Source organism: Aptenodytes patagonicus, chromosome 3, assembly GCF_965638725.1.
Source record: "Aptenodytes patagonicus chromosome 3, bAptPat1.pri.cur, whole genome shotgun sequence".
NCBI lineage: Eukaryota > Metazoa > Chordata > Aves > Sphenisciformes > Spheniscidae > Aptenodytes > Aptenodytes patagonicus.
Genome location: NC_134951.1, coordinates 103,435,470 through 103,723,827, shown reverse-complemented (window position 1 = coordinate 103,723,827; position 288,358 = coordinate 103,435,470). Strand labels below are relative to the sequence as shown.

Genomic DNA, 288,358 nt, shown 5'->3' with positions numbered 1-288,358 from the left:
ATAGTTACTTTAAACAAAACTGATCTCATTCCCTTGCACCCGTAGATTTCATTCATCGCCAAGACACATGCCCACGTGGTTTGGCCAGAACAAGGGATGCTGGCTGTGGCATCCTTATCTCTCTTGTTTCTTTTGTGATTGGCAGCAATCACCTGAATTTTGAATGTGTGTTTTATGCCCCCTAGGTGTGGATAGTGTTTGGGTTTCTTTCATCTCATTATTTAGCTTGAGCCCTTGTAAGTCTTGGGCAAAAGTTTTGCTTTTCATGGTTCTTGTTTGCTTTACCTGTTCTTCATCATCTTGTCCCCTAATCATCGGGCTGGCTTATTCTTCCTATCTGGTCATTCAAATGAAATCACACATATAGTGCTCTGTAGCAATTAATGCATATCACTGTCTTTCACACTCACATTTCCATTCATGCTAATCTTGATATTTCTGTTACAAATCCCCACAATCTAATACTAGTCATCAGCTATTTCTCAGAGAATAGGCAGAATTGAAGAAACGTGGGACCACCCAAGCCTTTCCAAAGAAGGGATACAGAGGAACTATGGATTTAAAAAAAAAAACAAACCTAAGTCACTTAATTAAGGATTTCTACACACTCAAGCAGGAATTTACCTGAAGGGCTACTGCTCTGAACCTGTCTTCTCTATGTCAGTACCAATGGTTTAGCTTTTCTATCAAAAACATGTTCGTATTTCTACATGCCTTTTCTCCCTTTTTCTCTTTGTAGCCATTCAGATCAGGGCTGGGATCACTTCCCTGTCACACAGATAGCTTAACTCCACACCTTCTCCCCTATGACTTCACTCTCTCTCCAGCCTGTTGTAAAAATGCTGTCTCTTCCAAAATGCTGCTGTTAAATTTACATTCCTTTGAACTCCTGACTTCCTGTCTCTTACAACACCTCTGACAAGATCCTCTGTCTCTCCTGCCTAGACCCTTGTCTCTCCTAATACAATTTGTAAAGTAACGTTTTACAGAAACACAAGGAAATAATGGTTTTTATTTAAAAAATTTAAATGGCACTTTTAAATGTATTTTAAAACATATAGAACCAAAACCGCCACTAGAACTAAACTTCAGAGCTTACTGCCTCCAGCTCAGTTTGCTTTTATTTCATAGTTCTTACCAGGGAATTTCAGAAGCCGTCAGCTTGAAGCCCCAGTTTGACCCCTCTACTGGGCCTGCTGGCCAGGTTCCCCTAAGAGTGATTGTAAGCGATGGGTAAAGAATTAATCAAAAATATGCAGAAAAAAAATTCAAGCAATCCAGAATGAAAATGAATAAAACTCTGTACAAAAAGTTCCATGTGTAGTCCCTGAGGAATTTAGAAGCATTCAGAACCTGTAATGAGATATTTAACATCAGGTGAGGTTTAAATATTTTAAAAAAATTAAATAATACTTCTATCATGCATTCTTCCTTAGCTAAACAATTCTTGTTTTGAGAAAGTAATTGCAAGACACTGAAGTCTGTTTACCATAGAATCATAGAATAGTTTGGGTTGGAAAGGAACTCTGAAGGTCATCTAGTCCAACCCCCCTGCTGTGGGCAGGGACATCTTCAACTAGATCAGGTTGCTCAGAGCCCCGTCCAACCTGACCTGGAATGTTTCCAGGGATGGGGCAACCACCACCTCTCTGGGCAACCTCTTCCAGTGTTTCACCACCCTCAGCGTAAAAAATTTCTTCCTTATATCTAGTCTAAATCTACCCACTTTTAGTTTAAAACCATTACCCCTTGTCCTACTGCTATAGATCCTGCTAAAAAGTCTGTCCCCATCTTTCTTATAAACCCTCTTTAAGTACTGAAAAGCCGCAATAAGGTCTCCCTGGAGCCTTCTCTTCTCCATGCTGAACAACCCCAACCCTCTCAGCCTTTCTTCACAGGAGAGGTGTTCCATCCCCCTGATCATTTTTGTGGCTCTCCTCTGGACCTTCTCCAACAGGTCCACGTCTTTCCTGTGCTGAGGACTCCAGACCCCACTCCAGGTGGGGTGTCACCAGAGCAGAGTTTATTATATGTTCCCAAGGCAGAGAACTAAAATCATAGCAGTTCAATACAGGGCAATTTCTCCTAGGATCCAATTTAAGAAATTGTTTGATTCTTTCAAAGGACAAAGGCATGAGACCAGCATGTGTGTGACCACATGCATGGTTTTGGTGCATTCTGACCAGAAAACAACCCTGCAAATAACACCTTGGACCTGAGAATCTTAATCTGGAGCTTTCTGTCTCTTAACCTGAGGTTTTTCAAAGATTTTTTTTTTTCTCCCAACCTGTGACAAGAGAACACACTTGGAACAGAAGGTATCTGCTATTTCATTTACTTTATTATACATCAGGCTTATTTGAAAGAATGATTTATCCACCCGAGAGTGCTGAGGGAGCTGGCGGAGGTGCTCGCCAAGCCGCTCTCCATCATTTATCAGCAGTCCTGGTTAACGGGGGAGGTCCCGGACGACTGGAGGCTTGCCAATGTGACGCCCATCCACAAGAAGGGACGGAAGGAGGATCCGGGGAACTACAGGCCTGTCAGCCTGACCTCGGTGCCGGGGAAGATTATGGAGCGGTTCATCTTGAGGGCGCTCACAAGGCATGAGCGGGACAACCAGGGGATCCGGCCTAGCCAGCACGGATTCATGAAAGGCAGGTCCTGCTTGACCAACCTGATCTCCTTCTATGACCAGGTGACCTGCCTAGTGGATGAGGGAAAGGCTGTGGATGTGGTCTACCTGGACTTCAGCAAGGCCTTTGACACTGTCTCCCACAGCATTCTCCTCGAGAAGCTGGCGGCTCACGGCTTAGACAGGTGGACTCTGCGCTGGGTCAAAAACTGGCTGGACGGCCGGGCCCAGAGAGTTGTGGTGAATGGAGTTACATCCAGTTGGCGGCCGGTCACGAGTGGTGTTCCCCAGGGCTCAGTACTGGGGCCGGTCTTGTTTAACATCTTTATCGATGATCTGGATGAGGGGATTGAGTGCACCCTCAGTAAGTTTGCAGACGACACCAAGCTGGGCGGGAGTGTTGATCTGCTCGAGGGTAGGAAGGCTCTGCAGAGGGACCTGAACAGGCTGGATCGATGGGCCGAGGCCAACTGTATGAGGTTCAACAAGGCCAAGTGCCGGGTCCTGCACTTTGGCCACAACAACCCCATGCAGCGCTACAGGCTTGGGGAAGAGTGGCTGGAAAGCTGCCCAGCAGAGAAGGACCTGGGGGTGTTGGTCGACAGCCGGCTGAACATGAGCCGGCAGTGTGCCCAGGCGGCCAAGAAGGCCAATGGCATCCTGGCCTGTATCAGAAATAGTGTGGCCAGCAGGAGTAGGGAAGTGATCGTGCCCCTGTACTCGGCCCTGGTGAGGCCACACCTCAAATACTGTGTTCAGTTTTGGGCCCCTCACTACAAGAAGGACGTTGAGGTGCTGGAGCGTGTCCAGAGAAGGGCAACGAGGCTGGTGAGGGGTCTGGAGAACAAGTCTTATGAGGAGCGGCTGAGGGAACTGGGACTGTTTAGCCTGGAGAAAAGGAGGCTGAGGGGAGACCTCATCGCTCTCTACAACTACCTGAAAGGAGGTTGTAGCGAGGTGGGTGTTGGTCTTTTCTCCGAAGTAACAAGCGATAGGACGAGAGGAAATGGCCTCAAGTTGCGGCAGGGGAGGTTTAGATTGGATGTAAGGAAAAATTTCTTTACTGAAAGAGTGGTGAAACATTGGAACAGGCTGCCCAGGGAAGTGGTGGAGTCCCCATCCCTGGAGGTATTTAAAAGACGTGTAGATGAGGCGCTTAGAGACATGGTTTAGTGGGCATGGTGGTGTTGGGTTGACGGTTGGACTCGATGATCTTAGAGGTCTTTTCCAACCTCAATGATTCTATGATTCTATGATTCTATGATTTATACTTCTATCACTCTTCTTTAAACTTGAAACACAGTTGAGTTCATCTTTACATTGCATGCAATTCTTTAATTAGTAATTTACTCTATTGCCAAACAGTCATGGAAGGTATGAATTATCTTGATTAATGCAATTGAGATAATGGTATATAGATACTGTCATTTTTAGTCACATAGCTCAGCTGGGACATTAACATATGTAGCTTTACACCGTCAAACAGTCACAACTTCCCCATAGTCTTGTAAGGTAGGAAAACTCATGACTGTATAGTTACTACAGCTTAACAAAGGTACTCCTTTCAGGTGGAGAGTAATCTACTGTCTTCATAATAAACACACTACCTCCTGCACTGGTTGTTGGCCATGTGCACAGTCATACTATTTCTTAGCACAGTTACCATACGTAGATTTGACCACGGGAAATGTTTCTGCTCCTGGCTGTGTCAGACTTAGGCACGGCTGCATAAGAGACCTCGTAAAAGCCGCGTGGGGCCAATGCTCTAGGCTTCACTAAGCAAAACATCCTAAGCGTTTCTACTGCTAGGACATCAAATCTTTCTGAAAATCACCCATCAAGCCAGCAGGGGAGTGTAGGCAGAAATGCAGAATTCCTGTACTCCAAAAGCTGCTAGGTTATGTTGTTCTGGGTTTACAAAATAGCTTAAAACTGACAGAAGTTCATAGAGCAGCCCATGGGGTGGCTCTGCTCCCGTCCTTCTCTATAGACCATCAGAAGACATTTTCCCACTGAATTCCTTATGCAGCAGAAATCCTGTTACAGTCAGATGGTTCTTTTCGCAAATCCAAATAAAGACTAAGGCAACAAAAAACATTAATTTTTCAGCTGATTCAGCCACATGAGCCAGCTTAGTAGAGAGTGTATAAAAGCCACCCCGGCATGAAGAAGAGCAGGGATGACCACCTGAGGGTTGAGTAGGCTGGGGCATGGGGAGTCAGCTCTTTCACTAGGAAAACAAGCTTATTTTGAACAAAAGGAGAACAGCCTTAGAAATGGTGGTGTTAATGCTCCAGTGTGGCAGTGCTGGTCCAGTATTATTTGCTCTTCTGTATATTTTCTGAATAACTTGAAAATCAAACATTCATGTGTGTAATTGTTGATGAGCATTCAGATGGCATGACTGTCATGATAACATTCCAGTCAGTTTTACTGGCTACCTGTAAGTGAGTGCTTAGGACCTCAGCTTAAAAAACACAGGCCAGAGGTCCGCAATTTTTCAGCTGGCAGGATTTCACTTGGTGCCCTTCAGGTCTTTATGCCTTGGTTCCCTATGGGCAAAGCAAGGATGTCAGTAGTGCCACCTTGCAGGCAGGCTGTGGAGGGCATCAGCTGCAGGTCAGGAGGAACTTGTATATCATGACCCATGAAACAACATAAACAACTAATCGGTGTCAACAATCAGTTCATTGATGCTCTGAGCAGTAAGGAGGTGAAATTTGCCAAGCTACTACAGACTTAGCTGTAATGCCTTCAGTCAGAAACTATCAGCTAGGAAACCAAATATATGGTGGAAAATCTCAGCAAACTCCACCTGAGGAAAGCATTTAAGCATGCTAAAATCTCAAGTAGGGAAGAGAGATGCTTGGGATCAGGACAATTGTAGTCTTGTTGCTCTTATTCTATGCTATTCCTCCATGCATGACATGTCTCCATATTTGGTCCTTGATTGTCTTCCCACACAAGGCAGTAAACAAAATAATAAGGGGAAAACAAACTCTCTCAGACTTGCAACAACACAACCTGTCAAGTAGTAACACATCCTCTGCAATAGAGCAATGATGGCAGCACAAAACAGCAAGAACTGTAAAAATGTGATAGCAGAACTGTATCTAAATTATGTTTAATACATTCAAATGGCCAACACATGCAACAGAAATTATACAACAACATAAACATATGCCTTAGTTCATTAGTAGAAATGCTGAATCTTAACTCTTCTTGGTTATAAGGAACCTGGGAACCTTGGGGTTAAATCTGATTTAAAGCCACTTTTCTGAAGGAGTTCAACAAGAAGATTTTCTGCTTCCAAAATACCCAACATTCTCAGGATAATGTGGAATCAGAAGATCATATTTCTCCCTCAACTATAAAGAAACTCTTAAACTCTTCTTAGTAAATTGCTTATTAAAACAAGAACCCAAATTCCTTTAAAATCTGGAAACCTAAGATGCTTAGTTTGTCCTTAGTGCTAATAGATCTTAGTGTCACTGAATATTTTTGGGTTATTCTAGAAGATGAGAAACAGTAGTTGGAAAGAGTTCTGACAAATGCCTTTGCTTCCCATTTGCGATCCAGTAGGCTCCAAATGGGAGAGAGTGAGCCGCAAGCCCTGCGATTGCTATTTCTCTCGGCCCTTTCTCCAGCATTTGCCTCTCCAGGGAAACTATTAGTTAATCATCCTGAGATCTCTTTTTTTGTGAGCCAAGAATCCTCAGAGTGGAAACCTGCACCTGGCTATTCACTTGAACGCTGGGGAGGGAGAACCCATTCTCCCACTAGTTGTTCTGTGTCTTGGACACAGAATATCTTTCTTTTGTGATATATTTCTTCTGACAGATGTGACCATCAAAAAGGCTGATTTGACTGAGCCATCTCGTCTTCGTCCGGAGTTATCAATCCACAACTAAGGCTCTGACTTCACCCATCCAAGGCTGTAATACTGAACACTTTTATCTATTTCCCAGCAATTTTGTTAGTCTTCATTAAAGCCTATTCCTTCCCTTATCCTTGCTAGTGTTACTGCCTGTAACTCTGAAAAGTCTCTTCTGCTAGCAAAACTACAACCAGTTAACTCCTAGTGCACATGAATAAGGGATCCAAATACTATATAGCAAATGCAGATATTTTTAGAAGTATGCCGATGGCTCACACTTGCCAAATATTAGTCCAGATAGTGTATAACTTGGTGACTGAATGCTGCAGTGATATTTCACCGGGTGTCTCAAAAGTTCTCATGAATGCCTATCTAATGTTCTCCTGTCAAATTAACTTGGCTGTTGCAGAACGGCGGCTGCGTGGCCTCCTTCCCCCGGGAGGCTCTTGTAAGCACCCGCTAGATGAAGCAGCAAACCTCAGCTCTGACCTACTCTGTCGGTTTTCTGAAAGAATGGCTTTTACAGTGCTGGATTGCCTTATTTATTACTTCTAGTGCAAATTCAGGGTTTTTTTTCTCTAAAATGCTGATGTTCAAAATAGAAGTTGAGACAGCATAGATGAAGGTGGGAGACTGCGGTGCTGGAATGCTGTATTTATACCTGAAGATATCCACCGCTGGTGCCGTGTGCATTAGTGAACTTTGAAATGCAACACTGAGCTTGGAGTGCCAAGGGGCATGAAGGCCTCCGGTGGAAAATGTTGCCATGTTCATCTCATCTAAGAAACACTTTTGTAGATCTTATGTAGCAGTTCTTGTCACTTTTTCTCCCCACTCCCTGAAAAAAATAAGTAAAAGCTGTCTTGTTCTAGATGATTTTTCTGCTCTGTGGGGAGGGAAGAAATTTCCTTGATTTATTTAAAGAAAACTACCCAGCATGCCCGTGTGCTCAGGTTTCCACCTCACTGTGGAGGCAAATTACCAGTCATCAATCCGGGTGACTGACAGAAGAGAGTTTTCTGCTTACGCTTGCATGCGCTGCTCTCTTTCCCAGTCCCAAAGCAGTTTAACTGCCCAGTAGAGATGTGGGTTGATTTAGAGGCACTCCTCCAAAAGTAGGCGAGAATTAGGTTTCCACAGAATAAGGCTCTGAACTGCAATGTTATATTGCTGAAAATGTCCTCCTTAAATGCCAGTGAAATAGCTTGAGCTCCTCCATGTAGGGGAGGAAAATAACTTATAGCCAATAACTAACAACTGTGATTCCTTTGCTTCTCGGTGCTTCCATTATCCAGATTTACTTGCCAAGTAACTGCTATGAATAATGCTTGGTCTGTAGATTTTCCGATAATTTCCAGTAATAAAAACACTCAAATTTTGAACATTTATTAAATACAGAGGTTACATGGCATTCACATTCTCCAGTTACGCATAACTTTTAGAAATAGGCTTGCCAGTTCAAGGGTTTCTGATTACAAAATTTATCTTAACCAGCTCTTCGGCTTCAAAGTAAATGTGTAACATTTGCTCCCTCTCTAGTTTGTAGTCAGGAACATTCCCGATTTGCCACTGCCTTCACGGGCTCTCTGAGGAGTATCAACGTTGCTGAGCAAAAAGCTTTAAACATTCTGAAAGATTACTCTTAAAAAGTTTTTAACTACATTTGATCATTTTACTTCAAATGAAAGGTACTATCAGCAGATGTAAGCTGGTAGATAATTAAGCAAGAGGAAAAGAATGCTGAAGTGATAATTAGGTATTTCACTTGGAGTAGAAAATCAAAATTAACACAGGCTAAGCAAAATTAGAGAATTTCTGATTCATGCTGTTCCAGCACATTGATACAAACATCCTTGCTTCAGCCCTTTGCCCTCAAGTATTTCCAAGTTCTCCTACAAAACTGCAGCGGGAGCTAAAGGCAGGACTGCCCTGCCTTGTAGCCGGACCTGAACGGCAGCTGCTATATGGGCTGCAGCCTCCGTCTAGCCGGGAGCACAGGTCTGCTTGAGCAGCTCCGAGGTGCCTCTTCTCCCAGCACCTGCCTTTCCTTAAAGTCTTTAAGCAAAAGGTCTTCTCCTCATGTAAAGCTGCATAATATTGAAGTAATTTAAATTACTTTAGGCCACTTGAGGCTTAAAAACCCTAAATGTTAAAGAATTATTTCAAGCACAAAATTGTAAGTCAACCTAAAACCTCAGATGCACATCAAGCAGAGAACACATGTTGCCTGAAGTCTGTAGTTTTAAAAGAAAATGAAATCACATCTGTTTTTACATGGCTGAACTTCTATGTGATAAGACAGGCTTTTTTCAGTGTACAGCAAACTCTCCAGTCTGTGTACACTAGCGATTAAAATATCTACAGTATGATAAAATGTGATCTCATATCCTATTTGAGTAGCCAAGTTAAATTAGAGGCAATTAGGACTAATTTGGCTTCTTCCTGAGATCATAAATGTGCAGATGAAAGCTCTGATTAGAGAGCAGGGAGTGTAGCTTTATTTGATTTTCGGCTTTGAATGGCTAATATGTTCTTACCTTTGAAGACCTGAATTACTAAAATGACAGCAAAATAATAAAAACATCAAAGTTAGATTGATTTTAAAGGTTAAATGGATGAATTAAAGTGAAGAGGTACAGATTTTTTAAACAACTGGCAAGAACTATCGGTATTTCAAGATACCTCAATATCAAACCTTTTGTAATTATGCTCTGTGGTATAATATGCATGAAACAGAAGGAGGTTCCTAAATTTTCAGGTCTTGCTCTTGTAACCTGAGGAAGCAATATAACTTTCAATTTCTAACAGGGATCCCTGAAAACCTATAGGAAATTCCTTCTAATCCTATGTCCCTGAGATGAATTGTATTTTATCTCAAAGAACACTTTCAGTCTAATTTTTTCAACTTTAGACTTCATGGCTCTAGACTTTCAAGCTTTTGTTCAGCAAACAAAATAGAGACATAACCGTCGGTCTCATTTTGAATACAGTTTTACACTTAGGGATGGCCCATTAAAATCATTGGTGCTATTCTTCTAAGGCAAATTATTCACACGTTCCTAAATATGCAATATGTATGTGTCTGTATACTTATATATGAGACTGTGCCTGAGTTCTGTAGCCAGAACACAATGAGAACTTGTACATGTCATCTAACTGGAGACCAGAAAAAGAATGTAATATTTATAAATAAGTCTGGCTCTTCACTGTGGAAAAACCCTGTCATAGGAAAAAACACTTTAAAAGAATGTCGTAGTGCAGTATCTGAGTTAAATGGCAATTTTCTGCCTATTGAGCAGGTTAGTTGTGTAAAATGAAAGCATTTCTCTATATTCTCTTTTTAAAAGCAGATTTACTAAAATGGCCCGAGCCTTAGGTCTCCAGGCACTCAGATGAACTGCTGGTCTTTCTCAAATAGGTTTGTCTTGTGTCTTGCAAATTTTAAACCCGTCACCTCTGCCCAAGTGAACTGATGAAGAGAGAGAATAAAAAAAATGGGAAGATAGTCTGGCTTCAAATGCCCCTGGCATCTAGCTAAAGAATGTGTCTTTGTCTAGAGAAATGAATATAATTTATTTTCAAAAAGAAAAATGGTTTAATAGCCCAAGCATTGATTTAACAGGCAGGTCATTAGGAGTCTGGATCAGTGCACTACATGGAGCGGTGCCACGTCTTTAGAAGGCACCAGTTTAGTCCGAATGTTCCTTTGTTATTAAGACAGGGCTGAAGGCGGTCAGACTGGTGCCAGAACCTCTTCTTCTAGAGAGGTTCCTATTTGTTGCCCAGAGATCTATCTCAGCCTAAGGAGGCTCAAACCACTTATGATAATATGCAAATAGAAAGTTTAATCTCGTCTGGGTTGAGAACAATCTCCACTTATGCTATTGAATTCAGGTCATTGTGAAGAAAAGAATGCAAAGTTAGGACTGAAAGATAGATACCTAAATCAGTTATTTTACTTCTAGGCAAATCCTAAAATCCAATATTGTTAAACACAATTGGCCTAGGTCCCCCCTTCAGAAGGCAATCTAGTGTCCTTAATCCCAGTCCTCCTACCTTTGGGAAAAGTCTTATTTTCTGAAAACACAGGTTATGTCTTCATATGTTTTTATCAGCTCGGTTTGGTCACGCTTTCGTGATGCTTTATCTGAGCTGGTTCAGACAGTTTCTGCACATGGAGCCTCTAGATCTGTTGTTTCAAGATTTTTTTGTTCTGTGTAAGAGTAAAATTTGTGTTAACTGTATGTCAGACACACATAACCAGTGGGTTGTGTTTCTAGATTGTTATTGATTGCTACTAGATTGTACCTTGATCAGGAGTTTCCCAAAGTATTCAGCCTTCAGTCATAAAATTTTCTGCAATGTTATTACTGACTGACTGGCCAGCTAGGAACACCAGAACCTGTATTACTGACTGGTATTTTGGCAAGTTGCTTTTCTCAGTCGCAACACATTTATGTTATGTGAGAAATAATTCATGTGCAGCAAAAGACAAATGAAAATATTTGTTTTCCACCCTAATCTTTCTCAAGATCTAGTATCCCCCATCTACTGGGCCAGCAGCATCTGTTCTGCAGCATTTGTTTATGCTAGTTTAAAAAGAAGTAATGAGGAAGGGAACAAAAAACCCACTGAATAGATGTGGAGGGAAGAGGAGGTGAGTGTGATGTGTGCATTACAGACGGAGCAGAAAAGAGGTGCCTTTGAGAGGCTTGAGGATTTTTTCCTCTGAGGTGCAATTTAATCTGTGTCATGTTACCTGCATAGTAACGAGTGCCTCCTAAGGGTTAAACACAGGGTCAAGAAAACACATAAGACAGACTCAAGTTCTCTCGACGTCAGTACCAGACTTAGATTAATTTATCTCTGAATTGGATAGTAAGTAGAAATAAGGGAACATTAGAGCTCAGCTGATTCCCTTTTTTGACCTCGAACTTACCCATTTGACACCAAAAGCATATAAGGCACGAGTAATTTTTTTCTTAAAAATGGACCCCAGATGGTCTGACTGTCTCATCTTTGCAGTGCCTTTGAGAAGCTCATACAGAAACTATGGGTTACTTAAGATGCTTGTTGGCTTCATTTAGTTCCGGAGAGAGCCCTAATGCAAAAATAATGTGAACACTCCCACCGGTTTGTCGCCTGTTGTCTTCTGAGGATGTAAGAAGCTCTGTGTGTGTGTGTACATACAGCAGACGTGTAGCCTACTAGTTTTGAACTGTGTGTATGAATTGCAAATATGTCTTCCGAGAGTGAGGAAACTTGGAAAGAATGAGGTCATTGTACATAATAAATCCCCCATATGCTTCTCTTCTGCCCTACAGCCCACAAGAGAAACACTTCAGAGAGGGTTACTTTATAATTTACATTCCTATTGTCAAAACTGGGAAATGAAGCACAGATATGGTATGAGGAATGGCTTGTTCATTTTAAGCGGAAGAAAAAAAAAAAAATTGAGATATAACTGCCTGGAAAACAAATTTGAGGTTCATTAAATCAACCATATTTAGAGGGGGTGAGACCAGAAGTAAGGACAAAAGAAAACTTACATACGATAGTTTTTTGTTTTACTGCCATACATAGCATCTGTGCGATATCACAGGTGTTAAATTAGCCACAGGAGGGCTCTCCTGTTCTTCACTTGAAGAAATATATTAGTAGGAACTGTGAAAACTGCAGGGGAAAAAACAAATTCATATTCCCATAACAAGAATATTGGGCATACTGCCCTGGTTCACAGGGCATGCTCTGCTTGCAAGTAAATATCACTCAAAATGTGGCGTTAGCACAGTAACTGCATGCTTCACTTCTTCATGCAAAAATAGTCACTAAAATACTGTCACAAGATCAACTAGCTCTTGATCAAGCAGGAAGGGGGAGGACTCCAAGCTGTAAAGAATTTCTCACGTAGCTGGGCGCTGGGCACTGAGCACAGGCTGGTGTTTAGTCATGAGAGAATGGTAATTACATACGGACATTTGTACCTCTGGCCCCTTGCCCGCACACGGATTAACCGCACGTTGACATCTGGAGTTATATAGCCTCCCAGGGCTGCGTTGTGGCTAAGCAACAGCCTGTTATAGGAAGTCTGAGGAAGAGCTCTGCGTGTTGGCAGCTCCTGCAGGATTTCTACTTAGGAGAGGCAGAAGGTCCCCAGGGGTGCTGATAGCAACTTACCGAAGTATCCGATTGCCTCGCAGTCCTGCAGTTAGTCTCGCAACAGCCTTAGGAAGCGGGCAAGAAATAATAGCCTCATTTAACCAGCGGAGAACTGAGCAGCTAGATTCAAAGAGGGATTAACACACTCAAGTCCAGAGTCGTGATCCAAATCTTTTGCCTGTTCCCTCCCAGCAGCAGCCTGGTCCTGACACCACCTAAATTCACTGGAGGCCTCCATGTTCTGTCTGCAATTCCAGAAATGCTGTAGGCTGTGCAAATATCTCTAGTGGCCTCCGCCTGAAAAGCTAGGCTCTGTAAGCTAAACTGAGTGGCATCGCTGATTTCCCAAAGGGATTTTCAGGTCCAGGATCATCCATTCTGGTTAACTGCTAGCATTTTCCCTGTCTCAATTTTGGCCTCTGATAGTCTGCTGCTTCTCAAAGAAGACACAGAAAGGGTATGGGGGATAGCATGTGTCAGAAACCTTTCTAATAAGCAGCTTGGAGGCTCCCAGTTTTGCACTGGAGAGAATTTAGTGGATACAAACCGAGGTGTGCACTTGACCTTAGAGCAAGAAAAAGGTTTCAGAGCTGCTCTGTTTAGCTGTATAGGAATAGATATTTAGATTCTCACAAACAGTAGTTGCACATTTTCTGCTCAAGTTTTGAGCTGGAGCAGTTGTGGACTACAGTTTTAACCTTTCATGGTAGCCCAGTGACTATTAAGAACACTTGCCTGTGCATATGGGAAAATTGAGTTCACTTCCATCAGTCTCAGCTTTCTCTTCCTACAGAAATACCCTCACGCCAGGGTAAGTTTTGCTCTTGCTGACTTTCGTTCTTGACATAGCATTTATTCTTGAAACTCTCACCACGTGGCCAAGAACATAAAATTCAGGACTTAAAGATAAGCAAGATGGAATCTGTTTCTGTAGGCAGAGGTTAGAGCAGTCCTTTGGGGTTTGGCTTAAAGTCCCATTTGGCTCTGCTTTGTTAAAGGCTGTAGAAAAAATGAATTATGTTTCTGCCTCAGCTGAATTTGAACAGGAATGATGATTGCTTTTCCTAAACAGCTCTCCTACGCTTTTCCCTCATTAGAAGACTTGCTGGAAGTTCTTGCTCCCGACTAGGGAAAGGAACGCTTGGTTGGATATGAAACCTCTGGAGAGGTGAGAAGATCATATGTAGTCCTGTGTTTCATTATGTTGGCCGTTGGCTAGCTTCAGGGAGTTTCCTGCTCAGTGGCCTTCTTGTATCCCTATCTTTTGGAGACTTCTGGTTTCTCTTGTCTTATACAGGAATGCTAGGTGCCCAGCTAGGGATTTAGATTTCACTTTGAGGCACTGCTCAATACAGTTTAGCTTTGAAGCATTTAGGTCTGTTACTGGTTCAAGTCATCAACATATGGGCATAGCATTAACATAGTAAGGCATTGCATCTGGCTTCTAGCCATTTACCTAAGCCCTGGCTTGTCCTTCCCACCCTTGCTATTCTCCTTCCTTGCTCTGCTAACCAGAATGAGAATTACCTTTGCTGTAAGTCCCTTATGTTACAGTACACTTCAACAGTTAATTCCCTAAAGATCAGAATCTGTAACACTGTCATCTTTTTTAAATGCTTTTTCTCAGAAAAAGAGCTCATTTATTCTTAAGAGGCTAGCATGTTAAATGCAAACTGCCCCAATGGTTTCCAAATATTGCTGAAGGACTTTTCTTCTGGTAATCTTGCCATCAGGAAATGTCTGGATCAAAAAGACGCAGACTCTAGATCTTTTCATTCACTCTTCTTGTCAGGTAGCATAATTTTCACTTGTCAGTCGAAGTTGGATTAGTGATTCTTTCCCTCTTTCCTTGTCAGCACTTGTACGTTTGAAGTGTCAGCACTTCAAAGTCCTTGCTTTCCATAACTGTTTTCTTTGCATTAGCCAAAGCTTTAAGCCACTTTTCTTCTCTACCTTTTCAGTTTCTGGTTTGCCTTAATGAGACTTTCTATTGTATTTATTGTAGCACTACATATTCAACACCGATTCTGCACCTTTTCCAACACATTCATTTTTAGCTTTTATTTCACGATGTTATGTTCATCTGAGGTTCACCTGCTTTAGCCTTAGTATTAGTCTTCCAAAGTAATCAGACTTGGGCAACGTAAGATTAAAGGAAGGGGAAGGAGAGAATAGAAATACTCCCTGTCTTATTGGAAAGGAGAAGAAATATGTTTCCTTTGCTACTGCTGTTCTAACTTCATGACCTAAGCAGTATCATTTGCTCTTATGTATTCCTCTCTGCACTCTGGTGCAGTTTTAGGCCTGACTACAAGTTTTAATAATGCGAGAAGGTTTGTGGATCTCAGTGATGAGGAATGGTTATTTTCCTCATGGAATGTTAGAAAACTCCTCCTAACTGGAGCCTAATTTTGACATTTAAGCTGTTTTTTAGAGTAGCGCAATAAAAGCACCTGAAATTCTTGCTTAGTTTAACACAGTCTGCTGCTTTTGTTTTCAGTGCTGTATGATGTTCTCGCTGTCTGGATAAACCTGTGGTCCATGAAACTGCAAGCCATTTGGTGCTTAGATCACCTGCTGTTTGTGGTGTGCCACACAAGCATTTATTTCCTTCTGCATCAGCTGCTTACGCACAAAACTGTAGTAAAATAAAGCTGAAAAAAAGCTTGGCAAGTTACAGAGTCTGTTGCTCTCCCACAACATTCCTGACTGTCTGTTAAAGACTTCCCGTGATGGAGATCCTGATCCTGTCAAAGCCATTCATTCCAGTTCTTTAGTATTCTTGGCATTAAAAAGTCTTTTGGAAGTTCAGTTAGCTCTTGTTTCACCTCAGGTCAATAATTTCTTGTCCTCCCTGCTACAAATATGGAGAATAGGCTGCTCCATTCCTTTTTGAAGACTGTTAGCATAGTCCTCCTCAATCTTTTCTTTGGAAGAAATGATCCCACTTCTTTCTTAGGTCACGTTTTCTCACCATCCTTGGGATATTTACCCCACGCACACACTCCACCCTTGACTGCCAGGGGCATTACTGTTCCTGAAACAGGACGCAGCGGTGGGAAGGATCTCTTAGGTTAATACTCCCAGGCCTCTTCCTTGAAAACTTGATCATGTTGACCTGAATGTGGACTCCTGTTCAGCTTGTGATCCAATGTCATCCATAGGAGACCTATGCCTAGCTAGCTGTTTTGCAACCAGATTCATTTAAGTGCGAAAGCGTGCATTCATCCCAGCTTTTCACGGTTATTTTGAATTATGATTTTGTCTTTCTGCATCCTCCTAGTCCTTCCTGGCTTTGTCATCTACAGACTTGTTATCCATTTTGTATCTATTTCTTCCTATTGACTATATGGGGAATGTAGCTCAGCCATAGCTGTCCAAATTGGAGATTCCTGAAGTCAGGTAGGGTTATTCTCATCCAAAAGATGGACAGTTAAATTTAACCCACATAAGAGTAACTGAGAGCATAGTTATTACTGAACAAGTCAATATAATAAATACATGCCTAACTATCCCCTCCAAAAAAACAATCAGGCAAAAAAGCAACACATCAAAGCCAGTTGATTTTCTATATTCCATCAAGTGGAGGCAAAAACTTGGATAGATCTGAGAAGATTCACTTTTTTTCTTTACGTAAGAGCCAGCAGTCTTGCAAAGGGCTGGGACGAGGGGGATGGACTGAGAAGATATCACAAACCATTATGCAGACCGCGTAGATTGCCAAGGGGAGACTTTCAGGTCCCTCAGCAATGGCAGTGCAACAACCGCTACTCCTGGGTTCTTGTAGGTGCACTGGTAGTACCATATCAGATACTTCAGCCTGCACTGGTTCAGTGAAAAGGTAACTTCTCCTCCCTGTGTTTCATTTTTCCAAATGTGACATGAAGTTTCAGATTTCTGGCATAAATATTACATGGGCCTCAGAAATTATTTATAACCAGTGCATTTGAATTCAGAACCAGCTGTAGAAATAAATGTCCAGTACTTCAGCGGCAGTTTTACTTGTAGCAAATACAGATTAAATATGCATTTTGCCAGTTTATCACCCCTCAAAAAACATAAGGAAAAAAGTGATAAATGAAATTATTAAGGTCCAAGCATCATATCAGAGTGCCTGAGGTTTGATTACTTGTAACTCATTATGCCTCCATTTATAAATAGTGATTTTTTTTGAATCTTATATTGATATGGGCATTTGTAAAGATGATACATTGAGTAATTTGGAAGGAAAGAAGTAACCTGCAAACTTCCTGTCCTCAAGCTGAGCCTGACATTCTTTTGACTATACCAGTCCCTTGAAAGGGGTAAGGAATAAGCTCAAGAAAAATAGTAAAAAATATATTTATCTGTCTATTTAAATTCATTATGGTTCTGCCAAGATCAGCAAGTAGCGTACCAGACTGGGAACAAGCGAGCCACGCATGGTGCTGCAGAAAATTTACATTGTCCTAAAAATCACCAACGGCATAAAAATAGACCCTGGGGAAAACTCCTTGCATAAGAGAACATCTTTTTTTTTTTCTTCTTCTTCCTTTCAGACTGTGGCAAAGTGGGTATGTTAGTAGGGACAGCACAGGGGAGAAGGGAACAATAGGGACTGCGAGATATTGTTTTGGGTTTTGAGGCTGTATAGGGCTATGAAAAGCAAAGCGTGATGGAGACTGCTGAAATAGTTTTAGATGGTGCCTGGAAAATACTGTATATGTTCTGGTTATTATTATTCAAATGTAGCTTTATGGTTTTTCTGAGTCTTCAGAGGAAAGTATTCAGGAACAAAATTGACAGTTTTGGCTCTTTGTTTCACATAAACAACTGCAAGGCACTGTTTGCTCCATATTTTCTTGAAGAAGACTTATTGCAGGACATTTTTTAATTCTATTGGGATACAGTTGTTTACAAAAATTAAAAATAAAAAATACTGCTGTCAAAGAACTACCCATTATTTAAAGCTGCAAACCCATTTCTGTTCTGTTCAAGAGTCAGATTCCTAGTTCATTCATCTTTGGGCACAACATCAACGGTTGGTGCCAACATGAAGGTTTCTGAGGAAAAATGGTGTATTCGAAACTACCCTGGAAAAGAGCACAAATACTCCAAGTGAGAAAAATGATCTCATGGTTCGGAGAAGGAGACGCATGAAAAGCTGAATTGCAGGGTAGCTCTAGTCTTGCATGGCTCTAGTATAGTCATGTAAAGTCTTGCAGGGCTGAGGAAGTATACAGTGCAGTTTGAGTAGCTTCAAACTGTTTGCTTACAGAATATACATGTTTCAAAGTACCATGCTGTATATGTCCTGTGCTGTGTGTTGTCTTTTAAGTAGCCATCTCAAATGAAGGCTCAGCACTTACGTAGCAACTGAGAATCTCTGTTCTGCCACCTGATGATATCTCTGGCCTCAGTCTGGAAAAGCGTTCTCATCACATCAAACGAGAGGCTCGGTGCCCTTCAGGAGAGATGGGAGAAACCCAGAGACAGTCCAGAGGGGAGAAATAACAATAGCCAGCTTTGTGGAAAACACAGCTTCTGAAGGGAGGCTGAACACATTGCTATTATTTAATCTAGATAAGAGAAAAGTAAAAGGAGATTAATTGTAAGAGTCTTCTGTAAAGAGGGAGAGAATTAGATTTGCAGAATAATTCAGGTTGGGAGGGCCCTCAGGAGGTCTCTAGTCCAACCTCTCCCTCAAAGCAGGGTCAATGCTGAATTCAAAGCACATTGCTCAGGATTTTGAACAGACAGGTCTTGAAAACCTCCAAGGAGGGAGAGTCCGCAACCTCTTCCAGTCCATAATGATCCTCATAGCGAAAATGTCCAGCCAGAACCTCCCCGTTGCAATTTATGACCACCGCCTCTCTTTAAATCATGACCACTGCCTCCTGCCATGCACCTCAGTAAAGAGCCCGGCTCCATCTTCTCCATAACTGTCCTATAGGTATTCAAAGGCTGCTATTAAGTCCCTTTTAAGCCTCAACTAGCTATTCTCACCATCCAAGATACATAAGACAAAAAAAAAAAAAAAAAAAGGGTTGCCAGTGGAAGGCTTAGGTTCAACAGAAGTCCCAGTAGTGAGCACAGGGAGGCCTGAGAATGGGGATGTCGGCAACCTCCTCGGTCATTGCAGGTTGTTAAGAATAAATTAGAAAAATGTATGATTATCCATCCATGGGGTGGAAATGCCAGGGGATGCTCGGTGATCCCTTAAGGTGCCTTCCAGCCCTGTTTTCTGCTGCTTTGTTTCTGTGCTAGAAGAGCATGTGAATAAAAGCTCCAGTGCCATCTTAGGGCCACATACATCACAAGACTGAGCCCTAGGTGCATAACAAATTTCAGCACTTATTAATATTTCAGGAAGTTATGAATGCCTGAAAATCACTGCGGAAAGATAGTTATAATGGAAATAATGTTGTGGTCTGAATTATTGCAGTGTTAGCAGATGTCCATTCTGCTTATGTCTAGTCACCTGAGATAAACTGAGTATGGTACCTTTTTTTTTTAAAGGTCAAGGAACAGGTCTACCAATAAAGGACCTTTAAAAAAATCCGTCACCTCTACTAATTAAGTCGACCTTAATTCTTTGCATTTAATAATTTCAATTTATTACTATTTGTGCATATGTCTAAAACCTATGTGGAAGAGATTGCTAATGATATTACTATAGATACAGTATTACTATAGATACTATAGATGTGGAAACCAGGGCTTAGAAAGGTTGTCAAGCATGATGTTATTAAAACAAGAAAGAGAAGTTAGATTTGTTTGATGTCATGATCTTCCAGAGTATGCAGGAATGAAAAGTCTCCCCTGGAAACCAGTGAACCAAATTGCTCAGACCTCTCTCTTTACCAGTTAGGTTTTCTAGGTGCATGCACAAAAGCACTTGAAGGACTCCAAATTAGTGGCCACTCTGGGAATTTAACCTCTCAGTTACTCTGTAGGAGGACACTTGACAAAGACAGACAAGGCTTAAGGGGTAAGACAGCCCTGAGCAGTATAACACATCACCCATGCCACTCCGCATGGGTAGCCTGTGCGTATGTCTGAAGCAGTATGAAAGCAGCGTGCAGCAAAAAATAAGCCAGGCATAGCTTTGTGTGTCTTCAGACAGCAGGGACCCCTTTCTGACCTATTCAGTGTGAAACATCGTTCTTGCACTCTATTTTCTTAAATCCTTCATCATTCTTTTCACCATCTCCATTGTATTCTTACAAAGAAACATGTTTCCTTCAGCAAAGAAGAAAGGGAGTTCTTCCTCTCCAGGGAAAGAACACTCACCTATTCTCTGTGTTCGTTTCTGCTCTGCTGCCACAACCTGGTGATTGCAGAGGGAGCATTTCACTTCCATTATAGTTTAAATAAAATGATAGGTTGGCTACATAGGGAATCCATTAGCCTTAAGCACTCTAGTCACTGTTAATTACAGGCTTTAGACTTTGGAAAGCTGGGTCAAAATTCTCCATTTTTCAATAGAAAGCTATGTCATTTAAACGCTATCTTCTGTGCACCATTCACTCACAGTTCTGCTGCTCAAAGCTCAGCAGCGACTCTTCTGCGGTGAGCATCTTCTTTTTCAGTCTGCGCCCAAAACAGAACCTAAATCAAAAACCTCATTAAGCAGAGTTCACCCTGCAGGTGAGTCATTTGTTTATTAGTTTGCTGGTGTGAAGTGGAAAACACCTTGTAAAGTTGAAGCTTGTAATGTTATCTAAGAGATGGAGCTGTGAAGGAGAAAGTGCGGTGGCGGAGACAGTTTGGAAATAATGTTTATTTCAGTGTTTGATGGTTTCTCCAGAGCAAAGCTTGAGTTTGGGAGGAGAGCCTGGAAGGGGTGTTTATTGAAAATGTAAGCCTTTCAAATGGAAATGGAAATTTTATGTAAAACTGTTTAGTCAACTGTCATATTGTGTTAAGCTTAAAAAGAAATCACAAACACAATGTTTTGCTTTTTTAAAAATAATTTCTACCATGGAGTTCAAGGAAATAAGCTGTAAAAACCTCGATACTGCAGGTTTACCTTTTTATGGTCTGTTTTGAATGCACCAGCTAAGGCCCCAGTACTCCCATTTGCACACAGGGGGTCCTGACCCCCCAGAAGAGGGAGGGAGCCGCAGAGTGCACGCCCTCTGCCACCCACCCTTCTTCCAGAACTGCTCTGAAGAGGGGCCATGCTTGTAGAAAGGATGTATCCTCTCGGCTGGGTGTGTTTGGGCAGGGAAAGTCCTCCCGACTGCCATCCTGGTCAGAGTGGGTCCCAGGCCAGCCATGGTGCGGGCAGCTTGGGAAGCGCCGTCAGGAGGCTGCGCTTTCCCCGGGACAGTAACACAGAGCAGATGTGGGCACAGGCTGCTGCCCGCCTCTCTTCCCGATTCCTCCTAAGGTATGAAGCGATCGCAGAGGAAGGAGAAGATAATGAAGCACAGGACAAATACAGCCCCGCTTTCTCCTTAGGAAACATAAAGGGAGAATTGCTAGGACAGCCTGGAAACTTCCCCTCCCCCCGTTTTGCTGGTAATTCCCATGTAGCAGTATCCGAAATCACAAATAGTTCAATGTGATGAGATAAGAGAAGTTGTCCTTTCCTGGCAGTATATTAAAGTGTTTTAACTGACAGGAGCAAACAGTAGGAAGATTTGCTGAAGAGCATAAAGAGTTCAAATGAAATCCAGAGTACTGAAGCCGGCAGAATTTCAGTGAGCTGATTCTGCGTGAAACATGGACTGCAGAGCTCTGGCAGAGAAGAACGAAAGTCACTGTTGCAGCATCTTGTCACCTGTTTCTCACTTATTTAATTTTTTTTCTTTATAATAAAACAACAGGTTTTTTATATAATAAAATGAGAATTCCTTTGACCAGGAGACAGTTAAGTGACAAAGTTAAGGCACTTTGGTCAGATATCTGCAACATTGTCTCAACACAGGTTGGTTCAAAATAGTGAGTTTAGCTCCCTGTTATACTTGGTTTCCCATTAAATTCCTCTTAGACTATTATTTGATCATGAAAATTCAAAATCGTCAAGAAGGAGAGTTTCAGTGAAGTAGGAGCTCAAACCTCATTCAACTTGAGTAGAGAGCCATTGTACAAGGGTTTAATATCTGAAATCTTGTAAGCTGCTAAGTCTGTTGGAGGATTTTAATGATCAGTCTTTGAAGACATTGAAGTACTACTTTTGTTGATGCATTTCTCAAATGTGCTAAAAATGGTAGGGTCTCTATCAGAGTTTAGTAAGAAAAAATAAAATGAGAATGTAATGTGGTCATGCTGTGTCTGTATATGACCTAGTCCTCTCATACATAACTTCCTAAACTTTGTGGAAATAAAGTATTCATGTACAGTGGGTGTCAAGCTGTGAGCATACTCTGTTCAAATTTATGAAATAACTGATACGCTTAAATGTTTCAGGAGATTGGCACCTCTACCTTCACCAGTTTTTCTTTGATACTACCATATAAATAGCAGAAGAATGAAAAAGGATGGGTTTATATGTGTCAGTGCAGAGATAAATATAACATTATTCAGGTGACTTCTCTTTATGACTCATCTTCAGAGTGACAATTATTTGAAAGTAATTTAACATCGTTTCATGAAAGGTTAATGGTATTTCTACTTTAAGGGAGTTGAATACAATACAGATTTTGCTAGATATACAAATCTAACCTTCATTTTCTTTAATTGTTCTTCTAGAGCAATTTCCTGTGAATCTATTAAGCCATAAGCAAGCTTTTATTGAATAGAGAAGTCTGCATTAAGGTAAACCACAATTCAATTTAAAAGGTTATTTATTACCTAATGTGTTAATGCCCTTACAAAAAGTGGTTGTTCATTTCTTCATTTAATTATTACTATTAAAGTTCAAAACGAGTGTTACCTCACTGTGTAGAAACACAAAAGATTATTTTCCTTGATCTGTATGGTCACGCATCGAATCCTAATTACGAAGGTACTTCCCTCTAGCGGACAAGAAGATATTTCAATTGCAGTATTTTTCAGTCCTCTTCCAAATTTGATCAGGATTTAGGGAAGACCATGCCTTTAAAAAGGCAGGGAGCAGGAGTGGGGATGAGCAGTCACTTCTCAGGGGGGAGAGCAGGATGAGGAGGGAGATGTCTGAGAGATGGCTCAGGACTGGTGCTGCTGCGTATAGCCAGCGTGTGGGCTGTGAAAGCAGGCGATTGCAGGGTGCCACCGCTTGCAATTGTTACAGGAATAGTCAGTATAGTCAAAACAAAGCTGCCTGAGGAACTGCAGTAGGCTCTCCTGATGCTGAGAAACTGGCTGAGTGATAAAACAGTAGGTAGGTTTCAGTATTGATAAATGCAAAGTAGCGTACCTGAGTTAAAATAAGCAGATGCAGTAATAGGCTCTGTATTAGCTCTTACCTGTCAGGGAAAGATCCTGGAGACACTGTGATCTTGGTGCTTGCTCTCCAAAAATATCAGCAGTGGTAGAAAAGGTAAACTAGATGTTAGAAACAATTAGAAAAATAATGGAATTCAAAAGAAATGTCACGCCCATGTATGCAAAACTTTTGAGATTATAGTCCCTCTGTCTTGAAGATTGAGAAGAATGATAGAAATACGGAACAGCTTCCACATGAGAAGAGATTAAATCAGAGTCAAAACCAGAAATGGAAATACAAGAGGACACTCCAGCCTGAAAAAGAGGCAGCTAGAAGAAGGTATACTGGAAGTATATCACACCTTGAAAGGTAGGAAGGAGGTGAATAGGGATTATTATTCCCATTTCTCACATCAGAAGGAGTAAGAGATGTTCTAATACCCTCATTATCACAAAAAGTTGAAAGTATAAATAGCCTCCAAAAAGAATTAAATGGAATTGATGGAATATAGATCTGTTGACAGGTACTAAATACAACAGTCTCTTTGAAGCCTCTGTCTCAGAAAGCCCCTGAGCTGCTGACTCTCAGATGCTAGTTGGGTTGGTCATGGGGAAAAAACTCTATATGCCTGCTCTGGTTCCATATACTCTTTTTATAAATATCCAACACTGTCTGGGATGGGAGACAGGCTGGCAATTTTAAATCTGTAAGTGCAACACGGACAACCTCAGTCATCCTTACTGTACTGCATATACCCATAGGTTTATTTTTACACCCTGTTCAAACATTTTTATATATATTTTGTATTTTGAATGGATATATTTGCCATATGACCAATTCTTGAGATTTTGTCACAAGTCTCCCTTGCATTAGTTGTTTTTTTTCCTCACAGTTCCAACCACAAGTGATCTTCCAGTTGAAAGTATCTTTAAAAAAAAAAGAAAAAAGACCAGAGATTAAAAAAAATTCTAACTGTAGTTTGTGTAGAAAAGTTTCATGATGTGTATCCACATCTTTGAGAAAGAGGGAGTAAACATTAAGGAAAAACCAGCATCAGTTGATTCCATTTTTTAAAAAGTCAATAATTTTATGAGCCTTTCCTATTAATGCATGGACTTACCAGCATAGCTTTTTATAAAAGAAATGGTAGTGAAATATTTTAACCATATGCTATGTAAACCAGCATTAAAATCTCAGGGCCTTGTATATCTTGCAGGAATATGGTCTAAATTGGGTCTAGAAAGATAATGTAATTGGTTTCTAGGCAGTTTCTCTTAAGTATAATGTGTATGTTTAAAACTCAGTGGCGTAATATAGTTCTCTATATACCAAGAGATTTTATAATGGTGGTAATAAATTAAACATCAGCATTTACCTTTCTCCCTTGCTGGCTTAATCACCAAAGCCCAGGAGCTGCTTAATGTCCCCTTGATGAATCCTTAGAAGAAACGAGGAGCCAGTAAGCGTAAGAGCAGTGTACATAAGTATGTGTTGCACATCACTCAGGCACCTCGTACACAAGAAAATGCTACAGCTCATTAGCAGAAAAAAGGAAGCGTGGCTGGAGAGCAGGGATGTTTGTGACTGCCAAAGCATGGCAGTAAAAGGACTGAGGGTAGCTGGATGTAAGAAAGGGTCCATGCAAAAATAAAATTGGAAATAGGAGCAAAAAAAAAAAACCCCAAACTGCAGAATCAGTCACAGCTCATTTATTTTTATCTTACTGGGGTTTTAACAAATTTTATGCGTTAATATTTTAGACTGAAATTTTCAGGTTCCATTGTAAATAATAATGATTAGTCAAACACATTCTTTTCTCTGCTCAAAATGCCAAGCAGGACATTAACTAACAAGCTATTTCAAGGTTCAGCCAGTGTTTTTTAGAGCTGTACTTAGTCAGCTCACCCTCTCCTCTAATGCAAGCTGAAGGAAATTCATTATAAGCTCTTCCCCTCTCTGTTCATTCTTTCCTCTGCCACACAATTCCCATCCTGCAGGAAAAGGTGGATATACTTGAACTATTCAATCTGCAGATATAGTGGTAAATAAAAAATGGCTAAACTTCCATATGTGAGGAGTAGGTACGCCTATGTTGCTCAGATTGGGACTGCATAAGCTCCAATATTCTTGTGTCTATCCTTGGCTACACCAGAGATTTTAACTTATTGAAAAAGTCCCCTGACACTTGCTGGCAAAAGTAGCTAAGGACACTGACCATCACACAGCCATGTTATGGATGTTCTTGAAGCGTTCCTAAAATCAAGACACATTTTGTGGGATTTTCAGAGAAATGCTGACATTTTTGACAACCTGCCAGGGCAGCAAACAGATCTACTTTGAAAAAAGTGAGAAAAGGTGGGGAAAATTATAAAGAATGTTTGACAACTCTGAATTATCCCCAAACCTGAACGTTCCACTGTGTCCCACCTTCTGTCATATAGCCTGTACACATTTCCAAATTAGGATGTGAAAATATATTATTTTTTCCATGGAAAAATTTAAAATGTATAATATTTCACTAAAATAATCCTCTGCTGTCATCAGGTGATGGCCCATAAAAGAGTCAGCTCCTCAGTAAAAATGGTGTGGCAGGACCCTTAGGGCTTATATATATTCTCCACTTCTTTATTGCCTGCCAGAGAGCTTTCCTGGCTAATGCTGTTCACTGGAAGACAGTCTGCCTCTTAGACTTGGTTCTCAGATCAGCTGCAAGTGTCTTATATCATGGTGAAATGTACAGGATGACCTAAAGCCCTGATTAGAGTTCTCTGTGCGCAGATGTATTGAATGCCGCTGTTATCAGCTCCTGCAGAATCAGTCTTCGTTCACGCCAAGTTAAGATAGAAGTAAATAAAAATATTTATTTCTCAAACAGCCAATGCAGATACAAAATTTTATCAAGACACAGGAGGCAGAAATGAAAGATCTGTGTTCAATCTACCTGTGTGGAGATCAAATCTGAGCTGCCTCTCTGTGCTGCTGGCAGTCTGTACCTCACCCAGGTTGTCGGGGGACTCAGCTCTCTTGCACAGTCTTCACGCTCAGTAAATGTGCTGTCAAAGCACATGGTCTATTATCTTAAACCCCTTCCTTGGAGTTCCATTCAGCTTCAGCTCTTCTTTTTCTCAAAGAGTATTGATCTTCAACTTCTCTGGCAGCAATTTTGCCCCTCTGCCTTCCACCTTCTGAAAATGATCATACCTTCAGCAGAAGAGTCACGATCTCTTGTACATGACTAAATTATTAAGAAATTGTTAACTTAGGAATGAGAAAATATGAAAATCTCATTGAGAATTTTTTTTCCATATGAAGCTTATATTTTGTATTCACATGTAACCACCAACTGCTCTGGTATAAAAATGTAAATACAGTTGATGCATGTAGCTCATTACTGGCTCTGGCTCTCATTCAAAAGCAGAAACCTGGGTGACTCGCTATTTTGAGGTGAGAGTGAGCTTGGGGCAACTGAATTCAAACAATCAATTATTTGTTTTATTCCTTAATAAAAATCGTTACCTCTATGCCTGATGGGAAGAGCCCATACCATCTCGGAATCGGCAAACACATGAGAAGTTAAAGGAGTGTTGCATAATGTACCATCAGCATAAGGAACAGTATGCTTGTCAGATGTAAAAATCACAATTAAAAAGATTTCAAGAAATAACACAATTATGCTTTGGAAATGTCAGCACAACCATTAGAGCTAGAAGCAATAAAAGCACGGTAGGATGATTTCTGCTCTGTCTGGTTTAGTTGACTAATGAAGGAAGAACTAAGACTTTGCTCTTTAGCATCGGTAAAGGGGAGGAGGACTTTAATATGTCAGCGCAATAGCCCTCACAAGGAAGACAGGCCAGGGTGCTTTTTCCATTGTTGTACTCAAATCCAAGCAATGAAATCTGCTAAGGCACAAAATGTCCTTTGCTTGGAACATCATCATGTTCTATGACAAGTCTAAGACAAGTTGGAAGAGAGAAGTTGACGATGAGGTGTCAGTATGTTACTAATACTGTTCAGATCTATGAATCATTACCAACAGATGTAAAGTAAGTGAAAAGTTTTCTGTAAATTACAACAGTGAAATTCAAGAGCCGCTCTAGTGGTTTTACTTTGGCTTCATATCCATGTAGCTGATACAGAAGTATGGTGCAAAGATGCTAAGCTTCTTAAGAGACAACGCTTCCAAAATAAAAATAAATAAATAAATTAAAACCAGTACTGAAGTAAACTTAACTAAAGCTAACTCAATCATGTGCGTAGAGAAAACCTAAGTATAGCTTTGATTGGGATTTACTGGTTCAAGGCACCTGTAGGACTCAAAAGATGTATCAGTACTTGTTGCTTTGAAATGGCTTAGGTCACAAAAATCAGCACCGTTGTGCCAAAGTGAGTTTGCCTTAACAGAAACCAGTGATGCACAGGAAGCAAAGAAAACTTCATTTTGAGTAAGACACAAAGGGGAAGCATGTGAATTGCCTGCTTATCTTAGCCTATTATATTGAAATGCATTTGAAACAAGAATTCAAAATGCACAGTTTCCTTGAACATTACGGTTTTCCTCCACATAATTTATTACATACATATTACTTTATTTACTACTGGATAATGGTGCATGCTTCCCAGAATATATTTGAAATTAATAAAATGAATGAATAAAGTATAATGAAATAATTCAATCATTAACCACTTGCTTTGAGTGTTCTATTCTTCTTCCTAGCTCTGCTGTGTAATACCACCTTTGCCGTAAAGCCTTTCCCACTGAAATAATTTCTGGCTGAGATGAAGGAAAAACCAAAGTCAAGGAAGAGCAGAAAGAAAGTCCCCGGACAAGTCCACTCAAGTGACCTGGCAGTTTAAGGAAACATCGCCATTGTAAGAACTGAGCTGTGAAAAGGATAGCACACACATATACCTAAGCTAGAGAGAGGCTCCCTAGCTGGGGTATAGGTGGCAGTCTAGTTCCAGCAATTCAGCCGGATCTCTTGCCGTGACCTAGGTAGCTTCACAGTTCTGTAAGCTATATCCTGAGCTTTTTAAAATATTATATCCTCTGTGTGCATGCTTATACATGTGTCTTTTCTGCAATTCCTGTATTTCTAGGTACAAAGGAGTAGTCAAATTCAGCAAAATACAAGGAACAAATCCTGGATGATTGCTAAAGCCGGCAGCATCCCCAGCTCTGGAGCTAACAGGTTGAATTACTGCCAGAGTTGCCTGGCCTAGACTGCATTGCATTTGGTACTGTGTATAGTGATAGACAAAGTGTCGGGGTATTGGGATAGGTGGTGGTGCCTCCTGCCAGGCCTCAGGTGCCTGCTTTTCCTTAACTGGAGCTAACAACCATGGGGTCTGCCCTGACCGGTGGCTCTTTTGCTTTCAGCCATCAGAAAGTGCCAAAGAAAGGCTGAGAATACAGAGAATTTTCAACCTGGGAAATACAAAGCAGAAAAGGCAAAGTGTAGTCATTGTTCCAAGACCTCAACTGAGCAAACAGTTCTGAGTTAGCCCCTTGTATGGATTTATAATAGAGCTTGCAATGTCGGTGCACTTCCAGGCCCAAAAAAATCCTTTCTTTTGATCTTTCTCCTATTCTAGAAATATCTTCTTGTTTGTTTTGAGTTCTTAGCCATTTTATAGACTTCCTTAGAAGATAGTGTTTAATCTACATGCTGTGCACATTTTTGGATATGTATGTTTTTGGAGATTTGGTTTTCTTGCCTTGACTCTTTAAATTTGACATGGTTTTATGTAACTGCTTTTTAAACTTTTATATTTAAATAAACTCAGATGTTAAGCTCTACCACTGTATTTGAAAATGGCAATTCTACTTACCATCCTTTTTAAATATTAGTTTGGATAAATTTAGGAAAAGGGAGGAAAATTCTTTAATGTACTTCTTAAAAGCATCCAGAAGTAGCAAAGGGATTTAAAAGTACGAGTCCTTTGACTTGGAGTAGATTTTCTGCAGCTTTCTCCCTTTGGTGTGTGGCTTGGTGGTTTGGGGTTTTTTTTTAATGTTCTGCTATGTGTTTGTTTAATACATACTAAAAAAAAATGCTTGGAAAACAGCATTGGCCACTTTAATGAGGACTTTAATGATTTAGATGTCTGTGATGTTGAAAAGTTACTAGATACCTGTCTGGATGCCTTTGTTAATTCATTCTGCATTAAAATGCTGGAACTCATTTTGAGTCATACTTGGCTGTTTAGTGGTTTTCTTCTTTTACAAGTTCTACTCATTTCAAGTTTTAATAGGTTTTTCAATTTAGATTAAATAAGAACAAAACCAAGGACTAAAGAGAGATAGCATTCTGGGTAGAATGTTCAAAGCCCTTAACCATAGGTCTACATGCAGTCACTCAAATAACTACAGTGTATGTGGCAGGTATCTAGGCTACCTATATAATCATTCAAGCACAATGTTGCTTTCGCAATGCAGACATAAAAAAAATTTAATAAAGGAGTTACAGTGGATAGGGACCTATCCTGTATATGACAGGATCTGTTAAAACTTGTCCCAGTTTGTCCTAAGCTGGTAGTACATTAAGAACAAACTTGCCCTAGCTGTCAAATGTTTTAATTCCACAAAAAAAGGGGGTTGCAGCCACTCAATCTAGCCAAAAGGTAATATATTTGGGCAAACAGCACTGATTTCCTTGAGCTTTGAATTGGATTCATATTATAATTGTTTCTCCAGGAAGGAAGGCAGGCATGAAGATTAAATGTTAATGCTTGGAGTAAAACACCAGATCTGCTAGAGTTTTTCCCCTAATGTGCAGGATTCATAATTCCCTTGTACATATGCAGATGCATTCTTCATATATTTCATCAATTCCATATGAATAAGTTTCAGAACAACTGCCAGCCCCAAAACTGTCCTATTAGCTATGGAATGTGCTCAAATACCATGGTGATAACCACAGAATAAGAAACCTTGTTAGGTTTTCTCTCATATTTCCCACATACTCTCCTCAAACTATTAGAGCACTGTTTTGCACAAAAATAATTTATTTATCTTTGTGCAAGTGTTTTAGCATCTTACAGCAAGGGAAAGTCTGTCCTACATATTGCTTTTATACGATAGGTTTATTGAATATTCTACACTTCCCTTGTGCCTTTGAAAGCAAAAACCAAACATAAAGATCTAGTCCATGAGAAAGAAATATGAACAAGGTCAGAGAAATGAATTTTGTTTATGATATATTGCCCTCAGCCCGATGTGCAACTAGCAATTACTATCAATGTATATTGCACACAGAAATCTGAATTACTTTCTTTCTGCATTTTACATTCTGCTTGATTTCCCCCCTCCCTCCTCCACTGGAAACTGCTACCTTTCCCTTTGAATTCTATATTCCCCAGCATTCTCTTAGTTGGAACAAACCCTTCTGTGATGACCACTACCTTGTTAACCTCAGGAGGCACTGGAGACAAAAAAGGTTGTCGCTCTGGTTACCTCAGAGCTGGGTCCTAGGAAATTATTGTGCCCTCCGTGATCCGCAGTAAGAAAGGACAGTGCAACATACAAAGGAGCATCAAGATGCAGAGATGTCCTCCTAGCCTCAACCTCATCTTGGTACAATCTCATGACACAGTGCAGCAGTATGCACTGAAACTGAGGTCATGCTGAAAGCAGTAAGACTAGATAAGCATGGTGTTATACCCCCTGCTAGAGAAACCTTTATCCACATTATTCCCAGTGTCCTCAGGGACGAAACAACTCTGAGTTGTGTTTCTGCCCCATTCCCCATTGTGCACTGTGGATATGCCACTAAAATCATGATTTCAAGCGTACAGTGCCAATTCTTCTAAAGATGGCTATGTCTATATTAGCAAGTAGTACAGTGCAATAGGAGCAGATCTACAGAACAAAACAGTTGGTGCTGCGGATGCAGCACCCACACTACATGTATTCATGGAGGCGGGGGGTGGGAAGGGTAGCTCAGACCAGCTCTTGCCTGGTCCTGTGGGCTGACTGCCTCTAAGTGGTTGAATCACTGTAGAGGTGCTCCCTGGGCACGTCTTTCAGCTGAGCATGGATCTGGAAGGAGCCAGGTTTGCGTGCTCTGAGACAGCTTCACAAGGTGAGCCACAGCACAAGAAATGGGCATGGATTGGAGATTTACTGCAAAAGAACTCTCCCGGTATGATCCAAATATTAATATACATGCACCTGCTGTCAGCTCCCACTTCAGCACCAATATAGAAGGTACATTTTCAAAAAACCTCAACATACAGAATGTCAAAATCATCTGAAGGTATGATCAGTTAGTACCAGCAGATGAGTGCTGTTAGAAATCTGGGTCTCGCCTAGTAGCTTAGATGGTCAGGAAAACTTAACCCTAATTGCAGCGTTGGCCATCTGAATACGTGGCTCTGAAATCTTAAGAATCTGGTCTGCAAAAGGTCGGGTTCAGCTGCTTATTTGTGAAATGGGGTGATGCGATTTACTGATGCCAGCTCCTAGACTTTTATTGCAAATCTTGTGGTTTCAGCATCCTCCGTAAAATCCAGGTCCAAGAGTCATGAGACAAACAGAACATCTCCTTCCTCATTTATGAAGCAAGTTTCAAAGCATACAGTTTTAAGGATGCTTGTAAGTGAATCCCATGAAAGACATGAATTGTAATTTTGAACATTTTGTCAATAGTATTGAGTATTCTTCTACCTACCATTTGTCTTTTTTGCTCTTTTGTGCAATGACTGACTCTCAATCTGATAAAGAGCTTACTGAAGAGGGCTAAAATAGGAATACAGTTAGTAAAGTGTTGAATAATGTTGCACTTCCCCACCATTAAACAAGAAGGATGAAGCAAACATTGCTTTTGTTCTTTTTAGGAAGCAAACCTGATGAAAACAGGTTTCTTTGATAAAATCATATTTCTTTGAAAAGAATGTACAAGGTTTTGTCTCCTTGTATGCAGTCAAATAAACCAGCAGCAGATGTGTTTCTTTGACCACAGCTTGCAGCCTGTCTGATTGTGCACTCGGTCCACACGCTCTCTGTAAGCTCGTCTTGAATCTTTCAGAGTGCTCGTCTGGTTTGCTTCTGTGGTTTTCTGTCTTCAGTCTGAAATTTGCAAAAGTAAGTAGAGAATGCCAACATCTATCCACACATTTACATACCTACACAAGTAGTACACAATGCCATGCAAATTCCTGAGTGGCCTGGCACGTGCATTTATATTTGTTACATGTGACTGAGTTTTGATGTAAAAGGATGAGTTGTTTCATAAAGGAGCTTATCTCTTTCTGTTCTTTTAAATAGAAAAAAAACCAAACAGTTGTGCTCACTTGCTTTGATATGTTTTTCCCAGTTCACAGTAAACAAAGTGAAACTCAAAATGTGAAGGTGTCTCTTCAGGTGTCTGAAAGGTAACCACCTTGTTCTGAAGGAGGTTTGTAATATGAAACAAATTTAAACAAGTACCAAGGCTGTGAAAATATCAAAATGAAGTAGTTTTGGCAGAAAGTGAAAGTTGAACAGCTTTCATTTAGCACAAGAAGTCCCTAACCAATACTTTTAAATGGTTTGCTAGATAGCACGTCTGCTTCACTCAGCAGAGAAGACAGATTTTTCTTGAATAACACAACCCTTTGGGTTTTTTTTTCTTTTTTTTACATTTTTAAGCTCTCTTCATGCTGTGTTTCAACAAAATCAGGGTGTCCAAGGGCTTTTATTTTTTTATCTGTAGCTTGGAAAAATGACATAGCAGTTCAGACTACAAGGGAAACATTAGATGGTGCTTGAATTCTGTAAACTTCCACCTATCAAAAGCCCAGCCTATTATATTGTGATACACACACCTTGCAAGTGGACATCTAGTTTCCCGTGCCAGAGGAACATTTTAATTATTTCATTTACTAAAATGCTGTTACCTCGCTTAGCAAATTAGCATCCTAACTCTAGGCTTGACCTACAAAATGATTAATCTTTTTACATACCTGTTAATATCCTTCATAATACATCAGTTCAGTTGTCTTCTCTGCACAGCCACCTTCCCCCTCGTCAAGTTTGTGCCAAAACATAAAACTAATTTTAAAACCAGAAACTTTCATTTAAAAATGCAATGTTAGAAATCTCCTGACAATTCATGTGTCAGGGAAGAAGAAAATTTAAAACAAGGAGCTAAAGTGTGGCAGGCTGAGGACATGCCCTTTAAGACAATGTTTGCAATTTGTAATTAAAAATGGTTCAATACAAAACAAGCAGCTCTTGTACTGTGGCACAGGTTATGCAGTAGAAGGGACTGTGCACGTTAAGTCAAAAGAGTTGATGTCTGAGCAGGATTTGAGGTCAGAGAGGGATGGGGAATGTAATAATTTACAGGACGATGTCCTACTTATAGAAAGGTTTGGTAAATTTATATTTCTCAAACCTTTCTGAGGATTATCCAAAATGGAGGTTAAATCAAATCTAATGTTGTATGGCAAGTGATCCAGAAAAGGAGAGTCAGATTCCATAGCAGGATAAACTAAATCCAAATGGAGAGATGAGTAGATGAGCTCCTCTGCTCCTGTTGCAACCTGCCAGTCAAAAGCACCCGGTTGTAACACATCTGTGCTGTTTCCAGACTGGAAATACCAACTAAAATTATGCCAGCTCAAAGCAAGAGCTCAAGATTTGGGGTTTGTCTGCATCCATCCATGAAGACACTTCCTTAATTTTGGTAGAAATCAGTAAGGAGCCTGGTAGCAGCTCTCAGGCAAGTTATATCCTCTTTAAAAACTTTGTCTTCTGCATTATTTATTGCTAAGACAGCTAATGACCTTCCAACTTTTAGAAGCTTGTAGCTGATTAGATGGAGCAAAGAGTACAATTCATTTCTGTCCTGATTTCACAGCTGTTGGCTTGAGGTTTGCCAGCACTACATGTAATGCTGAATTTTGCCATCCCAGGGAGGAGATGGCTGAGAGTAGGTCAGGGACAGCTGAATCCTGCAAAGTCATTTATGTTTGTACCACTTGCTACTCTAGCGATAGCTACCGCCTCGCATGACCAACCATCTCTTTGCACAGCAGCAGCAGCCAGCCTGGCTTTCCAGGTGCTAGCAAAGATGCTAGCAAAGGCAGTGTGGCCATGCCGCTCCCTAGGGCATGCTATTGCATTTTTTCTGGATGGCAACAAAAGAAGCACAAATTCTGTTTGTATATGTCATATTTTGCTTTCAGTAGAACAAAAGAACTGCCTTTAAAAATCCGTAATAGCGAGATGAGACTCTAATGCCAAAAGTCTTGTTATCCACTGGTAAAGAAATACAAGTGGCACTCATCCGGTACCTGCATGCTACCTTCAATGGCATGACTGTGGATGATGAGTGACTTTTGTCTTTTATCCTAAGAGCTTTAAGCAGTACATAGCGCTAACGCCACTGTACGTATGGTTAAGCTTTCTCTATTACTCTTCAATCCTCTTCTTAGGTTTGACCCTAAATATTTTTGATTTGACAGAGAGAAAAGTAATCTGTTTGGTATTTAAATTAAGTGGCAAATGTTCAAAATTAAGCCATATAAATCTTGAAAGATAAATTCTTATATAACAGTTTTCAGTAAGGTACAAAGACTGCGTAAAGCTACTTCTGAATGCCCGTGACTGATAGTATGGACCGACCACACCTCCACTGCGGTACAGGCAAGCGCCATGGGACGGAAACACGTGGGACACAGTGAGGTTGTGTTGTAAGGATTATTGATAAAAAATTAGTAGTAGTAGTTACAAGGTGGTTTTTGTTTTCCAAGAAGAACAGTGAGGATGAAATCCTGGCTGCGAGGAATGCCAGAGCAAATTCCTGCAGACTCCATGCAATGATGTTCTCACCCTAAACTGATTTTTCCTTTGTGCTTCACTCAGTGAATTTTCTCATACCCCACTTTTCTGAAGGGCTACGGTGATGGGCTAAAGATTTTGTTTACTAGCAGGGCTGTGCATCTCTTTATGCCTAATATTACAAGTCTTAACGGGGTTCGCAGCTCCAGGTTTGACCCTGAAGCTCCCCTGCACACAGACCAGCTCTGACCGAAGCTAGCCATCAGCCTCTGCCTAGGAAAAGCTTTCGTGTGCCTCCTGCCACTTGCAGAGAGAGACTCAGGTGCTGAAGCCCAAACTTTAGGGAAGCACCCTTGCTCATCAGGGTTTGTGCCCCAAAATCTCTTTGTCAGGGTGCAGCGGGGACCGGCAGCTCCCTGGGGCCAGGGGGCCAGTAGCCCTGGGGGCTCTCCAGGGTGGCAGGGCAGGGCCTGGCAGCCAGGGCCTCTCCTGTGTCCCACCACCCCAGCCAGGAGCAGGGCAGCCGAGGGCACTGGGGCAGCCCTGGGCATTGGACACCTCCCTGGGGATGGGGACCGGCTGAGGCTGGGCTGTCTCATGGGCCCACAGATGGGCCCAGCCTGTCGGGGCCCATGGCTGAGCAGGGCAGGGCTGTGGGGAGCTGAAGACGGGCCCTGCTGCAGCGTCACTGGGGCAGGGACTGACATGGGGTCCTGGGCCGTGGGCAGGTGGGGGGAGAACTGTCACAGGAGATGACAAAGCCGAAATAAGGGCAGGACAGGAGGGACTCTTAACAGCCTCTGCTGATTGTGCTGCCGCTGCAGCAATGGCTGGGCCGGAGGAGGAAGAGGATTGAGAGAGGCAGGGACTGCCGGCAGCTGTGGAGGCTGTAAAGAGCAGAGACCACTGGGGAGAAGGGGCAGCAAGGCTGAGTTTGTCTCACACTGCTTGATGTGTCTCTCCTACAAACTTGTGATCAAGCTCGCAAGACAGGCAACTGTTCTTACACAGAGAGATTTCAAGTCAAAAATCATTGCCAAGAGGAATGCTTTCAAAACACCGTGGGATTCAACTTCCTTAATCATGTAGGCACTTTTGAAAATGTCACCCTAAAGATCTTTTTGTATATAATGGAGTCCAACCAAAATTTTAGAGTAAGTATGCATTTTTCCATTGGCTTCAAAGGGCTATGAATCACACAGCTAGATTAGTTTTTGTTAAAATGTTTCTACCAATAAATCAAGGTCCTTAAAATGGTCATATGTTTCCAGTTATTCTTTCAGTGGTGATTTTCCCCCTTCTTCAGATAATTTTTCTGTGGCTGTGTTAGGTTTGCAATGACTTAGGAAATCACTAATGATCAAAATCAACAGAAAGTGAAGTTTTATTCTGTGTTATAATTGCTCATTTAAAAACTCTTAAAGATAAAAAGTTACTGAGCTGGTTATTCTTTTCATTAAATTTCATTAAATATTTCATGGCAACAACAGTGGCTGAAGAGTATGGTAAATGAACATTTGATCTTTTAAAGAGAGTTGTTAGACTAATCCTGCTAAAATTACAAGGAATTCTTTCTTTTTCTTCATCCCAGGTGGCGTGATCAAGGCAACCCACTGAGCACTTTATTCTGCACAAAGTCATGTTCAAAACGTGGCTATTTTTGGACTGTATTTGCCTGAAAGAGCAAATGACAGTCTAACCACTGAGTTGAAAGAGTGAAGTAGCATGATGTTGGTTTTGCTTTTACTAGAGAGGTTCCCAGGACCCGTCTGAGAAGATGAGGAAAATTAATCCTAGTAGCTGATGAGAGACACCCTCAGGCAAATTTAAATTTAGTGAGTAGTATGTGCTATGCAGAGGCTGAGGAGACATCATTCAGGTTTCTTTGCTTCCTAGGCTATAGACCAGCCCCAGTACTTGCAGAGGTTAAAGGACTTATCCAGTGTGCATAATGGAGAGTGCAGAGATTCCCAAGCTATTTCCAGATGGCTGCATCTGTGCAATACAATGCACCATTGGATAGAGAGACAGTTCGGGGTTTAAAGTGGCTCTGCTATGTCTGCCTGTGCCTGAGTTCATACACCTCCCCCTCCCCCTAGTCTTTGCTAACTCAGATGCTCTGTCCCACACTCCAGTGCACAGCCTAGCTATGCCTTTTGCAAAATACAGAAAGGAGGGGGTTTCTCTGCTTTTGTTCTGATTTGACTTGGTACAGCATAGCCTCTTTTCATCAAATGATGCTAAGCAATGTCCTCCTCCTGTTAGGAGCTGTGCTACTCCCCAGGCAGATATGAAAGCAATGAGATCCTTGTTGCTATAGATCATGCAGCAGTATGGACTCTCACCCATTCCAGCAGCTTCTTATGCTGCCTCTGACTAATTCTTGTCCTGCCCCAACATCTGTATCAGTGTTCTGTAGCGTGATGCACACTGTATATTATGTTGTATAGGCTTCTTGCATAAATGGCATTCACTAAAATGAGGTATATACACCTGTTCTATGGCTTTTGGCACATAGGTTTGTTGGTGTGTGCAAACTATGTCACTGTCACGTGCTTGCAATCATCTGAATGTATAAGCCATGTATATTGTTAACGTGGATCTAAAAATTCAATGCAAACACAGTTAACGTGTCAATGTTTTCACCTTGACGGGAATTGCACTTTTCTTCTGAAAGTTTCAGACAGGTCCTATGAATGACACTCACTGAGACAAACATGCAGCATACATTTAGCCTTTGATAGATGCTTTGCTCAAAAGGTGAAGAAAAAAAAAGCAAGAGATCAAAGCAGCACACCAAATCTTATATGTTTTAATTAAGCATAAGCAGCTGCATCCTGTCGTCTCAGAGAAGTCCCATCATTTGTGCTATGTAACTTTAATGCTCACTGAATTGTAAAGCTCAAGGGAACTCCATGAACAATTTGGAAGAGACAAACATTTGTTTTTCAGAAACAGATTCATTATCGTTTGAAGTACTGGTTTAATCTAACCAGAGATCTTATGGGAATATCTTTGAAGAGTTCTGTCTCTGCAAATCAATTTAATTTGTAAGAAAAGGAAATAAAACGACCAAAAAGGACCAGATCAGTATTGCAAAGAGAACATCGACGATATTTCTTCCAGGAGACAATGACATTTTACCCTTCAGAAAATTGTCAGGAAAAAAAATATACCTTAAAAAGAATTTTAAAAAATGGATTATTTTCTACCTCACGGAGTGCTGAAAAACATGACAATGGAGATGTCATGACAATCTTCCAAAGGGGGATTTGAACTTTTGTCTTTTCAACAAAACAATCTCAAAGTGGCTTAGAGCAGTGCTAATAACAGTAAGATATTTCTCTAGAGATTCTGGCAACAGAAGCAGCAGAGCCTCAGTGTAGCTCTAGTAATTTAAGCGTGGCTTTGGAGTACGTGCTTACACCCAGGCTATGCTTGCACTTGCAAGAGCTTTTTGATGGAGTCTGTGGCACCAGATGTGCTGTAAAGAGGTTTTCTTTACACAAAACTAATCATATAGGACTGGATGAACAAAATGTTTATCAGACTGCTTGGGTCTGATTGATTTCTGAATTGTACTTGATACCAGAAATAAAACTGATTAAGCAGATGCCTTAATATAAAAAGCTTGTACCATTGAAAAGCCTCACCAGGGCTGAAACTTTCTAGAAATACAAAGTAGAGCCAGCTCACTGTCTTCACTCAGTGAGCACTAGCAAAAAACATGTAATCAAGGGTAGATTTATTGTCAAACATAGCTGTTCCTGTAGTACTTACATTTTTCATTTTTATTGTATTCATTTAATCATTTTCAGTTTATTCAAAGGAAATTGCAAGAGATTCATGTTTGTTAGCACCTGCCTACGCAGCATCAACACTTCAGGAGAGCAATGTGGCCAGGCAGCAGTGCAGGATAACAAAGACAAACAGATCTTCCTAGCTGAGTCAATCAGCCATTACTTGTATTTGAAATGTTTTATGATGTTATTATTGATTCTTAATTCTTGTTAATATTTTTGGCTGAGAAAAGGAAGATGTGGAGTATAGCACCTCAAAGAGGATACAGCCTGAGCTATCTGGAACTGTTCAGTGTGTTACCCAGAGGTTCATATTAAATACATGCTGACTGGTTAGCACCCAGGCAAATCCCTGTTAGACTTCTCAACTGAAAGTGGTTATTGGAGAGTACCAAACAAATTCAGATCCTATGACCAGCAATTAAACTGTCTATACTATTTCCCAAAGCTGTTAGCTCGTGCCTGAAGATACTTCTCACACCACAGTACAATAGCTCTGAAGATCTTCCATTTCTTCGTAAAATTGCCCTAATGACCCCTGTAAACAAGAAAAGCAAGAGGTTTCTTTTAATTTAATGAAAATATTAGTGTGACTGGTGAACAAACCTTTGACCTGATATTATCCCTTTTTCAATGTCAATTTAACTGACAAAGCTGTGAGCAAGCCCACAGCTAATTGACCAACTAATTGCTGTCACTAGGCAGAATTGGCTGAAGGCAAAAATCCACCTACCTGTATAGGCACAGAAAGGCAGAAAAAGCAGCTGAAGCTGGGTGTCAAACCATGAGACCTTCTTTGTGAATGGTCTTTGAATGAGGACTTCAAAGTGTGGTGCATTTCTTAAATATGATTTTGAAATGGCAAACAAATACAGAAGATACTGGAATAAGAAAATCCTTGAAGACAAAGATGGACTATGAATATGGGGATTTTTAATGTTATAAAAAGAGAGCTGCTTGGAAAAGGGGTTGGAGTTTGGGGTTTTTTAAAACCATTAACAATTTTTCTCCCTAAGAGAATTATAAGAATGTCTAAGGAGGTCAAACATTTTCTGCAAAAATCTTCATTTGGACTAATAGTTAGTTTTTTAACTAGAAGAAAAGATGGATTTTTGCCACAGATCTCTAAGCAGAAAGAAAATCTTCTTCTGAGACAAAAGGAAGAAAAAACTGTTTAAAATAAACCTAGAACTCAAACTATGGAATGCATGTGGGTCAGTTGCAGACCTGGCTGCTTATTTGTTTTTAACTTTACATAAAAATTATCTTTGTGATTTTTCTTTGAGTTTTGTTTGTTTTCTCACTTGAAAAGGTAAAGATCTATTAATTCCCTTTGATCTATTAATCAGACATGAAAGCATGCCCTTTAAAATGTGTTCTTTCCTTTTTCATAACAAAACATTTTAATGGTTTTCTTTTATAAGGAAAGATTGTTGAGTGAGCACAAATGATTGTCTCAGCCCTCAAAAGGAAAACTAGGCTTCCTTAACTTGTCCTTGCAAACACAGGTGTGTTGCATCCCAGGTTGTCTTCCAGACTGCTCTCAACAACATTGGCAATTCTCATGCCCAAAACGGAACTGCGAAGTCTAGATTTTCACAGCTTGTCTGCTGGGGAAGAAAATCAGTCTCTAAAACAACTTACACCTTAAGCCAACTATTTTTGTTTCCTAATATTCAGGCTTCTGTCTAATCATTATTTTTGTAATATTTCTGAATGTTCAACTTTTATTATTATAATGATGGAATTAAGGACCAGACAGGAACAAAGCCCGTGTATGCTAAAAATTTTGCGAATATAGAGCAAAATATAGAGCAATTATTCTTCCAAAGAGTGAAGACTTTGAATGGGAAGGATAGAAAATCTTACATAAGGTGTAGATAAAGCAATCAGTGGCACTGCAGCAATGGTAAGCTTGTTCTTCTGATGACCACTTCTCTTTTCTCTTTCCTTGAGAAAGGAGGATTTCACTGAGCTTTCAGAGTTTTTTTCCAAGTTCTTAGGGTAAGACTTTGAGGATTTTCTACCAGAGAGGAAGAAGAGTGGAAGGGCAGGTAGAGTAATACTGGGATGAGGGGATTACACCAGAAGGAGCCAGATAGCAAGGCAATAAATGCCCAATCAGCAGACAGTAGAGAGTGTCAGCTGGGTGTTGCCCTCACTAGTTGCTTGGGCGTTATTTCTGCTGCTGTTGCTCCACTCCTTGCTCCTGCAGGAAATTTTCCCTGGTTTGGTTCCCTGCTGCAAGTCCTTCCTTAGCCCAGGAACAGCAGTGTTGGAGGAGCTCGACTGTTAGAGGTAATTGAAGACCTTCTGAGTTGAGTTTGGTAGTTTCCATGGGGTGATGGTGGTGACCAGCTACACCTCAGAGCCTGAAAGCAAAAGAGGAGGCCCTCATGTGAACATGACTGCAGTATGGGATCCCAGAACCTGGGCCTGCCAGTGCTCACTCATAAAAGAGAGTTTAAAACTGAATGTAATCCTGTTAAGGTAGAGCATGATATGTCCATAGGATCAGATCTAAACAATTCTGAAAGCATCACAGTGGAAGATGTGCTGTTTGTTAGTCGCCTGAAACTAGACTTGGAGAACTGAAAAGCTAAATTCTGTTTGGAGACCGAGCATAGGGAGGGATTTTCAGATGAGCCAAAGCGAATTTTATATCTCTATGAGTAATTAAAATTACATTAGCTTTAAGCTATTCATACTGTGTGATATAGTGCTGCTGGAAAAAAGTTAATTGCTGACAGTTGTTCAGAGCATGTGAATTAATTAAAATGACAGTAAATTGGGGTACTTCTTGAATTTAGGATTTATTTTCATTAGAAGCAAAAGGCTGTTGAGCTCATTCTGAAAGAAAGTATCATGGTGTATTTTGATATTGCTTGTATAAGACCAAAAAGCTCATGAAAACTCTGGGTGCTTAATTTTGATAGGGCAGGAGTCTGGTCATGTGGTCTTGAAGTATACAGTATTTTCTTTAATAAAATACATGGTGATGTAGGGCTTCTGTCACTGCAATTGTCAGTCACTGCAATTAAGGTTAGTGTAATTGCCTCCAAGTAATCTTTATACCTCCGGACAGACAGACTGCTATGGTGCGGTGGATTTCTCCTCAGCAGAAGAGAATTCAGTTTCTTTAACATCTCTTTATACCTTATGGAAAGGAAGGGGGGGGGAGAATGAAAATATTTTTTTCTTCTAAATTCTCAAGGGAATCATATCCTTCATATCTCCTTGATGTCACACAAGGTTCTCCCCTTCACAGTTTCTGGCTTAAATTTTCTGTAACAGACTCTGCATAGTTGTTGATTTATTTTGTTGCACTATTTTAAGGGCAAGAATAAAACTCAATATTCTACTAAGAAAATATTTTGGGGTACCTTAAAAGTACCCCAAAATATATGAGCTGGATTTCCTGGCTTAGAGGAGAAAGAGTGAATACTGCTAAATAGTTCTTGGATCCTCTTCATGAAGTAATGGTTCCTGTAGTGTGAGGTTTTGGGGGGGGGTTTGCTTGCTTGCTTGTTCCTTATTGTTTTGTTGTTTTGGTGGTGATGGGTTTTCTTATTTATATTATTATTATTATTATTTTGGTTACCTAGAACATGAAGGCTTTTCCTTCAGTGCTGCCAACTTACAGAAACATCCCCATCAAGACTTCTCTTTCCAAGCTGTAATTAATCTGGTCTAGGTGCCTCACTGAATAATTACTCATCTCTTCTGGCATTTCATGAAGCTATTTAATCTCTTATTCCTTCAAGCAGCAAAAGTTCCATAGTTGGCAGGTATCATTTTTAGCTTCTTTCATAGTGCAGAGATAACATTCACTTTGGGGCACTCTGCTCACTCATTAGCTTCCCACTTATGTTCTCGCACACTCCTTCAAAGTCTTCATCTGGTTGTTTGTACTGAAGAAATTCATCCACCAAAAGAAGAAGTGTTTAATAGTTATTTCAGATATTTCTATGAAGCTTTCAGGCCGTAGCTCTGTTTCGCACCATGACCTCAGTTGTCAGCTATTTCTTTGGCAGTAGTGTCCTAAGGCTGTAACAGAGACTGTTGTACTGCACCCTTATACCTGCACATTGGGTGAGACAGCCCTTGTTCTGAAGAACGTGGTATAAGTGCTGGGCGGGATCTGCAGAGGTGGAGGGAGGTGACTCTTGCCTTCTTATGAGCTTCTCTTGGACAGGTGAAAGCTTTGAATTACATGATGCAGCAGAAGCCACAAGCTTGCAGGATCTCCTTCATTACCCCATATGTAGTGTTGTTTGTACTTTGCCTATTAAGCAGGACAGAAACACATAAGTCTGTGACCTTCTGTCGTGGTTTAACCTCAGCCGGCAGCTGAGCACCACACAGCTGCTCGCTCACTCTCCCTCACCCCGGTGGGATGGGGGAGATAATTGGAAGAGTAAAAGTGAGAAAACTCGTGGGTTGAGATAAAAACAGTTTAATAATTGAAATAAAATAAAGTAAAATAGTAATAATAATAATAAAAGAATATACAAAGCAAGTGATGCACAATGCAATTGCTCACCACCCACCCACCGATGCCCAGCCAGTCCCCGAGCAGCGGCCCCCCCGGCCAGCTTTCCCCCAGTTTATGTACTGGGCATGACATCACATGGTATGGAATGTCCCTCTGGCCAGTTTGGGTCAGCTGTCCTGGCTGTGCCCCGTCCCAGCTTCTTGTGCACCTCCAGCCTTCTCAGTCAGTAGAGCATGGGAAGCTGAAAAGTCCTTGCCTAGTGTAAGCACTGCCTAGCAACAACTAAAACATCGGTGTGTTATCAACATTATTCTCCTACTAAATCCAAAACACAGCACTGTACCAGCTACTAGGAAGAAAATTAACTCTATCCTAGCCAAAACCAGGACACCTTCTGTCTCTCCTTAGAAGTAGCCCTGAGGAAGTATTTAGGTACAAGCAATTGCTATCTCTGTGTGGCATTTTCTCATATATGTAAAAATGGTGGCCTCTCTGCATTAGTCACAGCTTTTCCTGTTTGTCTGGATGCACAAGTAAGTTATTACTTATAACTAGTTTCTAAGTGACAAATAATCCAAGTGTTATTCTTTTGTTCCATTAATGAAGTTTAAAAGTCATTACTAGTGTTGTTTCGCTGGCTTGGAACCACGCAAGAGAAATGATCAGTGTGTACTCTGCTGGGGCTGTGAAAACAAGTTTTGGCTTCATCTGAACAACTAGGAGGAAGACAAGGAAGGGAGGGAGTTGTTGTTCTTGACTTCTTTTTTCCCTTTAAACAGAGACTGTATTGTGTGTGTGTGCACCATTCAAACCCAATAATTATGGTAACTCATCATTAAAAACAAAGGAAAGGTGACAGCACAATCTCTTCCCCACCAATCTATTACATACCACAGTGAAGTAGTCGAGTATTCACCCAGAAGAGGATGAAGAGCAAACCAGAGGGTGAGAACGTGATGCACGATTTGGTAGTGAGAACACTCACCTGGGAGAAGGGAGACCTCAGTCTCGGCTCCTGCTTTATAGTCTGTGCAAAATGAAAGTGCATCAAGAAATCGAAAACAAGTCACTGAGTAGTCTATGGCAGATATTTAAAGCATTTCTCTGGAACATGAGAGAATAGTGTGAGTTTGTAGGCAGGGAAGACTTGAACCTGAATTGCTGTATCGTGAGTGTAGCCCTCCATCAATAGGTGGGCACATACTCTTACTGAAAAGGACTTGATATTGCCTGTGGTGAAAGAAAGGCTCGGTGGCAGGGCAGGAGAAGGATCCAAGGAAAAAGTAAGTTGGACAGAACTGAGCAAGGGGAAGATTGGAATTAGAGTCATAGAAAATCGTAGGTTGGAAGGGACCTCTGGAGATCACGTAGTCTAGCTTCGTTCTCCAAGCAGGGCTCACTTCAATGTTAGCTAAGGTTGCTTCATGTAAGTGTCCCGTCTGGTATAAGCGGACTTCCTCTAATCTGCTCTCATTTACAAAACAAACAAAAAATCTTAGGAAGTGTTGGAAAATGTATCTTCTATACTCACATTACATTGGTCTAGTTCAATAAAGCATCATATGGCAGTTGTAAATGTGGCACTGAGGGAAGGTGTTGCAAGCTATGCCAAGGAGTAATAAAGAACTATGAAACTAATCTAGGAATTGAAGAAACAAATTATGCATAATGAAGCAACAGAGGAAGGTTAACAGAGGGAGCACAACAAATAGAAAACATCAAATAGAGCAGAAAAGCTTGGCTGTTTAATAATTTTGCAAAGTGACTTAGCAACTGCTAACATGGAACAGGAGGCACAGAACAGCTTTGCAAATCTTTCTCTCTCTCTTTTTTTTTTTTTTTTTTTTTTTTTTTTTTTGATTAAAGATCAGGAGATTATGGTGTTAGAAAGGGAAGGATTAGGATACCCAGATATTGCTCCTGAAGTGGTTAGTGTGAAAATAAAAGCTATAATAGATTATATGGTTCAGAGTATAAGAGCTGGAAAATTTTAGTATGAAAACTGGAAGAAGCATTTTAAGGCAGTTTAAAATAATGGTATTTCACTGGAAGCGTAAACAAGTGTTCGATTTGAAGTCTGTTCTCAGTGTTATTTAGCTTTCAGAAAGAAAAAAAATATACCTTCGTAAAGGGGTTTTGGTGCCTTTGAGAATGGTACATGGACAAAGAGTGTTTTCCTGCTTGCCCTCATCATCTTCTGGGAAGGGAAGATTAAATTCTCGCAGCCTGAAAGGGCTCAGTTTGTTTTTCTTTTGCAGGTGGCCAGATTCTCTAGTCCAGGGGGCAGCTGGGCAGGGAACACAGCAGGGACCCATCCTCTGTTTCACGGAGTGGCTTTCTGAGAAAACTGCAAATGACAGGGCTTTGCTGAACACTAGATCTGGATACTAGGGTAGCTGTGCAGCTCATGCTGCATTTCATCACTGCATTTGGATTTTTGTATGCCCTTGCTGTTTACATAGCAAGGGTAATATGGAGACGCCACAAGGGAAAAATGTGTGCGAAAGCAATGTAGTTGCTGGGCATGAAAGGTCTGGCTATGCCCGTGTACCTCTGCTCACACAGGGCTCTGGTGCAGAAACACAAGAAGTGGAGGGGCCGGGAGGGGAGTTGCAAGCTGTTCACAGAGGGGGCGTGCAAGGTGTATCAAAGCAGAAAGAAAAGTGGACTAAGTAAGAGAAAGCGAGGTTGACTGCAGGTCTGGATTCTGTTGATCTCAGATATGAATGTGTTTCTTATGTTTTAGGGTAGAGTTTCTTTAACTTTAAATTTCACAGATTACAACTCATTTTCATCACATAGTGAAAAGGTTTACTACACTGGCTGTCTCCCTCTGTCTCTCTTCAGATTTCAAACCATATATCGTATTTCATATTGGAATATTTTTGGACTTCATTTTTTTGTCGTTTCAATATTCTCCTGCTAGGAGAAGGTGTATTTTCTTCCTTTGTCTTTAGTTCCTGTCTTAACCATCTAGTGCTATGTTTCTTAAATGCAGCCTCAGGTAGAAATTTGTCATGTTCCAGCTAGACAAATAAGGATGAAAAAGTAATTAAAAACTGAAGATAGACTGGAAATGTTTGTACAATCCTCTCTGCAGATGTTCTTACATAGTGGTACACAATACTTTTACGAACAGGACTCAGCGTTACAAACAGATGTGAACATAAATGTGCCTATTTTACTGATATTAAAGACTAGACATACAGGGGTTGAGTTGTTTAGCTGAAGATGTTTGTGTCAATAGTCAGCAACAACCCAGTACTGTGAAGCTGGAATAACAACACTAAGGAAGAAAATTAATGAGCATTAATGTAGTCAGATGAGGAAGCATTTAGAACATGCTAGTACCTGGCCTGATTACAGATGGAAAGAGGGCTGTTCAATCTGTAGATAAATTTAGAATAATGAGTCTTAGAGTGTAGATTACAGTGAAAGAATAGCTGCTAATTGGAAAGTTGCTGCTGCATGCTGAATAGGAGGACGACTGGTGAGCTAATTTAGAAACGTCCCCAGAAGATTTCTGCTTAAGGCTCGACGGCAGAAAGGAAGTGACATGAGGATGAGACTGGCATCGAGGGTGAGCCAGAACCTTCTTTTTCAGACGCCTTGCAAACACAGGATTAGCCTGAATTGCACTGAGACCACCTCCTCGTCCTGGCCCTAGGAACTCCCCTGGTCCCCGTGGACAGCCATCCTCCATTTGCAGAGGAATTTATAATCCTGTAGTTTGTGTTGAGGGATTGATGTGAACCACAGCCTGTGGGATCTGTGAATTCAAGCCTCTGAAAGAAAAGCTGCAAAACCGAAAACATCTCTGCTCAGTCAATACTTTTGCTACCTCAGGAAGACAAAATAAAAGCGTTAAATGTCAGGAGTGGAGAGGAAGGCTTGGTAGTGAGAAATGCTATGGTGCGGGCTGATAAGATTCAGAACGTCTCTATATGCAAACAAATACCATTGGTACCATTTGGTGAGATTGTATTTGCAGGGAGGCATCTGGCAGTACTATGATGTGGTATTTCAGCTACTTGATCTATGCCAACAAGTGGGAGTTTGTGTGAATTTACCAGCCTGGCCATAAACCAGTCTGCCAGCTATTGTCCCACCTTGTCACTGGAATAGGACCATGCCCAGGGGGTGGGACGGTGGGACTGAGACTCATCATGCACTCACTGATCTCTCAAGGCAAATGGTTCCCAAATGGGGTGCGTCGAGGTTACCTCCTCTGCCTGCCTGACCTGAGACTTGGAGGCACCCTTATTTGCCTCATGGTACTGTTCAGAGTTTCGGGAGGAAGCCGTGGTGCTTCCTTTTGAAGGCTGACTGACAGGAGGGGGAGTGACACAAGGCCTTCGCAGTCTCAATTCCCGTTACTTCCACGTTCACTGGAAAAGAGAAATATTCAGTAGGACTCACAATCCCGCCATTGGATGGAATGAACTGGGAATTGTGTATATTGTCTACAACTGAAATTAGGACAAGGTCAGATTGCAGGCTTGCCTTCCCCTTCATGGTGAGTCTCCCCTTGAAAACAGTCCAGGCTCTATTTAATAGCAGTTGTCTTGCGTATTAAAGAGAAGTGCTAACTGCATGGCTTCTCAACATCGGCATTCTCCCTTGTCCTGACTTGTTTCATTACTTTTTGTTCAGAAAGTGATTCAGTGCTCCCTGTTGAGATGTGAGTTAGCAGCCCTGTGGTGGGGGAAAGGACGTCTAATTGGCACCGTGGTCGAGAGCAATGCCGCACAAGTAGAGCTGTGGAGCTTAACAGCTTGAAAGGAGAAATTTCAGACATCCTGTGTGTCTGAATCTGCAACTTGAACAAATGAGGCCTCCTTGCTTCATCCCATGCTGTGTGCGGCAGCCACACCCATCAAGAGCAGTGCTCTGAGAGCAAGTCTTGAAGGGGGGCAGGAAAGGCAATTTCTCAGCAAAACTAGTTCTTCCCAAACCTGAGCTCCTGTAAATTGATTCAGAAGTACTTCGCATAAGAGCAGAAACAGGCTAATAAGGAGGGTGAAGACCAAAACAAGATGAAGCAGAAGTTTCATCTAGGAGGAGGGACCTGGCTTGTAGCTGACCCGGCAAAACGTAAAGCACAACGATGCTGAAGGTCTTCCCTTACCCTGATTTACTTGTGGAGCAGATGGGTGCAGTCCTCAACTGTGTTTGCAGGGACTGGAGGATTTTATTCTACAGCAATGCTTTTTTGTTTTTATAATACAATTCATGAACTTCTAAAAACTTCCTAGAGGACGTGTGGGTCCCATGTAGCAAATACCAGCCCAACAACAAGCGTTTCTGAGAATAAGGCTGAAGCACCACTGTGCTAGGGGAAATGGGGGAAAAATGCTTCACTGTGCTGGGAGCTCAGAGCCTGGTGGTTAAAGCTAAAACTTGGGCAGTCTGCCTACCTTCCACCTGCAACTGCACAAAGCCAGTTTCAGCACACAGCCCACTTTAATTGCTTAGACCTTTGTTTTCACAGGCTTTTTTCTACCTTAGGGGAAAACCCTAGTGTGTACAGCTATTCCTTTTTACCCTTTGCTCAGAAAAGGCTTTAACATAAACCTGAAAGCACTCTGAGACACTATAGGAAGCTGACTTTTTTTTTTAGGGCAATGTGTAACAGGCTTTGCGGATTCTAATCATGTACAGAATTAATGTAATGATTTTTAATGAGACAACATATTATGATTAAAACACCAGCTGGTGAATGAGAGCAATAAAAGTATTAGAGGTTTTTATCTTCTGAGTATTGTGAGTTCATAGCTCACTAATAACCTTGGGACTTAAGTTGCTAATAATAATGCTTTGTGTTGCTAGGGAATGGTGCTGCATGATACGTGGTGAATGCTGTGTGGAGAGGATATGCCTAAGGCATGATGGCAACTTGCTAAATCTTTTTATTATTTTGTTGAACACAAATACCATTTGATGACCGACAAAGTTAGATGCAGTTTACAGTATTTGTTAATGTCGCTTGTCCTGATTGATTGGTTAAACAGCATTTTACTGCACCATGGGTATTTTCAATGTTGGTTGCTGATGACGGTACTCTAGATGTAGTAGCATGCAGTGAGTAGGGTTCTCCAAGGCTCTGGCTGTTGTCTGCCACTAAACTGCTACATGCCTCAGTGAATTGTACCTCCTTGTACCTTTGTCATGAGGCTCACCAGCAAGTGTTTTAGGGCAAAGCCCATTTCTTGCTCCCTTTTTATACTGCTTAGTATCCAGGATTCCCATATTTACCTGGGGCAAATACTAATTTTCAGGTTTGTGTTTTTTTCTTCCAGATATTTAACTGATATTGTTATCAGAAATGCACATTTACGCTGCAGTATAGAACTGCAGATTGACTACAATGCCTCATTTTAAAAAAAATTTAGATCTTCTAGTACTACTGTGCCTGGCAGAAGATAGAGCTGAATTACAGTACTCTGACAGATGAGGATAGTGATGCAGTACCTCTGACATAATGCAGTCAGAGCACCCCAAAGAGAGCAGTCATGCTCACAAACCAACTTGGCCACGTTGTTTGGGTCCTATGGGCCATCGCAAGTTATACTAGCTAGCACTCTCACTCCTACAGAGTATTAGTGTCTTGATGTACTGCCATCTCTCCTCTTTGCTGTGACCAAAGGGCTTATGTGCAGCTCCGTCTTACTCTATCAAGGAATAAGGTTTATTGCAACACAGTGAGTCAGTTACGCGATATGTGATTTAATCTACTGTCCATCTATCAGGCCCCCACTGATAATGATTTAAACCTGTTTGTTGATCTCCTTCAAATTATAGAAAATTAAATTCCTGGAAACTTCTTAAAATTGATGCCTTGACAGAGTAGAAAGCTGAGAGATTTGTGCTCCCAGTGTCAGGAAAAGCAGCAGAATTCAACTGCTGCTTGTGATTTGCTGGGGCTAATTTGCCAGCTGTAATCTTGTCTGTCAGACCATCAGTAGCTCCAAATTATCTGTATGTTGTCTATTACCTGAGTAAAATATTAATGGGGACCTAGGATAAGTGTTACCTTGAAGGGAAGGGAGCAAGTTTGAGAGACAAAGCATGACTACCATAGAAGAGCAGGCGTTAATAGTTCTGCTGCACACAGAGCAGCTTGTCTTCAGTCTAACCTGCATCCTTCCATACTGCCCCGTGAATGTAGCATGCCCTTTCAGCTTTGGGTGGAAATATCCTCTCCTAAGTGGTTAGTTAATAGAGATTTATTCAAATATGTCACATGGATTTGGTTTTGACACAAGAAGCACCCTGAGAAAACAAAACACTGGGCACAGTGAGATCATACGGCAGTTAGGCACCGCTTGTACAACTGTGTGTTGAAACAAATCCCTTCTTATAGTTTGAAGATCGAGGCCTTGTTGTTCACAAGTCTCTGTCTCCCACAGATGGCCCCTAACTTTTGTGTTCTGCCTGCTCAAAACTGAGCTTATTTCCTCTCCCCCCCCAGGTTTTACAAACAAGATAAATTCCCGAGGTCAGTCTCGGGCAAAGTCATCATGATGGCCACCGTGCTGTAATCCTGTCAAGTGCTGAATGCTTACTGTTTCCTTTGCAAAGCTGAACTACAAGTGTCCAATAATCTAACAGGGGCCATAGTCCTTCACTGGGACAAACAACTAAGAGTTGGTTAGAGACATTGATAGGGCTCATAGTAAAATAAAATATTGCAGATTTTCAGCAAAGCTCCTATTACAACAATGAAACTGTTTGAATGGAAGAAAGCCAAGGAGAATGTTCCATCTCGCCAGCCTTTCGTGTTTCCCTTTCATACAGCCCTGTGTAAAACAGACTTTCATTTCTGTTCATTCTTAATGCCTCATGTCCCCTTTGGGTGCTCAGAAATGTTTTTCTGAAGCCATGTGTTCCTTTCAAAGTGGTAGTCAGTCTTGGCATAATCTTACGTTGCATTAATATCGGGTATTTATCAAATTCAAATGAAAATATTTCAAAGATAATCATATCTTAAGTTTTCCATATTTTTGGAATGGAGAAGGACAGGTCATCGACAAGGAAAAGAAAAACATATTTACATGAAACATTGCAACATCAAAATTCAATAGCTAGGGTAAAACACAGAGGTCAATGACTCAGAAATTATTTTCAAATCATTCTAGCTAGAAGAAGCAGTATAGTCACTTTAATTAATAATTGAGTCTTAAGCACCAGACAGAAAGCACTGCTTTATGTTGTGTTATTAAACTCTTGAGTGTTCTGCATCATCAAAGTTCCACTAAATAGTAGAAATCAAATTATTTTAAAGTGTTCATGCACAGACCTCTTCATCTTGAGGTCTATGGTCTAAGTATATGTTCGTCTGAGGAACACTCGTAAACAAATAACCCTCTTCTCCGAGATGTCTGAATACCCTCGTTGCCTGCTGAGAGAAATAAGCTTCTGCTCACGCAGGACTCTTAATGGTCTGTAATGGAAGGTCTGCCTTCTGCCATCCACTCCTAGACCAACGTCTCCATTGTAAATGTAATTATTTGTATTAGCCCTAATAGAACAGTAAGAAGTAAAACTATTTGGATGATGACTTTGCATAATAGTTTGGACGTTCTAGGGCAACGTTGCAGGGAAATTCAGTGTTCTAATTCATATCATTTCTGTTATTTGGATACCACTTTCAGTTTTGCCTGTATGAAGCAGAGGCTGGGTTTCAGCTCATGTATACTAGTCTAGTTTCATTAAAATCTATAATAGTTCACTGTGAAGCCTCACTCATTTTTTTCCTCTATACTTTCTTTCTTCCATTCTTCGTTATGTTAAATTAGCCTTAAAATTAGTCTCTGTCCTGATTCCCTATTTTCTTCTGCTTTGTATGCTCTATTCTAGTGCGTGCGCTCTAGTAATTTAGCCCTGTGAAAGGTAAATGCACTTGTTAGAACACCATCAAGCCATTTACACTAGAGCCAGATGAATTTTATTCTGTTTTCTTAAAAACCTTCTGTCAAGGGAGTCAGTTTCTGTGGAAGCTAAATGATACTCAAGCTTCAGTTAAATTCAGTGGATAGTTTCATCTGCACAAGGAGGAACAAACAGTAAGAAATAATGTATGTGTTTCTGTGTGATGATTTATTCCAGAAATTCTAGTGTTTTGTGGGTTTTTTTGTCATTTAAAGCTTCAGAAATAGTATGTACTTTCTTTTATTTTAAAGTTAACACCTTCTGAAGGTTAGATTACCTGAGATCAGTACATTTTGTTTCAAATTGAATGGACTGCTTTAAGATCAACTTGAAATAGAAATGCCCCAGAATTTTTCTTACCCCTAGCTGGCCACTGGATTAAAATGTCATTATCCTAAGTTTTACTTTGAACAGATACAACAATTGCAGCAGATAAAATAAGTGAGAACCATGCATCTCTTTTTTTTCTCCCCAATTCCTCCTGTGCAAGCCATGAAATACATTTCAAGCCTTTTATTACTGTATTGAAATGAATATCCTGCATAGTTATTCCTAACAAAATGCTATTAATGAAGGATTAATAAAGTAAATCACATTTGATTTGTAACCAAAATGATACAAATAGCTAGAAATAGAGGACTGTTTTGCATTTGTCTATTCTAAAAATGGAGCTATTGCAATTAATACTAGAGCTTGTCCTAAATTCTACAAAAATAAGATTTATAGTGACAAGATGATGCTCCATGGTCACTCAGGCTGCCAGATCTGATGGTCTATTCTGGCTCACAGAACCCAACTGCTCACCACAATCACAGCTGTGAAGTTGCTTATAATTTTTAGTGCCATCACTATTTAAAAATGCTGCTGTATCTTATAACAGATAAGTGACTTTGTATGAGATAAAAGTGGTTTCATAGTAAACCTAAGAAAGTTAATACACTTCAGATTTATCCGGTGTGTCCAATCATAAATTGCTCTTTCTTTGTTGCAAAAATTATAGCAAATATGCAGTTACTTCTATATCAGATTCTGCAACCCTCTTCCATATATCACTCAGGTGAAACTCCAGCCAAAATTCACACGGACTGTAATACTTGGCTTCAGTGACACAGTTGGGTGTATTGTAATGAGTGCTATCAGTAAATCAAAAGGACTTTGATCAAAATCAAAAATTGTAAATGGTATTACATGCAAAATATAATGCAAAGCTTCAAGGAGTTTTGTATATAAAGAATTACATTGTGAAAGAAGTGTGAGGAACTTTCAATCTTAATTGTACAAGACTAGTTCTTGCTCCTTCTGCACACTTAATCAGTGGTAGATTTTTCATACCACTCTTGCACTCTTTATTTTTACTCTAACAGGGAAAATCAAGTCTGAAAAATAAAACAAATTAGAACAAGGTGGTAGCACCAGGATCAGCCAAAGCATGTTTGTCCTTGTAGGGGGAGTGAAATCAGCATACTAGGTTTATAAATTATTTGGTACTCAGTGAAAAATCCTTTAACTTTATTTATATGTTAAAAAAAGAAGATACTTTTGGTGATTGCTGTAACAGTGCTTGGTAAATGGTAGACTGTGAGTCTACCGTATGCAAACAGTGCTTTTATTAAACGCTCTGGTCTCATCACAGAAAACAAGGGGGAGATCTCAAACCCAGCAATGTTACCCATCTTGCAGCCTCTAGGTTATATTGTCTCTGCAGACGAGACAATCAGAACTGTATTCGTTTCACCAGGCAGGTATGACAACACAGATTTATGTGGGATACCTCAGATGGCAAAAGGACCATTTTAGTATAATTGCTCTATAGTTTGATCTATACTCTGTGTCCCGTTAACTTTTCAGTCCCAAAAGAGCATCAAACTGTGTCACATATACTGTCACAAATTCACAGTTAGCACTTCCATTGACGTCAGCACGAGACCTGTGTCTGGAGCTGCAGAGATGTGGCCTATTACAAACTGCTTCGTGAGAAAGAAATTGCTCTCTGCTACTTGATCTTTCTGATCGGGAGAGATGAAATGTGAAAGGAATCTTGAGAGGGGAAAAATCTGGAGGGACTTCCTGTCATAATCTGTAAAAACGGACAGAAATTCTGCCAGGCCTTTTGGTGTTTTGTTTTGGGGTTTTTTTGTTTGTTGGTTTCCACCACCACCACCCCCACCCCCAAATGCTCTTCACCCTAACCTTGAATGTTTGTGTAACAGATCATTGTAACAGAAACATAAAGGACTTTCTTCTTTCACGTGTACCATTTCCACTTTGGCCTGGATTTTGCCAGTAGGAATTAAACTTGGGGAGGTTGCTATGCAAACCTGAACCAACGTAAGTTCTGCTGATAAAATGGTGAAGACTATGGAAATACAACCTGAAAATGAGTTTATACGTTGCCAGAAACAAGATTTGTTCTGATTCAGCCCCAGGAGAGAGGATCCATTTGATATATGGCAACCTGGCAGGGCTCTTCTAGTTCTGGCCTAACACTCTGTGTACTAGCAAAGCTGACTCTAAAAATGACAGCATATAGGATCCTCACAATTTCTTACACAAAAATGCATGAGTAGAAAAACACTTGTTTGAAACCTTTCGCAAGCTGTGGAGCTGGAGACCATCGTGTCTCCAGCATTCGCAGCTCTAGGAGAGCAGTCATGCACCTCCTCACAGTGTAAAACTGAAAAAAAATTTAATGAGAAAAAGGGGTAGTAGTGCATTTTTGCCTAATGTATGTTAAAATCCAAAGGCAGACAGTGCAGTAATAGTTAAACTCTAACTTGTCTAGAGTGGATTTCAACAGGTTAGATAAAAACATATTCTTTTTTTTTAAACTTCTCCTTTGCCTTGTGAGGACAGGTTTTGCTGGGTCTTGCATGGTTTAATCTCTTCAAGCCAGGGGAGCAAACTAGGTAGAACATTTGTTACAGGTACTAGATTCTGTTTGCTTATTTATTGCTGCTCCTGGAAATATATATTTTCCTGAAGTGCAACTGAAAAACAGAATTAAACCTGCAGGCCTCATGTATGCCTATCTGCGTGTTAGTCTTGAGAAATAAAGCACATAATTGCTCATTCATGCACTGAGTTCAGCAACTTTCAGGCTCCGTTATTTGGAGCAGAACTGTTCATGCAAGATAAGATACCATACAGCTCTGTCCAGCAAATGCTTAGTAGAAATACCTAATAAAAGCAATGGAAGTTAGAAGAGCAGTTTGGGCTTGATCTAGCATTTGAAGACTCTTATGCAGCCAGTTAAAATTTACAGAGATAAAAAGATAAACACAGATCAGTGATCCTGATGAAATTTATGTATCAGATGGTCATTTGAGTTTACAGTATGTAAAAACTAAAGGGCATATACAAGTGTTCAGACAACAGATTGTCATCTAGTTGCTGAAAGTTGCTGAATTTTGGAAACACGGAACCCAAAACTTATAGTTGAAATACTGTGCACACACATATATACACATACATATAGAATAACCACCTGACACATGGTCACGGTGGCATTCCTAGTAGACCTGCTAGAATTTGATGGTGCTTTTTACAGGTGCTCTCTTCACATAGTCCTGATGGCTTTGTTTCCAGAGGCAGCGAGTAGCACTTTCCCTTTTCTCTCACTGCTTGTACCTAAGTGCCAGCCGTGGCACCTGGGCCTGCTGTTGACCAGCCAGAGTATTCATGAAGATCTTCCCTTCCTTAGGCCAGTCGGGCATGCGAGGCGCCAGTTTCAGAGGAAACTGCAGAATCTAGCTGTTTGGTTGCATCCACAAAGAAAGGAATGGGTGTCGTGGAAACAAGTTGGTTACTCTATGGCCACCCAATCTCCCTTGTTCTAGAAGCAAGAAAAATCATACTGTGAATAGGTGCATGATTGCTTCTTGCTTCCCGCTCCCAGAAAAAGCGGCGGGAAAAGCACAGGCACTGACATCCGCTCTTGGGAAGGAGGGGCAGCAAACCGGGGAAAAGGGATGACTAGTTAATGCTGCTGTTGACACATTTTTCTATTTTTACTCAGTTCGGTTTATCCCATACAATTTAAACAAAGAACATGGGATTTGAGTCTGTAATCCAGGAAATCCGTATTACAGAGGTTTTTCTCGCAACCCATTGGTCAGTGAAAGTAAAAATATGCCACACGCAGATGAGAAATTTCTTGAAGGGCATGTGCCTCTCTGAATTATTCAAACATTTTAATATTGTCACACTTGGATATTGTATTGTGATTACATTTTCTACATGTTGCAGTACAGAGGGATCAAATACACAGCTTCTCTGCAGGCGGACCTGATAGGCATTATCTGTCAGGCTCTGCGTAGCTGGGAACATGTCTAAACAAAAGTTCAGACCTTTGTCTAGCAAGCCATTCTTCAGTGGCCATGCAAAGCTGTTACAGAGCTTTAGAAAGGCCTCCAGGTGAACTTCTGGGAAATGCCAGAAATCATTCTTTCAGTCTGTTTTTAAAGTATGCTTTTCTGAAAAAAAAGTGTAAGAAGGGCACAGTGCTACAAGCTGTTTGACTGGTTTCTCCACATCTTGGTGAACCTATGTGGACTCCAGCCTGCTTTATTGCAACATAGGGTTTTGTTGCTGCTGTTTTATGAGAGCCTGAAGTCTTGAATCCTGTTAATTCTGCAGAGTCATGCTGCTAACAATGAGTATGCTGGTGTGTTTTTTGTTTTGCATATGAGCAGAGTTGCTTAATCAGTTCCAATTAGAAGACTAATACATCTTCCTTAGGCTTATGCAAGAATAAGCTTTGACAAATAGCACCTGTTCTTTATGCCAGAAAAGCTGCATTTCATTAGTTTTGCTCTCTTGGCTACAAAACACAATCAAGTTGGTGGAATTGACACTTACAACCTCTCTACTCCTCCAAACATGTTCTCCTTGCCTCCTTCCAAAGAACTGCTGTTATGGTTTTAGTTTAAGGGAAGACGCAATTTGCACTTATGCAGGATTGTGGATTAGACAATGCTCAATCTTCTCTTGCGAGTAAGTGACTAAACATTAGATATGATCTTCCTCGCATGTAACAAGGAGAACTATGCAAAATGCTAAGGATGGCTTTGTGTGGTTGGAAGAACATCTGGTTTACAGTGGCAGGTCGTACTGAACTCTGCTCTGGATGCTGTTAGCTGTCTCTGCTCTATGCCTCAAGTGAAAGCTTTGTAACAGACGCACATTAAAATTAATGCCTAAATTTCTAATTTTGGGTGCTCAAAATTAGGGCTCAGTGATGAAATCAGAAAGGGAATCCAAGATGTTTGAGGAAGCACCACGCCATAAACGGATAAAGCAATGAATAGCAAGATTAATGTGTGTGACTGAATTGGAAGGAAGATATAAAAACGGGTACAATATACATTCGAGGTAACATGGCTCAAAGTGCAAGAATGTTGCAGGGAAGAAGTATGTCCTATATTTCTTTGAAATACAGTGGGGTGCTTGGAAGCAGCGAGTTGTTTGATGCCCCTACATTTGCACGCCTGTAGAACAGCTTCTTCAAAGACTTGCCACTGTAGTAAGGGGGTCACCTGTGTACCTGGAGCGGATGCGCGTTGCTGGGTTGACAGGATCACGTACTTCACAAAGGAGACTTCCAGGGCTTGTTCCAACTTGCAGAGAAAAAATAAGTGACAAATGTATACCTTCTGATATGAATATTTCAGATGTTCTCTTGAAGCAGTTACTTAGAAACAATTTCATTCCTTTTGTGGCACAGAATATTTAAAAAATGCTGTGAAAAAAAGGAAGTAAACTGGAAAACTTTTCATGGTCTTTAAGAATAAAAATGCGGTAGTGAGGAAGGGAGAAAAGTGATGGTGGTATGCAGCTGACATGAAGTGAGGCAAAGTACTTTCCCCTCCCTCCCACCCCACTAGTTTTGCAGCACTGGATCCACTGGGCAAAGTCATGCTAAAATGTTTTTCTAAATGAGTATCATCTCTCTTTGGAGCCAGAGGATGATGAATGCCTTCTTGTAGGTCAGATACGGGCTGCCTGCAACAGACTGGGGGAGGGTGTGTGGGTGTGTGTAAACAGACCCTTGAATTTAACTTTTGTGCTGGTTTTGGCTTGGATAAGAGTTAATTTTCTTGATAGTAGCTAGTATGGGGCTGTGTTTTGGATTTGTGCTGAAAACAGTGTTGATAACACAGGGATGTTTTCGTTACTGCTGAGCAGTGCTTGCACAGTCAAGGCCTTTTCTGCTCCTCACCCCACCCCACCAGCGAGTAGGCTGGGGGGGCACAAGAAGTTGGGAGGGGGCACAGCCGGGACAGCTGACCCCAACTGACCAAAGGGATATTCCACACCATGTGACGTCATGCTCAGCATATAAAGCTGGGGGAAGAAGGAAGGGGGGGACGTTCAGAGTGATGGCGTTTGTCTTCCCACATAACTATTATGCGTGATGGCGCCCTGCTTTCCTGGGGATGGCTGCACACCTGCCTGCCGATGGGAAGGAGTGGATGAATTCCTTGTTTTGCTTTGCTTGCGTGCGTGGCTTTTGCTTTACCTGTTAAACTGCCTTTATCTCAACCCAGGAGTTTTCTCACTTTTACTCTTCTGATTCTCTCCCCCATCCCACCAAGGGGGGAGTGAGCGAGCGGCTGTGTGGTGCTTAGCTGCTGGCTGGGGTTAAACCATGACAACTTTCTTGTATTTTGAGATAATTAATGTACAAATAAAATGGTTCTTTCTGTCTAGTGCTATACCCAAAAGCAGTCTGGGATCATGTAACAAGCACCAGGAGATAAGATCTGGTACTAGTGAGATGCCATACTGATACTTGATAGCATATACCCTGTTTCCTGATCCACAGGCATGCTTGCACCCCCTTTCACAGCAAATATGCTTCTACTTCTTAGCAATCTGTGCATCACTTGCACTGCAGCTAACTGGAATTGATTCAAATTAATAATCTTTAATAAACACAGATGCAATTAGTACTGAATATGCAAAATACTTAAAAGGTTGGGTTTCATGCCTATTGCTAAAATTAACGCTTAGATTACAGGCGAGTTCTTCCCACTTTCCATTTTAAAACAGACATCAAACTTTGGCTTCCTGTGAAACTTTCCACTGACATTAAGGGCTGGAGAGGGAAAAATGTTAGTATGTCATAAAATGCAGGTAGCTTGTAACTTTTTTCTTAGAACAGTTTAGCATGATTTTACATGTAACTTACCCAATACATGCACTTTTTTCTCTTTGTGTTAAAGCATTTGGATTTTTTTAAATTTCAAGATCTGCAGGGGTACTGGTTTGTGACAGGAATGGAAAAAAACCGATCTGAAGCCTCTTGGAAGACTTGAATTTGGAGGAAGGAGGGTAAAGAGGGAGTAAGTACTATGTATATATGTGTGAGGAAACAGCTCTTAAACACTCTCTTCAGTTTCTTGATGTCTGTAAGATTAGATTCCCATTTTTCTAGTTTCTCTTGCTTTTATTCCTTACCGTGCCTTTTAATTTGACAAACTTTACTTTAAGGCAAGATCAATCAATTAATGTCTTAGTATTGAAATAATCGGTCTACCGACAATTTAAAATGTTAAGGCAAAAGCCTGTTGAGACAGTATGGTCATACTGAAATACTGTGGAGGAATCCTCTCAACATACTTTTATTTTTAAAGCAGCTGAAAGACATACGTGCATACTATCAACGTCTTCTCAAGTGCATTTATTCCACTACTCCCACATAAAAAGTAGGGAGGGAGATCTTATTTAAAAACAATTACAAAGATCTAACTATTGAATTTAGGTTGCCAGAGAGATCATTTAAGAAGGAAAACAACTGTCTTTCAACAATAAGATAATGCCATGGGGGATGGATGATTATCCATGAGATAATTTTGTTCCTGAGTATTGTAAATCTCAGCTGCTTTCCCTTCCAAACCCAGCACCCTGGGGTTTGAGAGCTTATTATAGTTTATGCTCTATTGTGCATTCAAGCCAAAACACTAGAGTATAAGCTATCACTTAAAAATGCATCTTGTTTTCTCAGTTCTCGGTGCTGGTAGTTTGCATAATTTCTAAGACCAAACTGAGAGGGTCTTTAAAAAAAAAAAAAAAAAAAAAAAAAAGAGAAAAAAAAAAAGGCAGAACGTAACACACACATAATGAAGTTGTAGCACCCAAGTCAGATTCTTACTTCTGGGGATGACAACTCAGAATATTGAAGTAGCCTTCTTGATGCTGTAATTCACTCCTGGTTCTCCTTACTTAAGACCTTACTTAACATCAGGCCAGGGACAGACTATTCCTTTTAAAGGTAAGGGTGTTCTTGAGGACGTAAGAGTAAGATTAGGGGTCTCTGTCACAAACAGTAATTCAAAACACTTGAATCCTCACAGAAGTCCGGCATCAGAAATATTTTTAAATAGACATTTAACAGAACTTTTTTTCTAGAAAGAGAAAGGATTTACCATGTTGTAATTTCTTTATGATGATTATAATTAAAACTAATTGAGAAAAGGGGCAAGATTTTGCTGCCGCAGCCTAACCTTCTAGTTACAGCTTGCAAGGTTTCCTGTTCTTCAGAGCATTTTGCTGTAGGAATACAGAAATGCAGTCTCCTCTCTCTGTCACAACTGGAGCCCTGCCCAATGGCTGCAGACAAGCAATGCCTCTTTGTTCTTTAAACTCCAGCTGAACCAGGGATGCGAATCTGACAAGCTGAAGCAGCGTTCTCATCCTGCTTCAACTGGGTCAGCCTTTTTGAGAAGGACAAAGTGAAAACAGTTTTTCAAAATCCAAACGCTGTAGGAAAAAAAAAAACAAACGAACAAAAAACCAGTGGATTATCTAGTATCTGGTTATTTGCAAAATTTGATGTTTTCTTTTCCCTTTAGCACACATGTTTAGCTGCTGACAAAGAGCTGGAAAAAACGAGACCCAGGGCAATAGGAAGACAATTCCGTTATCCATAGCTCCAACCATGATCTCTATAGCAATACATGAACCCAATCTCCTAGTTGAGTTCCCTTTAAGCAAGCTGGACCTGAGTGATAAGTCTCTGCTGTCATTCTTTCCACAAGTACTTGGAAGAGTATTTCCACTGGTTAATGAGCTATGGGATAACAGTTTAGTTACTTTATCCACATCTGCCTTAGCAACAAGCAGAAAGTTGTTATCCTCTATGTGAACTTTAAAAATAGTTGTTTTTCTAAAAAAAACCAAAAACCACAAAAAACCCCCCAACCCCTCACCCAAAAAAAACCTCCAAAAACCTGAGAGCATAGAAATTCTGAGCAAAACTCATCCTCGTGAAAATCTACCTGTCAAGTTTGTGTGCAAAATATCCTTTATTAGAAGATTCTTGTAGGCAGTGCTTAATATATGATATGCAGGGAAGACAGACAATAACCTACCATGCTGCTTTCTCTTTCTTTTTTTTTTCTTTTTTTTTTTTTTAATAGGATTTAACAGCCTACAGCACAAGTTTCTTAGTGCTATGGAAGCATAGCACTCAGGCTACTGAGGCTACTCAGTATCCTCAGGCTACTAAGGATAAAAAAATTTATCAGTACAGGCAACACAGCTGTCAATTACTGAAGAACTTAGTTATTCTCTGCTATTCTTTGAGTCTTGCTGTCCTTACAAATTTCTTTTTCAGTGACTTAATCTTTCCCATCCTGAACTACCAACATTGATTGAAACCTGAGATCACAGTACAAGCAGCTATTTTCTTTCCTATGGAACAGTAATAAGGCTTTGATATAAATTGACTGGGAAAAAAATCAGAATGTTTTTAGTAAAAGATTGAAGAAATGGGAATTTTAGGTTCTTTTATCAACTGTTTTCCTTATTTACATGGAAGGTGGTTTCTGCACAGTTCTGGGAGAGATGGGTCTTTACAGAAGCCAGTGAATCCATGCTTATCCAGAGCCTGGGTGACCAAGAGTGAATACTCGACGTTCATAGACAGAGGAGGATCTATCAAATTAGGGGATGCTTTTTGTGAAGACTTGTGTGAAACTTGCAGTTCAAGGCTATGATATTAGAAAGGAAAGAGAATGAATAAGGGGGTTTTATTGGCTTCTCTCTCTTCCATCCACTCAGCAAAGGAAATGCGTGTGTATGTGTGTACATAAATAGATACATGTGTGTACTGAAAATAATATGCAGCTGAGCTATGACGGTGATCTGTTTCACCAAAAATTATAGTTAAACACCCAATGAGTTCTAAGAGAGGGTTTTTAAGATGATTACCATCTCAAAAAGATTACAGTAAGGTATCTGAATCAATTGGCTGGTTTGAGATCTACAAGTTGAACTTAAACAAAAGTGTACCGATATGTTTATTTCACTACCAGGCCAGCTGAAGTGGTCTGAAACTTTCAAGACTTGCCTGTTTTATTATTCATGTAGTTATCTTTATTGCACAATAAGATAGTTTGACAAATGAAAGTCCAAAAACTGGTATAACTGACACTACGGTACTGGTGCACTCTGCTGCATACAATGATGCTAACATTATGAAATAAGTCCACTTTAAATGCTCCAAGGAGATAAGCCCTTTGTCCTCCCGAGGTACAAACATTTAATAAGACACCAGCATTTGGGAAAGTTCCACTGCCACCTGCTTATGTAAAATGAGCTGCGTATGACAGAAACAGGTTCCCCGTATGTTATAATAATTAAATTATTTGCTTTTACTGTTTTGGAAACCAGCAGCATCCTCCCACTAAGGAACGTGGAGCACAGCCCACAAAGTATTTGTCCTGTCCTATCTCTAACATTGTTTAAGTTGGGGGAGGGAAGGAAGGCAAAGCTTAACTTTCTCCAACTGTTCATACGCTCCTGCAAGACAACAAATGCAAAGCTACAACCATATGTTAAAATGATGTCTTTAAGTCTGTGCATATTGATTTCTAGAACACATAAGGCAACCAATTTAAAAACACTTTCTCCAAGAAATTTGATCTGAATAATGAACCCTATATGATCACAGAATTAAAGGAAGTGCAAAGAGCTACATGCAGGAGGTTCTTCAGAGAAGCGTCACGAGTCCCATGAGTTGTGGTTCATTCACTTCTGGTTTCTTGGTTGTGAAGCCATGTACAGTGCTACTAGACAGTAGATAGTCCCGCCTATTGTTAGAGCCATAGTGGTCCGATAAAGCAGCTTATCTGGAACTCCTCGTTTCAGGTGTACTGGCAGTCCATCTGCTTTCTGTGGGAAGAGTTTAAAAAGAAAACAAACAAACAAAAAAGAAATGAACACCTGTACCAAGGCCATAAGGAACAAACAACCTCAGGCAAATTAAGAAACTTCCATGAGGGAAACCTCCTGACAAATAGGCTATCTACAATCAAGTGTATTACGTGCTTTTCATTTAGCGAGACAAATACAAAGGCAAGTTAATTTTATTAGCCAAAGCTGTTAAGTGCAAGCAGAAAGAATGCATCTTGAAATATTTCTAAAGAGGACCTGGGTGGGAAAAGAGTCACTAAAAAAAGAACGTGAAAAGGTACGTATAAAAAATTATTCACCAAGTCAGACTGACACATTCCAAATGCAAGTGGCATGTAAGAGAGAAAAGGGAACATTATATAAAGCACATTCTTGATGTTTTTAAAAAAATGCTTAACTGATTTGCTTTATGAAAAGTCCTAGTACGCTTAGAAATTGCATAGCTAACAAACTGGCTTTGAAAACTTCTTACTGTGCTCTTCTTATACTGCATCATGAACAGCTTCGGTAATATTCAAATTATTATACACAAAACAGTAATGATCTGCTTTGCTCCTCCAGATCCGCTTTAAGGCATACGCTTGGATTCCCAGACAGAAAGTACTTCCAATAATCAAATAATACAATAAGCATCTTCTGAACCCAGTGAAAAGACAGACAATGTTACTAGACTTTCCACTTTCTGTATTTATCTCCTATACAAGGCATATATACCTTGTAGTATAGTACAAGTATACAGGTTATACTATACTTGATGCTTTCTTAACTAGACTTTACAAAATTCTGGTATTGTAGAATGACAAAAGTAGTTAGCCACATTAAAATACGGAAAGATATGTCCCACTTTCCAGTTTTCTTTAAGTTACTCTCAAAGTAGTTGTTACCTGAAAAAGTTTCTGTAGGTCTGGCACCTTGTTTTTACCCAAGAAAGAATCAGTTGCTGGTAAATCTGAAGCAAGTTTAGTTGTTGTTCCAAAAATCAGAGCTGGGGATTCAGTGGAAACTATTGGTTTGAGTCCCTGCATAAATAAAGATTAAAATATCAAGGTATACAATACTTGCAAATGTACCAGTTGTCAGGCTAGGCAGGCACACTGCCAGTCATTACAAGGATACATTACAAAGAATATTTATGTGGTATGAAGACCTGTGACAATGAGCTAAAGACACATTGTTGGCCCACTCATTTCTCAGCTACAACTTTGGGTCAGGGCTTAGCAAGGAGAATAGAAGCCTCTTTTCTGATTTCCTCATGACATAAATTTATAGCTATCCTAAGTTTTTCTGTGCTGGTACTTGGTCCAAATTGCTGCTTGTTTTTCACACATAGCCAAACTATCTAGGACTCTATCCGACTAGTAGGATTAGCAGCAGGGAATCCCTGATGCTTGGGTCAAACAGAGTGAGGAGGCTTCAATGAACTCTTCCTCCTGAATGCTGCAAGCAGTAGCCATAAATAACTGGGCATTAGATAATCTGGATGTATAGTTTGAGGATGAAAAAACCCAAGGGTTAGGACCACTTGTTTCATACAAAAGTAGTAAGTGGTGCTCAGGGACACTCAGGTGGATATGTTATGCAGGTGTAACTACACCCTATAATTCACATGCTGCTGCAACTTTTCACACCTCAATGTACTCCCCATGAGCAGCGTAACTTAATTTCCTTTCGGTTCAGACGGTTGTACTCTACATTTGCCATAATTAAAAACTACATAATCCAGTTCTATGGATAAGGTTAAGTGCACAAAGTCACAGCCATCATGAGGCGGCCTCCTTGCCTTTGTAATTATAGTTAGATTTAACAGTTATGCCTGGACACATGGCAGTGATGTTTTACATTATGGCTCCTGAAATAGCTATAATTATTTTTTTTTCTAACTTGCCACAGAAATTAAAAGCATTGTACAAGTAGGTTAATGCAACAGGTTTTCATTACAAACAGAAGCAGCAATTGCTCTCCATGGGTCAAGTTAAGGCTGCACTGAAATTCTAGTTTCTGTTCAAAGGACTAGTTGATGCATTTTGTATGGCATAAGAGAACTGCCTGAACAGTATTTGCATCTGGAAGCAGACTGGCACTCTTTTTTTCTTTTATGTCTGCCATAGACCAGACGTTTTTTTCCATATGTAAATTCTCTAAGTTCTCTGCTACAACAGGCATCTTCAACAAAGACCAGATTTCTCAACATCCCAAAACAGCCTATGGTCATCAGGGCTCCACCCTGAAGACATGGGTCCAGCTTCCCACTTTTCTAATGCCTGAATGAATATTAGAATCCTTTTGTGACCTTCTTGGTTATGTTTTGAAAGACAGCAGCCAAAACTGGATTCTCTGACACATTCAGTAACTAGTGCCTTCCTACTGAACAGGCTTGCGCAGAAGGCAAGTACTGAATTATTTAAGACTAAGCAGTTCTGGTCACACCAGTAAGAAGGAAGCATCTAAGAAACTATTATTAGCCAGGGGAAGTTACTGGCTATATATTCAAGGCTAAGTACCAGCTACGTCAAAATACTTGAAGAAAGCAATTTTGGACCAGTATTTTTGTCTATAAGAACTTTAAGTACTTTATTAGGTTTGTCTTTAAAAGGTTGGTGATTTGATAGAAAGAACTATATAACAGATGTTTATATCAAATGTGCGGGTGACTTTTTCTCCAAAACTTGGAGACTGTTAGTATCACAGCAACGTGCATCTTTCAGCTTCCTTTAAGTTTCCGCTTCTGAATCTCACTTTTGCCTTCCTGAGGGCCCAGCTTTTTCAGGAGCAGTCTTTGAGATCACTTCAACAGTTACTAGATCATTGCAATTCCTGCTCGTTGTGACCATGTCTGCTTTATTTCATGAGCTATCTGTAGTCTATAAAAACTGTAAATACTGAGAATTGGAGTAAGCTGCAAACTACTTCAAACAGTTCCATGATAAAGATACTTCTTTCATCATGCCTAAACTCGCAGATAGGGGGCTTAAAAATGTGATTAGCAACCCCTACCATTTGTTATTAGTGCTAAAACTCCTGCCTCTATGGGATACCACCCGGATGCAAGACACTCTATGGATTACTATTAGAATAGTGAAATCGGTCGTGTTAACAACTGTAAGTTATTGCATACCTTTTCAGGCTTTAGAAATACATTCCTGTTCAGATAGTTCTAAGATCCCCTTCTGTTGGAGCAACAGGAGATTCAAACCTGACTCAAGTGACTAACTTCATCATGAAATCAAATGAAACCATTTCAGAAAACTCATCTAATCATCAGTGTACTGTTGTAGATGACTTCCAAAGCAGCATGGCGCCAGTTAAGAACATCACATAGCAATTTAAATAAAAATAATTTATATGGTTCATTGGCTTCAGGAAAGAGTAAAACAAAACACATGCTGCAGAAGACAGACGGTTCAGTTTGCCTAACACAGACACTGTATTAATCAGGGTCCCTCACCCCAACGTAAAATTCCACCTGAATTTCATCCATGAATCTTGTGGTCAGCTCCAACCAAGCTCAGCTAAATTAGTGTAATCACGTGGCTGTTCCAACTGCGTACTTGTCTGTGTTTATTGAGAGAAAGTGGCAAGTGCTTTATCTCACACCCAGCTGCTTGCTAAGCTTAGCGTGGCTGAAGAGAAATCCTCAGTATTACATATAAGAATTTCAGTACAGATAATTTTTTAAGCAAGTCATTAAGACACCTTGAATGGACCTTAATTGTTACTTGTATTTAACATGACTAAAACTGCAGGTTTATTTAATAACCTCAGTGTCTCACTACACTCAAGATAGCACTGAGGAATGAATGCCTCTACACATTTGACCTATGCTTCATAAGAAAATGTTTCACATTGATAATTCCTCTTCTGATATTAAGGTGTTGATCTTTTACTTCTAATCACGTTAACAGGAATTTGTTCCAATTCTTGGACGAAGTACAGCAGATGTACTTATGCAGAAGAGTCAACATCAGCTGATTCCATCAGCACGCTACAGCAATGGCTTTGTCAAATGCTGAATTCCTCAATGAAAGGTCAGGACATGTAGCTAATCCAAAACAACAAACAAAATTCTCTGCCTACCCCTCTGTAAAGTGTGTTTGTTCTCTTGTTGGAGGTCTGAAGGTCTTAGGACCCAATCTGTCTGTTGGCTGGCCAACATGCTCAAAGTTAAAACAAATTTATGCCTATTGCTAGCATGAATTCCCAAGCTAGATTTACATTTTAATGACAGCACAAAACAGATAAGGATTTGGAGCACAATTTAATGGAGATAGCACCACACTTAAGATTTTAAATGTTAGGGGAACTGCTCAAACAGATCAGGGAATGAGAAAGTAGAGAAAACTGAGGTAAGGACCAAAATGAAAAGGGGAAACAAGAAAGAAAGTTAAGCTGAGAATTATTATTTCAAAACATGCATTGAAGTAGCTTTTATGAACTTGCTGAACCTAAACACTTCTAACCTAAATAGCAGGTCCTTCATAGTAGAACATACCTCACTGTATGAGGTTAAATATATTTGTTACCACTAACACAAGCACGCTTTTAGGTAGGATCACTTGAGGCTTTGTTTGTACTGGAATGACACACTTAAGTAAAAGTGATTTTGTGTACATTTTAAGTATCATCTACAGCATAAAAGGTTAACCATTATAGTTTCTCAACGAATTCCAAGCAATTCATAACTGCTAAAATCAAAAGATCTGTGGTTTATGGGGGGTTTAAACAGATACAAGCAAAATAAGTTGTATCAACTGAAGATATGGTAGTATGACTCAATTTCTACTAGGATCATGATCAGCCTTGAAGAACTAGGAAAAAGTTCATATAGTTGTCTTCACCTGATGGCATTTGAAGCTGGTCCTGCTATTTGTACTTTAAACATAAGCCAACTCTTTGAATTAATAGTTTTTATTGTATTTCTAATGGTTATGGCAGTCATTATCCTCCTAAATACGGGTAGTAGTTTTTAACCTATTTGATTCCTCACCTGCACTAGCTGAGAAAGTTCCTGTTTATTCAAACAGGCTAAATTGTTCATGCTACTTTACATAACTTTGTTAAATGCAAAATTAAGTCTTCTAAGAATACTAAGACTGAAATGGAAAGAACCATACACGTTTCAAACTAAGAGATTTTTTTGTTAGTATAAGCTATTAGTTATGTTACTGTCAGCAAAAGAATTTCTGAAATATATTTTGACTGGTATTTTGCAAGCCCACAATAAGCTTAAACCTGCATCAGAACAATACTCCACTGGGAAGCATCAGAATGTAACAGTACAGAATAGAGTGAATCATTACACTGCATATTTGACCAAGCAGAACTTGAATTGCAGGATGTCTTCATTTTTCCAGAAACATTAAGATAAATAGAAGCACAAAAAGCAAACCATTTTACATGCTGAGCTATGGTTTTATTAAATACAGCAATGAAATCAATAGGAAAAAATTTACTTCATTTTGGATTTAACATGTACTTACTCATGTGATTCCTTTCATATTTTAATCTATTTATTGCAAACAATTTTATCAGACTGATGCACCTGAATGTGTCACCTGGGAGTAGAGTCAAACTAAAAAAAAAAAATTCTACCAAAAAGTTGGCCTAAGAACATTGTAAGAAGGGATTGAAGGTAACTTTTTAAAATGTAGCTATTCTATTGCACAGCATGTTTGCATGCTACAGGTGAGGACTAAGCCGTGTGAATGGTGAGCCAGATATGAAAGATAGTGTTTCTTTCATCAATATGAAAAAAACCCCACATTTATAAAGTGAGACAATATTCATAAGACTTATGTGAAATGCTCCTGCTTGGATACAATCTCATCTTCTCAACTATATTCTCTCAAAAATTAGGTTTTAACACTTCAGTGATGACACTGAAATGAAATACAATGCCCGATGATGACCTAAAAGGAAGTCATTACAATGTTCTAGAGGAAAAGTATTTCTATTCCTTGGACATTCTCTTTCCTGCCTTGCAGAGCACAGGAGTGAGATCTATCCAGACTTTTTCTATCTGCAATGATACCTATATGTGAAGCTAGTTTTGCACAGACCCTTTACAAACCAATTTTGATATATGACACTACAGCATTTTAATCTAGAAAATGCCAAGAATTCAGAATTTATCGTGCCTTTCTTTATCTAGTGCAATGATATTCATACATATCTAATAGTCATTAACAGAACAGAATGTGGGATAACAGAAAATTCTGTATTCCCCTCTTATTTTGCTTCTGGCTTTTTAATCCCTAAAAAATAAAGATGTACTTAAAATGGGATGATTGTTACAATGTAACGGAGCCTGCTGAACAGAAAGGTAAGCAATACTCCACAACCTGGGCTCCAGAAGCCAAGAGTGTTGTCTTTACGACAACTTTACTCCAGGTGGTTATCAGAGCTTTCTGTATTTCTGTGTCAGGACTTTTCTCTTAGGAACCTAAAAAGGATGCATTATTTGCAGAAGAATAGTCACAATGACCTAGAGACTAATACATAGTGTTCTAAGCTATACTCTTCCAGAAAGGATGTACTTTACTGCTTGGGCTTGAAGCCCTTCCCCCGCCCCCCCAATGGTAACCCTAGCCTTTGCCTTCCTCTACACAAATGAAGTGTCAATTAATCTTTATTATTTGAATATAACTTTGTGTAGAAGAGGTAAGAAGTGCCCCAAACACTGCACTAGTGACAAGAGTATTTTCTAGCACAGGTGCCTGTTGGACATACCCTTAATGAAGAGACATACTTTTAGACTAGAACAGATTATTTATTCCGCTGTCTTCCCTGTGCCCTGTACCCCCACCCCTCAATAAGCTACCCAGAAAGCCTTCCAAAGAGTGATGGGGAAACAGGAGGATAAAAATCTTCTTGGGACAGAAATTGCCATATTAGAAAGTCACTGGTACCTCAATGTTTACTTAAGATCATAGGGTAGTTCAGGATGGAAGGGCCCTCTAGTGCTCTTTAGTCCAAACTGAGGTGAGACCAGGTTGCTGTGGGTTTTGTCTGGTCTGGCCTTGAAAGCCTCCAAGAATGGAGACTGCACAACCTCCCTGGGCACCCTCTCCACTGCCTGACTGCTCTCACCATGAAAAGGTCTTTCCTTACATACAGTTTGAACGTCTCCTGTTGCAACTTATGCCTGTTGTCTTTTGCCCTCCCACCATGCACCATTGTGCAGAGCCCGGCTCCATTGTCTTGATAACCAGGTGCTGGCTGGCTGGTCTTACGTCTGCACCTGCCCCCCTACCCCCTGCACCTTCTCTTCTCCAGGTAGAACAAGCCCCATTTCCTCATCCTCTCCTCACAGGGCAAGTGCTCTGGCCCCCCGACCATCTTGGTGACCTCTGCTGAACTTGCTCCAGTTGATCAAGAACACTCCCATTCTGGGGGGCCCACCAGTGGATGCAGTACCTAGATGTGATCCAGTGAGTGCTGAGTAGGGGGAGATCATTACTTTCCTTAATCTACTGGCTATGCACATGGTGATCCAGCCCAGGATGCTGTTGGCCTCTTTTATAGGCGGGACACGCTGCTGGCTCACACCCAGCTTTCTGTCTGCCAGTACCTCCAGGGTCTCTACCACAGAGCTGCTCCCACCAGCCTGTCAGTTCCCAGCTTGTATCCCTGCCAGGGGCTCTTCCTTCCCACATGCACAACTTTGCCTTTTTTCCTCATGGAAATTCATAGTGTTCCTGTCAGCTCATTCCTCCACTCTAGACAGGTCCCTCTGAACGGCAGCTCTACTTCAAGCATTTTGGAGCCGCTGCCTTGATGTCTTCTGTAAACTTAACAAGAGTGCACTCCATTGCCTGCTCCAGGTAACTGATAAAGTCCTGCAGTAACCTCCAGTATTCCACTGGTTATGAGCATCCCGGCAGAGTATGACCCATTAACCACTATGCTAAGCCTGACCATCCAGTTCTCTTAACCTTTCTAATTGTCCATCCATCTAAACTATAACATCTTAACTTCAAAAAAAATCAAAATTAAAAGCTTTGTATTTGGTCTGGGCCCCTTGAAACAATTTGAGATTTTACAGAAGCCTAATACAATATTCGTGCTTGCAGAAGATGACTGGATTTTCCAAGTAAAACTTGCATAGTCAAGGATATCCAGGAAAGCAGAGCTGTAAAGTAGGCTGCTAACAGAATTAGGCTAAGAAAGAATGAAATAGAAAGAATTATTTGTGTATCACAACAATACACATTAGTCTACAAGAATGTAGCGTCTTTCAGTTACCTTTTATTAACAAGTTTCTCAGGAAAAAGACAAACCATAACTTTGATTTCACTTCTGTGTGTACACGTTTTGTTTTTTTTTTTCTTAAAAACCTGTGCTGGTTTTGGCTGGGATAGAGTTAATTTTCTTGATAGTAGCTAGTATGGGGCTATGGTTTGGATTTGTGCTGAAAACAGTGTTGATAACACAGGGATGTTTTTGTTACTGCTGAGCAATGCTGACACAGAGCCAAGGCCTTTTCTGCTCCTCACCCCACCCCATCAGCAAGCAGGCTGGGGGGGCACAAGAAGTTGGGAGGGGACACAGCCAGGACAGCTGACCCCAACTGACCAAAGGGATATTCCACACCATATGACATCATGCTCAGCATATAAAGCTGGGGGAAGAAGAAGGAAGGGGGGGACGTTCAGAGTGACGGCATTTGTCTTCCCAAGCAACCGTTATGCATGATGGAGCCCTGCTTTCCTGGGGATGGCTGAACACCTGCCTGCCCATGGGAAGGAGTGGATGAATTCCTTGTTCTGCTTTGCTTGCGTGCGCGGCTTTTGCTTTACCTATTAAACTGTCTTTATCTCAACCCAGGAGTTTTCTCACTTTTACTCTTCCAGTTCTCTCCCCCATCCCACTGGGGGAGAGTGAGCAAGCAGCTGTGTGGTGTTTAGCTGCTGGCTGGGGTTAAACCATAACAAAACTTCAAGTCATATCAGACATGTTTGCTCTCTGAAGGCAGTTCTTTGGAAGGCTGACTTTTTAAAAATCATTCTTCCAATCCTTAACCTCCAGGTTGGATTTTTTTATTACTAAACTGTAAGAACTTAGGTTTTTCAAAGTTTACTCAGAAACTTGAACACGGTATAGCAACCATGCTGCATTTGTCCCGTGACAAAATCATGTTACAAATCTTTCTAGTATTACTTAGGAATCTATGTTGATGTACATAAAAGCAAACAAGTTCTGTGATTTCTTTTCACCGATACGCAACTCTTCAATGTCTTGAAATGGCTGATGTAATCAGGATCTATTCGCCCCACCCTCAACTCCGCTCCTACAGAATTAACCATGTACTTTAACTATGAAGTATGGAAAGTATAAGCCTATTTAATGCAATCTTTAACTTGTATACACTAAGTACGTCAGCATCATACAGAGGAAAGGCTGTTTTTCATTTTGCTTTAAACAAACTTCTATAGATGTGTGCCCTCTCTAATAAGGGTTTTAATGCTTTCAGTAATTCGTTTTTCTGCATGCACAGGCAAGAGAGGGGGACTAGCTGCACTGCTGTTCAGATTTGCCAGCTGCGATTCTAAAACACCACCGTCCACTGTTCTAGCTCAGGGGCAGTCCTACATGATGAAAGGGTGCTACTTTCTTGCTATCACACCCAATGCATCCCAAAACTGAACCAAGAGGTGCACGGCAGAACGAAACGTCCCGCCTTGCCCGAGGTCGCACGACAGGCCAGGTTCGCCAGGTGCACCGCGGATGCGCACGGGGGGCGCGGAAGATCCCTCCTCAGCGAAATAAACGCCACCAGGTCCCGAAGCCCCTGCCGGGGGGGCCTGGGCCGGCAGGCGATGCAATCACCAGAGCAGCAGCCAAGCGCCCTCCGCCCGGGACCACGCACTCGCCCGGCCCGTCAACTCCAACCCCCCGCGCCGCCACCGCGCAGGGCTCGGCCCGAGCCCCGCCGCCTCCACCGGCTGGGACTCCTCCGGCGGCCAGAGCCGCCCCGGAGGGGGGCCGGCGGGCCCGGCTCCTCCAGCGACTCCGGGGAGCGAGCGGCGCCGCACAAGGAAGAGGACGGCGAAGGTCACCGCCGCGAGGGCGCCCAGGGCGGCGGCAGCGGCCCCGTTACCTGGGGGTTGTAGGCGGCGGACGCCGCTGCCCCGACCAGCCTCTGCGTGAAGCCGTTGAACTTGTAATACATGGTGGGGGCCACCGGCACGCGCGCTCCCAACGGCCCACCGGCTGCGACGCCTCGCGCGGAAGGACCTCAGCCGGCTTTTTGCTACGCCTTAACGTGCAAGGGCTCGCGGACCCACGCCACGAACGCCTGCGAGCGGTCAGCCCGCGAAGCCGCCGAAGGAGCGGGGTGAAAAAAAAATCCGGCGAAATACGCGAGTCGTTACTAAAGCAGCGGGAGCGCCTCTCTCCCTCCAGCGCCTGCCGCTCTCAAAGTGAGGCTGGCGGCAATTTTCAGTCAGGCAACGGGCCGGGCCCCTAACAAACCAGCCGGGCTGTAGCACGCGTGCGCACCACCGCCCGCCGAAGGGCAACGGTGGGGGGATGCAGGCTAGCGGCGGGCGGTATGGGGGCGGGGCTGCCGCCAGCCAATCGGCGCAAGCGGGAGGCGCGGCCCCGCCCTCCACCGAGAGGGAGGGCTGGGAGGGGCGGAGCAGGGGCAGCCGGCGGGGCGGGGCGGGGCGCCTGCCCCTCGCCGGGGTTGAAGGCCGGCGTTGTGGCCCCACCGTGCCGTAGGCGCTGGGGGGGCGGCGGCTCGGGAGGAGGAGGAGGACGCGCACGGGTAGGACAGGGCTTGTCTGCGTGGTGGTCCCCGCCACGGTGTCCCGGCCCGCCCTTCCCCTCCTGAGGGCTGGCGGCTCCGGCCCTCCCTCAGGCCGCCGCCTTGCCGTCGCTGCGGTAGTCGCGGGCGCCCGGCGTGTGCGCGCCTTCGGCTGCTTAGCTTGGGGCACTTAGATTTTGGTGGCGGCTTGTTTTGAAGTGTTTGTTTTCAGATAGAAAATAGGGCAGCAGCGGGTTTGCTTTCTGGAGCTTGATCTCTGCGTCTCCACTCTGTCTAAAGTGATTCCCTTCTCTCCCACCGTCTTTTGAAAACATCTGAAATCTGTAATTTGCTTCATAAAATAAGGCTTTCATTAAATGATGCCAGCATCATGAACTAGGGGAATGTGATATGAGGCTGCTTCTGTTGTGAACGTCGCCTTCCTGAGAAGGCCAGCAGCCCTAAGGCTGACGGTACCATATGGTGGGGTTTTGCCGCGCCTACAGCGCAAGGGCCTGCGGGCACTGAGTGGTCATCTGGCCTCTGTGCACGCCTTGGGTCGTAGGCGGTTGCCACCTGAGGTATTCTTCTTAGTAATCCAGAGCACCCTGCTATTACCAGGGTCTGATAGTGCAAACTCATGATTTGAGTTCACCCTGTGAATTGCCTGCTGTTGGTTAAGATTAAACATGCTGAGGCTTTGTTAAAAAAGGATCATTTGTTGGTAATGTTTAATTATTAGTGACCCGCATCAGTTAGTGTTGCCTATTAGGAGTCCCACATACAGTTTTGCAGATACGCTTGCTATAAAAATATCTGTGGTCATGCAGTGAGTGAAAACTATTAAAATACACTTTGCTTATGAACTGGGGGAAGATCTAATCATAGGAGATGTTTTAGAAAGTAAAATACCCATATAAAAATATGTATGATATGATTTCTTTACCCACCCATGTAACGCCTTCTACTTAGTTTTTAGAATTTGAGTTTGGTGGCAGCAAAATGGAGCCTTGAGTCTTCCTGGATTTATCCCTTTCTGAACAGACATGTCCTATACAGGATAACCACTGCTCAGTAACGAGGAAAGCCCCTGTGAGCCCTGTGCGTCCATTTACTTGTGAGAGTAGGGCTATGAACCAGAAGCATAGGTCCTTGCTGCACCAGTTCTTATCTGTGCCTGTTGCCCTGGAGGCAGGTTTTCTTCTTGGTGAGACTTCCAATTCCACAAACTCTATCTCTGCCGTCCTCTCATCCAGAGAACCAGCTGGATGCTTCATACGTGATACCCTGAGTTGATGTTCTAACTCTGTGTTAGGAACATTAACTGGAGAGGATATGTTATTTGCTCAGTAAGTAGGAAATTTATGGAAATATTTTGTAAATGCTACAGGAAGAATTGTGAAATCCCTGTAGCTTTCAAGACTAGGCAGCATTAATGAACTGGAACATGTGCTGCATAATTTATGGTAGAAAAGAATTTGCTCATGAGGATTCTACTTATTTCTGAGAAAACTAAACGAGAAGTTATGTTTGATTATAAATCTGCCTGTAATGGAGCAGAACACCCTGAAGATGGGGTATACATATTCTTTTAGAGTGGAATGCTGTGAATCATGGCTAGGTTTGTTTGGTTTGTGTGGTAACAGTCCTGACCTATTGAAATCCATGGGATCTGGCTCATGCTGGAACTACCTTGGAACCTTCCCTGGGCATATCTGTCTGCAGATGCGCTATAGCTCCTCCTGTCCAGCTATTTCAGCATTTGCTAGAAGAAATAGGTGTGCCTGGCAAGCTCACTTACTAAGGTTGCTTTATATCTTGCTCTTCTACCTTTTTTTCCAGTCTTAATACATGCTATAATCCCAGAGGAGCACACATTTTGCGGCAGGTCATGCATGGAGATAACACCGTTGTATAACTAGTTCTTGCTCCATTGATGCTCTCGAATCAAGTTCTTGGAAAGTCATTCAATATTGACTGAAAGCCGCAGAAAGGAAAGGTTCGTGCCCTGGAGCTCTGAGGAGGCTGTGAAAAACTTACAAATTTATCCCCTTTTTCAGTTAATCAATTTAAGTCATGATGCTTAAAAGTAAGCTGTGAAACCTTTGCTGCTGCAAGCTGTTGAAACAAAACCTAGGTGCTGTCTCTCTCTTGTTTTAGCTCACAAAATTGAAGATGGGGAATTGTTTACCTTGCAAGAGAGATGCATGGGAGGATGACATGAATAAAATTACAGTTACAAATGAAGCTTCTGCTGTTGTTCTTGTAACACAGGAGCACGGGGACATTCCGTGAAAAGGAAAGTAAAATCAGAATACCATGAAGTCTTTCCTTGAAGGGAAGAAACTTGGTTTTGCCTTAGGCTTTTGGTCCATCTTTTGCTTTAGTCTCTAGACTTTTGCCAAGAGCGCTTTGCTTATCAGACTTTCTGACATAATGGGTAATTGGACTGTAAAACTTACTGCCATAGGAAGTAATTGGGGCAAAATGAGGCCACTCACCCTAGCAGGGTTCAAAGAAAGACTGAGCATCTTTGTGGACCATCAGACTATGTACAGTGAATGTAAAGAAAGTGTCCCAGAAGGAAAAGACTTCCTGCATTGGACTTTAAGCTGAGCTCTGACTTTTAGACATCAAGACGAATAATTCATGGGGACTGGCAGTTCTACATCTGGCCTGTCAGGGATTTTATATCTTCATCTGCAGCGTGGTACTGGCAGCAGCTAAAGACACTACTATCCTACAGGCTACGCTGTAGTTTAATCTGTTCCATTTTTTCCAGTTTTTTAAGGTGACTGATTTCATACATGCAGGTTTGTTTATCATGGCTCGTTCCTGGTATGGCCATAAGATTATGCTTCAAGATGAGTAGATTTCTGGGAGTTGAATGAAAGAAGGAGAGTACCTTGAGCTTATTCTGCTTTTTTGTTGTTGTTGTGATTTTTGTGTATTTATTTTCTTTTTGAGGATAAAATAAATTAAAAAACAAGACCTTATTCTGTTGCTTAATGAACAAAACCTTCGTATGCTGGTCGTTATTTCAGCACAGATGTCTGTAACTCAAATTCTGTGAATCTGCCCATGCAGCTCTGTTCTTGAATTGCCGAGAACAACTGTGTGGGTGGATTTAGAACATAAAATTGCCTTGTGCGCTTATGTTTTGTTTATGCAGTACTCATTTTTAAGAGTACTAGATTGGATTTGCTTAATATTTGCTTTGTATGTCTCTGTGTGTGTATATACATAATATATACAAACCTCCAAACTAGAAGATGATCACCAAGCATAAGCTCTATTAATGCAAGAGACTGTGACATTGTAAACATACTCCGTTTGAATCATGTTATCAGCTGAAAGAAATAAACTAAGTCTATGCACAGAATAAGGTGGTGGTTACTTCTAAAACCTGTACCTGAATTTATTGCTGCTTTATTGTCCATGTGTACTGATACAGCACAGATGACTCTTGGAAATAGACTATTCTTGTCAACTAAGAGACTTCTCTTTGATAGACTTAACAATACTGAAAATTAATAAAAATAGTTTTTGATTTTAAAACTGTTTGTACAGTTACAATATTAATATAAATGCAACCAAAGTTTTTACTGTGTATCTTTCTCATCACAAAATTCTTACTTTTTTTCTGAGGGAGATGGGATTAAAGAGGCAGCCATTTGTATCTTCTCTATGAATTTAGAAATAATTCCATATTTCACTTCTGTTTCGTGGGCACTTCTTTGTCATGATATGAGGCTTCTACATGTGAAATACTTGATAGCAATAGTTACTTAATAGCAATAGCAATTTTGGCAATAAGGGCATTGTGTTGACTGTAGTATGATGGGGATCAGGAATCTTTTCAAAGGTGTTGAATTTTATTTGGGGGTATCTACCTCTTGTTACACATGTATAGTATTCTTTGCAGGTTCTCAGGCAGAATTTGTCTGAGAAGATGAATTAAGGAATTGAAAACTTGACGATATAATTATTGTAAAGCCTAATGATTGAATAATGCTTCTGGGGCAATAAGTTACGCTTTTTGTAGACCATTTCTCTGCAGTTACGTGTTACCTGTATAAAAGCAGAATGGAAATTGTGAAAGCAATTGTTTATTCCAGGTTAGCAATGAAGTATTCTTTTATCCTCCAATTTCCAGATGTGAAAAGCATTATAGGAACCTACAGTAAATATTGCTTTCACTACTTTTCAGCTTTGTCTTTCCTTTTTTTCCCCTTTATTTTCAGAATTGCAGAAGCAAAGGTAAATTTTTCATCTGATTGAGACATCAATGTTGGCTGTCAGTAAAATAATAACTACCTAAAAGCCCTATTTGTTCAAATTTCTCCAAAGTAATCTTGAAATCCCCAGGCCCTATCTCTATGGCTTATAACACTTCCTGCTTTTGAAATGCTGTACTGGAAGGTTGGATACTTTGCCTCCTGCTGTTGACTTTGATGGGGACAACCATAGCTCGAAGTTTCTGTCTGCGTGCTTTCTGCTGTGATATATTTTTTTTCCTTTACAACCAGAAGGGAAATCTCACGATGGCAGCACCTTATTCTTATTCGCCTTTTCCTTTAAACATTATACAGGTAGTGTGATAGGTTCCCAAATAAAGTGAGCAGTATCTCTGGACATCGCGAGGTAAAATGTATCTGCAAGGTTTTCTGTTTTCACACTGCTCCCAAAGTCTTCCTTCACCTCTTCCTTCTCCCTCCCTAGGCTATAAGTGTTTCTCTCTCAAGCAGTCAACAATCCACAGCAAAAGTTTATTTTTCTCAGATATGTTGTAGATACTGGGAGGATGATGCATTGTCCTTGTATTTCATTTCTTCTTGTCAGCCTTTTCATATGCAAATCCACAGACTGGAGTCCAGACAACCACATCCTTAGTGCAGTGTTGTAACAAACTTCCCTGAATAAGGCAAGATTTATAGACAAAACCTCCTCTGCACATGTGTTAGAGGAAAAGTTCTGTACATTTGTATAGTATGAAGCAGATAGATAGTAGGGTATTGTGATGGGCTGAGGAAAGGTCCCATGCACTGTTTCTCAGTATTAACAACTAAAATAGAATTGTCTTGGAAATGCACGGGGCAATTTATGCCAGGTGGCTTGACTTGAATACCCAAGTCTTTTGCTTTCTTGGTCCAGCACCCACTTGTTAGTCACTCATACTTAATTTTAGTTATTATCAGTCACATTCCAGAACATTCTATGCAGCTATGTTTGGGCTTAATTTACCCTTTCCCGACAGTGACACCGCCCTGTATCTACTATAACACTTCTTGGAGAAGGCAATAATCAATGAACATACAGGATTGCCAACACCAGCTGTTCAAAAATCATGAGCTTGGGTTTAAAAATTTGTCAGTTTATCCATGTTTTAGCATGTGATCATGTTTTAGCACGTGATCATGTTTTACCACTTCTCTTTCATGCCTCAGGATATAAGGAACATGAATAGATGAAAGCCTCGTTTCACATGATGAGTTTTTGTAATGACTATCATAGAATCATAGAATAGTTTGGGTTGGAAGGGACCTCTACAGGTCATCTAGTCCAACCCCCCTGCCGTGGGCAGGGACATTTTCAACTAGATCAGGTTGCTCAGAGCCCCGTCCAACCTGACCTGGAATGTTTCCAGGGATGGGGCATCCACCACCTCTCTGGGCAACCTGTTCCAGTGTTTCACCACCCTCAGAGTAAAAAATTTCTTCCTTATGTCTAGTCTAAATCTAACCCCCTTTAGTTTAAAGCCATTCCCCCTTGTCCTGTCACAACAGGCCCTGCTAAAATGTTTGCCGCCATCTTTTTTATAAGCCCCCTTTAAGTACTGATAGGCTGCAAGGTGGCTTGCAGAAAGACAGAAACTTACTATCATAGGTAGTAAATTTCAAAAGTTGGCAACTTCTGGGTTGTAATTTCCTGAAGAAGGTATAAACTGTTCGTTAGAGCTCCACCCTCAACCTAGTGCAAAGTGACCTATAGGTACATGCTGAGGCAGTTCTGTTTGACAGAGTGCATTGAATCCATGCTGTTCCGGACAAAGAAACAAGAATAATAGCGATTCTTCCACCAAAGGATCACTGTTTGCTAATAATTCTTAAGGCGGTGCCATCCAGTAGCAGTACTTTACATCTAAGCATCCTTGTGAGAGCACGAGACATGTCCTGTAAAATCTTTTGGTTGTGTTTTAGCTAAGGATATGTTCTAGGATGCAGAGTCAAAGAGTCACCTCCCAGTTTGCTCCTGGACACAGTTTTCCATGGGAAGGAAACTACGGCAGCCTTTGGCTGAGTCTCTAGACTGAATGAATAGGAAACCACGACCATACAGTGCACCATGGCCACTCAGACAAGATGTAGTCTAAGAAAAGCCTGGACCTGCAACTGCAGCTAAATGTCTGCAGTTCTGTGGATCCACGGAGGCTGAAAACAATGGATCTCCAGTATGTTACAGGGGAGAAACTGAAATACAAGGAGCAAAAAGAGAACTTTCCTCCAGATGTACTCAACTGGGAAGCTTTTAACAGAAACACGCTTTTGAAGTGAACCTCCAAGTTATACCTGTGCTTTGGTTTGTATCACTGAGCAGGCTTGGAGCTCACAGATGAACTATCTTTTTGGATGAAGCTGGACTTCCTGGTTGACTGTAAGATGCACTTAAGGAACACACCTAATGTGCTCCAGTTGCTAACGAGCGTTCAGACAATAGGACCAGACTAGAACTAGTCTGAAGTAACCCCCCCTGAAATGTGTATGGTGTGGGTGTCAGGTTCTCAGCATCAGCTCTTTCATTCTGCACATCGCTCCTCTTGTCTCCTCTGCTTCCCACAGTAGGCACAAACTGGTAAATTGTGGAAGATGGGATGTGAGGATGGATTTTCTAGATCCTAATGCCTGCCTAGAATCCCATTCACAGCTACTACCTCTAAGCCCTTCTTCCAAGTACTGCCATGGGATAAAGCCATTCAGAGCTGGCTGAACTATCACTATACTCGGGCAGAAGGTCCAGCTTTGCCTAGATTATTTGTCAGCAGGCTGTACTCTAAGGGGTTTCTATTTGACTGAGTAAAAAAAAAAAAGGCATACTTAAATTTAGTAATAGTAATGTCAACTGTCTGGTTACTAGAGAAATCTTTCTCATAGAAAATATTCTTGTTTTATGAATCATTTAGCACATCAGAGGTAACATAATAAAAATAGATTGCTGCCATGAGATCAGTGTCTCCTGCATTGAAAATAATGCATAGTTTTGACTACGTTTATTTTTGAGGATTGTATTCTGCCAGCAGCAGGAACCATTACCCTGTGATACCTTTACAACTGACAATTATCTTTCCTGCAGCATCCTATAGTCTCACTGACATTCTATAAGCATGTAACTATTATGGTTTAGTGTCTTCATATGGTAGTGTAACTCAGATCTGTTTCAGGAAGTCTTGCAGGTTTTTTGATGTGTTTCCCCTTTGTCTTGCCACATTATAAATGACGGGTTTATTCCTTTTAAAATATTCTGTCAGCTGTTGTATACCTGTCCGTGCTTTCTTACTGCCATCAGAATAGGGACACTGTAAAACTGGGAGTACAAGCAGATGAAAGAGCTACCTACCTCCTTATCACAGCGTTTCCCCGCATAGGAGAAAGAAGTTCAGAAGATTAGGTAACAGTATGGGAGAACGCTGATAAAGTCCGGAATCGGGGGAAGAGGGAATCTCAGTAGTGGCTCTGCAGAAAAGAGAACTGAAGCGTGCTGGAGTGAGTAGAGTAACAGCAGGGAAAGCTGAAAGGAACTGTTCCTGAGCCAAGTCCTTGCACACATTAAAGGGCTGGATAGTTGCAGAAATAGGGAGTCCTCCAAGTAAATGCTGCCTGCAACATCTGCCTCTGCATTGTGCAGGAACTTTTCTTTGGCAGAGCATACACAGCCCTACAGAGCCTATAGTTAGATTAGGGTTCTTCATACTGCGCTTTGCATCTCTATTTATAGTTTTCTCCCAAGCAAGAGATGACCTGTGTGAGTGCAGGTATGTATACGTGGATGGAAGCAGTGTGATTCAGTTGCTGACCACACTTAATATCTGAGTAAAAATTTTTGTTGAAAACATGTCTTTTGACTGCATCCTCCCTCCTAAAGATTTTTCACACTAAGTTTTGCTGAACGGTATCTGGCTCCCTTGTCTTGCGTAGGTTCTGTGATGCCAATTGCTAACGGAGAGTTTCATTTGGCTCAATATATAGGAGCCTGGGCTTTTTTAATGGGAAAATCCAAGTTCTGTTTTCCCAGGAAGTATCAGAGCTTGCAGTACCATTGGTGGTGCAAGCATGTTCATTTAAGAGTGCTATATCCTATTCTGCAGCCTGAGGGAAGTGAAAAGGGGTGGTGAGGAGGTGTGGAGACGGAGATTTGGCACCATGATTTTACTTCCTTTTTACTTTGCATACTCTTGATTGTTTCCCCTCCCCAATATAGTTCTCTTTTTAGATTTTGCAGTGTGGAGCTGATGTGATTATGGCTTCCTGAAGGATTCCCCATCTCCTTTAGACTACAGTATTTGTTGCTCACTGTTCAAAGGCAGAATGGAAACTTGCTTCTATGCATCCTCAGAATTGCTGGAGGCACCGCTTTGACCCCATTAAATTGCTTGTCCCAGATCCAGTTGCCACCGAACAGACGGTATCAGATTAATATAGTTTGAACCAAAAAACTCAAGCTTCTTAGCACTGGCTAAACACTTGCCTTATAGTGTAGAGGTTACACTGAAATAATGAGAACCAAATTACTCCAAGTTCTTTCTTTGCTTTCACTAGGTTATTGAATTATAGCATCATGTTTGTAGTGCTTCAGGGAGAAATGAATTAGGAGTGAGATCTACACGATTGCCTCACAGGAAAGTTTTATGGGTAGAGGCAAGGGAAACATTCTCCAAATGCTATTAAAAAGATTTTACTTCAGGTCCCATATATTTTCAGTGTAATCTAAGGGCTGACTTTGAGTCACTGAACTTTGGAACAATACCTGTATGTGTTCCCTTTTGTTTCTTTTGGGGTGATTGCAGCCTTAAAGCTTAAAAAACTTTCTTAAAGCTGGTTACAAAAAAAAAGAAATCATAAAATATGATTTGCACATTTGATAGATGAGGAGGAAATAAAAGACCTAGCAGAGAGTTTATGGATTATTTATGACTACTGGTAAATAACTGCAGGTTTCTACAATGGACTTACCCAATTTTCCCTCTGAACTGTAACATTCAAGCTGAACATCTTTTGATTCAGGAGATCTGTATGTCCCCTTTGAGCAGTGAAAATGCCTAATCGAGTACTGCAGTGCTTATCTTCTTACTCTAGTCTCCAAGACAATTTATGGTGCTTTAGCTGAATTTTTGTTTCATAGGCTTTTTAAAAGCAAAGTAGTAAGTATTGTTTGTAGTATATCCTGCTTTAAAATAGTAGGAGAAAATGGATAAAGATGTCGCTTGGGAGCCCAAGTTACAGAGCTGAACACAGCAGCGTTTGCTGCGTATGTTACCATTAGCCGTAGAGCACGAGGAGTTGGCTGACGTGGTGCTGACCACAACTTTAGCCTGTGTAAGCAGCAAAAGGTTGTGTTTAGTGTACCAGCTCTCATGATTAAAGGCACTCCATGCCAAGATGGCACATTTTCATGGAAGTCTCCAGTGGTCATCTCTGAAAGGAAAGGATGTGACTTTTGGAGAGGTTTTAAGTCAAAGCCCTCTGGTTTTGTGTGTATTTTGAGCTGTAGCCTGCAGAATCCAGTCCCTGGATCCCCTTAGTGTGGATGCCTTATGCTTTTTGGTAGTCATTAGCGCTCAACAGAAAGGGAAGCAACTGCTGAGTGGCATGAGACGGTGCCAGATTCTCTTTTATTCTCCTGATCTGAGAGATTGTGTCTGCAAGCAGACACATTCAGAAAACATTTAGAGGGAAGTAGTAAATCACAAATGGTGGCCATACACACTGTGACAACAACTTGTAACCCAAAGAAATGGGTGAAAGCTTTTCTTTTTAGCAAAGTAGGCAAGTTATCAGTTGGGTTACACTTACCAGGGATGAATGGACTGGGGAAATGCTTTTTAGCACAGTTCCTAGAGGGGCAGGATGCTCAATTTATATAAGCATGTACCTGTAGAAATGACAGGACAGAAAAGAATGGGTAGGATGGGATGGCAGACAGTGGGCTGGCACTGCGATTTCAGAAATATTTGGTGCCAGCGCAGAAGCCTGCCAGTGTGGCTAGTGGCAGAAAGAAAATGGGGCAGCTAGGAAAAGGGTAAAAACCAAAGAGGAAAGGAGTTGGATGGAAAAAGTCTGGGAAAGGAAGAAAGCAGAGATGTGTTTTCAGGGAGGGTATGGCAGGACAGCAGCAGTGATGGGGAAGAGGGCTGAAAAGCACGGCCAAGTCCGATTGTGTTTAGTGTCCTAGAGTTATTTGCATTGCATGTTCTTAGTTTTTGGTGAGTCACTTAGAAAGGACTTCGTTACTGTCTCAGAGCCTTTTGCATTGTTGGATGTAGTATTTTTAACCCTCCCTATCCCATTTCCTTTTTTCATTAATTAGTCTTCCACCTGCTCTCTGCAATGTTCTTTCCGTTCGCATGACACTCCTGGACTCTAAGTAGGGATAAATCCCCAAGGCAGGGAACATAAAAGTAGTAATTCTTCTTATGGATCTTAAACTGGGATCTTTAATACTGGAGTGAAAGTCTACAAGTTTCCGAGGCTGTTCGTTGCTTCTAGCATGACTCTATTATATGGTGATGGCAGTGGACGAGCCAGTGGAAATGTACTGTCCAAGCTTGGCGAGTTTGCTTTACAGTTTCTTGGTAGAAACAGCAATTTAATCAACCAAAAAGTAAAGAAGTACAAATCTGTAACTCTGACATCGCATTAGCAATTCAGCTGTCAGGTCCACTCATGTTGGCAGGAGTAGGTGGCCAAAGGCAGATAGGTGATCTTTACTGCAGAGTTGTGAGTGGATTTGAATGGGCTGTGGGATGCAAGGTGCCAGGGTAAGACTGTAGATGAAGGGTGGGATGTGGCTTGATTTAGGCTATTTTGTATTGCTTTGTAAAAGCTTTGCTTTGCGTGACTGTTTCTTCCCATTATATATGACATTTATTGTGGGGGAGGAGAGAGCTTCTTATCCTACACTGAGACAGAGAACTGTATGGATATTTATTCTCAGCTATCTAATCTGTAGTTCAACCGCATTTCAAATGTGAATGGGACAGTCTGTATGAAGAGAGGGCAAAGGTAACAGCAGCCTCAGTCCCTGGATGTTAATGTTTAACCTTAATGCTCCTTGAGGGAGGATTGGGTGGAAAGAGAAAGAGAAAGGTCTAAGAAAGCAAGAGAGAGATGCTGGAGTCTGCTATAAAGAGGGAAGCAGATGAGCTTGTGTTGAGGGTAACCTGGCATTTACAGCCAAGACTTTTGTCTTCCGTAACCCAGATGACAAATAGATTTTCTAAAACAAAGCAAAATTCATCTTAGCTAGCTTTTATTCACTGCTGGTTGCCTGACTTCCTCGAAGATTTTTCTCTTCAGACATACCTGGTTTTTAAGCCTCGAGTCAATGGAGACCAAAAATCTGCTGTGACCTATAGGCTTGGTTTGCATCAAAGGACCCAACAGGTACAGCCTAAAGACGCCGCACCCAAAGGCAGGGCTACTCAAGGAATCCATATACATTTGAGGGCTATAAGCAAGAATCTCTGGCAGGAATCCACACTTTTAGATTTGTATTTATTTATTTTTTATTGAAGTAATTTTGTTACTGATGCTTTTCTTTTCAGTTGGCCTCTGCATGACTCTACTTAGTGAATACACTGTTGGGATTGTTTTTTTCTTATATAGCATCTATATAATAGCATCCTTATATAGCATCAAGGATTCAAGATGCTATTCTAATAAATGGCCCCGATTTTACTCATTCATAGCATCCCATCAAATGACATCAAGTTCAAATATTAAACTCTAACAACAAAAGTCACGGTGAGAGGCTGTGCTGTCTTGGCACAGCCAGTACAGCTGACAAGGCCTTTAGCAATGTAGAAAGACTTAAGTGCTGCATTCTCTGGGAGCCTCTCTAAATTGAAGAGAAAAAAAAAATTGTATTTGAACACTTAGTACTTAAAAGTACATCAGACTCAATAGATAAGCTACACTCATGCTACAGAGAAATGCCATGTTGTTTGCTTGCACTGTTGGCTGCATACAGCTTTTGATTTGTGTTTCAGTCGTGAATTATGTGGGTTTTGGGAGCAGCATTGTAATTTTGATGTGTGGCTGTAGAGCACTTAGTACAACAGAAGTCTGGTCCTCACTGTAGTTCCTAGCTGGTACTTTGATACTGGTAAAGAGCAGTAAAAAGAAATACAAAAACTGAAGTGGAGGATTTCTGGGGTACAAGGGAAAGAATTCCAATTTTGAACTTCTTGATTTCCTAGATTTTAGTGAACCTCTTTACTGTTTTCTTTTTAAAATTCTTATGGCAAACAAATGTATGAAATGTTCCCCAAGACAGCAAGAATCGATCTTATTTTGGGGGGTTCTATGTATTTACAGTTGCATCTCAGATTGCTAGGAGGTGCAAGTGCTGAGCTTATCTGTAAAATAATAACAGTGTTAAAACATTAAAAAACCCCTCTGCTTCCAAAATATTTTAGTTCTTTTAGAAAAACACTTCTAAAATATATGACTATGTGGACACCTGCTTCATTTCTTCACTGATTGATTTTATGTAAAACTTTTAAAACTAATAAATAAAATATGAGAAGTAAAAACGCTCATGATTTCTAAACGAAAAGTCTGTTCATTTTCATAACAATGCAATGGGCTGGTGCCAGAATAGTTCATAATTCAGTGATCTCTTAAAATATTCAAACTTTTTTTTAAAAGAACATTAGTTGTGATTATTTTTGGAAGTACTTTTGAAACGGCTCCATTTGAAGAATCACCAGAGTGTCTCAGATCTGTTCACAATAATGCAAACATTGCACTGGTGAAACTTCTGGTTGTTTTGAAATTCCAGAATGAACACCATGTTGATATTTGGGGGGTGTGTGTGTGTGTAATAGAAATACATTTTGTTGAACTTGAAGCCAAATTCAATCCATTTTTCCAGATTTGTTCTTACGTTATTCCTCAGGGATTATTTATATGTGTTACATGGCTGCTTTTTCATTTTCACAGTTCTGTTGTCCATAATTAAAATAGACAGTTGCAGAAGAATAACCCTGTGTACATTTAACTTTATTTTTTGGCTCAGACTAACTTCTAGATCAAATATTCAAATTTTTTATTGAGTAAAACTCCTAGGTTCTAAATGGCAGACTTCTCAGTAGCCAAAAACTGTTAAAGGAAAAACGTTTTTGCCGAGGTACAGTACCAATACGAATAGCCACAGAATTCATTTGTTAAAAAGAACACATTTTATAAACATTTGTGTTTTGACCACTAGTCCATGAAATACAGCAACAAGACCAGCAAATTTTATTACGTGATTTTATGCATCTAATTCTGTATTCACATCAAAAACCCCACATTTATTACCTTTTCAAATTATAGTATGCATTTTTCTTTACAGATAAGCAAACAATATATAAAATCAACGTTCTATAAAATTATAAACCTTTGCATTTGTAAAGAATAAAGGAGTCTAAAATGTGTAGTTGCAAACATTCACATTTTATTAATTTCACCAAAGATTTATATTCTTCTGCGGCTCTTAAAATTTCTTGTCAAGCAGACTGTCAGTCTTGGTTGCTCACTGTGCAGCCTTCTTGATGCTTAATCTATCCTGTCATCTGCAAAAGATACTCCCTACTTTGTGTTGCACTTCACAGGCCATACATCATACTAGCTTTTCACTATGAAACCAGCCTTTTGTTGTTTCTTCCATATGGGCTGGGGCAGCTCGTCAGCTAGTGTAAACTGTTACAGCTCTAGCAAAGCTGGAAGACCTTTCTTGCTAAGTCTACTTATTTTAAACGGGGATCCGTTTTATGGAGCAAGTTTAACTAGCATCACATATACTGACTTGCACGTTTGCTTTTACAAACAAATAATAGAACATGAGAGTCAATTTCCTTTTTTAAAATCATAGTGAAAAATTTTTTATAATCTTTTTTGCTATGCATAGCTTATGTAATTTCCCAGAAAATGTCTCCTTAGAAGCTCATTTGAAAGGATAATTCTAAAGTTTTCAAGGTACTTCAAATGATCAAACTTTAATCAGTAGTTTTATCCTGAACCTCTTAGATGGGAGAAAATTCAGAGCGCGGCAGACCTTGTTCGTTGTGCTGGTTCCCAGGAAACTGGCTGGTTTGGCTGCTGAATTTAGCTGGCTGGTGTGTGCATATGACCACTTCCTGGCAGATGTTCAGGTCTGGTAAGCTTTTGTAGTTGCTACCCAGAGGGGAAGAGATAAGTGTTTTGAACCCATAAGGACTTCAGTCTTACTTTGGAAACATGAGGTTTGAACGCTATGAAAGCTGAAGGCCGATTCTTTTACGGGCACAAATCACACACACGATATGAAAACCCAGTACCTTTTCCTTTAAATACATGGGTATCAAGATATGAATCTTAACCTTAACAGGATTTTTATCTTCCTCAAACTTGCTGCTATGTACATCAGGATAAGCCATTGTACAGTAAGAATGAATATCACATATTTAAATGGCTGATCTCTATGCTGATAAAACTGTTTAAAATCATCAGTCAATCAAATTAATCTATCTTTTTTTTTTTTTTTTGGTGGGTATTCATCAAGACAGTATCGCTTCCAAGTCTTACATCAAGGGAAATGATAATCCTCCATTCTTTGTGATTTTTGGGATGGTGCTTCATGTAGAACTGTAGAAGGAAAATGTACTCTAGACAGCTTTCCATTCCTGTGATTTCATTAATGATCAAATGCTTTTAAGTAAGTAAGTGGCACGCAGTACCTTGAAGGATTGCAGACAATATATTCAAAACATACAATGGCAGTTCAAAACTCATTGGCATTTGCTTTAGTTTTAGATGAACAGAAAGGCTGGATCACAATTATCTAAGCTGTCTTCATTTACCCCGTTTTATTATATTTGTATTTCATCTAATTTGTTCCAAGTGTGAACGTTTCAGATACTGAAAGAGGTACTGCCCATGAAGGATTTTATTGTATATGGTTCAAACTGGCAGTGATTAGAAACAACCCAGCTTGTCTTCACTTGGCTTTGAAATGCTGTATTTCAAAATAGAGTGCTGCACCCCACGTCTGCATAAAACACCATCTCAAGTAAACTTTTAGTAAAACAGTTTCACCTGTTTAAAAGTATGCTTATTTTTGACTACACATATAATTCAGTTTTTTTAAAGTTTCACTAAAAAAACACTGGTCCATTGAAAATAAGGTGACATATATTACTAGAAGTCAGGAACCCTATTTACTTACTATAAAATTCTGTTTTAAGGCTACCGTTGAGATCACGTTACTTCAACTTGGTTTCTAAGGAAACTAAAGTCTACACACTGATAACCATACAACAATAAAAAAGCAAAAAAAAAAAAACCCACCCACCCCAGTATCTCTCTTTAGTGGGCTTATATAGAGAGCATTTTCAAAGTAGTATTTTATTACAATGCAAATTAAAAAATACATTAGGTCATTCTGTTCACTCTTTGCCATGTAAAAAGTGAACATAAGCTGTTAAAAAAAAAAATGTATGACTTAAGATAATCTCCACAGAGTTATTCCCTTACACGATTATTTTCATTAGATAATCTTTTTACACTGGGAAAGGATTCTTTAGCTGGAAAACACTTACAAAGGATCAAACATTTTGTTTGTATACCACATATAGCCTGGATCTTTGAAAACTTCCTGTCCTTAACTGCTTATAGAAAATGATTCATGGTGCGAACTGGTATTCACAAGTTATTATGTGCATTAATTTATATTTTTTCCTTTGTCTGGGCATCTAAAGATTAGATTTATAGGTAGTGCAGAAATGCATTTTATTTTGTCTTGGAATCGAGATTGCAACATACTTTAAAGTATATTCACATTCTGTATGGATTTCAAACTATTGTCATCGTGATGATGGTTTGGGCGTTTTGTGGGAGGAGGGTTGTATCTCAGAGTATTGGTTTGGTTAAATAAAATACATGGACAAAAGACAAAGTAAGTTTTAAGGAGTTTTATGAAAAACAGTATTTTTCCCAAGCATTAAAAACAGCATACAAAAATCTGTAGGGCTAAGTTCTTATGTGGTTTTTTTTTTTTACCTGTTTTTAATGGGGAAAAAAGAAATGGAGCGGAATACCAAAAAATCGCGATTTCTCCTTGAAAATGGTTTTGATACTGTCAAAACAAACTTTTCATTAGAAGATGAAAATGCCATTTTCTTCAACAGCTGTGTTTGGATTAAAGTCTGAAATTTCAATTTTGTCAAGGAGGAAATTTTTTGTGAGGAGAAAAAAAAAAACATTTTGACTGACTATGCTATATAATATATGCAGGATATATATATAGGTACACATGCAGGAATACAGAGCCAGCATCTCCGCTGGTGTAAAACATCTAAGTGTCTCTGAAGTCACAACTTGCCTAACTAACATCAGCTGTGAATCTCACCTAAGAAAGAAATTTTTGCTTATCTCATCTCATATTCACCTCTCTGTGGAATGCTGGAGCCTGTTTCTGAACGACATGATTCTGATATAAAAGGCATAAATATAGTAGTACAGGGAACTACAGAGCTAACCTTCTCAACACCAGAATGCCAGTGGCAAGAAACAGAGGTATGGCTGTAATGTTATTTAATAATGTAGTCTCGAAAAGCTATTGAAGGAAAAGTCAAGCTTGTCTGTAAGAAGGCTGCTAAAATTCTTTCCAGGTCTACAGAAAAATTGTGTCTGCAACGTCATTCTTTAAGACTACTTAAGACTAAGACTAAGATAATGAATTTTTCAGGTCTCAGGGTAGAGCCTTCAACATACTGGTTACTGACCAATGTGGTACTTTTATTTGAGTGAGCGATTCCAGAGGTGTGTGTTCCAGGTGGCGCTCATTTTACTTCTAAAGCTTTTAACACATACGTATATAAAAGATGCTTCTACAGCACAGTAATAGTAAACGCGGTATTTTCAGGCAAGCACACCAAATTCAACTATGCCGATGACTCTGAACTTCCATGTTAATAAGAAAGCTCCCTGTTGATGTTTATTGATATCCAAATTTGTAAAGCTGTACCTTAATGTGTTTTAGTATCTAACTGCACATTTCTACGTAGCAGCCTTTCAGGATTATACTGAATGATGCTATTAAGCAGTACTACACGAGAAATGTAGTGCACAGTATTTCAGAACCTGACTTGATTCATTTTAATTTTTTAGTTACATTGGAGAATATACCATTTTGCCAAGTGCAACTCACACTTCTATATTTTACTTTCTTTGGTATGCTCTGGGCTTTTTACAGTTGTTTTTAAAAATTCCATTAAAGTAAAGTGCATCCTTCAGTAAGGATTGCAGAATTTAAAGATAATCAAGAGTCTCATCTGACAGGGAGCAGCTACTCTTGTTTTCCAGTGCTTTCGTCAGACTGTTTCAAGCGATGCAATCTTATTAATTTGTCTTAGAGAACTTTCACTGTGATACATATGTTTAATGAAATGGGGGGAAAAAAAATCTATGCTTATGAGTATATAGCTTCACGTGGATGGAGCTGAACTGAATGTATGTAAAATTTGGATAGCTCCCCCACTAAGCTACCAGAAAATATATTTATCAATGCCTGATATTTTATGCTGATCTTTATAAAGTACAACACTTGCTTCTACTAACGATTTGGTTCTAGAGAAGAAATGAACTGTGGTGAAGGAAGTCCTTGCTACAACATTCAGAGGTGCACTTCTTACGCTTCTTTGAATTATCAAATTCAGAGCAATGCCACCAACTTCACTGGTTTTACAGAAGATTTGTGTGCTTCATCAAAGATCAGAATCAGGCCTCAAGATTTTTTGCCCTACAGACCTACATTGTTCATTTTTCCTGAGTTACAGAACCAGCTCTACTCTGTTGCGAAGCTCAAAAGTAGCAGTGATTCTCCTTCCGTAGCTAATTTGGTTATCTGAGTTAAAAGTGGAGATACTTCAGGCAAGAAGTTATCAATGCCTCTACGGAGCATTTAGATATTGAAATCTTTGAAAAACTTCTGCTACACGTTGCTTGGAATGGTATAGGATGTCATTATGGGAATGACAGATCTCAGTGTTAAGCCCATTTTTTGTTCTGCTTTTGTGTGGAAAGGCAAACTGAAGACCAAACTGGTCTGGTTGAGGACTTCTGAATCCTCTTTTGTTAATTTTGTTCTCTCAAATTTGAAACATCACTCCCTCTCCCTGCAAGGTGCCCAAGGCAGATGGCCATCCTTCCTGTCTGAATGGTGACGGGCTTTCTCCAGGCTGGCGAGAATGTTGTTCCATAGGACCATCCAGTCAAGGAGGACACGCGAAGGGACCTTCCACCATTCTCTTCTAAGACAAAGCTTAGCAAGTAACTACAACAGAATGCAAGTTTGGTCAATTTAAGAATTCAGCAGAGAGGCTTCTACTGTACCTAGCGGATCGGAACTTGAGCTCATGGTAACATTGCACAAAGCTGTGATAAATGAAAGTGATCGGCAAGGCTAATAAAACGATGCCACTAACCACACAAATTCCTCCAAGAATCCTTCCTGGTACAGTGATGGGACACATGTCACCATAACCAACCGTGGTCATCGAGATGATCACCCACCAACAAGCAGCAGGAATGCTGGCATAATCCTTATTCTTTGTTCCCAAGTCCAGCCCATTTTCAAGAAGCTGGGAAAGTGCACTGAAAATTGCCATAGCAACACAGATAAAGACAAGTAGCATCACCATCTCTCTGTAACAACGCTTCAGAGTCAGACCAAGTGTTTGAAGGCCAATGAAATGACGAGCCAGTTTAATCACCCAAAAAATCCTCATCATTCTTAAGACCCTCAAGGTGACTCCAGCCCTCTGAAGCTGCGAATTTTCCCCTGTGAAAACTGTCATTAGAACAGAGATGTAGTAAGGAGTAATTGCCAGTAAATCAATGATGTTGAGAGGTCTTCTGACAAACTCACACTTGTTTTTGGAGACGATGAACCTCACAATGCACTCTGCAGTGAACCAGCCTATGCAGATAGCTTCAATTATCCTGTCAAAAGAAACAAAGTACAGCATTTATGTCCTGTGCAAAAGCCTTAATGGATGTTTGGTTTGTTCACAGATATTACCAAATTGACACTCAGACCTTCACAAACAACAAACAGAAAGCCACGCTATTCTTATCCTGCACATGTAGCACCAGATTTCAGCAATTAACCGGAGGATCTAGTGAGGAGTTTAAATGCATCATTGCTAAGAACTCACTCACCCACCGATCATTTTCTTTGAATTATAGATTGCTACTGGTCCTAATACTGGGCAAATATGCCTACCAAAACTGGAACCCCACAGGAAATGGTATGCCACCGATGCCAATGTGTAATATTATCTAGAACCCCTTTTTTGTTGTTGTTGTCGGTTGGGTTTTGGGGGATTTTGTTCTTTTTTTTTTTATTTCAAATCTGTGCGGCCTGATCCACTCGGGAATACCAAGGACTGTGGATCAGTGAACTGGCTGGTTATGAACAGCGATGTATAGAACCAGACTGCTAAACTAAAATGGAAGTGAAGATGGAGTAGGCAGAAATCAGCTTTTGCATTGGATAATTCATACAAACTGGCTCTTCAGGAACCAACCTAAACCAGTCAGTCTGATTTGCATCCCAAACAGGGGCTTACCTAGAACTATATTCAGAACTTTATAGGTATTGCCACTAAATACAGATTTTTCATCCTTGGGTACACAAAGTGATAAGCCTGTGTCCTCCCATTTACCACTATGCTCTGCATGACTGAATTTTTTCTTTTGTTTTAAATGTAACTCCACCTAAACTGCGTTGCAGCAAAAATGTCAAGGTAACCAAAGCAGTAAGCAAGGCCATCTTCTTGCCAAATACAAACAAGAAAAGAAATCCTGGAAAGTGATTTCAGTATGTTCTTAAATATTTTCAAGTCCCAGTGCAGTGAATGAGACTTGAGAATATCTCAACTTGAAACGAGTGGCAGGTAGAAACAGAAGATGAAAATGTTGCTCTAAGATTATTTAGCAACTGTTGTGCATGTAGTCTCAAATCTCCCATCTGAAAATAACCCTTTTCTTACGAATTCAGACTGGGTTCGCTTGTTGAATACAGGAGGGAATGGGAGCTAATCTTTCCCTCTTTCCTTTGTTTATCTTTTTTCACCAACAGTTTGAGCAAAGAAAAAGCCAATGACCAATGCCTTCTCATACCAACAGGTCTGAAACCAAACTGACGTGAGATTGGGGATTTGAAAATACTACATACAACCAGAGCTTTTTTGCTGCTGCAGGGATCCAACAAGGTAGTGTCTGTAGAAACGTAATGATTTGCAAGTAATAATCCGACTGTCATTTCAAACCTGAAATTTTGCTTCCCTAACACATCTGCGTAATTTTTACCAGTTCTGAAATCTATTGTTATTATTAAGACAATGGCCTGTTAGAAAGACAATGTTGTTCTGTAACTGCTGTAATTATACTAATAGACTCTATAAACTAACTTTCATAAAAGTTTCATACACTAAAGCTTTATTTATTTTTTAATTTCATTTTATTCATTCATTCACTTTAGTTTTACGCTAAAAAATGGAGGAAACGGTAACAATCAGTCGATGTAAAGTTGTAAGGTACACTGTAATTCCAGCCACAGCAAATTTAAATGAACATAAATTAATTACTTAAAGAAAAGTTATTCACGTAAAATCAGACCTTGTTTTTCTTGTTTCATGAATAATAACGGAAGTTCTGTAAGCAAGTGGCCTTTCTTCATAAAGGGCTTATAAAATACTTGTTCATGTTAGCACCTTTTGATGGAAAGACCCGTGAATTTCAAAAATAGCTTGCTCTTAAGAATTAGGTGTTCTCTTAAAAATTAAGCTTTTGAAAATACTAGTGCTTCTTTTAATAATGACAGTGAGTGATAACTACCTCAGATGCAGGTTTAATTTCTTTTAAAAAGTGCTCAGATCATAATGTCTTCTAAACAAAAGTCATGTACAGGATAGATGAAAGTTATTCTATGAATGTGAATTATCGTTCCTTTATGTAGAAAAAAATCAAGAAAAAAATGTTAATGGGTAAGTTGTCTTAAATCCTTTTTACACATGATGAGGAAATACCTAAGACTTTCCCTAGTAAAATCAGTCAAACAGCAAGATCATGGTAATGGACACACCGATAAAGTCTGAATGTACTTATACGTTGGCTAGTTGAGATCTCATGTAACGATTAGAAGAAGAATTGTATCTGGATAGAAAGTTGCAGCCAGGAACATTCAACAATTCCAACAGACTCTATTTCATTACATTTTATTTGATATCTCTGGTAGTGCTGCCTGTATCCTATGACATGGAGCATTGAAATGAAAAAGCAATTAGTAATTATACAATTCAAAGCTTTTTCACTCTGTATTTCCTCCTGATGCCCTGATAATGTTGGAAATGTGATTCCTCCATTTTGTCACAAATTAGGCAGGTTATCTCTGAGTTGAGCTTTAAGGAAGTTAGGTCCTGATCGCTGTGATTCAGTAGAAGTCTTCTTTATGAATCAACATTGACTCAGTGGTCCAGTATAACTTTGGGGAATAGTTGTGCAAGTAAAAATCCATGAAATGTGATCAATCCGTTGTTTTACTCTGGCAGTTCCTAGCACGAGAGATACTGTAAACCAGTTATACTTCAGTAGGAAGGACTGAAGAAGCCTTTTATTGTAGAACGGACTTGAGAGCTAAGGAACATCACTGATGCAAAAATGACAAAGCAGGATCAAGACGGTGGGAGATGCATTACTGCCATGCCGTTACATATTGCACTTCCATTTCTCCAGTCTACATCTATGCTTCTTTCTCATCAATTACACACATCCTGGCTAGGGAGAAGATAATGAAGAAGGGTGTCCCTTATTTTTTTCTTTCCTCTCCTTACTTCTTAGCCATCAGTGAAACATGTTTCATTTTTCCTCTCTTGTCACTCCTTTTCGCCTGTGCAGATGGATTTCGGCAGTCCTGGGTGAATCACGTAAAAGTAAGTGTTTTGATGAGAAGAACTAGAAACTTCTGGCCTGTTGGGAAATCTGGAGTGCTACATACTACGTTTCCACTTTCAGATCAAGTCTCCCTCTCCCTCTCCTTGTAGTGACTTATCTTTATAGCTAACCTTGTTAATGGATAAATAACATCTAATAAGGAAAGCAAATTTAACAGTTAGTCCTCAAGAGAACTTAACTGAGTATGAAGTTAAAGCCAAATAAAATGCATGCACTTGGAAGACTAAAGTTACTGTCTCTTCTGTGATCAATTCTTAAAATATTTGCTGCATATTCACAGCACAGACTGCCTTTTATTGCCTATTCCTGGAATAATGCTGTATTAAGATCTATAACTATATAATTAAATCATGAGCTTTATTTGGTAAAATGTAGTACCTATTTTATAAATTTCCATCACAGTTTTTGGTTGTTTTTTTTTCCCCCATCAGTTCAGTTTTAAAATAGCTGGTATTCAAAAAGGAGAGGGGAAATTAAAAACAAACTCATGAAGTCTTTCCTTGAAGATTCCCCACAAAATTTATAAATAACCAGAGAAAATACTAGGTCCTAATTTTTATTCAGTTACAGGTTATTTCTGTTCAAACTTACTGTTCATTGTCCGAGACCTAAGCAGATGAAAGAAGGTTCTTTTCTTAAAATTTTAAGCCTCTTGGTACTTAACAGTCTTTCAACATTGCTCTAATGAGTCTTTTGTCCATAAGCGGAAAATCAAGCCTTTGTGAGCTTCATTTCTACTGTAATCCCATCACTGTTCAATTTTCTGTTCCATCTGATAACTTCCTTTCAGAACAGGCTATTTTATGTACAATGAGTCAAACCACTTCAGAAATTATTTTTTCAGTCACTAACAAGACTAGTTTGTTATTACTAAAAAAAATCATATTGTGAATGCCTTAGAATATTTCAACTTAGCATTATTCTTTGCCCCAGCGTGCCAATTTGTATACTTTCAATAGCCCCTGGTGAGCTGGTTGAAATCTAGCCAAAACATTCGTTAGTGGCACTATTATCTATTAAGCTTGTAAATAAAACATACACATCAACGGGACACATGAGGAAAACAGATGATATGATTAAAGACAGTATATGACAGGATTACAGATTACAGTCTGTCAGCACTGATTTGTTAAATTGCTGCTAAAGCCTATTTCCATGTAAAGCACATTAAACCTGAAAAACATCCAAGCAGCAGCCAGAATGATCAAATTCCTGCTCAGGAAGACTCCTAGTCATTTCAGCAAATGTCTGGTGGTTTTTTTTTTTAAATCCTTTTGAAATCAACAGGGTTTCTGTCTCACTACAAACTGCAGAGTAAGGGCCACAGAACAGGTAGTTTCCCTGAATTAAAAACCTTGCTGGCGTTTTGCCATTCTGTCCCTGCTTTGGTAGCAATAATACGTCTTGACGCATTAAACTCCGGTGCCTTATGTGGGAGGCTCTAATGACCCAGCACTCCCCAGGGAAGGGGCAAATGCCTTTCACAGCTCTCTGGGGGTAGCTGGATATGAACATCTCGAGCCCTGGGGTCCTCAGCATCTTTTTCCATATACTTTGAACACGAGTGGCACCTAGCCCTGGTGAGTTCGTTAAGGTTCTCCTATGGCCAGGCAGTGATACACATCCGTTCTTTGTGTAATCTCTATTTTTCAAAAAGCCCATAAATTCATTAGAAGAATCCACCTCCGTGTTTTTAACTTAGGTCTGTAGTTCCATTCTTTACCTTCAGCCTACTGTTTTCACTTAGCAAAAATGTGCCGGTCAGGTTAGATCTTACCCAGGAAAGTAGTTGTTGGTTTTTTTTTTTAACAGATGTTGGGCGTGAGCATTTGGGTGTTCTGAAATTCCACCACCGTAAAGCAATAATGTTTTTTATGTGTCTAAAATTCAAATGCAACTTTTTAAGCTGATGTTTTGCAGAGATTAAAAAAAAGCCCACTGGCATCTGTTGAGAGATGCTGTTTGGAGAAGTTACTGTGTTTATTTGCTTTTGCTTAAGAACACAGCAATCATATAGCCTTGATAACCAAGTGATTCTTTCAATACAAATTTAATCACGATTAGTAAGTGGAAAAGGGGCAACAGTCTCTCCCTTGTGCTAACAAGCTACTCGTATTTAGCGTTAGAAAAATAGTTTAAAGGCAGGTAGATAGAACTGTGCTGGCAGTAAGTCGAGCAGCTTCAAATGACTTCCTATTACAGGCTTGAGAAGCTCTCCCCAAAAGATTATGCTTACGATCAGTGTGTGGACGGGTCCCTGATCAGAGACTCGCAGTACGCATCTGTCGGCACAGTTCAGAAGAGAGCAAAGATGACTTGAAATTGCCAGAAGCAACAGAAGGGGAGACAGGTGTCCCTGCTGTCTGCTCCTAAACCGTGCAAATCTGATGCAAGTCTTTAGGTCTGGTAAGTGAAATGTGCCAAGGCAGGGAAGAGAGCAAAAGTCTTAAAACGCAAGGAATTTAATAACTCATCCCTCATCCTGAGAACGGATCTGGGGAAGGCACTCCCTCTGCAAACCGGGGAATTATACTGTCAGTGTCTGTAAAATCAGTGAAATTCAGAGGTCAGATTACCCATCCCTCTCTCCTTAAAAAAGCTTACTTGTGGAGTTCTCTGTTGCCCTCTAAAGGGCGTTACTCCAAAGGATCAGAAATAGCCATAGGCTGTTCACCCTTTCAGAGTGTGGTCACCATGAAAAGTCATAACAATGTAATGGTTTCTGAGAAAAGTTTGGTGGACTCAATTCCTCTTCTGGTGAAGAGGTGTTTTGACAAGAAAAACAAACACAGCTGGTATTAGCTGGCAGCCACAGTAACCCTCACTGCAAACCTCATTAAAGAGGCTGATTCTGTAAATTACAGAGTTAGTGACCCCCTCACTCCTGGAGATGATGTCCAGGTAAGCTGGAGACACGCTGCTAGAGCTGTTTTCTCTACAGCTGCCCAAAGCGGTTCTGGGGACGGTCACCACAGTTCAGTCACAGAAACTGTCCATGTGGCACCTTTCTGAACTGTAACATACCATCGAGGGAAGGACAGGGGGTTTTATTAGTAAGCACATGAGAGACGAAAAATATCAAAGTTGCTGAATTTCATGAGGTAGTTCTCACCTCTTCTAAGCAGTGGCTTATGCTGATCTGAATAGTTGGTTACATCCAAAAATCTACAGCCTAAGGACTTCCAGATAAGCCCATAAAACTTTTCAAAATATGTTTTTAGAATAATGTAAAGTCTTCATACTAGTAATTACAGTGCCATGTGAGTCAAAATTCACTTGCATGCAGCATTAATGTCACAATTTCTCTTGACAAAAAAAAATTAAATTATTGTATTATCATGTTAGAATTTCTTTATTTCGATGAGGAACCTTGGTTAATAAACAAAAGACAGAATTTGGCTTCAAACTTTTAAATGTATAAGAAACTAGCGGGCAGATTTTTAAAAGCCTTCTCACCTAAGATGGACAGTATTGCCAGAGTACGCAATCCCAGACACTCCTGTGTGATTTCTGGGGTCAGACTTTCAAATAAGCCACTTAGGTTTTCAAAACCTAACTCCTTTTAAATGAAGTAACTACAAACAAAAGATAAGAAAATATAAACAAAGGGAAATAAAGTCAGATGACAACTGGGCATGTTAGGTCAAATCCTATGGCATGTATAAGTAGTTGTGACTAAACTGGATCACTCACTCAAAAGCAACTGTAGCTCACATCTTTTTTTCCAGATATAACAGGCTTTTTAGTCACGATGCAGCATATGTAATAAAGAAAGGAGCGGCTCCCGTAAGAGAACAAGGCCACCTCAGCAGGTGATCAGCTGTGGACAGAAAGGAACACGTGGGTATCTGTTTTCCATGTGTTCGCCATTAAATTGCTATCAGTTCCTGTGCAGTGAGAGCACATGGGTTAAGTCACATGTGAAATGAACCAGCCTGTATCGGTGTTTATATGCGACAGACTTTTGCAGGAAGAGGGTTTGAAACTCTTCAGCCGCAACTTTTACGGTTATCTCTCTTTTTTTGTTGCAATTCCACGGAGTACTACAGCCAGTACTGAAGAAACTCACCCTACCATTGATAGCGGTCCTCCTGGTTTTAAAAGCAGCCTTCACTGCCCTGTGAAGTGCTTGGCTATGCTGTACCTTACAAGTATTTAGGACCTTATCCTTCAAACAGTTGGTATACAATATGCAATCGTTCAGAAGAGTAAAATTATGTGTGTACATAATACACACATGTTCTTGAAGACAAAGGCACTATGAAAGAAAGATTACATGTCATATGCCTCGTTCCTCTGCAAGTTGAACTCTTTCAGGAAGAGAAAAATTGTTGTTGACTCCCACACCATGAAGACGTGAACAAAGATATGACCAATGTCGTTAATGCTATGGTAGTGTTGCATCTATTTTCCCCTGTCTACTGGGGGTATCTAAGCAATTTGCTGCCTTACAAAAAGACCACCCAGAGCACCCACCCTTTGACATAACCTTGCAAAGCTTGAGCAAGGCTTTTTAACTAGAAGAACCTGTAAGAGCAACTTTCGACATATCTGAATCTAAGCAGGAATCAACAGCTTCTCAATCTGTATCTGCTTTCTTTTTGTTCATACATTTACTTCTTTGGCTCAGCTACAATGAGAAACACAGGTGCAGTTTTCCATTAAGCTAATGGAAACTATGAAAATACTTTCCAAGGAATTATTTTGGCTACTAAGATATAATATATCACATTCCAATTAAGTCTATGGTAAAAGATGATGATTTCATAATGACAAGGCTGCAATTTCACTGTAGGGCCCCTTTAGCAGAACAGAAGCCGAAAACTTTTTGTTGAATATCCTGTCTGTTTTAAAAGAAGGGAGAAGCTAGCAAATACAAGAAATGTTTCACTTCTTTCTTTATATGTCAGTCTTATTTAGGGGAGAAATCCTACCAGAGTGGTCTTGATTCTGTTCTCTAGGGAACAGAAGAGAGAGAGAGAGGGAGAGCGTGCAATGATACTGAAGTCAGCAGAGTTGCATGGATGTAACCCTAAGCTGAGGTCACAAAGATGAAGAAGGGTTTGTTCTTACTAGTAAGGCTTGGGATTGAGCCTTATACCCCATGCCCTGGTTTCTGCAACTGTTTTGCAATGTTTAGTGTGCTTACACACGTTTTATCTAAAGGAAATGTAAACATCTGTTACATTCATACACCGGGGTGCTTACACGATGCATTTGCAAGAGCTTAATGCTCAGTCTGATCATCTCCTGTGTTCCTCACATAGAGAATGCGAGATGCAAAGAGGAACGGGGGTAATAAGGCTGCTCCCACATACAAGATTTTACAAGAGCAGAACCGTAACAGGCACTGGATCTGCTCCAGCAGAAGGACCTGTACGAATACACGTGGAGTACACACGGGATTGTGCTTTTCCCAATGAGAGAAGGGAATTGCATTCTTTTCTTTTAGGGTTTTATTTTCCTTTGTTTCCACAGTCCTAAGGCCCGATATGATTTCCCGAGCGTTTAGAACTTCCCTGTGTGGGTAAGGAGTCCCGTGGCTCCTAAAGGGGGGGGGGGGGGAGAGCTCTAAGATCCTGCAGAGGAGGAGGCACCCTTACAGGGAAGAGGAGCCGTATTCCGATGGCACCTGCTCCGCTGTCAGCCTGCCCGAGACCCGAGCCTGCCTGCCGGCCCCGGGCCGCCCGCAGCACGGCTGCTCCCTGCGCCCCCCGGGGCGGCGGCCCTGCCCGCCGCTGGGCTCCGCTCCCGCGCCCGTCCCCTGCACGCGGAGCCACCGGGCGCCCGGCGGAGCCCGGCGGGAGCCGGCGCTGCAGAGCAGCGATCGCTCCCCCCCGACACCCCCACATCCCCCCCCCCCCCGGCTCCCCAGTTCAGGGCCGGAGTTTCAAGGCGCGCAGGCGATCCCCGCCGGCGGCGGCTACAGCTCTGGACCGTCAGGACGAGGGGCAGGACACACTGGACGGGACACACGGGGACCGGACAGCGGGAAAATAAAGGATCCTCCTACCCTGAGGGCTCCCTCACTGACTCTGCTGTGTACCTGCTCTGCTCCTCCACGCTGCGGTTCTCCGGCGCCCGCCACTCGGGCAGGGTGCTGGCGCACAGCACCACCATGGACACGATGACGAAGAGGATGGAGACGGTGGCCAGGACCTGGGCGGCCACGGAAGACGTGGGCTCCTCGAAAGTCCTCCTCATCCTCTCCAGCCACTTCCCGCCCTCGGCTCCCGGCGGCCGCCGGCCCTTGCCCTCGGGGCCGCCGGCCGCCTCCCCCGGCGGCTCGTCCGCCGCGTAGTAGGTGCACGTCTCGGACATGCGGTCGTCGAGGCGGCGCTGGCAGCAGTAGTCGAGGTGGGAGCCCTCCAGCCCCCAGTAGATCATCTCGTTGTAGAAGGAGAGCTCGCACATGTGCGGCACGAAGCGCAGGTGCCCGTGCCGCACGTACAGCATGATGAAGCCGAAGGCCTCCGAGTGCCGGTCGAAGAAGTACTCGTTCCGCTCCCGGTCGTAGTCGTCGCACACCTCCAGCACGTCCTGCTCCGAGAGGCAGCCGTGCAGGCGGCTCACCCGCCGCAGCGGGAAATCCTTCAGCACCTCCCGGGAGAAGGAGTACCGGGTGCCCCCGACGTTCAACACCACCGAGGGGCCGCGGCCAAAGTTCATGGCTTGGGCGGGACGGAGGAGGGGAAGGGCGGGCAGGGCAGGGCGGCGAGGCGGGGGGCAGCGCGGGCGACGGAGGCTGCCCCGGCTCCGGCTTTGCTCGCACCGCTGGCGGCTCCCGCTTGGCGACGGGGCGGGCGGGCGGGTGGGGAGGGAGGGAAGGCGGGAGAGGCGCCGCCGCGGGCGCCCCAGCGGACGCGCAGGAGACGGGGCGCGGCGGAGGCTGCGCGCCCCCCCGGCGATGCCGCTCGCAGGTGCGGCCGCGGCCTCAGCGTCGGCGGGCGGGCGCCTCCGCGGGGCCCCGCCGGGGCGGGGCGGCGGCCGCGGGCATGGCGGGGCCGCGGAGCTCCGCGCCCGGCGCCGCTCCGCTCCGCCGGTGCCGGCTCGCAGGCGAGCGGGAGGCGGCGCGGCGGCGGGGTGGGGACACGCCTCCTTCCCCGCCCGCGCACATGGCGGAGCGCGGCGCGGGGGCCACCCCCGCCCAGGGCACGGCCCCGGTCCTTCGGGGACCCCGCCGGGCAGAGGGCTTCGGCTGCAGCGGGGGAGAGCCCGTCCTCGCCAGCCCCGCTGCCCGCCCCGCGAACCGGCACTTGGGCGAAGTTGTCCACCACACCCAAGTAACACTTTGGGGGCGTTTCCCCCCCCCCCCAAAAAAAAAAAGCTGAAAGTGAAGCGTTTGAGCAGGACACCACTCGCTCCTTGTTCAAGGCAGCCGGTTGCCAGCGCCTGTCGCTCCCGTCTCACTTGTTTTCCGCGGCCCTTCCTGCCGGGGCGGCGGGCAGCTCCCGGCCCCCGGCGCGGCTGGGCGGCGCGGGGCGGCGGCCGGCCGCAGCGGCCGGGCTTTCCTGCAAGACGCGGGTTTCTTTTAAAAGTACGTCCCCCGCACACCCCCGTGCACAGCTGGATGAGGAGACACTTCCCTCTTCCCTCCTCACATAGCGTATGGCCACCAGGAAGAGTTAGGCGCCTTAGGTAGAGCCTTCTTCCCTGCTTCTACCCAGCTCGGTCTCATGTCTGTCCTCCTGCATCATCCTCCGTTCTTGTGTCCTACACCCATCTACAACATTAAAACATGCATCAGCTGGCACGAACCTGCCTCTCTCTAAAGCCTTGATTTCATTTGGTTGCATTTTGTACAGGGAGTTCTTCATTGCCACTACTGATTTTTTAAATTCTTTTTTTTACCCTAATATGACAATTCTCCAGGCTGAGGTATTTTCTAGGCTCGCTTACTTCTGGAGCATCACGGGGTAAAATCGCCCGAGATACGGCTTTCCCTTTCAGTGAGGTGCTTCCAGTTGCGAATGTGCCTCCAGCTGTCAGGAGAAAGGGCAGGTGAGTATATCCTTCCAAAACTAATGCCAAAGATTTGTCACTCAAGCCCTATGCCTGTAAAGGACATCCAGGTTAAAACAGTGTTTTACCATCCCCGTTCGTTGTCGCTCTAGATATATGTACTTGTCTTTATGGGTTGGGGTTTTTTTTTTTTGTTCTTGTTGCTGCCATGTTACTTTCTCAGCTGAGATTTGTAAGGCACATTTAGGTGTATCAAAATAAATGGATAGTCACCTAATTGTGTAGTAAAAATTGTTGCTTTAAAGGAGACTGCGATTAAGCGCTACTATTTTTAACCCTATTTGTCATCTTCTAAAAAATACGTCGAGAGAGATTCGAAGAAATATCCACGTTACCGCTAAGAGAATTCTGCAAGCTCTGCTATGGTTGTTATATAGAATATCCACTAGAGGTCACAATTAGTCATTTGTCTTTGTTCATTTACTGAAAAGACAAGAAACCCACCCAAACTCCAATTACAAAATGTAGTGCAGTATACACGCCAGCGTGTTGTTCCACAGTAAGGTCATTTTTGATCTCTCTTTAGTCATGCTGGTGTCTGTTTTCACATATCTGGAAAGGTTTTTGCTTCCAGCAGCTGCATTCAGTTAATGTATCTTGGCTGCCTGTTAATTTTATAAGCAACAAACACTTATTTTAAACCCCTTCACCTTTCTTTGATGTGTATGCTCCCGTATTTCATTCTTTCAGGAACAATTACTACAATATCTGTTAAAAAAATTAAACGGCAAAGCCTGACTAGAACTCTGACAGTGATAATGAGTTACCCAGGTGCTTCTGGCTTTGCAATTTGTCGTGCTTCCTGCTCCATACGTTTTAACCCCCTTCATTCTTCACAGGGAGCTTGTGGAGGGAGAGAGGAGAGTACAAATAACGTGGCCTGAAGATGTGCATTTGCTAACTGTATAGAAGTACCGGTCGGAGTGTATGTTCTAGAAATCATTTCAAGATGAACAAAGCTTTATGTACTGTGTTGTGAAGCTGTATGGCAGAACAGGTAAAGTGCTGGGCTGACGAGAGTCAGACTGAAGAAGCACATCACTTGATGAAGTGTTGTAGGTTGATTTGATGCCTATCTCGATTTGATGCCTATTTCTATTTCTGGTTTTCAGTTTCTTTTAAATACAAAATACAATTATTTCCTCCTTCAGAATAACATTGTCAAACATTCAGTGTAAGTAAAGCTAACCTGACAACAGCAATGTTTTCCTCTGTCGTCTGGCATGTTCAAGTTTAGTTATTTTAGTTATAATTACTGACTTTCAGTTGAGGAGACTTGTTCTAGCAAGCTGGTGTCAACAGCTGTAAACACCACCTTCTTGCACCAGGAGCAGCAGTTTACCGGGAACAAAACCTTGGATTTTAGACAGGATTTGTGATTTTCTGGTAAGCGTTGTGATTTTTGGCGTTTTGAGATTGGTCACCCTGTTGTAGTTGTGAAATAGCTGGTTTATAGTACATTTGTGGTAATTCAGATTGTTTCATGGGAATTACTCGGAATTTACAAATGTCAGTTCAGTGGTTGTCATGGTGTATCTGTCTTATTTTCCAGGAACTTCAGTGAGCGTAACCTTCTCTTGTTGGTGTTGAATTTCATAACAAAATCTTAAGAAATTTAAAAAAATAGGATGGAGAGCCTGAAAGAGACAAAACATTTAAGACTCTGTGTGACTAAGCAAAACACTTAGTAATATATTAAGAAAAAGACCTTTTTGAAGGCTATTGTGGGGGAAAAAAGTGTGTTTGAAAGTTCCAGCTGTCCTGATTTGAAAGATGGTACCTAACTAGTAAAAAACAAGTGAGCCAATAAATCCACTTAAATAGGTCAACACAGAAATTAGTAGAGAGTATTCAACCTATTTGTTAAACGGTAAAGTCTGAGGCGTAAAGTGAATCTTTAGAAGGACTGAGCTGGCTGATAATTGAAAATATAATAAAGACTTCCTTCAAGTAGTTGAGTTCAGGTTGGGGATTGGTTTGGTTTGGGTTTTTATGATCTGGAGATACATGCTGGGACGTTGAATCAAAGCAATTACTCTTTTCCTGGTGTTATAGTTGTTATCATTTGCTGCCCAGGAGGAACTTCACAATTAATAGTCGTTATGTAAAAATAGCTTTCTTCGTGTCAACATTTATTTTCATGGCTTGCACTGTGCTATTGCGTCCTAGGGGTATTTAATGAACTTGAAATATTTTCTACAGTTTCCAAACCTTTCTGGCCCCATGCTGAGGCCATTGCTCTGTGTTTTGAGTGCAGCTCTGTTTGCTTTTAGAAGAGAGATTCTTTACTTGCATTTTGTATGTGAACAAAGTGGTATATTTTGATGGCAGGCATTTTTCATAACTCGAGATAAGATTCTGTTCCTACTGAGGTAGCTACTGAGCGCTGTTGACTTCTGTGCAAGCAAAACTGGCTTTTGGTGGTATGTCTTCTGTCAGGAATCTTGGTTATTTTTATGACCACAACACGTAGGAACTTTAGCTGTGGAGCAGGTTGCCATGATGATAGACTTGTACACACAGAACAAAAAGATATTCCTGGCCAGGGAGTACACAGTATTTAACATGTAAAATTTGTGTGTGTGTGTGAAACAATGCTTTTTGGTATTAAACATACTGTGTTTGGCCGTATCTTTCTTAATTACTTGAAGAGGCAATACATAAAGACTAGAACAAATCCTTCAAAAGGTTCTGCATGCACAGATGGACTATGGTTTGCATTTATCTTTAGTTTAGGTCTTGGGGAAAAATGGTTTCAAATAGATGTTTTTTCTTTAATCAAACTTCTCTGCAGCAAAGCCCCTCCACTTCAGTGTGATTTGTGGGCTATACAGAAAACCTTTCAGGAGATGAGCCTGTTACCACATATAATTACCAAACAAACAGTCTAATGACAGATGCAGTTTGGATTGTCAGTGGCACCTGACATAAGAGTACAAGTTCCCTTGTCACTGAGGCACTTATAAAAATCTGAATAATTTTGAATATGAATGTTTCTAAAAGCGGATGAATGACATTTAGTAGGGAGCTGGGTATTCACATATATATACGTGTGCACAGAATACAATCTGTAGTTGACATTTATAACTAGACTAACTTATTTCATGAAACATGCTAACAATTTGGGAAATTTGGCTGTGAACAATTAAGACTTGATACTGGAGACTTGATGTATCTGTAGGTCAGACTGCGAGCTTTTTTTAATGAGAGACAGCTGCCCTTCTCTGTCCTTCACCTCCGTATTGAGAAAATCCCAGCAAAACTTCTTGTACCTGATGCTGGGCTAATTATTGAAGGCTATTAAATTTCAATGAGCATTGAATCAAATGAAGCCCTCTTGGACAGAGACGGGTACTAGGTGGGGTAAACCAGTTTATTACATCTGAACTCCAGGCAGGCAGATAAAAAGCACGGAGAGAAGGACATCGCTTGCCTGAGGAAGGTGATTAGAAGGAGACTTGCTAATGGGGGAATTCAAAGGCATGACCATATTCTCACAGGAGAGAACACAGGAATGTGTTTTGACACCAGCAAGATCACTTTGTAAATGCCTACCAAGGGGAAGGGACGCTGCCTGCAGAGAAGATGGAGAGAAATACCGGGATTTGGAGAAGCCATGTGCGTGGGTGAATCCAACGTATGCTCTCAGAAGAGGAACAAAACCGGGCCAGATAAATGCATATAAACATCATTTTGTCGTGATCTTACACGTTTTTTGCATTAGCTAACGTAAAGAGTTACTATCGTGCTTTTTTGTAGGTGGGTTGGGTTTTTTTCCCCTGCATTCTCAGAAAAGGCTATGAGCTCAGTTCACTTGCCTAACCATACATGAGTTAGTGCCACTTGAGATGCCCTCCATTTTCCCTGTTCTCCACCTGCTGCTCCAGTAGCGCATGAGCCTTCCGTGCCCTGCCCACCAGCCCCCGTGGATGTCCTGGATGCCACACGGCTGACACTTCATGTCTGTATGTAGGTAACTGAATTGAGCCATGGGCGTCTGTTGTGCCTCGTTGAAGAACAGGACTGGAAACTTATAAGTTGTGTTGGCTGGGACTCGGGGCAGATGCCCTTATGAGTAGCCCGTGGCCTTCGGGAAGGGAATTCAGACAGCTGGGACTCTGAAACCCCACTGCTGGGAACTTCTGCAGAGCCAGTGAAGGCAGCACGCGTAGCTCTGCCTGCTCATTCAGAGGAGGTGATAAGCCTGGAGGTCTAATTAGGTGAGACTTAGTCACAGTGAGTTAGTGTCCCACAAGTAGGGTTTTAGTGGATTTGTGGAAAAAATTCTAAAGAGAAATTTCTGGAAATATCAGTTATTTTTTTTTAATTCCTTAGTGAGAAATAGTATACTTCTCCGTTTTATGTATCTAAGCTCTCAGGGGAAGAAGAGGAGAGTTAGAAGCTCTGTCTTGCTATTGCACTGCTCTAAGCTTCACACTTCAGAGGAAATAAAGTTAAATGAGGCATTTTTGGAAACCCTTTCACTTGTTTCCTGATGAATAGGGGAAATATTTCCTTCTTAAATACTGCTCTTCTCAAATGCTGCATTGTTAACTACTGACCACTCGATCGTACTAAACTACAATAAGTGATGCAGAATCAGGTCTTATATAACACTTGAGCATACAAAATTCAGTCACTTTGACCCCTTAAGTACAGATTTTTATTTCTAAGAAGAATTATTCACCTTTTCAGTCTAATCCTATAGCATAGAATCATTAAGGTTGGAAAAGATGTGGTTGGAAAAGACCTCTACGATCATAGAGTCCAGCCGTCGACCCAACACCGCCATGCCCACTTACATATTCTTAATGTTCTTCCAGAAGTCCCAGAAACTCTTCCTGTTGACTATACTGATTTATAAAAATGATCGAGCTTGCTAACTTAGATAAAAGTTTGCACAACTATTTAAAAATTAAAGATGGTGCTCGGGTTCTTAAAATACTAAATCTGAAGTAAAATACTCATCCAGTTAAAACTAATAAACCAGTTGTGTCTTGTGTTCTGTTCACAAAGAAATCCTTTGATTCTGGGTGAAAATGAGATCAGACCTCTGTACAAATCCTCTTTTCCTGAGCCTCTCGCAGTACTGGAGAGTGCGGTGTGCTCACATCCTTCCCCAGGACGTAGGCAGACCTGGTTCTGCAGTGCAACGAGGTGTTAAGACCTTTGCATTGTCAGAGCTTCAGGAACAACTGGAGTATAGCTCCATTACCGTTGCAGGGAAGCTGATGTAGCGGCTCCAGCCTGAGTTTACCATGTAGGATGTTAAACGGCAGCTTGCTTTTTGTGGCTGTGCAGAAATAAGCTAAAGATCCCTCAGTCCTTTCTGTAACTTATCTGCAATATATTGGAGAGGACTCTGGCTTCTAGCAAAAAGGTTATATTAAACTGGGTTGCATGTAAGTAATTGTATACAGGTCTCCCCAGGTGCCTACATCATCACTGTCAACATCTAAGCAAATTCCATAGATGTTCTCCGAGTTCACTGCTGTACCACTGGTGCAAGTTGGTATCCGCTTCCAGGAGCGGTACCTTCTCGTCCCTTACATCACATGATTTCTTCCCAAATCACACAAGAGACCGGATTATGTCCTGGAATTGGAAGTTAAAGTGATCACGCCATTATCTCAATTACGCAGCTAGAAATGCCTCTAATAGCCAGAATGAGCCTGTCTTTGCCTTCATTTTACAAAGGTATAATATTCCTCATGATGGTCTTTTTCAGCTATGACTTCAAGATGTAATCACTGATGGTCTGGATCAGGTACAAATACTTGTCACAAAATCCACCAGAATGATCCAGTAGATTGATCACCTCTTAGCAAAATATCTGACAATCTGGTTCTTGAGATTAAACAACTGCATGAGAAAATATATTTCTTTCACACTGTAAAAATATACATTTGTGCCCAGTTTTTATGCTGTGTTGTTGTCTAGTATAAGTTACTACAGCTTCATTTTGTGCAATTACTAACTTCATGATCTTTTTTAACAATTTTTTTTTTTTCCTATTTCAACACACTTTTTCTCTGCTGGCAAGTGCAGGTCCTACCTACGTGCAGACCTGCCCCCACATTTTAAGTCAAGTGTCACTAAAGCCACAGTTCCTGAGTCACTTCTTGGAAAGCTGCAATATGTTCACTAATTGTTCTTTTCCTACTAATTACAGGAGGGGAAGGTAAACTCCCCACACTCCCCTTGGGGAGGGAGGAGTGGGATTCAGAGGAGGAGTAGTTTGCCAGTGGTATTATTCTATAACGTGTGTCAAATCCATAATGAAATTGCAGTTGAAAAAGATGTATTCCTTTGCCATCGCAGGGTGTGTTAGAAAGTGCTGCTGGTGGGCTTTGCAGAGCTCAAACAGTTGCGTCATGCTGAAATGCAAACGGCAAGAGGGCCACCTGCATTGCTGTAATGGCCACTACCTCTCTGACTCAGCTACTGATGTACCTGCAGGATGTAAAGCTAATCAACCAACGTTAGCAATCTAGACATCCCCTAATTTCCCTGCTTCCCGCTACGATAAACTGTGGAACCGAACTGCTGAGGCTGGAGTGACTTTGGCACAACTTTGCCATGAAGTTAGGACTGACTCTAGCCTGGATACAGCAGAAAACCAAATGTCACAATCTTGATGACAAACCAGATGGAAATTATGGCTAAGAAACAAGTTATTAATGCTGTCTGCAGAGATATGCAAATTTATTCTGACAAAGATCTTTGGTAAATTTTCAGTACAACTGGGTTTTTGCATGTTCAGCTGCCCAGGCAGGTTTATAGATGAGCCTTTAAATTGCAAGAGACAGAATAAAATAGATCGTTCATTTCAGATTCTAAATCATGTTTTCCTTTGATCCATGGGAGTTTGGTTTTTTTTTTTTAACTATTGCACAAACAAGGCAGATGACATCAGTAATCTTGAAATTGTTGTAATAAGGAATTTGTACGTCTCTTTAGAAAAGCTTAACATCATTTAATGAGACGCACTGCATTGTGTTGCACTTCAATGAATATGATATTGTCCTGGTTCTCAAAGGTGGGAAATTATAGTAAAACCACAGAAGCTTGTTTCAGAAGGCTCCTAGCCTTAGCAGAAAGTCTCTGCCCACAGACTGCAGCATTCTGATATGCCACAGAGGCTGGAGGAGCATCTTTCTGTTTGGGGGTTTGGACTTTTAAAAATTTTTTTTAATTTTTGTTTTGTGTTGTGGTCTTACGCTGAAGACTGCAAAACATGACCTTAAGATCATGTTGCTTCCTTAATTTTTCTGAAGAGTATTGTTATCAGATCATCAACACATTTTTCCCTCAGCAGGTTTAAATGTGACTGACTTTCTTTCTTCTCTCTTTTTTAGAAATTTCATCTGTTTAAACATTTGTGCTGGCAAACAGACTTCAAACTGGGAACAGACATCTCATGTTTGCAGTGCCTTGTTTGTTTGATTTCTTTCCTCCTATAGTTATATCTTTAATTCTGAGATCTGTCTTTAATGCACCAATTTATATCACTGGTTTTCTGTGTCTTCTACCTAACATTTCTTGTAATTCATCTATTAAAAATTATTTCTTCTTCAAAAGAGAAGAACGGGGAAAAGAAGCATTAAAAGAAAAACAACAAAGCAAAACACAAACCCAAAAAAGGAATCAAAAAACCCCCTCCAAACCCCAAGTAGTGATTAAAACATAAGATTGAAATCCTGTGCTTCTGTTTTCCAGGAGCTGTATTGGGAGCCCTACTTCTGAGTGTCCTACTCAATAAATCATAGGTTCATCCTCTCTTTTTAGCCCCAAGCATCCTGTGCCTCTTTCTAAAAAGAGGGTGGTGAGGAGTTCCCCACTGAGCCTGGAGAGTGTTTTAGAGGCCTGTGGTCACCCGTTCAAAGATGTGTACAGTTGCCGTGGCCTGGGTCCCAGCAGAAATTAGGAATGTGCCAGAGCCTGGTGCGCTCTCTTATTTCCAGAGTTTATTTGGAAAATATTCCTTACAGTCCCCTTGTCTCTAGAGTTCAATGATTCAGTGACTTCACAGAACGTGGAAAATACTCCACCGCTACAAAATACATAATCAGTTTGTCTAATCATACAGCTGATTTTTACATTTCTGCTGTCCTTGGAGGAGCAGTCCTTGAAAGCCGAGAGGAAGACAACCTTGTGGAGCTGTGATTCCTAACCCCACGCTTCTTGGCAGCTTTGTAGGAGGTACCCTGTTGAGATGCACCAGTATTCATCCTCCCAGTGTACCAGGGAGGTCTGGCAGACCAGTTACCAACCTGAAGCGTGCCGTTTCTCATCCCATACTGGGAGCGGAGCAGGTAGATGTGCAGTCTTCCTTTCATGGGGTTGGGCCTTAAAGACTCAATCTATTGCTGAATTTTGTAATCACGTAACCGAGTTCTCTTGCTTTCCCCAAGACTGCGATTCCTGTGGATTAACTCAATGGTATCAACAGAGTTATTCTGAACTTATGGTGGTGTGAGTGAGAGTTAATTATGGCCCAGCATTTCTGAGTCTCTGTAGGCAAATAAAATAATACACTTTCATCGCTAATAATGATGGTCTGTCTAGTATTCCAGTATTTGCTGTATTTAAGGAATTTTAGATAATAAATTCCATTGAAAGGAATCTGCATTGTGGAAATTGTGACCATTTAGGTCAACTGGCTCAAGAGACAGATATTGTGGGTAAGAGAAAAATTATTTCTCATAGACAAATTGCTTGGTACAACTGTTTGCAGGCATTAGATTCTTTGCCTATTTTGTTAACATAAAAGCAATCCTCTCTGTCTCTTACAATGGGAGAAATAATTCCGTAGTAAAAAAGAAAATAGCTCTTGGGTTCCTTAAACCTCACAGGACAAATTTCAGCCTAGCATGAACTTTTACTGCCAAGTTATAAACCTTGGAACAGAGGCTGGTAATGGAAATAGTGATGGAGAAAAATTTAGAGTTATGAATGATGACATGATGGATTCTCTGTGCCTCGAAGTTTTGCACTCGGAGGGGATTGCAAGACTGGTGCGTCTGAAACAGCAGCATTACCTTTTGCTGTTCAGAACAGCAGACTTCAACAGTGAATGTGAATGCTTGATTTAATACACAGTTCCAGAAAGATTGTGAAGAACTGTAGTTCCTTTTGTCCTCTTTGGTGGGGAAATAATTTTGATGGAAGCGTAATGCAGTTTCCCAGTGTTTGTAGGGAACAGCTCATCCCTGAATAATGACGTTCTTGAACTGTGTGCTGCATTTGGAAATGTATTTGAATTTGTTAAGAACTAATACAGCAGCAAATACTGTTTTCAGTCCTTGTGATACTTCCAACATAGAAATCTGTAGGTGAATAAGCAAGCCGCTCAGCGGCATAGTTTGTCCCATAAAAAAAGAGAGGTTTAAACTACAAGTTGATATTTTCATTTTTACATTTTGATGTATGAGGAAAACTGTAAAAGGCCTTTCAAAGTGACTGGTCACCTTTAAGTCACGATTGCTATTAAGCAGTGTACCTCTTCAAGTTTTAAAGGTTCAACTAACATAAACTTAACATATTCTATGCTTTATAGATTGTATTAAGCTTGCTAAAGAGCTAAGGTAAAATGTCAGATTAAGTAGTGTAAACTCCATGGCGTCCAGATTCTACTCTACAGAAGGCAACGCTACACCCCTGCCCAAACACCTTCTCCTCCTGCTTCTCCCATCACAACAGATCGCTATGCTATATTCAATCATTTGTTATTTTCTTTTCCAAGCAGAAAAGGTTGATAGCCAAATACACAATGACTCATGTTCAGAAGAAAATATTCATCAATCGTAAATAACCTTCTTCATCCCAAAATGTTGGGCAACTACCAAAGAGGAACCCAATCAAAACATGAAATCTTCTTAAAATATTCATTAAAAAATGTCATATTCTGAAAGGCTTGACAGTCACTATGGCTAGGATATTTTTATTGCAATTTCCCCTTCCCTGTCACGGTGTACTATTTTCATGGAGAAATCTGCAGGGAACGGATGTTATGAATAATTATTATAAGAACTTGTACAGTACTTTCTGGCACTGCAAAGTTGGAGGGCCTTCTACCTGTACTGTACATTATGTATCTTCCAGTTGATGTTCATGAAAGCAGATGGCATTCAGCGCCTGTTGGAACTGAGGCCTACAGCGATGGGTTTGGACGTTGACCACTGCTTATTCACAGACCCAGCCAGTCCTCAGAGGGATATGAGTCTTCATTTGGGAAGAAGACCAGAACTTCTGGAAGCAGATCTGAGAAACATGCGTGAGCGGGCCTCTTCTGTCTCAGAGTATATGCAATTTAGCAGCATGAGCTGTGTTTACTTTCTCTCTGATGTCTTCTGGGCATTTCACGTACATAGATGTTTGTACTTTGACCTGGCAGCTGGTTGTTATTCTGGAGAAATTCAGGAACTGGCTTCAGTGAAAATAGTCCTGAATAACTTGCTGCCTAGTTTTTGGTCTTTTTGGCTGTGTGTGTGGCGGGTTGCTTTTCTTTTTCCCATTGCTGTTGATATGCATTAGTTTAAAAATGTCTACCGGTCCCTAAAAGGAACGTAGCTTTAACAGCATGAAAAGGGGTTATTCCAGTATAGCTTATTCTTGTGTTTAGAAAAATAGGAAAACAAGCACACTGTATGCATGGGAGCCCAAGACTCCTTCCTTCTTTCCATGGACCATGAAATATTTTCTGCGTTGTATGGCAGAGCCACTGGATCAAGGAATCTAGGCTATTTCAAAGAGCATGTTGTAAAAGACACTTCTTTGGTCATATTCTTCCTGAAGAACAAGAATTTGTGTTTTTCCCTAGCAGTTCTCCTCACTGCCAATTCTCTAGTTCAGAGTAGTTGGTTGGATAGCATTGAGGAAGACGGGGAATGGAAACATTCAATTTTGGCTCTGTGTGTTTGTTAGTCTCAGCTATATGCTGTACTCTTGCCTCCCAGTGGAGCTTCGTAAGAAGAGGGCTGATGCACCCTGCTTTTTTGTTTATATTGAAATATAAATAATAAGAACGACTTGTTTGCCAGCACATAAAATATTCCTTTATTGTAGACAATATTGTAGAATATTAAAACTCAGATACTTGCAGACTGTTAATTTCAGGTATCCAGACTCTACAGGTTTCCATCCCTAGCTGTAATCAAGACCCAAGCTGCAAAAGGGTCTGGTAGCTGTTAAAGAATAGTGAGAGGCTCATCTGATAAATGGGCCTGAAGACTGTAGAGCCAAAAATCTTCAGTCTGCCAGGGGGGAGAATAAAACTTGACAGACTGAGCATGGCAATGACAGACCTATCAGATAGTAGAATTGGCATCTGCCTTCCCTACAAAGAGAGACTTAACTGCAATAGTGGGGAGATTTTTACTGAATATGGATGTTTTAGAGGAAGGTAGTATGTTCAGGTTTTTTCTTTGTGCCTATGTGGCACAAATTTACCTATTCTTGTGTCTATTTTGGCACAAACAGCCATTATTAAAGAACTTGCAGGACGTATCAGTTCATATGACATCCAAAGTTAGGCTCCTTGCTGTAGTCCTGTTTAGGAAATACGTAAAATCTCATGTTCCCTTGCATACAGGGGGAATACTCAGGGTATTCTGAGTGCACAAGTGTTCTCCATCAGTCCATTGTGTGCTATGGGGAAGAGGGTTTTCAAACTGTTTATTTCTTTTTGCCAGGCATAACACATAGCTGATTTAAAACAAACAAAAAAAAAATCCGAACAACAACAAAAAACCATGCCAGCTTTGCAACTAGGGAGCCTCTCATTCTTACAATATTTCTTGTGTCATCACCTATTGCCTGGTGTGGCAACTGTAACTACCTGCAGTAATCTGGCTACCTAAAGGTATGTTACTTGTTCTTTCCACTCACCCTGTGAAAATACTTCATGCACTTCACTGACTTCAGCCAGGTATGCGATTGTCTCTAGGTAAAAGACTCGCTTAAAAGCGACTGCCAATACTTTATTCCAAAATAACAGTATTACTACTGTTCTGCAGGGTGCTGCTGTTCTTCCTCGCTGGTAACCAGATTGATTTTGGAAGCAAGTCATCTAGTCAGAAGCCTGTTAATCAGGCAGGCAAACTGACCTCCTCCGTGATACCGCCTGTTGTTAGACATAAAGGTCACCTGAACACAAAGTTAAATTCACCGTGTGTAAGCAGGCACAATTTCCCTGATTTAAGAGGAAGGGGTGTGTGCATCATACCACTGATAAATGTGTCCCTGAAATTCACCCAGCCATTTCAGAAGTGAAGTTCCTCCTACCAACAGAGTAACAAGCAATCGTCACTGCACTGACCTGGAGACTTCCTACCTGCATAAAGAAGTTGTTCTGGTGTTCAAAGCTAAAAGTAAAAGCAGTACTTGAGAATTTCAAGTCAAACGTGTAATGGAAACACAAGGCAGTGTTTAGAGGCACGGTAAGGCACGGAGGGACTGAGGGTACGTTTGATCAATAAGTTGCGCTTCGGTGTTGCTTCCCGTAATCATTCAATCCCCAGAAAAACTGAACTGAACAGATGCTGAGTCCTTGACTTAAATTAATTCTGCTCAGATGAATGTACTGTACTCTACTTAAATATGTGTCATTAAGGACCTTTGACAGCTTTTTAGCAGGTGTTTAGCGTGAAAAATGGATCAGTTGAGAGAAAGGGAGAGATAAAGAGTAAATCCAGTGTGGTGTGTTTAATGTCTGTCTAGTATTACTGTGTTCAAGCCCAAAATGGCTTCATTTAGGCGTGCTGCAGATGTATGCAACACTCCAGCGTGCTTCCGACTGCTCTGATTTGCAACCTTGCTTACGGCAAAGATGAGAAAGGTATATAATGGTCTCATCTTAGTCCTACTGGGTCAACCACAAAACTCACATGGACTTCAACAGAAACAAGATGTGAACCTAAGTCTTCTCTAAAACTGGCAAACAGAATGCGGTACAAAACTGAATCCTAGAGCTGTAGGCTTTTTCTCCATTAAGATGTGAACTGCAAAATAAATTGGTGGCTATAACAAAAGCTCTAGACGGGCAAACTTTCTTTTATTTTTTTAAATCTGATTAGAAAATAAGATCTTTACTCTGTTACTGAGATTATTATCAAAAAATGTGAGAGTTATGCCTGTAGAGTGGAAGAAATGCATTTCTTGCATATCTCATCTTTAGGAGTAGATTAATAATAAACCCTACTTTACCATCCCTCCCTCCCTCTCCCCATCAGACATATTATTTCCATTGCAATAGAACGGTTTTCATTAAAGCAAATTCAGTCAGAACAAGAAGACAGGTACATACAGGTCCACATCTGACTGACTTTGCACAAAAAAAGTCCTTAATTGTATGATTTATGGGAAATGAAATTAGATATGGTGTCAAAGCAATGGCATATGGTAGGCTATAGCATCTAGCTATATAATAGTATGATACTTATTGAAAAACCATTACCAAATATCTCTTTTTCACTACCCATGCAAATAATAACTTGTTGCCAGCCATAAGCACCGTTATTCTCTGCACATTTAGTGGTACTCTTACAACTTTAAGATTTGGATTGAACATCTAAATCTGCAGACTCCTGATAATTCAGCAATTAACTTTAAGCTATTGTTTAAATCATATTTAATGAACATAGTGACATATTTAGCTAAGAGTCTCTTGAGAGATGTGACTCAGAGTCATTAAAAAAGCCAACGTTATTTCTGATGCCAAGAGAAGATGATTTTTCTCTTGTGAGAGGGTTGGGATTTTTTTTCCTGATTTATAAAGAAGTTGATATGGAAGCATCTATTCCAGATTGCACCTACCTTCTCTTTCAGTAGAGGCAGCTAAAATTTTCTATCGCTTATGATAATAAACATTGAATTTTATATTCCTGTAAACTAAATAAAAAAATCTTACACAATGTCTGTTACAAAATGCAAGTTATCTAAGGTTTTTATAAATATAATCATGAGTATTGACACGGAAAAATATTTTTCTTTGGTGACTAAGTGACAGCAATATGAATTCTTTCTGCTACAAATTCATTAATGAAGTTTTGCAAGCTATGGTGTGCCTTTGCTTTAGTAGGAAAAAAAGTGCATGTACTTTTAGCTGCCTGTAAGCCCATCTGATCGATGTGCAGCTGTATTAGCTGGCATGTTTGTTCACGCTAGATGAAAGTGACTTTGTACAGACTACATATTATTTTTGAGCCGCAGGACAAGTCCATGAACTACCAAAGTCCTCTGTGGCGGTGAATTACTCTCAGTGTAAGTAGGAGTTTAGGCTGATAAGAAATGATAATTTGTAAAGTCCTTTGTATTTTTTTTTAACTCTTTGCATGGGTTACATGCATGCAGCCTGTTTATTCGTTGTAGCAAAGTTTTACTAGCAAGGGAGCCACGTTCACTTGGTGTGAACTCGTAAACTGCAACTGCTGAAGGTTTTCCTGTGCTTCCAGATTACCCAGGCCAAAAAGAAACTCTAGGCTCAGCCACTTTGAGTTCGGCAGGTCCTGTAAGTATGGCCCAAGGATGGGAAAGTCGAAATGCCTTTTCCTTTCTGTTGCATCAGCCTGAGGGTGAGTCTCTACGAAAACTCTTCAAGGAGCTGAACACCTTTCATTAAGGTTCAAGCAACTCTCTTCTCCAGTATTTGTTGATTTCAATAAGATGTTTCTACCTGTAAGATCCCAAAGTATTCCATTCTTAAACACACCTCTACTGATAAATTTTACTTTAGACCTCTGAACTGTCAGTTTAATCCTTAAGCAAGTAATTTAGGACAAGATTTGTCTTCAGTACTGGTGTCTTTTGTGAGCAAGTTTGTGGGGTTTCTGTTTGGTGGTTTTTGTTTGTTTGGGTTTTTTTTTTTGGGGGGGGTGGGGGGGTGGTTTGTTTTTTGTTAGGTTTAGGCTTTTATTACCTAGGGAAGATGCTGGGCTGGAACCTTTGAAATTAAGTTCACTGGACACAAAACAGGACGTTGCATGACAGCTGCAAGGGAAGTTCCCTTATACTGCCACTTTCTGGGGTGATAAGATTGTCAGAGCTTTTTGAAACTTTCATCTTGCAATAGTGGGGAAAGAGCATTGGTGGTGAGGAGTTTTTGTCTGATGCAAGAATCCTTGAGGATTTGTCCTAAAACCTCTGAACTAATGTGAACAGCCAGAGTTCTGCCGCTGGCTGAACACAAGTTTTGGTCTCTGAAAAGCTACAGGGAATTAAAAATGAAAATTCAGGAATAAAATTCTCTGATAGCAGATTCCCATTCCTTCTGTCCAACTAATTCCACACACGAGAAAGAAGCCTGAAATTGCCTATGAAGAAAAAGTGAAACTTTTTGTATTAACCCTAATGAAAAAAATGTATTTCATCACTGCATTTTCTTTAAATACAGTAAGAAAATTGTATAGCTCCAGTCAGCTTAATGGCTATTTAATATACATGATTTAGATGCATCTGATGATGCTGAAGTGAAAAAGCCAATAAAGAGGGTGCGGCCTGCACAAGTCAATAGACACTGTATCGGTGATAACATGAAAGGTCCTCAGGCAGCCCTGCTCGCAGCGCCTCATCTCCACCTCCTTCAGTACTGCTGATCTAGCTCATGGTGGGGGCAGCTGGTGAGCCTGGGCCAGGAAACTGGGCTATGTTTTAAAACGATCCTTTATACGCTATTCTTTTCTTCTTGGCTGCTTTTGGAGGAATATGAGGAGGAATGATGGGCTGCTCAGGCTGGCACAACAAAAAAAGTTGTGAAATGAAGTTCTCGGGTAATCTGTGTCTCTAACAGGAATAATCTATTTTGCAACTTTAAGTTGCCACAGAAATGTGGTTTCTTTCGAACACCACAAGTAATCTCAGTCTGTAGCTGAATACATTTCATTTACCAGGTTAAGACAAAGCTCTTACCTGAATTTTTTTTTCTCAACAACGTTGTGGTTGAAACAAGAGTTTTCCATTATATTTAATCTAGAAAAATGAAGATGTTTACATAACTTCAATTTTTCCCATTCCGTGCACTGAGATAGCACAGAAAATAAACTGTACCTAGGCTTTTGTATACACTACACCAAAATAAAATGTACTGCCAGTCCTGCAACTCAGTACCCAACCACAGCTAGCTGTGCCCACTACCTCCCTCAGCTTGCAGCAGTGACTTTAAACTATGCAAATACAGCAGCATGACACCGTACAGTATCAGGTTGTGCTGTCTGTGGCTATACGAACTGTGTTAGTGTGAATAGTAAGGCCCAGTGATGCAGTACTGAGGTATATAGACATAATTCTTTATTTATCTGGTCTGTGATGCATGCCTTAGTCGGGCAACTGTAAACAAAGGGGTGTTTTTCTTACTATTTTCAGGCTGTCAACCTGAAAGGGCAGGCTGGGACCATGGGCTTTCCTGGGCTGCTCTCTCACGTTTTTGAGAGGTGAATTCTGTATCTTAAGGCGCTGCCTTCCTTTTTCATAGGCCATGCCTTCAGATGATAGAAGCGAGAGTCTGTTTCTATCGAAATCCACTCCTTGCCAGATGAAGGGTACATTGTAAGCTTCAAAGTGCGGGGAATTCCTCTAATGTCGCAGTGCAGACTTAAGCTGAGGAAAAGAGCTTGGAGGCATTTTGTTTAATTGATAATGACTGCGACAAGCCAACTATTTGAATTAACTGTTCTCTTGCCTTGAGAGTTAAACCTGTTTCATTTACCAAGCAGTAAACCACCAGAGTAAAAATAACACACCATTTAACTTCCAGCTATTTTGTATATTAGGTCTCTGCTAAGGTAGTGTTATTGTGCCTCTAGAAGTAACTAGCTGGATAGAGCTGCTACTGCCCAAGGAGTTTCTGCAGACTTTCTTTTCAGCTCCCACAGATGTTCTTGTTGGGAGACAAAGTAGAGGAAGATCTCCAATTTTTTCCTTTTAATGCATAAATGCATTGCGGTTTATTAAGTAAGACTAAATCATATGCCAACTTCATGTATTTCAGGAATTTGGTACTCAGTTGCCCCTTTGTCACAAAGTAGTCACTCAGGAAATTAAAAAGTGCCCTAGAAGAAGTCTTAACCAAATAGTCCCAGATTCACTTAAAAGGGGAAAGGGAAGAGAGCATACGATCATTTTGAAACACCAGGGAAGCTCATCTTTTTTCCCTGCAGCTCAGGATGAAGTTAAATGTTGGCTTGGTAACGCTCAAGCTACACGCACAAAAATCCAGGACATGAAACAAGTAATAAATCATCACGTTCCTTGCAAGAAAATGATAAAAAGCATTTCTCTCCCAAGGAAGCATTCCACAGCAGGATCAATTTGTTTGTAAAGCGTAGAGATTGATTGTGATGGTGTGAACTTTGTATAAACACGGGGAAATGGCTTCGTGTGACATCAATATTGATGTTTCTGAAGCATCCCTCTCACCAGATGATTTGTAAGCATCTCCTTCAACGCTTCCTGACTCCGAGACGAGCTGCTGGATTTAACTTTATCCTGTCGCAGACGCTTCCTGTTGCGAGCAAGCGGGCTCCTCCAAACCGCGGACGGCTCAGGTGGTCACCGTGCCCGGCGTGCCCCGTTGCCGGAGGCGGGCTGGCGTCGCCGAAGCCGCCCGCTCTCCCCGGCTGCATCCCGCTCCGAAGGCGAACAAAGGAGCCGCCAAATCGATCACCAACAGGTGCCGCGCACACACGCGTGAGAAACTTTCTCTGGGTTATTACTAGGAGTTTCCTAGGGGGAGGGATCCCTCGGCTGCGGGGGACAAAGCGGCGCCGGGGCAGAGGCAACCACCAAAAAAACAAAGAAAGAGGGGGCCGGAGAGGAGATGGAAGAAACAGTCACCCACTTCTTCCAGGCAGCGCGGGGCTCCCGAGTTTCGGGACAAAGCGGCGGGAGCCCGCAAAATGTGGCGGGCTTCGGGGCACGGCGGGCAGCCCTCGCTCTGAGGTAAGGCACCTCGCTCTGCCCCCCCCGGGCGCGGGGAGCCGCGCACTCGCACCTCCCCCGGGCACGCCCGGCCGCGGCCCCAGCCCCCGCTCGGGCCGCCCCACCTGCGGCCGGGCCGCCGCCCCGCGGCGCTGGCCCCTGCCTCCGACCCGCCCCGGGGCCGGTGCGCGGGAGGGAGGGAGGGAAGCGGTGGGGCGGTTGTTTAACCCTTTCCCCGCCGGGCGGCTCCGGAAACGGCCGAGGCGGCGGCGGCCGCCCCGTGAGGCGCGGCGCTGTGTCCTGTGCCCGGGCGGGGAGGGGTGGCGCACGGTGGGGGCGAGCGCGGAGCGGGGGGGCCGCGGGAGCCGCTCCCTCCTTACCCGGCCCGGCAGAGGCGGCGGGAGGAGGAGGAGGAGGGCGCAGAGCGCAGACATGGCGGCCAACATGTACCGAGTGGGAGGTATGTGGGAACGCGGCAGCGCCCGCCCGGCGCCGGGGGGCCCTGCGCCCGGCAGCGGGGACGGGGCCTGGCCGGGGGGCCCCCACGAGCCGCGGGCTGTGCGCGCCGCGCCGGGGTGAAGAGAGGCGCACCGGCCCCCTTCGCTTGTCGCGGTCAGCGCCATGGCTCCGAGCGGGGCGGCCAGGCCCGGGCGGGTGGCGGGAGGCGGCAGCCGGTCCCGGCAAAGGGGCTGCCGGGCCCTCCGCGGGGCGGAGGGGGAGGACGCAGGTTCCTCCCCCGCCAGCCCTGTGCGCCGGGTGGGAGGCCGGCCCCCACCGCCGAGGAGGAGAAGGGCAGCGCCGCCCTCCGCGGGGAAGGGGGGAGCGTCGCCGCCGCCAGCGGCTTGCTGCCCCCTCACCGCGGACCGGGCACGGCCTGCCTTCGCGCCTCGCCTCCTTCGCCGGCGAGCGGCGAAGGGGCCGACCGGCGGCTCCCCGGCCCCGCACCCGCCGAGCCAGCGCAGCAGGCTGGCCCGCCTGCGAGGCGAGCGAGGGGCGGCCTACCGGAGCCCTGCGCCCCCGGCCCGGGGGCCTGCCTCGGCCCAGCCCTGCCGCCGCTGCGGCCTGGCGGGCCCGGGCGGCGTGGCGCGGGCAGCCGGCGCCCGCCCCGGGGGGCGCCCGGCGGCGCTTCCCTCCGTGCCGTTCCCGTGCCCCCGCTCCCTGCCTTTAACGGCGGAGTTTCTCCGCGCCTTCCTTCATCTCCCGGGGACAAATAATAAATCCGGCTGCGTAACCGGGGGATTCCTGTCAGCTTTCCTGCTTACCGACGTGATCCCCGAGGAGTACGCTGATACGTGACTGCTTGGCACTGGGCGAAGGGGGGGGGCACTTAGGCGGTAAAAAACACGGCAAGCGTTTCTCTTCCAACCCCTCAGCCTGTCGAAATAGACACCGATAACTTCCCTCAGCCCTCCCCTACGGAGTGAACGTGGCAGTGTTCCTAGCGCTGTGGCTCAGGTGCACCGCTCAAGTTAGGTTTTCCGTACTTGGTGCTCAAAAATAGCTTGTCTCCTCAACAGCCTGAGGTGAGCGGGAAGGTGCAAGGGTATGAGAGGTGATAGTAGTTACTTTGAATCTCTTTCTGCTTCTGCTTTGAGATGTGCTGATACAGCCACAAATCGTCCATCTGCATACTCCTTCATTAGGGCATTTAGATTGTAATCCCATCAGCCTTAACTCATAAAAGTAATCCTCTGAGCAGCGCTGTTGAAATCTGGGTAGCATTTGCTTCTTAGGTCATCAATTCTCATTTTTTTTGTTGTAATCTTAATAAGCAATTGTGAACAATATCCAGAGATCGTATTCTTTCTTTAGAGCTAAATGAGCTACCTGAGCTCTATTTCACTGTAACATAGTGTCAAAGCACTGTGGAAGAGTTTTATACATCATTATGGTCCCCCCACCCAATTTTTTTAAATAAAGTTTGCGAGGTGCATGGTACAGAAGTCAAATAACCAACGTGAAGTGTGGTTAGCCTTTGATAGGTACTTCATTTGATGAAAACAAGTTTTGAGAAAACTACTGAAGGAAATGAGCTGCGTGTCAATCCTTTGTATGTTACATGGGAGCGGCTTTCAGGATATAAGTAAACTTCCATATACGCTATGAAAATATTTTCATAGTAATGATGCTGTAAGAGATTTTGACCGGGAAGAACCTCACTAACCTCATGACTGTTACTGCTTAATATAGTTTGCATGTTACTGGACAGAGATGACAACAAAAACAAGTATCATAAAATGTACGTTACGCATTTGGACAACCGTACTACCACAGCACCTGATAATACATATGATGTAGCATATCTTACAGAAATACTTATCTCCATAATATAGAAACGCAGTAAAGCGCTCAATTTTTAAATCATCCCTAATCAATTGTGAGAAACCGCCACTTTATATCGAGATCTATGAAGTGTGTGGATTACTGAATTACAATGTGAGCTCCAACACAAGGAATTTAAGCGTGATTGTTAAAGCACATGTAGTGCAGTTATAATCAGAATTTAGGAACAAATTATATTAAATCTCAGCATAGAAATACTTCACTGTCTTAACATTTACTAAGAAATCTCAGCTTTTTAACAGATTACAGGTTTAGAAGAAAATTTTTGCACTAATAATGATACGCTTTTACATATTATTTTTTGGTATTTCAATATCTTTCCTTTTTTCATTGCAGATTATGTTTATTTTGAAAATTCTTCCAGCAATCCATATCTCATTAGGAGAATTGAAGAACTTAACAAGGTACGCAAGTATCTTAAGATTCTTGCTTAACCTTTGACAACAGTCAATGTGCTTTCCGAAAACTGAGAATGATTTCCATCCCATATGATTTCTATTGTGGTAGAATTTTCTGGTGTTTTTTTTTTTTTTGGGGGGGGGGGGGTGTGTGTGGTTTTTTTTTTTACTTTCTTGAGATTTGCTAATGTATTTTCTGTATGTTTCAGTTACTGAAATCTTGCTATGTGATATCCTGTAATTCTGCTCTGTTACCTAAGGAAACACCAAGTTGATCATTCCTGGCGAACAGGAGTACTCTGCTGTAAAAATTTCTAAACCAATCCTATGAATGCTTGAGGAAATGAATGAATTTAGTTCTCTATATGGTGATGAGACTGTGAATCTGTCTGGAATGATAGCCATCATGTAATGTGTCTGCTTTTGGATAGATGTGTAAAGGGCTAGTAGGTATCAGTGAGATTTTGCAGTGATCAAATAACAGAATATGTGGCTTCTGTGGCTGTTCGTTGCTCTGCTTATTGGCAGCCGTGAATGAAAGACGGGCTCTTGAATAGAAATAGAGACTGTGTTCTCTGTCTTTATCCTGAGTGTATTTTTATAAAGAACAGAGGCTTTTCAGAGTGTCATTTTGGGGAAAGCATGATTATTTTTCTTCATTCTTGTACTACTAAGAATGGTGTGGGGTGGGTTTTTTTTTTTTTAGTGTGGCATATTTTTAGTATTCCATCAAGCAGTATTAAAACTTACTGTTACATTATGTCAAAAGTTAATGATCAACATGCCTATTGTGATGTAAATAATGATAAAGATTTTTTTTTCCTGTGGTTAGAAAGTAAATTAAAAAATTGGTGACCTGCAAATGGTTTTCTTCTTATTAATGGAACATAACACTACTTCATAGCAGACATCAACCACATTACCTATTAGTGCTATCCAACACAACATCCACTGAGCTTGTGCATGGCAAATCATATTGGACTTTTATTGGAGAAGAATATTTTTTATTTACAGTAATTGAAGTGATTGCAATCATGTTCTGAATGTAATGTTTATTACCTTTTAACTGCATTGCTATAATTTAATCTTGCTCGTGGATGGTAGAGCAGAGTCATGTATTGATTTTTTTTTTTTAAAGAGAGTTTTGAGGATATAGTCCAGATATCTTAATTGTGAATTATGTGCTTTCATGTGTTAAAAGCATTGAGCAAACATGGAGATATTATGCAAATGGGTAATGAAATGCTTTGGTTATCATTTTAATGGAGATAAGATGCTTTCTTTTTTTGGTAAGAAATTTAATTAAAACATGATACTTTTCAGTGCCACATCTTGAGTTTTAAATAAATAACTCAAGGTAATGAACTAATTTGAGTAGATTCTTTACATTATCAGGCTAAAGAGCATGATCCCTGGAATGAATCATGAAAACAACTGTGAACTAAATAGCTCTTTTATCTTACAAGCTGCAGTGAATTTTCAAATAAACCATGTTATATTAAATATGATTCAGAAAAAAATGCCAGAGTACTTTGAAATATACATTTCTGTGTAAAGCTGGGTTGCAAAGAATGTTCACAAGCTTCTAATAGTTCTTAAGGATTCTTATGTTAACATAATACTGGCATTACGTCTCTGAACAGCTGAAAAATACATAAATTCTTAGGACTATGTAATTATAATCAGTACTGTTATCTAAGCTGAAATTGATACTGGCCTGTGTCAGGAAGTTTTTACTTATTTGAGCAATTCTGTTGATTTCAGTCTGACTGATCGTGTGAGAACTACTAATATAAGGGAAAGTTGCAAGCAGAGGGCATTTAATTTGTATTACTCAGCTGAGGAAGGATACATTCTGACTTGATTTATCTTTCTTTTGTAGACTGCCAATGGAAACGTGGAAGCAAAAGTGGTGTGTTTTTACAGGCGAAGAGATATTTCCAACAGCCTTATAATGCTTGCAGATAAGCATGCTAGTAAGTAGATGGTATAAGACATTTTTTCTTTCTATCACAGCCTGTTCAGTTTCTTCAGCTACTTAAAATTGCATTTCATTGGCAAGAGGAATATATATTTATATTAGGCATTAAGTAATATCTAGTTATATGCTTAGCATTATCTGATACTGGCCCTGCTCCTAGTAGTTGCTTCCAGGACTTAAGTTAAGCTGTATTAAAGTGATTGAAAGTCTCAATCTGAAAAAAAATAATACCTTTTTTCATCTGGAAGATACAGCTATATTTCTTTTTTTATATCAAAAGTAAATCTTGTGTGTAAGTCGATTTAAGCTTAAGAGCATTCGTGAGGATTTGATTTGACTTTTTTACTTAGACGTAAACACGTATTGCTTACTGTGAAGAATGAAATGTATCGTTGGAGACTGAAAATCACCGGAGATTGTAAAATAGCTGTTATGTGCATTTATGATGAATGTAGATACTGATCAGTAAAATAGTGGCAAGCGTCATCTCATTGGTTTTTCCGAAAAGCAACAAGTGGTAATAGGGAAGAAGTCCCATTTCCATCATGAACTTAACTTCTCTTGGTAGCTGCCATTTGGTCTACAACTGAAATACCATATTTTTCCATAACTTTATAATTAAAAATATAATTCTGAAGACAAAAACAGAACCTAAAAAACTGAGATGTTTGAGAAAAATAGTTACTTGCAAAATATTGCACTCATGTTTGTAAATAACTGAAGTGTTAAAAAAGTCAACATCCGGTAACTTTCTTGCCATATACTGTTAAATAACATTCTGATTATAAATGATACTTGAGTTTTCAAAATTAGTATGTAAATAAGTGACATAGGGATTATAAGTCTCTGTTCTGTAATTTATCAGGATGAATCTCTTCAAAGACATTACCTAATGCCATATTTTGTGTGCAGATACATGATGGAATAATTAGGTGCTTAAAAAATTGCTTACAGTTTGTTTAATGTCAGATTCTGATAATTTTACTCATACAAGTACCTTTAGTGAAGAGAAACAGCTGGCTTTGGTTTTATTCTTTCATTGGTCATAGAGAAGTGGAGGTGATTGGAGTACGTAGTGTGAAGTACTAGCTTGTTTTTTTAAAGAAGGAAGATACATCTTGCTTATGTTCTAAGGCAATGATTTTTTTAAATGTTTTTCTAATTTAGTTAGGTACACTTTATAATTATTGGTGACCTATTTTATGGTAGTCTGCCCCCACAATCATTATAGTCTTTTGAGTTCTTCCACATGAAATGTATAGAAACATAGAACTTGTAGTGAGCTTCACTAAGCTTTCCAGCACACTTTTTTGTTTTTCTTTTCTAATGGAGGGGGCAGGGAAGGATGAAAAGGATGACAATTTTCCTGGAAATACAATTTTTTTCATTTCATTTTTAAAACGTGAATCTTTGTAAATCTTTTTTGGTTGGCTTATTTTTTAGAAAATGGTGTGTTAGTTCTGTGGGCATCATTCAGTCTGGAAAAGTGAATAAGGTTTTTATATTTCCTTTGTGAGTTTTAGATTGCCATTTTGTCAGCACTTTGATATAAAGGACTTGTTGACGGTCTGTTGCTCTTCCACTATAGCATACTAGGGGTTTGTTGGTGTCAGTAGAAGTACCATGGAATCTTCCACCACATTTTCTCTATGGAGATTCTCTTGCTGTTTTCTAGTGAGAAAATAGAAATGTAATTTCCAGCTGATTCAACGAGCATCTTTAGAATGCCTCTGTCTCACAGGTTGTAAGTCTTCTAACCCATTGTTCTTATGAATTAAGTTTCTCTGTGGACGTTTTCTCTGTACATAATGCTTTCTTTCTGACCAATTTGTGGAATCTGTACAGCTAAGTTATCTTACGAGGTATATATTACAGTTACAGAGGACAGCACATAGTGAAGGATTGCTCGCCTGGATCTTCGTACAGCTCATACAGCAGATGTAGTTAAATGTCAAATCAATTTAAATATTTTGATTCTGGAATACCACAGTGTTCTGTTTAAAAATATGACATATATAAACAAAATATTTGTATATTTATGAATTGAATGTTTTGGGAATGTTTTATATAGATAAACATGTTGGTGCTTCAACACTTCTACCTGGTTTGTTATAAAATAAATGCTAAAAGATACGGGTTTCTTACGGAATGGAAATTCTAGTTCAGTCACTGATGACTCCAGCGTTACATGTCTAGAGAAGTCTTTAAAGATCTGCTTGATCTTTTCTAATGCATTTTATATTGCTAGCAAATATTTTTTTTTCTTATAGAGAAAACTGTCCTGAGTAATGCACTTTTGAAGATTTTTGGCAGGTGGGGATTGGGTTTTTTTGGGTGACACTTCAATTTCTGAAGGTTGCATTTTGTGATGTAGGTATGGTCCCATTTAATAAGAGAAGAAAATAGCTCCTTAAGAAAATATTTTGGAACTTTAAGAACAAATTTTCCGTAACTTGAAAAAGTTTCAAATCCATTTTAAAGAATGTTTGGGGAAAATGGAATGATGTAGATCTGTGACACTCTCACTGGTAAAGAGTCAATACACTGTTTTTTTGAGGTTGGGTTTTTTTGGTTGTTTGGTTTTTGTCTGGTTTTTAAGATGCCTTACAAAAAAGGTTCAGGATATAAAAAGAAATTTGGGGGGAAAAAATCACATTTTCCTTAGGCCATTCTAAAATACTCGGGTACAGGGGACTTCCCTTTATTTCAAAGCATCTGACACTAATCTGTGAGGAAATTGCATTTCCTCTGTTTTTTCTCTGGCGTTTCTGGTGGAAGTTAATTAACGAGCATTTTTATTTGTCTATCAGCATCATGTATGATGTCAGTCTAGATCTGGGAATAGTTCTATTAGCTAACTGTAGCCACTGGAATCCAGGGGGTTTGAATGTATTGTGGGCCCTTGAAGACATTCCATTTTTCCCTCTTTGATTTCTGTTGCTATAAAACAGAGTGTATGGTAAGGCCAACTTGAAAGCCAAAACAAACTACTGGCCAAGATCAGCTTCTTGATCCTATGCAGCCTCCTAAACTGAGGGAGTTCTGCTGGAGTGTAGCACCCACCAGCTCTTAGGTTGTAGCCATTACCATAGGGTCACTGCGAGGGGGTCATTCTTTTCTTCGTGCAGCAGAGTAAGGCTTACTTTATGGGGAAAAGAGGTGAATAGAAGACAGCAGGCAGTACAAGAGCTTTTGCAACAGATGACTGAAGTACATAAGCAAATGAACTTGGAGAGCTGGGACAAAAACACACAGCTCGTTAAAATGGGTGAAGCAAACAAGAAGGGGTGGCATAGAAATGTTTTCTAACCAAGTGGTGTGATTGAAAGAGAAATTGCCAATTGTAGCTGGATCTATAAAACTTAGATGATCCTTTATCTAAAGTGGAGTTGATGTAAATACTTTGTAATAGCTGGGGAGGGGGGACTATACTAGCTCTGTACCAGCACTGGGTTTGGGTTCCAGTGAAGGGCTCAACTTCTGTATTTCCTTCTTTTGTAATAGATTTATGCACTATTATTTTCTTGTACTCAGGCCACCCTACTCAGCTTCATGATGCCATTTTTTTACAGTTCTTTACATTTTAAATTCTTTATCTGGTCATGTACTGTCATGTAATACTATGTCTGAAGTTATTTTCTTATTGCAACTCCTCAAACAGCTTTTGCCTGGGGAAGATATAAAAAGAATTCCTGTTGTCAGAGGCCTTTGTCTTCCGATTTATTAAGAGAGCTTGCTTTGACTTAGGTGTGCTGAGCTCCTGACTAAATGCCCAGAAGTTTTCTGGGCCTATGATAAAGCCCATGCACTATGTATTTTTTTCTCATTAACAAAATTGATGCTTTTGTGAATGAAATGGGAGTCAATTTAAAAAAAATCTGAGGCATATTGGTTTCAGTGACTGAGAGGTCAAAGGTAAAGCTAAGATTTTTCTAGATTACAGAAGCTGTAGTCCAAATCTCCTTTTTTCAATCTCAGTTGCTTTTTGTAGAGATCACTTACTGGCTTTACTTCTCATAGTTGGACTTTTTTTAGGACTTTTCTTAGCCTTCAGCTCTTGAACAGTCATGTTTCATGTCACATTGCTTTGCAAAATGGTGTTTCTGCTACGGAATTTTTGTACACGATAGATTTCTAGAAAGAAAGGAAGAGTCCTGCTAGTGATCTAGGGACTCCTGTTGAACAGTTTTGAATCTAGTATTACTGGGTTATTTTTGTCCGATCAGATGATAACACAACTAAAAACTTGGTGTTTTTTTTTTTTTTTGTTGTGGTCCTTTTTCATCATAGTAGTTCTTGTACGTCAAACTAAAAAGCTGTTATCAGAAAGGATATAATGTTTATTTAATCACAGTCCCTTTTCTAAAAAATCACTTTAAGATGAGAGACTTTTCATGTTACTTAGTTCAAATCATATAATGTCTTAGCATAAAAAGTGTCTTTTGACTGGAGGTTTTATTTGAAACCTTAGATTTGCTTTTTTTGTGTCCCATTAGTTCCCTTGAATACTTGTTGTCTCCACAGCCTGTGTGTAGTTGTGAGAGACAAATGCTAATTCTTCCATTTTCTCCACCTTCATAATTCTAAATATTGAAATAATTCATACTTTTTTTTTTAATCGTGGTGAATGCTTATATTGTTACATCCTCCATACAACTTCCAGGGAATAAGTTAAGACAGTTTATTCGCTCTACTGGTAGTGCTAGTAGAGATTGGCATCTGTCCTACAGGAAAGGATGCTCAGAGGCAGAGAGAGTTCTTAGTTACTCTTTCAAGGGAACTGAAGTTTAGAGAGCTGCCTGTTTAATGGGTGGTCCTTTGAATGAAAAGAAGATCACTGTATTGCATTGGTCTTGTTACAAATAAAACAGAAACAAAACCTTTTGGGTCTTATTTATGGTCACATGAGTGCAAGAAAAAAGAAATCTTTAGAGCTCAAGAGTTCAATTGATTTGTCTTTAACGGTATGTCTAAGTGGCTCTTCCATGGAATTCAGTGGCTTTCGGAAGGTTTTCTGTTAGGTTATGGTTCCTGTTTTAATTGCACTAGGTGAGAAGGCCTCCTTCTTGCTTGCTGTTAAGAAAACAAAGCTGTTGATATTACCTTGTGATGAAGGATACCATTTTTTTGGATGTTAGATAGGAGGGAAAGGAGCTAAGGAGTGGGGAATCAAAGATAGGAGAATCTCTTGGAGCATTTATAAGGAAGAAGGCGGCTTGGCTGCCTGAGAAGTGGGTGAGCAGACTTGTGTAACTGGTTCAGTGAGATACTACCTTCTTAATCTCAAGGCTTCTGTAAATATAAACTAGTGTTTGTTTGCAGTTTAGTGTCGTGTGTGTGTGTGTGTCCCCGTCTGTCCCCTGTGAGTACTAGAATTAGGACAAAATGATTTTTGACCTCACATATCTACCCTCTTTTCTTTGAGGAAAAGACAAGTCTTTCAGAACTCTGTCTGTGAGCAAGCCATCAGAAGACTCTTGGGTTTGCTTTGAAGATGGGGTGGTGAACAGAGACAAAAACAAATATAGTGAGCCAGGAAAGTTTAGGAGAATGAGTTCCAATGGCTCTTTTGCTCGAGATGGGAATTATATATGTTATACTTATTTACAGTCAACTAATAGAGACATCTAAACTAAGCACTAGCAAATTCAAGTATGTTGTGTTGCTTCTGGGTATCCTGAAGTCTGTGATGTGGGTGAGACACTCCCTAGGAGGACCGTTTAAGGATGATACAGATAACAAATTCTTTAATCAGTGGCGGAGTAGCTTTTATGCTTAGGTATTTTTATATTAGTGTAACTATCACTTTCATTGAAAATGAGCTTGAGGAATAGGGGTTTTTTTTTGAGGAAGACATGACCTTTTTGATCTCCCGAGGCAAGGGAACATGAAGTTTTCCTTAATTTATCCAAGAGAATGCCTTCAGTTGTAATTTATTTGGAGAGGGAGGAAAAAATTCAGAACTTGCTGAAATAGAGCAAGCCTTGCCCAAATTACACCCTTGTCACCAAGGAGAAACTTGTCTCAAGGCTCCCAATTACCCTTTTCAAGGGCGCTTTGGATAGTCTCATAAATTATGTGTTTTGTTCATTTGATTTTTGTGCAAGAACTGCATACTTGTGAATTTATCCCCCCCTCCCCCCCCCCCCCCCGGTAAAAGCAATAAAGAAGCAGTAATGAGGAGCTTTTTGCTTTTGACAATATCTGAGTCTTCTTTTTTGTGAATGACATTTTAGAATTGGTAGTTAACTGTAGTGTATATTGTCTCATTAACAAGTTTACTGTCAGCTCTAAGTATCTTGTGGAATTATTAACTGCTGTGGCCGTTCACATTCTTTCTTTGGTGCAGAATGTCTTGTTAGATTGTGAATGTTAATGATCTTCTTGTAATGGAGTGAATGGATTTCCAACTAAGTTCATAATTTTAGTTCTTAGCTCTGATGGAAAACTTGCATAAATACATTTTTTTCACCTGAGTGTATGTGTTCTGTGTTTGGGTATGTAGGATTTTGCACATATAAAAATATTGTCCACTCTATGCAGTTAGTTTCTATAACTACATCTGAATTTTTCCATGAACTAGAAAACCGGCTAGTAACTGCTAGCTTCATCTTTTGGCCTCTTAAGAATAGATTTATAATTTTGGGTAGCCATACCTAGATTTTTTTTTTTCCAAATTCAAAAATCTTATTTTCTGAACACGTCATTTAAAAGGCTTGAACACATTGCTGCCAATCTCTGTGAATGTAAAAACAAACTAAAACCAAGATCTGGATTAACTCAGTGAGTTTGCTGTGGAGAGTGGAAAGCTGCAAAATACTAGTTCATATTTATGCTTAAAACTGTTCAATAGATATCTGAAATTAATATTTTTATTAATTATTGAAATTATTTTTTTAGTATGTTTCCTCAGTAGGGAGGGACTCAGTGGGGTACTAAAGAAGGTGGCGCTTTTTTGAGCTCTACTCACAGAATGAATTCTTCACATTTGAGTTGTTGGAAGGAGACAGCAGACAGGAAACTGCCAAGGCATTGTACGTTCCCTGTTTCCCTGTGTTCCTTAGGATTCATTTCTCCATGGTCAAGTTTAAATACGTGCATCAGTATTACCGTACTTCTTGTTCTGGATTTCTTCTGATTTGTGGAAAACAAACTGTCATCTCTCAGCTGCTAACTTTTTCTTGCCTCCTTAATGTTTGTTAGTTGTGCAGGCCAATGGTTATATGCTGTTTTCTTGATGACCTCCGAAACACTAGTAACATTTAAATTGATATTACTGATCATAATTTTTTGTCTCATGAAGATAAATAGGATGTTTCACACCTCCTAGATTTCCATAATCTCAGATGGTTCTACTTCCCCCCCCCGGCTCATAATTTTAAGTGACTCTTACCACTTTCTCCCCAGTGCGCCCACACTGTACCAATGCACCTGAGGCATGAATTTTAGTCTACAAAAACATTGCTAGGTTATCTCTATCTGTAAAGCTCCAATTAGAGATGCATTTTACATCTTCAGAGAGTTCTCTGATAGTCTAACTGAATCAGTAGGTTATATCGTTCACAAATCTGAATGATGTAAACTCACTACTAATATAGAAGGACTTTTTTCCCATCATGCAGTGGCAGTTAAATGTATGAATCGGGGATCAGGCCTGATGGTTTAAAGGCTTACCAGCAGTAATTCTTGAATGTCTATATCATGCAGTGGAGTGAAGTCTGCAATAGTTGTCCTCAGTAATGCTCATGCATGCCTGTAACTTCACACGTGATGATAGAGAGGGAGCTTATTAGCTTGGGCAAAGCACTGTGTGAGAATGAATGTAGTGCTTCCTACCCAAGCTGATTCATGCAGTGCTGATTATATATGGCATGAGGTATTATGGAAAAAGCAGAAGTAGCAGATAAGATTAATATGTAAAGTACTTCTGTGGTTTGCCTGTAAACGCTCTTTCTGTTAAATGTAGTCTGCACAAATAACAGGATATGGGCTCAAAGTTACCGTGTACGTTGAGTTTGACATGCCCTGAACTACATGGAGTAGCAGAGTGGGTGGCTGGAATGGCTGTGCTATTTGGAGATGTGATTTTTCTGTTTGATCAACACTTTTTTTTTTTCCCCCCTCAGCTACTGTTTGTAACCCTACGTGAGCAAGGGAAGACTTGTAGTGTGAACCTGGTTTTGATTCTGATTTTGATGTGCTATACAAGTTCTTCTGCAAGGATCCTTGCAGAGCGATGTTTTGTACTAACGTAGAATAAATCACTGCCATGAACAGAAGAAGTTTGAGTGGTAAAAAGTGCAAATTTTTTTAGTAAAAGCCTGTTCTACATTATCAAATTCCTAAAAGACTTTGGGGAGCAGTTCATTTTGACTGTCACCCACTGTCGGAAGCCAAAACTTGTTTGCAGATTTATCGTGGTACATAAGATGTCTTCTCTGTGCAGATTGCATAGTTGCTGTGCTATGCATAGAGCACTATGTATGCATACATTCAGAGGGTATGTAAGTGCATGTGCGTTTTCTACTTGTACAACAGGTTAAGCATCTATCAAAAAACAGCACAACTAAATTAGCAATCTTCCCATTTTTGATATGCTGAGTGATAGACTTAAATTTTCATTTGTCTGTTCTTGTTTCTGTGAAGGATTGTGACAGTGATATGCAATGCTGAAGAAAGTCATGTTTCAGTTTCCTGTATTAAAAGTGCAGCTTTGTTTTGGCTTAAACCAGTGCAGAAATTTTTAGTGTTGGCAGGGTCAGTGACCTGTAGCCTAGTCCTACAGGGTACTGTGGCCCTTTGCTGTGTGACAGTTCCTTTAGGCCAGATTCTTTGACTGATGCTGCTGTCAGGAGTGAAATCCTGATGCTATTATTCTCAGAAGGGCCTCAAGGGGCCAAGGGCTCAGTTGCCAAGTATCATACAAGAAAAAGGGCTTTGATATATGGACAGCTTTTATATTTATTTTTGCCTTCAAAGGGTGACTAGCTTCATATACTTTCATAATGCTCTTCCCTTTTTTTTTGTTTTTATTTTTTTTCTTAATAAGAGGAAAAAAAAAACAGGTTCAGAATACTGAACATTCAACATGTATGAGGTGAATAAATTACGATTTTTGGTATTTTACTTGATACTATAACAAACACGGTATTTGAATGTAATGCCTACAAAACAAAGTACTGAGAGTAGAAGAAAAACTCCATTGGTTTACTTGACCTTTATTTCCATTTATTTTAAAAAAATGACAAAAATGGCATATGTATTAAAGATTTGACTAGTTAATACAATGCGATGTTTATTCTTACGCTGGTTTGTTTGTTTGTTTTTTCCCCACCGGCATCAGAATTAATAAATCAAAAGGATTTAATAATTTGAAGTGATACACATATTCATATCTCTTTATACTTTTATCAGTTCATATGTATTGTTCCCGTTAATTAGAATCTTAAGATCTCTGTACATGCATCAAGGAAATAGTATACTCTGGAAGATAAATCTCTAGCATAGCTGAAGATGGAAAAAAATGAACTTTTAAGTCTTACACAGACCATCAGAGTGAATGAACTCCTCTTCCTGCTTGTCTTGTCAGGTCTATAAACAGAAAAGCTTTCCTACCGTGCAGGCATTGAGCAGACATTATCTTGGATAACATTCTTCTCATTTTAAAATCCTGCGCATAGAGTTTTAATGTGTCTTGGTTAAGTTTACTCAGGAACAGGATATACAAATCCTTTTCTTTCTTTTTTTTCTACTACTTCTTTCCTCCCTGCAAAAAATCAAACAAAATTCAGCCCTTCTGGAAGGAGATACTGTAGAAGATAAATAATTTGTGTTTTATAAGCAGAATCATATGCCATTCTGAGTAGGGGTAGAAAAGTGCTTGTACAATCTGTGCCTTTTCGTCTCTGCCAAGAAATTTTGAAAAGCTGTTCACCTGCTATTGAGAATGTGAATTGTATGTTAGAAAAGCAGTTTAGGTCTCTGAAACTCTGTGGTTATCATTGTCACACAATGAAAGAAAATGCCAATGTAGATCTTAAATGTGGACTCTGGGTTCTTACAGAAAACGTAAGAGATTTTTGGTGTCCTTAGTTCTCTACATGATTTTTTTTTTTTTTTTAATTTTAAATAGTTACACTGCATTTTGTCAAGGAGAGGCAACTATACAACTTGTTAACTAACTAGATCAGGCATACCTGTTGCCTATTCTAAAGGAAAGACCATCTTGTTTTAACAAGAGCTTATGAGCAGGAGGTCTGTATGGAAATGGTGAAAATCCAAGTGATGGGAAAAGTTGTTAATAGCATCAGTCTTGTGAAAATGGAAGATAGAGATCTCCCTTTTCTCAAAATCAGGTCTAATAATTATTCATGCAGGTTACATCGCATTGTTGCAGATAGCTTTTGTATTTCTTGAGCCAGATGATAGATTTAAAAAACAGTTTCTTGGGCAGTGTCAGATTCCCCATGTGCAGTTCTGCTCTGTGGGTGGTCTGCCAGCCTGGATTTGAGGGTAGAACTGAAACTTTCCACTTTCTTTCCCACCACAGCTCTAAATGTATTTATACTGTGGAAAAATTACTGTTTGGCTTCTGATTCAGCTGATGAGCTTGATACCAGTAATTGGAGGTTGAAAATATTCATCGTATTGCAGATAGCTGTGTCCGTGGCACAGTTTTGAGTCTGCTGCTTGCTGCTACTAACAAGCTGCTTAAAGAAATACTGTGCAGGACACTTGCTCCACACATGCTGCAACAGGTTGCTACAGTTCATACAGGTGTACACATGACCAAACACATTTTGAGCCCTGTAACAGGGTGTTTTCTCATTTGGAAGAGTTTGCATTTGAATAAGTGAGACAGAAACCAGGTAAGGGGGAGAGAGGGGAAAAATCTAGTTTAGATTTATGATACAGGATTGCCAGCTCCTTCACCATTGCCTGCATGGCATTGTTTTCATGCTTCTGTGGGACCTTTCTGTTCTTGGTGTTGTCATAAACTATAGTTTCCGGTGCTGAATAATAGGGTTAAAAAACTAGTGTGCTTACTCTGGCATTTATTCGTGTCACATTTAATTTATTAGGATATCTTTATTAATGTAGCACGTCGTGATTCATACTACTTGTGAAGGTAATCCTTCTCTGCCTTCTACCCGTGAGCTCCTTGCTCTCAAAAATCTCCAAAACCAGTTGTCCAAAAAACCTGCCCATCAAGTTTTGGAAGGTGGAGTTTTCTGGTAATGAAAACTGTGATAGTTTTAATTAAATGTTTTTGCTACAGGCCTATGATAAACATGAGATAGTTACCCAGTTGCTTATAACTGACTGTCATTCTGGGAATTGTTATTATTGTAACATGCTACTTGGAAGTACTCAAAAACACCTTTTGCATTATTTTAGAAATAATTTTTATTATTGGAGAGTAGGTGTGGCATATTAGTTCTTAATGGTTGTGCAGTGTAATTATTTCTTTGTTTTGTGACCTCCTTTAGAAAAATAATGATGAGGTGGTGTGGGAGGATGTCAGGACAGAGGATCACCTAGATAATTGTGTAAGAAAACTGGATAACCCCTTTAGAGGCCACGTGTATATCTGTGCTATCCAATAGGAATTAAAAGTACACCTGTTCCCTGTAAACACAACCGATCAGTCTTTTTTTCCTACCTGCAGAATTGCAGATTCACACTTTAGATAGTAATACGCTATCGAAATGATTCAGAATACATTCAAATTGTGCTTTAGATTTCTAATCCTATCTGACAGTAACAGCAAATATCAAATTGATGTTATATATTCTAACAGCCATCTGAACGTTGTACTAACAGACGTGGCATAAGTAAAGCTAATTAATTCAGCTTTGGTAAACACTTTCTCAGTCAAATTGACAGTATAACTATGTATAGTCTAGCTCACAAAGTTGATTAAACTGCTTTACTACAGCACTAGGGCGTTAAATATCACAACTAAGTTAGTACAGCACAACATGTGGCAAGAAGCCTCACGCAGATGAGCAAATTGGCCAACTGCTCACCTAAGAGAGCTCTTCATTCACAGTCTGAATAGAGTTGTTCAGATGGTTAGACTTAATGTTTATCTTTTGTACTCATTTTGGCAGTAAATAGATTTACTTCCTCTCCCCCAAAATCTATATTTATAATTCTTACTGCTGTAGCATCTAACTGCCAAATGTGCACTTGATGTTTTTGCCACAACCAGCTAAGCTTAAGAGAGACTTACGCACAGCCGTCTTTCCTTTGATGTGTGTGGTAAACTGGCTGCTGTTCAGCATTTTCAACTTTTTATCTGTAGGTTTTAAAATATGTTGGTGATACCTATGATGTATATAGTTTTTGGGCTGAGTATAGAAGAAAAAGGCATACAGGAAAGGAAAAAAGTTTAGAAACTGTTCCGAAAGTAAGGCTTAGTGGCATTCTTTGAACTGAAATTTACACTGATCTAATATAATTTTAAAGGTATTTAAACTTAGTGAAACTGCTGTAACTCCACAAATTGTGGTAGTGATTTAAATCTCTCCATCAAAGCTTGTATAAGCCAGATGCAGCTAAGCTGAGGTATGGTTTCAAAATTCGAAGCAATTAAGTTTAAGAGGTAGGAAGTTAATGCACCTCAGTTTTTGGTTACACTGCTGATTTAATTCAGCATCGATCCGTGCTGCTGTTGAGAGGAGTGGTCTTGGTTTTTCCTATGTCTTCCCAGTTTAAGTCTCTTATTCCTGCTTTTTTCTTTTGTCCCAGCACTAGCATTTTTGGTAGGCACACCAGGCCAAGGAATTGGAATTGATCTGGATTAAGGGACAACTAGGTGAATAAAAAACTAATGGCATGGCCTGAGTCAGAGGGTGCTGGTTAAGGGTTCATACTGTGTGTGGAGTCCCACAGGAGTCTATACGGGGACCTGTCTTTATCAGTGACTTGAGCAGGCAATGTGGTACACTCCCATCACGTTCACAGGTGACACCACACTGGTGGAGATGACCAGGTGATAGGCTTGAGGGAAGAGCTGGTAGTCAGGGATTCCTAGAAAGCAGGAGGAATGGCCTGTTGAGAACCTGAAGATATTCAGCAGGGACAAATGCCAAGTCTTGCACCTGGGAAGGAAGAGCCCCTGGCAGGGATACAGGCTGAGGACAGAGGGGCTTGGGGAGCAGCTCTGCGGGAATGGCCCTGGGGGTGCTGGCAGGCAGCAACTCCGTGGCAACGAAGTGGGCCAACAGCATCCTGGACTGCATCACCATGCACGTAGCCAGTAGATTGAGGCAAGTGATTACCCCCCCTGATTATTCAGCACTTGTTGCGTCACATCTAGGTACTGCATCCAGTTTTAGGCCCCCGATACAGGAAAGTTGCTGATAAATTGGAGCAAGTTCAGCAGAGGCCACCATGATGGGCACTTGCCCTGTTGGGAGAGGCTGTGGGAATTGAGCCTGTTTAGCTTGGAGAAGAGGTGGACTCCCAGTGCCTATGGGGAGGTTATAGAGAAGATGGAGCTGTACTCTTTGTAGTGACTAAATTGAAACAGGAGTGATTCAGATTAGATATAAAAAAGAGCTTTTTCACTATGATTGGGTTGCTGGAGAGGTTATGTGGTCTCTGTCCTCAGAGGTTTTCAAGATCCAACTGAATAAAATGTGGAGTAACCCGGGCTGACCTCACAGCTGAGCCTACTTTGAGGAGGAGTTTGTACTAGAGACCTCCTGAGGCCCCTTCCAGCCTGAATTACTCTGTGTTTCCATGGTTCTGTGATCCAGCCAACCTCTAGCTGAAAATAACAGTCAGCGGTTTGGTGGCAATAGAGGGAGAACTTTCTTCTTCCTTTTAAAGCTGAAGATTTACTCCTTCTCCCTGAAGATAGCCTTCAGTGTGTAAACTAATCTCTCTCTCTTTCTGTTGCAGTAGATGAGGGGAGCACATGGTGGGTTATTTTGACTTAAGGAAGAGTAATATGTTAGAGGAATTTAACTTGTTTGCTAGCTGATGGTTAACTATAGAGTGGTTTGAGTTGCATTTAAACCTTTAAGTGTCTTTCAGGATTTTTTTTTTTTAGTTATTTTTAAACCATTTTCTATTGAATGGATGTATTGTGTTTCTAGAGACTTGCCCTCAAGACTTGCCCTCAGTTTATTTTGATTTTAGTTGTAAAAACAAGCACTTCGTCCTCATGGCAAGCTTGAGTCATCACATTACTTAACTATAAACAAAGACACTGTATACAAAGTTTATGTGGCATGGACAGTTGTCTCTTCTCACTCTCACTAGCAGCACCATTTTCTAACAGTGAATCCCACAAATTAAATGGAAGAGGAGAATAAAAAAGAGTTAATGATGTTTTTAAGAGTGGTCGTGCATATGTAAAATGAGTGAGGATTACAGTTTCCTCCCGGTATCCATTGCTTGACTGAGTCAGTTAAGTCTTATTTACATCAGAGGGAAAAAGGGAAAGGGTAAGACTGCAGCACTGCCACTGAAAGTATCACCAGATCACTCTGGTTTTCAGGATCAAAGTAAGTATTTACAATTGCTGATTGGAAAGCCCATGTATAATAATAGACCTAAAGCTTTAAAAGCTCACTGGAGATGCCTGCTTTTGCTCTCCAGGATTTTTCCTTTAAATAATGAAATTTTTCTTGTAAACCAGGAAAAGTACTACGAAACAGCATTATCTTAAACTTTGCCCAAGGCCTAAAGGGGATTATGTCATTTTCAAAAACTGATTGTACTCATCTTTGTAGTCATACCTAAGTCTTTCAAAATATTTTTAAGCTGAACAATTTTAAATTGAATTTTGTTTTCTCTCTAATCTTGGAACAATGAGGCCTATGTATGTCATTACCATATTGCTCCATTAAAATATTTGCTCGCTCTGAGCCATTGCTTTATTTCTCTTCCTGAGTGCTGAAAATGTGCTTAGCTTAGTGCTACTTTATGATTTCCTATAGGTACCTTCCATTTCACTCCTTTTGACAGGAATAATCTGTCCTTGGATGGCAAATTAAATTTCGCATGTGCTGCAAATCTGAGTCAAAAAGGTGAAGAGATCTCTAAAAGTACTGGAAGTTCTTCACCACTTTTCTTCTAACAGGTGTTAAGGCCTGATCTGTGCAAAAACCTGGTTTGAAAGCAGCTATCTAAAGGTTTGTTCAGATGCAGAATTCTTTGTATTGCCATCAAGCAAATTGGTTTTGTATTTGTGTTTGCCATCAAGCAAATTTAGTTTTCTCACTTCTTTATGCTATCCAGTGTTTCCTTCTCTGGTGCAGATTTGTGTTACTATTGGGGTAAACTATTACTTGTTTTACTAAAAGGTAATCCTACTATTAGCATTGGTTTTATATTATAACGCTGAAGAAGAAAATTGTAAAATTATCCTGGTGATAAATTATGTTGTATTAAGAGTGGAACTGTTCTGTGTCTGGCCATGGTTTGTTCTACTTGCTGAGCTTGTCAGATCATCATGAGTAAAACAGATATGTTTTATTTCTAAATATGCAACAGAAAAAGTTACATTGTTTCATGTTTAGGTTTGGAGTGTTTTAAGAGCTGTGTGTAAGAGATTTAATTTCAGCTTCAGGCTCTTGGATCAACACTTTCTTGGCTTATGTAAGATTAGTACAATAAATATATGATTAAAGTTTTGGGGTTTTTTAAAATTATCTTTTAATTTAAATTCTTACTCTGAGAGAGCTGTTAAGATACTTGAGCATAGGTGTCTAAAGCCATTTTAAACTCTCTGGAATATCATCTCTGGCTCCCTGCAGCCACTTTAAAATGGCACATATTCTCCTGGGTTTTGTGCCATATCCGCAGTCAGTTGTTTTGGATATGTCAGTCTAAAATGGCCCCAGACACCTGTGTTTGGATGCCTAAATTGCTTTCTAATGGACTGCTTTTTGTCAGCTGTTTTCAGATGGTTATAACACAAGATTACTTTGCTTTGATATTTTTCAGGAAGGAGAGCAGAAATAAATAGCTAACTGAGAACTTTGGACCTGTAGAATACTATAAGCAGTACATTTATTTAAAAAAAAAAAAAACAACCAACCAAACAAAACAATAAAGCAACCACTGGCATGTCTTGGTATTTTAAGAAGGAATATTAATGCTTGAACTTTGAAATACAAATGTAGCTTGTAATGGTTGCTTACTGTAATAAACAGTTGTAGCTATTAATTGCTTGAAACAAACCTTTGAACATTAATTTCTATTTTTTCTTTAATTACTTGCTTAATTAGAAGAATGCTTTGCCTTTGCACAGATTTTTTTTTTTTAAGCTTTATTTATTGTTAGTAGTATAGATGCCAGAGTAATTCTGAACTGAGTTTTTGTGTGACTTGAACCTGTACATGTGTCAGGTGAGGCTGTGGGGTGCCAGGTGAGACTCGGGGGTGTCTTGTTTTCATTTTTGTTTTTTCTTATTCTATCTCCCCACAAAACATGTCAAAACAAGGAAAGTGACTGGGGGTTCTACAGCAAGATAGACTTAAAGTGTATGGAATTGGGTTTGAAGAAGTTGGTTATATCAGAGTGTATTGTTTTATCACTTTTGTGGAAAGAACTATTAGAAGTGGAATGAGCTACACATAGGCATGATTAAAAAAAAAAAATAGTGTTGCATTTGGAGAGAACTGTGGTTGCCATGAGGATACAGGCAGGCTTCATTTTGAGATAGTGTCTGTAGGTTGTTTGTAAAAATGGTTATTGTTGGAAGAGCGGATGAGGTGATCTGTTGTAGGTAGTCATGTGAAATACTATCTAATGCTGAGGTTTAGTTTTTTAATTTCTGAGACATATTTTATAAAGTACACTTGGGTTTTGCAGCTGATGGATAATTTAGCAGGTAGAAAATTGTCAAATCTTAGAGAAGTTATTAAAGTGTCTGTATTTTTGCATATGGTATTCACAGAGACTTTTTGTCCTTTCTGGGAAGCTAGAGGGAGTATAGATTCAAGCTCCGCATGTCCCAAGAACCCACTAGGAAGGCAGGTTTCAGCCATGAAGATCCCAGGGTAGCCATTTTGGAGAGCCTGTCATCTTATGACATGTTAGCAACCACTGTGAACATTGCTTTTTAACTCTGTATGTGATGCTTTCTAGTATCTGCTTTTATTTCTTCCTTTATCCCAGTTTACAGTTGGTTTAAATCTTTAAAAGGTGTTGTGGTTTAACCCAGCAGGCAGCTAAACACCACACAGCCGTTTGCTCACTCCCTCTGCCCCGCCCCCACTGTGGGATGGGGGAGAGAATCGGGGAGGAAAAAAAAAAGTAAAATTCGTGGGTTGAAATAAAGACAGTTTAATAGGACAGAAAAGGAAGGGAAAATAATAATGATAATAATGATAAAAGAATATACAAAGCAAGTGATGCTCGCCAACCGATGCCCAGCCAGTCACCGAGCAGCAGTCGCTGCCCCCCGGCCAACTCCTCCCAGTTTATGTACTGAGCATGATGTCACATGGTATGGAATGTCCCTCTGGCCAGTTTGGGTCAGCTGTCCTGGCTGTGCCCCCTCCCAGCTTCTCGCTGGCAGGGCATGGGAAGCTGAAAAGTCCTTGACTAGTGTAAGCACTACTTAGCAACAACTAAAACATCGGTGTGTTATCAACATTATTCTTCTACTAAATCCAAAACATAGCACCGTACCAGTCACTAGGAAGAAAATTAACTCTACCCCAGCCGAAACCAGGACAAAAGGGAATTATTTCCTTGGTTTTATCATATATGAGGAAATACTAGAGAATTTCAGATCAGAGTAACTATAAAAGATAGTTTTCAACTGAAAACGTCCTTCAAAAAGAACTATCTAATTTACAATTTGCTGTTATAGATGCTATCTTCTAGATTGAACAGTGCTGTCTTGCTTAAAATAGAAATAATATTAAATCTTGTTTAAATATGAAAATAAACTGTATTTGTTGTATCTAATAAGGTTAACATAATGGAAGGCTGCAGGCTTTTTCAGTTTTCTTAGACTGCAATTTGGCAGTCTTAGACTGCAATTGTGTTTTAGTAAATTTCTGTTCATAGAAAGTATGCTTTTCCCCAGGACTTCTGTAAAACTTTTAGTAATACCAATATCAGCAACAGAAACTCTAAACCAGAACTGGTCAGCAAGCAAGAGGCACCCCCAGAGAAAAAACAGATGAAAGAAGATGAAAAAAGAATGAGTAATGTTGTCAGGATTGTTCTTACAGCTGTGTGAAAGACATCAACGCCTAGTACAGTAGGAGAGGAGCACAATTTTTTAAAGAGTTTAAGTAGAAGGTATAGAATTCAAAATACTTAATATTCTGTCAAGTTACATAAACTGTAGTCTTGTTAAACTCATCTTTTCTTTGAAATACTAAGGGAGGTTGCTAAGAGGTGGGGGGGATGTCAGGTGAAATGGCTGCAATGGTGTTATGCAACAGAGTTAATTTCGACCTACGCTCTGCTTCTCTGCAGAAGAAGTTGAAGAAGAGTCTGAAACTACTGTTGAGGTTGACTTGACTGATAAACAGAAACATCAGTTGAAGCACAGAGAGCTCTTCCTTTCTCGCCAGTATGAGTCCCTTCCGGCAACACATATCAGGTAAGAAAAAGTAAATATAATTTATCTGTGTATTCTGTTGAGGTGGATTGCCTGCCAGTAGCCCACCTGCTTGAACACTTCAGCCTTTATCTTGCAAAAGGATGTGATTGATCACAGCTGAGTTGTGCCAGGTTGTCCCATGAACTGCTTTGGAACTGCCTTTGGTTTTTCCATTTGTTACTTCGTGTCTGAGCCTTGGAAGGGACAAGAGTCTCAGAGCTCTGGCTTGCCAGTTAGAGCATCAGTTCATAATGCTGTATAAAGTCAGTCTATTCCTACTTTGGAAGAGTTGTTTTATTAATTCTTCTGCTGGCCGGAGGAGCTTTGACCATTTTGTCGGCCCAGGGAAAAACCACAGATGGGTTTAGAAAGGAGACAGTGACTCAGTGGTCAGATCTGCAATTTAGGGCTGCACGCATTTAAAAATAAAATTACCCCAACTTACTTCAGTAAATGTGAAGAAGTAGTCATGATTGAGTTTGGCTAAATGTTGCAAAAGCATTTCAAGTATTGTTTTAAATTGCCCTAATGCTCATGTAGGAAGAGGCTTGCTAAAGCTCAGAAAGGGTTTGTTGATTGCTTTCTGTAAATGATGTAACACTCATGTCATCTCCTATTTAGCAGTCAAGCAAATTCTTTTTGGGTGTGTGTGGGGAATGATGTACCTAGAAATGGAAAAGAAAGAGTACAGTGACAGGGGGGAGTGTAGTAAGTGTAAAACAAGGGCTCTTACATTGCATTCTGAAGGAATCTTCGTTTTCTCATTACATCCAGCTCCCCTCAGCTGTTTGAGACCATAAATGACTAGAAGCTACAAAAAAAAAAAGTGTATGTGCTCCAATAGGAGAAACACTTTGTATGTGCATATGTATTTTCTCTCTCATTGGCAAATGTGTGGCTTATCTTCCTCGCTGCCAACATAAAAACTGGAAGTTGGAAATTTTTGTATTAATTTCCTATGCTTGTTTCAGCTACTTGTTCTCTGACTTTGAGAAAGTAATTTAAATGTCAAATCTCTGCTTCTCCAACTATAGCATAGAGATAATAATCCTGTGCAGTTTCTTTTACTTACTTTGACATTTAGACATTGAAATAAGGTGTTCTCTTCGTAGAGAGAAGATTATGTAGAAGTATTGTAAATGTCTTCTCACCTCACAACTCAGGGAGCAAATATGGTAGAGGTTCTCCAGTACACACTTCACAAAGAAGCCAGAAAAGCACGTGAATTCATAGTACATGCAGCACTGCACACCAGGCAAATGCAGAGTGATGACTTGCATCTACTTTTCAGAGCAGATGAATGCTGTAGGGTTATGCTGTCATGTGTTACTAAGACCTTTACCGGATGGATTCTGGAACAAGCTTTATGTAGTCTAATGACATTTTAACAATCTTAACTATTTTAAAAAGAAACAAGAAGGAAAATGCACTGCAAAATACTCCTTATTTAGCTTTTAAACTTATTAATGTTCAGATTATGTGATTCTCAGTAGCTTTCATAACTTCTATTAATTAGCTTGTCCTGTAAAAGAGGATAGAAATGTTGTGAAGGTAGTACTCCTCCAACTTTCTCCCATCAATACTCCAGAATATCCAAGGATAGAGATTCCACAGCCTCTCTGGGTGTCTGTTTCAGTGTTTGACCACCATCGTGGTGAAAATTTTTTTCCCGTCATCTAATTGGGATTTCCCTTGTTGAAACTTACGGTCCACTGCCTCTTGTCCTATCACTGTGCTTCTCTGAAAGGAGCCCAGGTCCATCTTATTTGTGTATGTTTTCATTAAGTAATGGAAGACAGCAGTAGGATTTCTCCCTTTAGTTGTCATACCTTAAGAGTGAACAAATCCAGTTTAATATCATCTGCAGACTTGCTGAAAGTGTATTCAGTTAACTTGTTCAGACTGTTAATAAAGACGTTAAACTGTTGGCCCCAGTATCAGCACTTGGGGGATGCCCCCAGTAACCAGCTGCCAGCTGGACTTTGTACCACTCACTACAACCTCTTCAGCCTGGTGGTCCAGCTAGTTTTTTTCCAACCTTATTGTCTACTTACCTAGTCCATATGTTACCAATCTAGCTAAAAGACACTATGGGACACACTGCAGGCCTTGCTAAAGTCAGGGTAGACGACGTTCACTGCTGTCACTGGTCTACGAAGCCAGGCATCGCCATATAGGAAGCTAGCAGATACTCATACAATAAAAGTCTGAGTAGCTCCATTCTGTGGGCTTTTGCTCGCGCCACCTGCAGTTTTAGCCCCTAGATAGGAACAAATGGGTTTACAGGAGAAAATAAATGGTACATTGGAATGTGGAGTGGAGAATGGAGATAAGTTCTCTCAAGAGTAAGAATGCAAAAGCTCAGTGCCTGTGGAAGGAAGAGAAAGCTAAAAGTGATTTTAAGAGAATGGAGGAGGCTGAACAGTCTATAGTTGCTTTTGGCAGCTACAGATCTTAGAACTTCTACTGACATCTTCAGCCAAGAAAAGAAACTGAGTTTGGTTGCCTTTCTGCTTGTAGTTTAAGGGAATAAAATAATTTTACCTCGTGTGGTATCTTTCTATTTAATTTTTACTAATATACTTTTACTGCTTTTGTTTCGTCTTTCTTCTTTTCTTAACTTTACTCTTTTTACGTTTTTTAAACTGAATGGCAGAGAAAACTACAGCCTCCCCCCGCCCCCAAACCCCTATGACTGAGATTACTTTTACTCTAATTCACAATTACAAATACAGTAATGTCTCATTTATACACCTGGTGCCACTACTTTATAGTTGAGATGCCTTGCAGTTATTTTAGCAGGTTAGATTTCTTTGATGTGTAAGTCTAATTCTGAAGCTCTTTGGTCTGTAATGTTGAGTTTTGAATAATTCTGATATAATTTGTTTGCTTTTGAATCACTGAAATACAGTTTCATTCCTTAATTCTCATACTTTTTATTTTGCTATATACATTATATGTAACTCTCTTGAGATATAATTTGGTTTGTTATAAATATTGGGATTTTTTAGACTTCATCTTGTTGTCCCTTCACATTAGGTGTCACTATGCCATTTCAGTAGCTTTAGGAAGTGGTATAAGTTTTGGCACCAAAAAAAAAAGCCAGATTAGAAAAGTATTGGAAGTGTGCAGTGCAGTAGTAATTAAACATGGCAACGCTGCCTTGTGGACACAGTGTTCCTGCAGTGGAATGTATTTAAGAAGGTATAATTGCCTAGCCCAGTGCAGCACCATTCTGGAGTGATGGCATGTGGTACAGTACAAGCTGATGTACTAGTTTGGGTCTCAAAGACAAAGCTTGTTACCTTAGTGCCTACTTGTCAAGTTACAAGTGAAACTATTCCCTCCCCTGTCTGCTCAAATGTGTAAGGTTGGTAGCATCCCTCCCGTGAATTATCTCCTTCCTTCCTAATCCCTGCATGTTACAGATGCAGTTTTGCAAGGCACCGTAATCCCCTGATGTCCTTGTAACACAGTTATGCTGCCAGCCAGACTCACTGAACGCTCTCCTTCATTAACATCACACAGTAAATGCACACAGAATTCATGCAGATGGCTCCTGTAAGCAATGCCGGTCCCAGAGAGGGGCTGAGTTGAGCTGAAGCACTGTGTGCTTTAACTTGGGTTTTCAGAGATCTAAGCATTACCAAATACAGCATTTTGGAAAGGCATGAGAAGGCACAGGGAGAAAAAAAAATGTTGAAAGTTGTCATAAAGATGAAATTGTTTGCCAGTGTTGTAAAATTCACCAGAAAAGTTAGCACGTGGTGAAATGGGTCCCTTGTATAAAAATCTGCAAATGGTTATCTTGTTGGAGAGATGCACTGGGTTATCTGACTTGGGCTTTAAATTTATTTTTCATTCTTAAGGTCTGAAGAGTTAATAGGTGATAAACACATTTAGATTGCTGTCAAAGATTGCATTAACTTCTAAGATCATTTGTAATTGCTTTTAAATTTAATACTTCATATGAGTAGAAGAATTCATTTATCCATCAGGGTTCATCTTGCCATTTCATTATCTTTGCTTAATTCTTGTTTGCTAATAACTGTGTTTCAGTCTCGGGGTTGTGGTTTTTTGTGGGTTTTTTAAATTATTATTAGTGTTTAGAAAGCATGCATAAGCCAGGCATTCTCAGATGTCATCATAAAATCAGGTGTGAATCTTTTGGGCTGCTCTATACTGCAATAACACACACCACCCTTTAAAAAAAAAAAAAGAAACATGAACGCATTTATGCAAAGTAAAAAGAGGCTTGTATACAGACTATTTGACTAAAGTCAAAATACCTTGAGAATGGAGAAGAGTTTCAAAGAGTGGTGGCCATTTGTGAAGGGGAAAGAGGATTTCAAATACATATATTTGGTTGCTATCATGTTGGTGATTTAGTTTGTTGATACAGTTGTGTGGTTTTTTGTTAGGGTTAAAGAAAAAAGTACTACTTTGTCAAAATTTGTTCTTGGTTACAGCAAGGTTACAAATATTTATCTTGAGTAAATAAAAATGAAATTTGCTGAATTACTTCTGTTCAACAATCTTTCTGGTAAGTTACGAGTTTGAATACAAGTTTTTAAGAGTCCTTCCCTGGGACCAAAGCAGAGCGGTTATGGGATTGTCATGACCTGTTTAGTTGCTCTTTTGCCTGATTCAGGCCACACAATTTTGTGCAGTGACTGTTGACGTGATCCCAACAGTTTGTGCTTGAATTAAATTGTACATTTCAGTGAGACATCCATGCTTGGTTGAAAAATTTCCAAGTGTATTACCATATCCTTTGTAGTTTCATCAGTTGCTAATTATGTGTATTCGTCCCACTCTACTTTTTTTATAAGTGCAGAGATTCTGGTCACATAATATTTTTTTTTTTTTTTTTTCTCTCTCCTGGAAACTGTGTTTTCACTGAGTACTTTTTGCTTTTCTTGGACACAATTTCAAGATGCTGAAATTCTTGCTGAGCTTGATTTCTGGACTCAACATGGCTGTGTATGATACCTGTGCATTGTGTGCTTGTTTGTCATTATGGAGATTATTCAAATACTTGTAATAAGTCTACACCCTAATCTTTAGTGGGGAGTATTTATTTAATCTGTCATTGGATGAACTAAGTGTTTCTTGTATTTCTTAGAGGATAATATTTGTTGTTTGGCATAAGCAGCAAATTCAAACTTTCTGTATACCTATGGCCTTAATTCAGAAAAACTTTCTGAACTCTGATTCTGAAATCTTCAGTTCTTTCTAATTTATGAATCCTTCTTATACATACCCTTTATTTAAAAACAAACAAAATAAAACCCAAAACTATCTTAAGATGCTCTTGGCTTGGTTTATTACTTCCATTCCCATGCAGAAAGGACTTCATGAGCCTTCTAAGGATTGTGATTGCATAAGATCATTTTATTAAAAGCTGATTAATGTGACTGGGGAGAAGGTGAATATTTTTGCCGAATGCCTGTGCATGTGTGACATTAAAGGGGGTTCCAAGTAGTCTGATCATGAGAAGAGTTCTTTAATTTTTATCAAGAAATTTGGAGCCTCTGCATATTTTTACATGTAAGCATACAAAAAATTGTACTTAAACTTCTAAAGTATCGAGCTGTAAGAATCTTGGTTTCCCTCAGTTCTGAAATTGTTCCCTGTATTAGTTTAATACATTTTTACTTTCTTTTTTTCCCCTGTATCTTTTGACATCATTCTGATCAGTAATGCAGTCCAGAACACAGTGTCTTATTTTTTTTAGTTTGGTGGTTTTTGGTTTTGTTTGTTTGGTGGGTTTTTTGGGTTTGTCTTTTTTGTTTGTTTGTTTGGGTTTTTCTTTTTGTTAAATTATCCCCTAGCTCCTGGGTAGACTAAAGTAACTTTGGTTGGTACTACTTTGTAGACATACCAGAAAAAGTAGCATAAGTATGTGCAGTTTATAAAAACGTGTAGTCCTTACAAACTGCCTATAAGAATGTGATGCTTTTTAGATGCATAATAAATGACTCAGTTTTACCATACAGCTTTCTTTATGCTGTGCTTTCTTCTTCATTATCTCATCAGGACTCACTAATATTGCTACTTCAAACAACTAAGGTGTAGAGAAATACTTTTTTTCTGAATGTGGGATTCCTTCATTTAAAGCACGCCAGATGGTCTGAAGCTCAAGACAGATAGCACAGGTGATTTTACAGAAGAAATGTGACTTTTTAAGGCATTGCACCTTAGGATTTAGTAGTATTACCTCAGGATTTCTGGTTTTGGCGTTCTTGGCAAACTAGAAGTTTCTGGCATATGGGGTGGGGAGGGGGTGTGCATGCATTTATATACCTCATATATATGTGTGTGTATATATGAGATACAAATTTTAGGTAATTTTTAAAAGCTTACTTTGAGCCTCATAAGCCTGATTTATTTTCTGGCATAAATCAGACTGGATAAGGAGTGAATCTACTTTGCATAGGCATGTGCTTACCTGATGATTTGGATTCTTAAGAAAGGAATTCTTCCCTTCTGGATTGAGTTTACTTAGAGCAAAGGGACTTTTGAAGCATGTCTGATCCCCCCCCCTCCCCCAATCAAATTCGGAGAATTCTTACATGAATTAAGATGAAAATTCAGTCTAGGCCAGAATCTTGTTTTCAGATGTGGTCAATAGCCAGTACTAGTAACAGTATAAGAAAAAGTGTATTTATCAGTGGAAGGTTGTCACTTACCTACCTGAAAACCAGTACATATTTCCCTGTAGTGACATAATTACAAAGTAGGAGTCTTTCATATGGTGTAAATAAGTTCAGTTGCATGGAATGATGTGCATTGCTTCTGAGCTGGGTGGCCTTGTAATGTCACACTGAAAAATCATTCCTAACTAGCCTCCTGTGTTTTTGTTCAACACGTGCATTGCTGCTGCTGTGCTAAAAGATAACAATTTTTTTACTTTTTAGCATGAATTAATACCTAGAGGAAAAATATCAATCACTTGAGTTTCCTACAATAGTTTATAGAAAGTATATATACGGTTATGCTTATTCTGAGATATCAAAACATGTAGTTTTACTGTGCCCAGACAAAACATTTACCTCTCTCCATAGCACTCAGTGCATTGTTCTTTCTACTCAGTGTTTTCTTGCAGACCCTTCTCAGCTACAGAACACAAGATTCAGTCGGTAATGTAAACTGGAACAATACTAGCATAAATCCAGTTTTAAGTGAAAATGTGTTAAAGCTTGTTTCAAATGTATGTATGTTCATAGATCCATACATTCACTTCTTCACATTTTCTACAACTATTAAGGTAAGATCTTCTGGTAGAGTTGTTGAATGCTCTTCAGCTAACAATGTAGTAGTTTAAACATACACACTGCATAAATTGTTACTGAATGTAAAGTCTCCTTTAATTTTGTCTTTTGTAAATTTGTTTCACATTGGGAATGCTTTGTCCTGTTTAGACTGTGACTAGACAACAGTGGTGAGAACTATATAAAAGTTGGAACCTTAAGAATATGCAAAAAAATTTGAATATTATCTGCAGATTACTTTTAAATCCATGTCAGTTGTGCATGATTGCTCCAAGAGACTGCCTTTAAATCTTACCGATTTGGAGTGTTCAAAATCAGCACTCCAGCTCTAATTAAGATTAAAACTCTGAATTTTTTGACTAAAAGCCATATGCATGGCTGGGCCATCCATATGGTCTATGCATATGTTTAGATGCCAGGCATTTACTGTTTCATTTAGATGTACATAAATCAGTTTGCTGTGCATTCTGTTCTTAATTTTATTTGATCAAGAGTGTTATCAGGTAATACCAAGTTTATTGGTCTATCTTTTGGCCACAGATACACGATCTTTACTGTTTGGGAGGTTGGTATCCTTTTGTTGGAGACACAGGTCCCAGTAGTATTCACCTATCAAATATTTTTTTGTTTGGTAGAGTTTTTTTTCTCATGTTTCGATTGGCTCTGTAAATGAGCAGAGTTAAACCCAGGCTAATTAAGTATGAATCAATACAGTGCAGATCTTTCTTCTGTCAATTCTAGATATTGATTGAATATTTTAAAAGTCCAACTCTAGTTAGGGGTCTGTTGCAGATTTAAATCTCTATGATGATGCTTTTATTTTCTTGCTTATAGTGTTGTGCAATAGCTTGCTCTCCAGCTTGTAAGTATCTTTGCAATCTGGAGAACTTGAAGTTTGCTATGAAGACTTTGGTACGTGTCTGTCAGCATCATTCTGTGCCCCTTAAACTGCGCTTAAAAGTAAAATACACAAGTACTCTCAGTATTGGCTTCCCATAACTGAGGAATCAATTTCATACAATTAGCAGAAGCTCTTTGGACTCCACACTTCCTAGTTTGTGGTTTGGTGATTGTCACTCCAATTTAGGCTGCTTGTAAGGGATCAAGGCTTGGCTCAAAGTGGTTGATTGATTGGAAATCTTCAAAACACTTTCCCATTTAAGACAGTTCAGGAAAAACCTTTTTTATTTAAGGTAGCTCTCTCCTCCTCAATATCTGTACCTTTTTCCCCCCTTCTTTCCCTTTATGCCGAATATGGGAAAGGTTACTCCTGAGTTCTACTCCTGCACAAAACCTTTCTACCCCTCTTTATTATGCATCTTCTTTTTAGTTTAATCTCTGGCTGTCATTGAAGTAACAGCATATGTTAAAATCAAATCAGATTTTCCTCACAAGCATAATATTTCCTAATACTCTCTCCTGTTATTTTTTTCTCGGACTGTCTAGCTAGTGACTCACACTTCTGTGTTCCAAATCTCTACTGAGACACCAACATTTCTTCATCAGCAAGAGACAACTGGTATATCTGTACAGAATTACCCAACATCATTCTGTCATATTCAGGAGGGCAACTAATAATTGTTAATAGCAGAATTTCAGAGTCTGTGGGGTCATGCCTGCGCATGTATTATTTTCTTTCTTCAACTTGCATCTGAATGACCAGTGCATATCAAGTTTCATTGACTTGGTGGGAACCCAGAGCAATGAGTTCTGAGAGTTCTTACACTGCATCAATCTCGCCCAGACTGCATCTACGTTGCAATAGGAAACTCACATGGCATGATACCGTACCCATGAGGCTGCCTTTTCCGCTCCTATGGTTTGTCCTGATTAACAGGCACTGTTTTGTTTCTTTTATAATTTATTTCTGTAACTTTTGTTTGCATACCTCCTGTCCCAAGAAATTCTTATTAAAATAAGATTTGTATCTCATGGGCTGTCTCACTCATCTGGTGAAAACATGAAGAAATAGCCTGCAAGAATAGCAGAACGGGAATTGTAGAGCTTTCCACTCACTGGTTTAAAAGTAGGAGCTGTGCCAAAACAAACAAGGACTTTAAAAGATCAAAACAGTTGCTGTTGATTTCGATTCATTTTGGCAGTTCTAAAAGATCAGTGTTTACATCAGTTTTTCAAATTTGGTAAAGATTTGAAACTGTATTTCTGATTACTTTAAGAAAAAAATTATTAAAGGACAGTTACCCAGACAGTGCAAACAAGAAGTCTGATTCCCCCCCACCCCTCCAGATATGCATTAAGTGTATCTTCTGGAGAATTTGGTGTTTTCCTCTAGGTTGTTTAACGAGGCTATATTGAAATCTTTTCATAACATTGTCTTGTATAATAGCCTTGGTAGTACTTTTTTCGTACAGCTTAAGTTCTTGAGCTGGTTATCATCGTTGTGTGTCTTCATTGGAACAGGTTAGTAAGGGAAGTCTTGTTGTACTTCTCTGTTCTAAATATTGATCATTGACATGGTCTTGTCTGAATTATGTTCCCCCATGTTTATCATTCCTCCATTGGGTCTCACTCAAATGTGGTGCTTTTTTGTCTTTAGTTTTCAAGGCCTATCAAGGTCCTATCTCTGATTACTCTCTTTAAAATCTCTCTTTCAGGACTCACATGTTAACTGACATCTCGCATAGAGTGTTAATTTTCTTTAGCTCCTTATTGAATTGTCCAAGACAGTCTTATCTATGAGTGTCTCACAAAGCTGCCATTTATTTTCTAGTTTGTTCTTTTTATTCTCCTTTTCTTTGTTCCACAGTAAAAAAAAAAAACAAACCAAAAAAAACCCCAAACAGAAAATAGCTCCCCAAAACAGGGAGGGGAAGGAAAAAAAAAATCCTTATGCTCACTGCACTGAGACTTCTACCTACCATGATGACTAGTATGTCTTGCCATTTCCCTATAGTCCTCATTAGCGTCTCTGTGCTTTGCTGTTTCAGTTGTAGATGGTTAGCATTTTGGTTTTGGGACTATATGGTCCTGTCTTTCTGCTAGGGTTGTTAAAGAATTCTTTTTCTACAAAATCATTAAAGCATTTTTTCCAAAGTAGTATTTTAGAGTATTTTTTGTGTAAAGTGTTTGAGTCTCATTTCTATATTGTAACAGAAGGGCTTCACTGAAGTATGGAAGTAGGTTGTAGGTGTGGAGAAACAGGTTGTTAGGCATCCCTTAGCTGATGGGTGTAAATGATCGGGAATTGTCAACCTACTGGTGGAGTCACCTGAAAGATATAAAAAAAATTTACAAGCAGACAAGAGCTTCTAATGAATGGGAGTGAAGGGAGGTGTAATATGTGAAAACAGCTTTCACGTGGTTAATGCTTTAAAGAAAGAAAAAAGTTATGAGTTGTAGCTCTGGTTCCTAGGACAGGGAAAGCAATTGAATCCTGAATGGTTTATATGATAGAGGCTGGTAATACCATGAGCATATATATAGGCAAGCTTTGTTGTCTCCTTTTACTGCAAGACCTCTAAATTACTTTTTCTTGCTGACTGATTTAATACTATAACAAGTTTTGTTGGTATTGTTGTCGGCTCAATGGAAGAACTTTCTGTGTGTGACCAGTTTAAATACAAAGTACATGTAAGAGCAGAAAGGATTCTGAAGGGACAATTCCGTCTCTTCAGAATTAAATTGTAAGTGAGGACATAAAAGCTAACTTATTTTTTTTTGTTTGCAGTTATTTGTACATTGCTGAGGTATCTGAAACTTTCCCTCAACATTCATACAAGATAAATTATGCCTAATTCTGTAGGAAGTAAAAATTATTCTTCTGAATATTTTTAATTTGAGAAAAAGGTCAAAACCAAATATGTAATCTTAACATCATTGAGCTCTTCTGATGCTATGAACTAGTAATTCACCCTGTTGATACCAGTTAAGTTAAGAATGCTGCTTGGTGGAGGAATATAGCTTAAATCAGAGAATAATGGATAAGAGGAAGAAGGTTTCTTATCTGAATAAATATTAGACAACTCTTCAATTTTATTTTTTTTTTTTCCCCATTTTATGAAAGCTGGGTAATTCTTTGTAATTTTTACCTTAGTTTGGTTAGTTTTTGTGACAAATTTCAGGCAGGAGACTCCACCAGTAGAACAATGAACTATGGCATTATACTCTACCAGTCTAAATAATACTCAAAACCTTCAGAAATCCTAGTGTCTTTGCAAAGAGAGTATCATTTTATTCTGTAAATGATATATTATGTAACTGATCTTACAATCTGGTAAATGCAGTGCGTATTCTCTTTCACTTTTCTCTGTAGGTAGCTAGCTCCCCCTTTTTTTTTCCTCTGTCTAGGTTAGAATAGTCAGATTTTATCCTGTTATATTGATTCTTTATTTGATATAGCTCCATCTGTCCCAATTACCTGAAGTTGTTTAAAAACATTAATGGACGAAGTTCCAGAATCCTGTGAGGAGGAGAATATTATATTTAAATCCGGAGAAGGTCTGGATTTTTTTAGATACATGCCTTAGAGAAAGAACTCCAAGTCTTTGTCTTAATGTGGTTTAAACCACATTAACTTTCTCTCCAGGGCATTTTGATTATTAGTGTTGGAGGACAGGGTGAAGAGTGCAGTGGTGGTTGGGAGGATATTTAGGGACATAATCACTGCAGATCCGTATTCGCTTAAGTTACTTCTAGGCATCCATGATGGAGAGATGCCAGAGACAATATAACAAGCTAGATGCTTGGTTCAGCCCACTAGACCATTTACAATAAGCTGAGAGAATTTTCCTCTGATGGAAAAAAAGAGAAAGAGGAGATATATAAACGGTAGGCTTTTATGTGTTTGGTAAAGATTCTAAGTAATTTGTAATAAGTATTTCAGGTTTCTAGATTCTAGAAACTGGTAACTAATACAGATAATTTTTCTTCTAATTTTGACTCTACGTAATTTACCTGTTTCAAATGCTTTTTTTCATTTTAGCGTGGTATCTACTACTGTATGTCTAGTATTGTCTTTTTTGAGACTCTAGTCCGTGCATGTGAGATATCATATATGCATATAAAATGTTACCTGTGTGTGTGACTCCAGCCATTAGATGGTTAAAATGCTGTACAAGGAAATGTAACATCAAATAGACATTCACTCACTTAGAAGACGTGCTGGGGGGATTAATCTTACCTCTTAATGAAATAAAATGGAATTTTTTAAGTTACCAGCAATAAGGTATAAGGTCAGTCAATAAAATACTCTTGCAGTCGCAATGACAGTGAAGGAATTTCTCTGCAATTATTGGAGTTAAATAAGGGTAGGCTGTAGTGGAGAGGGAGCATACTAGAGGTACATGGAACAGAAGCAAACTGGGAAGGTAAACTCCTGTTTAGCCTTTAACACAAAAAAAAATTCCGTTCAAATAAAGTTGACAAACTGACTTTGTGGTACAAAATATAATTACTTTTTAGAAGTGTATTTAGAAGTAAGTGGAATTATCAAGGCCAAAAGCTTCAAAAAACATTCAAAGACATGGTCGGGTATAGAGAAGGTTTCCTAGTTCTCTGCTGCAGGAGTCTTTTCCTCTGCTGTTATGTATTGTGCTCAGATTTTTCTCACTCATCTTCCCACCATTTCTCTTCGTTGGTGTGGTTCTACAAATACGGAGGATAAGAGAAATCCAGGAGGTTATGTACCGCAGACTTAATGAGTCATTTAACCCCATTTCCTATGATGTGCCGTGGTAATGAATAAGACATTAGCTGGGTATGTTCGCTTAATGATCAGCTGTTAACAATTGGCATATAATGCTTATGGTTGAGCTTAACAGTTAACATTCACTGAAATGAACGACGCTTTTTACAGTAACTTCTTTGGTGTTATCTTAAAATCAAGGAGGTCTCTGCAAACATTTATCTTTTCTATATTTGCGTGCTGGTCTGTTCCATGGGAGAAGGGTGGTCTGGGCAGAGGTCCTATAGCCATATGTATAAGGCCACTGGAACCTCCTGGTAAATACTGACCATGCTGATAGAAATCGAATAAAACTTAGGCGCATGAAATACGAGGTGACATATTTCAGGGGTAATAAATATACATTATTATAAAATGGTAGTTCGGTTAAAAATGATAGCATAAAACTGTCAGTTGCTAGCAAGATGATTCAGCACACTTAACACTTTTCATCCGCATCTATGTATGATTCTTTAAAATACCATTTGTTAAACATAATTCTGCAGATTATTTGCAGAGAAGTTGGAGGCAGAGGAATTTGAGGCCAAAGGAATGTTGGGGGGGAGAGGGGGATGTGGGGGGGGGGAGAAAGGGGTGTGGGGGTAGCGGCATCAAACTCCCATTGCGTTATCTATATGTGTTATACATGGGCAGATCTGTACCACTACTGAATAACGGGAAGCTTTCTGCTGGCAGCCAGCACAAAAATGTGGTAGTTAGCATTTTAATGTGGCCATAGAAGAAATGAATAGAATTCCATGATTAATTATTAGAAATAATTCCATTCAAAAAAGAAAAGTACTGTACTTCTACAGGCCATTGGTAAAACCTTACATTGTTTCTAGTTTGGGTTATTTGTTTTCAAATTAGGCACTGAGCTTATTGGAGGTGAGTCACTCAGAGGTGATGTTTCATTCATCCAGGCCTTTATGTTAATTGTATGTGTATTTATTGTTTGCCATAGTACCTCTTGTTCCTTTATTGCTTCTCTACTTCCGAAACTGTTTCCCAGTTCTGCAGAATTCTTATATATTTGAGTGCTTGGGTCAGTACAGCCATTCATTTTGTTGCTTTGATGTTAATTTTGGTATCTTAAAAGTATGGCAAAGTACATTTTACCATATTTTTAATGTAAAAGTTTAAAGTATGTCTAGGTCATTTTGTTGCAAATAACTTTTTGATGTAATAAAAAAATTGAACTTTTTACAACGTAACAGTTCTCCCTTATGTTTGTGTAGGGGAAAATGCAGTGTTGCACTTCTGAATGAGACAGAATCTGTGCTGTCGTATCTGGAGAAAGAGGTAATATGTGACTTCTATTTGGGTGAATATTGGGATGGGTTTATGGTTTTTTACGGCTGTATTTTTAATAAATGGGCAAACAATAATTTGAAAATCTTTTCTTGAATGATAAGTTAGAAAAATTATGTTGTTGGAAACACTGATTTTAAAAGTATTATTGGATAAAAACTTAATTGACGCTCTTAAATAATGGCTTTATTATGAATGTGGTTGTATTTAGAAAATAATTTGAAGTAATTCATACAGTGGTTTACAAAAGAAAAATATAGACTTTTTTCTGTAGCGGATACTTAAGGGGGAATTTACATGGCTTTTTTTTTTTCCTTAATTTTTCTTTTTTTTTAACTTTTTTTTTTTCCCTTAGAGGTGTTCCAGAAGGAAGAATTTTCCATAGTCAATGGACAGAGAGCAAGAGAGGCTTCTGTAGAGGGCAACTTAGCATAGGCGTTTAATTTTAAGGGCTCTGAATTACTGTATGGAAAGTGTCTCCTCACCCTTCATTTCCTGTGGAAGGAACTTAGGGTGCTTAGCCTTACCAGAGGGGAAGAAAATTCCCCAAGAATTTGAAAGATAATTGTATTGCAAAATACCTTTCAAAATAAACATACTTTTCTTTGGAATGTCTTAATATCGCATCAGGCAGACAGTGTTTTTAGCTGAAATTAGCATGTCTTTATTTTTAAATTTCTACACCAAAACCACTGATAATTGTTAAAAATGTTTCTGAAAACAGGACTGCCCTATACTTCAGGTGCCTGTACCAGATACACCAATACTATTTTTGTATAAGCTCTTTTCAGACGCTGACAGTGTTTTATACTTTTTGAGACTGATTTATAATGCAAAGTCAGTATGGTAGAGATATTTAGGAGAGGAAACATGTTGAATTCAGAAAGCAGTTAACGTTAATTCTTTTCAAATCCATTAATATATTTTTGTGTGTGAATCTTTCCATTATTGCTCTGTTCTGAAATAACTCATAGCAATGAGAGAAGCCTCAATTAGCCATTTAAAAGTACTCATGAAACATCTGCATTTTTTAAAATAAGGATTAATGTACCAAACCTGTGCTCTGTAAAAGTGTGTGAGGGGGGTTACTTTAATAATTTCCAGATGGAAGGTGATACAGATTTACAAACCTAATTTTAAAAATCATTATGCTATTGTAATTGTGTCTTCTTTTTTAGGATACTTTTTTTTATTCATTGGTATATGATCCATCACTGAAAACGCTTTTAGCAGACAAGGGAGAAATCAGAGTGGGGCCTAGATACCAAGCAGATGTGCCAGACATGCTTGCAGAAGGTAAATATATGATCTTTGATTAGTCAAAAAAAAAAAAAAATCCTCAACTTGCATTATTACTGATGCTGACTTTCTGAACTAAACTAATCAGCATAGAGGCAGAGAAAGTAAAATAGTAGGTCTTAGAAAATTGACAAATACCAGTAGATATTATGAAGAAAGAAAGAAAGGATACTTGAATAGTTGTGGAAAAGACATTGTCCGTTTCAAGTTTGTGCATAACACAATTTAGGCATTCAATGTTTGTTTATTTAATTGTATGGTCCAGTTAATTCTTTGATATAGGCCTTATGGAAAGAAGATGTTGAGGACCAACCCATTTCATAGAATAATAACACAGTTACAAAATAAGTGAAAAATGTATTCTTTCTCTCCCTTCTAAAACAGGCTCTGCATAGATAATGTGTCTTTGTGTCATCTTATTTTAAAATATTGGCTTCTATCAAAGCATCTTGTCTGTTTTGTAGCAGGACTGAAACATATGTTTCAAGCCTTGGCATATCTTTAAAACCACTGGTATTTTTTAAATTTAATTTTATTTATTTACAATCTAGCACAACTGCCTATGCCCTAGTCTTTCACTACATAGGAACTTTATTCTTTTAAACAAAGTTTCAAGTACAATATTTATTTAGTGTTTGGATGTTATTTAAGAGGCATAAGCAGCTGTGCCGTGTTATGTTTGCAATTATATTTACTTAGTAAATTTTAAAATGACCTGGTTTTGTTAGTGAAATGTGCACTCTACATTGAGTGCTAACAAAAGAAAAAGTTTCCTGAGAAGTAGCTAGACATAGATACTATTTTCAAGAATCTTGGTATTTATTCCTTAATAAGAAAGGATTATGTGACAGGAATATCACTAGCACTGTGTCAAAGAATGTCCCAAATGTGTATATTTGTAACCTTAAATGGTGTGTTTTCCATTCGTCATGGGCTTTTTTTTTCCTGCTATACTTTTTCTTTTGTACAAAACAAGTATTATTTTTACAAAGCTTATTTAATAAACTGTATAAAACAAGAGTGATTTGATTTCTGGCAAGTGGCAGATTATTTTACGATGGATGCCGTTTAGTAGCTCACCTCTATTATTATTCTGACTTTTCTTTTAATAACTGGAAATAAACTGTAGGAAGTCTTTTCCAGGTTTGTTTATAAGGCATACAGACTTGTTTCAGAACAGGTTTATGACTAGAATATGATACACTGCTATCCTTGCTGTAAAATGTGCCTGTCATAGGGAAACAAACAATTATGTAGACTTTCATGTGCTCAAGAGGAAAGCTTCCCAGAGGACTAAGAGAAAACGACTGTCTCGATGTGTGTATCAAGTAGCCAGGAAGTATTGATGTGCTTCCGAAGTAGCTGGTTGAATTGTTGGGTTTTCAGGATGAGCTGGGGTTGTCTGGCAGGCAGATTTCTGCTACTTAAATTACTAAAGACAGAGCCTAATTATGGAATAGTGAATACTCTATATAAAGGAAATGTTTTTCCCATGGAAATTTTACTTATTTAATTTTTTTCTAAAATGAAATTCCATATTTATTAAAAGTTAAGTTACTAAGTTCTTCTGGAGCTTAACTTTCTGAGTTAAATCCTTGATTCAGTTAAATGAGTAGATCTTTCTCGTACGTCATGAAGACATAATTTCACTGTGTGTTACTGTCTTGTTATTCTCACTCCCCATTAATCCCCAAAATGCGGTAAGTGATGCAGTCTTCGTGCTGTCTTTAGTAGGCAGTAATAGTCCATCAGTTACTAAGGTTGCCCACAAACCAAAGATCTGGTGGTATACAGAGAACTTCTTTGGCAGTTTAGTTGGATTAATCTGCACTTACTTCCAGTGGCTGGTGGATAAAAGAGTTAGGAGGATAAAAATATCTGGATTGTAGTTTTGACTGATTGTTATCTAAATGTTTCCATAGCCTTCTGACCCCCAAGGAAAAGAAAAAGATGATTCAGGTGTTACTGTGTCTTTATGTAAGCTGATGGCCTGACAGTTAATCCATTCACTGTCAAGCCTTTTCATTCATGAAAACAAATCTAAACAATGTTTAAAATTAATAGAATAAAACAGATATGTTTGGAAAATATGGTTTTCTGTGAAGATTTCTGAATCTTGAAATAAATTTTTCAGCCTGTATTTTTAAAAGTGGCTAATGATCTGTATGTCCAAATTATTATGCCATGATGTATGGTTCTTTAAAACTAAAAGCCTAGAGCAATCGCCCTAAATTAAAAGAAAGAATTTAGACAACTTTGAGTCAGTGAGGGATCACTTGAGAAAAATGAGGTTTGTGTCATCTAATAATAGTATTATATAATAAAATAGAAAGCACTGCTAACTTTTTATTCGCACGTAAAATTTGTCACGCCAATTTTAACGTAAAGGAAGTATACCTTTTTGAAGGTTGTGGGTAGGCATATTTCATATTTACAGAAAATCCCCAAAGCCATTTAAAAAAAAAAAAAAAAGATTTAGAAAAATTGAAGATTCATACACCATCAGTTATTTTATTTTAAAAGTTACTGGCATATAAATCCAATTCAAATGATGGAAAACATGCTAGTTCAGATTAGCTTTCAGAAGACCAGTCACAAAGTGGCTGAAAAATGAAAAAGTTCTTTGGACTGTGAAAGCCCTTCCACATCTTCTATAAACATTGAATTATTTTGATACAAACACACTGATGTACTCTAGTAGATTAAAAATTCAAATTGCTTGCATTTTCTCTATACTGTGATAATTTATATTATGTCTAAATGGACTACTGTCTTCTTTTTTAGTGTTTATTGGAGAACTATATGCTTTTTTTTCTGGGAATAGATTTTTTTCCCCCTCTTGCATTGATGTTACCATTTTTTCATCCTTGAATAAAACACTCCAAAACCTGGTGCTTAGACCAAACTTTGGATAATGCAGCATACCTCTCCCCCCCTACCCCACCCCACCCCATGGGTGAATTGGATAACTTTATATTTCTCTTTAATTTTTGAAATTGAAAGAATGTTTTCCTTTTAAAAGACTAAAAGGTTTATTAAAATCAAGATACATAATAAAGTATTACAGATCCAACTGTTTTTCCTCTTTGAGATACAGTGAATCATAAATCCTTTACACAGTTACAGTAAACAAATATAAACAAAGTTTAAATCTGGTTGAAAATGCGTAAGCCTTGTTTATCTATGCTGCGTTTGTTTGTAGTGGTTTAGCTAAATCACTTAGATTATACATTTCTTGAAGACTATAACTTTGGAGAAAGACCAGACCAGATTTCTTTCAGCAGTCTCTTACGACTTTTGTTACGAGCATCTTTGAGAGTAAAACTATGATCAAAGTTGTCAGATTCAAGTGATATTGTGCTTGTGTGAAACCTGTCCTTCTCCTCCCAGTGCCAAGTGCTCCAGTCTTTCTAGACTCTAGTTTGAAGATTTTAAGAGTCTTTGTAGTTGCTCTTACTACAGTGGAGAACAGGAGACTATATTCTACAGCATTGACTCAAATTCTGGCTAGTATGATACTAAAGAAGGTCCTTTCTCTGCTTTTAACAACACGTTCTCCTGTGGCTTATCTGTGAATATAGCAGTTGTTTATTTTCAAATCTGTTTCCGGTGTGGGGTAACATTCCGCTCCTCTGTACAAAGCAAGAACAAACAGGTTTATCTCTGAGAACCAAAGCACACATTTGAACAAAGAGTATCTTGTTTCAAGCATCCCTACTCTGCAGTCCAGGAGCAAGGTACCTGGTTCTCTGCATGTGATGGCCAGAAGCTGCTGTCTGGTGCATCCACGTACTGTATTTGATCAGCAACTTGTAAAACATATGACTAGTAAGTTCAAAAAACAAAACAAAATAAAACCCAAGCAAACAACAGAAAAACCCTATACAGTTTTGCTTTGGGTAAGTCATTAACATCATCGTTATTTGGTTAAAAGGCATACTTTTATAAATTGTTCTGAATATGATCAAATTGCTATCACCTTTAACTAACAGATTATATTTAGTCCTGGTTTGTCTACAGGGAAATATAAGCATGAGGAAGGTCAGGGAAAATGCTCCAAGGCAGATCAGTTTAAATACTTGGTAGACTTTTGTGCAACACTGATCCTTCCCTATCTCACAACTTCATCTATTTAAAACCAAATGTTTTTAATTCTTGGCATTTCAACCAGTATTTCTCAGCAGTGGAACAACTGATGCAGTGGCAAGTTGTGTTACATGGTTGGCTAGAAAGCAGAGAATGAGAGAGAGAAAAGTACCAGCATAGCGTTAGGGATATAATTAATGAAGTAGGATAATGCTCAAGAATGGGAGAAACTGGAAATAAAGAGTTTGGGGTTTTTTTGCTCTACAGGATTTCTTTTTAATGCATTAAAAAAATGTTTCTCTCATATGCCTGCACTACCTGTTCTGCCTCATGCATGCTATCGTAGGTCTAATTGTAGTTGTCACACAGTAAAATGCATGACAGCTTAGCTAAACAAATACAGTCAAAGGGTTATTATAGATAAGGAAGCCAAGTGTTTAAAATAACCTCATTGGCCAAATCAGTAATTTCTTAAGTAATGGCTTACTTTTATTTATTCATAGGGTTGTGAATCAGGTGGAAAGACTGGGACAAAGCCAACAAAGGTCAATAATTGTTCCCCTGTCTGTCAAAGCTCGATTAAAACTTCTGAAGCAAAGGATATTTTCTAAATGAACCTAACAAAGAACTTTATCGTGACCCTGTTCTGGTCATGATATGTAAGTCTAGTGAAACTATTTGGAGTAATTCTCTGACTAAAAAAAACCAACCAAACAAAAAAAAATACTAAATTGTATTTTCAAGAAAACTAATAAAATTCGGAATAACTGTCTCCTATTATTTTAAAGAAAATTAGAGAATACATGTAGTTTGTTGAAATAAATTTTCTGATGTTACATTTGCTTTGTTAAGCAATAATGAATGAACCTTTTGTGTATCAGGATTTGGTAGAACAGTGCTTTGTTAGGCAATGTAAAATGTTTAAAAGTTGAAATAGGCATTTTCAAGAAAACTGAGCCCACCAGCGTAAGAACAACCATGCCAAACCAGACCATCAGCTGTTCATCCATGCAGATGATAGTGTCTCTTGTGGTTTCTAAGTATTAAGAAAACTTGTTTAAAGCTTATTAGAAATTCAGTAGGCTGTCACCATGAGCTTCCTTACGTATCTCTGTGATCTCTTTGCAGAACTTCAGTAAGTATGTGAGGTGTGATTTTTCTTTGTAGAAGGCGTGCTGACCTATCTCCAGTATATCTTTGTTGCAATTTCTACTAATTTGGCTAGTATAGCTGTGAGCCTTGACAGTGCTTAGTTGCCCACGTTTTCCCTTTAGCCCATATACTCTCCATCACACCCTAGGTAACGCAAATGGATTTGAGTTCATGTGTCACTATTAGTAGCTATTGTATTCTTCAGTTCCTGTAGAAATCTTGAGATGATGCTTGTCCAAACTCAAATAACTTGTTCATAATGCATAATTGTTCTGTAACCTCTCCTACAGATGCTTCATTTTGAGGTAGATCTTCTTTGTGGTCTCTCATGAAGCATGTGAACCTCTCCAGTTTTGTCTAGTCATGACAAATGCAGAGAATTAATTTGATTTCTCTGCTAACAGTTAACTTGAATTTCTCTTATTTGCTCCCTTTTTAAACAGATCACATTGCCAAGGTCTTAGACCCTTAGGTAGTTTATAGACCTTTTGACTCTGTTGATTATCTTAGAAGACTTTAGTCATTTGAATGCCCTCTGAAGTTTGGACAATGTTGTAGGAAGTAGGAGGATGAAAGAAGAGTGACAAGACTGGGGGGGGGGGGGAATTAACCCTACATCTGGTAGTGTGTTTCAGTCACAAGGACAGTTTTCTTCCTCTGTGGCTTGAGATTTTACTTTAATTTTGTTTTAGCTGAAGGGAGAATTATAGCATATGAAAGTACTCTTATTCATATATTTTCATAAATGTATGAAATTTACTGGGGGACGAAGGGGCTGAGGGGAGCAGCTCTGTGGGAAAGGCCTTGGCATGCTGGCGGGCAGCAAAGGAATGTGAGGCAGCAGTGTGCCCTGGCAGCGGAGGAGGCCAACGGCATTCTGGGCTGTGTCACCTGGCACATAGCCAGTAGATCAAGGAAAGTGATCACCCCCTTTTACTGAGCACTCATTAAATCACATCTAGATACTGCATCCAGGTTTGGGTCCCCAAGTATGGGAAAGTTATTAATAAACTGAAGTAAGTTCAGTGGAGGCCATCACACCTGTCGGGGCTAGAGCACTTGCCCTGCAAGGACGGGCTGAGGGAATTGAGCTTGTTCAACCTGGAGAAGAGATGGCTTCAAGGCGGGGACCAACAGCAGCCCCCCAGTGACTGGAGGGAGGTTGTTAAGAAGACAGACAGGTTCTTGACAGTGGTGCATAGTGGGAGGATGAGATAAAAGAGACATAATGTGAAATGAGAATGGCCATGAGCAGAAATTTTTTTCCCATGAGGATGGTCAGGTGGGTGGAGCAAGTACCCAGGGAGGTTGTGTGATCTCTGTCCTTAGAGATTTTCAAGACCCAAGTGGATAAAGCTCTGGTCTGACCTCACAGCTGAGCCTGCTTTGAGGAGGAGGTTGGGCTAGAGACCTCCTGAGATACTTTCCAACTTGAACCGATTCTACTATGGTGCTCCAGCTTAGCAATTTACTGATGAGATTCAGCCCACAGTTTTCTGCCTTTTATCCTGGGGAAGTGCTTCTTTAGCTGTAGAGGAAGAGTTGGGACTGGAAGTTTACCTCTTATTAAACAAGCACGTGAGTGGACAGTCGTTTAATCAAAACACCTATGCTTCAAAGATGATTGTAGGCCACATCTTTTTCTGTGCTTACCTACAGTCATTTTTCATTAAGAGAAGCTGCAAGAAAAACCTCAAACTGCTACTTAGTCACCTTCCCTCCAGTGATAATGCTGGGTAGTAGATAACTTCTTTGTATGTGTTCAGTCATTGCCATTAGCATGCTCAGTTTCAGCTGACTTTTCCATAAAGGCTTGAGACAATATGTTGAGCTTTTAGCAAATCTCAGTCTAAAAATAAAAGGAACACCCAAAGATTAGGAAGTGCAAACACTAATGTTAAGCTAACAGCATTAATACCTACCAAAAAGTCTTCAGTATAATTAGATTATAATACTGCAATATAAGAAAAAGTGTAACATGCATAGTGTGATTCAGTTAACAGAGCAACTACTAACCTTTAAAAATTTTTTCTTTTGTAAAAACATGGGGTAATTTCTGAGATTTAGCACAAAACCACCAGCTAGAAAGTAGATTGTAGAGGGAGTTAACCTCTGAACTTTCTCTACCTGTCTTAAGTTGTTCAGGTGGTTGAAGGGTGTCTTTAGGCACACAAAGATTCCCAGCCTGTGTTATTCTGGGCAGCATCACAGTGGCAGCTGTTCGCAACTATCAGTGTGCACACGCTTATCTGAACAGTGGAAAGTGTCTGGTAAGAATGTTTTACTGCTAATTAATTGCCTGTGTATAGCAGCAGCTTCTGTCAGTTCATCCGGCTCTGCTCATAGTGCCGGCTGTAAGGAGTGCTGAGCAAGTCACGTGGAGCTAGAGATCACTAGGCAAAACAGAGGCATGTCAGAGTGGGAAATGTGTTGATGGATGCATGAAGGGTTAGGGTTGATTGGCAGTTGGTGGGAAATGAGATTTTAGTCTCCGTGCAGAGGTATATGGAAGGAGACAAGCTTCAAGAGGTTGACAGGTGTGGTGGGGAATGGTTGGGTTTAGAGGTTTGTCTAGAGAACTGGCTGCTAGTACTAGTACTGCTAGTCCTAATTGAGTACTGCCACCAGCAGTGGCAAACCATTTGCAAATCCCTGTTCTAATTAGCCTGGAGGGCTGATCTTAATTAGAGTCACTGTTATGGGGATGTCTGTGTACTACTGCATAGAATTTTTCTCATGCTAATGGTCCCCTCCCAGCTGCGGTCCTGTTCCTAGCCCAGTGCTGCTTATCTGTTGTATCTGGGCTTAAAAGGAGACCACTGTGTTCTGGGGAATTCTTTATGGAGCAGCAGTCTGACACAGTTAGGTACTCTCTGGCCATTTAATGCAGTACAAAGAGTTTGGAGTTGGCAGGGAAGAGGACTACCCTCTTACTAAGACTTAGAGAGGAAGAGGAATTGGAGTCTCTGAAATGGAGGAAGAAGTAGCCTGTAGGAAAGACATTCTGTTCAAAGCTTTTTATTTTCTTTTTGATAAATAAAATTATAAACTATTCAAAGTATCTGTATAAAAACCCAGAGTCCCTCTTGCACATCTGAAAATATCCAGAGAGCACCTAGAAATAGCACTTGCTGTGCAGTCGGTTCCATTTCTTGAAGGCAAGGCATTTTAGAATTAATGGAGTTCAAGTAGCTGAGTGCTTAATAGGAAGAAGGGGAGCAGTTGGGGAAATTTAGGCTGTAAATTTTGGGTGATGTTCAGAGAACTTGTATCCAAGACTTCTAAAACTTTTTTCTGTTTTGAAAAAGAATGAAATAATTGCTTTAGAGGTATTTCCTAATGTCTTCTCTGTTTTTTTGCTTCTTACTGCAACTCAGTTGTAAGAGCATGTTTTTAAGACCAGACGTATCAGATAGAAACTATTAAACTCAGAGTTCAAGCCTGTTTATGTTTGGGAATACTGGAATTCCAGGATTTTAAGTTTAAAAATTGTTACAACTAAATAGACAAATAAGAAACTCATATACATACTGTTTGGATTTTTAATGTTATGAAAGTACAGGAAGCTTATACTCAGTGTATTGTATTTTCTGGTTCTTTAAATGCTTCCCATATACACTAAAATTTTGTTTTCATTTAATAAATGAAAAATAGGTTTTAGAATAGTGGAACCCAGCTGTAATCTCATGAGGAGGGATCTGTTCTGTTACTTCATAGTACATAATACTCCCATTTATTGGCAGAACCACTGCTGAATTTGAAAATCCCTCATACTAGCCAGAGACCTGCAGGAGTTGTCTGAATGGTGCAACTAATTCTCTTGTCAAAAGTCTGTGTGCTGGATTATCTCTATTAGTGTTGATTTAGTTGCAGTGATTTCATTCTGTTGTGAGAAGATAAAATCTGTCAGGCAATATGAAATATTTTTAGAATATTCTGTATTCTCATACTTAAGTATTAAAAATTGGAGAGCCGTGCAATTGTTAGACTCTGAAGACAGATAATGTGTGGCTATGAGAAATGTCTGACAGGATAAACAAATATTGTGTCTTAGTGTCCTATCAATTTTCAGAAAACATGGTCTGTAATTTGTGGTAAGTGATCAGTCTTATGACAATTGCTGGATATGACAACTGGACACATTAATACAATAGGCAGTTCTTAGGAAATAAAATTCAGAAAACATTGCCTCTTTTTTCCTGAGTAGTATTTCACAAATAGCTTATGTCTAGCCTTTCATTTTTTAACTGGCTTTAAGAAATCATGAGGGCTGATGATTTTGAGGCCATGTGGTCCTGAAGCAGTTAATGTTTCCTTTGTGAGTGAACCAATTGCAATTACAAGAATAAATCAGTGGATTTAGTTTAAACCCAGTTGCTTAGGTACAGTCATCAAAGAAAGAATTGCTTTTCCTCTGCACGCAGAAGGTGACAACAGCAGCAGCTTTAGGCTCTTTGATGAGCGGTATGTTGGCATGCGAGGAAAAGATTTTTGTGGAAAAAGCTGTCAACTATAAAGTACTTTTCTGGATGGGGTGGAGGAGTTCATTTGTGTAGTAGCTTGCGCACCTCTTTTGTTCTACATACAGCAAATCGGGTGTCCATAGTCTGTTGTCTAAAACCAGATTTCCTGTCACTTCAGGATGACCTTACTGGGATCTAGACAGCAGAAAGCAAAGCTCAAATTCTGGTGCCCGAACTACCTTCAGGAGCAAGTATAACAAGAAACGTTTATGCCTAACTTGCATTTGCTTCAAGAAGATGCCCAGGAACCTTGTAGAAATCTATTCCATCGAGTTCAGTGTGAAATGCATTGAAGCTTCAAAGTTGTCAGAAAATGTAGTAAGTTAGCAGCAAAATAAATGATCATTTCAAAATATCAGTCAGAATATGCCAGAAGCAGAGAGATCTTTGAGGGCAATTGGTTCAACTAAAAGATGATGGCTTTCTATTTTAATGACGTTTTCAGAAGGAATGTGTGGAACAAAAGATACAAGCAGCAGATTCAAGAGTTCCTACTTGTGGAAATTGGTATAGAATACGAGACAGAAAAGGTGTGATTGTGCTAACCCAGGAAGACTTACCTTTATGGTCAGAGTAGAAGAATGTTGCCTAGACTTGATTCATCTCAGCTGAAGATGGATGTCTAAAATAGATCAGAGGATGTTTAAGGTTAGATGAGATGAATCTCAACAAAGGTAATACACCAGAGTAAAACTGCTGTTTATGTGTATTCAAATATATTTTGTTCTCAAATGGAGTTTCTGTTGGTTGCACGTTTGACTTTGAGTTAACATGAAAAGTTTTTCTGTAATACCTTCTAAAAGAAGGAGCTGTTTCTTGAGGGTTAGCAAATTTAGATATGGTAGTCACTCGTTTGATTTGCAGATTTTTTTTTTCTTGTTGTTAAGCTCAGTGGAGTAAATTTTTCATAATTAACTGTCAGATGCATGATCATCACAAATAGTAAAATACTCTTTACAATGTTGTTCATTTCAAATTTTAATAGGATTATAGTATCAGTCTTGCCAATCCCTCTACTAGGGAGCTGAGTTAGTGATTTATGTGCTGGGCAATTAAATGCATGTTTATAGACTTCTATCAGTTTTACTGTAAATTAAACAAAGCACATGTAAATGGCCTCTTCGTGCCTGTTTTCAGTAAAGACTTCATTTACTTCTGCCTAACCTTGCAGATGCAAGGGAAATCAGTAGTTAAGGGTTACAGCCACATATACTACAGAAGCTCAATTAGGTATTTGGAAGCTTTGCATTCTAAAACATAGTGTTTTATGAAGTCTTTTTAGTAATGTTATTTAAAAATTTTTGTTGCCTTTTGGTACTATTCATTGAGGTATTAAGTGCATATATAATTTTGATCAACCAAGCAGTTACATGGATTAAGTTGGTTCTTTTCTTCCTTACATTATATACTTACTATACTTACAGTATTCTTACATAATGTGGTAATGGAAATTTCTGAGCTTCAATTCTCAGATCATTCACAACTTCTATGTTAACAGTCAAATGATAAATTAGAAGAATTGGAAATTGTGCTGTTTAGCAATTATGTCTTATAAAAACTGTTCAACAGTTGAGGTGAGTTACTCGGATTGTTCTGCTTCGGGCCCTGTCCCTGCCCTGAACTGTAAAAGCAGGACTACCTTTCTCAAGTTTGCTTTATACTTGAAGAGAAATCAGTTGGAGTTTTAGTCTTCAAAACAAGAGAGCCATGATCTCCTGCTGTCTTTAGCTTCTTGAGGAGACTTAGGCATGGTCTGTGCTGTGTTGTTGGTGTGGAAGGCTGTGCATGATTGCTGTCGGAAAAATTTCTTTATTAATAATAGCTGTAGAGCCTTGGCTGAGATTGTTCAAATACTAAACGAGTTCTGTCGGGTAGTCAGTCTTACGAAGGATACAGTTATTTATTGTATGCTGTGTATGTGCTTATTATCCCAAATAACGTATCGCAGTGAGTGCTCAAATCACCTTTCAAGCAGCAACATCTCAGGGTTTAATTGACTTTGCTGGTTTTTTCTACCTCAGTAACTTTGCCTAAATGGACTTATTGTAAGTTCATATTTTTGTTTCCTTTGCTGTTTTACTGTAAGTCTGATTTTGTTTTATTCTGTAGAAGATGAAAACCAAGTATCAGATGCAGATGAAATGTTTTTTACACTTGAGTAAGTCAAAATACATTTCATCCTTAAGAAAAAGTTCTCCTCTAAATTATGTTTTGTTTCAATTTATGCAAATGAATAGCCCTATTTATCTTTAGAATACTATAGTCAAAGGGAATTTGCATATTCATAACATGAAGTATATGTAAAAAAGAAATTGCAGGACTAGAGATTTCATTTTAATTTAGTGGGGGTTTTTTTTGAAGAATACAGTGTCTGTGCATTGCGGTATCCCTCTTTCCAAAACAAGTATTTTCAATATTGTTAATATTCATGTGTCGTAAGGTACTGTTACTATTTATACACAGAAGCATTTTCACTGTGCTTTCCTGAAAACTGTACTACCTCATGTGTTGTTATTTCAGGAATTCAGAAAAACTGTTGCAATCTTTCTGTATTCAGATTGGACTAGGTGCTAGACCACTGCACAGTGTCTACCAACCAAAAAAATCACGTAAAATGGGGGTGAGTGGTGGGGAATCTTGGTGCAAGTCACATTGTACAGGTTTATTCACAGCTTTCAAAGGAGTACAAGAAGCCAATTCCAAAATAAAGGTGAATTTCAGGTATCTCTTCATTAGTTGAATACTTGTCCTTGCCTTTGAACTGAAGGTGACCTTGTAGTTTTATGCAATATATTAATTTAGGTTATTGCCTTTAGAATTGCCATAAAAAGGTAAAATGGAAGGACTTTTTATTATTTCATTTCTGTAACAGTGGGGATTCTACCTAAATGTGATTTAATGTAAAGACTATAAAGTGGGGAATGGTATGATTTTAGGACGTTATACCTCCATGTTCTCCGATCTGTGAAATATCCTTTTTGCATATTGTTCTTCAGGGTTTTGGGAAGAGGCAACCTAATTTGTTCCTTTCTTCCAGCACTGGACATTCCCATAAGCCAGCCATTCTTGATGCAGCATTATGGAAAAGTTTGTCATTACTGCGTGGTTACAGTTTAGTTTATTCTGAGCCCAATTGTAATTCTTTCTGTTTATTTCTAGGAATTTAGAACATGATGAATTAAAGCTCTTTTGAGTGCTTTGTGAGGTCTTGTCTTTTGATCACCAGCGGTTGATTTATAAGCACTGCAAGGCTGAGCACTGAGACAGCTCTAAGGTCGTTGGAGTTGGAGGCACTTTAATTCGAAAGGGATTTTTCAGGTGAAAAATGACTGGTTTTTTTTTATAGGCTAGAGCTCTAGAGGATAGGAGGCAATTGGACTATGCGTGTTTTATTGGCTTAGAAAATGCTCAGTAGCAGTTCAAGTTGCTGTAGACAAATAATGGGCTTGTATCACCTGATCTTCAGGTGATCTCTTTCATATGTAGTCTCTATACAGGTAGTCTTTCTATAGTGTGTTTTTTATTTCTAGTCTTCATACATGCATTATGTTCATAAATTGAGTTTTACCATAAGATTTGTGTAATGATACAACTCATTATCTGAATGACTAATTGAAATCTTGGGTATACATCTGTCAGGCAAGCGAAGGGGGGGGAATTGTTCTGCAGTTGAAAGGTAAACAGATAATTTTCCTTTTGCCTACACTTTTAAAATAATCTAAGCTTTCTCATGTTACTTTAATCAGAGAAGTTATTTGCACATAATTCAGTTTTATTTTTTGCAGAGTTGAGTGTAAGTTCTTGGAACTTTTTTTCTGGATTATTTTTGATTATCAGTACTGGTGAGAATCACAAATCATAAAAATAAAAATGAGTAATAAGAATTCTATGTCTGCAGAGCTTTTATAGTGAGAAGGGTTGTAATTTCTCTTAGTTAAGAACAACAGTCAGCTAGCTGTTTACCATGAATTCAATTTATGCAGAGTTGAACTCATTAAGTGTCAGTAGATAAAGTTTGTACATCCATCTGAAAGATGTCTTTCCTCCTATACCTCATGTAAAACTTACTTTCCCAGTGGCAATTACTTCGACGTTTTGTAACCAGCTTTCTCAGTTAAGCTGTACATGACCCCCCCCACCTCCCGTCAGTTGTTTGTCAAAAGCTGTATGATGTTTTGTGATAATTAACCTCTTTGTATGAATGTATAATTCATTTTACGCAGAATGAATATGCTGAGTGTTTTAGAGGGGAACTAACAAACTTTTCATTGAAGGGGAAGGCTCAGGTTTTACTTTAGACAGACAGGCTTAATGTCTGGAACTTTGTTCGTGGCTAGACAGTATGAGAAAATCAACGTGATGCAATTTTTCTCATCTGTAAGTTAGAGAAAAAGTTTGCAGACAAGCAGTCTAAATAGCAGCATGAGAAGGTGGTTCATGAATTGAAACCTCATTTTCAGTGATTAGTTGCCTATTTTTACAGTCTTATATAGCACATGAAGCTATGTCCAAAAAGACATTTAGGATTACCTGCAGTTAGCATACTGCCAGAGTTCTGGCAAAAATCTGCTAAATGCTGTATCTACAAAATCTGATCCCGTATTCTGGTAACAGAAACTTCATTGTGTTGCATGCTGAACTGGACTAAGGGAGGATAAGAACTGACAAGTACCTCTCTTCTGCATCCTTGCAATGTAGCCAAGAGATATTTGTGTTTCACAGGTATAAAACTGAAGCACAAAGATGAAGACACTGAATTTACTTCTTAGATGTGTGCCAAGCTTTAAGAATATAAACATCTACAAAGGCCATCATGTTTATGTGTTTAGGTATCTAGTGAGTCTGGGTAATTAACACGAGTCAAAACTCCTGGCTGATTTCAAGAGATTGTGTCAAGCCCTGAATGAATTTCCATAATAGGAGGAACTCTGCGGTACGAACAATTGGTCTGGTGTCCAGCTGCTGTCCATGGCTATGTCTGCCTTCTTACTATGGCCAAGAAACTGCAACTACCTATTTTCTGTCCCATGTGATTAGGGATCCAGCAGCTGGTACCTCTGTTTTGCATATCATGAAAGATGGATCCACTCAGAAAGCTGAGCTCTGCAGGTGTTTAGTTTGTATGTTTGGATTGAAGTGACTGCTGAATTACTTTTTGAAAAGGAAAATAAAAAGGTATTTTGAAAAATAGTGCAAATGGTGCAAAATACAAAAATAAGACCTTGCACCTGACAAGTGGCGTCTCTAAAAACTGTCCTCCTGGCTATTTTTCAGTCAGGTACCTCATCAACTGTTCGTCATTAGAAGTGGAATTGGCATTGTTTCCCTGAAAACCATTTTTAAAAAATGCAACTTTCATAGATTTCATATTTCAGTTTCTTAACAATGGTGCAATATTGCACCATTGTTACGTATCTGTAAAATTAAAAGGATTGCACTCTAAGAAAATGTTCATAATTCATATTGCAAGTTATTTTCTTTTAGTTGGATATGTTATAAAAAGAACATAGAATCATGCTGAATCTAATGTGCTAATTACCTTGGGGGTATTTATCTGCGGGAAGTGAAGTCTAAAAGACTGACTAAGTAAATCTTTAATTTCTTGTAGTTCATCTTAATTGCATTCAGTTAAAAGTTGCATTTGGTTTACTTTTGTAAGAAAAATTTTACAAAACAATTGTTTTCTGGGGAGGCATGTCATACTTTCCTTTGTTTAAAATGACTAACTAAAATGCAGAACTTAATTTTTTTTTTTTTTTTTTTTTTTAAGAAAAAAAATAACATTTTGCTTTTTATTAGAAGAGAACCATGAGAAGTAAGGCACTGAATGCTTGATGAGGAGAAAACCAGGCATATTTCTGGCCATCTACTAATGTTTTCCAGTAAAATTAATCTTCAGGATTAGATTGGCTATAATAAAATTATAAGCAGTGCTCAAAATAAATTGCATACGTGGGTATGTCATACCAGCCATTCAAAATAAATAGCCTAGCACTTCTCAGAAGCCGTAATTGGTATGTCGGTAGTGGTGAGGGAAGGTAATACTTGTAAAACAGAACCTGAGAACCTTCTCAGATGCAATACTGAAAATGTTAAAAGTTAAACTCCCCCATCCCGTTTGTGTCCTGGAGTTTGCAGTATAAGGAATGAATACTATGGCAACTTTGATACCTGTTCAGTTTGAATGTCTTACAGCTCTGTGTCCAATTCAAATAAAAGATAAATGTAGAGGTGTTAACAGAGAAATTGTGTTGTAGTTTTAAAGGGGTAGCCACATTAAAAATCCTATAGAATAAGGTACAGGCATGATTAACTAAGGACAGACAGCTCAAGTAAAGCAGAGATTTTTTTATAATTACTATTTTGAAGGAAGATCTCTGGAAAGAAGACCTGTTTATCTTACATGATCCTCCTGTACTGATTCTTTCAGCACATTCAAAAGAAGTAAACAAAATTTTTATTCCTGAAATCAACTTTTCAAAGATTTCTACAGCACTGCTTGACTGCCTCCATGATTTGATCTGTTTAGGTTACTTTTCTTCCTGTTTAAGTGGTAATACCCTGCGATTTAAGTGGAAAATTGGGAATGAAGCATTTTTTGTAAGTGCAGTTTGGCAGAGACCACATATCTTCTGGAAACCTCTCTGTCTACCCTTACTGTTTGTAATATTCCAGATTTACCTTTATCAACAGTTAGAACATTTTGTAGTAGCAATTGTTTAATTATGTCTAATTGAAGTAAGACATGTAGTATTGCAATATTTTTCATCTTTTTTCAAACTTGATTCAAGACAGTGACATGTTTTGTTTGAATACTTGTGCTGTGCTTGTATGATGTTTTCTCTTTATGAGAAGTATACCCTGCCTGAGTATTGAGTTTTGTCATACTTCTACAATTATGATCTCCAGGATATGATGTCCTGAAACAGTTAACTAACATTAAAGATACTTAAAAACTATATATTAAGAGATTGAAATGAAGTGCTCAGAGATTACTTAAAAATGTAGAACATCACCCACAATGTGTCTGTCACAGATGGAAAAAATGAGTGTATTGACAAGTATGTAGTCCGTTGAATAAGTTTATAGACCTAAAACCCTACCCAAGATTGCCAGAAATTAACAGTTTGTCTGCAGTACTGGATGTGAATTAGCTTAAACAGAAGCGTAAGTCCCATTAGGCAGACAATTCTTTATTGCCTGTATATCAGAAGAAAGTAATTTACTTTATTTTTCTGGGAATGTGACTGAAATTTGTTCCTGAAACATTAGCCAGACAGCATGGTGCAGTTCTAACTTGTGTATTTGGTAGGGATAAATATATACCACATTTTCATTTCCTTCCAGAATGAATGTGCTAGAGAAACTTGACGTATGTGATCAGATTTCAGAAAAGCCAGTGCTTGGTGTGCACTCAGCTTCCAGACTCTTAAGTGTACAGGTTATTTCATGTCTTGATGATACTATGCATGTTTAGACTGGCTGTTTTCATTAAGTCATAAGAAATAACACAGACTAAAGTGATCTGTGTGCTCAGAGAGGTACCTACACAGCCTAGATTTTCCAAGGAAATGGAACAGCTGTATTTGAGAACAGGTTTTTATTCTTGGACTATCTCATAAAAGTACTGGCATCCGACTGAACACTGGAGTTCTTCACGTGTTCACTGAAGGAAGAACATGCTCGTATTCTAAAATACCAAGGAAAGACAATGATTCTAATTTTGCTCTTGTCATCTGTTGTGGCCCCAAGTGTGTTGGCCACATCCCATAGGTAAATCTTCTCATACTAGTAGAATATGTGTTGCCTGCCTAATCAGCCTTTGTGATGTTTCTCATTTTGCAGTAGAAGTTATTAGTGTAGTAGTCAAGCCAAGATTTAGGCTTCCATATGAACGTGAATCATTGTAGCTTCTTCACACTTCACTGTTCTTCCAAGCAGTACAAATGCCATACTCTTAATAATGAATACAGGGCAAATTAAATTTCGGAGACCCACCACCATTGTTTCGACCACCACCATTTTTTTGACTGCGTGCATGTACACAAATTGCTCTGTTCAGACAAATGGAGTTGGGAAATCATGATGTAGCATATAGTAACTTTCTTGTGCTGTAGCTTTATATATTATTTTATAAGAGGATATAACTAGTCAACATACACAGCAATTTTAATGTTATGATTTGTGTTAACAATACAGATAATGTAGTGACTGAGAGCAAGAGGTGAAAAAAGTAATTAAATGTAGTAGCTTTTTTTCATAATGATTTTTGTTTTGGAGACAGAAGACAAACTGGGTAGAGCTTAATTGCTAAAGCTGGTTAAGTGTAAAATTAATATGGCTTCAGTGAAACAGTTACTTTGGTATAGTTGGGAAGCAATTTAAAGAAACCACTGGTTACTTAGGTTATGGTTTCAAGTTTATAATCACATTTTATTAAAGTTCTTTGATACTACACCTCCTAAGAATGCCTCCTTTAAACTGAAATGCTGATCTTAAGGGAAGATGTTTATTTTACTGATGCTGCATTATGGAATTTAAATGGATAACTGCTGATTGTTAAGTACTGTGTGTGCGTGTTTAAAAATGTAAAATGTCTCTTTTAAACATAGTACAAGAAATACACAGAGAAAAACATTGTGAGTAATAAGTGTTTTGTCCCATCTACCTTTTGACAGGAGAATTAGATGACAGAGAACAGGCAAAGCTGGAAGTAAAAGTATGGGATCCAGATAGCCCCCTTACTGACCGTCAGATTGACCAGTTTTTAGTTGTAGCACGGTAAGATTAAAATCCTCTAATAAAAAAAATTCCTTTTCCTTTTCCTACTGACTATTTATTCCCCTATATCGTGTTACCCAACTTGTTTGCCATTTTGTGAGCCCTTCTCTTTCCCACAGTTAGCAAAAAGAGAAAATCATACCATAATCTTCTGCACATTTATTGAAGCTACCAGTACAGAAGAGAGAAAAAGAGTGAGTTTTGGAATAATGCTGCGCTGCCTATATTTCAGGTTATAGTAGAATTTGATACTTTAAATGTAGACATCAGTCTGTTTTCCCCTCAGAGTAAATGAAACAGGATTTCAGTGCTAATATTTCAGTCTTACACTATACTACTTGGAATTTCGTAGTGTAATATAAAGTTAAGGGTAGAAATAAAGAAAATATTAACAAATGAAATGGATGCAGAACTTGCCCAATTTGCATATAAGCTGAATAATATGCAGTGCAATTATTTTGGATGAATGTTGAAATAAAAGGTTTGAAGTGATGCATTTCATTAGTGAAAAAAATCTGGTCAGTTCAATTTTATAAATTAACATTGCATCTGCATCTGATTATGCAGATTTATGACAGGAACATCAAAGCCCTTGGGATTCATAAATACCTCTAAAAATAATTTCTCTACTTTAAAAAAAGAAAATTCAAAACTCTGTAGACTTCTTACTGAAGGACAACTCTACACTCATAAGATACAGCATGTTTAGCCTGTCCTGTAATTGATACTTACAAATATAGTACAAAGGTACTGTTCTAATGATGGCAGAGAACTGTTAATCACAGCTAATGTAGGTATTTTATCCTGAATCACTCCATCTCCTGTATTTTCTGTAACCTAGTTGCAGAGCATAGCCTCGAGTCTTCTTAGGCAAATAATCCTTTTACATTATTTCCAGTTTCTGTTCTTTATTCTTTCTCCCTTTTGAACAAAGCATTTCAGGAAGGAAATAGAGAAGTTGCTTTATATTTTCCAGCTTGTGTATGGTGAAATGGGTTGCAGATGCTGATCCACCTGGGTTTCTTCTTTCTCCCCTACTTTGTAGTGCTGTATCCTTTCTATACAGTGGTAAAAATTGCCTGCCCCTGTTGAATTTCCAAGCAAGCCAGAGGGGTATAGGTGTGAACATGCATCTATTCAGAAGATCACAGTGCCTGGTAGATGCTCCATAGAAAAGAACCCAGAAAACAGAACTACTTCTATCACCAGCAATATAATACCTGGATATGTGTGGGCAGACCGTTATGGGGTGCCTTAAAAATACCATCTGTGTGAAGATTACATGCATTTTTGAGGCATTCATTCATTGCCTTCACATCCCTCCACTCCCCATTTTGCAGCCGCTCTGGGGAGCTGAAGTAGTATACTGTGAAGCTGAAAGTGTTCCCAGAGGAGTGTACCAGTAAGCAGTCTACTGGGAAGTGACAGAGAATAAATGAAATTTTTAGAGAAGAACATTCTTCTCTCTTTGTCCCCTTATTTAAGACATCCTGTGCAGTGCTGTGCCGTGACCAAGATTGCATTTGTTTAGAAGTTGATAAATTTCTGTAAAAATGTTTCTGTTATGGCAGGAATGGGTCTTGGTCATAGCTGACTAATTGTAGCTATCCCAGATCTTGTGGTAGGCAATCACTAATGACCATCTGTATCGGATGGTACTCAGGTACCACTTTATTGATGTTCTTCCACAAAACTCCATTCGTCTTTGTAAGCTGCTTTTGAACTGACAGAAACTATTTCCAAGCTCCTATATACTTGTATTCACAGGCTGCAAGATCACATTTCTGTTGCATTAAGTGCTTCTGACACAGATTTTCACCAATTTCTGGAGAAACAGTTCTCCTGTGATGATTGTGGCAGCTTTAAATTCAGTATGTTGTGTGCTTGAATGTAAAGGCTTTCATTGATCTGCTCGAGGGTAGGAAGGCTCTGCAGAGGGACCTGGACAGACTGGATCGATGGGCCCAGGCCAACTGTATGAGGTTCAACAAGGACAAGTGCCGGGTCCTGCACTTTGGCCACAACAACCCCATGCAGCGCTACAGGCTTGGGGAAGAGTGGCTGGAAAGCTGCCCAGCAGAGAAGGACCTGGGGGTGTTGGTCGACAGCCGGCTGAACATGAGCCGGCAGTGTGCCCAGGCGGCCAAGAAGGCCAATGGCATCCTGGCCTGTATCAGAAATAGTGTGGCCAGCAGGAGTAGGGAAGTGATCGTGCCCCTGTACTCGGCACTGGTGAGGCCGCACCTCAAATACTGTGTTCAGTTTTGGGCCCCTCACTACAAGAAGGACGTTGAGGTGCTGGAGCATGTCCAGAGAAGGGCAACGAGGCTGGTGAGGGGTCTGGAGAACAAGTCTTATGAGGAGCGGCTGAGGGAACTGGGGCTGTTTAGCCTGGAGAAAAGGAGGCTGAGGGGAGACCTTATCGCTCTCTACAACTACCTGAAAGGAGGTTGTAGCGAGGTGGGTGTTGGTCTTTTCTCCGAAGTAACAAGTGATAGGACGAGAGGAAATGGCCTCAAGTTGCGCCAGGGGAGGTTTAGATTGGATGTAAGGAAAAATTTCTTTACTGAAAGAGTGGTGAAACATTGGAACAGGCTGCCCAGGGAAGTGGTGGAGTCCCCATCCCTGGAGGTATTTAAAAGACGTGTAGATGAGGCGCTTAGGGACATGGTTTAGTGGGCATGGTGGTGTTGGGTTGACGGTTGGACTCGATGATCTTAGAGGTCTTTTCCAACCTCAATGATTCTATGATTCTGTGATTATACTAGACCATTAAAAGCTGCTTGAGTTAACAGTGGAGTTGGTATTATGATCTGGTAAACAGTGCTTATGGACTCGGAAGATAGCTCTGCTGTGGCCTAACTGCAGTTCACTGGGCATTGGCTGTGCCCGCTGGGTTTCCAATGAGAATGGTATTTCTCTGGTTCCTGGAAGTTATGTTTAGTTTTGCAAATTTGAAATTCTGACAGTAAGAACTTTTTCCTAAATGCGTTCCTATATGTGATTTTGGTTAAGTGTGTGTATGCTATCTGTATTTGAAATTTGAAAAGCATTTTCACATGCTGCATCAAAGGCATCGAGTATTTCTTCTCATTTTTTTAGTCTGTTCTGGTTGAAGGAAGAGCTGCATTTGTCCTTAGAGACTTTAGCTTTTTCAATCACACGAGCACGCTTTGTTGGTTCTTTAGAAGGTGTTCTATTTGCGTTGGCCATTTGTAAGAACGTTTATATTCTTGGGCATGTGGCTTTCCCAGTCTTACAAGGTTTGTTTACTGGCTCAGGACTGAGAGGGCTTTTTTCTAGGTTTATATGCTTGGTCAGTCTGGGCCTGTCACTAGGCCCTAGTATGCAATAATCTGCTGGATATAAGGGTAGAAGAATATGCCTACCCTGTCTGGAAATCGGAAGTAGCAGTGCCAGAAAAATCTATGGAGATTTTGAAAAAAAGCGTAAGAGTACTTGAGCGGAAAGATGCTTAACCTTGAGCTACCTAAGTAGTCTTGCTTGACTGTGGATTTACAAATCTTGAAAATACCTTATTGCTACTACTGAAGCATAATTTGGGCAAGGGCCTCTTGCTTGAACTAGCAAAAGCATCTGTTAGGAGAAGCTTGAGGCACCAGACTAACGTATTCTGGTTTTGAGTTGTTTTTTGGGTAACGCATTGTCATTTATACTCTGGCAGTGAGAATTCCAACGCTATTTTTCTACTCCATTCAAGTAAGGTACAGGTACATCAACCCATTTTTGTTCTGTCATATATATTGGCAACAGTTCTTCTGTGTCTGCTAGCTTCAAAGAACAGGACTCTGAGAAGCTGCAACAGCAGTTTAGATCTGTCCACGTTGGCAAATAGTACAATACTGTACAAGTGGATTTGTAGAATTGAATGGTGCTGAGGACCTAGCATCCATACTATGCATATTTTGAGCAGTTTTATTTTTAGGCTAACTCTAATTGGTCCTGTGGACTAAATATCTATGAGTATGTGTAACTACTGTTTAACTTAACAGAAATCCAGTTTGTACGCTACAGATGTTGGTTAAAGTGCAGTGGATAAAGATGCCTGGGGACAGTTGCTTTGAAACGCCATTCCTAATTTGAACTGGACCACTGATAAAGATGCACCCTGTTTTCTCTAGTCATCAGTGTCTATCATTCCTAATATACAAGGAACACTTCCTTTCCTTGTGAGATCTCATGTTCTCTTTCTAACTGTTCCAAGTTGCATAGTATTAGGAAATAGAAACTTTCCTACTGTGTGTATAACATAATAGTCCTGTCTTTTTTTTAATTTGTCAAGGAGTTGAAAATGGTCCTGACCGGACTCAAATGTGGTAGAAGTTGTGGGCTCCAGTCTGGACAGATGCTGAGAGCTGTAGACCTGACCCATATTTTTTCATTTTCTTTCTATCTGCTAATTTGGTCTATAATTCATTACATGATATGTTTTTGGTACATTCTAGTTCTGTTTATGTACTTTATGATGCAGTGAAACACTTAACAACTTAGATGAAGCAGAATAAAAGAACTAAGTAGATTATCAATATAGTCTTCTGGAAGGAATATATCTCTAAATCAAGTTATTTTCCAGACATTTGTGGTCCCAGCTTATTTCCAACTAAAACAGAGTTTTGAAGGCTAATTAAAATAGCCTTAAAGCATTGCATCTCTACCTTAAAATTTTGTACTTTGCTTACTTTGAAATTAAAATGGCATTGCATACCTCTGGCTAACATAACATATTTCTCTTCATTTGAATGCCTGCTTATTTTTTGATTTAAAATCACAGAAGAATGGAAAATTACGTGTTTAGTCATTTTAATTAGAACTTGATCCTTCCTGTGTTGTTTCCACTTTTCCATTTTCTCTAAGACAGTTATATTAATTTTCTGTTGGTCACCATTGATTTAGTTATATAAGTGCTCATGGTATATGGAGGTTTATTTGTTACACGAATTTATCTTACAGTGAGGAAGGGACCAGAATGCAGCTTCAACTAGCAAAGTGCCTTTCATCATATTAAGGAAAAGAATACACTCGTCAACTGAGAACAATAAGTCAAAACATTTAAAAGTGTGCTCAAATAGTAATACTCTGTTCTTGTAAGATAATTCAGTGTAGTCAGTGGCAGTAGACAAGGCTCCCAAAGCTCATCAATGAAAATAAGTGCATAAAAGTCACTGGTTTGAAAGCTTCAATATTAGTGTGCTTCTGGATTCTCTTTAGGTGGTGAGAAGTAAGAGGAATTGGAGTTCATTAAAGAGGTAATGAAATTTAATGGCAGAATTGTAACATGAAATTACGCGGTAAAGATGGTGAAAAATCTTGATGCATATGCTGCACTCAGAAAATTAGATGTTTACTAGCAAGGTGAATTACAGCATCTAATGGTAGGCAGATGGTTTGGCAATAAAAAGGAAAAATATGTTGACATCAAGTTTACTAGGAGTATCAAAAATACTATGTTTCTGCCTGTCTGTCATGCTTGGCATGTTTATTCCTTGGCACCTTGGCACGTGTTTATTCCTCTGTGCATTTTGTGTTACTGTATTTCTTCTTGAAATTGAAATCATTTGAAAACAACTAATTCAGACTTGGAGCTGAATTTCTTTTTGCATCTTTTTTAATGAATTTTGATCTATTGCATTATAAAGAAAAAATTCCTCCAGCAGCGTTTTCATGGACCTGCTTTTTGGGCGCTGTAAAGCTGCTCTTCTGTGACTGTGAAATAGCAGGATGGAGTACAGATGATCGCTTAAATCATATCCTGTGAACTAAACTACTTGTATGTATCAGGTTCTATTTCTGTTGAATAATAAAGATTTCACATATGTTCCATTTCTATTCATTTAGTAATGAAACTGAAGGTTAGTTGTGGTGCGTAGGGGACATTATATATAATGCCACCCCCTACTCTAACTTTGAGAGTCTTTCAGAGAAAGAATAGTGGCAGGTGACTTTTCATGTTTATCGTGTCATCTCCCTTTGCACTCTAAAGTGATATCTGAAGTGATAATAACGAAGCATAGCACTGTACAGACAGTTACTTAGAAATGCAAGGAAAATGTGTCTTCTGGAACAGCATCATTTTGCTGTGAGTATGTTCTTCATGACAGATTTTGCATTACCCAGTAGTAAAAATCTCAGGGGTATTTTTCAACTTTAATTAATATTGTGCTGGTGACATACATCTCCACTGAAGAAGTATTTTTTTTCTTCTTTCCAAGATTTTAAGCATCATGAGACTCTCTTAAGGAGCAATCAGATATTAATTGGCTGTTTGTAAAATGCTGTTATTGATAGCAGTCTAAGAGGTCATCTTTTAGGACCGTTTCCAGCTCATAGTTAACAGGAACATTGATGTAATAATAAGGAAAACAAAAAGCTTCCTAATACATAGGAAACCGCCAAAGATCCACTTACTTATTTTCCTCAAAAGTGTTAACTCTGAGGTGAGGTGTAGGTCTCATTCATTAGTTTGCAAATATGTGAGGAAAATTGTGAATTTGCAGATTCATGTATGCACAGAGGTGGTTCACTTCAAACAGATTTGTCCAGAGTATACCCACTACTCATCTCATATCACTGAAACAGAGAAACAATGTATAAAAATGAACAATTTTAAAATAAACATCCTCAGATTAAAAAGGATCTCTGTCTCAGCTGGATTTTTGAGACTACGAGGTAGAAGAAAATGGAGAGTTACGGGCCTGGATCCAGAACTTTCTGGATCTGATTTGATGCCGGACTGCTGTTGCCACCTGGGAGACTAGTGACTATTTTTATCCTAATGTATAATCGCAGTGGTTCCAGATTTTCTTTGGTAAATAACATCCCTTTTCAGAACTGGTTACTGATGAGCAATTTAATCTTTAGAAATGTGATATGACAGTCTCTTGTGTTTGCTACTTCGTAATTTCATTGGCTGCCACTAATACTAATCTTATGCAAAAATCTGAACAATTACTTCCTTTAATGACTTAGACTTGAGTTATAAGAAATTTGGAGCAATGTTATTTTCTGTGTTCAATACCTAGTCTGAAGTTTTGCCTGAATGTAGGGCATACAGGCACAAGAAAATGATGGTGAGCTACTGCATCCCTAGAGAGTTCACTGTCACATTTTTTTGGACATACATATTGTTGAGTTTTGCTGAATTTGCGGGTTTATTCCATAGTCTTAGATCCTGACACCGCATTATCTTGATTTGTTTTATGTTTGTACGGTTGTAAACTGCAATCTCTGTTACAAGTCCTTGAGAGAACGTTCTTGGTTCTGGTCTTTTAAGATAATTAACACAAGGAAAACCTAATTAAGAGAACACTGGATCATTTGGTCTAGCCCTTAAAGCTGTTATACCTGCTTGCTGATACAGCCTGTGCAAAGTGATCTATCTGCCGATACCACCAATTGTTTATTGTTCTTGTCCATCTCTCTGCCACCTGTGTAATTCAGTGTCTGTATGCCTTTTGGCTTTAGCTTACTTTGGGAGGTGTGGGGAGTGTTGGTTTCTGTTTGAAGTCTCGGTACTTTAATTACTCGCTGAATAACTAATTTGTAAGTAGCTTGCTGAGCATATTTTTTTTGTTACGTGAGTTTATTATTGTTATTATTGAATTAAATATAGTTTCAGTTAAATATTTACAGTTATTATTTGGATTCTGCCAAATTAATGGAACGTTTACATTAAAGAGTCTGTTTAAAAGAAAAATATTAGTAATTAGGATCTGACTGTTCAGCCTGCGTTGGCTTAATACCGAGTTTTATTTTGGTAGGAGGTAGGTGAAGACAATAGTGTGTCTTCTGGCAATGAGCATTGGTTAGTTGGTTTTTTTTTTCTTTCCTTTTAATATTTTAAAAATAATTTTTTGGTGGTATTATTAGAAAAAAATCACGCAAGGAAAAATGACAAAGGAAATGTTTGACCTTTGTATCAATATGTTCCTCATATCTGTATTTTAAATGGAAAAACATAAAAAGGTATTTTTAAGGATTTCTAAAATTATTTTTGGATTTGGTTTGCATGGCTAGATTATACAGAGCATTGTATATCACTGTTAAGTTTTGAGACTGGTTACTATTTAACTAGAATTCCTACACTTATTTGGATTGTCTGAAAAAAATCACTGTTGTTCAGAAGTTTCCAGGGAACGGTGAACTGGAAGTTATGATGATTTCAACATACAGCCACAGACACCCACACCCCTGTCCTCCCCCTCAAAATGGCACACTGCCTGCGTTTTATGGTGGGTCTTACTTGGTTTGCAGTCAGGTGCTCCATGCTCCCACGCAGCATTCCTCTGACGGTTGCGATCCTCACCTACTCGGTACAGCACTGGGAGCGATCTCAGCTGGTGCATCAATTCTTACCTCTTTATCACTTATTTGAAATAAACCTAGCTTTATATTGTGTCTTAATTTTTACTTTACATACTGGGCAACATAATTCACATATGCTTGGGCTCTGAAGTCAGCCTAAAAAGTTTGATGTGCCAGAGGGTGACTTGCGAAGACAATACTCTTTGTAATTTTCATAGCACACTGATTTTATTTTAGAAATATGGTCAAAAGAAAATAGTGTTAATTATGCAAAAGGAAGATAAGAAGCTAGTAGGTAGCAGCAGAAGGGAAATACAGTCATGCCACATGCTGCTTTACTGGTTTGAATAGTAGCGACAGAAAGATCACAGGAAAGACTGTTTAGGTACAACCCTTACTAATGCCAACATGTTTAAAGGGGTTGACTGACTATCAGGAAATGTGTTCACAATAGAGCCTTATTCTTGGGACTTACTTTTGGGCAAATACTGTTTTATGTACTGCCAAACTTTTTAAAAAAGAAAAGAAAATGTGCGTGTGTGTTCTTGTCATGTATTTGCCATCTCTGCAAAGAGGGAGCAAAGGTTGTGGAACAACATTTGAATATAACTTGTTTATTCCACAGCCTTTAGAAATTCAAGCAGTTAATATCTGGAGTGTGGGAATCACTGCTGTTGAATCTTAACTGTCTTAGAAGTTTTTGGCAGCAAGTACTGAAACATGGATTCAGTATTAAATGTTTTGAGATTAAAGATAAAATTGCAATAACAGGTGTTATTACCAGTTTCTCCACAATCAATAATACACCTTAGTGAGTTAAACTCTTGATGCACATTACATTATTTTATTGTTGAATATCGGGTTTATAGTACACAGTAATGTGACACTTTCAGTGTGTTGATCTGTCAATGACATTCCTCATTGGTATAATTCTGCACTTACAACTTGTGTGGAGTGTAATTGGTGATGAGGCTCCAGTCCTTAGTCCAGAGGCTTAGGCTGTATTAAAAAATGTTAGCTTGAGTAGTTGGGTCTTTGAATTTAGAAGGACTTCTATCATGTCATAATTTTTTTTTTCCTAATATCATAGTAACACAATGTGCCTCAGGAGTCATTAGGCAACTCAGGGTACTGGAGCAACTTCTCTTCTATCAATGAATAATCTTTCTCACGTGTCGCTGCATCTTTGCTCATTTCCTGTATGATACGCTGAGCCCAATCAAATTCTCTTGCGCATCTTTCCCTTCACTGTGCATGATACATAGATGTGCTTCCAAGAAAAGTTCGCAGTTTAGAGCAGTCGATATCACCCTAATTCTCCATCTTTATTATCTTTTGTTTCTCTGGTACGTATAATAAATGCCGCGTACAATTCGTCAACAAAAGTGAAAAAAAAAAAAAAAGGTAAAGGTTTGGAGAAAAACGTGTCCATTTCAATAATGCTAGAATGCTTTTATTAAGTAGGCTGAGAGATCCATCTATTTCATTATTACTTAAAACCTGTGACAAAAATGTGATTTTGGAGGTACCTTAGACTAAGCTAATACGCTTTCTTTGCCTCGCTAATGGAAGTAGTAGACATGCATTACTGAAGTGAATAAAATGTTACTAATATCCTCACGGGAACATGGTGAACCCCCTTTTTTAATTGTATTGTAATTTGTTAAACAGTGTTGTGGCTTTATAATTTTAAAAATAATAGTCACGGTTGTAAAACCCAAACTGAGTAGATCTTTGACTTCATCATTAATAAAAAATTGGTACATTAAAAACTTGGTACATTAGAATTCTATGAGTATCTTTTGTTTCTGTGCTGTTGTTCTTACATGTAGGTTGTTACTTTTGTGGGAGAAGGTCAGAATTTTTACTGCAGTGTTTGTTGACTTGTATTTATCAAATTGTCCTTTGTTAGCAAAGATCTGAAATCTTAAGAGCAACAATATGTGACTTTTATTTTTAAAAGGACACTTTTATAGATATGACATAGATAATATATATGATAATAAAAAAGAGGTTACATCTTTCTGTGCATTTACTGTCTACTGTTTCTCTGTTGTAGTGCGGTCGGCACGTTTGCTCGAGCATTGGACTGCAGTAGTTCTGTCAGGCAACCTAGTTTACACATGAGTGCAGCTGCTGCTTCCCGAGACATCACGCTGGTAGGTGGCTTCTTAAAAACCCTACAACTTTTTTTATATCTGTGAATTCAACACTATCTATTACTCCAGAGTCCCTGTCCTCCGGATATCTGTTTTCCTTTAGATACCTGCGTTCAAGGTGCTTATTGGTTCTGTACGCTTATTGGTGCTGCCCTTGTAATCATACTGTAAATCACTTGACTTCAGCTGAAATCTGTTTAAATACAATATCTTTGTATGTGATAATTTGCACAGCAGAGTGGATAATACACATTGTATAGGGATTCATTCAGTATAATTGATCAATAGTGTGATTTAAAGTTTGTGGTAATAAAGCTGATTGAAAATTACTTAGGTAATATTCTGTACTTACTAGGTATGTGTGTCAGTAAATTTTCTAAAGGTTAAGCAATCTGACTTTGTAGGCAACTTTTTGAAATACACTTTACTTAGGATATCCTTAGGGTGTTTCCGTAGTCTGTTAAAGTATTCACTGTAATGTAAACACCTGCATCTTTTAAAGAAAGTTAAAAATACATCAGTTACAGACCAGTGTTTTGTCTCTGTATTTTCATATTAGCTGAGATGACAAGATGTGTACAAGACAGTAATAAAAGCGTGCCAGGAAAACTATGTGAGAACAAGAAAATCTTACTGTTTTGTAGAATCAAGTTAGACTTAGATTTCCAAAGGCATCAGCGGTTGTTGTTTATTATTTTAAGTATTTGTGTACAGAATCGTGAAGGTGATAGTTAAGGCTAAAGTAGATCTGCTATTCATCAGATACTTGAGTATTTGAACTAGAGGACGCTCGATGAAACTAACAGATCAGTTTAAAATAGTTAAGGTACTACCTTATAAAGTGGCTAGAGAGCCCCTGGAATTTAGTTATACAAAATTTTGTGGGAACAGGCAATATCAGCAGGTGTAAAAGGGGTCAGAAAAATTATGGACCATGGCTCCATAAATGGGTACCGAGGAGAACAGGGAGAGGTGTACCGTCTAGCATTTCTAATTCCCAAGGTTTGAGGATGCTGGTGAATGAAACGGGAATTGACCTCAGACTGTGGTTAGGCTTACCTGCATATTCTCTCTAAGTAACATCCCTTGGTGCAGCTGTCAGAATGCTTGGCTAGATGGATGACTGGTCTGATTCAGTAGGGCAGTTCTTACATTCCAGATAAAATATATTCCTTAGTATGATGAGAAAAATATTTAATTTCTTATGTTTTGCAGTGTGCTCAAAGGCTATTAAACAGGAAACTGATTTAGTCTGGACTACGGTAACGTAGTAAAGGCAGTGGCAAATTGTAATGTTTTCAGTAATACTCAAAAGGAGTTTTCTGTTTCATACTTGTTGGTACGACCTTACCAACACAATTTTGTTCACATTAAATGCTTTATTTTTTCCATCAAAATAGTTCTTTAGTTTAACATTTTTCATTTTATTAAGATTTCATTGGATTAAGAATTGCTAATAAATCCCACACATTGCGCATCCTTCTTACTGTATTCAGTGATTAATAGAATAGATTCATCCTTACAGCAATTTCTTCTTGTTTGAAAGTACATGTGCGGTGCTGCTGATACAGGGATACACTTAGTGTTTGAGTGCCATTGCACTTAATGAAAGGCATATCTTATAATGAGGCACCAGAGGAGCCACCCCAGGTTTAATTACTGTGTCTGCCTGTTCTCATTTTCCTACACCCTCAGCTTTTTAAAACCCTTCTCTTTTGCTCTTTGGCAACGTACTTCCTTCAAAGTTAAGAAAAGACATATTTGTTATTACAGTAGTTACTCTTTCAGACATTGCCATGTTAATTGGGAGCATATTTTGAGCAGCAGTTACAGTTAGTACAGACGTTTGCAGAAGTTGCGGTGTATCTCATTGGTGCCTTGGAAGGGATGTAAGTGCCTAACACTAAGAAAATTGTACGGTCTGCATTCTTAATGCAAGGCAGATAACCCTTGCATGTGAAGTGCTATTAGTGGGATTTCTGTACACCACACCTGTGGCTTTCCAGTATTCCTAATTAGCTGTTTCAATTAGAGATGACTGTAAACAGACTGATACTAAAAAGAAAAAATACAATAAATGCGTAGGTTATACACATGAGTAAATTCACAGTGGATGTACACATTAGGGAGGTCTTGTAGCTTAACAGCAAGTGAGAGGCTACTTTCAGGCTTCTTTATTTTGAAAACATGGGGAAGGTAATGAGACAAGGCAGGAAACTACCAATGCTTTTAGAAAACCCTAGTGGAAGACATGAAACAATGTGTGTTTACCTTCTTAGATGATAGTACATGTTCTTTTCTTACAGTGATAAAGACTTGTGAGACAAACAGCCAACTGAAACTTGCATTTCTGGCCTTCTCAGAGGCAGTGTTTTATTTTATAATGCAAATTGATCTCTGAGAAGAGAACAAAACTGGGAAGGCTTCCTGTTTCAGATTCCTAAACATTGCGTAGTGCATTCACTGATGATGAGAGCCATTAAAGCAAAGCAGGTTGATGGAATCGCTTGCTCTTTGTGGTGGGCTTGTTTGGAAGAGCCCGTGCTACTTTACTGTAAGGACGTAAAATGTAGTTTTTGATGTCTCTTCAAAATGAAAAGTATGAACAGGTTTTTCCTTTGCATTTTGAATGATGTCTTTTTAATGATTTTTTTATTAGACTTCCATATGTGTGGCTCCTAAGATAAACATGCTTAAAATATTATTGAATTATAGAATCCATACTCCCTTTCCAGTTTGAGTGCTTTGTTGGAGGCAGTTCAGTCTAGTTGATTTAACTGAGTACTGAAATTGCAGCTGGTTGGGGAACTGCATGTTACAGCTTGTTTGCCGCATGCCCTGTCATTCCCTTTCTTCCCAGCTTCATGCAGCCCTTCCTTTGCTTTTGGTGGATACTTTCTGCCTTTACCTGCTTAAATTTGGACTTGAAGTTCCCTCTGTCTGTGGCTAATACCTTCCCTCTGGTGGGACCCCTTGTCTGTGCTGGACAGTATGCTCTGAGCAAGAGTTCTTAGGAAAGGGTGGTTCTTCCTCTGTCCTTCAAGCTCCTATTTGGGAGAGGCAACACCAGGTCTTCCCAGCCTCTTGCTCCTTTAGGTATCAGGTACCCACTAGTTGTTTCTTGCAGTCCTCTCATCCTTGGGTAAAGCAGATAAAAAGGAGATACTCCATGACTTTTTGACTTGGGCTCTAGCAGTGTTTTCAGGCTGCTCTTGCTTTTGCTAGCACAGTTTACTCACTGCAGTGTGGGAATCTGACTGCAGGTGAAGGCTGACAAACCTGCAGAAGGCAAACAGTTGTTATCGTGGGAACTTGTCAGTGGTCTTCTGTCACAGAACAGCTCAGTGAAGACAGTACTTATCCACAGAGTTCATTATGAATCTTTTCTTTAGTAATATCAACAAAAGCTTTATGGAATCAGAAGTTTACTATAGATGGAAAAATGAACATAAGGCAAGAGCAAGATCCTGATTTATTCACTTCTATGGTCATTTTTAAGAAAGTTGGTATCAGTGAATAGATCCAGATTTAGCAGCTGCTCGGAAAATGACTGGTATGTACTGCTTTTCCACAGGGGCTGCAATTAAACAAAGATTTAAACCTTGGTAACACATATACTGTAAGAGTTCAATCTTTAGGCCTGGTTTACTCATTGCCTGAATGATAAGCAATAAACCAGTGTTTTCATTTTACATTATCTAATCTGAAGATTATGGATTTTAGACATTATGTTACATATTTCCATATTAGAATACTTAATTTTAACAATGGCTTTTTCTCAAGGGTGGTGAATTCGACTTGAATCGTAAGTAAAATGACATATTGTAGGATAATAGTGACATTACTTCTTGCAGACAAAACAGCTCAAGAATCTTGTGCTTGATAGCTTTCAAAGAGGTATATTGAAAGCTGGAGAAAGACTTTAGCCACTCATAGGAGATGGCAAAAGCTAAGGAGAATGCATTATTTGCAGTACATTTGTATGCAGAAGCTCAACTGGAATGGCTCTGTAAGTGCTATACTGACACATAACGCAAGAGTGTTCCTTCCTTGAAAGGTTCGGGGTGCCCCCTCTCATAAGATGAGTTTAGGGCTGTGTGAGAGATTGCATGCTGCAGTTACAGCTCATCGCTGTGGTGGGACAAATAGGTGGGAGACTGATGTTACACAGTCACACACATTATTGGGCTTTATACCTCTAATACCTCCTTTCAACAGAACAATTTAAGATTGTGGTGAATGGACTCTTTTGGGACGCTGAGTCAGAAAGGCTTCTTGTATGTTGCTTGTTTTCCCTGCGGGTGGATTTATAATGTAGTTGCTTACTGTTCATATTCCCCATCATTGGTTAGTGTTGTGAGCATTCAGTGTTAACCTCTAAAGTGAAATGCTATAACTTGTTTGTTTTCTATTTTCCTCTTTTATAAAGGAAAGTGAAGTAACCAAAGAAACCTCATTTACTCATCTCTGACAGCAGAGTTTAGCAAGGGACAAAAATCTCGCTTGTTTTTCGGTATGATGATAACAAAAACAATAAATGACTTCCTTCCCCAGCAATGAGAATATTGAGCACATAGATGTCTCGACAGCTATTTAGCTACTGTTTAGAGCTTCTGTTAATTGAAAATGGCCCCTCAGTCAATATACACCACTGTCTCTACTGGGTTACTTGGAACCAATTTCTACCAACTAAAGATTCTCTAGAAATGTGTGCTAGTAATTTGCAGGAACTAATAAACTAATGCCATTTTTAGTAAACATTTTATTAAGGCATTTCCTTTCCCAAATTAAGTAATAAACAATTTATTTTCCTTATTTTCCACAGCAGAAAACCCATGATATCAAGATAGATTCTAAATTTAGCATTAGTTGAGCATTCTTGCATGGCTTATAGAAAATAACAACATTGAATTTGTGTTAACTGAAATGGACTGCTGTCTATTTAAACATGGTTTTTATTCTCTCCTTCTCCTTGCTAGTTTCATGCAATGGATACACTGCATAAACACAACTATGATTTGAGCAGTGCCATCAGTGTTCTAGTGCCACTTGGAGGGCCTGTCTTATGTAGAGACGAAATGGAAGAGTGGTCAGCATCGGAAGCTAGTTTATTTGAAGAGGCGTTGGAAAAGTATGGCAAGGACTTCAATGACATTCGACAAGACTTTGTAAGTATGAAATTAGTACGCTTTTCTGTTACTATGTTTTTGCATGGGTGAGCGGAACTGCTTTCTGTAGGTTTGGAAGATTAGCTAGAGGAGAAATCTGTGTAGTTGATACATGTAATTAACAGATATATACATTTTATCTGGATGAAAGTCAATATTCTTTCTTGTTCAGTACCATTCTTTGGAAAGATGTTCACAGAAGATAATCTGTTTAATGGTTTAATACCAGGTAGGATGTCTCGTATGCTGATGTGTTTTGATAAGGATTTTTAAAATAACTTTACAAGCATCTGAAAAAGTTCCAGCAGCTTTTTAGAACTTTTCCACGATTTCCAGTGAAATTCATTAGCAGCTACATGGCTGACTTCCCTGAGTGGTTTTGGAAAGCTAGGGTTTCCTTCTATGGCTAGCAGAGAGAAATTTATATTCAGATAGCTTTAAAAGTGCACTGCAGGGAGTTATTTTGACATATTAGGTATTTTGGCACTTCTGAAATGTAAAGGAAATGTTGTCCAATATATTCTAACTACACTGTTCTTGGTACTGAAGTATTAGACTATAGGGCAGCAAAGCTGAATTCTAATGCAGAGTAATGAAATGAAATTGATTGTAACACTGATTGCTGGAATTGCTAGTAATTTGTCTGCAAATTTTTTTGCACGTTTCTTGGAGAGTCTCTTTCTTTCAAGGAAAAAGATTTCCTTTGTTCTGCTAAGTTCAAATGGGGCTTTGTGAAAAGGTTAGGATTTGAGCCAAAGGAATTCCGTTATTTAAGACTGAAGTCGATTGAAACATTTTCACAACAATCTCATTCTGCTTGACTCTGAGAGCTCAGATTTTTTTTTTTTCTTCGCAGATGTTATTAATAATCTTTGTGAGGGGAAAATGGTACTGTATGGTAAATGTAGAAGTCCTTCCAAGATAGAGTACGGGACGGTGGGAGGAGGCTTGGCACTGAGCTAAGCTGTCTCTTCTTCACTTTCACAGTTCTGAAATGAAACAGATAATTGAATGAAGGTGGGAAGGGAAGACTATTGTTTTTCTGAAGAACTGACATTTTAACAGCTGTATTATATCTGCGTGCTTAATTTTGAGATTCCTAAGGGAGAAAATGTACACTGTATCCATCAGATAAGGTTGAAAATTGCATCATGGATGAAATAACTCTGTTAAGTTCAAGAAAATATGAGTGGAAAAGAATATTTTATGGAGTGTTAGAATGGAAATCTTAATGTAAACTACAGTTCCTTATTATTTCTCATACAGATAAGTGGTCCTCAGCTGTAATTGTACATTAGTTCAGTAGCTATGTCTTCTAACTAAGTGTTTCCTAATACATAGTACTTGGCTTTTCAAAATGCCTAAAGCATATATTACAGAATTTATTGGCTGTTTACAAGTTGAGTCCTAACACAATTTGTGACCAAGTATACCTAAGCCTTGTCTCTGGTACTTATGTAATATTTTTATTTTCTGTATAATTTCTGTGTGATGTTACATGTAATTCTGTTGATATGCATACACTAAAGTGATACAGTGGAGTAACGTGCTGCAGGAATCGCTTATGCGTTTGTAATGTTCAAATGGTAGATATTTGAGTGAGTCTACTAGAAGCTTTTTAAAATGTTCAATTTTTATCTCAGGTAGAGTCCTGATACCCTCCCTCTTTCACTGAATCTTCCTTCCCAAAACACAAATATTTTCCCTTGCCCTCCTCCCAAAGCGAGAGACACGCAGAGATCTAGAGATAGGGTTGCATAGCCTACTCAGGGCACACTAATGATGAGTCAGAGTGCAGCAGAAATGGATGTGGGGCACTAATTAATTATAGTCTCATTTAGTTAGAACAGGGATGTTGTCTATCCTTAGTCACTTTTTTTTTACCTTTGGAAAAGTGGCATGTCATTTTTAAAACATCACTAGAAGAACATCTATTTTACATATCAATTTATATGGTATTGGTAACTTAGTGCACAGAGTCTCGATCTAATTCCATGTAATTTGAAATGTTTCAGTTATATTAATCATTGTGTAATCGTGGGATATCTTAATTTCTCTAGAGTAAAATTTATGCATTCTCACTTGCTTTGTAGCATTCTAAAAGTACAGGGATTTGAAAACAAACATTTAGTTTTAAGTAATCATCTAAAATAGTCCTTCAAGACTTAGATCATGGATATATGAAAAGTTTCTGCAAGGTGAGGTAGGTATAAATACGTAGCACTTAAGCAGTGACTTTTTTTTTTATGAGAATACATTTATCTATTACCACCCCTCTCTTCAGTGGCTAGTCATTGAAAAGTAAGAAAGATGTCTTTGTAAGATCATGGACAAAGAAGCTAACGCACTGGTAGTGTACGTGCTAACTTGTTCAAGTGTCCACGTAGGAGATCTAATGATAAAATTAAATCCTATGGTGCCTGAGATTAAACTCGAACCTAAGCAGTCACGCAGTGGTGCTACAGTACAGGCAAGACTGTCGTGTTGCATGGCGGAAAGTGGTTGGTAGCAGTCTCCTGAAGCAGAAGGGTTATGTAGTACCCTGAGTGCTTGAGTCGTCATATGCCAGGGGAGTTGCCTTTTCTGAATCGGCCCGGGTTTGCAGGGCATGGCAGCTGCAATTGCAGCCCTTACATGATAGTTCTCTAAAGGGCAGGTTCATTTACTTTTCCAGCAATTAGTAAGAACTGGCACTATTTGACATTCAACGTGCAGCTCAAGCATTAAGCTATAAACATTAAATATTAGTAAGCAAGACGATTATTATAAATTAAATGGTGTAAAGGAGTTTACCTTTTTTTAATAGACAGGAGAAGCTCATTTATTATCAAATTACCAGTCTAGCCTTTGAATGATCATTTTCATCAGCTGTTGACTCATCAACTGTTACATCAGCTCATTCGCTGAGGTTTTGCTGTCTTTAAGAACCTATGTGAATCCTAATCAACCTAAACTTTTTAAGTTAATTGAATTTACTTGATGTACTTGGATTACTTCACATCCTAGGGTAGTAGAATGGAAGAAGACTGAATATTTTATGTTCCCCAAACATAACTATTTTCCTAATGGTAAGAGGCAGCTGTTATGCTTGTTAATTCTTAGTTTTTCATTATCAACAGTTTTCACAAATTTATAACTGTTACATCTCAAATATGGCAGAAAAGGCCTTGGGAATCAGACTTGAACCGTTTATAGAAAACAGGAGCAACTGTTTTCCAACATCAGAAAATTGTGGAAACGTGCCTTAAAGTTAACATACTCGTTTTAAGATATTTTATAATCCTAAGTTTCTCCTGCTGGTCTGATTTGAGTGGTCCATTTTTACCCTGAAGAAACTAAAGAAACTGAAAATTCCCTCTCCCCGTTTTTGTACTGCTGATGCCTCTTTGCTAATTTTCTCCTACAAAAATGTCACGCAGATGGTCCTTTTCTCTTCTTTCAATTAGCGTTTAATAGAATTTGGTAATGAGAGAACATTATTCTATGGCTGTTCACAGCTCCTCTGGCAGTTCAGAGCCACCTCTGGAAAATTCACATGCCTCTACAGTGTTTTGTCATTTGAGTGCGTAGGTAAACAGAATACAGGATATTCATACCCATTTTGTCAAGCAGGTTTTCTGAGTTGTGAATCAAAAGTGTAAAAAGATTATGGTTATCCAGTCCAACCACTTTAATTATCTTTCTTTAATTGTAGATGCCTACTGAGTAAATGAACATGCTGGTGTCACAATCATAGTTAAAACAGATTAAAGTATTTTCTAGAGAAATGTCAAACGTAATCTGTAGCATGAATGTGTTAATAAGTGTTCAGGAGGGAAAGTAAATACGGAGAAGCTAAAATGTACTAGTTGACAATGGCAGGTAGTTGGGGTGACTTTCATCTGGATGCCAGGAAGAATGTGGACCTAGAGACTGAGAAGCAGCTCATCTGTCACCTCACACCAAACACATGTTCCCGTCACTGGCCTCTTCTTGGGCAGATTTCTCTTAAGGCATAATTTACCCGAGAAGGTAAAAGGATTTTAGTAAACCGAATTGTGTTGCTACCTATTGCAACATCAGCTTACGCATTTGTTACACTGCTATGTGTTAAATGCAAATGGACAAAACTGCTATTGTTTGGACCAGGGATTTACACGCTGTGGTACACTGCCTTAAAAAGATTTCACAGCTGAGTCTGGACCTGAATCCCAGCTCCTGAAAGGCAGAGGTGGGAGCCAGACTCAGTTCCTCTGAGTATCTGCAAGCAAGCAGCTTGAAAAACTGGCTGAGCTCCTGCATGCTGGGAGAGGCAGCTTGGTACGGTGTTCCTCTGTTGCTTTGAGGAACGTAATTAGAGGTTCAGGAACCTATTCTTTTGGCTTAGGACATGGAGAAAGCCCCAAAGTGGAGTGAATAAGGTTGGAAAGATGTTTCCACGTGTGTATTTTCTGGGACTTCTTAGAAATCGTCCTTATTTCTGGAGAGTAGAGAATATTGGCGTTAATGCATGCCTCTAGAAAAAAAACAAGCGCAAAATAGTAGCATGTTTCCAGGTTATGAAGAAAAATTGCATGAATTCTGTAAGAGAATTACTATTCTAAATGATAGAAAGATTGTATGGAGTTAAATAGGTGATTCGGTAGTAATTAAAAATGGCTGCTGTACGCTTAATTTTCTCCCCTAAACTTAGGCTAATACATTTTCACTTTACCAATGAACGTGTGCACCCAAAATAATAATCATCATCATCACTTGCCCTGAGTTTGCACAGAGATTTTTGTGCAATACTCATTGTCGGTATCACTCTTGTTGCTCAAGATAGCATTTGTCCCTAGCATCCTTTTGTTTCTTGTTTAATAGTCTTTAATAGTTTAATAGAATGCAGAGGTTTATGGAAAACTAGTGATATTGTATAAGCAGCTGAGTTATTATGGGACTTGAAAAACCTGTGAACTAAGTAGAACAACCATTGTATTTTTTTAAAAGTAAAATTATCATAAGACTCGAACACAGTCTTGTCAAGATGATTTATTTTAGTCCTGATGTTGTTCTCCATCTGATAGACTTTATAATAGAGATACTACCTTCTGTGTTTCCTGATGGAAATCTGGATTCTGTTTTGATCATTTTGTTTAACCATATGGCTTAAACAGAATAAATTACATTTGGATTTGGATGTGTAATATTGTTGTAATTCTGCATCTTTGTTAACTGTAAGGAAAGATTGTGTATTATTAATAGTAATGTGTATTTATTTGCATATGGATTTTAATGTAGGTATTTAATACATTCACATTTTAGTATTTGTGTATCAACTATACTTGATTTTAACATGTGTTTAATAAGATGCGGACATTGCAATTTCTTGGAACCACTTTAATTCGTAACAAATGTTTTTCAGCTCCCTTGGAAGTCGCTGACTAGCATCATTGAGTATTATTACATGTGGAAAACCACTGACAGATATGTGCAGCAGGTAATTTAATGGATATTTCAGCATGAAACAGTCTGCCACGTTCTCTAAAAAGTCTGAACTTGCTAAAGCATAAAAATCTCTTTGTGTTCTTGAAAAGAAATACGGTGGGAGGCTTATGGCAGTATCTATGGCTATAGACCAGCGGTTTTGTGTGGTTCACAGGGTGCATTGTCAAATCCTCTGATGCCTACTGTACATCACATAGCTGTGAAGAGCTTTTTAAGCCATTTGTATTGTATGCTGGTTTGTAGCAATGTGATTCCTGGTTCTTACTGCAGTATGGGGTAAGAAGGAAATGGGCTGCAGAGCAAATGCTTTAGGCTGTGAAGCTGTGCATGGCACTGAAGGAAAGGGAATATACATTGTGTTAAAGGTGGCTGCTAATGTTATGAACCTTTTATTGATATTCCATGATAGAACATTACTTTGGCATTACCAGGATTTAAAAACAAAATTGGGAACGTTCTGCACACAGTGGATGTGTTCATCCTTCTGATTGAATGTTCGATTGTTTGGGTTGCTCTGGAGCAGAAACGTGGTAAGATTATATTGGGTACCTTACACTGGGATATTTTAAGCAGGTTTAGGCAAAATTTCAGTGTTAGTGCTTTTTATATGTTGCACTCTATGTAAGTTTACTCCTTGATTTACATATATAGAATATTTTAAAAGACTCCATTTTAATTTATGATTTAACATCTAAGTCTGTGGCTCCTTTACTTGCTGCAAAATTAGTGGCGATGGATGCACAGCACGTTGAAAGTAAATTTTATGCTGTAATGATTACAGCTGTATTGTTAGATGGATCTTGGGATTTGTTCCTGATTTTGTTAGTGTGTCAGAAGGATGATTGCTTCAGGTTGTTCTGTTTTATTTGAAAGTGTTTCTACATCATCTTGTTAGGGTATGGAAAGTAAGGGAAAAGTCTTTTACCACATAGTAGAATCTTGGGCTATCACTAGGACCTTTTAGTTCTATGGATAATACAAATAGAAAATAATATGCTGTGTTTAAAGGCATGTTTTTCTGGGTTTGTCTCCATTCATTGCACTTCTAACACTTTTTTTGCACTGTTAATCTTTATCCTAGAAAGGTATTGCCAGCAGAGATTTGCTGTGCTGTTTGTCAGCTCTTAAGGATTGGGCAACGGATGATCTTGAAGAATCAGATAAAAAGATTTTATTGATACTGAAAGCCATGGAGTAAGGATAAATTGAAGTGCAAATTGACTTTTGTCAACACTCTTAGGTTGCTCAGAGACTGATCTTGTTTCCTGTGAAATTTTTCTGAAATACTTGCTCTGGAGTGGTTGGCAAAAGTCTGAGCCTCCCTTTCTAAAGTTCTCCAGGGCTTCATTACGATTCTGTTGCTACAGCGATCAAGGTGTGTGATGGTGTGTTGAGTTTGTGTATCCTTCCACAGGATTAGGTTTTTTAGCCTCACATGTAAGAAAAACACAGGCTTTATGGTTATCTGCAACTTGCATACTCTTATAAATGCCTGTGTTTTACTTGTAACTAAGTAAACTTAGAACATGGCAATACAGCACAGGATTTAATGCCTTAGACATGTTCTTTCAAGGTCATGCATGATCATCAGTAACAAAACCGGTGTAGGCCAAATATCTTATTTCTATCCTGGTTAACATTTCTGTAATCCTTCCTGACGAGAGATCAGAACTTCATCCTGCCCTTGTTTAGTTTGTTCTGAAATGATAAAAATAATACAGTTCAGTGAAAACGGTATCTGTAGAGTTTTTTTCCCCACCAGAACAAGCTGTGATAATTGAATGCATTTCAGGGAGAAAATATGTTCAGTAAGAAAGTGGCAATTTGAGAGTCATTCTCCTCTAAATATCATGCTTGAGGGGTAGGGCAGCTTGGGGGAATGGGAAGACAAAAAGGTCAATGTGCATACTTGAATCTTATGCATAAAGTACGGTTTCCGAATTCTAGATTGGTGTGATTTAATGTGAAAATTTGCTCTTTAATTATCTTTATTTCTTTGTGTGAATTGGCTGCATTGTGTCAGGCATAAGAGAGGTTTCCTTGTCATAATTGCTACTAAATGTTATTCTTGCTTGGTAGCTAAAGGTGGTGATTTAATGGCAGTGGAGATACTGCTGCCACCTTGTCTTCAGAGCATGTTCCCTTCAAGTCAAGGTGAAGGGAAATAGATATGTTAAAGTTCTCAGTCTCTGCTGAACCGGTCTAGCAAAACTAATTCAGGCCTTGGGTAATCATTCTTGGTGATATGGCACTTTTCATGACCACTACATTATATAGTGTTTGAGGAAGGCCAGGTGGCTCGTTCCACTGAATGAAATGTGTTCTCATTATTTGTGGTGTTCTCTTTAAAAATCTGATACAATGCAAAAACACTTTTACTGAGACTTTGCAACAGAAAAAGGGAGAACATATGTAAAGATAACTCAATTACTATACTACGACAATTTATTACATTTCCCTCTCATTTATTCATTTCCACTGTTGAAAACAGTACTAATATAGGGAAATGTTCATTTCTTGGGATATTTGTCAGTTGACACTCAAAATAAAAGTTCTTAAAAAGAAATAACATTCAGTTTCAAGGGTAGTTGATTACAAGTAGTAGAGCCCAGGTGAAAAGCTGGGTTAGTGTAGCTTGACCTCCCCTACGATGCAGTCTGTGCGACTTGTTTGAAATAGTTACTGTTTAAGATCAGGTGTAAATCCCCCCCCCCCCCCCCCCCCCCGGAAAAACATCAGTTCTCTTTGTTACATTGCTCCAGTGATTTGTTACCCTTATTGTTACAAACTGGGTGCTTTGTTTCTTTTCTAAATGTTTTCAATTTCAACTTCCAACCTTTACAGCTTACCACTTTTCATCCTCTAAATTTCAACAGGCAGAGGTTTCATCTCAGAAATTGCAATTATTTGTTGATAGTTTTGTTTCTGCATCCTTTCTTCTCTCTTGGCACTTAAAAGTTGATAGGTCAGTGTGAATTCAAGCTGTGACATTTTCTGTTGCTTTTAGAGAGCAATGTTAACCACAGTTTTAGTGCATAAAAATATAGCTTATACTGAATGGCATTGTGTGATTATTTTGTACAAGGCAGTATATGATTCACTTCAGTAAATAAAGGAGGAAAGCAATTGCTAAAATTGCATTCCTTACAACCCCCATGCCAGTATTAAAAGTATGCTAAAATTTAATTACTGTGTATAGTCACTTCTCACTGACACTGCCATCAGGGCTTGATACAGCTTCCTACAAATGCCTTTACATTTTGACAGTGCTTCAAGGCCACTTTCCTCATTTCTTTCCCTTTATTGTGTTTTTCTCTTTTGCTCTGATGATCTTGCTAGGTGTGCAGTGAGATTTATTCATTCTTTTTGTAGAATGGGACCAGTTTGTTATGAACCTCTGTGGAAAGGTTCTGCTGACCTGCAGTCTCACATGCTTTTTCAGTTTGAAAACAAATTCCATATTGTTGCGTGTAATATGGAAAGGAGAAAGAGACAGTTGTGGGAAGCCTGTGGCCTGAAGCTGTTAAGCAGAAAGAGTTCACCATTGAGAGCTCTTCTGCTGGGGCTGTGAAATGTTCTCAGACTAAAAACTATCAGTTTATCAGACTTGGAGCATGCTGCTGCTGTTCTTTCTCCTTGCTCTTGTAAAAACTGACTTAAGCAGGCAGAGCATACTGTGTTTGCATTTCTCCTATGGGTCTGTCAAAGGCAGTGCAGTGTTGGCAAGCCTGGTGCTGGGGAAAGACTGCAACTGCACCAGATGTGTCGGTGGAAGTCACTTCTGTAGCTCCGAACACAACTAGGCATCTGCAAACAGCAAAAACCTGTTAAAAAAAAAAAAAAAAAAAAGCCTGTCTTGGAAATAAATGGAAAAGGGCTCTCATATTGCATGGAAATTAATTCGTGGTGGCATGGACTGCTTAGGAGTCTATTTGTCATAGATTGCTCCTCAAAGATGTGGTTTTTATGAATGAGAGTTATGGTGATGGATGGCACAGAGGCAACTTTCTGAAATGGAAGAGAGCAGTGGTTTACATGAGGAGGCTTACTCGGGCTACTCAACCAGTAAAGCTGATTAACCCTGTAACTCACCTCATGGCTCAGGTGAGAGAGTCTCAGAGCAGGGTCTTTTGATGATACTTTTCTCAAGGTGGGAAATATCTTCCTGGATTGTGAGCCTTGCAAAGATTGGATATCAGAAAATAGGAGTATAGCAGAGAAGAGAATTGGCTGTTGTAGGAGAAATGGAGGACTGGATTTTAAACACCTGAGAAAGAAAGGGAGAATCTTGAGAGGCAGGCAGGTAGTGCTGATTTATTATTGCTGAATATCAATATCCCTGCTGGTTTTTTTCCTCCTCTGTAATAAAATTGACTGTGTTTCAACTCCTTTTCTCCTTCCCCCCCCCCCCCCCCCCCGTGAACAAAAGTAATCTCTTGAGTACAGGAAGAGCAGGAAAATTAATCTTTTTCCTTCATCTTTTACATACAGACAAATCTTTCAGATAGACAGTAGACATCCGAACTCTGTATTTCTTGTGCCATTGCTGAAAAAATTATCATCTTAGTTACTTGTATAAAATGGCAATAACATTTTAGAAGTTAATAATACTACCTTGAGTGCAACAGGTTTTGAGTTTGTTGCTAGTATGAAGAAAGTAATCATTTAATAAGTTCACAGACTGTCTTGATAGTATGTAGCTGTCCTGCTACTGCTGTGTTCCTGAGCTACAGTTTTAATGGCACTTAACAGAAGTAGGTGTTTAGTTATTTCTAAAAGTGGATTTTACTGTTCCACTTCCTTGTACTGCTTATAAAATACTAGCCTCAGGCTTGACAGAGCGTACGAGAAGTAGAGTTACATGACTGATGAGGGACTCATTGTGTGCAATTTCACTCATTTATTTCCTACTTATTCTGCAATGAGGGTTAGCCACAATGTCTTACATGTTTATGTAGATGTAATTTATGTAAATTGTAACTGTCGTTTTTACAGTTTTGTTGTCATATGTGAGGCCTGTGAGTTTTACTGGGGAGGACAGTATACTATAATTTCAAACAATAATAAAAATAGAGAACTCATTTTTCATGGTTTTCATCTTATAGATTTCTACACTTGTTTTGGAGGCCCTTGTGGAATCACAAAATAGAAATAATTTAAAGATGGATTGTGTTCAGTTTTATGAAATCTCGTACTTGAATATAATAAAATATTTTAATGTGTTAATTTTTCAACTAGAAACGTCTTAAAGCGGCTGAAGCAGAAAGTAAATTGAAACAAGTATACATCCCCACCTAGTGAGTATAACAATAAAGTCATTTTTTTGAATAATAGGTAAAATTGAAACAGTAACATGCATGATATTTTCTTAGTTGTCTTTTTGATAGTTACTTTCTTAGTATTTGTTATAAACAAACAGAATATACAGAGGTATAATCAGAAAATGACACAAACTCCTGTTGTAAATGAAACCTTTGTACTTAACTGAGCCCGTTGTCTTTGACCTGCAAACTGCCTGTTCTGGAACAGGGGGAAGTTTTACAAAAGGTGATCAAGTGCCACGTGGACTGCTCGCATGCAAGAAGGGCCTTATCATTTATAAAGCAGTTTTTCCAGAATAATCGCTTCCGAATCCCTGTAGCACAACACTTCATATTTGTGTAAATGCAATATTTCAAAATAGAAGCAGTTAATGTAGTTACATAAAATAAAATCGGATACTTTCCCATTACAGTTTTATCTTGTTGATACAATCTATTCTTCAGCTAGAGACAAGAGATGCTCTGGCTGTAAATTAAAGATGGCACACAGCCCGAAATCTTTTCTCTTTAAACAAGTCTAATGAAATCTGTGTTCTTCTGAGGTGTTTTTAATCTGGTTTTTTAGATTTAAACTCTATGCTATATCTGCTTTTGTTAACATGTAGTTTACAGAAACAAGATAGAATCTATCTTGTTCATATTCATAATTTCCTCAAGATTATGAGAAGAGAAAGGGTTACAGATGACATTCTTTTAAGCTTTCTGTGGGTATATTCCATTTACATATATGTGAATTTCCCATTGTTGTGAGTGTTTGTACAACAGAAGACTAGAACACCAAATGAAATACTTTGAAAATCCACTCTTGGCTTTTTCATGACTTGTATAAATTGCATACAATAGAGCTTCGCTTCCATATTTCATACAGACTTTTCTCTTAACCAGATTTAATAATACAAACAGCGGACTTTTAAATTCAGTCTTTTAATTTCATCTCTGAAGAAATGTTGTGAGTTTTAAAGCTCAAGTCTCTGATAAATGATGCCTTTTAAAAAAACCTGCACACTCTAGTAGGAGTGTTTCCTAACCCTTTCAGGGAAGTGGCTGCTTTAGAAAAACTGTAAGATGCCCAGTCTTTACATAATGTTTTTTCAATTTAATTTCCTTGGTCCACACGGACAGTTCAGGACTTCTGCTAGTATGTTTGCAGTAGGGACTAGTTGTATTGGATGACAAAACCTGTTTTGAAATACAGGATTTTTGCCTTTATCTTTCTCACTGTCTGTCTTTTGCCTCCCTGTCAAGACAAAATCCATAGTCAATGGTAAGAGGGTGTTAGGACTTCTCAAGTCTTTGATAACTGTGCAGTCTGGGGCACTTGTGGGCAAATGGATTGCTAACGCTCTGTTTCAAGAGTGATTTATTGTATTTGAAATCTGAATAGAATTGATTCTCAGAGCTGAATATCTTTTTGAACTTGATCATAAGGTATTTCCAGTAAAAGCAAGGTTCTGTCCTCAGTACCAGAGAGTCCCTTTAAATTCATGGCTTCTCTGGAAGGTAACTGCGACAGATCATAGCGCGGGAGACACAGTCGTCTCCTGATCCCTTCTCTTGTTCCTTGAGTCCAAGGTACTTGATAAAGAGTACCTGGAAATTGTAAACTTGCCTCTCACTGGATATAGTGAAAAAGGAGAAGGCAGGAGACAGACTTGCTGGCATTTCGAGTAGAGACTTGATACAGCAGAGGTTTCTTCAATTAGTCATTTTAACTAATCTTGAACATATTTTATGCTACCTAAAGTAATGAATAATCATCTTAGGAATCAATGTATCAGCCTTGCATTGTATTGAGAGTATAGCTTGTCAAAGGGGTAATTAACACCCACAAACTTGGAGCTTTGGAAATACTGTACGTAACCTAGTGAGGAGTATATTAATTCTCTCTGAATTAACTGACCTGTAAAGGCCTACTTCACTGAAGTATTAGTAGCTAAAATAATCACACTAATAATATAACAGTAAAAATAATCCAAAACCAGTTCTTCAGCCTTCTCAGAAAGTAATTTAGGACAGAACTCAGACAGAACAGCCTGATATTATATGGGCGAGCTTTGACAGGGTTATAGGATATTAACATTTACTGCAGTTGGTGGAAAGTTACGTACTTCTGCTTGAGATAGGAGGCAGAAGACCCTCATCTAGGGTGGACAGCCTTGCAGTATTATAGGCAGTGTTACTACTCTTACTGGTTATACTTCACGCAAAGTCCAGTCTCACCTTGTAAAGGTGACTGTTGACTGGAACCCACTTCTTAAATTCTGTGCTATGTCAGGCTTTTGTTAATGCTTGACCCTGAGACTTGGTCTTTTACTAGCTTGTCAAGTAGCTTAGACCATGTGAGAGCATTTTACAAAGATCTGTAAATTTGAGTATCAAAGCAGCTCTTTACATAGGAAGTCTCTTACAGTGCTGAAAATACTAGAGGAGTATAAAAATAGTCTTGTTGTTTAGAGCAGATTTTACAGGTGTTGTCACCACACATCAGAATTCCAGAATTAGATTGTTTTCATGTTGACTAACTGGTTAGTAAAATCACTTTTTTTTTTTTTTTTTTAAAAAAGCAATAAACCAAATCCCAATCAAATATCCAGCAACAATGGGAAACCTGCTGCAGTCAATGGAGCAATGGGAGCCTCCTACCAGGCACAGGCCTCACTAATAGGTCGGGCTTGTGAAAGCTGCTACAGTAAGTGAATTTTTTTTTTTTTAATAATTCAGGAGTTTGGGCTAATCTTAATATGCACTGTTTTTTAAAAACAAATGTATGTACTTTTGTTTGCATGCTATAGAGGATAATTTTCAATGACTTGTGTGGCAGAAATAACTTTAAGTTAGAGTTGCCTTCAATATATTGATAAGTGTCAATATTCAAATCCACTTTATGATTTTTTTTTTAACAGTTCAGAAAGTACAGAAAGATAAAGTAGTATAATATGATGACACTGATATGTTATTCCTTTACCTTCAGAATACTAGATTCAAACTTACTTTTGGTTCTTCTGTAAGGCTGCAGCGCGTTTGAGTTGGTTTTTTGGTTTTTTTCCTCCCCTCTGTTGTTGTTGGGGGGCAGGGGGAGGGTGTGTTGGTTTTTTTCCTAGTATTTTGTGTGTTTCTGGTGGTCCTTGCTGGGCTTCTTGAAATAGCAGCCTTCAACATAGGTTATATGAGAGTATATATAATAAAATCCAGAAATGGAAAGAATTGAAAAGGCTTACCGTATGAGGGTTCTTCACTTATCATTGCTATGGCTGCCTGTCTCTTAAACACCAATTAAATAAAAACCATATTTTGTGTACAGAAAATTCCAGTTATATACTTTGTTGTTTTTCAAATCACATTTTTTAAAGAATAGTTTTCTTGTGAAAGATTACAAAAAGAAAAGAAAAAAGGTTAAATTACTGTTTTCTGCTGAGCCTCCACACACACAAGGTAAAGGTACATATGCATCTTCAAGGTCGATAGGAGAAGTGCTTGTCCTTTTCTTATATGGATCTTGATTTATAAGTACTCACTTTGCATGACTTGAGCAAAAAACACAGATCTTAAGTAATTCTAATAAGTAACAAGCAACCTAATAAGCCTATTTTCCAGGGTAAGATTAGAAATAGTGGAGGATTTATAGGGCTTTTTTTTGGGGGGGGTGGGGTGTGGGGGGGGTGGTTTTCTGTTTGGTAGTCCCCTGGAAGAAAATCTCTTCTTGGCAATACAAAGTCCCTGGTTTGAAATTAAAAAGGGAGGCATTTTTGAAATTTCCATTTGGAGTTGATGTCTGGGGTGCTTCTGTAAAAAGAAAAAAAAGAGGGAAAAAAACCCCTAAAAATTCAAGTTCTTATTTTTTTCCGTGTCAAATGTATTAAATATAATGCTTTTATAATGCCATATATGATGGCCATATAAAGCCATCTATTACAGCATTTGGATTTATTATATTGAATGTAGCATGCACCAGTTTACCTGTGCTGTTTTCTCCTCCTTAGCTCCACAGTCTCACCAATGGTATTCTTGGGGTCCTCCTAACATGCAATGTAGATTGTGTGCATCTTGCTGGATTTATTGGAAGAAATATGGCGGCCTGAAAATGCCCACACAGACAGATGAAGATAAACTGTCTTCCAGCCAACCTACAGAGGTAGGAACGTGTAGATAAATTTCCTAAAACAAAATGTGGTGCTTTCACAAGACTGCTGTGATTTGAATATTTAATGGAATGATTTTTTATGTACGTGTTCAACTTCGGTATTACAAAACTCAATTTATTAATCCTTTTTGTGTCTTAAGTAGAACTGAACAGCATGCAGGTCCTGCCATGTCTTTATTTGACTAAGTCTTAGCTAAGCAAACATCCACTTCATGCATTTTGGTGGAGAAAATCCATTTGAAATGGATTGACATTTGATCTTGTCAATCAAATGGTGTGATATCTATAAAATGTTAATAGGACTATACAATATCTCGTCTAGAATGGTATTATATATCCACTCACAATAGAGTTCTCTACTCTGTTTTACAGCTTCATACGTAAGCCCCAGTTTTTTGTATAGTGCTTATACATATTATTTGATTAGCCGTGTGAATTTATCCCAATTGTGGGTTTTTTTAATGCTGTAATTCAGATGTATGTGTTATGATTTTTTTTGTTTGTTTTTGTAGGAATCCCATGTTAGAACTCACATGTCCCGGCAGGCCACACAGGGAACTCCAGTTCGTAACACTGGAAGTCCAAAGTCGGCAGTGAAAACACGTCAAGCTTTCTTTCTTCACACAACGTGTTGGACAAAACTGGCCCGTCAGGTCTGCAAAAATACCCTCCGGCTGCGGCAGGCAGCAAGACGTCCCTTTGTCCCTATTAACTGTGCTGCCATTAAGGCAGAATGTAAGATGTTTTTTTAATTCTTAGTTCTGTGTGCTGTGCTTCCCACCCATTTTTGTCTTTTAATTTTATTTTCTTTTTCAATAAACGTTTCTTGTCTATACGCTTTTGCTTTTCATTTTTTCATTTGTCCAGCATATCACCAACACATTGGATAAAGTCTGGCTGCCTTGAACAGATTTCGGGCTGGGGGATCATTTCAGTGAATGAAAAGGGGAGACCTATTACCTCATTCACTTACAAAAAAAATTGTCATTAAAAAAAAAATCGGGGACTGGGAGGGAAAATCAATGCCGTAACATAAAAAACATGCTTCCTGCTAGGCAGTGTGAAAGAAGTTCGCTTTTATATTGTTCATTTATTCTTTCGCTGAACAGAAAGTGTAGATCTGTACGTGTTTCACTTTTTCTCAGTGGCGTTGATCAAGGAATGAGGCGCTTAGGATGCATACGAATTTACATCTTGCCTGTAATACAACCCTTTGTTACTGTGGTGATCAGATGGTGGTGATAGCTATGTTTATTATTTCATCATAGTTGCATCATTATTTTTTTTTTTTGTCTGTTCCAGTTTGAAATTTTAGTTTTAAATAATATTTGCCTATATTACGCTTGTTCTTTATAGCCAAAATATAAAGAAAGGATAAATTCACTAGTAGTATGACAAAAGGTTGTGAGGAGTTGTAGGTAGCAACAGTAAGTCTCTTTATGTGCATATGTGTGTAAGTTCTGCTGCAAAATCACTGAATATTTCAGCAGGTTTTGTATCTGCGCTGAGCGCGTTGTTTTACTGCTCATGCTGTTTGGTTATGTTTCCCAGCCTTCCGTCGATGCAGTTCTCGGAGCAGGCGCTTGGTATTCCAAGATGAGCCGCGCTGGCTCATTGTACTGTCAGTTGTATTAGAATTGAAGAAAAGTTTTTAGAATATTAGATGTTGGGTTTATAACCGTGTTTACTAGATTAACGCTAAACGTTTTCCCAGCATATTTAACTGGGATGCCGATGATGTCAGTGCCAATTATAAGAAATTTACTCCATAGAGGCTTAGAATCTGGTTTTGAGTAATTATTTTCCCCTTATGTGCTTTAACACCAGCCATTCTTCACATGCAAACTCCTCACCTACTTCTGCAGTCATCCAGAACTTGGTGAATATTTCTGTTCGTTGTCCTTGTTTTACTTATTTAGTTGTCCTATTGGCCGTTTTCTTTCTTCTTTCAAAGCTATGCAAGTCAGGAACAACTTTCAGATTTAAGGAAACCATATGGGTTGTACTTTCATGGAAGAAGTGTGTCTAAGGCTGGACTATGATTGTACTTTTAATCTTTAATACAAAATAACAGTTATTTTCTGAGAGGGAAGCATTGTACTTTTTAATTTATGTAATTGGCACTGATTTCTGCTAAATCATGGATGAAAATTAATTTTAGAAGTTCACTTGAACCTTGAACCTTTTTTATCCACGTCCCTATTTCTTCTCACTCACTGCAGTAACTCAGTTTGAAAGAGGATGAAGCTTTTGTTTAAGGAAGAGAAGAAAACAGAAGGGAAAAAAATGTTTCGTCCAACTGTTAATCATCATACTAGAACAAGTGTTATATACGCAGTTCAACTTTAAAACAAAGGAGTGAAAAGCTGAGCTTTTCAGCAGGAAATAGTCATTCTTGTATCAGACTGGCAGTGCTGTGAGTGCTTCCTCTTTGTTCCTTTGAATGAAAAAGAGCCACATCAGATTAACATCAAGAGCAGAAAGATTTTTTTTTTTTCCCCTGTAGTCTCTGTATTTCATTATTCTTTTTATTTAAAGAAAAATTTGGACCTTGCAATTTTGTCTTTTTGAATGCTGATGCTTCCTGATTAGACCTAACATGGGGGGGGGGGGGGGAGGAAGTCACAGTTGTCAATGCTTTTAGAACACAACATTCAAATTATTTTATAATAGTGGAAACCAGATTATACCTCGTTTAATTAATTTAACTCATGTTTCTCTGTGTGTACACACACACACATGTATTCTGTTTCTGGCAATATCCATCTCTCTGGAATCGTACAGTGCTCTTACCTGCATTGTCATTGTCATATTCTTAAATGTGGCTTAAATATTTACTAGGCATAAAGCCTAGTAAGTAAGTAAGTAAATAAATAGTCTTCTAGTTTTGTTCATGTACTTGTATCTGGTGAGCTGTGTTTAGAGCACTCTGTAGATTTTAATGTTCTAACTAAATAGACTCTCTCTTCCTGAATGCCCTGAATCCTTTTCTAAGGATAGCTTGATGAAGTAATTTTTAAAATTTTTAATTTTTAAATGAGATACTTGATTAACAGTAATGACTTCGTAAGTTGAATACCACTGAGTAATTACAGCATTGAATGAATGTCTGTGTTGGTGTTACAAAAGTTAGAATTGTGCTTAGATAATAAGCTGGCCAGAGTAGCAGCAGGTTACCCATGATGTGATACGGCATGAGATGGTTAGGACGTCCAAGAACTGATTTGGAATTTGTTTTCCATGTTGGGGTGCTGAAACTTGGATCTAATGACCGCTTAGATGCTTTGTCAGACTCACCTGACTCTGTGTGTGTGAAACCAGTGCTTGAAAACGTAACTGCGTTTCACAACTATATTGCAGCAGGCACTATACCAACACTCAGAAACCATAAAATCTAAAGACAGAAGGATGGTAGGACACTCACCCAGCAGCGTACCAGGATTTATGCCTTCTTAGTCTCATGCAATTTGTTGAAGTGCCAGCTTGTAATTGAAACTAATTCCCAGTTCTGAGAAAGAAAGTCTGAACAAGCCAGTCAGAGCTTGCTCATAAAATAAATTGATTTTTTGCAGTCCATCCGAACTCATCTGCAGATACTTCTTTTGCCTTGGAGAGGGGCATGGAAGCCTCTGAGAATGCTAATCTCGGGCCCAACCATCTTCTAGGTGAAACGAGATTTCAGGCAGAGCATTTTTTTATTATTCTAATTCCAGCCACGTCATCTCCCTCGGCCCATTACATCCACTGGCAGAAAACAAGGTCCTATTCTGTGTTCTTCATTCCGTCAGTTAGTGCAGAGAATTAGATTTTTCTCATTAGTGAACCGTGTAGCATGACCCCTGCTCAGATGCCAGCAGGAGGTAGTGGAGACGATGCATTTACATTCCCAATTCGATCTAGGGATGGTCACCAGAAGGGTGAGAAGCCGTGGCGTCTCCTGCTAGGAGCCCAAGCCATCATGGAAATCTCAAACTTTGTTCTGCCTGAAGATAATAGACTCGCTGTAGTTGTTGATGATAAACTTGTCTGATGGATTTTCAGGAATAATTAGAACTGGTGAACCGTTTCGGTAAGAGGAAATTCCCATGCTCTAAATTAGGCAAAATACCTTCTTAGTTCGAATATATTGTATCTTTTTTAGAAAGTTAAGCAAAACTATCCTGTCCGTGGAAGGTCTCTTAATTAGAGGAAACCAAAGTGGGCATTCTTCTCCAGACAGTCACTGACGAGATTGGATCTGTCTCCAGCTTGTGAGCATGTTGATATATGTGTGAGACTGAGCCATGCATCTGTGAACCTTATTACTTCAGCACAGGAAGAGTTTTGAGGGATTTTTCTTTTTTTTTTTTTCCCCCTGCTCAGATATAGTTTTATCAATATAACTAAGTGTATTAATTATAGTAATTTAAATTTGGGTAACTACACTCTATGTAGACATGATTGTCAAAACGTTTTCAGTGGATGGTAATATATTATCTGTAGAATATATATGTAGTTATCTGGAAATGGGTATACTGTTCATGATCAAAACTTCACATACCTTTAAATCTGCAGTTTTAATTACAAGTTTGGTACACAGTACTTGCTTGTTACGGTCTGGTTTGATAAAACAAAGGCAAGTGAAAATTAAGTAGAATATGCAAAATGTTACTGAATTTGTAAGCATACAGCCTATGTTTTACTGATATAAAACGACCCATTCATCTGAAGTGAGTCACATTTATGGGTATGGGTTCACAAACAGGTTTTTACATCCTTGATTTTGATAGCTATGGAAGATCTTTTGGCTGCATCTAGGATGGAAATATTTTCTCTACTGTTATCTTTGAATACAGTTGTGCCAGATTTTAGTAAAATAATTAAAAGAACACACTATTTTTTCCCCCAGAGTTTCGAAGAATACTACTATTCAGGGAATACCTAGAGCACAGTACATTCATTAGATAATCTGAATTTTGATAGCGATATGATGGAATGTCAAAGAGAAATAACTCCCCAATGAGAGTCTTTCTAAGCTTAAGAGACCTACAAATCTAGTTTAAAAAAAGGAAATCATTAAAAAACCCTTTCAAATCTCAAAGAACACGCCTCATTCGCTATCATCTTCTCCATAGCATTCCTGATTTCGTTGACCTCTGTAATACGCACAACAGTCATCACTTTTCTAGATTAAGAACTTGGTCTGTTTAAAACCTCATAAAGAATCCGTTTCAACTGTGGTTGGTAATGTTGTTCCCTGGAGTTTTTCTAATTGTACTGTATCCTCTTTAGGGTTATGGTGCCCCAAATTACATGCACTTCAAGATACAGGTTTCCCATCATTTTAGAGAGTCTCGCATGTTTTCTGTTTTCCTATCATCATAATTTGTAATATTCTGATTCTAATTTCTTTTTAAGTGACCACTCTTTAGTATTGTCTAGATATTTTTAGAAAGCTGTTGACACTGACTCCATGAATTCTCTTCTGCATGGTGATGGTGTAGAACCCATCGTTGTATCTGTATGTTACAGTTGTTTTACCCCTTAAGAATGAATTTACATTTATTGTTGATGCTGCTGATATCCTTTGCAATCAGTTTTGGCTTTGATTATGCTCAGTAATTTCTTGTCAAGAAACTTTAACTCTAGTCACCTCTTTTCTTGATCTTTTATATGTTGAACAGCAGAGATCCTTTGGGGATTACATAGACAATTAGTTTTAATCAGGTGCTAATCCCTGGAAAAAACCCTTCTCTCTTACCCTGTAACAGCTGGACAGCAACGGTCTTTGGTGACACAGTTTGTTAAAAGCTAATTGAAATGCCAAGCTGGATGCCAGATCAGCTGCATGTGTACATGTCACAATTCCTTCAGAGGTTCCTGGCAGACCTGTGACACTTGCAGCCACTGGTTTACAGGGCGTGTAGGCAGGAAGGGACCTCTGCAGGTCTCTAATCCCACCCCTGCACAAAGCTCAAGTGCTCAGGGCCTTTTGTCCAGATGAGATTTGTGTGTCTCCAAGGATGGAGGCTCCATGGCTTCTCTGGGCACCTGTTCCAGCGTTTGATCAACCTCACAGTAAACGATCTTTTCCTTACACCTAAGGAGAATTTCCCATCTGCCAGCTTGTGTCTGTTGCCACAGACAGCAATAGTATGTTGTCCCATTCCTGTGTACCTCCGAGAGGGATCTGGCTTGGTCTTCTCAATGCTCTGCCACTAGGTAGTTACAGGTGGCAATCAGGTCTCCCCTTGGCCGCCTCATCTCAAGGCTGACCAGACCCAGTTCCCTCAGACTCTCCGTGTACATTCCTATACTCCAGCCCCAAACCAGACTCTCCAATAGCTGGGCTTTCTCCAGTATGTCCATATCTCATTTGTAGTGGGGATCCCAGAACTCGACACGGCGTTTGGACATGGTTTCACAGGGGCCGAGGGGAAGGGTTACCTCCCTCTCCCTGCTGGCTGCACTTGGGCTAGCAAGGCCCAGTCTGCGGTTGTCCTTCTTGTTGCAAGGACACACCGCTGAATAATGAGAACACATTAAGCATGTTTTCCCTTTACAAGGTCTTTGTTGGCTCCCTTGATGTTTCCGTATTTAACGGTATGCCTCTATTAATAGTTCAGCCCTTTTGCCAGTCTGCATGCCTGCTTACTGAAGAATGTTATCGCATTTGCCGTGTGTTTGTTCTCTTGAACCAAGAACAGTTCAAGCATTAGTTAAATACCAGTAGTGCGCGTGCTCAGCAGTTTCTGTTTGGATGAATTCCGCCTGGTCCTAGTAACTTGTTTTTATTCATTAACCAGTTTGTTTTGAAATATTTCCTATGGACGCACAGTTCTCACACTTTCTTCTTAAAAAGGTTTTGGAAGCGAGCTTGTTTAAGTTCTTCTGCAGTGAACGTGGCTGCAGAGAATTTATCCAGCTTTTCTGCCATGCCTTTTTCTATCTTCTATATTTTCCTCACACCTTGATCATCTCCTATTGCTACAGGCACTAGCGCACTTTCTGCTTTTGATACGTTTGAAAAAAATACACTATCAAATGTAATACTCCAATTCTTTTTTTTTAAACACATTTTTATTTCTCATAGATTCCACTATTTCACTGATCTTACTAAGATTTTTAGTGTTCCTGTGGAAGCCCATATTTGATTTTAGGACTTTTTTTTAAATTTTGTTTTTGACAACTTCCTACCTAAATTTTATTCTATGGTTTTACACTTGAGAGCAATGCACAATCTAACTTCATGTTTTTCTGTATGTAGTGCATAAAGATCATAAAGTTTATTATATTCTTCAGGGGAGTACCATATTGTGGATTAAAGTTGGCTGCTGTTAAACATATTGAACTGTTTTAATAGATTGGTGTGCTTTGGAATACCCACCCGGTACCTTTGGTGAACATGCTTTGCCTCAAGCATGGAAACTGTGCTCTCTTTGCAGTCTGTATTCTCAGTCAGCATATTAATATCTTACCATGATTCAATGTCTTTTTTTTTTTTTTTTTTTTTACAGTGAAGACATGTAGATGGAAAATTTTCTTGCTAATTACTTCTTAGACGATGCTTTGCTGTTCCCAAAGTAACTGTAAAATACTCACTGTATAGTCTGTGCTTATTTTACTAAGGGAGACAGTGGAGACACATCGTTCTACTCTGTCACTTAAAATATTTCAAGTGTTGTGGAATATTAAAAATATTTTAGGCACCAGGTTCAGTGCATTTTTTTCACTGAGAACAGTATATTTTGCTATTAAGGTAAAATAATAAAGTACTTTGTGTATTCGGCACTAGGGCTCTGGACCCTTTGGGCTTCCCAGATACCAGCTATCATTTACGCTTAGCACATGTAAGGATTTCAAGTAGTTTCCTTAATACATTGAACTAAGTTGTGCATTGTCTGCTGCATTAAAAACATCTGTGAACATACTGAAATACTTACTTCAGTCATTGCTGTGGTTTCATGACCTACGTGTTTTTTACACGTAGCTAGACAGAATACGTAAAGAGATTGTAAATTTTACTTTTTTCTTAAATGTAAATTGTTCTATATAGTGTCTTATCCTCTTCATGTGCCTATGTCCTCCATATCTTGTGCTGGAATGAAACAAACAGAAACATTCTGGTAAAACAAGTGGAATTACAGTTATTATAATCTATGTATAGTATCTAGCTCTTGTAAAGCTTATTAGAAGATGCAGATCTGCATGTGCATATGTGAAACCTATACGAAGAAAGGTGTACACGTATGTAGGTATATGTGGGGAGTAATTCCATGTGAGGGAATTCTAGATCCACACAATCAACGTATGAATGCAATTTTGTCCAGAACAGAATACCTGTGTTCTAGGGATGCTGGAAGCCCTATATGGGGATTGCCTATGTGCTTTTGGAAGACAGATAACCCAACCGTTCTGAGGAGTTTAAAAAAAAAAATACTATGGTTCCAGTGGTCTTGAAACTATTTACTGAAACCTGGCGTCTCGTGAATTTTTGCCTTAGGTTGATTGACTCTGCTGTCTAAGCATGATCCTCTTCATAGTGACGCTTCTATGTCCAGGGCATTTAGACAGATTCTCTGCTTGTGTATTCACAGTGCCTTTTAAGGTGTGAGTTTATAGTTTTAGCATCACATTAAGGTAGTTACTGAACTGCTTATTTTCATTTACTTTGCAGGAAGTTCCTATCTTGGAGGCCTTTGAGCTCTGTCATACTTAGTTGCAATTGACCACTTTGTTCAAAGGTTTACAGTAAAGAGGTTTTTGGTTTTTTTGGGTTTTTTTTTTTTAAGCTTCATCTTGCCATAGTAGCCCCCGTGTTCTGTTTGACTTATTAAGAATGATATGAATCACCATACCATGTGAGTAATACAGGACCAAAATCAGTAGTCCCAACTTTAAATTCTTCTTATGTCTGTATTACTCCATTTAGGGCCAGACAAGCTTGTAGAAAACAATGAAGAATTCCATGAAAATTCTTTTTAATAGCCAGAGCTGCTTTTATTTTAGTACTCATGTTTTCATCTGTGTTTCATTTGCCTAGCTGACTGTCTCCAAAAAGACTTTGTAGGCAAAAAATGCAATCAGACTTGTGTTAGAACTTGTATTAACTTAAAAAAAAAAAATCATAACATCACTTGCATGAATGAGGATGTGGCCTGCCTTTAAATTTCTGTTATTATTAGCATTGATGAAAAAAAGAAGAATATGTGCTAAAAAGAAAAAAAATTGTGGTAAAAATGTAAGTCAGAAACTGGTTGGTGCATCCTAATTATATTTGTAATGGTAGAATATTTAAACTGAGTTTCATTCTTTAAAATTCTCAGATGCAGATCGACATTGTGAAGTTACTGGAAATCCTCTGAAGATCAAAAGCACCAGAAAACCACTGTCATGTATCATTGGGTATTTAGGTGGGTATCTGCCTCCAGAGGAAAAAATGAATCACATGAACATTCAGTATTTACTGATACTTAAAAATCCTGTATGCATAGAATGAGAGACTTATGCTTGTAGTAAAAAGGAAACTATGAAGTTAATAAATTAATAAAAACTCTGGTCTGCTCTCAGTTGCAAAACCGGATGATTGAACTTGCAGGATGCAGGCAGAAGGCCGCCTGATACTGGTTTACAATGGCAGAGTGAAACCTGATGTAATTTAGAATGTGAAAAATATCCTGGTAATCTAAATAAAGAAGCACTCAAAGGGGAGATGAGATACTCAGTACGCCCGGCGCTACTCTACTGTGTCCCTTGAATCCACTTGTAATACTCCCGTGTACTTGAAAGGAGCAGACGTCAGCCATAATGAGACACTCGTCTCTTAATTTGATGACATAATTTCAAAAGATGCAATGAAATCTGTAGTGAGATCATAGCCAGGAGGTCAAGGTACTCACTATAAGATAATAAGGAGAGGAGAAATTCTAGTAATTGTGATTCCTTACTTAAAAAATGAAAGTAGTCCTCTTTGCCAGGAACCACCACTGACTATTAAATATTTACATAATCATATGAGAGATGGGATACCTCAGAGGCTTTATATTAATCCTCAAATGAGCATAGAAATCAATCCATTGATCAGAGCAGCAGTGAATAATTCTGCAGTGTGTTAATCCCATTCTACAGAAGTAAAGCTGAGGGTAGGACTCAGTCTAAATGTTTTTCTCAAATTTTCAATCAGCAGGAGGTTTTTTTTGTACTAGAACAAAGTAAACGATAACAGTCTCTTGACTTACTGAAATAGAAATCGCCTATTAATATAGTTATAACTGTTCTTCCAGAACATCGAATTTAACAAAATCCAAACTTCAGAAAACTGAGTAATGAAGAATTAATGCCCACTCTCACTGAATTTTGATTCCTCCTGCCCTGGAGTTTAAGAAAAAAGCCAGTGATAATTTCCTACAGGCATCCCAGCTGTGTGCGTTACGTATGTTGTCATTCGAGTGAATGAGGAAAGGACTGCTTTGATTGACTTGGTGGAGCTGTGGTTGTGAGGGGGGGAATCCGGCAGGAGATGGTGGTTCGTCCGGCTGACCCCGTTTGGGTAGTCGAAAGAAGGAACGGCAGCGTGTGTAATCTTAGAAGGTACTGCGTGTTTTTAGTGCCACGTTATTTAGTCGGTGAGGGGTTGTCTTGATACCTCTGGGAGCCTAAGTCTGTAGGTTTAATGGGAGTAAATGGATGAACTGTGTCAGACAGCATTATGTGTGCTTAGGTGAAGGTTTTGTAGAAGATTAACGGTGCTAAAATATACCAGGTATCTGTAGAGTCCGCATAGCATTTGACTGTATAGGAAGTGAAGGTGTCTCACTACAGTTGAAGGTAAATAATGTGTGTTGCAGGGATATGAAGTGTACCCAGTGTAGTTATGGACATGCATCTGAATTAGCTGTATAAGGATGGCTAGAAAATGGCTTTTTGTTTGCCATTTAGCTTGGTGGGGTTTTTTTTTAGTTTAGTTTGTGATTTTTTTTTTTGTTTGGGATGTTTGTTTGCATGTTCCAGTGAGTAAGTAATGCTTGCATTTTCTCATAGAATTTAGCAAGAATTATCATGTCATAGCTTATACAGGAGGTATTTATTTTCTTTTTAAAATTCCTTCCATGCCATTCCCACAGACATTTATTGGAATACAGTTAACTCTGTCTCTCAGGACGCTACTGTTTTCAGCTCTGCTGGTAAGCAGAGAGGATTTCAGTGCCCTGCACATCCCGGGTCATCGCTTCCCTTTATCCCTGTTCTGCTTCTTGGCTGCCAGTTCCTCAGGTGAGGTAGGTTACGCATTAAAAGTCAGCGCTGTCCTCTCAAGAGCTGGGGGTAATCCCCCGTAATCTCTTCAGTCATCACTGTGCCTACTGAACAAACCCCCTAAAAGGAACCCCCGGCTAATTAAATGTCCTCTATTACCTCCTAGTTATGAGGAAACCAGGCTAACGTTTCCAGCTGGGATGCATGTTGAGGAGATGAGATGAGAGAGGTGCAGCTGCTTAAGCACCTCTGGAATCCAGGATGCTTATTTAAGCGACTCAATAGGAGACTTCAATTTTTCTTTGTTTGCTTTGGATTTTTTTTTTTTTATTTTACCCTAGCGACATTAGTGGAAATAGAAGGGTTTAGAGTTGTTATTGCTAATTCCTTGTTTGAGGCTGCAACCTGGTCTTATAATAAAGGTTCCTAATAGGTTGTTTGAGTATTGTTTCTTATTCCTGTTTTATTTTTATTTCAGAAATCGTATAATCTGAATCTGGCCAACTGATTATTTGTTGTGTGGCTGAAGGGATAATTTGGATTATTTGAATGTTATAGTTAGTTCTCTGAGTTAGCAGAAGGTGCAGGTGGCTAGGAGATTTCAGTGAAGTACTAGGCAATAGACCAAGGCTAACAGCAGCAGGAATTAGAAGAACCCTAATTACTGTTATTCCATAATACAATAATATGAGGGTATAATACAATTCAGGCAAAACCCCTGAAATGCCTCATTACCTCTCTCGGGTGATGAAGCAACTAGTTAGAAAGCACTGATCTAAAGCATGCAAATACTTGAAGCAAGTCTATATGTAGAAGATGAGTGAGTGTACGGTGTAAAGACCCCACGGGAAGGACTCAATCCACTGGGAAGTGGTCCTGGCTATTTAAGTTTCTTTCCAGAACTTAAAAGGAGAGCTTGGTCTTGCTACCTTCCCGTACTGCAGAAAGAGAAAGGACAGCTTTTGTGGTAAACTAATGGAGGATTAGTGACCTCCAGACCGAAGAAAAGTCGAAGGAAGGAAATGCTTCCCTCTTCAACTGTTCGCCCATCCTGAAAATATAAAATTGTATCTCCTATACGCTGTAGACAGAAGCAGCTTACAAGTTCTCATATGTTGATCCAGCTGCTGGGATTATTGTGGATGCTGCTGGAGCTCTTTGGCAAATAAAATAATATTTTAGTGGTGTTAGCCCTGAAAATTAATCATTTCCTTCAGAAAATTGGAAAAGACTGCTAAATGAGCATTTTAGAATCCAAATTCCAATCATCTTAAGCAAACGGTGCAAACCTTTCTACTTCAGTTGAAGGTTTCGCTTTAGCAATCAGTAGTGTTCATAACATTAAGCGCGCCTCTGTTCCCATTTTAGTAAAAACGCAAAATAGACGCTTGTTCTCTACAGCATGAAAAATGGGCCGTGCCATGAAATCTGCTGGGAGCTCGGTGTTCCTAACTCTTTCATATGAAAAGCAGATGAGTACTGCAGTGAATGGCAGTAAAAAGCTCTCATCTAAGTAAGTGGTGAGAAGATCGGTGACATCAAACTGGCCTTCACACACATCCCCCAAATCTACAGGACTGCCCTGAAGCAATTACCTGTGCCCTAGCTCTGTGCTATTCTAACACCCGCCTGGTGCATTACCCTACTCTACTTTTTCTAATCTGACCCTCTTGAAGCATCTTGGATGAGGATGTTCATCCTTTAAGGGTATGGTTGCAAGCTCTGACCAAACCAGTGGTTAACAATTAAGCAAAGTCTTTTCAAATGTGAAGATCGTTGGCGTTGTCTCCTCCTGGCGTGTTGTTCCCAGTACAGCCTGGCCAAGTCACTGTGGCCATCCTACTCCTTTCCACCTATTTGGATACTGACGAAACTGTTTGGCTGTCCCGCCTTTCTATTTCTGCCTTTTAAAGGTTATCGCGACTGTTAACGGCAGCGCAGCCCCAGCCTCCCCTCAGCCACGGCCGGTTGCCAGTCGGGGTGGGTGGGCTGGGTACCTGCAGCTGCGTGTGAAGGCTTGCTGCGGGAGCGAGCGCGTGAGGCCGGGCAGGCGAGCGCTTGGATAGCAGATTTGCTTGGTATTTGTGAAAGAGGAAAAATCTGCTATCGCAGTGGACTTTGGCTTTGTGCAACGGTTTCTGCTTCTCCTGCATGATAGCTGTGAATAGCAGAGGCTGGAGGGGCCTCCTCCTTGGATACCTGGCCTCACCTTAGATTTTGCACATTCCCAGCTTCTACACTTTATTTTATTAAAAAAAAAAGCAGAAAGGAGCACTTTCACTTCAGGGGGTGCAAAATGAATTATTTTTCATCTTTTCTTACTCCCCTTAGACAGTTGACTCTCCTGATCCGTCTCCCAGCCCCTCTGCCCTTGCGTTCTCAGCCCAGAGGTCTCTTCTGCTCTGTGGGGCAATCGAGTGGCCGGCCATAATCGGGCTGCGAGCGCCTCGCAACTTGCGCAGTGCCGGCAGCTGGTGCCCTGTGCCTGTGTCAGAGGGATGGGGACCTGCCCTCGGGCGGTCTGACTTCCCTCGCAAATTTGGGTCTGTCCGAGGACGTACACAGTAGTGGCTTTTTGAACCCAAATGTGTGATGGGAATAAGTTAATTGGTTCAGCAAATTCCTGGTGAAGGACAAGCAGACTCTACCGAGGCTTCCTTTTGCCGCTTTTATCTGGCAGATAACTGAGAAATTTCCATACAACTGTATCAGCTTTTGGCAAACACAGCAGCTGCCGCCCTGAAGTGTGCTGGCCAGATGCGTTTCACCGCCTCTTACCTACCTTTCTTCCTCCTTCTCCAAAATAATCCTACTCTGTGAACCGTATTTAGATACTCTGGGATGTTTGAAACTCCCCAGTGATGACTCTGTATGGGAGTCCGGCAGTACCTGGGGAACCCAGTGCAGTCTTAACGATTTTTGTGTTCCTGCTGCAGTTTTGGGGTGGTTTTACCTTCAGAGCCCTGCTGTGGCTGGCTCCCTGACTTCTTGCACCTGGTGACTTGTGTTTGGGAAGATCCCTTGAAACTTGTTATTGTGACAGAAAATATCGAATAGCTTGAGGTATTGAGGTAATTTCACTACAGTAAAATGCTTTTATTTGCTTGCTTAAAAAGCTGTAGGTGTGTAGCTCCAATATAAACCTCAAAAGGGTAGGAAAATGTAAACGCAGACCTGTTTCAGATTGATTTGTATTATCTCTTCAATCTCTGAATTCCTTACACATCTACGCCATAGTATTGAACTCGGGCAATCTAAAGTGAAATAGATTTTTCTTGCTTGGAAGAACTGTAGGTATGAAGACTCGTGTTTGAATTGTTATTCGTGGTCTTGCAAACACAGTCACGCTGAAGTCTTTCCTTTCACTAGAAATTTAAATGTAAATTTAATGTTGAATGGACTTTTTATTTATTTATTTTTTAAATCAAGTATGTACGATCTCTCTCTCTCTCTCTCTCTCTTTCTCTTTTGTCTCGAACAGAGATTCATCCTGCAGTGAAACCCAATGTAATCAGGTCAACACCAAGCCTTCAAAGTCCAAGTGCAAAACGACTGCTTGCACCCTCCAACCACTCTTCACTAAGTATTTTGGGAAAAAGAAACTACAGCCATCATAATGGTCTTGATGGTATGTGAAGGAGTATAAAAGAAATATTCTTTAAGTCTCTGAATTGCAAAACTTTCTGTGGACCTGAAATAACGAAGTTTTGTGACCTTTCTGTAGAGAATACAGTTTTAAGAAATGACACTAAATGAGGGGGTACAGACCAACAGAAATGTAAGATATGAGTAGCATATTTATAGCATTGATTCTTAATGCAATGAATGGTGGTGCTTATTAATTGAACATGGGTATATTAATGCCATCTTTTAAACAAACTATTTTTACCATTTTTCTTACTAAACCTTCATCTCCGTATAAGAGGACAAGAAAGGAATAAAACAAATTTGGTGAAGGGAGAGATGGAACTAATGTTTTATTTCGGTTTATTCCATTGCATTTTTATTTGAAGGAATATTTTGCAGAGGTAGGCAAGACCTTTTGAATTACTCTGTGCTAAAGTACTTGATATATAGCTACATTGTTAAATACTGGACCTGCTAGTTTACAACCAATCTCTTTGCTAGTATGTGAATTCTAAACACAGCTTAATCTAGATTCTCAACAGTGTCATTGGTAATAGAGAGAAGATAGCTTTTGGCGTCTTGCGTCCCCAGACTGCGTTACAGAATCAGTTAAAATAAGAATGAAGTAGTCCTGGCAACAAGGACTGACGGAAGGTAGGAGCTCCTTAGAAAGAGGCTGTCCCTGCGTTTATACCAGGAGGAAGGAAAAGGGGTGTCACAGAGGTACAGGAGATGCTTTTCCTGTACACTGTGCAGCGCCAGAGGTGATCTTTAAGCCTGGTGTATCCAGCCACTTCATATCAGTATGGTGCAAATGGTGAGCAGATATGAAGCTGTGCAAAAAAATGATGGAAATTTGTGGGTAAGGCTAACTTTTCTCAAATAATCTTTACTTTTTATTCTGAAAAATGACTGTGTATTACTGATTTTTTCTTTTTTAATTATTACCAAAAAGAAAGATTTTCAACTGGAACTGTGAACAGTTTTACCTCATGACCAAATAAGAGGAGAATCCAGCAGGATATCATTTGTTTGCACTGAAAAGAAATGCGTGCGTTTCCTAAACTCTCTTTTTGTGAGATGTAACTTCTGTAAGCCATTAGCTTATTTGTTTTATAATTGAATAAGGTTGTTGAGATTAGAAATCTGAAAGAAGTTAGGCTCTGAAATAGACTGTTCAGGACACGATCTGCGCAAAAGAGGTAACTGTTTTCATGCTTCACAGAATAGGTCGAGGTAGAAATAAGGAGGGCGCTCTTTTTAGACAAGCTAATAGAAATATTACTCCAAATACAGGAAGAAAAACTTGATTCATTATCCATCGTCTTCCCCTAATGCTCATGCTTTTCTGTCATTGCCGGCGTTATTTGTATCTTGAAGTGAAGATATCTACTGTAGATGTAATAATACCTAGATAGAAGTCACTACATACTTTGACAAAAAGTGGATATTTAATATACACAGAAGGGAGGATCACTTTGCTCAGTGTGCAACAGCCATTACACAGTAGGCAAATAACATGCATGGCAACGCAAGCTATTCGGTGGACCAAGATGGCAACCGTGTGACTTGTACTTGGAAGAAAGGATGATGCCATTAATCGGCATAGCCATAAATGCGGAATTTCCACTGCGATCTTTGAGTGTGAAGCTCTGCAGGGATGGTCTGGTAGTTACTGCATGGGATTGTGCACGAAGGCTGCTTCCCTGCCCCCCCAGTGCTGGCCATTAGACTGGACTCTCCATATAAGCTTTGAGCGATGAATGACTTTCGCCTGGAAATAAAGGTGATGTTACATTTCTGCTGCAGAGAAGGCTGTAGCAGTAAGTTCAAGGTAAATATGATGATGATGATGATGTCCCTATAAGGAGGCATGCTTGGAAGTCTTTAAAATTTTTTTCTACTTAGTACAAATGTTCTCTTCCAAGTAGAGAGTTTATAAAACCAGTCATTAGCCACACCGATTAGTTTGTATCAGTCAGCTAACTGTGTTAAGGCAATTTGCACAGAATAACATCTAATTTGAAAAATTACTATTGAGAACTGTAAGTCATTGCTTTAGGAGACAATTATTTCTGCTTATCTATTTTCTGTGAAAACATAATTTACTGGAAAGCGTATATCCTAAGTAACTGAAATCTGTATTTTGTTAGTGTAAAAACGGCTATTTTAGTATTTAAAAATGGCTATTTCTGTTCTTATCCTAGCCCTTCTCTTTAATGAAAAGCCTGCAAAGTGTAAATAAAATGCAAAGGAAAACCAAACTCTCTAAAACAATCAAACCAGTAGTAATGATTCTCAACAGCACAGGTCCTCTGTTCCTTTTGACTTAAAAACAATTACCTTTAATATTTGCCATTTAACCCCTTCTCTGGTCGTTGGTAAATATCAAATACGTTTTTGGGGCTGCAATGCATCCAGCTTCTCTTCAGTACACAGCAAAAACTCAGTGACCAGATGAACTTGGGAAAAGGTGGTTTCTGTGCAATTGCACTGACAACGGCGTACTATCTGTGCCATGAAAGGTTTTGCCAGCCTCCAGAGTTTTTGTGTTACTATAAATAGACTAAAAACCTTTTTTGGTTCCAAAATACTATTGATCGTTGCTGGGTTTATTGCATTACATCAATTAACAGTATCCAGAAAGCCAACTATGGAGATGATGATATATTCTGTCTTTTAGTGCATGCTTTGATGAAATGAGCAAACAAAAATGAGCACAGTGGGCTTATATTAAGTCTTATCTCTTGCTGTTTTCATAATCTTAATGTTATTGACATAGAAATATCTGCGTGTTCAGGTTTGCTTTTTTTCAACGGTATTAGATATTTGTTGTAAAGAAGCCATATAAATACGCTTACTTAAGATGTACGATAATTTACAGCATTCAAGTAAATGTCAATTAGGCTTGTGTAAATATATATTTAGATTGGCATCTTTAAAGTCAGTCTTACTGCCTAGGTGAGTCAAGTGCTGTATTTTGACAGAATTTGTTATTAACAAAATAATAATTACTGGCTCAGAAATAAAGCAATGTAATATGGAAATGGCACTTCTTTATGCCCGTATGGGGGAGTTGGGGGAAATGATGAGAAACATCAGTAATATTTGGTTTAATGCTTTTAAGAGTAATAGATAAGAACATGATTAGCATTTCTTAGGGAAGTCTTATGTTGTCTTGAGTCTGGATTTTGGCCACTGCAGCAGAAGTTTCCCTTTCATTTTTCCACAGATGCACCTCCAGCAAGAGTCCGGTGCAACTGATAGGGATGAGGGAGTCTGTAATTTCTGACTACTGCTGCTCGGTCTTTATCAAGAATGACGAGGGAGCACATTTATCTCGTCATAAATGGTGGGGGTTGTGCCCTGATATCTTTCTCTTAGGTGATCTGAGCGTCAGTCACTGGTGGCTGAGAGGTGTGGTTGCAGTTGTATGCACGAACCCATGTATATGGCATAGACCTAAATAAAATTGCACTGCTTAAGCATCGTATATTGTAACTAGATAGAGAGAAGATCTTGTAGTTGTTTGTGTCCTTTCTTGTAGGAGAAAGACTTTTCCTGGATGGTCTTAGAAACGTGTTTTTCCTTTTATTTTCAAACAACAGCAAATCTCGCATTCTGTAGGATGGAATGAAAAATGCCAGAAAGCTTTTTTCTATTCTGGAAAAAAATCACAGTACTTTGGGGAGTTTTCGTGTAATATGCACACTGGTGCTTTTAACTGTTCTGAAATGCAGAAATTCCATTGCTGCTGAAAAGAAAGTCGACACAAGGTATTTAAAGGGTTCTCAGCAGTGAAGACAGTCTCTTTCAAATGGGAAAACTCTGTATTCAGAAAATCACGACGTTGCAGAATGTTACGTGTATCCAGTTTTATGACTGGAGCTGACGATGGGAAGATTTAGGTGTGACTGTAAAGTGCTTTGTAGCTATTTTGAATCTGATCTTTAAATTACAGCGTCTGAAATTATTCCAAGCAATTACTTTCACCCACAAGCTGCTTAACTGTGCGCAACAGTACATCCAAGTAGTCAAGTTTCACGTCAGGCTATTGTTTTGGCAGGGTGAGTAATGATAATTTTCCATATAATATTTGGAAAGATCAGGTAAAGGTATTTTACATAAGTATAATCTCTGTCAGCTTGCAGGCATTTCCTTACTTTTACATGCATCAGAACCAGAATATCCACAGGATGCCCGAGATACTAACGTCACTAATGAGGTACAGAAATCAGTCTGTGCCTGTTGATACCGTTTTCATGACTTGTGGGCAGAAATAAGAGAACCAGTTGTTCATAGCTGAAGAGACTTCAATCAACAGCCCCGATCCTCCTTCTCTCTTCCCCTTCCCAGACCTTTAATGCTGTATTTCAGGCTGAGATGTCCTGATGCCTTCAAGAGGATTCTTTCAACAGTCAAATTTCTGTTCCTGAATGTACTGAAGTATGCAGCTGTATCTAAGAATGAGACGGCAATTTTGGGGTCCATTTTCCTAGGAACCCGCACATCTCTGGCACAGCAAGATGAGAAAGTGACGTGAGCAATCGGCAAAGGGAGAAAGACCTCAAAAAAATGTACCTTCTCTCTTAGATGCTATTTTGGTCAATCCTTCTCTCTCTGCTTATGACTAATAGTATTGGCTATTGAGGAGATAAGCAAGGAAGAAAGGCTTATATTTCACTCCTATTTTCCCATGGGGAGTTTGAGACTCTCCTTTGACAAACACATGAAAATATAAGCAGCCTAACTGACAAGCAGGGAAACCGGAGCCTTTGCTGCCCCAAATTTTCTTGACACAGAGAAAACAATTCTAATATGTGCGTCATCATAATTAACTTCACATAACCCTATGTGAAAGTATATTAAAAGGAAGGAGTTTTCACTGTATGATGGAATTTCTCAGCAGAGGCAGTTGTTTTTTCTCAAAGGTGTCTGATCATTGCTATACTGTTTTTTGGTAGAGATGGAGATGTTCTGCTGCGGTGGCAGGCTAGCAGCATGGAATGCATACCAAAAAACATCTGGCGATCCATTACTTTAAAAAATAAAATCTTAAATTTTCTCTTACGTATTAATAAACTATAAACCTATCTAAATTGTTATAAACCTCATTTTACACACCGATGGTTTCCAACTGAAAGAGAAGAAATGAGATGTGGTGAACAAGCTACTATGTGATAAACAAGCTACTTTTGCCATTTCTTCCATGCTGAAACACAAAGTGGGATTGATGTTGAATTGTGTATATCTGCTTTTCCCAAAAGTGAGAAACAAAAGTTATATATTGTTCCACGGCCAGTTTTTCCTCTGAAATTTGCTTTGGGCATGTGCATTCTAGCTTTGGTCCTTGATGTAGCCAGCAAATTTTTTGAAATATTTGGCTACAGATCTCTTACTGAAATGTGTGCACTGATATTGATGGAAATGTGAGCATGGAAAGCAGGTCTCTCTGGAAAAATTGATGTGTTACTGTCATTTACTGGAGAAGCAGAGAACTATGAAAAGGGTGTTTATGACTCTTGGTTATTTCCCAACATGTATTACTCAGAGCATTTATTTATGTCATGATATGAAATACTTTATGGTAAGAGCCTTGTCATGCATAGTTTTATACAAAGTATTAAAGCCGTCTCTGACCCTCAAGAGGTTAACCTAACAACCTTTTTTCCTTTGATTTTTGCAACTTGCACAAGAGTAGCCAATTTCTGTCTATTTTCACTGTCCAATTGGAGGCAATCATTTTAAATATTTTGTAGAAAACTAAAATGCTCTAAAGCTTGCATTTCTGTGGCCAGTATATTCACTTGTTTTTTTTCAGTGGTACAAATTATACTGGAGATGATGAACTAGTGACAACGTCCAGAGCCCAAATTATGTACCTGGAAAATGACGCAGGCCTTAATTACCCCAGGGTGTTACTGCTGATGCCATCAGTCATTTGTAGAACTAAGCTACTACACCTCATGTTTGCACGTCTCAAGCCATTTTTTTTTTTCTATTTGAATTTTTGTATTATAAAACAATGCTTTTCCTTCAGTTTGTTTACAATGACCTGATGATTCCCCCCTCCCCACTTTGGTCTTCATTCCTCCAACCCCAGTGGTGCAAATGACATTGTGACTTAACACGAAAGATAATCAACTAGGAGGAAGATATTTTTGTCCGAAAAACAGAAGTATCTTCTCTTGCCCCCCCCCCCCCCCCCAATTTCTTAAAGTTGAGAAAACGATTTATTGTCTTGCAATGATAAATGCGCGGTCATCACTCGCCTGCGTTGAATTCACATTACAATTATCTCCCAAGTATTTGAGGTTCTTTGATTACAAATAAAAGAACCGTCTTCCATTCTGTGTCCGAAGACTGCTCAAACTGCAGAGTACTTTTTCAGTGGGTAAAGGTAAGCAGCGTGACTCCTCTATGATGAATTTGGTCACAGGAGGACTTGGGAGGAGCAAAACCGTTTCTGCAAACCCATGTTTCCTTGATTTTCCTCTGGGAAAGAACTGTCCCTAAGCGTTTGCATAGCATAGCACTGTGTTGTGGGTTTTTTAAATATAGTCAGCAATTGCTTTTGTTTTGCCAAAGTCAAAACACAATTTCCATTCAACTGTAGTTCTCAGGCTTACTATATCTTGTGAAATGCGAGTTACTTCCAAGGGTGGAAGTACACTAGAAATTGAATTGCAAATTATTTTTTTTTGCTTTTATTTCCTTTCTTTCAAAAATGTATCTTTGGATTTATAAGGCTTCTTTGCCTACATTTGATTCACAAAAAGCCCAAAACAAGAGTCTCATTCATGCTTTGATGCACCACTTGGAGCGTGCCAGACATCACTTACATTTTGTTGTACTAAGGAAAGGAATACTTAGGATAAGATTATAGCATTGCATTTCTGTATTCACCGGTGTAACACGTGCTTCTGATAACTCCAGTAACAGCAGGGGTTAGAAAGAGCAAGCTGGGTGGGATCGCAGATGGGGGAAAGGGCACTTTATGGTGAACTGCCCCATTTTTGCTGCTGAATCAGTGTTTCTTTTTTTTATACACAGGTAGTGTGTAGGCGTGAAATTGCAGTAACACTGGCTTTTCTAATTGGCAGAATAAATCAGCTCTTAAAAGAGTAAACAATAAGAACAACACTATAATCAAGTTAGCATTCAAAACACAATGCAGATAACCAGAACCTAATTCCTGCAATCACGACTTTCCCCTAGTATTATTTTAAAGAATTAAAGTTGCAGAAAGAGAATCCTGTCTGTTGGATAACAGGATTAGCAGCGTATTACCTCATGAATTACGTGTTCTGGATTCGAGATCTGGAGTTCATACTTAAAGTGCTTCTGTGTATGATTACTGTCAAGTAGGTTGATTATTTTTTGTAAGCTGTGATTACAGAGCTGTAGTTCTTAACAATTTTATTACATAATGCAACGTGGAAGGCACCTTCAGAAAGTGCTTAGGCAGTGTAACTGGAAAGTTTCCGTGTCTGGGGAAAATGCTTTGTGATCGTTCTGTATGTTTTTGTGCTTTTTTGCTTTTGTTGTCTGTATATTGTTTCTCTAGTGTTTCACACTTCAATCTTGGGAGACTAAGGGTCTTCCTCAAAGTCAAACTCATTCTTAGTATGATTACAAGATACATATTTTTCTAATAATACTTTTGAAGTAACACTTAATGTCACTTGTTCCACTGCCACAAACTGGTAGGAATAAAACAATTATTTTGGTTACTTAAAATGTTCATAACCTGAGTTGAGAAGAAATAATGAAACAGTCTTCCTGTCTCAGCTTATTTCATAAGGTGGTCCATCCGGAGTGAAAAGGTTCTTTACAGTCTCATGTACCATGATAAGCTGCGAGTGTTACTAGGATTAAACACCTGCGCTACTGCATGTCTGCCTTTATTTTCCACGTGTCTAAATGACATTATCTTGAAGCGTATTTATTCTGGAAGGTTTAGAAAAGGCCACCTTTCACCCACTAGTATTGCTGATGACCCTGTTAATATAAAAGAGAAAGATGAATATCAGATAACGAAGTTTCCTGTCAGCAAAACTAAAGAATAGCACATATAAACACAACACATGAACAGCTGGAAAAGGACTGGAGTGTTATTAAGGATGTGGTTTCTGTCCTGGCTTGAAGAACCCTTAAGGGAAAAAAAAATTCTTGCTGGGGAATACTATATAAACTTGAAATAGTTCTGTAGCTGGCACCACCCCTTAGCAGTGGACTTTCTCTGATTTAGCCTTAAACGGTTTTACAGTGGGAAATTTTATAGTCTCCTAGTGCCCGTAAACAGGGAGGAACACTGGATTGGTCAGTATGATTGGTAAAGCAACTTACAATGTAAGGAAATTTCTTTTTACAATGTACTCATTATGTTGTAGAAAGAGCATACGAGCATCTTGCGCAGTTTCTGCCGTTGGGTGCATCAATTTCTCCACAATAATAAACTTCTAAACATCTTGTCAGTACTGATGTTGCATTTACTGTCATTTACTCACATCAGATCACCAAAACCCCTTGTTGGCGATGTTGTCTAACCATTTTTGTTTAAAGTGGAGTAATCCACTTCACTAGCACTTCATCGGCCGTAAGGGGAGAATCATTCTGTATCCTGGAGTTTCCTTTCTACTGAAGAAACGCAAGTACAGATTATTGCCTTGCAGAAAATCATTTGCTGTAAGAACTCATTTATAAACCAAGTGTCCACTGGTGCCAGTTTCACTGAAATTTGAGCCTGATTATTTAAATTCCTGAAGGCATTCTAAAACTTGGCAGATGAAACTGAAAATCCAGGGGTTTGTTTTCTGTTCTGTTGAACACCAAGACATTTGTGGTTTTTAAATAAGCTCTGTTGCCCTCAAGCTGCATTGGAGGTTGCATGGGCGAGCAGACCTTTTGTACAACACGCCTTTTTGAATGCTGCATGACTGCCTTTTTAATTGGAAGCAAGGGCTTTCTTCCTTAGTTGCCTTAATTAAAAGCAAAGTTTTCCACAGAATTGGCTGGTGTGTGTTCAGGCATGAACGTTGGTCAGAATCCTGCCAAATCAGGGTGTAATTATTTTCTGGAAGAAATCAGCATCTCCTCAGTTCTAAAATCTAAATATTTGGGTACCGGAGCATGTAAGAGTTTAAATTGTATAGCAATGGCACCTTAATTAGTAGTCTCTGCTAGATCCTAGAATCTTTTGACTATGTCTACTTATTAAACAGTTCTTTCCCTAGCATCTTATTTATGGATATACTCAGGTCTTTCTAAAAGATGTTTGGCAACTTAGATGATATTTCAGTATCTACAGCAATAAAAGCTAAGAAAAAGATACGCAAAAAACAGAGAATGTTTTTATTGTATGATAGAACCCAGGGATATTACTCTACAAATATAACACATCTTTCTTCACTTCTTTGCTTGGTTTTATTAATAGGTTATCAATATGGTAATATCCTGGAGTTAACAGCTGTTGGCATTGCATTAAGAGTGTCTGTAAAGTATTCTTCAAAAATAGGCTGTTTAACAGCCTCCAGGTACATTCGTCTGTTCCTCAGTTCCCTTTAGAGAGATATTCTCTCTCTCACTCAGTTGTCTGTGGAACTGAGAGGGTGACCGAGTATTTTGGGACCATCACGGCTAAGCACAGGTTTTATAGACTTGGCATATAAAGCTATGCCAAAAGCCTAGCACCTCTGAGTAAGAGTGAAGATTTTATTACTGTGGTATCCGAGTATAAAAAATAGGGATTTTTGTTTGTTCGCTTTGATCTTTTTGGGGGTGACTGGAAGTGCTGTGTAATGTATCTTCTCTATATTTCGAGAGAAGCCGCCCCATCCTTTTTGTTTAACCTGATAATTCTGCTTAAGTTGAGGATTCCTCAGGAAATGCAGTTGTGCTCTTGGAGATAGGTTGGGTTTTGGTTGTTTTTTTTTTTTTTCTGGGTAGTTGGGCTTATAAATGGAACGAGTCCTTGTCTCAAGAGTTACTCAGGTGGTTATACTTCCATGAATGCAGTCTTTGGGTTTTCTCAGGAACATTCAGGTCCTGAAATGTTCTTTCACTGGGATGTCAAAAAAATAAACAAACCTGTAATAACAAAAATAACTTTACTGTGACGATAAAAATTGAACAGATTATAGAGTTCTTCACTCTACTGTGATCTTCTCTTACTTTATAACAGTGCCAAATACATTCAGGTATCAGGAAACAGTAGACTGTCACAGTATTTAATTTTTATACTACCAGTTTAAAACTTGCCTGGAGGCAAGGTGACCTAAATGTATTTCTATATACGATAATTTTTGTGCGAAAAAAGAGAGGAAAAGGGGGCTAGGGGAGGCGCTCACAACTAAAATATCGGAGGCTTTAGGTAGGTTTTCACATTATAGAACCTTTATCGATGGGAAGTTATCGATACCTGTATTGATATATATATACTTTTAATTAGATTTGATTAAGGATGAAGACTTGTACAAATGTAAATGTAAATTAGATACAGGAATTACTGCCGAATATCAGATTGAAGTTTCTAAATAGTTGGAGTTGTTTAAAAGGGCTTGTCTTTGTTTCTATCAGTGATTGAACTATACCTTCAGACTGGTCAAGATGACTCCTCAAAATGAAAGAGAAACACCAGTTTGGGAGTGTAGTTACCATTTTTTTCAGAAAGAGATGTGCAGCTGTTCTTTCTCATGTCCTTTTAATCTCTTTAATACTATTTTTAACAATAATAAAACCCCTGGAGAATTCTTTCTGTAAGGGGTGCCAGTTGGGACCGCCATAAGAATTACAATTTGGAACCGGGACAAGAATAACTAACCTATTGTAATTATCGTACATTTATCTCACTTGCAGAATTGACACTCTGCTGATTCAATTCATGCAGAATTGTGTACATTTTACCCAGAACTCATGTAGTGTTGCTAAATGTCTCTTCCTTAAGAATTTTGTGTACTATAGCCAATATGATGTCTAACCCAAATTTTTGAGCAAGTCTATGAGATTGCTAGTAGCATCATCTTGCATCTTATAGATCAGCAGCGCATTTTCTTGCAGTTTTTTTAACTGGTTAGGAGGATGTTTAGTTACTGAAGTTATACTGCTTCGGAAAAGAACACGGCTGTAATATGACAACTGTAGCGTTTTAAAGCCTGAGGGTGAGAATTTCTGTCCTTGGGAGGAAAAAAAAGCAAATGTAATTTAATTTAAAGAGCGGGGTGAAATCTATGTTAGCCATTGGGCTAGTCGTGATTCCTCAGCAATTTTATATAAATATAACTGTGAGTTCAGTTGACTGACTCCTGATTTATCATATAGGAGAGAATAATTAAGATTTCTGGATGTTACACTTCTCAATATACTTTGTCAATTTCAAACTGCGAATCCATCTCAAAATTCTTAGAAAAAGGATTGTCTAGTTTTAGAAAGCTTTTTCAAATGGGAATAGTAATGGAATTATGCTGATGCTATTTGTATTTTTTTCTGCAGTGCTAATCCTCCATGTTAAATGATGCCATATGTTAAAAGCAAAATGAAAAAAACCACTTCTTGAAACATGAATTATGAATTAGTTCCATTTTTATATTTTCCTGCAGAAGAGGATAATTAAGCAAAGAGAATGAGTGCAGCTAACAGCATGCTGTGGTGTGCCGTATATTTTCAGGACCAGTGATGATTGTCATGCTCGTTTCCTGAGAAATCTTTCCAATCTCTGCTTTTCTGATATGTTCGTTGTTGTAGCTGAACAGTAGCATCTTAGCCTGCAGGCTCAGCATCAGAAAATAGGGCTTTTATGGCTAAAGACAATACTCTAATGCGCTGTGGTTCTTTTGTTTTCCAGAATCATCCAGCCATACAACAAGAACGATAATGGTAAGTATAGAGGAGATTATAGGTATTGATCTATCTATAGATATGATTCTTCCTATGAAAACAAAGCGGATATAGCAGTATCCTAAGCCATTGGCATGTTTTTTATAAAGTCTAGTATCACTGTAGAGATAAAATGAGTCTGTCTGCATCGTATTTCATGGGAAATCTTGGAAAAAATGTGAGGTTGAATAGCTTAAGAAGTAGCAGTGCTGTCAGTTTGAATAAGTGAAAAATCCAGTTACAATTTTGTATGTTATGTGTTTAAGTGATTTTTGATTATGTCAAATTAATGTTGATAAAATATCTCGTGTTCTGCGTGTATCAGGTGTCAGAACACATTTAAAGTTCAAAGCATACGCTGCGTAATTTCTTGCATCACATTCCTGTGAGGATGGTTTCCAACTTTACCTTGAGTTTGATAGTTTGGGTTTCAGAAACAGAGAAATGTTTAAATGGAGAGATACAGCTTCAAAAATGAGATTAAAAAGTTTTATGCATAAAAATATCATGGATTCAGTGTCTGCCTTGGGTTTTTATAGGGTGAGAAATTTTTTCAGTCTCTTTCTGTTTCAAACTCCTAATAAAAGTTAGATAAGGACTGAACAAAAATTCACATAAAGCAAACCTTTCTCTGACTGGGAATGATATTTGGGGGGAGGGCTATCCACTTTTGGAAAAAGACCAATTTTTGAGGCGAGTTTTGAAATTTTAGAATAAAACCCAACAAAACGTGATGTGAGCTTGTTTGTTTTCATTCCTACAGTTTTCAGGGTGTCCCTTCAAGTTTATTACCTCTTCTGTATGTACAGCATTTGTGGGACATGTAAATTCCCACACAGATACTTGATTCAACAGGGGACAAAGGGTAAATATAGTTCATTGCCTTTATCATCAATAGTCATTAATATCCGGTGCAAACGGGTAATAAATAGGTAAGGACTACAGATCACAAAATTTCAGAATAGTAGAGATACGTCTGGAAAAAGTGATGTTTTGGTTTTCTACTGGATGTGATGTAATCCTTGTTTGTCATGAATTTGGTTTAAATAGACCCATTTCAAAATAAGATGCTTAGTTATTCAAGAGTATTCCTCTGCTATAAAATTTTGGAAGGAATTGAAAAGTTTTTCAATATTTTTCCAATTCTGCATTGGTGTCGGGAAAAGAGCTAGAGGTTAATGCTGAAGTTGGTGAAAACTTCACTCTTCATTTCCCTTCATTTTTTTTCCTATTAATTTTACTCTGAAGATAACACATTTCATCAGTCTCTCTTTTCCATTAATGTATCAAAACAGCCCTAAAAAGTGACCCAAGGAAATGGGGGTTTTGCCTATATAAATGTGTCCTCACACCAAAACATGGTCAGACTTCAAAGAGATAAGAGAAAGGTTTTTAAATAACTCGAGTTCTTGAGGTTCCTGCGTTGTGAACCTCTCCAGACCTCTCTGCTGAACAACTCAGACTGCTCAGACTAAAGTTCTGCAGTCAGTGTGCGGTAATTGTCCATTGCACTTAAATAAATAAAAGTACAATTAAAAATAAGTATTCTGGTTAGTGTGAAAAGGTTATAGCAATATGTCCACTCTTCTCTGCAATTAAAGCATGACTGAATGTGCGATGGAAGATTTCTCACTCTCCAATGAGTAGGTAGAATATGTCAGTGAAGCCAGAAAATATACTATTGCTTGCATTAGAAACAGTATGAGATTATCTATTCAATACAGACACAGTAAAGCAATACTGATGAGATCCATTTTTGAATGACTACTGCAATAAATAATTACTCTGAAATAAAGTCCCCTTTTTCTGACTGATTATGGTTAATATTGTAACAGATAAAAAGTTAAAGCAGGATCTTTAGTCAATCAGAAAGTGAGAGGTATAGCAGCAAATCTGTGTACTGCCTTGGATGCTTTGGTGTAAAAAAGCTTTTGTCTTACCAAGGCGAAGTATTTGAACTCCTTTTAAGTTGCATTTATGGATGGTGAATTCTCTCTGAAGATTCAGATTTATGTTAAAGCCAATGAGGAATAGAGTATACTTTGCTAAGGAAAAAGAAGTGCAGTTTTTCTGAGAACATTACAAGAATTCTTCTTCTGTATTTAAATACAGTGATATCTCCCTATTTTTTGTTTCAGATTCTTGTTCGTAAAAATAAAAAACTATAAAAATTTTAAGGGCCTGGGGAGGGAGGGAAGGAGGGAAGGGATCTTCTGTGTTTTAACCGTAAAACAAATTTCCTCTTATTCTGTGGATAGACACCTAGGTTAGTCTTTCATTACTGATTTCTATAAATACATATTTACTTAAAAATGCTGCTTTTAAAGACATGGTTTATTCAGCTTTTGTGTAACTTCAATGAAATACAGAGGCTATAAACATTGTAGTATTTTAGCCCAGATGCTTTGGAAAGTCAACTGTTGTCTTTTTTTTTCTTTTTTTTTTTTCCCCCTCCCCTTGCACAGAAAAGTCATTGACTTGGATTTTCAGCATTACATCTATTCTAGGTGTTTTGTGAAAGGTTTGATAACAAATCAGGAGGTTCAAAAGTAATAATTGTGTTGGCAATTTGGTTAATTTCTTGTATATCATCTGTTGTGTGAAGATGATTTTATTTTTTTAATAGCCTTCGGGTTTCTTGAATGAAATTCTATACCCAAAATGAATGTGTGCCTGCATGCTAGCATCAATGTTTGCGACGCCATGCTGTGTGGAGGCTGTGTTTTGTAATTTTTGCATTCATCTCAAATTTCCATGAATAAGTAAACTAAACCAGCCCCAAGCCTTGATGCGTATTAGAGGTATAATGCTAATGCCTTTGCAAATAAGAACACTTCAGGTGTGGCAAAAGAGAATCAATACCTGATTTAAACTTAACTTAATTCCACACTTGTTTTACACTATATCCTGTATAATTAGGTCAAATATATTGAACCAATTAATATAGATTATTACCAACCATCTGAGCATGCCTGATTTCTTCTAGTGTTTTTTTTTCTCCATGTAGCAAGCTTCTTTTGCTCTGTTTGATTTGATTTGATTTGATTTGTTGTTTAAAGATGCAGCAAGAATTTTAAAAATGCTAATTGAAGGCAATGGGATTTTTTTTCCTTTTTGAAAGGATGAGGAAAAATGTAAGAGATCGTACATTCAAGTCCACTTAGGAATTTATGATAATCAAGTTAAACATTCTTTCAGTCACAGCATAAACATTCACCATTAGTTTTTATAATTACAATGCCTGTTGGTATTATGTATTTATTTCAAAGCTGGATGTCTTTTCAGAATCTTCAGTGGCTCTCAATGGATAAATGCTCAGCCATTTATATCCCAGTAGAAGTTGAGAAACATAGACAGGAACCTCCACTGTGATTTGGGATCTGAGTCCCATTTCTGAATTTGTACAGGATTCCTCTCTGACTTTCAACATGCATCTTAATATCCTTGTGCTTGAAATTTCTCTGGGAGCCAGTGAGGATAGGAGATTTACCCCCTGTAATAGAGATGCTGTCTTAAGTTGCCACTTTAATATAAAGTGTTCGGATTATCTTTGTAGATGTTTTTGGAATAGTAACCAAACGTTGTTGGACTGGTAGCTGCCCGTACAGCACATATCATGTGTCTAGTGATGCTATACAGCTAATTCCTCTGTTTCTCTGACATAGCAAAGCCTTATGCTTAGTGCACCTTGTATTGAAAGACCTGGATTTACAGTTAAGCAACTGATTGATTGAATTAGTAGCCGATTGAATGAGTGCTGCTGCTTCCAGAAGATTTAGCAGAGAGAAACACATTCTTACGTAGCTTCTTCATGAAAGGGACTGTTGCGTTCATTGACCATTGGAGGTGTCTCAGTTGCTCACTGGGAAATGAACGTTTGTGTATGCAAATGGGAAATTCATGCCCCGCCAGGTGAGTTTTGATTAGCAGCACTTGCAAGCAGCTCTCAAAAATCGAGCTGTGCACCAGCCTGTGAGAGAAGTACCTGAGAATGGTGCCCCCAGAGAAATGTTTTAGCAGGGGATGGGTGAAGCTGTGAAGACATCGTAGGAAAAGGTCTTCCCATAAACTCCTCCGTGTTGAAGACCTTGAAAAGATTGCCTTTGGTCTCAGAAATCTCTGAGGATGTGTTCAGTCTGCAGCATGGAGACCTCCTGTTCAGCAGGTGAAACTCCTCCCAGACAGCTCTGTGCTGACTTAAATATTTGTGTTCTTTATTGGGTGTAACATTGCCTGAACCAGAGCTCCCTTAGCCTTGCGACATTTTTCTTTCAATTGCACTCCAAGATAGGTTTTCTCATGATGTCTTTTGGGCATGGAACAATTTTGTCCTAGAGGTACAAGAGATCTCGATGAACGTACCCAGACTGAGATGAGGAAAAACTTGGGAGAAAGGAGTCACTCGGCATGGAGGAGGATGTGTCCAACATGCAGTTAGCAAACTCTGGGTAAAGCTCCTGCTGCTCAGGTGCTGCTCTGTGATCTGCCACTGGTATGTGGACTCATAATACCAGTGGTTTTCTTGCAGAATGACAGCACAGCTTATTAGTGATGTACGCAGTCAAAAATCAAAATGCCAGCTGCTAATTGCACATGGCAGTGTTATGATGAAATTATTGGAGCTTTCTGCATGCAAGGTTTTTTGATTGAGTAGGGCTTCTGTGGTGGTACAGGTAGTATTCCTGAGGCTTTCATAACCTTCCTAGCATAACTGTGTGCTGGGGGCGGGGGGAAGATAAAAAATAAACAAACCCCAAAACTTTTAACAAGTACTTTGAAAGTTCATTTTGCTCTTGGTGTTGATATTAGTATGACAGTGGCATTGAAAGCTCATTTTTATACACAGTGGTAAATATATTTTTTGAGAGGAACTAATGAACTGATTTTCTACTCCTAAATTGTTTGAGAACTTCAATTGTTTTGATTTAACTAGAAATTAAAGATAATGTGGTCCCTAGCACACAGACTGGAGAACAATGGTCTTATTTTCTCTTGTTCTTAAGTGAAATGTAATTAATTTCTTCAAATAGCTTGAAAGGATTGGGGGAGAAGTGAAATAAAAGAGCAAATTCTAACCAATATTGATGCAACAGAAAAGAGATTGTATTGTAACCCTTGCACTATTTTCTGTAATGTTATATCTTGCCTGGAATAAGAGTTAGGGTCTAATAAAAGTAGACAAAGCAGAAGTTCAGAACTAGTAACAACATCCGTCTCTGCCAGGGTAAAAAGCATTATGAAAAACCACATACTTTTTCCATGGGGCTTAACTGTTATTCAGAGTTTATGCCATAGGAAATGCACTTTTTGTACCTTGTACGTTTCCTGAACATTTTTTGCCTGTGCATGTTGTTTTGAGTAAAGGAAACCATTCAGTGGTATATTAGAAAGGAGCCTGTGAAAAGATACAAACCATTATATTTGATAACTTAAAACCATTTGTGACTGGGGAAGCACAGCAAAAAATTGCCCTTTAAGCCCTTGAGTGTTCCTCTGTAACGTACGGCAATGCCCATTGCCAGATAAAAATAACTAGTTTGGAGGTACTGTGAAATTTGATGTATGGCAGCATTTTCCACGTATGAATTCTTACTCACTTTTTGAGCACTATCCACTTTGTACACTAACAGATCATCAGTTAAATACTTTCATGAATTTCTAATTTCATCCAAACTATGTATTTTATCCTGAATTTATTCTAAATAACAGCTGAATTACTTCCAGTAGCATGTCCTTTACTTCTTCCTCTCCACCAAAGCCAACATGAAAAAATATGTGAAAACCAAACTTCAGTCTAGACACCGAATTAAAAAATGGAAAAATTTAGGCAAATATTTAGATGGACTACAAAGATAGATTTACAGCCTAACTATGTGCAACAGCAACTAAATTCACCATAAGCCTTACCTCTTTCTAAGACAAAGGAAAATAGTTTAGCTCTAAGAAAGAGTTATCTGTATTTGAGAGAGACTCGCTCAAATCTGATGTCTTGTTGCTCTTTTTGTTCTTGTTTGGTTTTGTTACATCAGATCTAAGGAATCCTAGAGGCGATTATTCAGTTATTTGCACAAATAATGAGCGCTGGAATTCTTTGTTGAATGCATAAAATTTGTCCTACTGGAGGGAGCAAATGGTATGAATTGGGGTATGTTAAAAGTTGTGGCATAATGTGAATATAATACATTGAATATGAGTGTCAGAATTGTGCAGAAGAAATGAGGCCATTGTTTATTATTTTTGGCTGTTGTATTTTTATGACATGATTTGAGATCAGTTTTGTGTTCTGTTCTGCCAGTCTTTGTGGATGTTACCAGCCCTTCCTTACTCAGTGTCTGTGGAATCGGTCCCCTAATTAGAGGTTACTCCCATGAATGTGCAGAATTTTGCGCGTTTTAGGAATATTACAAAAATGCTATCAGTAATGAGGAATACTTGTATTATTTCACCAAGAAATAGTACTTCTTCCTATGAAAACATGATGCTGAATCCTTGTGAGATAAAGTAAGCAAAACTTTCATGTTTGTATAATGTCTTCTAACATGTCTGTTTTAATCGAAGTGTTGTTATTTAGTCCTTCTGATAATCGATCATGTGGCAAACAAGACTGTTATTTCCAAAATTAATATATTTGTCATGGGATATTCTTCCAAAATGTTACCTAGAGACTATATAGAAAATATTATTCTTACTCTCTCCTTGTCATGTATGAGATGACAGCTTCTCTCATTAGATCTGAGTACTTGCTCTCTTGTTGCACAATTATTCCAGGTAAAGGTTTAGTGAAAAATGAATGCACTGTTTAAGGTTATCTGTATTAAAATGAAGGCAGACATGTTGCAGTCAGCTCTAATATATAATGACTGGTGAGTGAATCTAAGAACCGTGGCACCAGCAAGGTGATATAAACCTGTGTTACTCTGCTTCCATTTAGGTTAGCAGCACGTGTCTTATACAGTGGTGTTTATTTAAAAAGACAGACAGAGAGAGTAAGGACCTGTGAAGTGAGAAGTATAGATTTTTTAAAAATCAGATTAATGCCATACTTGGATGAAGAAACAAGTCTCTCATCTCATTGGTTGAGATATTGGGGTTTTGCTCAGAAAATGTGAATTCTCTCCTAAAGTCAGCAGGTTTCTGTTGTGGAACTGCTTAGTTCATGGCATTGATTCATGCCTCAATTTCTCTTTGTATAAAATGACATTGGCAACAGATAATTTAGTTTTTAAAGAGCTTTCAGAGCTGTGTATAAAACATATCAATGCACACAGGGTGTTATCTGACCCCCCAGGTACTTATTGAAGAAGACTAGCTGGTTTTTGAGAAGGGTGCTGTGTGTAGGCACCTTCCCTTTACAGAAGAATTAGTTAACAGAATTATGCTTATTCTCAGGCAAATATCTTTCCCATTTTTTGTTATGATTTCAGCATGCTGCTCCCCATGTTCATATGACTAATGGTAAGGCCTTGCAAGCCAGTGCAAGTGCCATTAAGACAAGCACCATTCCAGTGATCAAGAGACAGAGGCAAAATTGGCTTGATGCTTCAGATGATGGTTTCTTTATAGCTACAGAAGAGACCAGGTAAGAGAAATGAGATCTAAGCAGGGAACGAGGCTTCACTGCATACGTGTTATTGATCCACTATTTGAATAAGTTTTTGTCATTATTATTTGAGGTTGCGTTACAGTGAAGAGCAATGTTACATCAAAACTTTGCATCTCTTGCATACTAGTATTATCAGTATTTCACTAATAAGACTAATAAGACTTATTCAGGGCTACTTCTCTGTGGCAAAGATTAGACCTTTTTAATTGTTACTAATTGTAGTTCATATACAACGAAGTTTAAGGCACCTCTGATCATTCCCCAAAATGTAAATGCATCCACAATGTAGGTTATATTCTAAAATTTTCAGAACTTGAAAAATATGTAGCACACAATAGAGAAATATAGAGCAGATAGCATCCTTTCCAGGCTAGAAATTGATTTCCTTTAAAAGCAACCAGGACGATCATCTTTTTCAGTCTTTCATTTACAGATGAGTTGGTAAAATTTAATGAGCTTTTGCTTTTCCCAGTAGAGCTTGATATCACAGAAGAGTCACTAGTTTTCTGAAGGCTCCTCTGTTCTTTTCTTCCCCTGTTAAGATCTGGCCATTCCCTGACTTAATTCAGACTGAGACAAGAAGTTACAGTCTATTTTTGTAAGCTGTGGTTGCTGGGCCTGTTATTTAAAAACCTTTAAAATCTTGCTTAAGCAAGGACATTATTATGGCAAGTAACATCAGGCTGCTCGTCACTTCTGTGATTATTTCACGAGCCTAGAAAAGCTGGTAGTTGAACAAAAATGTAAATAATAAAATGAGGGAAGAGAAAGAACATATCTAAATACAGAGCTAACCAAGGAAAATGTGCATATTTAGTCCCGTTTATGGTAGATTCAGCTAGGGAAGTCAAAATACTAGTACGTGACAATTTGGTGCTTATTTCAAAATCCATTAAATACGGCACTTCATTTTTCTTTTGTATGAGGAATGCAACAATTCAGAGAGCACGGTAGGAGGATGGTGAGCTCTTAGGTTTCTGATATCTAGCCCAGATTGATAGCATTCACTATTTTGAGAGTTGTTTGATGCAAAGAGCTTAGTAGTATCAGACTAATCCCTAGTGATTATACCCTCAAAGTGAGACTGGTAACCTAAAACACTGGTTTAGAAGTTTTAGAATTTTCAAAATTTTTTTCAATTATTACAGAGAAGCGCCTGTCAAAGGATGAGATGAGTCCTACACTGACAGTGTTTGTCTCTCCCTACTGACCTCAGAGTAGCCCAGACAACTGGCCTAGACTAGATGTTTAAATTCTAGGTGATCGAACTATGGTGAGATGAATCCTGCCTTTGCAAAACACTTGTCCATGATATCCCTGCCTGTTCCAATCCTAGGAAATTCCTCTCCCCACTCCCATGGCTGCGGACACCATACCCAGGCCAGGCAGCAAGGCAGAATTTGCACTGTCTCCCCCTCCGCACCCATGGTGGTGGTAAAGAAGGGGCTTAGTCCTCAGGACTCTGCGTCTGCTGCTCTTTTCCAAATCATTAGGAGTTTAACGAGCAACATTTGAAATCTCCTGGTATGGGGAACATAGGGCGGTTAGACCTCATTGATACTCCCTCAAACAAGGAGGCGCCTGAAAATGTTGTGCTGCATCACTCTGACCGGTGCTGAAGAAGCAGAGCAGGGAATGCTCGAGGACTGGCGTGGGTTGAGCCCCCCCAGTACAGCTCTTCCCAGTCTGACCAGAGCTAACGCTGTAGGTTCAGTGCCAGTACATATGCATGCACCTTCCTTCTGTGCTAGCAACACACAAGGAGTAATAGTGCCTCACTCACATTAATCTTCAAAACTATAACTAATAGGAGACAGCAAGATTTTATCCTTTGAAACTCCGTTTCACATAAGATCTGTTCCTTCTCTCTCACAGAGCTTTTCCTTTTTTGTTTTTTTTTCCCCCCCTGTCCCCATCCCATCCCCATTGATTCCTTCCCTACCTCAGATGTGCTTTCTCCTTTCTAACTTTTTCCTTTGATCCTTTGATTCCCTTCACCTTTACTCCAAGATTATTTAGAAGAGATGGTGTAGCTCATTCTCCTCTTGGCTCTCACTTGCCTCCGGCCTTTACAGCTTGAAGCAGAAAGCACTGCCTGGTTCCGCTGCTAGGAATGCACTGATGCCCAAGACAACAATTAAATGCTCTGCTCTTTGGGGGAAGAAGGGGGAAGAGTGAATGGACACTAGTCCCTGACAGCCAGCCTGTCCTGTGATAGGAGTTCATGTAGCTGAGCACAGCCATGACACAGTTGAATGCAATATAATTGCAATGGGAAGAGATATCTAGGGAGGAGACATTTGTGAAAAAGCAGCAAACAATTTATCCAGTCCTGCCATAGAATGAAAAAAAAAAAAAAAAAATCAGTTGCCAGTTTGCAGCCATTAGGTGTTTAAATATGTTCTGAACACTCAGCTCAGAAATAATCGTCCCATTTGAATCAAGGTAACAACTCATTCTTTAGGGCACTTGTTTTGTGCTGCATCAGGATCTGTTCTGTTTTATCATGTGTATTTGTTCATTAAAAATACATGCAAGACAGACACATAGAATTGTAGAATCATAGAATAATTTGGGTTGGAAGGGACCTCTAAAGGTCATCTAGTCCAACCCTCCTGCAATGAGCAGGGGCATCTTCAACTAGATCAGGTTGCTCAGAGCCCCGTCCAACCTGACCTTGAATGTTTCCAGGGATGGGGCATCCACCACCTCTCTGGGCAACCTGTGCCAGTGTTTCACCACCCTCAGCGTAAAAAATTTCTTCCTTATATCTAGTCTAAATCTAACCCCCTTTAGTTTAAAGCCATTCCCCCTTGTCCTGTCGCAACAGGCCCTGCTAAACAGTCTGTCCCCATCTTTCTTACAAGCCCCCTTTAAGTACTGATAGGCTGCAATAAGGTCTCCCTGAAGCCTTCTCTTCTCTAGGCTGAACGACCCCAACTCTCTCAGCCTGTCTTCATAGGAGAGGTGTTCCATCCCTCTGATCATTTTTGTGACCCTCCTCTGGACCCGCTCCAACAGGTCCGTGTCTTTCTTATGCTGAGGGCTCCAGAGCTGGACGCAGCACTCCAGGTGGGGTCTCACCAGAGCAGAGTAGAGGGGCAGAATCACCTCCCTCCACCTGCTGGCCACGCTTCTTTGGATGCAGCCCAGGGTACTATTGGCCTTCTGGGCTGCGAGCGCACATTGCTGGCTCATGTCCAGCTTTTCATCCACCAGTCCCCCCAAGTCCTTCTCGGCAGGGCTGCTCTCAATCCTTTCATCCCCCAGCCTGTATTGATACCGGGGGTTGCCCCGACACATGCAATTTACAGCAAAAGGAAAAATATTTTTCAGTATAATTACAGCCTGCAAAAGGGAAAATATTTTTCAGTATAATGTTTTTTTGCAACAGTCCATAACAATTTTCATTTCTCCATCGTAAGACATTTTTGTTTGTGCAGTGAATTAAGGCTTAAGATGCATATTTCTATAAAACATCAAGCAGGGAGTCTAGAGGGTAAATTTTCTCAGACATTTAGCTAAAAAAAATTATACTACAATAGTTGGTTGAGAAAAAAAATGTAATATTGCTGCTAAACTAAATAAGGTGCCAGTGGATTTTATGCTAAGACGAAGATGCGAAACATGAGCATTCTAATTTTTATTATCTATCAATAGATAAGATGAATATATGTATTTATGCCTATAGATCCATTTTAGAAGATATTTTAAAAGAAATTATCATCCTTCCCCCTCTGAATTTAAGCACCAATCATATTTCTGTAAAGTTAAATATTGTATATCCAGCTCCTCACAGAGTCTGGACATTTGTAGTGATGAATTAGGGGAGCTAAATATTCAGAGCAGTGAAAATAATTGTAGAAATTATGTATCATCTAAGCTTTCCAAGGTAACCCTTGGAGTTACTCTAGAATTTCAGAGCAATGCCCTTCACTCTTCACTCAGGCCACAGTTCAACAGTGCCTGCAGGTATGCTTAAAATTTAGTGTGAGCATATGTATCATTGAAAGAAAAAGACTGGAGCTTACATCTGAAGTTCAACGTATTTCAGGTGCTGATCTGCTCTTCAGAGTAGAACAGGAATGTACTTTATATGAGTTGTAATGTGCATCCTCATACATTTCAGGTTTTTGGTGTGGTTTTTTTGAAGCTGTAGTTATTTGAAAGCAGTTTCCTCCCCTGTTGTGTATCAGTATCTGCACATCTGGGGGAAAATGCCAGCATAATTCCCATTTGTATTCCACTCTTTCCAAGCCCAGAGGCCTCTGCAAAGCTGGGCTGCACATTAGCCCGGTGCTGAGCCCCAGTCATTACAGCCCCTGGCCAGCTTGGGGAAGGGACAGAGTGAGTTTGCATTTGCCTGTATATTAATGCCATGAATGAATCGCCCATATGAATTTCTTGATTGAGCTATATCTATATATAGAGATCCCCTTCCCGAATACCTATCAGCATGCTCAGTGAATTTTGCCAATAAATATAGAGGTCCCCAGTTTTGCTATTTCATCTGTGGTGACAGGCTGCGCCCTCCATTCAAAAACCTTCCTGATGCCTGTGTGAGTCCAGCTCACTTGGGATTTCCACACCTCTGTTCAGTCACAGGCTCAAAGCAGGGATTAATCTAGGCAGAAAACCAGGTACAGTTCAAGAACACTTACCTTCGCATTACATCATAATTTTATGTTGACCTTTGCTGGATTTAACCTTTTTGTATTTTCCTTTATTCTTACCCTTTTTGAATGAAAAAGGAATTCTCATTCCCTACTGCAAAATAACTTGCTCAAGATTTTATTCTAAAGTGCAAATCTGTTTACACAATTCATTGAAAAATCACTCTTTAAAGAGCCTTACATTTATCACTACTCACCAAGGGAGACTCCTTATTTCTTTTTAATATACTTAGATATTAGCTGCTAGGATTCTCCCAGCACTAGGTGCATGCTTTAGGATCAACCAAAAGTCTCATAACTATAAAAGAATTTTATTCCGGACATTGTACTAAATCACCTTCATTATAAGGAAGCTTTTGGGGGTTTATTCCCCTTTTGTTGACTGGTTGTAATGTGGATTCTTTTGTGGGCCCTGTTAGAGGTTAATGCAGAAAATGACTATTTGTGTGAAATTAAATTCGTTATACTGAATCACCATTCTGGGAGTTAAATAATGGTGGGAAAAAATGGGAAAATTCATATTATGGTCTCCAGAAGTTTAATAAAAACATAATATATCAGCTTAATATCTGTTGAATTATATAAGACATAATCTGTGAATAAAATGAGTAATATATCTGTTGGATGTCAAGGGAAATGTATCTGTTGATTAAAACTTTTCTTACCAACTCTAGGTATGCAGCGTGCATGCAGTTCCTATACACATGCTCTATCCATAACAGAACGCACGTGCATGCTCGTGATCATACTTGTATAGGAACAGCTAAAACGCTGTGTGGCAAATGAATTTTTTTTTCAGCATTTGCATTATAAGAAATGTGTGGAAATGTTTGGCTGAATGGGTTATAGCAGCAGATTCCATATGCTTTCCCTTCATGGGCCAAAAAGCATATTTGCATATAGAACTGCAGTTGAATGACTCGATGCTTGTTTCCTTTCAGTGCTGAAGCAGTTAGAAACCTTCTCACGGTAAGTGCAACTCCATTGGGAATGAGTTAACTGCAACTGCTAAAATTAGAACGTGATCTTTAGCTGTTACCAGCAGACATTGCTTCCTTTTTGCTGATAGAATGATTTGAGAGGCATCCCTGTGGCAGCATTATATAGGCAATTTTCATATTCTTCACTTCATGTTCTGTTTCCAAAAGGAGAAGCTTCCCTTGATTTGTTGAGGGTACTACATAAGGATATCACAATTGCTGTGATAATTACTTGATACCACGCATTTTTGTTTATGCATGTCTCATAGCACACACAAAAAGCTTAAAAACTAAAGCTGCATGTTGAGAAAGAAGAGAATGTGAGGCTGACAACCAGCTTCAGGAAAGTGTTGAGTCTTGCCTTGCCATCAGTGGTCCGGTTCTCTTGCAGAAGTGGGGGAGAGTAGTGCTAGTGCTCACAGCCCTTCATGCCCCTGCATATACTGTTAGCACTCTTTGCATTATAGCTTTATCAGTGTAAACCCTAACCTGTACCTTTAAAAGCAAACTGAAAACCCAGGTGAACCAAACCCTTCTAAGTATCACCAATATTAAGAGTTGTGAGTGACCTGCCCTTGACCCTTCTCCCTCCCACACGTGTTTTAATCGATGCTTAGACAAGGTCAGGCACAGTGTTTGAGTTACCACTTGTAGCACATGGCTGGGAGAAAAGGGAAAAGTGGAGGAGTAAGTCTCCAGTGCCCAGGGTCTGCTTCACAGCGCATAGGTGCAGGTCTCGATCAAAGTCAGAGTTCCAGTGCTAACTGCTCTGCTCCTTCTTCCTCTTCACATGTGCAAATCATATCACAGAAACATTCATAGATATGTTTGGGTTTTTTTTTCAGTTGTCCCCAACTGTGCAAAAAGATTTGTGCACCAAAAAAAGTACTTTTAATATACACTTGGGGATGCCCTCTGCTTTTCATAAAGATGAGGCAATTTGATTTGAATTGAACTTCGCCATACTTGGATCCAGGGCATAGTGCATTTTCATTTCTTACCTTCATGGTGCTGTGGCCATTAGACCCCGACCCTGTAACCTGAAGGCATGAAGACTCCTGGCTGCACCCTTGGAGCATCAGCTGCAAGCCTGAGAATGTGATGCACCAGCTACTATCCTCTAACCAAAAAATCAGCCTCTAAGGATGTAATTTTCTGGTTCCTTTACTTTTGCTGTGTTATATAGTTGTCATACATCTTGAAAAGCGAGGATTACAGAATATATCCCTTAGAATTATATCTAATCCTCCCCGATAGGATTGCAAGTATCTTATTGATTGGCTGCAGCTGAGTACAGGTGAGCTGGCAACCATTTCCAGTCACTGTGATAATACTGCACATTGGGAATCTAGGGAGGAACTATCCTTGCTACAGTTCAGGAGCGGTCCTACTTGCCTGGCTACTGCTCAAAGTTGTTATATACTCATGAGAGTGAAAAAACATAGTCTAATAGTTTCTGTGAGCTGTTATTTTGACCTTATTTAGCATGGACTATTCATGAATGCTGCGCACTGTTCACACCTTGTAAATCATACTTCTCTGAGCTCTAGCTGAGGTACTGTGATACAGAATCACAACCAGTCGTATAGAAACTAGATCATAATCTCTTGCCATTTGTTTCTCATTGAGCAGTTTTCATTGACCTACAGATATTTTCTTTCACTATTTATCTACATGAGTTTTTCCTCTGGCTCCTTTTACGATACCTGCTGCATTCAGCTCTGGGGCCCCCAACATAAGAAGGACATGGACCCGTTGGAGCAAGTGCAGAGGAGGGCCACGAAGATGATCAGAGGGCTGGAGCACCTCTCCTCTGAAGACAGGCTGAGAGAATTGGGGTTGTTCAGCGTGGAGAAGAGAAGGCTCCGAGGAGACCTTATAGCAGCTTTCCAGTACCTGAAGGGGGCCTACAGGCAATCTGGAGAGGGACTTTTTACAAGGGCATGTAGCGATAGGACAAGGGGTAATGGCTTTAAACTGAAAGAGGGTAGATTTAGATTAGATACAAGGAAGAAATTCTTCACTATGAGTGTGGTGAGGCACTGGAACAGGTTGCCCAGAGAAGTTGTGGATGCCCCATCCCTGGAAGTGTTCAAGGCCAGGTTGGATGGGGCTTTGAGCAACCTGGTCTAGTGGAAGGAGTCCCTGCCCATGGCAGGGGGGTTGGAACTAGATGGTCTTTAAGGTCCCTTCCAACCCAAACCATTCTATGATTCTAAAGTCAAAGTAACACTACTATGATAGTGGAAAAGTTTCTTTTTAAAACGGGGATCATTCCATGAAGCTAAAATCAACTCATTTGAAGAATGTGAATATTTTTTTAACATATAAAAGGAATAATAGATATATACATGGAAAACATGTACGTAACAACACCCAAAGTTCAGTATAAGTTGTGCCATTAGTTAGAGCTGGTAGGTTTGAAGAGCATATGATATTAAGAGCTTTGCTTTGTCAGTCTTCAGAACAAATGAAATAAAACCATTTTGGTTTGGAGCTATGTATTAATCTTCTCACAGTTCCAAGATGAAGTTTCAGTGACATTGTAGTAAGCTACTCACACTGTTTAAAGCTACATGGTAAGGGAAGGATGTTGTAGTGGTTGGAGTGCTTACGTAGGACTTGGGAAAATGTGATTCAGTTCCCTGCTCCCTCACAGACTTCCCTTGAGACCTCCAGCAGGTCTTTTAAGTCCATATCTCCAAGCATTTAGATGCCTAACTCCTCATATCAAAATTAACAAGGTGCCTAAATACTTTCTTTGTTGAAGATTTGGAGGCAATTGTTAATGTACCCTCTGTTCTTTGCCTGAAGAATCAGTTGAAGAGTACTTTATTCTGTCACAGGGCTGTTGTATGTGGAGCGGGTCAGAAGCCTTGCAGGGGATCTTTCAGAGAAAGCTTTTTACCTTTATTGGTAATAAAATCTCATGGAAATGCTGCCCACAGGAGTCCAGAAGCTGCTGACTGAAACTGGGTGATTTGTTAGTTTCAGAGGTGTCTCCACTGATTAGCAGGTGAAAATTAGTTAGTGCACAGCTTCGGTGATGACCGCAGGGAGACTGAGGCTAAGAACGGATGGTTGTAAATGACCTAGTTACTGCTGCCTGAAAAGTCACACCGTTGGATCTTGTAAAATGATCTTGTCTGATCCTACCCTGTTGTGAGCAGAAATTCAAATATGCTGCCTCTCTATGGTGGCTTAGATACCAAAGTATATTTTGCAATTGCGTCTTAGGTAGGAGCTTGAATGTGTTTAATTCACATGACTCAGCTAAAGAGCAGTGACACATTTAGAGGTGTTACTCAACCACTTGCAATCTTCTCCGCTCCCCTTGACAAAAGTAATTTCACATTCAGAGAGTAGCTGCAGAAGTAGCCAGAGCATTTTATGTTTGGGAAGGGAAATATAATTTCTGAAATGAGACTTTTTGCAAAATTTTATTATCTTGGGAAACTTGGGGGAAAAAAAAAAGAAATGAAACCTGGGAATGATAATAAATGCATTAAGGATTGTCTTAAACACAGATGTTGGTGGAGAAGCTCCTGTATAAGTACTTAACTTTTCCAAAAACCTCATTCACTTTGTTAGACGTTCCAGACCCAGTTCAGCAAAGCTCTTAAATGCATGCCTGACTCCCACTGAGTGCAGTCAGTCAGCTAGAGTACATCACCTAGGCAGTTACACACCTTATATGTCAGATGTTAAATTGGGATGTCGTGCAATTCTTTTAACCTGTTTTCTTACAGTTCTTGACAAATTTTGAATTTCCTGCAGTATGGATGGCCATTTCAAAAGGTTTTCCTTCAGAAGCTGTCTGTTGTGTTTGTGCAGAGGATTTGATGTAGCTGAACCCAATCCTCTTTACAGGATGTTTTAACTGAAGGTCTTAGGGCTTAGCTTTTTGTTAGCTTGCTGCTCAGCTTTTTCCTAAATCCACATCCCCAGTGGGAATGTGTCAGCTTGTAATATTTGGTCGTCTTCTGCTGTGGGAGTTAAAACCAATTTGGTTTTGAACAAGAAGAAATTTTTCTATAAGGTATCTTTGTATGGGAAGCCAATTTCTCTTTCGAAGCCTTGGGAAACGTACAAAATAACAATAAAAATGTTAACTTGTCAGACCAGCATAGTCGTCTTCATATTTAAGTATCAAAGAAAAGATAAAGACAAGATTAATTACACAGTTGTTACCTATAGCAAGGCTAGAGTAACACTAGTTTAGGGCTAAAATTAATGTACTTTCACCTTTCCTAAACCACAGAGGTTTATTGCATTAGATCTTAGCTGTTGATGATTTTAATCTTCAAATAGTGCACAGTATCAGTCTTAAGAGATCTTTTTCCCTTTTTACAATTTCTGTGCTATGTGAGCAATAGTTATTAGTGGAAGCTGGACACAGGGTTAAGAATTATTTCATCTGAAGGTAGAGAAACACACAGCAATGATCTGAATGCAGATAAAGAAACTAGGCAAGTCCTGTAGTGACCGCACTGTTGTTAAAGTTAAATAGCAAAGAAGATGCTAAAACTGTACTGTGGTGAATATGTTCAAAAATATAATGTCAGTGATCCTCACAGTCTTAAAATTCACACAGAACTACCCACTAACTTTCATTTATAAGTTGTCCTGTATCGGATTCTTCATTTAAAATTACAGATAGATGACTTAATTCTGAGCTAGTTTATATTTCAGTGTATCTATTTAATAATTTATTCTTATAATTTTCCTCTGATAGGTTGTCGTTTTGTTTTTTTTTTTTAACTCATTAAGATCTTTTAAATGCATGACCCTCTGGCATTAATGTAAGTAAAGCTGTGGAGAAACAAATGTTAGTTGGTCTCTTTTTGTGAAAAAGCTTGGCTAAGTAACTACATAGGTATTTTAAATGTAAAATACTAAAGAGAACAATGACTGTGACTGTGAAAGCCAATCACAGAGATAACTATAAGTTCTTGTCAAACATCTAAGGAGATGTGGCTGGCTGTTTTCCTTACTTGTGCTATGGACAGAGGCTAAAATATTTACCTGACAAAATACAGTAAGTGTCGTTCTAGTGGAAAAAGCACAGATCTGCACTTTAAAAGTCTTAACTTGCCTCTGTTGCTTGATGTGAGACACCAGACAATCATTTAACATCTGAGTAGCTCCACCTTTTTGTCTGTAAACTTGAATAATATTGATGTATACCTACTCTTAAGGTTGCTGTGGAGTTTTTAATTAAGCAGTCCAGCAAGCACTATGAGATACTGATATGGAAAGTGCTGGCCATAAGAGTGGAGAGCAGGATGAGTGGCAGAAAATGAACCTGAAATAGACTTTTGGTAATGTGAATATGAAAAAAACAAAGTGAAAATCCAATCTTAGAAATGAAGCTGACCTTAGAAATTAGCATCAAATCATTCTGTGGCAAAGCTTTCCTCTGTTGATGCCACAGTACAGATTTCTAATCCATAGTCTGCGTCGGAGCTTCTGTGTGTAGAGTAAGTGCTGGTTATGCAAGAGATTGATGGTGCAGAGCAGAGCTCCAGGGGATGTTTTTTGTGAGGGAACTTTTTCTTTCCAACTGTTTCTGGTAAGAATGATTTTGATTTTCAGCCCTTGCTTAATAGCAAGTAGCCAGAATGCCAAGAAGCTCATCCAAATATACTGTATTGGAACATATATTATTCCAGGAAAAGTATATGCATAATTGATAAAGAGAAAAATATTGTCAATTCTTTTGAGCCTCAGGTAATATTATAAGCTGTAATACTGTAAACACGGTGTCCAGGCCAAAAACCTCAGATGAAACCTACCCTGAAGTAATGGAACAAGATAAGGAAAGAAAGAAACAAAAATACTAATAAAAAGCCATACAGAAAGTTTTGTGTTAAAACAGTTCTCCTAAAAAATAAAATACTAAAGGAGTTAAGATGAGCTGTTTAAGGTGTGTCAAAGTTGGAAACAGGAACAAAAGTAAATGATCTTTTTTTTTTCCCCTATGGAGCATATAATGGAAAGTTTTCTGTTATCTTGCACTTAGATAAGCTTATTTAATTAACACAATATTTTTGAAAATTTTCAACACAGTATTTAATGTTGCTGGGGAAATGACACTTAATGCTTGTAGCCCAAGGCCAGAAACAGAAATTGTATATTCTGAGCATTTTTGTCATCTTAAAGTCTGGGATAACACTAGAATTGTGAATTAATATGCAGGATGTTTGGGGAATAGTTGAAAGCAACATTGCATTCCACTCTTAGCCAGCTCTGATGCATCTTCTCTCCAATTTTTTGCCTGTCTCAGGAAGAAAAATATGCTGCCATGTGGGTAATATTTTCATGTAATAGCGGGTGATGTTTAATCAATATACAGAGTGGCCATCCTTCCGCAGAATAACTAGATGGTAATGAAAATTTCTATTGGTAGAGTATGAAGTTATGTAGCATAGGAATTCATCCACACCCTGCTGATATAGCTAGGAAGAATAAATGAGTTGCTTTGAGATCTTCTGGTGTTTGTGCCTGTGAGCTGTAGAAGGCTTTCTGGCTCCTTGGATTCCCAGGGTGCCTATGTATTGACAAATTTGCAGTGATCTTGTGTGTGCATTCATGGGGAGGAGAGGTTAAGCAACTCTTTCTTTCATACAGCAGGCTTCATGCCTTAAAATATCTGAAGTCGATGGTACTAGGGAGAGGCTAATGAAATTCAGATAAGGTGCAGAGCAGATGTCCCATAGCTCAGGTTACAAGTCTATTGAAGCCTGAGCCATTGTTTTGTTTTGAGGAGTATGAATAATTTACTTTTTGCCCATTCCATCGAGCTACTTTTGCTAGGTCTTATCAGTTCTAATCCGTTCTACAAAGCTGGGCGCTGTGGTGAAACGCCGTGAATCAAAAGACAGGCCTTTCTTCCTTCTTCAAGGGGAAAAAACTGTCTGTCTGAGGAACACGGCTCTGAGCGTGCCTCTACCATAGTCACTGCTGTGTGGTGTGTAAAATAAGATAATGTCACTGCTGAGTTAACAAAGCTCCACTCAAGATGCAGGGCAAGTCCTGAGCTACTTAATCCACGTTGAGCTCTGTGGTGTCCATCATTCCTACCAACTAGATCAAGGGTTTTTTTTAAACTGTGCCTACCACAGATCAGTCTGGTAGGGCCTCTGTGCCGCCGGCTTCTGCGAGAAGTCAGCATTGCACCGAAACCGATGTGTAATCGTTTTTGTCCAGGCCATCTGCAGTAGGTAACCTTAGTCTCCTGGTCGTAAGTACCATGCTTACAGATGAACTGGGAGGATAATTTCATTGCTGATTGTTAAGATTTAGATTTAGTCATCATGTGATGACTGCTGTATGACAGCGTCTATTTATAATGTTTTAGGGGTTAAAAGTTTTTCTCAGTTCCAGCATTCAACTGAAAAGTGAATAGTAGTGCTGAGAATAAGACTTTGCACTTCTTTAATTCCACTTCTCCTAGCATCCTCAACCACTTTAAAATATTAATGAAATATGCCATTTTCAGGGGAAATGAAAGCATGGAAAAATCTGTTGAACGAGGTGATTTTTCTAAAAGCCATGCCAGTTGTTTGCAGTAAAACTGGATATAAATAATTTCAGTAACGGGTAAGGTTCCTGTTGTTCCAGGCACTCTAAAAAATGCACACAAAGAGATGGTTTCTGCTCCGAGGAGATTTTGATCGGAGTAGATTTTAAATCAGCAGCAGGTGGAAAGAGACAGAGAGGTGGCTTGTGCCATGCAATACGTCAGGCATGACACAGTCATAGAAGTCTGTGCTTTAAACACTTGACCTGGATTTTTCCTCCCAGTAAAGAAAACGCTCAAACCCCACTATTTATTCCTTTATATATACACATAGTAGCTATAAGCTGTTGCTCGGAAACACAAAACATCAGAGAAGCCCTCAAGGTGGTGCAATGCTTGAAAATACTATATTAAGCTGCTTAGGAAGATCTGACATGGTAATTTGTAACTGGTGTGTCTATAAATTATTGTTCATAGAGAACGGTTTTGCTCTGTAAATATTGATGCCAGATTGGAAGACAAACACCAGCAAAGGAAAACATTTCCTTTCTAGGAGGAGAAAAATAAGACAAGCTCTTAAAACATTTAAATGATGTTGGCATGTCTACAGCAGCACCTCTTTAATCTTACAAAGGTTGTACCACTCTATCTGTCATCTGTATGAGTTTTATAAAGCAACTAAGGGGCTCATGGCAACTGCTTTCCGGTAGCCCGATGCTTATTAAAACACTTCTGATTTGTTTTATAAATAAACATTTCACAAAGGAGCTTATTTTTAAAAGGCGTATCAGTGTCAATCTACTTCTGCCTTCCAAATATATTTCTCCTAGTTTCTGTCATTTTGAGGTTAGATTAAAACTTTAATGGAATATAGGTAAGCTTTAGCCTCAAATTGCTGAGGGGGGGGGGGGAAGTCTAAACCAGCAAGCCAAATAGTTAAATAAAATACTTCTCATTTCCACACAGGTAGAAATGTAGGAAGTGCTGCGAGTCATTCAGTCTCTCTGTAGCCTGTCAGGTTTCTAAGGATCTGTGTCTACAGCTTCATCCCAGTTAAATTCTCTTTGAGCAGACTCAGCATTGCACACATTTTGGCCTTTCACTTTGTTTAAAAGCCTGTTGAAATTAATAGAAAGCCTATCAGCCTCCTAAGATAGTGCCCCCTCTTGTAATTTAATCCACTGAATAGTTATAGTGTACCTCTGGATACAAGAAGCCCTCAGAGAAATGAGTGATAATTAGGTCTAATAACCCCCAAGGAATGATGGTTATGTTTTAAACAGTTGTTTTTGCTAACTGGCCTTGAGCTTGCACTGAAAATTTACATTGCACAAAATTTACATTGCCCTGGAGCAGCAGCAACTTCACAAATCTTTATCTAGAAGACTTTTTTTTTAAGTTTAGTTTTTCTCTCTGAATGTCTTGATGGTTAGACTGATTGCAAGTTTCGCATAAAACCTGTGCGAGAATGCAAAATCCTGCCTTGCTGTAGTTAATGTCTAAAACTCCACCTTCTTCCAGGGTTGGCAGTATTTTGTGCACCTGGCACATTTACGTTGCTGTTTACAATTGGCAAGTCATACCAGAATACTTCACCCCAATCTAGAGATTAGGTGGAATTTCAGCTATGATTGTCCAGGGAATCAGTTCTCTCATGCCTGCTGCCATGTATTATTATTGGGCAATAATACATTTCCACAGCACTAGGTCTTTGTACATAAGGATGTTGCTCAAATGGCATCAGTCTAAGAAAGACTTGGGCAAAAAGATCAAACTAATTTAGGTAGAGCATGAAACTTAATATTATGCCCTTCAGCTGAAAACTCTGTAGCCAGGTTTGTATTAGGTCCTTAATATATTTTTAGTGGAAACAGAGCATCAAAAGAGCTTCTGGACCTTGGTATTTAAGAAGGGTTAGGGACATCTCAAAAGTGTGTGTGTGTTGGGGGCGATTCCCCTTCATAGGAAAATGTTTGTTTCTTTCCATTCACTTTCAAAACAAGGTTTGTCATCTGCTAAAATTTCAGCGGGCCTTTACATGGAATTAATTTCTCTCATAGTAAAAACTTCTGCCATAACTTGAATTTATTTAGTATTACTTCTTAAGTACCATTGGTATAGCCAAATATGTGTGATGACTCCAGTCATCACAACTCTGAGTCTAATGCAGAGGAGGCAAGACCGATGCGCAACAGTTTATATATAGAAGCAGTAACAGACAGATACGCCTGATATCAACAGAGCTAAAGCAAGTAATGACTTTAACTCCTATTAGAAAAGGCTTGAAAACCACATTCTTGACTAACATCAACTGAAGGTCACCTTTCTTTATTTTATTCAAGTTTAAAAATTGCTGCTGTTTTAACGCGTGGTATAATTAGAGCAGGGGTCTTTGAGTCAGCTTTTATAAATGAGAAATTTTGTTACCAGCTATCCTATTCCTGAGAAATCTGGACATAACAGATTATATAGGATTGTGCTTAACTTCACCAGATGGTTAGTTACGTGGAATTCACTTAGATCCTGAGAAAGGGTTGGTTCCTTGAAATGGTTTGCCTGATTAAATTTAAGCGTGGCATGAGTGCCCTATACAGCCCAACTATTATTTCTACCCAGTAGGTGCCAGTCTGTGTACGAAACTTGCAAAGAGAAGACAGGTCTTAATAGTCTGTGGTACTTACGTACATTTCTATATTTCCCGGAATAGGTGCCAGGGGTCTTGCGTACCTTTACCTGCAGTTACTAATTGAAGTATCATGCAGACATAAAGAATTTGTCTTATTCCTACATGAGCAGCAGTGCATCGCATTTGACATAAAAATGAGCACAGTGGGCTTTACATACCAATCACCTATTAAAAGTTTGATTCATTCTCATACCTTTGGTCTCAGGAGGACTAGAAATACTGTGCAAAGGCTTTAAAATACTTTTTCATTCGCATTTCAAATGAAGTCTGTAACGCATCATACTTCAAGCACTAGTACAAAAGTCAAAGGAAAAAGCAGGGGAAAACGGCAATTACTCTTTCATAACAACTGCAAAGGATGTTATCAACGCTACAGATATTAAAGCCATTTACTTGCCATCACCAAATAAAAGCTTTATGTAGTTAAAACATATGGCTGGTATTAACTGAAGAAGGGACAGGAAATTGAACATTAAAGGTGACTCTGCCCTTAATTCACTGTGTTGTTGGGGGAGGGACGAGAGCGTGTTGAAGTGCTCTGAGCGAAAGGGCCACCGACAGCCTTATCTTTGAATTTCCTGCCTTTCATCAGCTACTATTACAACCTGCATGTTTAAGTCTTAAAAAAAACTCTGAAGCATTATAAAACCTGATCAGTGCCTCTCAAAAACCTTGACTGTATTTAGATGCTAAATTCTTCAGTGTAAAGAATCAGTTCCCTCCACCCTCTATATTTTTTGCAGTAAAAAGAACAGTTTTGGCTTTTAATGAAATGGTTGTTTAAGTATTACGTTTGATGAAGGCAGTGGAAATTTCCATTCTTCCCATTTTATTTCTGAAAGGCTATGTCCCAGAAAGCTAATTTCTGGAAGTATTTTCACAATCCTGTTGCAATAGAAGTGCTGGTTTGTCTTTTTGGAGTGCGTACCAGATTAGTTGTTCTGACAGTCTATATAGAGCTACTTTTATTTATACTAAGTGAAGAGTTGACTCTTTTTGTAGTTTGCTTGATGTAATGCTGATGACTCCTCCTTTTTCGTTCTGCCTTTTTTCATGCTAGTTTCGAACCCGTATTTAATGAGAATAACTACATCTTTTGACTTTACTGTCCCTACCCAATAATCACAAATTGTAATCACAAATACTTTACTGTCCTTACATTTAGTGTCAGCTGCAAATTGCTTTCATTAGTAGGAACTTCTTGGCTGTTTATGAAGTTGCCAGATTAAAAATTCAAAAGGGCAAACTATTATCTAACATTTTTGTAAACCATGGGCTTCTCAAATGATTAATGACCACATTCGTCCTGAAAATAAATACAAAGTTTTGCAAACAAATATATCAAGAGGGATCCAGTTCTGTAAGCTTTTGCTGGAATGATCCCCATTAATAATCAGTGTGGGTAACAGCCATTGTCTAATCACATGAATTTACAAAACCTAGCTGTCTTATTACTTTAGAAATACGTGTTTCTACCAGTCTCAGGTTACATTTTTACGATTCTACCATTCTGGAAGGTATGCAGAATCTTGTCAATCAGTTGAATATCTTTTTAGGCCTAATTAAAGATGACCATGTAAAGTAAGTACTCAAACAGTAAGTCTGTGTCTCTGTGGGATTGTGTGAAAAGCCTAAACTTCACTTTCTGGCGATTCATTTCCTTTTCTTTTGCTGTGCTTATTACTGAATGATGCTAAATCCTAATTTGGCATTCCAGGCCATGAGATGCTGATGACATCCTGCTTTCAGGCAGCTAAAATGAATACTTCTCTCCACCTTTTAAATATATTAACCAAAATAGATGTGTTTTTGAGGCTCCCTTTAACCTCTAAGAGCACAGTATGTTCTCCTGTTTTTTGGCTTTTTGTTTTGTCTATGTTCTCTTCTGTGGCCCAGTTACTCAACTGGAAGCTTATATTCCTGGGGAATACTCAACCAGTAACTAAATACGTGTTTGAAATTTAATATGCAAATTATCATTTTAGTATTCAATAGAATTTATGTTAAGGTGATCCTGTATTTTCAATGTCACGTGCCACCATTTTTCAGTTTCAGAGTTAACAGCCCATTAAGGTGAAAGGGACAAATCACTTCTTGAGTTACCATCTCAAAGCCTTGATGCAGGTAGACACATCATCACCCTGTAGTTTGTACTCAGGTCACATTTTCAACTTGGAAGGTTTGTATTAGAAAGCCTGGTCTGATTTAGTGTTAGAGGCCCCAGTTTGCTTTAATTCATTTCCGTAAGCTCAAAATCTCTGTAATTTATAAAACTACCTAAACGAAAGCTGGGAATTCTGAGTGAATTCAGAAAATGGGTAATTTTCCAGTAACATCTAATATTCAGGACTCTGCCAATGAAGGTGGTTCTTGACATACTCTGTGTGTGTCATTTCTGTGTTTTCTGATACTCTACTCTGGATACACTCAGCATTGTGGTTATTGGTTTCTCTATATAATAGCGAGAGATAGCAGTTGGAACATAAGAAAGCTGTTTGCTTCAGAATTAACCATCCTTGGATGTATAAGATTACAATACAAACAACATGGCTACCTGTAGTTAATATGTATGATTTATGATCTAAAAGTCTAAAATTAAAGTGAATTTACTGGACCTGAAAGGCACTAGTACAAAAAGCCCAGAGATTCGGGTCATCCTTTATCTGCAGTACTGATACAGTGCAAATAACAATTGCTCCCAGTCCACCACTTTTAAAGAGGTAACACATTCACTTGGGTGCTAATGAAGTTCTTTCTTCTGTGGTCCTTCATTCCTGTATTGATATCATATGTGAGGATTCACCATTTGAGCATTCTGGCCCAAGATTTCATATAACTAAACGTTACTGTCCAAATATTGTCTAACACCAACTCGCTTTTCACTGAGCAATTACCAGTTACTAGTTGGAGACAACTGAGTTACTAGTTGGAGACAACTGTGAATCATCAGTTGATGGACAGGGCTCACTCTTGTTGACTGCAAGTCTCTTTTCCATGAACTAGCCTTCCTGCTCTGGTAAGAGTATTTGTTATGTTTGTTACGGGCTCTTGAGCGGTCTTCTGTTAAAGACTGAGTTTTATCTCTTCTGTTGTCTCTCTCTTCTTTCCCTCCTTTCCTCCTTCCCTCCTTACAGAAAAATCCGTAAGAAGTTCACCAGGTCACAGCTGAAAAGAGCTTCCAGAACACCTTGTTCCCCGATCATTGCAAAGACAAACTCATTCATGAACAATAGGCAGGCACGAACAGAGCCAGGAACCATCATGCACTGAAGATATAACAGCATCAGCACCATAATCATGTCAGAATCATGTTTAATTGTGAATGCGGATACAACAGGACCTTTCACATCTTCTTCAGGACAGAAACACCGTACGGACAGATTGTGGCTGGGTTCTGTGTTCTGGGCAGGATCCAACAGCAGCCCTTGTTTTCCCTCGTCTCTGCAAAGGCTACTTCTGGTTCACTGTGCAGGCCTGTCCTGGATTGTCCTGCTATTCCCTCCATTCCCAGTCATCAGCATTGACTGGTCAGGGAGGGACTGTTTGCACTGACCACGCTGAAGGAGTATGGATGCAGAGTCCACCCACCACATTTGTCTATGCCTTCTAGTGGCTTGATAAAAAAAAATGCAGCTTTCAAAACTATTGCAGTGTCTTTAAAGTGGGATTTAGCCTTAAGGGGCTTGCATTTTCAAAAACAGCTGCAAACTTTGGGTGTTTGTATTTTTCAGTATTGGCTTGAGTCACGTTGGATTTGATTTTCTGAAGTGCTGAGCATTCAGACCCTGAAATGAGGACAAGGAGTTGTTTAGCAGTTCTGAAACTTAGACTGAATTAGGAAGTGCCCATAATTAGTGGCCAATTTTCAAAATGCTGGCCATGTTAGCTTTGGTTGAAATCTTGAAAAGTATTATGTGTGGCAGTGAACATCCAGCTGGACTAGTTGCATGTGTAGGAACTGGTCCCATTGTCTATATATTTGCAAGCATCCACCTATTTCTTTGGGTATTTTTTGCATTTCTTGAAGCCTATTCTGAATAGGGAAAACCAGCAGAACGCCATTCCCAGGAAAACATGAAGAAATAGAGTATTTCCTATTAGAAATGTCTCTCCACAAAATAATTTCTACATTTTGATACGTCTGGATAAACAGATGTCTTGCGGAATGCTTTGAAGTTCATAATTGTAAGGCTACAGGTGGATACTTACCATGGAGAGATGATGTGCCTTTTGAAACTACTTGTAGGAAACTGTCAGTCCCCCTGAAAGTGGGAACGGCAACAGAGGCAGGTCTTTTTTCTACTCAGGTACTTACAGGTGAACAATCTCTGCCCTACTTTGAAATCAAGAGGCAACCAGTGTGTAGCACTGCTGTATACCCAACCTAGTTGGGATATGTTGATTATCTGAGGCAAGTTATATCCTTCAATAGGTTTGGTTTCCGTATGGCTTTTTAAGAGGTAGTCAGACACTGAACACGTCATAGTAAGCTGAGATGAGTTTCAAGATTTTTTTTTTCTCTCTTTACTAGGTAGCTCTAACAGTATAGTATAGATGTGAGGTTTTCATCCAGTTGTGGAGGTGCCCTCAGCTCTGTGGTTAGAAAGACAAAGATGTCAGTGGTGTCTCATACCTCTGGGTGATTCCCCCAAAATTATTTCCCCCCCATGCGATTTATGGTTTCAGCCTGAAAGAGCATCTGTGATCTCAGCCTATAACTAGCCATACTCTCCGTGTAGGATTTTGAGCTCTTGAGACAGTGACCTAGATGCTTCTTCAAAAAAGAAAGCACCTTGACCTCTGGAAGGGACTTGCTGATGATTTTCTGGAGTGATGGATCCAGGTCTTATCCACTGTCCTTCACCAGCAAGAAAAGAGTGAATATGAAGGAGAGATTATGACACGAAGTGCTCCTAGTACCCTGAGCACCCGAGTGAATGTCACTGATTTGGACACAATTGGAGAAGACCTGGGATTCATCTGCTTACAGTTCTTTCCAGTAGCCACTAAAGTGTGCAGCCCTAGGAGTCTCTTCTAGCCACATGATCTGCTTTTTCCTCACAACAGGAGGGCTTTTCATCAGATAACTGAGCGGAGACAACCTATTCTTATTAGTAAGAATTGCCTTTATTAACTACGACATATGGAAACACCTTCTGTATAATAGCTTCCTCACCCATTAAAATAAAGAAAACATGATTATTCAGCAATCTGTTTGACTGAAAATATGAAAAACATGAATAGAAAGAGCTTTGTCTCCCTCAGGCATCAGTGAAATCACACACAGCAGACTCATTTTCAAAGTGTCATTAGCTGTAAGGTGGTGAATCTTTTACCCTGCCTTATTAAGCTTGTACTCAAATTATTTCTTTTAGTCAGTGTGCCACGGTGTCTAGCCAGTATTTTGTAAAATCACTGTGTGTTTCTGCGTTTGAGAAAAGTATTAGTATCCGTAATAGTCTGACGTGAAGTCATTTTTTCTTCTTTCCCTCGGAGGAGAGAGAGATTGGTAACATGACTCCCTGTTACGCAGCCAGCTGCCTGATACTGCTATCTTTTGCATCAAATAGCCAAGGCAAGAAGAAAGAATCCTTCCTTGCAGCTTCAAGCTGAGCTGCTTCATCTGGATACACTGGAAATAATGCTGTGCCCCTGCCTGGCAGAGTCATTTCACAGGTTGCAATAGCCGACCCTTGGGGCGGGTAAGGCACGGAGGAGCTGATTGCTGGAATAACTTCTGCTCTGTCTTTAAACTGTTTCGCATGCAGCTGCACAGAGACTTTCCCTCCCCCAAAATGCACACAGTGCAGAGAGAAACTGCATGCCGTGTATTGCACCTTTGTCTTTACTTGCTCTCTCTCCATCTTACCCTTCCTGCAAGATGTTCTCCAGAGATGGATACGGGATTTACCTGTGAATTTAAACCGAAAGCGTTGATGGAAGATTAGCTGAAGACATGTTCCTGCTGGGTTTGGGCATAAAGATTTACATTTTTGTAGAAATTGTGACACTCCTTAACACAATGTCATGCAATTCCATGCTTTCTGTTGAGTTAAAGATTTTTCCACTGGCTGTGAGCAAAGATGACACATTCCTGCGTAAACTGTAACAGTATACCCACAGCGAATCAGAGCTCAGTACTGTTTTTATGAAGCTTCCCAAGATAGTTATTTTAAAACTAGCTAACATATATCAGTCATCAACAATGACACTGAGTATAAACATAAACCTCAGAAGCAAGGACAAGAAGTTTGGTACATACCATGGATGTAAGCAAGAGAATCTAGGCAGCATCAGCACTGCATTTGCGATATGATTTATTTTCCTGTTAGCTAAATAAGAAATCTGTCTGAAAATCTGCCTCTCTGCTTACAAATATGGGGCTAGAAAACCATGCAAAATGCACGATCTTCTTGTGTCCAGAGGTCTCATATAAAAAGTAGGAAGATTGTTTTAATGTTTAAAATCTCTGTGTTGCTGATTTCAACTATATAGCTATTCTGCTCTCTTGAAAGATTTTGTATATTGTTTTCAGATTATTTTTAAAGACCACTATTTAGTGATGGAATTTTTGGTTCTGTAGGATGGAAAAATGAGGTTTTGAAATACTTGAGACTGCTTGAAATGTGTTGGTGATCTGAAAACAACATCTTTTAAACCAGTGTTTTGATTAAGGGCAAATATAGCCTTCATTTCTGCAGTCCAGACCTTGCAGAATGTTATGAAAAACTGGGTATTGAAACTAAAATGAAGAACAAACAAGCAGTAGAAATGGTGAAATGGAATCTGCACTTACAGAATGTGCACTTTTATTAATCTAAAGTAAGATATATTTTTTTCAATAAATATAATTTCAACACAGGTACTTTCCTAATTATGAAGGCTTAAATAAAATGGAATGGCTGCGTAGTAGTTTCTGATATAGTCACAGCATAACATGCCACAGCCTTGCGCAGAGAACAATTATAGTCCTTCAGAAACATTATATTATGAAGTACGATATAGTGGACATGGTGTCTTTATATATGTGTACTGCTATGGTAATGGAAGTGTTAGAATTCTCTGGAAATTTCAGCAAAATAATATTCATTTTTCATTTTCTCTTGAAGGTCCTTTATATAAACCTGTGTCTTCATAAGCCAGAGTGGGTGTCAAGAAATCTGAGTTTATATAACTGCACAGTGGAATTTTTTGGAGTAAGTCAGGCCTTTTTTATTCAAATGTTGCATGTTGAGGGAGGAAACCTAATTTTGGAATACATGGGTTTTGGATAAGAGTTTTGAGGTTGTGCTATATAGTGATCAACAAATTTGCAGAATATGCTCCTGTTGCTCATAAAGATTTAACAGTTGGTATTGAAATACAGTATCGATTAAATAAAAAAAAAAGAAGCATTCAAGAGCTGTCTTTTTAAAATTCTGTTGTTTGGACTAAAAGTTAATTTCTCAAGGGAATGGTAAAACTGGGAAGCTCAATGTTGAGTGTTTGAGGATGTGGAGCACCTTAGAATGAAACATAGTACTATTTGATTTGCATTAAAGTGTCTTTGTGTACAAACTTTGTGACTCTTGGCCCTTTTTGCAGGAAACCAAATTTCTGCATTGACACTGTCATCCTATTTTACAGTAGACTTGAATAATCAAGAGACTGAAAATTGATGAGCTGTTTAAACTGCACTGGAGTTAAAGACACAAGTAGTTGAAATGGGGAAGAGGAAAGAAGACTCAAAAGGCAGGGAGAGAGAGACATGAGGTATTGGTCATTGCATTGGAACACTAGAAAACTTCTTAAGGTTGAACTGAAATCTAGGCAAAAGGACTCATAGTCCACAAAAAATACTAGAAGTTACAGTGCATTGCAGTCTCCAGTGCATTGCCCCATCTAAACTTTGCAGGTCGGCATTAGTGTCAAAAACTTTGCATGCTGTTAATTTGGTAGCACCTAGCACTGGTGGCTTCTGTGTGAATATAGGACATAATCCGAATCCTCTTTCCTACTAACATCTGAAGTAATTTCCCCAAATAAACTGGATGTTTTTTGCAGAGGAGGAGAATCATACAAAGGGCTTCTGAACAGAAGTAATAGCTGCTACTTCACAGGTTTGTTCAAGGCAACTATCCATCTCCTAATTCCCCCATCTGCCTTGGGGAAGGCAGGATTTACGTGGATCCATGCTGCTTGGTCCACACACTAACTTTTGTGTTGTGTGTGCATTAGAATGGATTACCTTTTTCTTTTTTCCTCTCCTCCCCTAAAGAGGCCTGTCCAGATTCCAAGTAGCAAAACTCAAGTTCTTCTGCGGTGTTTGGATTTATTTGGCAAGATGAGTTACATTTACTAGTCTGGGTGAGTTGCGTTGGTATCAAGGAGAGGGGATAATCTCTGGAAGCAGTCTTTTGCTGGGGGAACTGAGGAAATGGGCATCTCTTTAACCAGGCTTACAAGGAATCTCAGTCAAAAAGGAGGAGGTCCAAGATACTCGTCACTTCCAAAGTACAACTGTAAAGCCTTTCCCTTGTCTAGTTGAAATATGTATTTGAGGGACCACTTAGTCTCTTAATTCTTACACTGTAAAGGTATTGATCACACACGCAAAGCCTCAGCAATGAAAGGACATATACTTAAAGTGTTTTTCTTTCCCTTGCACTAGAAGTCAGAAAAAAAGAAGATTTAAAAAAAAAAAAAAAGGCTGTGCTGTCTACTTGAAAGCAGAAATGATTGGAGAGGGCATTTTATTAGGAGCTGAGTTCTGTTTTGGTCCTTGGTATATGCAGGACTTTCATAAAATGCTGTAAATGCAGAATACATTTTTTTGCGACTGGTTTGCCACCATGACACTTTTCCATGAAGTCAGATGCACTGTGGCTGTTTTATACGATAGGAAACTAGCAGGTGAGTGACTGTTACCATTTCAACTTAACGTAAAAGCCCTGCATGGGCTTTAGGACCCTGTTATATTACAGCCACTTGTTACCACTGTGGCAAGACCAAAGGTTCTTCAAATATACGTTATTTGTGTATACATTAAATGTGTGTTCCTTATAAGCTAAGCAGAGGGATCTTTATGGAAATTAGAACTCTTTATTACTCATTTAAATGATGGTAAAAGCTAGATGCCAGGCCAAAGCACTGTCTGTGGCCAATAATTTTTGAGATACACACTCAAATCAATGTCCGCTTTGTGTAGCTGGGATGTTCCTTAAGCACTAGAATTGGCACTGGTATTATGTGATGAGGACATTTGTTTTTAAGTGGCTTAGTAGAGTCTTGTAAGGAACAAAATCTCCTGCAGGAAATAAAACTTAGTCTGTACTGCTTTGGGCAATAGAATGGGAGGAAAAGGATTAGAGCCAGATTTCAATGCTGATTCTCTTCCTACCAAGTTAGCAATTCATGGCTGCAGAATTTCCTCCCCAAAGCTAAGCCCCAGTGAGCCTGGAGGAGTATAATGACTCCCTAATTTGTTTGTAGGGTTTTTTTTCCTCTGCTTGCTAGCTATGTTATTACTTTGGAGATTTGCTCCTCAGTAATCGGAATCAATAGTTTCATTAATGTGGAGGAAGCAGTTCATATCACCTTTGGGCTAAAGGTGGCTCTTTCCTTAGTTTCTTCTGCTTAGGCACATAAAAGAACATTCTGTATAATAATAGCCAAAAAAAAGGAATTTCACAAGGATTTCTGTGAAGCTAAGAAGTCAGTAAAGAGTGTACAACCTTAAAATAGCAGGATATAGCAGAATAGGACACTGAACATGATTTTCTTTTGTTACATGGGTAGAACTGTCCATGACTGAAGGATCATTCTTTCAAGCAGTCCTTTCCGTTCCAGTTCTCTGGACACTGCACTTGCTTTTGCTGTATTCATCAAACTCCCCCATTTGTGCCCTTTGCTCTGCCCAGTAGTCACATATTGGAAAAAGGAACTACTCATACTTTAACTTTTCAATAAGATAAGTTATTGGGACAGATGCAATGGAAATTTAGAGACTGTAATATTGATGAATGGTTCCATATTTGTTTTCTTTTCTTCAGTCTAGATTTCCATTAGAATTTTAATCTCTTTTCAGACAGTGACTCTAAGAAAAGTTACACTGAATGCCTTGGATCCTTACGATATGCATTTAATCCATAATCCATAAGGTAGTTGTGTTGCACGGTCTGCTTGCAACTTGCTAGGACTCTATCCTAGCTGTTTGTTAATCCTGCCCCATTGTTTATTTTCCCTATTAGTAACAGTAAGCACAGTATTGATTGGCCTTTTCAAGTGGACTAGGCTCCATCCTGCAATTTGTACATGCACAGTTAAGGCATGGTTAAATATTTTCTCATTTTTTATGGTCTCTGCTTGCTCACCTGCTTCTTGTACATGTTCAGAAGAAAGCTCGATGCTGCTCCCCTTCCCAGTGGGTTTGGCTCAGTTAGTGCTGAATGCCTGGGAGAAGGAAAAGTTGGATGACTGCTGACCGTCCCTTTGTGCAGACTGTGTACTGGGCACTACAAACCACTCTGATGCTGCTTATTCTAAAATTGTAAGTATGGGGACAGCCTGTCTGGCTGGTGCTGCTGTCACCCATAGCACAAGAGTGTCTTGTTCTGTGGCTAAAGTAGGCTCCGTGGCACTGCTGCAGTTTGGAGTGTAATAAACAGTTCAGAGTGGCTGAGCCCTCTGGAGGTACTCCCATTCCGCTGCTGCATAACTGGAATACACTGGCAGCCCTCTCATTTAATGGCATATTTGGAGCCTAATGGCATATTTGGATCCACTCCACTTCTAAGTTGCTTCGCCAATGCTCAGGCACCCTAATCCTGCCATGTTATGTTTACTTTGCTTCCTTGAACCCTAATCTCTATGAATTTTAACTCACTTTTCAGAATGATGTCAAGGAAGATTATAGTTAAGGTGCTATAAGCATCTAGAAGTTTTTGTTCCCTCACCCCTTCTTCATTTTCCACTTTAAGGCCATTTTTATTCCATTACTCTTTCCTTTTCACCTTCCTTTCCATTGGTCTTTCCTTTGCTGATAAAGATTCATCCAGTATGCTCAGATCTTACTTGAAATATGACATAGTCTTCAAAATCACAAATTTGTACCTATCAGGGTGAGTGCAGTGAACATTTGATGTGGGCTTATAGCTCAATAAGCCTAGATAGCACATTGGCCAAATTGTCAGAATTCAAGTCCAGATTAATATTTTAAACCTGCCCAGTTTCTCAGGTATTTGGAGCCAGTGGTTTTGTGCTGTCCCTTCCAAAGACTGGGGCTTGCTGCAGACTTGCAATCTCAACATGTTTGGCTTTTTTACCCTTCCTTAAGGCTTAGAGGAGTTCTGCTCTAGGGTTTGGCTTGACTCTATCTATTACACATGCCTTGCCAGCCTGTAATTAGACCTGCTACTTGAATGCTGAGTAGCTTTCTTCTGTTTACTGCTTGTGTGGATAAAATTTGAAAGATTTCAGTAGAAGAATATAAATGAAGTGACTGCCTAGCTCTGGATTTTCTCCATCTTCTCTTGATGCACTAATGAGAATTAATTGCAGTTGCTTATTATTTTTAAATAGCAGTTAATTTGAGAAAATGTGATTCACTAGCTCTTTTCATTTTGCTGATTTGATTTCAGCCTTCTGCCCATCTGGGCCAACCTACGTATACTGTTCTAAAACCAGCGTGCAAACTCACTGGTGCACATCACCAAAGTCAAAGACAGCCTGACAACCCAGCAAAGTGCTGTCTGCAACAGTGTACTCCAACCCTCTGTTTTCTTATGGGTAAAATCCTCAATGAAAAAGGGGGCTTTACTCTGCAATTAATTCCATTTTGTGCCTGGAAGAGAATCAAACAGACGATCCAAAAACCTCCCATTTAACCATTCAGGTCTCTGGATGTTCAAATCTGGTGACAGTATATAAGACCGTGGAGTTGCATAGACAGAAATTATTTCCTCAGCAGATCAGTTTATCCTGCCTGGGGATGTTCTGAAAGAATCCCACACTCACCATAAGAACTGTAGAATTTATCTCTAAAGTTGCATGACGCTTCTAGAAATGGCCTTCTGGTCAAACTCCTGCACCTGTGCAAATCCTCTTGAAGGCAACAAAGAATCCTGAAGTAGGATTGTCGGCTAAGCTGTAAGCTCTTTAGTTTAGGGCTAATATCCTCCCATAATTATTAAAAAATGCTTTTTAGATTTATAGCTTTGTGGCAATGTCTGTGATATTAAAAAAAAAGATTCAAGAGCTGGTAGTACATATAGGGTCTTCTTAGCAATGGACACAGGAGAGGATGTCACTAGTTTCTACAGAAGAGGTGTGCTGTTATCTGATGTGAGGAAGAAAAAGATGTATTCTTCTCTGAATCACGGGGCGGGTGAGGGTTACTAACTCCTAATGGTCTCCCCACATTTAAATCCATGGTGATTTCTGTTCACAGCTTTTAAAATGCTTTTCACTTCATGGCAAAAAAAGATAGGATAATACGCTGAAAGGTACAGGATGGTTGTATATGATGAAACATTGCTTTTTTCATTATACACACAAAGAGAAGTTGAAATGTTATTTGTAGAGGATAAAGGTGAACTTTGCTCATGATTTTATGAACTTCTTTTTTGCGCAGTTCTCTTTGTGCAAACAGCACTTGACACTCTCTCGCCTTTTGTTATTTCCAGCAGATTGGAGTAATTTGTTTTTTAATGCTGAACTGTGATAGAGCAGCAGGTGTTGGATGAAAAGAATCAAGATCACTTTCAGGTTTTGTGCAAATGTTTAGGGGATTCGTGAAGTACTGTAAAATTCAATTAGATTTGCTTCCTACCTACTTTTCCCTAGACCATTGATTTGCAAGTCTGGAATAATTTGTCATCATTTTTCCAAAACTGGAGCTGGTAGCTGGACTGGGCTAAGCCTGTGGGGTTGGTGTTCACTTTGCAAACAGCCATGCTGACTGAAGATGTCACCCTGGAACAGCTACTTGCTACTAATCCTCTGCTGGGGGGTTCTGCCCTCTCTCAGCAGAGAGAATAGCATGGACTCTGCTGTTTTCTGCTTCAAAGTTAGCCTGAAAAGTAGACTTAACTGTGTGGTATTTTCTGAAATGAAAGAAAGAGGATTCATGTGAATCCGCTAACAAGGAGGGAGGGGAGTAGAGAAGAACCTCTGATGGCCATGGAAGAAAAATAGCTCAGGTCAGTAGCATCTTCAGCTGCACAGCTAGATCTGGAAAAGGACATCTGTCCACAGCCCAGGTTAGCCTCTGGGTTTACCTAAGGTATTATTAACCTTGCAGAAATAAGTATCTTTCCATGAGGAGCTATTAAGGTATTGAAAAAGTAGAAAAGATCTCAAATTAATCAATGTCATCAGCCAGATTCAAGCATCTATATATTTCTGACTAATTCGATGTCTGCATGTATCTCTGCCTGTGACCAATCCAGCATTACTGTCAGTGTCTGCTCCTCACCAATTTTGTGTTCTCATCTGTGTCTGATTGTGACCACTTGTGTTCAATCACTGCCAGTTCAGGAGGGTCTATCATTCTTCAGCCAGGACTGGACACCTATTAAACAGTGTCAGACTCTGAATTACTTAGTTCTTTCTCTCCGTGCTGCTTGAAAAGAGCCTGATTTGCTCAAAACTCAGACTACAGCTAAGAGCCTGATTTGCTCAAAACTCAGACTACAGCTAAGATAAAGGTCAGTGACATACTTGGTACAGTTTATCTGTTTGAAATGTCAACTAACATGATAACTTTTCCATAGGCTAATAGGTTAATCCAATATGATCACTGAGAAAGAAATAATTCTATTTTCAAATATTTCCACAAGCCAGTACTGTCATGAACACAGATATTGAATTTCTGATGGCTGGTGAAATGTATTTCCATGTTGTTTGTAGCTGTGTACTTATATTCATGTAATTCGTTTAGCTCTCAGTAATGCAGGATGATATAAGCGACTGCAAAAATTTCATAAATATGCAACTAAAAATCAGTAGTGATTATGAACAAAGCCAGTGAAATACAATTTTAGTAAAATGCGTGATGATCAGCAGTCAGGAAGAGACCCAGGTAAATAGGCAGTTTTTCTTGATTTCTTGTTAAAAGTACTGCAAAGGAAGAACGTGTATTTTGCTAATCTCATGAAAAGTTTATCGAAGTTGCCACTCTTTTTTTAACTTGAGCACCATCTAGTGTGCACGATAAAAATAATTTAAAAAATAAATAGAAGGCCAGTTCATTATGGCACTTAGCAGTGGAAGTGCTGGCATGTTTTCAATGTCAAAAGGAGACAAGCACATCAGAACTTAAGTCCTGCTAACTTTCAGTAAAACAAGCTTCAAGTGACATACATTCTTATGAGCCCGCTCCCCCTTTTAATTTGTGCCTCACTTAAACACTTGCTTGCACTTAAAATAAATGCAAGAAATGAAGTGCACAAAACCTAAGTGTATCTATTTACAAGCAGGTTAAAAATACAAAAATCAAAAATCAACAGCTGTTTTTTTCCAAATGCAAATCCATATTTGTATATTCATGCAAATATAAATCCAGAGTCCTGCACGTTGCTGGAAGTTGATACTGTCTGCTCCACCAAACCCCTAGCCTTCAGCTAAATGTATCTTGGCAGATGTTCTCTAGATCTTGCCCAGACTTGGAACACAGTCAGAGATGAATTTCTTTCCTGTGTGCCTGGATCAGAGTGGAGTGCATTTATGAGAAGTTCAGTGTGCTGTTACTTTTCCTACTAGCATTGCTGCATGCAGCATGTGCTCCATGGCATGCCATGGGAGAGGCCCATCCATTATTACCCTTGCTAATGAACTTCGTGCTGCTGTTTGCAATACATTTTGTTTGCACCTGTGTTGCAAAGTCCCTCCGGCAGTAACTTCAGCCCTCTTTTTAGTCACCTCACATTCCTCAGTATAACAAGATTTAGAGCTGCTGCTGGGGAGTGTTACTCATTTTCATGCATCCATCAGCAGTCGTGCTTCTGCCTCTTGCTACAAGTGTTCCCGTAGTGAGGGAAAGATCTCCTGCTCCTGCTCAGAAGCCTGTACTTCTGGCTTCTGAGTAGTTTTAAAACCAGAGGAGATCAAAACCTACCGTTTGATTTTTAAAAAAAGCTTATGATTTGTTCATCAAGCAAATGATTCTTTTGGGAAGTGGAAGGCAAAGGAAGGGGATGTTACCAAGATTTTTTTAAACTTTGGGCTTGAGAGCGTATGTATTTTTTGCTGCCATTATTTTATGAAACAGAGGCTGCCTACACAGACAAGACAGTATTGTTTTAAGCCCTGAAATGAAAGCCAAAGCTGGAAAAATTACACCCAGAGAATCAACTTTTTATAGGACTAAGGAAAGAAAAAAGCCTATTTGGGGCATTTCTCTTTCTCAGTTCAAGGAAGGTAGGAGGGTTCTGGGAATGGACATCACTGGTCTCAACAGGCCCATGTGCTCTGGCAAACTTAAGAGCTCCTTGCTCTGATACTGTGTTTCTGTGTGACGTAGCTCTAATCTGAAATAATTCAGATCAATAACTGCAATTTTTAATGCTTAATAGCTATATTTGGATAAAGCTTTTGAACTTGACATATCATTTGCTGACTTGCTACCCAGACATCTAGTCTGCAGTGGAGCACAAACTGCAAACTTTTCACCAAAGCCACGCATCAAATGAATTTTCAGAATATATTGTCCAGATAATAAGTGATAAAAAGTACATTACGGTGAGTGACCCCATCACCCACTGGGGTTTGAAAACTGTTCATCACCTTGCATGTGTGAGAGTTGTATGCCATATGATCTAGGGGACAGATTTAGTAAACGCTTGTTTCAGGGGGATCCTCTGGTGGGAATTACCTTCTCCATCCAAAACACTTTTCTCTTTCTTTGGACTACGCTAAGTAAAGACTATGCAGTGTGAGGTCACCTCTTTAGGCAGAGGAAGTTATCCCTTTCTAGCCATTTGATACAGTCTAGGAGTGAGATACCAAATGGAAAATATACTGGGCTAGAAAGGAAGGGATGGCTCAGTGTAAATTCAGGTGAGATGGCAGAAAAATTGAGAATGCCAAACATTCATGAAAATAGTTTAAAAAAATTGTTAAAGTTAGATCCCCTACTCTTATTAGTGTTGTGTTTCCTGTCTGGTGGTTTTATGACATTTATTTCAGCTCAGATTGTAATATCAATACTGTTGAATGATTCATAATAGACTAATTAAGTTTTTCTTTTGGAAAGGAAAATCTTGCTGCAAACCAGATGTTGTGTCTGATCTGAACTTTCATGGGTAAACTGATTACAAAAGCATACACAAATGTGTACTTTGTCAGAGGCTCAAAAGCAGACAGGAACTGCTTATTTTCCCTTAAGTGGAAATATGTTGAAGAGAGCAACAATGAAGTGATTTATAAGGACTATAAAATTATCAGTCTTCAACCTTACTCCCCATCATCACACACACATATGAAAAGACTTGCAGCCTCCTACATCACTAGGGTATGATTTCAATTCCAATCTCACCAAAGTTCAGGTGGAGTTGTTGCTTTCTGGTATACAGCATAGAAAATGCCACCAACCTAAGGGTTAAGCATGTTGCTTCTAGCACTATTGGAATTGGTTTGCTTACCTGAAGCACACAGAGCTAAGAGAATTTGGTGGTGCAGTCTCTTGGAAAGCTCTGCTTCCGTGGTTCTCCATTTCTTTGTGTAATTTCTAAAAAGTTCAGCATTTAATTCCTAGGTGTTTTAATACTCCTTGCACAGTCAGCTATTAAAGTTATCTGCATGGAAAAGAACCGTTTCCCATTAGTGCTTTACTGGCAATACAGGATTTCAGTATCTCACAGGGGATTTGGAATATAGTTTGAAAGCTTTCCCATTCTGCCTTCTTGGAATATGCAAAGTTGTAATTTTTGATGGGATTGTTAAATGGAGTTTCTATTTTGCAAGCAGAGAGCTGTATTCTTTTCTTTCAAGGGTGTGGTTTTAAAAGCACTTAGATTTGGCTTAACTCCTTTCTTCTTCAACAGTAGTTTTGTAATACTTGAAGACTGTTAAGTCTACTGCAAACATTCATTGGTCCTCAGCCCCTCCAAGAGTTTCTTTAAAAGACAAAATCTAACGGATAGGTGAAACAGCTTGGGCCATCGTATCACGTGGGATGAGGAGGGGACATCTGACATCCCAGCGTGAATTGTGGTCTGAAGCCAGGCAGTTAACACCGCAGATCTCACAGTCTACGTAACCACTTTCAGTGCTGGGGCAAAGGTCTGTGCTTGAGTGCTTGTGACAGTCACATACAAAATATTAAAATGAGAAGAATTAAATTCTTAAAGGCAGTGCATGAAGAGGAGAGCTGCCGGTCTGGCACCAGTGAATGGGGAAGTCTGAACACCAGCACTCCAAGCTTCCTACCAGAACAACTGAAATGGCTTTGAGATGGGTATCCTGAGAGGCACAGTATAATTCTGACAAAATTTTGTCATTTTTCTGCCATTTCATTCTGTGGAAAAAGTAGCAACTAGTCCTAGTCCCTGACCTAGTCATCTGTCTATGTACTACTGGTATACCACCTGTGAAGTTAAGGAATAGGCTGAGCTCACTGAATTCCAGTCTTACCAGATGTTCGTTATTTGTTGATATCTCGTGAAAGAAGACAGACTGCCTGACTGAACAAATGGGATGTCTGCATTTCTGGTTTTCATATAAGTGTGTATTTTTAAAGTCCAGGGACCTCAAATCTTCAACTGTTTTTTTTATCATAAGTGAATACTTCTTTGTGCCAGTGTCTGAAGGCCATGCGCCTGCATGTTCCCATTTCCTCACCCTCTAATTAACTCCTGAGAGCAGCTCCCAAGAATACTTAAAATCTTGTTGCTTTTATAAAAATGAAACAGCCAGCCTTAGGAGAATTGGTTAGTTTAACAGGCAGGGTTTGTATAATGACTCTGAACAGGGAAATTAAGACCAAATGAGAAGCAGACTAACATTTGGCTGTGGTTATATTGAAGAGCACCCTTTATGGAAAATTCTAACTGCTATTTTTCATATAGGTCTATTGCTTATTGTGCTTTTAGGAGTAATTGGATTAGATTATGTTAATCCCCTCCCTGTTTGTGTGTGGTCATTAATGTGACCAATATTTTTTTAGTCTGTATGTGTTCTTCCTGAAGGTAATCGCCTTAGCTATCAGCGAGAGAACAGAAAATAGAAATAGACAACAAAACCTGTTCAAATCTATGTGTTGCTCATTGTTCTGTTTAGAATCAGCAATTCTGTAACCCAACAGTGCCTTATAGCATCTTCCCTGCCTGCAAGCCTAGCAGGGGATTTCAGACTGATACAGTCTCATCTAGAGATCTTCAGTGCGTGCTTTAAGATTCTTCTTCATTAGTGGGCATAAATGTAGCCTGAGATGGCCCAAGTAGTTTCTGTTAGAGAGTGTTATTTACGATTCTGAATGCTTGCTGCTGAATCATCACAATTTAAAACCCAGCACATGAAAGTAATCTGACCTTAGTGCTCGTTTTTCTAAGTATTTTGGATTAATAGCTATGATTTGGTATCTGCTGCATCAACAGTTGAGTTGTTCCTGCAGTAGGAGCCACCCTGCAGCAGAGGTGATGCAGCGGTGACTGTTTTGAATGAACTTTACGTTACTGCAATTGGCAGCAGGGCAACTAGAAATTGTCCCTATGCAAGGTCTCATTTTCCTCATGTCATCATTTTTTCTATTAATTCAATGCAACCCCTAAAATATTGTGCCACAGGCATTAAGGATGGTTTCTGGTCTGGATGTGAAAAACAGGAGAGAGATGTTGGAAAGGGACACCTGCCAGAGAAAGATGTGTAAGGACAGCCCAAACAGACATCTGCTTTTGTCTGCTTGTATTTGGAGTTTGAATGGTCATTTAATGCATGCATGAGAGTCTCCCCCAAACTGTCCCCAACCAACACAGCTCATATGAAGGGTGTAGGCCTTGATCAAGGCAAAACTCCCAGTGATTACAGTGGGGATCAGGAACTTGTGCTTCCTTGTATCCATAAGAAACTTGTCAACGACAAAGTAGACTAAAAGGACTCACTCTGGGCTGTCACCTGGGAATGGGGCTTTTCTAGAACCTACAGTAATATATCCATACTCAAGGTATTCTACTAAGAATACTTCCCCTTAAAAGACTCCTGTTTAGAAACCAAAGAACTAGTTAAGAAAAGGCAGGAATAAATGACTGCCAGGTTTCAATAGATAATGCCGCAGTCCAATTTTAAATGATCCAAGCCCTAGATCCTTTGTCAGGGACTAGGTACAATCAATCTGGATTTTGCTGCTTAAAACAACTGCTGTCTCTGTAGATTTATCTGCACAGAGCTTTGACCCCATTTTATACCATCAGACTTGTTTATCATGTCAGATCCACAGCTGACTCTCAGCAGCTGTAAATCAATGCATCTTTTTTTATTTCAATGTTAATATGTTTCCTATTCACCAGCTGAAGATCTGACCAAGAATTTGCTGACTTTCTTTCTCATCTGAGTTGCATTCTGTATTTCCAGTTAGACATTTATAGCGACTGTAGTTTTTCTTCTGGCTTTAACTTTTGCTCTGGGTTTATTTGCTAGATTAAAGCTTTATTTTAATGCATTCCTCCTATTCTAGCAAGTTACCTTGAAGTAGCTTACTGAATCAGCAAGCAGAGTAGTATTTTTTAATGATAAAAAGAAAATATGGAATCTCCATCATAAAATGCCCTGTCCTCAGAATTATTGCCTGTAAGTAATTTGCACATTTCTGGGCTGTCCTTTGCTCCAAACTTCACTTTGATTTTTTTTTTTTTTTTTTTCATCCAGCATTTCCAGACTGTAGGAGACAGTGATGAAAGACTGGTGCATGAGGCTGTGTAACTTTGTGTCTTAGGTTCCTTTTCACAGGTGTAGCTAAAAATCTGGAACATGACCTAATATTTCCATAAAAGCAAACAATTGCAATGTATTAAATTCAAGCTCTCCGGTTTATCGCTTCCTGTAGAGAAAATTTGGAGCCAGGTGTCTTTTCTCTGGGATCTCATGTTCCTACGGAAGTTTTTTAAAAATCCAGAGATTATTATTCAAATACATTTTTCCTTGTATTTGAATCATACTCAGATTTGTATTTTCTTGTATTTTGTATTACAAAAGCAGTATCTCAGTAAGTGTTTGCATACGCAGCTACCATTGTAAGTGTGTTACTCTTACCTTTTAGCAGTTTTGCATGTAGTCCTCCTTATGAAGAGACAGCTCTTCTGAAGAGGCTCACCTCACTTTTCACCTCATCCAGACATCAGTGTCTCAAACTGCTTTCTTCTGTTCAGAGCTTTCAGAGGTGGGGATGCCAGCTGGAAAGGGCTTTGTCTTCCCTTTCCACGTGCTTACTCAAGATACGCTCTCGCCACTAAGAAATGGCAAGTGTTACTTAAAATAACTAGTGTAGCTGCAGGTAGCGATCTCTGCTCCCTTCAAAACTGGATTATAGGTACTCCTACAGCCACTTAGGAATGTTCTGGTAGAGGGTAAGAGAGGTTTTGGAGAAAGATGGGTAAAACATCTTCCCGGGGTCTCTTTCATCATGAATAGTTTTGATGCTGTGCAGACATGGTCAAGAAGGGAACATTAGGATCTCTCTGTATCTCTTTTATTCTTTTGTCTTTAGGACAAACTCCTTCCTGAAAGTAGGGAATTCTCACTTGCTAACAGTAAACTCTCAACTTCTGAAGAAGGCGGGTGGCCACTGACAGTATCTGAGTCACAATGCAATGCTCACTGTGCAATGTGATGTGCAGTGTCATGGGTTGACAGTCATGCTCATGGAAGGGGAAACAAGGGAACTCTGTTTTCAGTGAACAGGAAGGGGACTGAACCTCCAGCTCCTTGAAAGTAATTCCTTTTAGCAATCCATTTCAATTTAAAATGAAGTAAGTTGATTTACTGTTGTGAAAATCACGCTTCCTGAAATGATATATCTCCTTGGATGAGCAGAAAGAAACTGGGCGTTTGCAATGCCAGTCATCTTGAAGAATGCACATGCGTGCTGTTAAAAATGTCATCATCACAGCATAGACTGCATGGCAGAAACATTCTCAAGGACTAAAAAATAGCTGGATATGAGAGCCCATTGTAACGCGATCTCTTGACAGTTTGTGGATAATTTGCAATGGATGGAATATAACCTCATTCTTTATAGACTTTTGCTAAGTTTCAAAATTAGAATTTTGATGAGGTTAAAATATGAATGATTTTTTGTCTCCATGAAACCAGTGACCTTCCTGGATAAGGTGGGGAATAAATGGCAATGGTTGGTTACTTCTTGTATGAAAATATAGCTTTGGGCATTATATCTGTATTTGTAGGAAAGGGGTGCCAGCTGCTTCTAAAGGTTTCTCTTTAGATCTAAGTGTGCTTATTAATGACTTAATTTTTATTTCTTTCCAACAGCATGAGGATTAGTAGGAATGCCTGTTGCAGTTGAGTCTGTTTTATCTCTTTTTGGTGCTCGAATATGGCACAGGAGAGTGGTAAGCGAATTAATGAACTCTTAGAGCTGGGAAGTGCTTCCAGGTCCATTGTTAACACAGATTGGCTGTGGTTGGAGTTTCTAACCGGGGAGTAGATGGGGTGCTCTGGTGTAATTCCAAGGGACAGCTTGGATGAACTGCTCCTTTCCCTAGAAGGGACAATTCATCAGGATTCCTTGTATTAGGGAAGAGAGGGCAATATCTCTACTGTACTGAATACATCAAGTGTCGTATCTGCCCAGACTGCATTAGTAACCTAATTATCTGCACAAGACAGAAATATGAGTTAGGACAAACAAACACAAGTTGAACTGACATAAAGTTGTAGTATCCCAATCAGTAAAATAGCTATGGTTTGCATTAGCACTTTATAGGAGCATTTTATATTAGCATTTATCACAGGATCACAGAAGGGTTGAGGTTGGAAGGGACCTCTGGAGGTCATCTTGACCAACCCTCTGCTCAAGCAGGGCCACCTAGAGCCAGTTGCCAAGGTCCATGGCCAGACGGCTTTTGAATATCTCCAAAGAGGGAGACTCCACAACCTTTCTCAGCAACCTGTGCCAGTGCACGGTCACCCCCACAGTAAAAAAGTGTTTCCTAATGTTCATAGGGAACCTCCTGTGTTTCAGTTTGTGCCCACGGCCTCTTGTCCTGTAACTGGGTACCACTGAAAAGAGCCTGGCTCCATCTTCTTTGCACCCTCCCTTCAAGTATTTATGTACACATTGATAAGATCTGCCCTGAGCCTTCTCTTCTCTAGGCTAAACAGTCCCAGTGCAGCTGTTTATTTTGCTTTACCCTTTAAGAATCTTATTAGCTTTTAGACCGTTTCTAGATGCTCAGTCAGTAGCTGTAATCAAGAAGAATGAAAGATCTTTTTCCAGGTTTTGGCTTTGCTGTAATTGCAGCATTTGCTGTAACGCTGTAATGTCATCATGGTAATGATGGCATTCCATCTTTAGGTTCTGATCTCTGCAACACACTCCTCTCTGCTTTGCAGGCCAATATGTAAAAAAAAAGGTATCACGATTAGATCAAATACTAAATTTTGGCCATCAGCTTCCTTGCTGTGGGGATGTGCCGCAGTACTTTGCTCTTCTGTAACCTGCACTGGCTGCCCATGCTAGCTGACTGATGTTTGTGTCCGTGGACAAAGTATCCACAGTCCCTTGATAAGTTCTAGAAGAGGTCCACAGTTGAGTGTTGTTGATATGGCAAATTTGAATTGACGAGGCAGCTAGGGTATGGGGCAAGCCCTTGTGACATTTCTTAGCAAATAGAAAGCAGTCACCTGAAATTACTTTTGTGTGTAATGGCAAAAATGCTTAGGGATTTTACCAAGGCAAAGAGAAACTGAGAACAGATCGTGCTGTTTCCCCTGCTCTGTTAGGAAAAGCATAATGGAGACATGCTGTGGAGATACAAGCTTGATGTGGTAATCGCCAAAGATTGGTTGTAGAATATCATACTTCAGTACTTGAGTATGTGGGAAATTTAAATACATTTCTCATTTTTTACAGAGGTCGTCTTATTTTTCAGGACCAGTAGGGATAGAGTAGCGATGTGTTTCTGTTAGAAAAGAAAGGAGCCGCACTCCTACCAATGCCGGTGTATGTTCTAGAAAGCAACTCTTCTACCTCAGCTGTCAGAGGGAAGTCCAGTCAGGAAATTTCATACTGCCCATTCATGGCAGATGGAGCAGCTGCTCATCCCATAGCCCATCTGCCAGTGACACATCTGTGCAGTCAGAGAGAGCTGCCTCTGGGAAAGAGCTGCCGTGCCTTCCAGCTAAAGCTGACTTTGGCAGCTGCTCAAGAGTTCTGCATGAATTTTGGCTGTGCCTTTACACCAGAATATTCTGAATTCCAGTGGAATTGTGCTGGTGTCATATAAGGGAGAACAGCATCTGCATCCCACTTGCTTTCAAATGGGTTTTTAAATGAAGATGTCGGGTTGTGTATATTGCAGGCTATTCCATGCAGGTATAACAATCCTGATGTGTAAGTACCATTGCATAAAATGAATTAAAGTGAAAGACTTTCGTGAACTTCTTTCAGTATTTTCCAGGAACTAACTTTTAGGTCACATGGATCCCAAGCTAATTAAGAAATTGTGTAGTAAAAGCCATTGGACAAATTGATATCTAGTTTTTTCAGTGTAGACTTACGCTACTGTTGTTTAAAACTTGAGGACATAAATGAAATAAAATTATAGAACAGTAATTAATCCATTATACAATACATTAAATGAAATGTCTAAAGGGACATTTTTCAATGACATCTCAGTAGCCAAAAATAACATTAGGGTAAATACGCAAAGTTGCATAACTTTACTCAAGACTGCATGCTACATTTGTCACTGCCATTGAATTTGCTGCAATTCATTTGGTTTGCTATTTTTTAATTAAATTTGGAGTTTATTTCATTTTTTAGAAAATACTACAGCAGAAGTCCAAGAAGAAAGCAACAAAGATGCACATAGGCTGTGTACAACCCACATCAGGAAAAAAAAAATCTGAGATAGTACAGAAAGGAATTAATTAGTAGGTACTCTGGAAATCATCTTCAGCAAGAGACTGTCCTTTGTTCATAGATGTGTAAGGGCAAACTGTAACTTCAAGGGTGCAGCACACAGTGATTGCCAAGCTGCTTGGCATCTTCTTCTCTACTTCATTTCCTATGCTTTGCATGGAAAAAATGGAGAAAAGGGGTAGGGATCAGGCTAAGTTCTCCTAGAGGTATTCAGCCATTTTCCTAGCTGTGTGAAACCAACCCCATTTATTTCTTGATTTCAGAAGACTTCTGTATCGCACATATAGAAGAATCAGCTTCCAAAGCCAAACCAAACTGGGGGGGGGAATTAATTTAGGGGTTGTCTGAAATTTAGGAAAATAGTAAAAATCTGATTTTGAAATTCAAAGAAAAAAAATGCCTTTAATATGAGTAACTTGCACCCAGCACTAAGATGCTGTTGGTAAAAGTATAACTTTAGATATTTTTATGTTATGTAAAATTCTTTTTCCAGGACATAGTATTAGCTAGGAGTTTACAAGCTTGAGCTCAAGCATGTCCTTAGAAATATAATTGTCACAATATGTAAGATCTCATCACCTCTTATTGCTAATCCTCCTCAAAAGATAAAAGTAGGCAAAAAGCTAATGAGATAAAAATATTAAAGGAAACAATCTCATCAAATTTTCTACTTTTCTAAGTTTTTAATCCAGAGACCTTATGTGGTCCTAAACTTAGTCCATGGAAATACCACAGGCCTGCAAGTGGATGGAAGCACTTAATTTCATATGGTTTGATTCTGATATTTGAATATCTTATCCCCATCTTTAGATATAAAAGGAATATCATTAAGTTGGTTGATCAAGACTATAAGGTCCTTGGGGCAAAGGCTTTTGCAAAAATTTCTTTTTTAGCATTCTGTAAAGACCCATGGTAGTATTAAATGCATAAGAAGGACAAATCCACACATTAGGTTGCAGATTTTTATTAAGTAATGATTACTCTGCATGAATATATTTGTATTAATGTAACGAACTCCTTACTTCCTTTATTATTGGCTACGTTAAAATGGTTAAGCATTTTTAAGAAACAGTTTAAATCTCTGAAAATCAATACTCAAGAAATACTTTGGAGGTAAAGAATATGGAGCCAAACTGGTAATGTTTATTCTTGGTAAGTACCAATAAATGTTTCTATTTCAACCACTGTGAACAGCCTTCTACCAGAAAGGTAGAAGTATGAGTAACTGCTGTTACTCTAAGGCAAAGACTATTTCTTTTCCTTGCTGGAGATCATCTCTCCCCACGCCACATGTTAGTATTGTGTCCAAATCAATTATTTCACATAATGACAGTAAAGGCGTGGTAATAGTTCTGTCACAGTAGGAGTATTTCTCCCTTTGAAAATGAATGTCACGTCTTTGACGTGTTTGTTGACAATGTAAGGTAGACCATTTATTATTGAATAACAAGGCATTATCTCTTCACTAAATTACAGGAGCCTTATTTAAAGACAGCTTTTGTTCAGCAGAGTTTGTTTGGCAAGCAAAGAATGGCTTGTCCTAGCAAAGTGCTGAGTTGCACATGCAGACTACACTCCCAACATTTTGCATTTTTTTTTTTTTTTTGTAAGCTTCTATCTATCTGTCTCCTATCTTATTGCAAGAAAATGAGAATTTTAAAGACATGAACTAGGAAAATAAAGCTTTTCTTTTAATATTCATTGCAGCTGCAAACAAAAATTCAGATCCTCAAGCAGTTCATTATATTTTTGTCTGAGGTGCCTTCCAACCTGAATTATCCCATGGTATCTTTTAATTTTGTTTTTAAAGTATTTAAAGTCACTTTTAATTAAAAGTAGAATAAAGTATCAAGTGCCCCCTTCCACTCAAAGCTTACTTTATTTTGAGAAATAGTTATAGCTGCCTTATTGCTGAAATGCTGGCGATTTCAAAAGTATATGCTGTATTTGCAGGCTCCTATGCAAATAGGCTCCTGTATCCTGAAATAACCAGACGATAGTTACAGTTACAGGTACGAAATGTGAAGGTATTGATCATGGAAAAATTGAAAGCATTCTGTTGCTGTAAGAAATACAGGCTTGGTGAGAGCTGCGCTTAGCTGGACTCTTCATCTGATGAGGCATCTAGGAGCACTCAGAGCAGATTACCTGGATGCAGGCTGCCACGCCACGCCGCACATGTTATGAGGCACATCAGTACATCAAAATGGAAAGGGAAGGCAGCAGGAAACGTGACCTCTCACCACCCTGTCAGCCCACGGCTTCCAGCTGGGAACAGCTCTGATGGCAGGGAGCCCTGAAATGGCGGTCTGGGAATGGCCACCCTGAAATGGCCACCCTCCAGGTGAGCTGCCGTGGAGGCCAGTGGCTCAGCGTGCCTCAGGTGGGTCACTCAGGACGACAGGTCTGGGCCTTGTCGGCCGCTATTTATAACACTGCGCTCAGGGAGAAGCACGCGGATCAGCACTGTGGTAAAATCTCCAGAGCCGGTGACAGACATTTTCTGGGTGTGCTACAGGTATATGTGATTTCTAATGGGGTTTTCAGTAACACTGGTACCCCTTCCTGCCCTGGCCCCCTGCTTTAGGAGGAAGCTTTTAAAAATCTGACGCACTTTCAGTCACTTTAAGAGTTTTGGCCTAGGTGTTCTTGCAGCAAGGTATTCCCCATAGAGCCCGTGGGCTGCTAATGGAAGTGGGCAGCACTTTATGCCTGCCTTATGCCCTGGCCCGTGACGAATCACTCTCCAAAGTCTGTTACAAACCAGTCAAAAAGGGGCTGTTGCTTCAGCAAAATGTTCTGTAATGCAGACGATTCCATTCCTCTGTATGGAATGGAAAAAGTGGCCTTTCCAGTGTGTAACACCATGAGAGCTGGGCTCTTCACTGCATTACAGACCCACCTTGTAGCATATTAAACAGCCGACTTCTTTTGCATGAAGAACAGCTAATCAAACTCCCATAAAAAAAAATTGTCAGAATGGACTTACACTTCTAAAAAACCTTCCATGCTCAGTAAAAATCATTACTTTTTTTCGAAAAGCATTCAGCTCTCTGAAACATGCGGAAGTGCGTGAAGCATATTCTCAAGCCTCTCCACTCTCTCACTTCACTTAAAAAAGTTTGTTAAATTTTTCATATAATCCCTGAACTCTGGGATTGTGGGCATCAAAATTTACTCACTATAGTAATCAAGATATGAGAATTGACAGTCTGCTAATAATTTTCTTCCTGCATAGTAGTTTTGTAGTTTTGGATCAACTATGGAAAATATAATTAAGAGAAAGGAGGTGGATATGTAAGGTGAAAGAAGCCATGAAAAGCCTTTTTTTCTAGTTACCTTTTTTTTTTTCCACTAAGCCTCTCCGAAATGCATAATTATGGAATGCACTATTTTCTGTGACTGACTTATGACAAAGCTTTGAATTAATAGTTTGGTAATCCATTTTAAGAACCATTTTAGAACTATTAAGAACAATGTTGTTCAAACACATTTCAAATGCAGTAAACAGAAGAAATAATAATAATCATGGTAGATGGCAAGCAGAGATATAACTGGCTTTGAATGCAAAACTGCAGTTTAGGCACCCATTCTGTTTGCTCAAAGGTTGTCTGTCAGAGGTTCTTGCAACCCAGATGCATGCAATTAATCCCACAGAAATCAATGAAACTGTATGTGGGAGTGTGAAAGAAAAAGATCCTTTTCAAGTAGGTAACTATTCCATTTAATAAAGTTCCCTGCTTATGTTTATCTTGCTTCTACAATTCAAAGGATTCTAAATAATATTTACTTAAACGGTCGGTCTGTGTGTCACTCACTCTGCATGCACAGTGTCAGAGGAAGCTGTGGTATAGCTTCTTTCTCTGCCAATGTACTGCTGGGGCAATATACTGCTGTGAAATCCAGCCTTCCCAACAGAAATAGAAATATTGTAGCACCCCAAATGCAATGTTAAATAGGTAAATAATTTCC

The 288,358-nt window shown here is 39.4% G+C and overlaps 3 protein-coding genes across 7 annotated transcripts; 1 reads left to right on the top strand and 2 right to left on the bottom strand.

Moving 5' to 3' along the window:
- Positions 1-62,009: 62,009 nt before the first annotated feature.
- Positions 62,010-73,687, bottom strand: COX7A2L (cytochrome c oxidase subunit 7A2 like). 2 transcript variants are annotated; one of them, XM_076334463.1, is made up of 3 exons: positions 73,290-73,687; positions 64,078-64,212; positions 62,010-63,172 (listed from the first exon to the last, which is right to left on the bottom strand). In XM_076334463.1, the coding sequence occupies exons 1-3, from the start codon at positions 73,359-73,361 to the stop codon at positions 63,029-63,031; spliced, it is 351 nt and encodes a 116-aa protein (XP_076190578.1). In that variant the 5' UTR covers positions 73,362-73,687; the 3' UTR covers positions 62,010-63,028. The 2 variants fall into 2 exon arrangements, with proteins under 2 accessions (XP_076190578.1, XP_076190579.1); XM_076334464.1 differs by lacking the exon at positions 64,078-64,212 and having other exon boundaries at positions 73,290-73,676.
- Positions 73,688-87,233: 13,546 nt separating this feature from the next.
- Positions 87,234-102,873, bottom strand: KCNG3 (potassium voltage-gated channel modifier subfamily G member 3). Of its 2 annotated transcripts, none has more exons than XM_076334461.1 (2): positions 102,204-102,873; positions 87,234-93,175 (listed from the first exon to the last, which is right to left on the bottom strand). In XM_076334461.1, the coding sequence occupies exons 1-2, from the start codon at positions 102,857-102,859 to the stop codon at positions 92,530-92,532; spliced, it is 1,302 nt and encodes a 433-aa protein (XP_076190576.1). In that variant the 5' UTR covers positions 102,860-102,873; the 3' UTR covers positions 87,234-92,529. The 2 variants fall into 2 exon arrangements, with proteins under 2 accessions (XP_076190576.1, XP_076190577.1); XM_076334462.1 differs by having other exon boundaries at positions 102,237-102,873.
- A 19,628-nt stretch (positions 102,874-122,501) lies between these two features.
- Positions 122,502-267,863, top strand: MTA3 (metastasis associated 1 family member 3). 3 transcript variants are annotated; one of them, XM_076334459.1, is made up of 20 exons: positions 122,502-122,585; positions 124,805-124,872; positions 126,749-126,842; positions 145,304-145,430; positions 159,626-159,689; positions 160,877-160,994; positions 179,437-179,539; positions 189,921-190,020; positions 195,000-195,188; positions 200,572-200,646; positions 205,893-205,951; positions 208,540-208,664; positions 209,956-210,107; positions 210,629-210,851; positions 219,422-219,508; positions 224,830-224,976; positions 236,818-236,849; positions 244,274-244,428; positions 250,067-250,094; positions 263,448-263,516. In XM_076334459.1, the coding sequence occupies exons 1-20, from the start codon at positions 122,558-122,560 to the stop codon at positions 263,457-263,459; spliced, it is 1,986 nt and encodes a 661-aa protein (XP_076190574.1). In that variant the 5' UTR covers positions 122,502-122,557; the 3' UTR covers positions 263,460-263,516. The 3 variants fall into 3 exon arrangements, with proteins under 3 accessions (XP_076190574.1, XP_076190573.1, XP_076190575.1); XM_076334458.1 differs by lacking the exon at positions 250,067-250,094 and having other exon boundaries at positions 263,448-267,863; XM_076334460.1 differs by lacking the exons at positions 244,274-244,428; positions 250,067-250,094.
- The last annotated feature ends 20,495 nt before the right edge of the window (positions 267,864-288,358 follow it).

Bases quoted from the DNA above. Each gene is read 5' to 3' on its own strand.
- COX7A2L (XM_076334463.1), bottom strand. From the start codon at position 73,361: ATGTATTACAAGTTCAACGGCTTCACGCAGAGGCTGGTCGGGGCAGCG. The intron at 64,213-73,289 runs GTAACGGGGCCG...TTATTTATGCAG, and splicing joins CCGCCGCCTACAACCCCCAG to GGACTCAAACCAATAGTTTC. The intron at 63,173-64,077 runs GTAACAACTACT...CTCTTCCCACAG, and splicing joins ACCTACAGAAACTTTTTCAG to AAAGCAGATGGACTGCCAGT.
- KCNG3 (XM_076334461.1), bottom strand. From the start codon at position 102,859: ATGAACTTTGGCCGCGGCCCCTCGGTGGTGTTGAACGTCGGGGGCACC. The intron at 93,176-102,203 runs GTAGGAGGATCC...TTCTTTTGACAG, and splicing joins TCAGTGAGGGAGCCCTCAGG to GATAATTGAAGCTATCTGCA.
- MTA3 (XM_076334458.1), top strand. From the start codon at position 122,558: ATGGCGGCCAACATGTACCGAGTGGGAG. The intron at 208,665-209,955 runs GTAAGTGAATTT...TCTCCTCCTTAG, and splicing joins GGCTTGTGAAAGCTGCTACA to CTCCACAGTCTCACCAATGG. The intron at 224,977-236,817 runs GTATGTGAAGGA...TTTGTTTTCCAG, and splicing joins CCATCATAATGGTCTTGATG to AATCATCCAGCCATACAACA.